Source organism: Gorilla gorilla, chromosome 3, assembly GCF_029281585.2.
Source record: "Gorilla gorilla gorilla isolate KB3781 chromosome 3, NHGRI_mGorGor1-v2.1_pri, whole genome shotgun sequence".
Classification (NCBI taxonomy): domain Eukaryota; kingdom Metazoa; phylum Chordata; class Mammalia; order Primates; family Hominidae; genus Gorilla; species Gorilla gorilla.
The window spans coordinates 30,473,638-30,761,995 of NC_073227.2; the positions used below are offsets into that span (position 1 = coordinate 30,473,638).

At 39.0% G+C, this 288,358-nt stretch overlaps 1 protein-coding gene, 1 long non-coding RNA gene and 1 other non-coding gene across 3 annotated transcripts; 1 reads left to right on the plus strand and 2 right to left on the minus strand.

The window, feature by feature from the left end:
• Nucleotides 1-63,054: 63,054 nt before the first annotated feature.
• On the minus strand, nucleotides 63,055-95,256 carry LOC129533132 (uncharacterized). The gene is made up of 4 exons (XR_008679172.2): nucleotides 94,903-95,256; nucleotides 69,027-69,142; nucleotides 66,302-66,392; nucleotides 63,055-64,915 (listed from the first exon to the last, which is right to left on the minus strand). It is a non-coding gene; the product is annotated as an uncharacterized lncRNA (long non-coding RNA).
• On the plus strand, nucleotides 69,039-69,143 carry LOC115934497 (small nucleolar RNA U13). Its single transcript, XR_004070288.1, has one exon. It is a non-coding gene; the product is annotated as a small nucleolar RNA U13 (small nucleolar RNA).
• Nucleotides 95,257-106,986: 11,730 nt separating the features above from the next.
• ADGRA3 (adhesion G protein-coupled receptor A3) lies at nucleotides 106,987-235,835 on the minus strand. The gene is made up of 19 exons (XM_019025843.4): nucleotides 235,303-235,835; nucleotides 193,869-193,940; nucleotides 181,781-181,852; nucleotides 175,017-175,088; nucleotides 167,577-167,648; nucleotides 165,116-165,276; nucleotides 162,801-163,014; nucleotides 158,406-158,570; nucleotides 156,581-156,782; nucleotides 155,454-155,609; nucleotides 144,385-144,546; nucleotides 141,085-141,288; nucleotides 133,788-134,001; nucleotides 133,369-133,577; nucleotides 122,881-123,005; nucleotides 121,634-121,757; nucleotides 112,757-112,902; nucleotides 108,697-108,792; nucleotides 106,987-108,556 (listed from the first exon to the last, which is right to left on the minus strand). The coding sequence occupies exons 1-19, from the start codon at nucleotides 235,557-235,559 to the stop codon at nucleotides 107,314-107,316; spliced, it is 3,966 nt and encodes a 1,321-aa protein (XP_018881388.3). The 5' UTR covers nucleotides 235,560-235,835; the 3' UTR covers nucleotides 106,987-107,313.
• Between the last annotated feature and the right edge of the window lie 52,523 nt (nucleotides 235,836-288,358).

A 288,358-nucleotide genomic window follows, 5' to 3' on the forward strand; every position in this document is an offset into this window, starting at 1 on the left:
GGAAGGGGTGCACATCACCTCCACCCAAAATCCATTGGCCAGAACTCAGTCATATGGTTCCACTAACACAACAGAGCCATCAATATGGTCTTCCAGTGTGATCAGCAGGAAAATGAAATGAGTTTAATAAATACCTAGCATTGCCACTGCAATAGCCCCTACTTCCTGTCACCAAATACACATTTCATTCTTTCTCCTATGTGTAGAGCATGCTGATGCCTTTCCCAAGGCAGCAACTGAGGGACCCAATCTGCACTGAAACCAGCTCAAAGCCTAGGATTTCAGGGTGACCTCTTCATTTACATCTGATGTGGCTCCTTATGGTGCAACACTCCGTGAACTAAAAAGAGAAGTTATCCTCCTCCACTCCCATATACCATGTGCAGTGGTGGGGCAGGGGCAGAATAACCATATATACACTTGCACTCAGAAGAGTGCTTAATTGAAAGATGCTTAGTAAGTAGTCCTTGGTCTGTAGCAATTCTGAAATGCCTCTGGGCCTATGCTGTAAAGTCCTCTACTATAGAAGGGAGAAAAGCCTTTTGAATAAACCCAAATTCTCCTCTCTGAAGGAGAAAATCACTTCTTTTTGTTCTTCATGATCTTAGGTTGCACTCCAAAACACTCTTTCTGCTTTATTATGCATCTTGGCCACCTCTACCGTGGGTGCTGGAGAGTGTGCCCTCCTTGAGAACTGCACAGCTCACATCCTGCATGAGAGTTGTTTTAAGACTCACTCAACAGTAATAGGCTTTTTTTATATAAGGCTCAAGAATTATTTGGCAGCAAACTCCCTGAAATAATTAGTAATCTTCTGATTTATTTACTTCTAGTTAGATCCATGTACTGTTAACTATATTCAACGTTCTTTTGTGAATTTAAAACACACATCTCTTTACTTTTATACTTCCTCATCCCCATGCCTGCCTCTCTCAATCTAATGGCAGCTACCTTGAGGCTACTAGGCATGAGTAGACTGGCTACTTCTCTGCCTCAAAGCTGGTATCTACCTCGAAGCTGAGTCACTCCATTCAATGAAGAAGTCTCACTGGGTCTTTGTATCTCAGAGCCTTTTAAAATCACATCTTTTTCTTGGGGTCTAAAAGTACTTGACTTTTTTTAACAGTTCGGGGTCCTGGCTTTTAGACCTTTTTCTTCTTTATTTTTGCTTGGAAACTGCCCAGCTTTTTCCTAAACTCATCTTTTTTTGTACCATATTTCACTGATTTTAAGATGCACATTCATTTCTCATTTTAACGTCTTCGAGATTGGGCTGCATTTCATAATTTTTGCAGGTGTAATGTCAAAGTTTAATTGACTTTTTCTGTCTTTGTTAGTGCAACATAAAATAGATGTATGTCATATCTGCAGCATATCATAGTCTATTAACTGTAGAAATACTTTGCAAAATGTAGTTTAAAAGTAACCTAAATTTGACATTGTTTTTCAATCTCTTCCTCTAGAAATGTAAGCTCTGCAGGCACGTAGCCTTCCAAGTGACCACAGGTGTCAGGTTTACCGAATTTTTGCCACCATATCTGATATGGTTTGGCTGTGCCCCACCGAAATATCATCTTGAATTGTAGTTCCTATAATCCCCACGTGTCAGGGGAGGGATCCAGTGGGAGGTAATTGAATCGTGGGAGTGGTTACCCTCATGCTGTTCTCATGGTAGTGAGTGAATTCTCACAAGATCTGATGATTTTATAAAGGGCTTTCCCCTTTGCTCAGCACTTCTCCTTGATGCCACCATGTGCAGAAGGACATGTTTGCTTCTCCTTCCACCATGATTGTAAGTTTCCTGAGGCCTGCCCAGCCATGATGAACTGTGAGTCAATTAAAACTGTTTCCTTTATAAATTACCCAGTTTCAGGTATGTCTTTATTAGCAGTATGAGAACTGACTAATACAGTAAATTGACACCGAGAACGGGGTGCTGCTGTCAAGGTACCCAAAAATGTGGAAGCAATTTTGGAACTGGGTAACAGGCAGAGGTTGTAACAGTTTGGAGGGCCTAGATGACAGAAAGATGTGGAAAGGTTTGGAACTTTCTTAGAGACTTGTTGAGTGGCTTTGACCAAAATGCTGATAGTGATAAGGACAATGAAGTCCAGGCTGAAGTGGTCTCTGATGGAGATGAAGAACATGTTGGGAACTGCAGTAAATGTCACTCTTGCTATGTAAAGGGACTGGAAGCATTTTTTTCCCTGCCCTAAACATCTGTGGATCTTTGAACTTCAGAGAGATGATTTAGGGTCCCTGGCAGAAGACATTTCTAAGCAGCGAAGCATTCAAGAGGAAGCAGAGCATAGAAGTTTGGAAAATTTGCTGCCTGATGATGCAATAGGAAAGAGAAACCCACTTTCTGGGGAGAAATTCAAGCCAGCTGCAGAAATTTGCAGAAGTTATCAGGAGCCAAATGTTAATCACCATGTCAATGGGGACAATGCCTCCAGGACATGTCAGAGAACTTCATAGTAGCCCCTTCCATCACAGGCCCGGAGGCCTAGGATGAAAAAATGGTTTCATGGGTTCCCCTGCTGTATTCAGCTTAGAGCCTTGGTGCTCTATGTCTCAGCCACTCCAGTCATAGCTAAAAGGGGCCAAGGTGCAGCTCATGCTATGGTTTCAGAGGTGCGAGCCCCAAGCCCTGGCAGCTTTCAAATGGTGTTGAGTCTGTGGGTACACAGAAGTCAAGAATTGAGGTTTGGGAACCTCTGCCTAGATTTCAGAGGATGTATGGAAATGCCTGAAAGCCCAGGCAGAAGATTACTACAGGTATGGAGCCCTCATGGAGACCCTCTGCTAGGGCAGTGCAGAAGGGAAATGTGTGTCAGAGCCCCCACAGAGTCCTCACTGGGGCACTGCCTAGTGGAGCTGTGAGAAAAGGGCCACCATACTCCAGGCCCCAGAATGGTAGATCCACCAACACCTTGCACCATGTGCCTGGAAAGCTTCAGACACTCAATATCAGCCTGTGAAAGCAGCCTGGAGGAGCTTTGCCCTGCAAAGCCACAGGGGCAGAGCTGCCCAAGGCCATGGGAGCCCACCTCTTGCATCAGTGTGACCTGAATGTGAGACATGGAGTCAAAGAAGATTATTTCAGAGCTTTAAGATTTAATTACTGCCTCAATGGATTTCGGATTTGCATGGGGCCTGTAGCCCCATTTTAAACAATTTCTCCCATTTGGAATGGGTATATTTACCCAATGTCTGTACCTCTATTGTATCTAAGAAGAAACTAACTTGCTTTTGATTTTACAGGCTCATGGGCCAAAGAGACTTGCCTTGTCTCAGATGAGACTTTGGATTTGGCTTTTTTAGTTAATGCTGTAATGAATTAAGACTTTGGAAGACTGTTGAAAGAGGATGATTGTGTTTTGAAATGTGAGGACATGAGATTTGGAAGGCACCAGGGGTAGAATATTATGGTTTGGCTGTGTCCTCACACAAATATCATCTTGAATTGTAGTTCCCATAATCCCCACATGTTGTGGAAGTGACCTGGTGAGAGATAATTGAATCATGGGGGTGCTGTTATTGTGGTAGTGAGTTTTTATGAGCTCTAATGGTTTAATAAGGGGCTTTTCCCTCTTTGCTCAGCACTTCTCCTTCCTGCTGCCATGTGAAGAAGGACGTGAAACATGTCACTGCCATGATTGTAAGTTTCCTGAGGCCTCCCCAGCCATGCTGAACTGTGAGTCAATTAAACCTCTTTCCTTTATAAATTACCCAGTCTCAGGTATGTCTTTATTAGCAGCATGAAAACAGACTAATACAGTAAATTCGTACCACAGACGGTGGACCTTAAACCATCTAGGTTTCTATCTATGTTCTCACCACTTGCCACCCAATTGCTAAGCAAATATCATGGTACCACATCTTAGTCTGGCACAGTGATTTCCTCTACCACCTCTAAGAAGAAGGTATACACATGCTTGTACAGTTTGGTTTAGCCTTTTGCTCCTTACCCCACCCCCATGAGAACAAATGTCTCAAGAAGAATTTTAACTTTCAAGGGCCCAAGATAAGACACAGGGAGCAGAGCTTAGCAGATGCGTAAGTTAAACACAGAAGATATAAGGCCTAGGTGGTTTTAGAGTTGATTTTTATGAACCATTTCAACAACAAATAATCTTTGTCTTATGCAAATTGCTTCACAGAATGTAAAATAAAGCTCCAAATTCATTCTACAAAACTAGAGTAACATTGATAACAAAACTAGAGAACAGTAGCACAAGAAAAATATATTTAAGCCAATCTCACATAAAAATACGGAATAAAATTTTAGACACATACTAATATAATAAATTTAGCAGTCTGTTTAAAATATACACCATAACTAAGGTGGGTTAATCCTAATAATGCAAAAATAATTCTACACTAGCAAATCTATTAGTCAGCAGACTAACATGTTTTTTAATATATAATTATTTCAACAAATGTAGAAAAATCATCTGGCAAAAATAATTTCATAATGAACATCTTTAAGCCAACTGAAAAAGAAAAAACATTGTTTTTCTTAATAAAAGTCATATATCAAAAAACCACACTAAATTTTTTTTAATGTGACCAAACTTTAGAATAATATCTTAGAATAAAAGGGTAAGAGAATTATACAACTAACATTGTTTACATTCAGCAATGTATAAGGCCATAGCCAAGAGAAACAAATAATATAAAAGAAAGGAAAAGTAATAGGAAAGTTTGCGTCAATTTGCAAACAATATAATTGTAGGAATTCCTAGATAATCTACCAACAAACTAATAGAGTAACTAAAATAATTTGGCAAGGTTTCTAGATGCTACATCAGGAAGAAAAATGAACAGCCTTTTTTCCACATGTAATAACAATTAGAAAATATAATACAAAATATTTCATTTATAATATCAAAGAAATTTGTGTGTAGGAATAACTCTAACAAAAGATTTTCAAGACATTGATGAAGAAAATTATAAACCATTACTAAAAAGGAAAAAAAATTTAGAGAAGAGGCTGCTCTAAATAAATAAATAAATAAACATACTATATTCATGAATAGGAAAAGTCAAAACCTTAAAATATAAATCTTTCCCCAAAATTATCTTTAAATTAAATGCAATGCAGCTTTAATCAAATGTTCACCACAGAACTTTGTTTTGTTGCTTTGTATCATTCTGTTTTTCTATAGACAGCATGGCAAGCCAAGTGTAAATTTCATGTGGAAGATAAGAGATTTTTGAAGAAAGTAAGATTATTGCCTCATCTGATATTATGAATTATTACTAAGTTAAAGTGATTGAGAAAGACCTGATGGGGAGGCCAGTGGAATAAAATAGAAAACACAGAAACAAACTTTTGCCTGTATGACAACAAAAGACAGTATATTAGTTTTCTATTGCTGCCATAACAAACCACCACAAATGTGATGGCTTAAATAGGACAAACTTATTTTTATTACATCTCTACAGGTTAGAAATCCAACACGGATTTCGTGGACTAAAATAAATGTATTGGCAGGATGGTGTTTGTTTCAGACATCTGTAAGGGTGAATCAGTTTCCTTGTGTGTTCCCACTTCTAGTAGCCTGCCACGTTGTTTGACTCATGGCCCTTTCCTCCATCTTCAAAGCCAGCAACATTGCTTCTCTCTGACCATTCTTCTTCCTCTGACTCTCTTCTTCTGCCTACCTCTTCCACCTTTAAGGATCTTTGTGATTTCACTGGGTTTTTCTGGATAATTTGGGCTAATCCCCATATCTTAATGTCAAGTGATTAGCATTCTTAATTCCATCTGCAATATTATCATTTGCCATGTAACCCAACATATTTACACATTCTGAGGATTGGAATGACTTTGGGAGACTGCTATTCTGCTTACCACAAAAAAAATTTTTTTTTTTAATCAATGAGCACCAGAAGCATTCAAGTTATGTGAAGCCCGAAGCGTATAAAATTTAGCGCAGGTGCTCTCGTTAAGAAAAAGAATACAAAAGTATTTTGCAAAAATTGACAGACATATATGACTCTGTGACCACATTGCTAAACTTATGACCACATTGCTAAATTTATTTTTCAGGGCCATGGAAGGAGTCTATTCAAGTGATGGTCCCTGAAGCTTATGTTTTTTTAACTTTCTAGCAATTCTACCACAAGTAAAAAACAGACTACTTCATACAGGTAAGCTGGAATCATTTGTTAGCTATATGGACTAAGACACAAATGAATTCCTTTGTCACTTCTACCAAAACAAAAAATCTCAGTGGATTAAAAACATACATAAAAAAACAAAGCTTCAAAACATTTAGATGAATAATGAAAAAATACTTTTTAACCTCATGGTAAAGTATTTCTTTGAAAAGTCCATATTCTAAAGAAAAAATCGGACCTTTTAATTATATTAACAGTCAATTTTTTCATTAAAATTTTAAACCCTGCTCTGTTCCTCTTAGACTCCACTCAACTGTTTCTGTATTCAGCCCAGCTCCTCCCCATCTGCAGTCTGACCTCTGTGGATGCAGCAAGAGTGAGAGGAGAATGTTATATTTTGTCCTCCTAGAAGTAATAACTTTAAGATTGGCTATAAGATAAAGACAGATGGTCTGTGTATAGGAGATGGACACTGAGCACTTCCCATACAACACTGTTCAGTATCCTTCTTGACGGAAGAAACTCAGTCTCACTTTGTAATCATTTTTTCCCCAAGACTGTTGGACAGTACCTGTTCCATGTAGCATATGACCCATATATGACCCATGAAAGAATGTCTTTGGCTGTCCTTGTATAATTTTTGTAACCACTAATTTTTTTATTTAAGAAGAAAAAGACTTGTATGAGTATTAGAAAGCATGGATATTTAGAATCAGAGGGAGAAATTAGTGTGGGAGAAAAGATGACCATTTTCACACATCTTTCCTACAAGGCTGCTATGACAGTTAATTGAGTTTTCAATAATCAGTTTATGTTCAAAGTTTATACTCCTGTATATAAACAGAAATGAACTTAAAACGTGGAAAATAGCATCCAAAGAGTCACATATTTAAAATCCTATAAGAATTTCTGGAGCCAGATTTGGATTTAGACTACAGCAGTGGAGGCTCCTGGGTGTTCGTACTTAACCAGGTTCCATTTCCTCATCTTTGGCTCTTCATTTGCTACAAGTAGGACAGCTTGACTAAAACAGTTGCAGGCACCTTTTTTTCTATGCCTGTGCTATTCTAAATTCTGAGATTGTGCAAAAGAAAAGCAATGAGGACTGGTCCTCAATGTTCCTTTGACTGCCATTGCTTCCAAGTGCCAGAGGGAGTCAGGGAGCTCACAGGCTGTCACAGATGCTCTCCTTAAAAGAAATAGCATGTCAGGTGCCTCCAGTATCTCCTACTTTCAGCCAATTCCTTTGGCAGCTTGCACAAGCACACTGTCACTTGAATTTCTCCAACAGAGACAAGGAAAGGGCCAACTAGGTTTTCCTGAATTGGTGTCCTTGCACAAACACTGTCACTTCTCCACGCTTCCTCCATTGGGTGTGAGAGCTGTTTAGGCTACAACAGCTAGCCCTCATTTTTTTTTTTCAGCTCAAGTTAGGATGTTTTTTTCATTCCTTCAATTATCACACATAAGGAGGAAATGGGAGGTTAAGAAGAAAAGGACATGCATCTAGCATATTCTATTACATTTTATTTTCTCTGAGACCCTCTTTATTCACTTCCTAGGTTCAGGAAACCAGTAGTAAAAGCAGTAGAAATGAGTCTGCATCCCTGCAGCGGCAGTGCCTGCCATTCTCTGTGTGTGTGTGTGTGTGTGTGTGTGTGTGTGTGTGTGTGTGTGTGTGTGTGTGTATGTATTCTTCCACTTTTATTTTAAGTTCAGGATGTACAGGTTTGTTACATAGGTAAATGTGTGCCATGGTGATTTGCTGCACAGATCATCCCATCACCTAGGTATTAAGCCCAGCAGCCATTAGATATTCTTCCTGATACTGTCCCTCCCCTCTGCCCGCTGCTGACAAGCCTCAGTGTGTGTTTCCCACCATGTATCCAGGTGTTCTCATCAATCAGCTCCCAGTTATAAGTGAGAACATGTGGTGTTTGGTTTTCTGTTCCTGAATTAGTTTGCTGAAGATAATGGCTTCCAGCTCCAACCATGTCCCTGCAAAGGACATGATCTAATTCCTTTATATGGCTGCATAGTATTCCATTGTGTATATCCACCACATTTTCTTTATCTAGTCTATCATTGATGGGCTTTTAAGTTGATTACATGACTTTGCTATTGTGAATAGTGCTGCAGTGAACATACGCATGCATGTATCTTTATAATAGAATGATTTATAATCCTTTGGGTTTATACCTGGTAATGGTATTGCTGGGTCAAATGGTATTTCTGCCTCTAGGTCTTTGAGGAATCACCACACTGTCTTCCACCATGGTTGAAATAATTTCACTCCCACTAACAGTGTAAAAGCATTTCTTTTTCTCCACAACCTCACCAGGACCTGTTGTTTTTTGACTTTTTAATAACAGCCATTCTGACGTGAGATAGTATCTCATTGTGGTTCTGATTTGCATTTCTCTAATGATTAGTGATGTTGAGCTTTTTGTTATATGTTTGTTGCCTGCATGAATGTCTTCATTTGAGAAGTGTCCATTCATGTTCTTTGCCTACTTTTTAATGGAGTTGCTTGCTTTTTTCTTGTAAAGTTGTTTAAGTTCCTTGTAGACTCTGGGTTTTAGACCTTTGTCAGATGAATAGATTGCAAAAATTTTCTCCCATTCTGTAGGTTGTCTGTTCACTCTGATGATAGTTTATTTTGCTGTGCAGAAACTCTTTGGTTTAATCAGATCCCATTTGCCAATTTTTGCTTCTGTTTCAATTGTTTTTGGCGTTTTTGTTACAAAACTTTTTCCTATGCCTATGTTCTAAATGGTATTGCCTAAATTTTCTTCTAGGGTTTTTATACTTATGGGTTTTACATGTACGTCTTTAATCAATCTTGAGTCAATTTTTGTATAACGTATAAGGAAGGGGTTCAGTTTCAATTTTCTGCATATGGCTAGCCAGAACTCCCAGCCTCATTTATTAAATAAACAAACATTTGCTTGTTTTTGTCATTTGTTGGAGATCAGATGATTGTAAATATGCAGTCTGATTTCTGAGTTCTCTATCCTGTTTGAATGGTCTATGTGTCTGTTCTTATATCAGTGCCCTTGTGTTTTGGTTACTGTAGCATTGTAGTATAGTTTGAAGTTGGGTAGCATGATGACTCCAGCTTTATTCTTTTTACTTAGAGTTGTCTTGGCTATTGGCTATTCAGTCTCTTTTTTGGTTCCATATGAAATTTAAAATAGCTGTTTTTTAATTTTGTAAAGAATGTCAATGGTAGTTTAATGGGAATACCATTGAATCTATGAATTGCTTTGGGCAGTATGGCCATTTTCATGATACTGGTTCTTCCTATCCATGACTGTGGGACAGTTTTCCATTTGTCTGTGTCCTCTCTGATTTCTTTGAGTGGTGGTTGGTAGTCCTCCTTGAAGAGGTCCTTCACTTCCCTTGTTAGCTGTATTCCTAGGTATTTTATTCTCTTTGTGGCATTTGTGAATTGGGGTTCATTCATAATTTGGCTCTCTGCTTGCCTGTTGTTGGTGAATAGGAATGCTAGCAACTTTTGCACATTGATTTTGTATCCTGAGATTTTCGTGAAGTTGCTTATCAGCTTTAGAAGATTTTGGGTTGAGACAGCAGGGTTTTCTAGAAGTAGGGTAATGTCATCTGCAAACGGAGATAATGTGACTTTCTCTGTTTTTATTTGAATACCCTTTATTTCTTTCTCTTGCCTGATTGTCCTGGCCAGAACTTCCAATACTATGTTAAATAGGAAGGGTGAGAGAGGGGATCCTTCTCTTGTGCCAGTTTTCAAAGAGAATGCTTCCAGCTTTTGCCCACTCAATATTATATTGGCTGTGGGTTTGTCATATATGGCTCTTATTACTTTGAGGTATTTTCCTTAAATACCTAGTTCACTGAGTTTTTAACATGAAGGGATGCTGAATTTTATCGAAGGTTTTTTCTGCATCTATTGAGAAAATCACATGGTTTTTACCTGCCAGTCTTATTTCATACCAATCACTCTGCTCTGAGAACCAGTCTCTCAATTTTTTCATGTTTCCTTCTATGTACTGTATAAATCCAAACTTACCACTTCATTCATCCAACAGATACACTTTCAGGAACTGCCAGGCCCTGCATTAGTGTCTAAAGATATAAAGGTGGATGGAATATGGTTTCTTGCCCAGTAGGAGCCTCAGATTTATGAGCAAAATAGTGTAGAACCAATAATAAGTTCAATGCTAGGTAGGCTGTGTGTCAGGGCACACAGCTGGAGCACCTAGCTCAGCCTGGAGAAATTAGAACAGGCTCCTAGAAGGAGTGACACCTCAGCTGGGTTTCCAATGGAAAGGAGAAATCCATCTGAGAGGGGAAAAGAGACAGATACAGTCCAGACAGAGGAAATAATATGTTCAAATGCAGAGTTTCTCAATCTCAGCACTCCTCACATTTTGGGCCAGATAATTCTTTGCTGGAGTGAGAGGGCATTACATTGTCTGATGTTTGGCAGCATGCTTGGCTTGATCCTTGTTCACTAGGTAAAAGTATCATTCCCTCCCTCAGTTGCAGCAATCATAAATGTCTCCAGACATCTTAAATTTTAATTCTGTGGGACAATATCACCCCAAGTTAAGAGACACTGAACTAAGCATGGGAGGAAGAAGTTGAAGCAGGTTGATAGAGCTACAGGAGGCAAAGAGTATACGGAAGAGAGTATGGGAGATGGAGGAGCAAATAAAAGCCAGATCTTTGAAGGACTTCCATGCCTTTCAGTTCATTTGAAAAGCAGAACTAGAAAAATAGTCCCAGAGGACTGTGTTGAGGGCGAAATCAGATTACATGTGTAAATAAATTTGCATAATGCTGCCACATGCAAAAAAAGATTTGTTCTCTCTCTTTCCTGCTTAGTTCCATTGTCCACAATGGAAGCTAGGGTGATCAAATGAAGGGCAGCTAGAGGCTGGAGTTAGGAGTGGGCAGGGCCTCTGAGGAAGGAACAATTAAGCCACAGGCAAAACTGACAACTGTCTAGCTGGATAAGCTCCCGCCTGGACAACGGAAGCTCTCTGTCCTCCATCCCCATGACTCTGCCCTTAACCACTTCGGAGCTTATCTTTCCAAAACACCTGGCTCACCTATGTTAGTCAGGCACACTTCTTTGTTTAATATTTATCTCAATCCAGCAAACAACTACAGTGTTTCTTAGATAGACATGTCAGGTCATGGGAAAGAGGGAATATACATGATAATAGACATAACTTCTAGGTTTCAGGATTTCCATGTAAAGGGTGGAGAAAATAGCACATGTTGCTCCTCCTCTCAGGAAAACCTTTCCCTTTCCAAGTCCACAAGTTCAGGTCCCAACTCAGGCATCATTTCCTCTCTGAAGTTGTCCTGGTGGCTCCCCGGTCCTGAAAAGAGCTTGAGCTCCCTTTTTCTCTGCAACTCACAGCATTCATGCACTCCCTCTACCATTGGCCTTAGTGTGTTGTATTGCAACTGATTTTTCCATTCATTTGTTGACTGGTCAAGGATTTTAAGTAACTTGAAGGCAAGCGTCCTATATTTCTCAAATATTTGTTGTATTAATGTGTGAAGACACAATGCTCCAATAAAGCATTCCAACTGCCTGTTGAATGTAAGCAAGCAGAGATTTCTTTTAAAGGGCACCTTTGCCCTCTCCACCTGCCAGTGCTTGTGTGTGACTGACGTTCTAGCTAGCACACAACTACTTTCAGTTCTTTGCTCAGACTTTTTAACCACCCTTGTTAGTTTCCTAGGAGTGCCATAACGTCGTAAAATTACCATAGACTTGGTGATGTAAATTTGTGTTGGAAATGTATTCACTTAGTTCTGGAGGACAAAAGTTTGAAATCAGTATCACAGGGCCAAAATCAAGGTGTTGGCAGAACTGTGATCTCTTCAGAGGCTCTAGGGGACATTCCTGTCTCGCCCAGGTTCTGGTGGCTGCTGGCATCTCTGAGCTTGTTGCTTGCAGGACTCTAATCTCTGCCTCTAGGATCACACCGCCTCCTACTCTTCTCTGTAAGTCTTCCTCTGTGTTTCTCTTGTAAGCATTATTGCCATTAGATTTAGGGCCCAGATAATTTAGGATGATCACTTCATCTCAACATCCTTAACTTGATTGTATTTGCAAAGACCCTTTTTCTAAATAACGGCACATTCACAGACTCTGGGGATTAAACGTGGTCATACCTTTTTGGAAGCCACAACTCAACCCACTCTACCACCCTTCACCCATGATGCACTGTTTAGAAATCAAACTAGCTGCAGCCATTTCCTGCATCCTTTTAACCTGTTGGAATCCAGCTTCCTAGAGTTAAAACTAATAGATAACGTGTATTCTTTTGAGCTTTGTATAGTTACATAACATGTGTTCTTTATAAGTGCTTTTCTTTCCTCAGCATATGTGACAGAAAGACCACTGTGCTAAGTTAAGCATGTGAAGATGGAGTCCTGGGTTTACACCTTGTTAAGAAATCAACTGCAGTTTCCTTGTATGGAAATCAAGGGCCTTGCATGAGGCCATGGTTTGCTTTTCACTTCGTCACCCACATCTCCTCTCATTTAGCCTTTATAAGAAACCTGCAAAGTGGGAGCTGTTTCAATACTGATTCATAGAAATCAGGAAACTGGCTTTCTATGATTAAGCAATTTGCCCATGATCACAAAGCAGATGTGAAAAAGATAAAGGTAATAAGTGGTCTATAAAGATAAGACGTGATGTGCACTTCCACCCAGTCTTTGCTAGTCTCCAAAGTCTCTCATTTGCACTAAACCATGCTAAGCATCTCTTCAACCATATCAGGGATAGAGAACTCTCCATTTTATCCAGAGTTAATCTAACATAAGATTTCATCAGAAATCCAAACTCAAAATACTACAAATGCACACACACACACACACACACACACACGCACACATCTATTCACCAAAGATTCTATGAATAAGTAAAAATCAGTCTTCATCTGCTTGACACTAAGTGTTGACAGGGCCCTGGACAGAGGCCTGTGTCAGCATTCTTCAGAGACTTCACAGCATTTGACAACTGCTTGTAGCTAAACAAACCCCCTGTCAAGAAGGCCAGTTTTGGTGTAAAAGTTTCTGCAAAGAAAAAAATCTCTTCTCCTAGATTGCTAACCCAGCCTCAATAAGACAGTGACCCGATTATGACTATCTTCTTGTCAATTGTTACTTTTATCCTGATTTCATGGTTCAGCTGTCAAACAGCCAATCCTAGTTGAAGGCCAAAGCTGCAGTGAGAGAAGAAAGAGAACAGTAATACAAATAGTAAACTAAAAAGGGAGCTGTCTTCATCTGGTGAACAGGTATTTCCTCCTCAGAACACATCTTTTGAAATATTTGGCCCTGTATATTGCATTTGCAAAGTAATAATTCATCTCATCATTTTTATTTATTGCAAACCCATGTGAATGTCAGAGATTCTGATTAGCAGAATGCATCAGTATTACCATTCTGACTTAATGTACTCATATCCAGAAAGCCCCAACTCTTAGCACAAAGGTCTAATACTGTCCCAGGACTTAACATCTCAGAGGATGAGAAAGTCAGACTATTAGCGGGTGAGAAGAGGTTGATGAGATAAAGAAGTGGTAGGGAAAGAAAACCTTGTACTCTTCCTAGAGGTTGGAGTGCTGACCCCCCGTACCAGGGCTCATAGATGGGGAACCCCCAAATTAGGCAATTGGGATGTCATTCTTGAGAAAGGCCCATACTGATGGCTCATGCTGACTGAAGGGTGTATGAGCTCTTTGGAAGAAGCTTGTGACCACCCTAAGGTAAAGCTAATCTGTTGCTAATAAATGTCAGATTATGTGTTTAATTTTCTCAAAAGTCTGACGAGGCCAAGGTTATAGGACCAATTTGCATGTAGAACTTTTAACTCCCTCTTTGCCCATGGCCACAGGTATACCCTTAGTCTCCCAGGTATCTAAGATCCCTCGGCTTCCTGGTCACGATGATCATTATTGCACCTAGACACCTACTTCAAGCCTTTGTTTGACTATCACCTTCTCAATGAAACTTGAGCTGGTCATGCTATTTTAAATGATCAACCTCCCACCAAGGCACACCTGACATTCCTTACTCTCCTTTTTATTCTATCTGTAGTTACAAACAGCTTCTGATAAGCCCTATGGTTTACTTATATGCTCTATTTTTTTTATTTCTTATATCCCCTGCTAGAATGTAAGATCCATGAGGCCAAGGATCTTTGTCAGTTTCATTCATCGTAGAATTCAACATCTCCAACATTATCTGGCACATTGTAAGCTCTCAATAAATACTTAATCAGTGAGTAAATGGAGACTTCCACACAAAATGCCAAATACAGAAGAAGCCAATTTAGGGAAGTGGTGACTTAAAAGTAGAATTGTACTCCAAAGATGATCTTTCTGTTGGCTTGTTTGTTTAGGGTAAAATCTTTTATTTATTTATTGTCACAGAAATCACTGTTGGAATTTCTAGAAAACCAGATTAGATTTAGGGGGCAGAAAAAATGTTCCCCAGCATGGCTACGTTATGCCCTACCTTTGGAGAGTTCTTATTTAGAGACTGTGCGCTGGAGTCAGCTTCCAAAGTTTCAAGTTCTAGGCAACCTACACAATAGGAGAACATTTTTGCAATCTATGCATCTGACAAAGGTTTAATATCCAGAATCTACAAAGAACTTAAACAAATTTACAAAGAAAAAAAACAAGCAACCCCATCAAAATGTGGACAAAGGATATGAACACTCACTCCTCAAAAGAAGACATTTATGCAGCCAACAAACATGAAAAAATGCTCATCATCACTGGCCATTAGAGAAATGCAAATCAAAACCACAATGAGATACCATTTCACGCCAGTTAGAATGGCGATCATTAAAAAGTCAGGAAACAACAGATGCTGGCAAGGCTGTGGAGAAATAGTGACATTTTTACACTGCTGGTGGGAGTGTAAATTAGTTCGACCATTGTGGAAGACAGTGTGAAAATTCCTCAAGGATCTTGAACCAGAAATACCATTTGATCCAGCAATCTCATTACTGGGTATATACCCAAAGGATTATAAATCATTTTACTATAAAAACATATGCACACATACATTTATTGCCGCACTATTCACAATAGCAAAGACTTGGAACCAACCCAAATGCCCATCAAAGACAGACTGGATAAAGAAAATACGGCACATGTACTCCATGGAATACTATGCAGCCATAAAAACGAATGAGTTCATGTCCTTTGCAGGGACATGGATGAAGCCGGAAACCATCATTCTCAGCAAACTAACACAGGAACAGAAAACCAAACACTGCATGTTCTCACTCATAAGTGGGAGTTGAACAATAAGAATACATGGACACAGGGAAGGAAACATCACACACTATGGCCTGTAGGGATGTGAGGGGCAGGGGAGGGAGAGCATTAAGACAAATACCTAATGCATGCGGGGCTTAAAACCTAGAGGACAGGTTGATAGGTGCAGCAAACCAACATGGCACGTGTATATAGCAAACCTACACATTCTACACATGTATCCCAGAGCTTAAAGTAAAATTTAAAAAAATTAAAAATAAAAATAAAAGTTTCAAGTTCTGACTCTACCACTTTCTTGACCTTGTACACATTATCAAAACTCTGTAGGCCTCAGCCCCCCATTTAAACAGAGGGTAATAATAATATTAGGTTTAAGTAAGATAATCCATGGAAAAGTTCAGCACTATGTCTGGCATATTATATCTCAAAACCAAATTCTATAATACTTTTAATCCATCTTGACCTGGTAGCTTTGAGTCAAAAGAACATACCCACATATATATCAACAAGTAAAGCCAGCCACAAATACCCATGTTCACAACAATCTTCCAGGAATTCCCTCAATTATAGCCAACCAGTTCCTGAATCTGTTCCACCGGGGTCCTAGTTTGTAAATCTAGTTTCCTATTGATATTCATGTTCTATTATGTTGGTATCTCTAGCTACTAATGCTGCCTCAAGAAATCTGACTCAAATCAACTTTCTTGGATCTCTTGACTTAAACCATGTGTAAGGAGAATATGCAGCCAAAATAGTACAAGATCTGAATCTCAACCTATTGAGCTTAACCTTGGCCTAACCAACTGGCTTGATTCTCCTTGGTTAGAAGGTCTTGAATTTTCTCAAGCATAAACCTTTGAAGTTTTTTGTTTGTTTGTTTGTTTGAGATAGAGTCTCGCTCTGTCATGCAGGCTGAAGTGCTGTGGCATGATCTCTGCTCACTTCAACCTACACCTACTGGGTTCAAGCGATTCTCCTGCCTCAGCCCCCCAAGTAGCTGGGACTACAGGCAAGTGCCACAAAGCCCAGCTAATTTTTTTGTATATTTTAGTAGAGACAGGGTTTCACCATGTTGGCCAGACTGGTCTCCAACTCCTAACCTCAAGTGATCCGCCCGCCTTGGCCTCCCAAGGTGCTAGGATTACAGGCGTGAGTCACAGCGCCCAGCCTCAAGCATAAACTTTTAATATTGAATCCATCACTTATTTTCTTTGATTTTATACAAAATATTTATTCATTTAATTCATTACTTCACTCAGTTTTTACTGAGCATTATTTTATGTATTTATTCACTGACATTAGTGCCAGGATAAAAAATTAATATACACAAAAAATACTGCTGTGTAAATTATCCCTATGACTTGCAATATATGCAATGACATGTAATACGTTTTCTAGCATACTCAACATAAACTGGGTGACTGTACATCTTGCTATCTTTGAATCACAGTAATAAACTATCAAAGCAAAAGACAGACATACTAATTCAGATCAATAGAGCTTAATGTCACTGCAAACTTATTAAATGCTGTGCCACCACTGCCTTTCTCATGAAGGAACAATTGCCAAAGAATATTAATAAATTTCCAAAATGAAAAATCTTATATAAGGCCATACCTAACTGAGACATATATCATTCCTTTTACAGTTCAGATTTTCAAATACATAAATAGAACAATAAATTTAGAGGGAAGCTATTCAACATTCAGTGCCTTCAGTTCTTGCTCCAGGCATTCTCTGTTAGCAACAGTATCATCAACGTGATTCCAAAGAATTGAGCTCTAGTTTCCTTTGATCTTTGGGAAAATCCAATTTTAGAACCACAAAAGTGAATTACTCTTTCCTTTTACCACTACCAAATATATATATATACCTTATATATATAAAGTCTTTGATTTGATATTATTAAATTATAATCCCTTGTTTTGTTATTGTTCTTGTTCCTTTCAAATTGGATTTTTCTAAAAATCTTGTTCTTTGTGAAATGCTAGCGGAGGTACACAGAGAGCTTTGTAAGTGTTCCTTTCAGCACTCTGGTGACATACGGTTGAACGGACAAGATTGTAGAAGCAGATGACAGAGTCTGCACGCTTGGAGGTAAAGGCATTTAATTATAGTTTTAGTTCAGAGTTTGAATTTCTTGGGGTGCATCCAAGGTTTCTACCTCAGTATCAGCATCTATAAATCTGGTAAAGCACAACTCTTTACCTCTCTTCTCACAAGAAAATTATTGCTCATATCAATTCCTATTCAGGAGCTCTGGCTCCAAGAAAGCCAGCTACCTGGGAATAATGATGTTTAAAATACAGTTTCATATCTGGAGGTGAAATTTGCCATATTAAACCATCATGATTATTAAATATAGAGCAAAGGCAATATGATAAGACAAGAGCAATATGGGAACCATTCACTGAGCACATTGCAAATGTAAAGCATTCTGCAGGTTGCTTTGCATACCTCATTGTGAATTCTCACCACCATCCTATAAAATAAGTATTCTTCTTCCCACCTTTTCTAACAAATAAGCTAAATGAGGTTTATAGAAGTCAAATAATTTGGATATGTTCCCACATATAACAAGTAGCAGAGCCTGAGACTAAATACAGCTTCACCTCAAGCTCTTATGAGCAAGCTACAGCTATGAAATTGCCATGAAGTTTAGAAGAATTTAGGGGGAAGGAGTAGGCATCCATACACATTACAGGTATCCCAACTTCTCAAGTGATCACAGGGTGACTGTGTGTGTGTGTGTGTGTGTGTGTGTGTGTGTGTGTGTGTGTGTGTGTGTCTGTAAAACATCAGCTCACTTGCTCCTTTTTTCTCCTGTGTTACTTTTTTCCTAAGTCACAGTAAATATTTAGCCATCTTTGGGCCCTTCCACAAAATATGGGGTTTAGTCCACTGGTCCTAGGTGTTGCTCCTAGTAATAGCTCTTGTTGGATATTAAACAGAGAGCATCACTACACTTCTGTGTAATACTTCCTGATGCTCTGATAGCCACAACCCTCTGAAAGCAATGAGACTAACCCTTTCTGAGGCCTTTGTGTCTGTGTTTGATTTTTTGTGTGCTACTAATACAAACTTAACATTGGAGAATAGTGATTCAGCAGCCAGAGCACTTGCCACTCCTCTCAACACACTGCAGTCTGGTCTAGCTCTTTGCCTCTGCCCATGCTCTTCCCTCTACTTGAAATGTCTTTTGCTCCTCTGTCTGGTGGAAATTGTATCACTTGCTTTTATTCTTTATGGCCAACATCAAATATCACAGCCTCTAGGAAGATTTACTTAAATTACCCAGATAGAAATAATCACTCTGTTTTCTGAGTTTCTATTAATATTTTATATTATATTTTAATATGAATATTTAGCATCTATTTAAACAGAATCATTTGTGTCCACCTTCTTTACCATACCTCATCACTGTATTCATGCATCTAGCAGAATTTGGCAAATAATAGCAATTCGGTAAGCATTTGTTGGATTGCATTGGCAAACAACTCCATATTTACAAATTTTCAGAGACTAGAACAATGATCATAAATGGAAAAGGATATCTTGGGAAGTAAATGCTGAATTAGATTTAAGTTTCAACTTCTATATAATGAGTTTTCTGGAAATATGTCTGAAGACATTGACGAAAAAGAGACAGAGACAACTTGGGTGTGGGGTCGGCAGAAGCAAAGGTAAATACTGTGGGGAAACAGATGGAAATGTCATGCCTGCAACTGAAGTTTTCCTTGGACCAATGTTCTTATCTGTAGCCCTTAACGATATTTAAAAAACACATTTGTAGAATGCTGGAAAGTAAACAAAATGTTTACTGAAGGAATCATCTGAGGCAAGGAGCATGATTTGTCTTTGAAAATAACTTGAGTCTCAGAAAACTGTTGGGAGATCACATCTGAAGGTCATGTAACAAGTTAGAGGCTGAGCCGAAACTGAAGAACCTGAGTGTTTTCTTTCACTCCATGTTCTTTGCCTTACTGCATACGCTCTTAAGTGTCAATCAACAACTTTCAATTGGCAGTTAGCTGCAGCTCACCCTTCTCCATCATTATCCCTTTCTATCCCTTTTTCCAGTTCCCTTCACTTTTCTCCCTGAAACCACAATGCAGACTCTTTTAGATTGTCACTTGGTGAAGAAAGAGCACTGTAAACAATGCCAGGTGCTCTGCCTTGCCTTAAATCATTAAACCCTGAGTCTATGGCAGAAAAGTGACTATTGGCAGCAAATTGGTCTTTTCAAATACACCTGTTCACACAGAAAACAGTCACTCCTGGGAGAATCATCCTAAAATATTGACTGTTCTACTTTTCAGTGTTCTCCAAGGTACTGCCATTTAATGCACTTGAATTTAAAAAAAAAAAAAAGACCAACAAAAAGTTCTGTTTTCTAACAGTATTTCATGTCTACTGCTCTATAGCTCCACAAATTTCAAGTCAATAAAAATATATTGAGCATCTAATATGAGTCATGCCCTGTTGTGAATACTGAAGATTCTCCAGCTTATATGAGATATGGTCCTTGCCATCACTGTGGTCTCAGGAATAGTTAGTTATAATACAGTGGAGGCTGAAGCTATGCATCAAAGAATGAGTAGAGTGGTGCCACAACAAGTTTATAGTTTCCTTCAGCTCATTCAAAGCTGCCAACCTGTCCAGCTACCCTTCTGCCTCTTCCTAAGCAATATCTCCTTGTATTGTTCAGAGTAGTTCAAACCTTCACCACAACCCTCAAGTCATTAACCCTAACACCTCAGCTTTCATAGTCAGCCAAAATCTTGTCTCTTACCTCTCAGAAAAGTTTAACAAGTCCCTCAACTTTGGTAATATTGCAGTCTCATCTACTGAGTCAGCACAGATTTATCTATACCTTCTTCCCTCTTTATTCTCCACTCTCCCAACTTGTAAAACATGATATTTCTCCTCCCATAGGCATCCCATGTCCTCTTGGGTCTCCAAGACCTCACATCATCAAACAGCTTCCGTCGGTCCCGTCTAGGCAATATTTTCTACCATCCCTGGTTCCTTGCTCTTAGCAGACAGATACGAGTCTCTCTCATTCTCCTGGTACCCAAGTCAGAAACCTAATAGTCATCCTTGCCTCTTCTCCACCTCCACAATCTGTCACCATACCAGAGAGTTAGACTCCTAAGGACATCTTACTCCTGCCCCCAGTCCCACTTCATAGCCCCTGCTTCAGTTTAAGCCCACATCTTTTCTTACAAGGGTCATTCCAACAGCCTCCTGACTAGTTCTCTCTGGCTCCATTCTTACTTCTCTCTAATTCAACAGTTACCATGCTTCCACAGAGAACTTTCTAAAATCTGAAACTAATCAAGCCATGACTCTGCTTAACATTTTTTTCACGGGTTCCTTGCCTATAGAACAAAATTAGACTCCTTTGCATAATGTACAAGATTTTTCCAGATCTGCCTCCCACCTATCTGGCTAGCCACTCTGCCTCTCCCACTTGGTCTTTCAGCCTTGTTAAACTTCTCTGTTTCCTCCCACATCCCTGTACTTTCGCTCATGTTCCCCCCTCTGCCTAAAACACATTGTCCCTCCCAAATGCTAGCCTTCACAAGTCTTCTTTCTTCAAGAACCTTCAGGAAAATGTTCATGACTTCCATAACGTCCCTCCCACATGCTCAAACACACTCTAACAGTGTGGTTAGTGATGTTAATTCTTCAGGGAAACCAGAAAGGGCAAGTAAATTTACCTTTCAACTTCCCTTTTTTTTTTTAAGAACTTGGTCTAAACAGATTTAATCCATGTGTTATTTGGGGCTCTGCTTCTTTGAATGTAGCTCTGAATTATGATAACCTCCACTCATTTTCCTATCTGAAATAAAACCGTGTTTGTAGGTAAGTGAATTCTCATGTCAGGAGGAGTTGGTTTGAAAATTCCAGTTGTAAAACACAGCAGATGAAGATAGCTCTGGGGAAAGAGCAGTCAAAGGCAGTCAATCATGAGACCCTGCTTTTCAGTAAGCAAAGCCAGATGCTACCGTTGTAGGTCAGCAACAGGCAAACTACAAATCAAGTAAATTATCACATAGGTCATGCCAAGTATTAAGACCTTGATGGAGGTCGAGGTTCCTCATTTCTTGGCAGAAAACATGCACTTGTTTTTCACCAGAAGTAAATAAAACAAAATAGCTCTTTGTTCGGATCATTTAAAAAAATAATCATATGTAAGCCAGCCACTGGTGGCCCCTAATCCAAGGACAGATTCCAATTGTTGTAGAGATGAGCTGACAATAGCACAACTGCATAGTGGTTAAGTGTATGGTCTTGGGAATTCATTTGCCTGGGTTTAAACCCTGGCTCGGCCGCTTCCTGGGTGTGTGGCATGAGGGTGATCATTGATCTCTCTGTGTCTCTGTCCGCTCATCTATAAAACAGGAATCACAAAAATAGTAGTAATATTTATCACACAAAGTTCCCGCTAAGATTAAGCAACATATGCAAAATTTCTGGCCCATGTGAAACGTCCAATATGTGGTATTAGTAGTTATCCCATCATTAAATGACAAAAAACTAACAGAAACTATTAAGAGGAATTTTTGCTTATGTTTCACCCATCTCCTAAATCTCACTTGTAACCATAGTTTGTTTGTTTGTTTGTTTGATAGTACAGTGGAGCTTCATTCAGGGCTTTGGTTGAGAAGGGGTTTTGACTGATGCAGTCAATTCTATAAACAAAATCATTTTTAATCTCAAATAATTTTTTAAGTAATTTTAATTTCAATGAGGAGATCTCAAATTCCTTCCTACATATTTCAGAAAAGATCCCAGCCCACAATTGTGTTAATTCCATCAGCTTTCCCACTGGAAGGTGGTTAGTTAAGAACCACACAAGTTTTAATGCCACTATTGATATGGTTTGGCTATGTCCCCAAACAAATTTCATCTTAAATTGTAACTCCCATAATTCCCGTGTTTCACAAGAGGAACCTGGTGAGAGGTGATTGAATTATGGGGGCGGGTCTTTCCTGCACTGTTCTCATGATAGTAAATGAGTCTCACAAGATCTGATGGCTTTAAAACTGGCAGTTTCCCTGCATAAGCTCTTTTTTTTTTTTTTTTTTTTTTTTTGCCTATTGCCATCCATGTAAGATGTGACTTGTTCCTTCTTGCCTTCCACTGTGATTGTGAGGCCTCTCCAGCCATGTGGAACTGTAAGTCCAATAAACCTTTCTTTTGTAAATTGCCCAGTCTTGGGTATGTCTTTATCAGCACTGTGAAAACAGACTAATACAGTAAATCAGTATCAGTAGAGTGGGGCACTGCTGAAAAGATACCTGAAAATGTGAAAGAGACTTTGGAACTGGGTAACAAGCAGAGGTTGGAACAGTTTGGAGGACTCAGAAGGAGACAAGAAAATGTGGGAAAGTTTGGAACTTCCTAGAGACTTGTTGAATGGCTTTGAATAAAATGCTAATAATGATTTGGACAATAAAGTCCAGGCTAAGGTGGTCTCAGATGGAGATGAGGAACTTGTTGGGAACTGTAGTAAAGGTGAGTCTTGTTGTGTTTTAGCAAAGAAACTGGCAGCATTTTGCCCCTGCCCTAGAGATTTGTGGAACTTTGAACTTGAGAGAGATGATTTAGGGTACCAGGCAGAAGAAATTTCTAAGCAGCAAACCATTCAAGAGGTGACTTGGGTGCTGTCAAAGGCATTCAGTTTTAAAAGGAAAATAAAGCATAAAAAAGTGGAAAATTTGCAACCTGACAATGCAACAGAAAAGAGATTCCATTTTCTGAGGAGAAATTCAAGCCAGCTACATAAATTTGCAGAAGTAACAAAGACTCAAATGTTAATCCTAAAGTCAATGGGGAAAATGTATCCATTGCATGTCAGAGGCCTTTGAGGCAGCCCCTCTCTTCACAGGCCTAAGAGGAAACAGTGGTTTTGGGGGCCAGGCCCGGGGCCGCCCTGCTGTGTGCAGCCTAGGGATTTGGTGTCCTGCATCCCACCTGCTCCAGCTGTGACTAAAAAGGGCCAAGGTACATCTTAGGCTGTTGCTTCAGAGGGTGGAAGCCACCAAACCTTTACAGCTTCCACATGGTGTTGAGCCTGCAGCTCCACAGAAATCAACTGAGGTTTGGGAACTTCCACCTAGATTTTAGAGGATATATGGAAATGCCTGGATGCCCAGGCAGAACTCTGCTGCAGGGGTGGGGCCCTCATGGAGAACATCTGCTAGGGCAGTGCAGAAGGGAAATGTGGGGTGGTAGCCCCCACACAGAATCCCTACTGAGGGAGCTGTGGGAAGAGGGCCACCATCCTCCAGACCCTAGAATGGTAGATCCACTGATAGCTTTCACCTTGTGACTAGAAAAGCCACAGACACTCAATGTCAGCCCATGAAAGCAGCCAGGAGAGGGGCTATACCCTGCAAAGCCACAGGGGTGGAGCTGCCCAAGGCCATTGGATCCCACCTCTAAAATCTATGTGACCTGGATATGAGACATGGAGTCAAAGGAGATCATTTTGGAGCTTTAAGATCTGACTGCCCCACCTCGGAGTTCAGACTTGCATGGAGTCTGTAGCTGTTTATTTTGGTCAATTTATCCCATTTGGAATGACTGTATTTACCTAATGCCTGTACCTGCATTGTATCTAGGAAGTAACTAACTTGCTTTTGATTGTACAGGCTTATAGGCAGAAAGGACTTGCCTTGTCTCAGGTGAGACATTGGACTGTGGACTTTTGGGTTAATACTGAAATGAGTTAAGATTTGGGGGTGCTGTTGGGAAGGCATGATTGGTTTTGAAATGTGAAGATATGAGATTTGGGATGGGCCAGAGCAGAATGATATGGTTTGGCTGTGTCCCCACCCAAATCTCATTTTGCCTACCACCATCCAAGTAAGATGTGACTTGCTCATTTTTTCTTCCACCATGATTGTGAGGCCTCCCCTGTCAGGTGGAACTGTAAGTCCAATAAACTTCTTTCTTTTATAAATTGCCCAGTCTCAGGTATGTCTTTATCAGCACCATGAAAACCCACTAATACAACCATACTGGGCACTTAAGTCATGGAGAAATTCCCTTAAAAAATTATTATTGCCCAGCCTATGAATAAAGAAAAACATCCTAACCTACCAGAGGTAAAAGTCAGCAGAACTTACCTTGGTGCTTACTTTAAAAACTTAATTGTTGCCGTTAGTACCTGAAGCAAAATTTTACATTTGTCAAAACTGCATAAGGTATTCAAAAGTAATGGGGAAAAAAGGATTTTGGTATTTATTTTGATCTAGTTACTTTAGTTGAAAAAGAAGAACAAGAAGGATGGTTTCAATCTTTTATTTGTTTTATAAAGTTGCATTTTTAACTCATTTACATACTGATACTAAGGAATCTATTATTAATTAAAATATATAGATGAATACTGTCTGGGTTTTAGGGATAAATAGAAGATAGATACACACACATACACACTCAAATACAGTGGTTAGGATGGGATGAAATCAGAGGAAACATTTTCTAGTTACTTTTTGCAAGGGATTAATGGTTTTGAACACACACAATCCATTCTGTTACCACTGTGTTTTGTATGTTTTGCTCTTTTTATCTTAAATTTGTTTCACTATATTCCCAAAAGAAATAACCTATGAGATCATGAATTAAAAGAAAATTGTCAAGAGGGTGAGCAATTATTCATGTAGGAACCAGGCATTGGGTTCAATGCTTCACATACACAACTCCAGTTAACCCTAATGTCAGGGGAAACTACTATTATCCCCATTTTGCAGATACAAATTAAATAAGACAGCTAGGAATAGGCACTTTTGGCTTCACGGAGCTGCCTCATTCTATAACATTGTTATTTTTAAATTTCGCATCAACTCTGACATTTTTTTCTCTTAGCACTTATTTTCTCTTTCCTTATGGGTTTGACTGCTTCTCTGAGACCTTCTCAGAGTCTTCAGGTCTACCCAGAACTTTCTCTCTTTCCCTCTCTCTCTCTGCTACACACACACTCACACACCCACACACACACACACATAGATATACATGCACACACTTCTTAAAGTATAGACCTAGAGGTCCTCTTTCATTCATTCAACCAATATGTATTGAGCACCTACTATTTTCCACACTCCATTCTAGGCATGGGAGATATAAAAAGCCTTCTTAGAGCTTCCACTTTGCAAGTGTAACAGATATAAGCAATACATCAAACAAAAAATCATGTCAATGCAGCCGTAGCTAATGTTCGTATAGAATACAGATTATGAAATAAGAGCATCTAGCATGCAGACCTAACCCTAAAACTGAGGAGAAGATAACTAAAATACCATGTTCTTTGAGAACATATGGCAGAGCAGTGAACATCCCTCTTTGGACAGCTCCACTTGCTTCCTGGAGTGTGACCTACTCCTCGCAGCCTTGACCTTGCTTTCCAACTGCCTGAAGCAACTATACATTCTTGCTCCCTGACACCCTGCCCTCCACCCCAGACCTGACCAAACGTTGTCAAAATATCAAAGCAACAGGGTTCAACAGGTGGATTCTCACCGTCATGATGTCTCTTCCTATGATAGTTTTTTCACCTATGTGTGCTATCACTCCTATTTTCAACCTATTTTTAGGTGGCATTGGATTTGGGATTCTATCTTAGGTACCTTTCTTTCTCTTGATTACCCTTGCTTTTAAATGTGCCCTATAAAAATAGACATGGGAGAGTTTCACTGTTACAAGTGATTCTCTTCGTTCTTGTTCATTAATTCTCTCAATCAAAAAATATATATATATATTTAAGACATCTACTAGGTGCCAGGCATTATGTTACTCACTGGATGTGAAGCTGGGAACAGAACAGGCATGAGTCCTTCCCTCATGAGCATATATATACTAGACAGATTCTTTGTTGATATATAAATACTGATTTCTCAATATTTATTAAGGTTTTTTAAAAAATGCTTGGCTGGGCATGGTGGCTTGTGCCTGTAATCCCAGCACTTTGGGAGGCCAAGATGGGTGGATCACTTGAGGTCAGGAGTTTGAGACTAGCCTGGCCAACATGGCAAAACCCTGTCTCTACTAAAAATACAAAAAATTTAGCTGGGTATGCTGGTGCCAGCCTGTAATCCCAGCTACTCGGGAGGCTGAGGCGGAAGAATCACTTGAGCCTGGGCGGCAGAGATTTCAGTGAGCCAAGATCACACCACTGCACTCCAGCCTGAGTGACAGAGTGAGATTCTGTCTCAATAAATACATAAAAATTAAAATTAAAAAAGTGTATATACATTTTTTTCAGCACCACACCACACCTATTCCAAAATTGACCACATATTTGGAAGTAAAGCTCTCCTCAGCAAATGTAAAAGAACAGAAATTATAACAAACTGTCTCTCAGACCACAGTACAATCAAACTAGAACTCAGGATTAAGAAACTCACTCAAAACCGCTCAACTACATGGAAACTGAACAACCTGCTCCTGAATGACTACTGGGTACATAACAAAATGAAGGCAGAAATAAAGATGTTCTTTGAAACCAATGAGAACAAAGACACAACATACCAGAATCTCTGGGACACATTCAAAGCAGTGTGTAGAGGGAAATTTATAGCACTAAATGCCCACAAGAGAAAGCAGGAAAAACCCAAAATTGACACCCTAACATCACAATTAAAAGAACTAGAAAAGCAAGAGCAAACACATTCAAAAGCTAGCAGAAGGCAAGAAATAACTAAGATCAGAGCAGAAATGAAGGAAACAGAGACACAAAAAACCCTTCAAAAAATTAATGAATCCAGGAGCTGGTTTTTTGAAAGGATCAACAAAATTGATAGACCGCTAGCAAGACTAATAAAGAAAAAAAGAGAGAAGAATCAAATAGACGCAATAAAAAATGATAAAGGGGATATCACCACCGATCCCACAGAAATACAAACTACCATCAGAGAATACTGCAAACACCCCTATGCAAATAAACTAGAAAATCTAGAAGAAATGGGTAAATTCCTCGACACATACACCCTCCCAAGACTAAACCAGGAAGAAGTTGAATCTCTGAATAGACCAATAACAGGCTCTGAAATTGTGGCAATAATCAATAGCTTACCAACCAAAAAGAGTCCAGGACCAGATGGATTCACAGCTGAATTCTACCAGAGGTACAAGGAGGAACTGGTACCATTCCTTCTGAAACTATTCCAATCAATAGAAAAAGAGGGAATCCTCCCTAACTCATTTTATGAGGCCAGCATCATCCTGATACCAAAGCCAGGCAGAGACACAACCAAAAAAGAGAATTTTAGACCAATATCTAAATGGTGATGATGAACATTGATGCAAAAATCCTCGATAAAATACTGGCAAACCGAATCCAGCAACACATCAAAAAGCTTATCCACCATGATCAAGTGGGCTTCATCCCTGGGATGCAAGGCTGGTTCAATATACGCAAATCAATAAAGGTAATCCAGCATATAAACAGAACCAAAGACAAAAACCACATGATTATCTCAATAGATGCAGAAAAGGCCTTTGACAAAGTTCAACAACCCTTCATGCTAAAAACTCTCAATAAATTAGGTATTGATGGGACGTATCTCAAAATAATAAGAGCTATCTATGACAAACCCACAGCCAGTATCATACTGAATGGGCAAAAACTGGAAGCATTCCCTTTGAAAACTGGCACAAGATAGGGATGCCCTCTCTCACCACTCCTGTTCAACATAGTGTTGGAAGTTCTGGCCAGGGCAATTAGGCAGGAGAAGGAAATAAAGGGTATTCAATTAGGAAAAGAGGAAGTCAAATTCACCCTGTTTGCAGATGACATGATTGTATATCTAGAAAACCCCATCATCTCAGCCCAAAATCTCCTTAAGCTGACAAGCAACTTCAGCAAAGTCTCAGGATACAAAATCAATGTGCAAAAATCACAAGCACTCTTATACACCAATAACAGACAAACAGAGAGCCAAATCATGAGTGAACTCCCATTCACAATTGCTTCAAAGAGAATAAAATACCTAGAAATCCAACTTACAAGGGATGTGAAAGACCTCTTCAAGGAGAACTACAAACCACTGCTCAATGAAATAAAAGAGGATACAAACAAATGGAAGAACATTCCATGCTCATGGGTAGGAAGAATCAATATTGTGAAAATGGCCATACTGCCCAAGGTAATTTATAGATTCTATGCCATCCCCATCAAGCTACCAATGACTTTCTTCACAGAATTGGAAAAAACTACTTTAAAGTTCATATGGAGCCAAAAAAGAGCCCACATCACCAAGTCAATCCTAAGCCAAAAGAACAAAGCTGGAGGCATCACACTACCTGACTTCAAACTATACTACAAGGCTACAGTGACCAAAACAGCATGGTACTGGTACCAAAACAGAGATATAGATCAATGGAACAGAACAGAGCCCTCAGAAATAACGCCACATGTCTACAACTATGTGATCTTTGACAAACCTGAGAAAAACAAGAAATGGGGAAGGGATCCCCTACTTAATAAATGGTGCTGGGAAAACTGGCTAGCCATATGTAGAAAGCTGAAACTGGATCCCTTCCTTACACCTTATATAAAAATTAATTCAAGATGGATTAAAGACTTAAACGTTAGACCTAAAACCATAAAAACCCTAGAAGAAAACCTAGGCATTACCATTCAGGACATAGGCATGGGCAAGGACTTCATGTCTAAAACACCAAAAGCAAGGGCAACGAAAGCCAAAATTGACAAACGGGATCTAATTAAACTAAAGAGCTTCTGCACAGCAAAAGAAACTACCATCAGAGTGAACAGGCAACCTACAAAATGGGAGAAAATTTTCACAACCTACTCCTCTGACAAAGGGCTAATATCCAGAATCTACAATGAACTCAAACAAATTTACAAGAAAAAAACAAACAACCCCATCAAAAAGTGGGCAAAGGACATGAACAGACACTTCTCAAAAGAAGACATTTATGCAGCCAAAAAACACATGAAAAAATGCTCACCATCACTGGCCATCAGAGAAATGCAAATCAAAACCACAATGAGATGCCATCTCACACCAGTTAGAATGGCAATCATTAAAAAGTCAGGAAACAACAGGTGCTGGAGAGGATGTGGAGAAAAGGAACACTTTGACACTGTTGGTGGGACTGTAAACTAGTTCAACCATTGTGGAAGACAGTGTGGCAATTCCTGAGGGATCTAGAACTAGAAATACCATTTGACTCAGCCATCCCATTACGGGGTATATACCCAAAGGACTATAAATCACGCTGCTATAAAGACACATGCACACATATGTTTATTGTGGCACTATTCACAATAGCAAAGACTTGAAACCAACCCAAATGTCCCACAATGATAGACTGGATTAAGAAAATGTGGCACATATACACCATGGAATGCTATGCAGCTATAAAAAATGATGAGTTCATGTCCTTTGTAGGGACATGGATGAAACTGGAAATCATCATTCTCAGTAAACTATCGCAAGGACAAAAAACCAAACACCGCATGTTCTCACTCATAGGTGGGAACTGAACAATGAGAACACACGGACACAGGAAGGGGAACATCACACTCTAGGGACTGTTGTGGGGTGGGGGGAGGGGGGAGGGATAGCATTAGGAGATATACCTAATGCTAAATGACGAGTTAATGTGTGCAGCACACCAGCATGGCACATGTATACATGTGCAGGTAACTAACCTGCACATTGTACACATGTACCCTAAAACTTAAAGTATAATAATAATAAAATAAAATTAAAAAAAAAGTGCTTAGCTCTGTGAAAGATGCAGCAGCAGCAGACACAAGCATCCCTGGCTTACAAAGCCATGTTCTTATGAGGGAGACAAGATCTAGGCACAGAGAGCAACGCATGAGACTATACTGCTGAAGACAAAAATGGATGTTGAGTGGCCAGAGAACATTTCTCTGAGTAGATGAGATTTGACAAGTGCTTTGAAGGAAAAATAACCTTGGGTAAGTGACTAAAAGAGAGGAAGCCATCCAGGGTGAAAATGACAGAGGGCCACCTGAAAAAATGAGAGAGGACAGCAACAAGACAGGATGACCTAGATGGCAGGCTTACCAGAAATAAAGGAGGTGGAGCCTTACACACTAAGATCAGCTATTGAGAATTATTTCAACAGATAACGTGAAGCTCCTCTTTTCATGGTAAATGAAGAGTTGTTCTTGTATCCCTTTCTAATCCTTCTTATGCTGGAAACACTATCTTTGAGAAATATATCTGGATTTGAAGGTCAAAGAAATAAGAAGCAGAGAGGCAGATAAGAGCATTATTGGCTTGGTTAAGGTGTGGTGATATCTGTACAAGTGTGTAACTAACAGGACTAGAAGAACAGATTAACCCAGGATATAATACTGCAGTCTGTGTTACCTAATAAATGGAAGAAATGAGGGCATGATGGGACGAAGTATGGGGGAGGGAATGAGGGAGATGAGGGAAAGAAGGATAGACATAAGTGGATATCAAAGGCAATCTCGATTAAGGTGAGGCTTACTGAACTTTATCGGGTAGTGCAGCTTCTGCATGGAAATGTCCTGTGGTCATTTAAAACCATGGGCATGGTGCTTAGGTAAGAAGGCTAGCCTGGCCATCGGGGTGTCTTTGAAACAGGTGATTATGCAAACTATGAAAACACATGAGCCTGGTGGATGGAAGGGATGACAGACAACCCCAAACTCCCAGAAGCCAAAAAAAGTTAGCAATAGCTACCTACTAAAAAGAGAAAAATAGAATAATTGGACTTCAAATGGATAAGATGGTCAATTATTACATTAGCTGTAAACTCTTACCTCTGATTAACTGGTCTACCTGTTCTCTTAACCCCTAGCTTTTGACGTGGCTACCACAAGGCCATGCGAAAAACTAGATTGGGTGAGAAGGTAGCATCCTAAATCTGATTTTTGCTACAGGGCTGTCTCATATTGCCTGCCAGAGATCACAGCAGGAGGTTTGGGGAAAAGGTTTGAGAACATAGTCTTGCTAAGTTGCCTCTTTGGAGCCACCTGTTAACTGATTCCATGTGGAGTGCAGAACTCTATCGTACCCCAAATGACTTAATTCTCTGTCATTTAACATTCCAGTCTGTGGAAAGAGAGCCTTGTGAGCAGAGTTATGTTCCCTTCCTTCTCTGATTGCAGATTGGCTAGCTCTGACCTCAGTTCATCTTTTATGTAGGACTTGGCTGAAAAAAGCAACAAGAAATTAAACATGTATATGCAATTATTATTTGTCAACTAAAAGTAAAAGAAAAAATGTAAATCGTCAGAGAACAACGATAGCAAAAAAGCAACGAGAACACATACCAACATTCTGAATATTTTCCTTTTCCCTAAAGCTAAAGGCTTAGTCAGCATGTGATCAGTTTTCAAAGGCATCACTAGTAAAAAAGTTACTGTTTTACCACAGCATACACACATAACAAGAGGCACCAGCTGTCCAACCTGCACATTTCAGTCCCTGCTGCTCATCACCAGTTGCTAAGCCAATACCACATTTTTAGGTTCTGTTAAATCCAGGACTCCGAAGTGTGGAATTCTGAATAAAGGGGGCCAGTAGTTTGGCTGTAGTCACAGAGATCTAAAATAACAATGGCCTAAACAAGATACCACTTTATTTTTGTCTCGCATATAAAATTCCTAACTGCTAAGCCAGCAGAGGCCAGAGCTCCTTTCTGCTTTTTTTTCCTCCAGCTCTAGAATATTGTCCGTTCCACACGGTCCAGAACAGTTCACTGTCACAGCCACACTCTTAACAACTGGAAGCTGCACCATCTTTCCTTCTTCTTTTAATAGACTCTATTTTTTAGAGCAGTTTTAGCTTTACAGAAAAAAATTGATGCAGAAAGTGCAGAGAGCTCTTTTATTCATGTCTTATTAGCCAGATCTTAGTAATTTGCTCCCACCTTGCTATAACAGAGACTGAGAAATATGGTTACTATTCTTGGGGGCTTTTTTCCCAGATTTTTTTTAAATCAAGGTTTTATTACAAAGGAGAGAAGAATGGACATTGGAAATAACTAACAGTCTATCACAATAACTGTCACAATTATAGTTATATACTAATGTGTGTGACTATGGTGCCATGTCTCTTTTCCACTGTATTTTAAACTTCATTAGAGCCAAGACTATATCTATTTTTGTTGACTGTGAAATTCCAGCACCAAGAACAGTGCCTGGCATTTAGTAGATATTTTTTAAAATATGTTTAGTAAATGAGTAAAAATTGCTTACCTTAGGAAAAAAATATTTGAAGGCAAAAGTAAGGCTGAATCTTGGAGAGCTCTCTCTAAATATCAGGCTTAGAAGCTTAGAATTTATTATTTTTATTCTTTATTCCTTATTTCAAAACTCTTCTGTAGAATGCTAATGACTTATGAGGTTTAAAAATATAAAAGAGTAAAAGTATTTCGTGGCCAAATAATGTAGAAAATACTGCATATTATAACTTTTTGTGACTTTTTAATGTTTATAATAATTTTAAAACACTGACAAATCCTGCAGTAATAAATCCATTTAATTTACCAGTTCTCAATACTATTGAATCACAATGCCCTTTTTGAAAGAAACATCTCTTAGCATCTTGTGGAATACTACTGTACCATAGAGTATACACTTTGGGAAATGTACATTAGATAAAACTATTGAATGTTTTAGAGCAGAGAGAGTTCACTGTCAACTGGTGTTTTTTGGAAGGATAATCTAGTGGCAGGGAAAGACTGGAGGGAAGATGATTTGGGTAAACAGTTCTAAAAAGGCTAATCAATAGTTTTCTAATGTTTATGCTTTTGAAAGATTGGCAGTAGCAACTTGGATTTCTCCATACCAGGATAACTAAAGCTACAGCAGAAAAAAAATTTTAATTACCTCATGTTTGTTGTTGTTCCAGTTAATTATATTTTGAGGTCAACTTGTTTCCTCCTTCAGGACTTTACCAAATAACATTTTAATTTCCCTCAAATCTTTAGGCAATCACTTTTTTAAACTGATAACTGATTTGCTGCAATATTCTATCACAGGAATAAATGAATAGCCAAAAATACACACCATATACTGAACCTTAACAAATTATAAAACTAATGTCAACTCCAAATGTATAATAAGATGCATTATAAAATATTTTTTCTCTTTGTATTTATTTTTAGGTCCCAATCTGCCACAGCTAAGAATATGCACTTTATTTTTGCTATATATCCATGTCTTTTTAATTTCACAATGTAAACTAAGCAACTTTTTCCTTTCTGTTTTCATTTTCTCAATTTTGCTGACTTTGCTTTAAAAAACTATTCTAATCCAAAATTTTTTTCTTTGCTTCATTCATTTACTACACAGAAATCTATTCAAAGACTTTACTGTGTGTAGACACACCTCTAAGTTCATCTACTTAAAAAATTCTATTAACCTCATAATATTATTTAACTGGTATATAAGAGGGAATTGAGGGGGGAGAAATATTATGGAAATCAATCAAACCAAATTTTGTATTGCAAATCTCTTATCCATTATTGTGAATAATCTAAATTTAAAGTGTTTATGCAAAATAGTCTTTAAGGACAATGCAAACTACTATTGAATGTTTTTCTATGATCTTACAAATTCTATCACATTATCAAAAATATCTCCAAACATTTCATATATTTTCCTCAAATTACCTTAGTTCATATGGGAAACCACAATATGTCACCCTAAAATATGCCTGTTTTGCATAGGATTGTTTTGAGTTGAAGGTAATTGAAAAGAGACAGATTCAGGAAAGCTCTCAGCCCTTCCTACTTGCCTAAAAGCAGGACATAAATTTACAAACACAAAAGGTATCCCACCCCACATGCCGATTCTACCAGAGAGAACAAAGTTTAACCACTGAAGACAACTTGAGACCCTTCCCAAGCTATGGATGGCACAGGGGAACCTACATTGACAGGCTCTCCTAACTGGCCTTTATCTGTCATTTATTTGCCTTTCCACAAATTGCCACCCCGAGAGACTCAAAGTCCTTTTCTTTTGCCGTGTCATTTCTCTAAAAATGTACTATTCAGTTTTTTTCCTGCTAACAATTCACAACAGTCGCTGGAAGATGAGGCCATGGGGTGTATTCATTCCTCAGTGCTGTCCCAGGCCCTGGTGTTCACTGTTTCAGTCTCGACTTTTTTGCACTGTCCTGGAAGTCCTGCAGCCAACCTGTACTGGAAACCTTGAGTTAAAAACCCAAATTAGTTAAAACTTTAAATTTTCACTTGGGTCTTGGGAGTGACTTTGGGGCTTTATGCATCTGTGGGTGTATATTCCTCTCATATTCCAATAAAAAGTGACAAGTATTCTCGCAGGGGTGTATGTGTGTGTGCATGTGCGAGTGTGTTTTATGACACAGAGCAGATAATAAATACCTTTTGAGAGAGTAAATGAATCTCTTAATTATCTCTTAATTACAGCCTGGATGCCAGAGGAAACATCTGCTCCTTCTAGACAATGTGGGTTGACTTTTCCTTTTGCGAGATAAATTGATAGATAGAAAGATGATAGATAGATAGATAGATAGATAGATAGATAGATAGATAGATAGATAGAAGACAGATAGATAGATAGATAGATAGATAGATAGATAGATAGATAGATAGATACAAACAATGTGTGCGTGACTGATCTTTCAGACTTTGGGTCATCCTGAATTAAAACCTATTTTGGTGCTGATGGAGCTCAGAGAATATTTATTCTCTTGCCTCTCACTCTCTTTGAGCCATTTGACTCTAGCCTGCTTGCTTTCTTTCACTTCAAAGCAGCATGCAGGAACAGCAGCTCCTCTGGAAGTCAGGGCCTGCTGTTTCATGGACTAATTTATCCTCTTCTGCTTTTCTCTCCAGCTGCTTCCTCCACCTCATGCTCCCTGAGTCACTTTGCCATAGCAGCAAAGGCTCAGGGCATTCTGTGACACTTTCTTCCAGAAGGCCATGCTAGGCTCATGAGTTCACTAAGGAGGTGTCTTTAGCTTAGCAAGTGATGCAGATAACAAACCACAAATGCCAACTCACAGAGGAGGTTTCTGTCCAAGGGCCAGTCATGTTTGGCCCTTCCCACTGAAGGACGTGAGCCATCATTTCCAAAGAACCAACAAGCAGAGGTCCTGACGCTTGAGACTGTGAGTTTCAGAGTAAGGAAGAAAAAATACTATGAAAAAAAACCACACAACCAAGACCCCTGACCTTAGAGCCAATTTCCAGGTGAAAGCAACAGTTCAGAAACTTTGTTCCTCCCAGGACTCGATGTTATTTCAGTTAGAGATTTCTTCTTACTGGCAAGCACCTTAGTGAGAACTAGATTAGATTGGTTTTTCCTAACACACTGCTACTTTCATCTTCATGGAATCATGGGATGTTGTTTAAGAGGGGAGAGAAGAAAACAACCAGGGAATATGAGCAATTTGAGGAAGGACGTTGGAGAAGTCATAGGCAAGACTACTATGTTACCTTATTAAGGGATGTGGGAAAATAAGAACCTAGACGATTTTAGTCTTGATGAGAAGCCTCTAAGACCCAACGAGGGTATTGAGAGAGGGAACATTGTATCCTTTCTTTGTCTCTAAAGGGTTTTTAATTTTTTATTTACATCAAACAAATCTTATTTCCCGTTTCTTGTTATTTCTATTCACAGTCTCCTTCCCTCACTCCACCCAGGCTATTTATCTCTACCATTTCTCCACTGCCCCAAACATGTCACCTGCTTCTCCAAATGGCACATACTCTCCTTTTCAAGTCTTTACTCAATCACCTTCTCATGAGGCCTTCCGACCCCACGCCCACCTCTGAAAATTCCCTAGGCCTCTTTTCTTTTCTTTTTTTTTTTTTTGAGACGGAGTCTTACTCTGTCGCCAGGCTGGAGTGCAGTGGCGTGATCTCGGCTCACTGCAACCTCCAACTCCCTGGTTCAAGAGATTCTCCTGCCTCAGCCTCCCAAGCAGCTGGGATTACAGGCACATGCCACCACGCCCAGCTAATTTTTGTATTTTTAGTAGAGACAGGGTTTCACCGTGTTGGCCAGGATGGTCTCGATCTTCTGACTTCGTGATCTGCCCGCCTTGGCCTCCCAAAGTGCTGGGATTACAGACGTGAGCCACCACACCCGCCTAGGCCTCTTTTCTAACTTACTTATTTCTTTATCACTTATTGTCATCTCACATACATTTTACACATTTTGCTTACTTCCTTTCTGTCCCCATCACTGAAGTGGGGACTTCTACCTGTTTTGTTTGCCTCTATAGCTCCAGAGCCTAGAGAAGTGCCTAGGTCAGAGCAGAGTCCCAGGAAGCATTTGTGGATGGAATGCAAGAACAAATGAACAAATGAATTGCAGCCTGGCTGCCGACGGAAACGCTTCGGGATTTGACCTGCTTCTTCCCCCTTCAGACAATGTGGTTTGACTTTTCTTTTATTATGTTTGTTGAAAGCAAAAGTAAAAATTCTATTCATCCATTATAAAAACAACAAGAGGTTTATTATTTCCATGAGAATCTCATAGTTATATAGATCCAGGTAAGGCTTCATCTAAGACAAGGAATTGTCGGCAGGGCGCGGTGGCTCACCCCTGTAATCCCAGCACTTTGGGAGGCCAAGGCGGGGGGATCACGAGGTCAGGGGATCGAGACCATCCTGGCTAACATGGTGAAACCCCATCTCTACTAAAAATACAAAAAATTAGCCGGGCACGGTGGCGGGCGCCTGTAGTCCCAGCTACTCGGGAGGCTGAGGCAGGAGAATGGTGTGAACCCGGGAGGTGGAGCTTGCAGTGAGCCGAGATCGCGCCACTGCAGTCCGGCGCCTGGGCAAAAGAGCGATACTCCGTCTCAAAAAAAAAAAAAAAAAAAAAAAGATAAGGGATTGTCCATCTGGGCATGAGATAAATTCCACCAACTAGCAAGGATCTTCAAGTCACCTGTAAGCACTAAGTCACCTTTCCACCTTAAATTCACTTTTTACAGCAAAGGATGCCTGGTGTTGCCTGCTGTTCCTGCAGCATTGGTTCACATCACAAGTGGGCTCAAGAAAGAATAGAAAATTTGAATCACCATGGTGCTGATATGCATTGCTGCTGTGCAGCACAATCACCTATATAACTTCTGCACCTGCACCCTACCTGTAGGGATTCTGATTTCCTCCACTGAAAAACATGTAGGGATGATTTTGACACCCACACAGGAGGGAGATCCACTAAGTTAGGGAAGCAATATATCACTATTCATTGCTTTGCCTGCAATTCCTCCCCATTATCTCTTTACTTTAAAAATCAGCATAATTTCCTTGTGTGCAGGTGTGTGCTTGTGTGTAGGAATGCCAGGCATATGAAGAACAACCTACAACTATTACAGGGAAACTGCCAAGAATAAATGTCAGACTTTTCAAAAATTTTGCTTAGGGTAGGCCCAGTGCCCAGGAAAGTCGGTTGGCCTGGAAAACTACAACCATTTATAATATTCTTTTTATGCGAAAAGACATTCTCCTTTCCAAACAATAAGGTCACAAAATAATTTTTTAAATAAAATTGGTTTATAATTGGAGAGCTGCCTATAAAACTGGAGATTTAAATTTTTAAACACAAGGTAAATCACAGATCAGACTGGCAAAGACATTTTCTGATGGGTATACCAAGCAATCTAGGAACAGATTACATTAGTTTGATTGAAATATGAACAGAAGATGTAGCTATCAGCTTATGTTTCACAGTTCATAGTAACAGCTCAAGCAATAGTAGCTATATTTTAAGAAAGACAAAGACTAAAGACTGTGGTTAATGTCTGACACAAAAAATGTAAGACATCATGGTGGCAGTTTTAGAAAGTGTACTTTATAAAGATTTGCAAATTGTTGCCCCTTTTTGCTACTTAGGCACTTCTCAAAAGAAGACATTTATGCGGCCAACAAACATATGAAAAAAAGCTCATCATCACTGGTCATTAGAGAAATGCAAATCAAAACCGCAGTGAGATACCATCTCACACCAGTTAGAATGGCGATCATTAAAAAGTCAAGAAACAACAGATGCTGACAAGGCTATGGAGAAAGCGACACTTTTACACTGATGGTGGGAGTGTAAATTAGTTCAACCATTGTGGAAGACAGTGTGGCGACTCCTCAAGGATCTAGAAACAGAAATATCATTTGACCCAGCAATCCTATTACTGGGTATATACCCAAAGGATTATAAATCATTCTACTATAAAAACACATGCACACGTATGTTTATTGCAGCGCTGTTCACAATAGCAAAGACTTGGAACCAACCCAAATGCCCATCAATGATAGACTGGATAAAGAAAATGTGGCACATATACACCATGGAACACTATGCAGCCATAAAAAAGGATGAGTTGATGTCCTTTGCAGGGACATGGATGAAGCCGGAAACCATCATTCTCAGCAAACTAACACAGGAACAGAAAACCACATGTTCTCACTCATAAGGGGGAGTTAAACAATGAGAAAACATGGACACAGGGAAGGGAACATCACACACTGGGGCCTGTCGGGGGGTGGAGGGCTAGGGGAGAGATAGCATTAGGAGAAATACCTAATGTACATGACCAGTTGATGGGTGCAGCAAACCACCATGTCACGTGTATACCTATGTAACAAACCTGCACGTTCTGCACATGTATCTCAGAACTTAAAGTATATATTAAAAAAGAGAAATATATTAAAACAAAGAATGACAACAAAATGGAATGGGAGCTGAAGGTAGATGTGTAATCAATAAAGGATTATTCTTAGGATGTGAGAATAATTATTCTTAAGATCTTTGAATGTTTGAGTGCTAATGGGAAATATTCAAGAATGAAGGGAGAATGGATGGTACACAAGAGGAAGTGGAGATTGCATTATGTTTTAACAAGTGAGAGGAGACAGAATCTGGTTCTGAAGTGGCAAGGAGCACATATATTTCACCCATAATAGGAGATGAGGCAATGGATAGGAACACTCTCCATGACATATCATATTTCTCTGTTTTGTAAAATGATCATGTATTCAGCAACATTGCTACAAGATCTTATCAGTATAATAATTTCCTATTTTTTGTAGTTCTTGTTAATTTATGTAGATACTCATGTGTCTGCAAAGAAGGACAGTTTTATATGTTGTCTACCTTTCCAATTGATAGCCCTCTGTCATAGCGATTAGTACTATCCATCGATATTTTCATATCTTCCCCCTTCTTGATCTGTATAAGGATTTTACTTTGTAGCTCCCCTGCTCCTCAGTGGGGCTACATGACTATTTCTGAACAATGAAGTTTTGAGCATTTAATTGTAGATGCTACATCTAGCTAAGCTGTCATTTCCCTTAGATACAATGACTGGCATGTTTAAGATTGTGGTTATGCCATCCTCACCTTAGTGATAATGAGCCCAGACCTTCTGCCAATCATGTAGATCATTTAGCATGAGCAAGACACAAATTCCTGTGATTCTTAAACAAGCATAATGCTTGAGTTTTATGAACTGCAACATAAGTGAGCCCATTCTTATTAATATGGTTCTTTTTTTTTTTTTAGCTGACTGCATTGTGTCAGGATCTCCAATACCAGGAGGTAGATAATACAAGGTGGGAGGAGAGACTCCTGTATTATTAAGTGGCATTAAGTATTGTTTGTCATAAGCCTTTTATTGATTAAGTAATTTTCAATTTATTTAGAGTCATCCAGAATTTTTATAATAAATGGAAATTGGATACCATCAAATGCATTTTCTGCACCTATTCAGTTAATGTGGTTTCTTTCCTTTAATCCATTAGTGAAATGAATTTCTGTTATTACACATATTTGAATTCCTCAGGTAAACCCTTGCTTAATCATGATTTAATGTTTATTTACAGCTCAGCACTTAAATTTGTAAGTAGGAAGGGCCTATCATTTTATTTATCATATTATTTTCATTAATATCAATGCCCTTAATTCCACCCTTCTTTTTTATTTGCCTCATCTTGTAACTTCAGCCCAAGTGCAAAGTATTAGGGATGATGTGGTGGAGTCAGTCATTAAAAAATAATAAAGTCCCAGAGTAAAGAAAAGGAAAGAAAAAGAGGTATGGAAAGACAGGAGCATATTTTTAGGCTGAAGAGATGAAGTGCACAGAGAGAATTAAGGTGCAATGGAAGAAAAACTATTAATGGAGCAAGGCTCCAGAGTAGAGAAATATGATGGTGTCTCAGTCAGTTTGAGCTGCTATTACAAATGACCATAGACTGGGTGGCTTACATATTTATTTCTCACAATTCTGGAAGTCTATCTTCTTCTCTTTCTCCAGCCACTGAACTTAGATTTTCTTTTGGAAAACTGCATCTCCTATGCTTTTACTTTGTATAATTTTAGAAGAGACACATTTCTGACGCATGGGATGCCTCAGTGACCCAGCCATGTAGCCCAGGCCAACATACAGTAGTTGGCTCCAAGGTAAACATGTCTTTATAGCTGTGGACATTATAATCAACAAGCATCAGTCCTGGAACTATTGCTGAAACATGGGGTAGGAGAAGCTCCTTACTGATGGTGACAAGCTGGCAGAATGTAATTCTGAAGCTGCTAGGAGGCCCAAATGAAGAAAACATGTATGACAAGCCAAAAGAAGAAAATTCAGGATAAAAAAAGGAGAAACATTCTTGATAATGTCATTTGAGTCCTGAGATACATCCATGCCAGAAGATGAACTCCTGAGTTTTCCGATACAACACCAATGAATACCTTTCTCTTTGGAAGTTTGAGTTTGATTTTTGAATCATTAAAGACTCATCATCTTTTTAAATAACCACCCACAACATTCTTCCCACCTACATGCCTCTGAGGCATCTACTGTGTATTGCACTAATTCAGTGTTTATGGCAAAGTGACTTATATGGTCGTTTCCATTGTGATATGATTTGGCTGTGTCCCCACCCAAAACACATCTTGAATTGTAGCTCCCATAATTCCCATGTGCATGAGAGGGACCCAGGGGGAGGCAACTGAATCATGGGGGCAGGTCTTTTCCATGCTGTTCTCGTGATAGTAAGTCTCACGAGATCTGATGGTTTTATAAAGGTGAATTCCCCTGCACATGCTCTCTTGCCTGCTGCCATGTAAGACATGACATTGCCCCTCATTCTCCTTCCATCATGATAGTGAGGCCTCCCCAGCCATGTGGAACTGTGAGCCCATTAAACCTCTTTCCTTTATAAATTACCCAGTCTCAGGTATGTCTTTATTAGCAGTGTGAGAACAGGCTAATACATATGGTTATGTACATTTCCTGCCTCTTCATCTAAATGTCAGTATTGGAAGGCAGTCTATTACAGACCTGCAGCCAGACTTCCTGAGGTTTGAATCCTGGCTTCACCACTTACCTACTAAGTGACCTTAAGCAAAGCACTTCACCTTTTTGTGCTTCTGATTCATTATCTATACAATGGGAATTATAATGGTAACACCTCCTAGGGTAATTGTAAGGAGTTAATATATATAAAGCCCTTGGAAAAATATCCAGTACATAATATACATCATACAAGTAAGCCCCATGTAAGTGTGAGCTATTTTTATTACTATAATTATCACAATGATGATTATGATCATTATTAGTTATAACCCCACTGCCTACTGCTGTGCCCCTCAATTATAGAATGAATCACTCTTAACTGTTACATAAGACGATTTTAATATGTTACTTGTTTTTCTGATCCTACAGTGTTAACAGGGACCAAACGACCAAAGCATAATGAGACAGCCTCTGTCAGCTCAGTTCACAATGCTATAAATGTCCCAAAACTTCCTGCCTCATTCCTGCTATTTCCTTCACCTTTCCATCCATTCCCAGCCTTAATCAATTCCTGCCCTTTTATATTCATCTCTCATGCCCAGCATCCAATGGGCTGTCAAACTTAATGGTAGAGTTTAATCTCAGCATTTCTCCTTGGTCATGGTTGGGTATTAATCTTCCATCTTTTATCTGCTTCTCTCATCTGCTTCTCTTATCTTACGCTACTTTCCCTGAATTACCACACCCTGCCCTCCCATGAGGGGATATCAACTAACCCCTTGTCAAAAGACAAAGTTACAATATATTTAGTTTCAGAACTAATTAACTTTATTTCTGATGCATGAATCACAGCACCCTCCATTCTACAAAACAGAATAAGGGATCCCACTGGGAAATGTCAGAACAGTGGGATTTATAAGGTGGGAACAAGAAAACAACAATAGAAAAAACTGATTGGTTAACATCAGGTTACTTCAAGTTCCTTTTTTTTATAAGGGTTAATGCAGAGGGGACTTCCTTGTTATGCTGGCTCAGCTAGACTGGAATCTGTTTTCAGGAAAAATCAAACAGTCTGTTTAGGAATCTATGTACTTCCTTAAAGTTTCAATTTGATAATGTGACATTTAGCATGAGTGACTCCAGTTTAGCTTGGTCTGGTCTATTGGGGCCTAGTGCAGAGGCTCAGTCCGAAACAATGGGTCATAATTTTGCATAACAACCTAAGAAAAGACCATCTACTCTACTGCAAAGCTTTAGGACATACCTTAATCAGGATTTTATATGTAGCTTCCAAGACACAGGAAGTAGCTAGTATTTTGTATTGGAAAAGGACTAAGAATGAACATATATCTTCTCTTAAACTAAAATCTCTCCTCATGTCTGTTTCTTCTATAAGTTTAAGGAGAATTTCTAGGTTTGGTAGCTCCATTCCATGTGAGTGGTACTCAGTCACATGAGTAGGATTAGGATGCTGATGGGGTCACATTAATTGCTTACAATCTAAGGAAAGTGGGTGGAAGCAAAGGGGGCCAACTAGTTTTCAAGACCTGAGGACCATTGATTTCTCTTTAAAGAATACAAGATGTATTTAATCAAGGCCTAGCCAGTTGTGAGAATTTCTCATCATCACCAGTCTCAATACAGAAATAACTGCCGTCATTCAGAATGTTATCTGAAACAAAGTGGAGGATGAAGTTGGCAAAAGGCTCAAAACCCATAAAAACACTTATGATTTAAACATGAGATGTTTCCCTGTGCTAAATTTGGAATGATTTGCTGGTCTACAGTCCTGTTGGAGGAAAGAAAATGCTCAGTTTGGGAAATAAAGGAAGAAAACATATCAATGTTTTGCCCATAATGTTGGGAGAAATAGAATTATCTGAACCATATGAATTCAGAAAGTACTCGCATGACAAAAACACAGTTACTATATTTAGCATACGAGTTAAGAACAGTATTTCAAACTCCCAGAAATTCGCTAGTGGAATTTTTAAAGCAATTTTTAGTTTGTACATAATAAATATATATGGTGTACTTTTATATATGAATACACCCAGAAAATTTTTCTGTATGGCTTGCTACAAAAAGTATTACAGGTTAAATAATAACTCATGAAAGCTTATATAATAACAGAGGGCATGTAATGTTGGTTGCTGATTTTTTTTTCACCCAAAACAAAGTAGGAAGGTGCACATGCCATGTTGAATATTGAAAAAAACTAATGTTTATTTAAGAGGAAATAATGAGCTCACCCATTAGGCCTTGGTGTATAATTTTTTTCTAGGTCAGTTTTCCCAGAAGCAGATCCTGAGATGAAGGTTCATAGGCAAGTGATTTATCAAGTAAATGCTTATTAGTGATCCTAATAAAAGGGTGAAGTAAGCAGGAAAGTGAAGGCGAGGAAGCCAGATAAGAGTGTGACCTCAAGCCTTTCCCACACAGGATAACCTCAGCCTAATCCCAGAGGGGAGCTCTGGAGAGTAAGTTACATCTCAGAGTTGTACTAATTTGTGTCAAGAGAGTTGGGCTTTCAAATTCCCACATAGTCATGGGCCAAGGGTCACACCAGGAGGATGGAAATTCCCATGTGTTCAGTCAAAGGCTTCAGTAGGCCGAAGAAAGTCCTCCAAAAAATTGCTATAGTTTATGAATGACGTCAACAAAAGAATGTTAAAGCCTGAGGACACACAGGATGTTCATTTATTTATCTAAATAATGCCCTATACCATTATTACCTTTCTTATCTTAAAAAAATAATGCCCTATACCATTATTATTACCTTTCTTATCTTAAAAGGTCTTATTACCTTTCTTATCTGGATAAACATATATGTACAATTCAAACACAGGGTATCATCCCAATATGAGTGGATAAGTTTCATTTGCCTATATGAGTCAACTCAAGTTGAAAAGGCTTTACTCTTTTATCCACTATTTTTTATTTATCCAACCATTCAAAAGTATTCATTGATTGACCACTATGGAGAGTCTATTTGACACTGTTGTCAATATCTTTGGCGTCACAAAAAAACTTGCTTTGAATCCTGGCTCCACTGCTTAACAACAATATGACTTAGAGAAAATGACTAAGTCCTCTAAGTCTCTGTTTATACAAGTGTAAAATGGGAACAATCATATTAAGGATTCAACCACATAATGTGTGTAACTGACTTTACACAGTGCCTGGCACATGGTAAGTTTTCCATACATGTTAGTTAATATAATAACAATAATGATAATGTTTGAGTCAGAGTGATAACTTCTGTGTATGAAATAGTATACTTGAAAGGAAAACAAGATTGCCCTGCCTTAGAGCTTAATATCTTAGAAGTTAACACCTAAGTAAATATTTAGCAATAGAAAAGATAAATAAGTAATACAACACAATAATGTATAATTGATGCTGAATGATATACATAAAAAAACAGATACCCCACCACTAAAATCTCCTCCTCATTAATATATTCTCCACAGTTACACCTGTGTTCTGTTTCTAAAATATAGCTTTAATAGTGAGACTCCTCTGCCCGTAAATTGTTGATGGCCCTTTCTCACCTACATAAAAATGTCCAGGCATCAAAGCATTCACCCATGATCTACATGCTCCCCAAATCTCACAATGTACTATAGTCACATCTTTTATTTCATCCCCCTTCATATTTTACCAGAACTATCCAGAATATGCAGTATTTTTTCTTACTTTAGTGTCACTGCTCAAGTAGTCACTTCAATGTGGAATATCTTTTCTCCAGTTCTTACTGTTGAAGTTTTCCATCCTTCGATGTCCATCCCAAGTACCACCTCTTGTACAAAACCTCCCTATCTCTTTCATTCAAATTACCTCTCCCCATCCATGTTCATATGGTACATTATGTGCTTTACACATAATCGGGTACAGCAAATGTTTAGAGGAAAAATCGCTTGGAAGAAGAGGTTTGTGCAGAGAGTGGCTGGCCCAAAATGCAAAATGTCAGTCTTTACATTAGACTGGAAGTTTCTTGAGGCCTGAGATGACCTCTAAGATATCAGAAAGAACTTATAAAGGAAGAAGAAACATTAGCATAATTATAATACTATAGAAACGAAAGGAGGATAATTTCAAGGAAATAGACAAGGGGATTTGTATTAGTCCATTTTCACACTGCTGTAAAGAAATTCCTAAGACTGGGTAATTTATCTAGGAAAGAGGTTTAACTGACTCACAGTTCCACATGGCTGGGGAGGCCTCAGGCAACCTACAATCATGGTGGAAGGGGAAGCAGACACTTCTTACATGGTGGCAGGCTAGAAACAGAGAGAGAGAGAGAGAGTGTGTGTGTGTAGGAGGAACTGTCAAACACTTTTAAACCCATCAGATATCATGAGAACTCATTCACTATCACAAAAACAGCACGAGGGGAAACTTCCCCCATGATCCAATCACCTCCCACCAGGTCCCTCCCTCAATACATGGAGAGTCTGAGGATTACAATTCAAAATGAGATTTGGGTAGAAGCACAGAGCCAAACCATATCAGAATTGATGTTACATACTTCAGACAAGTCAAAGAAAATAATGATTGAAAGAGACCTGTACAAGTAAGTTATTGGTTATTTTGGGAAATGCAATTTTCCAAATATACTATACTTATTTACTATACAAATATATTATGATAGAAAGATAGATGAGAGAATAGTGAAAATATAAAACTAGGAGTGGTATACTAGTTGCTCAGAGTACAAATAAGTTATGAGAGACATGGAAGCTGGTGTATGAGATTGAGGAGGTTTTGTCAAGAGGAAGTAATTTTCAAGATTTTTAAAAAGTTAATTTTTGTTAAGGGATAGAGGGAAATGATTCATTTAAGAGAGATATTTAGGTCAGGTGCAGTGGCTCACATTTGTAATCCTAGCAATTTGGAAGGGCTGAGGCAGGTGGATTGCCTGAGCTCAAGAGTTCAATACCAGCCTGGGAAACATGGTGAAATCCCATCTTCACAAAAAATACAAAAATTAGCCAAGCCCGGTAGCTTGCGCCTGTACTCTCAGCTACTTGGGAGGCTGAGGCATGAGGATCAGTTGAGTCCAGGAGGCAGAGGTTGCAGTAATCCAAGATCGTGCCACTGCACTCCAGCCTGGGTAACAAAGTGAGACCCTGTCTCAGAAAAAAAGAGAGAGAGAGAGAGATTTAAAATGCAGGAGGACAGAATTATTTGAGAAGGAATGGATTTTTTTTTTAGCTAGACTCAAAACTGATTACAGTTAATCAATGTAATTGTATAATTCCTGTAATTTTATAAAAGGAAATTAAAACCATTCAAACACCAACCTGACCTTTTTGTAAGTTAGCATTTCTCCATTATGTAGGTAGACTCATGTATTTGGATTACAACAACAATTGTTTGTCCACTGCTCCATTCTTAGGGAAATTCTCAACCGGTTTTATACAACCTTCTGGAAGGCTGAGGTTCTCCCTTTGAGCTCCCATCCCCATGCAAGATGACGAGATTCCCCACTCTCTGTTAAGGAAGTCTCTAGGTATTCAGGACTGCTAAAGTGCAGCTTGTCTGTCCGTGGAAGACACAGTGGCAGGTGTAACCCTGGAGGGTGTGTTTATCAGAGGTCATTTCCGAAAAAGGGCCTTTCCTTTTCCTCTCGCTTTGAGAATTCCTAGTGTCATCTTTCAGTTCTTTCCCCATAGAGTCACAGTCTGCTTTTTTCTTTTCCCTTTCTCCAGCTCCAAGCCCTCAATCTTGTGGTCTATGGGAAAAGAAACAAAACAAAACATGACCCAAAAATCTGTTTAGCATTTAAGTCAATAATTTCTTTGAATCTTTTTTTCAGCATTGGTGTGGCTGAAGTAGGCAAAAAACCTTCAAGATACTAGTGAGAGGAAAAAAAGGGTAGGAAAATACATAGAAAACAAACATTAATGGCCTGAGACATACCCTTGCCAGGTTATTAAACAGATTAATAATAATAAAATGGTTTCACTCTATTTAGTGCTTACTATGTGGCCTTTAAACACATAACTTTTGTTTTCAAACATGTAACTTATGTAATCATCACAACAGCCCAATGAGAAAGGTGCAATTATTTTTATCATTCTACAGATAAGAAAACCAAAGCGCAGAGAAGTTAAGTATTTTGGCCAAGGTGACACTGGCAAAACGAGAATTTTGAGTCTAAGCTGTCCAGTTCCAATTCTACACTCTTGATCACTACTCCACATTTTAAAGATATAATGTTCTTAGTTTTGCTGAATTACTATTTCTTCTAATTAAAAAAATAACAACAACACTTCTGGGTATTATTTCAAATATAAATATTATTTTGATAAGATTACCTTGTAGAGAAAGATTATTTCATGTAAGTCAGGGAATTAAAAATCAAGATTCCTTGGCTCCTGTACTGGCCCAGCTACCAAAGCAGAATTACCAATGTCTAGTGAGAATGAAATCACATTGAGAATATTTTCTGTTAGACTCTCAGCGGAGTGATGCTCAGTAACTAGTTAATTGCCCTGATTTATATTGATGATTTACAAAACTGCATATAACTTGCTATGAAAATATGTAGGTGGTCGTTAGATATCTGAAGAAATGTGGAATTGCCAAAATAGATTTGTCTCAGTTGTATGATTTCAATTAAGTTTTTAAATAAGTGCTTTATACATTGCTTGAGTAATCTGAAAATCATCTACAGATATACAGCATATTTATTTCATGTGAATTCTCAGGTACGTAATGATAGCTATCTCTGTAAACTTGCTATAAATATTCTGAACATCCAAATAAAATCTTCCAGAGAGAATCATCTATGGACACAAATAGAAATGTTACAGAGGAAAAATAACAAACTAGTAATTACCTTTGGTTTCCCATAGACTTTCTATACAGAATTAATTCCTCCCTTATCTCAGCAGTATCTAAAGCAATAGTTATCAATCTCTAGTTTGTTCATTCAAAGGAGCTAGTTACATCTTTAAAGTGTAGATTCTGAAACACCTCCAGGGCTTCTGATTCATTAGGTCTGGAAAGGACCCCAAAGTCTGAAATATATATATATGTGTGTATGTGTGTGTGTGTATATATGTGTGTGTGTGTGTGCATGTGTGTGTGTGTGTGTGTGATATTTTGGTATTTTATTGATAGGAATAACATTTTGATGACTTTTTCTTTTAAATTTTATTTTAGGTTCAGTGGATGCATGTGCAAGTTTGCTACCTGGGTAAACTACGTGATGCTAAGTTTGAGATATGAATGATCACGTCATTCAGATAGTGAGTATAGTACCCAATAGGTAGTTTTTCAATCCTTGCCCCACCCCAACACTCCCTTACCTAGTAGCCGCCAGTGTCTATTGTTCCCATCTTTATGTCCATGTGTACTCCAATGTTTAGTTCCCATTTATAAATGAGAACATGCATTATTTGGTTTTCTGTTCCTTCATTCATTTGCTTAGGATAATGTCCTCCAGCTGCATCCATGTTGCTGCAAAAGACGTGATTTCCTTCTTTTTCATGGCTGTGTAGTATTCCATGCTATATATGCACCACATTTTCTTTATCCAGTCCCAATCTGTATTTTAAATAATCCCTGTGGGAATTCTGATGCAGATGGTTAGCCCTCATACTTCAGAAAATACAGATCAGAGGCACATGAAGTCAGGGAAACGTGTGGCTGTTTTTGACATGCATGCTTTGCTCAGGTAGCGCTTGGACAGAAGGCCACTTACCTGGTTTTGTTCACTCTACGGGCCAACAATAGGCTGCATGGTCAACATGTGATTTAAAAATTAAGATACTTCCTTAAACCACTGCTGAAGGAGTCAGTGACGTGAGGTTTCAAAAAACAACACAAAAACTAGTTAAAAAGGACTCAACCTGGAATGTAGAATAAAATATTTATTATTTACTCAACAGTTAATGTAAACAAACATGTATACAGCAAACTTTTAGGAGCCGTTAATTTCTCATTCCTCTTCACAGAAGGACTAAAGAAGCTTTAGCGTAGATGAGGTGGGGGTAATGTTTTTGTCCTCTTATTGCACGACTCCTCATTTATTTGACTTGGCTTAATGGGATCTACTGATTCTTTTCTTGCCTCACAAAGGTGAATGTCAATTCTGGCATGTGGTACACTGTGCTAATTTTAATATTTTTAGACTATTTGTAATTGTTCATAAAGATCTTCATCAATTATACCTCTATATCTTTGGTTACTCATATTTTTATTAGGTACTATACATATCTGTGTGGAATTAAAAACTTGTTTTTCCTCCAACTTGGTGAATATGTTGACCATATCCAGCTGTGACAGATGGGGATGGATATCATCTTTGTTATGACCCAGTGAGGATGATAGAGGCAGCCTTCCCTTTTCACAGGAAGAGCAGGGCTGCCAAATGGAGTGATGTCTGAAACAGTTTCCAAAAATGGCAGGTTTGACAGTTTTTAGCATGTGTCACATAATCCAATGCCCACAAGGATGCTGCTATTTAAACATACGACTCCCCTTCATTCTCCCTTCTGCGTGGGTTGCACAAGCTTAGTTAATGTTACTCTGTTGGTTCTTTTGTGATACAGACAGAGTTTCATCAAAATCTACTTGTTGGGGTTGCAGTTTAAGGTGCAAAAGAAAGACATTTATAGTGTTCTTGGAAAGTTTGGAAATTCACAAATTAGATTTTTTTAGGTAGGAATAAACTGTCATAAAAAAATAAATTGTCAACACACCAAGACCTGTATAGAGACAACTGATTATTTTTTTTCCAATTACTTCTTTCAGGGATAATTTAATTTTCTAGGAAAAAGGGATAAATAGCATGATGATATATTTTTTCTTTACATCCTTCATTGCATGATTTTTAATCTGAAAAATTTTTAATTCATAAACAGTAATTGAAAGAGTTAGTTACTCTTATGCTTCTGCAGTAAGCACCTCTGATCTCTAAGGTACCTCGGGTAACCAGTGCACAGATACGAACTCTTAAGTAATCTGCAGCACTGGGAACTGGAGTCCACACAGGAAACCCAAAAGCATTCAGGGTCAAACATCTGCAACCCAAAAGTATGGTGTAGGAAGCTTCTGAAGTCAATCAGAAAGAATATCCATATTTCAGCTACATTAAAAAGTATGAGAGAAATCTGTTATCCTAAATGCAAAGAAAACAAAATAAAATCTTGTCTTTGCCTTTAAGACTATGTATTTTAACAACAACAAAAGAGTAGAACCACTCTCTACCTTCTGCTTTAACGTAAGTTCATTCTAGTTACATTCTTATAACAGAGCTCCAGAAGCAGCTGTATTTTACTTTTCTTTCTCAGACATATATCAGAATTCATATATCAGAGCCTACACAGTCTCCATTTAGAGATACCTAACACTTCTCAAGATTTTAAAGCTTTTGTTGCCTATACAGTCTCCATTTTGGAATATCTTACACTTCTCAAGATTTTAAAGCTTTTGTTTCACCCATTTGTGTGATATTTCAGGGGAGGGGGTAAGTTTTTGCTTTTTCCTTGCAACATTTTTACTCAAAGTCTCAACCAAATTTCTTGTTAAAAGAACCATCCAGCATTTGTATTTTTGATGATTACTTTCAAAGCAAGGAAATACATCAGTGTGATTAAACTGAAAACAAAATAAAGTTGCAGTTTCTTCTAAAATAAATAGGTCCCAAAGCTTAAGTGAATATTGGTTCATTAGTTGTGACAAATGTAAGATATTAATAAAAGGGAAAAGGGCCATGCATGGTGGCTCATGCCTGTAACCCCAGCACTCTAAGAAGCCAAAACATGAGGAATGACTTGAGGCCAGGAGTTTGAGACCAGTCTGGGCAATGCAGCAAGACCCAATCTTTATTTAAAAATGAAAAAAATGCTCAGGCATGGTGGTGCATGCCTGTAGTCCCAACTACTCAGGAGGCTAAGGCAGAAGGATTGCTTGATCCTGGGAGTTCAAGGGTAAAATTAGCTGAGATTATGGCACTGTACTCCAGCCTGGGTGACAGAGTGAGACCCTGTTTCTAGAATAAATACATAATTTTTTTAAAGACAAGGGAAATCTGGAGGTATGTATATAGGAACTCTCTATACTATCCTTGCAACTTCTTTGTAATTATAATAAAACTACAGTTATGACCTGCATAATGATGTTTCAGTCAACAGCAGACTGCAAATTATAGGGACAGGAGGCAGCCAAATACCTAGGCAGATTGGAGAGGGTCTCTGGTGAAATCCTACCTCCAAGCCAAAGACAGTTTAAAGCCTTGAAAAACAAGCTACAAGCTAAATCCTCAGACCGGACTGAAAACTTGTCTTCCTGTTTGGCATGCTTTCCTCTGATTGATCCCCTCCCTTCACCTATTGTACATATATCTACTCTTTCCTAATTGGTTTTCTATACTGTATGCCCACCTTGGAGTGGTGTCTTTGCTTTAACCTTTTTTACATATTCACAAACCAATCAGCAGGCACTCCCCATTCTGAATCCATTAAATGCCCCAGGCCCAGCCACACATGGCGGGCGGGGGGGGATTTCCCTGGCTTTGGATAGGGGAACCACCCTTCCCCAACTGTATCCCCTCTCCAATGAGAGTTTTCCTTTTGCTTAATAAACTCTTCTTCACTCACACTCCCGTGTCCATAAGCCTAATTCTTCCTGGTCATGAGACAAGAACTCAAACCTAGCTGAGCTAAGGAGCAGAAAGACTGTATCACATATATGAAGGTGGTCCTGTAAGATTATAATGGAGCTGAAAATTTCCTATTGCCTAGTGATGTCAGAGCCATGGTACTTGATATGGTCTGAATTTGTGTCCTCACCCAAATCTCATGTCAATTTGTAATACTCAATGTTGGAAAAGAGGCCTAGTAGGAGGTGACTGGATCATAGGGTGGATTTCCCCCTTGCTACTCTCAGGATGCTGAGTGAGTTCTCACGCGCTCTGGTTGTTTAAAAGTGTGCATTGCCTCACCCTTTGCTCTCTTCTTCCTCTGACCATGTTTCCAGCTCCTGCCTGCTTCTCCTTCACCTTCTGCCATGATTGTAAGTTTCCTGAGGCCTCTCTAGCCATGCTTCCTATACAGCCTGTGGAACTGTGAGCCAATGAAACCTTTTTTCTTTATAAATTACTCAGTCTCAGGTATTTCTTTATAACAGTGCAAGAATGAACTAATACAGTAGTGTTGTAGCATAATGCATTATTCCCATGTTTGTGGTGATGCTGGTGTAAACAAACCTACAGCTTATTATACGGCTGCTAGCCGTATAAAAGTATAGCACATACAATTACATACAGTACGTAATACTTGATAATTATAACAACTATGTTATTGGTTTATATATTTACCATTATTCAAATATAATGATTTGCCATTATTTTAGAGTGTACTCCTTCTGCTTAATTTCTTCAAGTTAACCAAAAAATAGCTTCAAGCAGGTATTTCAGGAGGTATTCCAGAAGAAGACATTGTTATCCTAGGAGGTGACAGCTCAGTGAGTGTTACTGCCCCCTGAAGACCTTCCAGTAGGACAAAATGTGGAGGTGAAAGACAGTGATATTGATGATCCTGACGTGGCCTAGGCTAATGCTGTGTTTGTCTAAGTTTTTAACAAAAATAGTTTGAAAGTTACAGAAAAACTTTAAAAGTTAGAAATAGAAAAAAGCTTCTAGAATGAGGGTATAAAGAGAAAATATTTTTGTATAGCTGTACAATGTGTTTGTGTTTTAAGTTGTATTATTATAAGTGTCAAAAAGCTTTGGAAAATTTAAAAATTCATAAAATAAAAATGTTACCATAAGCTAAGGTTACTTTATTGTTAAAGAAAACATGTTCAATTAAATTTAGTGTAGCCTAAGTCTATAGTGTTTATAACGTCTACAGTAGTATATGGTAATGTCCTAGGTGTTCACATTCATTCATCACCCACCACTCACTGACCCAGAGCAAGTCCAGTCCTGCAAGCTCCATTCATGGTAAGTACCCTATACAAGTACGCCATTTTTTATCTTATATACCATATTTTTACTGTACCTTTTCTATGTTTAGATCTGCTTAGATACACGCACACTTCCCATTGTGTTCCAATTGCTACAGTATTCGGTACAGCAATATGCTGTACAGATTTGTAGCTGAGGACAAACAGGCTATACCACAGCTTAGGTGTGTAGTATACTGGCTGTAACATCTAGGTTTGTGTGAGTAAACTCCGATGTTTGCACAATGACAAAATTGCCTCATGATGAGTTTCTCAGAACATATCCCTGTTATTAAGCAATGCATGATTGCATTTAAAAATATACATTTAAAGCTTAAGGTACAAAGAGCAGAGATAAATGGTGAAAATTACATGAACCTTTGAAGATTATCTAGTCAAAACAACTGCTGAGTGTCAGAATGTTTTCATCAACATCACCCATAAGGATTATCTAGTCTAGATACCCTTGAATTATATTTCATCAGAAAAATCTTTAAGCCAAGGAAACCCAATAAATATATTTTGGGGGCTCCTCTAAGAGAAAGTTACCCCCTTTTTTAAGTCCAAATCTCTCTCTCTCTGTGGATTCCATTTTAGAGACATTCTTGGGTTCCTAGTAAGCCTTTAGCTCCTCAAGGACTGGGACTCTTCAATCTTTGTACTCTCTACTCAATACATGCTCAACATGAAACAAATTGAATTTCTTGTAGTAGTTTGCTCAGGTTGCTGTTCTGTGTGGGAAATGCGTGAGGGGAGAAGAAAAGACACACCCACAATACCTTTAAGGGTAAACAAGCTTTGTCCCACATAAATGACAATGCAGATATAATAAGCAAATGATATAATAAACAAATTAATATAATAAGCCAATTGCAATGGGAAGGGAAGAAGGGAAAAGATATATATATATATATATATATATATATATATATATATATATATATAGTCATACTCACCAGACCATGGAGGATTCACCACCAGACTGGGAAGCAACAGCCTGGGCTCCAGAGTCAGCCACTCAAATGTGCACAGATCAGAAGAGGTCTCATGAAGCTTCGGTGCAGTCTGGGACTCTAGCTCTTTTTGTAATGAGTTGTTTGACATGAGGCCCAGTCACGAGGGCCCTTCACAAGGCTCAAGGAACACAAAAAGGTCAACTTGTTTTTACGATTGTCTATTGTTTTTCAATAACTAACATATAGGAATAGATTAAAATAGACATTTCTCCAAAACAGCACTGGATGAAGGCCTCAAGGAGCTCACACAGCCTGTTCCAGGACTTGGTGACCATTGTTTGTGGCCACATTCAATTGAGTACATATTTAATATTTAACTTTTCCTCCACATTTGGCCTCAAATTGATACTCAATTGTAGGAAAATACCCTTACAGATACATGGGAAAGGCACAGTTGATATAGATTACAGATACAGGAGAATTAAAAGCACAACTAATAAAAACCACACCCACCATGGCTTTGCAAGGAGAGTCATATTGTGAGAATTGTCATGGACATACACATAACATTCAATATGCAGTAAAGCCCAAACCCCTCATTGGGCATATCTAATGCCATTCCGTTTTTCTTTTTTTTCCAAGTAAATTTATTATTATTATTATACTTTAAATTCTAGGGTACATGTGCACAACATGCAGGTTTGTTAATGTGCCATGTTGGTGTGTTGCACCCATTAACTTGTCATTTACATTAGGTATATCTCCTAATGCTATCCCTCTCCCTTCCCCCCACCCCACAACAGGCCCTGGTGTATGATGTTCCCCTTCCTGTGTCCAAGTGTTCTCATTGTTCAATTCCCACCTATGAGTGAGAACTTGTGGTGTTTGGTTTTTTGTCCTTGCAACAGTTTGCTGAGAATGATGGTTTCCAGCTTCATCCACGTCCCTACAAGGGACATGAACTGATTCTTTTATATGGCTGCATAGTATTCCATGGTGTACATGTGCCACATTTTCTTAATCCAGTCTATCATTGATGGACATTTGGGTTGGTTCCAAGTCTGCTATTGTGAATAGCACTGCAATAAACATACGTGTGCATGTGTCTTTACAGCAGCATGATTTATAATCCTTTGGGTATATACCCAGTAATGGGATGGCTGGGTCAAATGGTATTTCTAGTTCTAGATCCCTGAGGAATTGCCACACTGTCTTCTACAATGGCTGAACTAGTTTACAGTCCCACCAACAGTGTAAAAGTGTTCCTATTTCTCCACATCCTCTCCAGCACCTGTTGTTTCCTGACTTTTTAATGACTGCCATTCTAACTGGTGTGAGATGGTATCTCATTGTGGTTTTGATTTGCATTTCTCTAATGGCCAGTGATGATGAGCATTTTTTCATATGTCTGTTGGCTGCATAAATGTCTTCTTTTGAGTAGTGTCTGTTCATATCCTTTGCCCACTTTTTGATGGGGTTTTTTTTTCTTGTAAATTTGTTTGAGTTCTTTGTACACTTTATACAAAAATTAATTCAAGATGGATTAAAGACTTAAATGTTAGACCTAAAATCATAAAAACCCTAGAAGAAAATCTAGGCAATACCATTCAGGACATAGGCATGGGCAAGGACTTCATGTCTAAAACACCAAAAGCAATGGCAACAAAAGCCAAAATTGACAAATGGGATCTAATTAAACTAAAGAGCTTCTGCGCAGCAAAAGAAACTACCATCAGAGTGAACAGGCAACCTACAGAATGGGAAAAAATTTTTGCAATCTACTCATCTGACAAAGGGCTAATGCCATTCCATTTTTCAATACAACAGTACGCAGCTGAGCAAATTTATCTGATAACAACATAAGTTCAGTGCCACTGTCATTAAGAGCTTTATTTTACATGTAAGCTTAATATTTTATTTCTGTAGCAGGATCGTACCAGCGGCAGGGGCAAACACTGTGATAGGGTACCACCACCAGAGGGCCCGGTGCATTTGTAACCAGTGATGTTTGTAAGCATTTAGATTACTGGGGAGGGGAAAATCATCCCGGATGGTGAATGAAATTAATGGCCACCCCCAAGTGCATCTCCCCCTCCAGTGTGGGGGCAGCTATTACCACCCATAGAATCCACATACCCAGAGGGCTCCCCAGAGAACAGGAAAAGTTCTCCTATAATTGTATTGCTGTAATGTGTAATTTAAGTAACAAAGGTGCTGTGTTTCATTTGGGCTTGGGCAAAAATAGACTGTTTGGTCTGGTTAAAAGAAGTCCAGGTTATTATCCCACCCCCACTGGTATTGGCATATCCATTTGGAAATGTTAGCAAGGACGATTCTCCAAGGTAGCCCATTTCTGGTGGCCTCTGGCAACTCGACACATAGCCAGCACTGACTGCAGTTGGCTTCTGTTGTCGCAGTGGCTACCCAAGTGATGAACTCATTCTCGGCCTCAGACATGATGACCCAAGTACTGATTACTAGCAGACAGGTTATTGTCTGTAATAATAAAAATAGAGGGGAACGTGATATTGTTTTTCATCTTTAGGAAATTGTGCTATGCCTTCATTTTCTGCTCCCATAGCTACAAGGTCACCAGCCTTAGGGGCAGAATCTGATGGACACTGTACCCATATTTTGGCTCCAGGATTATAAGTTGCCCTCTCTAGTGGACCTGAATTCTCCAGTTCTATATGTTGTTTCTATTGGGGCAGAAATTTCCTCAGTGGTTGACAAGGTACCACTAACAATTTAGCAACCCGCAGCTGCAGTTGTATAGCAAAAGAATCTGGAGTGGTATTGTATAAAATGACCTTTAACTCTCCCTGGTAATCACTATCAGTTATACCACCATAGATTATAATGCCTCTCATTGCAAGGCTTGAACATGTTGTAATCCATTTATCTGCATTCAAATTTGCAGTTACGGTGGAAATTTTGGCCTGTTGATCTGCTTGCTGATTAAATAGTCTGTTAAGAATAAGCAGAGACGCATGAGCATCAACATGGAAAACAGCGCTAATGGTAGTGTGTGCCAGGATTCAGATATCTCCCCAGAATTGTTTTCCCCAAACCTCTTCATTCCCAATTAACCATTTGTTTCATCCCAAGTAGTAAGACCATTTGCTACTGACCAAGAGTTGGTATACAGGTGACAAATCCCTCTGGCCTCCTCCTGAATAGCTTGGAGGATGGCTACCAATTCAGCCAGCTGGTTGCTCCCACCACTTCCTTCATCAGAACCAGTGAGTTTTGGGGGAACTCATGACCCAAATCATAATCATAAAGACATCATGGTTGAAGCAGAGGTGCTCCATTTCCAGTGAAGCCCAATAGCAAGCTAACAGTCGATTCTTGAAAGGGGTATAAGCTTTGCTGGTCTCTGGCAGTTTCCAGATCCAAACCACAAAGGTACCCTCTTCCCATCTTGTTTCTGCCTAAGGCTCCAATTAGCATGTTGTTGTAGTTCTACTGGCCCATCCCGTATGGGCCGTAGATTTCGGACCAGTTGCACTGCTTGTTTAGCTTGTTCAAAAGCCATGCTCTCTTTCTCTCCCCAGTGAAAGTCATAGCGTTTTCTAGTGACCGCATGCAGAGGTTCTAAAATGTTACCCAAGTGGGACTACGATGTCTCCAGAATCCAAACAAGGCAATACATTTCTGGGCCGCCTTCTTAGTGGTAGGGGTTGCAAATTCTAGTATTTTAGCCTTAGCCTTTGTTAAAATGGACTATTTCCTTTATTCCATAGGATGCCAAGGAATTTTACAGTTTGTGCAGGTCCTTGAATTTTACTAGGGTTAATTTCCTGGCCTTCAGATAGGAGATGGATTTTTACCTGCTCCAAACCCTGGCTGACTAGTACTTCAGTTTTACCCTAACCATGCCATTCAGATAGCTGCTTTTTTCAGCAATAAGCTGATAGCTTTGAGCCTAATCAGTCAAGACATAGGCCTGGCATTGGGCCAGGGCCAGTCTGGAAGTCAGATTAGCATTTTCCTTTTCCAGCTTACATTTCTCTTGAAGCAACCAATCCCTATCTTGACACATTAAATTATAAGCAGTAAGCAAGCACCATCTATGCCGGGAAATTCCCTCAGCATCCCCTTTACCAACTGGGATTCCCTGCAGCACTTCACGCACTCAAATGTTGAAATCGCACTAATTTAGATTCCCAATTATCACAAAAGCCAGTTCCCCTGGGCCATTCAATCACCAAGAAGGAAAACTGAGGGAGTTCCCATCCCAGGATGGGGGAAGACCCTGAGTTCCCAGCCCAGACCCTGCGGCTAAAAAATGGCATGCTTTTGCTATGAAATCCTGTTCGTGACGCCAAAAATGTTCTATGCGGGAAACGCATGAGGGGAGAAGAAAAGACACACACACGATACCTTTAAGGGTAAACAAGCTTTGTCCCAAGTAAATGGCAATGCAGATATAATAAGCAAATGATAGAATAAGCAAATTAATATAATAAGCAAATTGCAATGGGAAGGGGAGAAGGGAAATCAGATATATATATATATTTACACTCACCAGAATATGGAAGATTCACCACCAGACTGGGAAGCAACAGCCTGGGCTCCTGAGTTGGCCACTCATCCGTGCAGATGAGGAGAGGTCTCATGAAGCTTCGGCACAGTCTGGGACTCTAGCTCTTTTTGTAACGAGTTGTTTGGCATGAGGCCCAGTCATGAGGGCCCTTCATGACTGGGCTCAAGGAACACAAAAAGATCAACTTGTTTTTGCCAGTGTCTATTGTTTTTCAATAACTAAAGTATGAGAATAGATTGAAATAGAGATTTCTCCAAAACAGCACTGGATAAACGCCTCAAGAAGCTCACACAACCTGTTCCGGGACTTGGTGACCGTTGTTTGTGCCCACGTTCAATTGAGTTCAAATATAATATTTAACTCTTCCTCCACAGCTGCCATAATAAAATACCAAAGACTGTGTGGCTTAAACAACAAAAATACAGTTGACCCTTGAATAATTTGGTGGTTAGGGGCACCAAACCCCCGTGCAGTCAAAAATCTACATGTAACTTTTGGCCTTCCCAACACTTAACTACTAAAAGCCTACTGTTGACCAGAAGCATTACTGATAACATAAACAGTTGATTTACACATATTTTGTATGTTACATGTATTATATGCTATGTTCTTACAATAAAGTAAGCTAGAGAAAAGAAAGTGTTATTAAGAAAAATCATAAGGAAGATAAATATGTTTACTATTGATTAATTGGAAGATTGGAAGTGGATCATCCTAAAGGTCTTCATCCTCACTGCCTTCATGTTGAGGAGGCTGAGAAGGAGGAGAATGAGGAGGAGGAGGGAATAGTCTTGCTGTCTCAGGGATGGCAGAGGCAGAAGAAAATCCAGATAAAAATGGATCCACACTGTTCAAACCTGTATATATATATACACACACACACACACACACACACACACACACATAGAGGATCTGTATACATGATCCATCATGGATCATGTATATATATACACACACACCTTATTAGTCCTGTCCCTCTAGAGAACCCTGATTAATACAGATTTTGGTATCAGGAGTGGTTCTAGAGGAAAAAAATTTTAAGGATGAAGTTCTTTAGTTGGTCTGGGGGTTTCTGGAGTTGGTTGCTTAATATGACTAGACCCCAAAATGCTAAGGACTCTACTTCTGCTAGTATGGAGAACACGGACAGTCTTTGGCATGAATTGTTTAGACAGTTAAGCAAAATAAATGCATTTGATACTTCTGATTCACCACTCATGACAGGCAAGGAATTTAGTGATTCTATATATAATATCTTTGACCATATGTGGGAACCAAGGAATATAATGAAGTTGGTTGGTTGGTTGCTCCTAAGTTCACTAGACAAAGTGATGAAAGGAAACATTTAACTCAGAGATTCTGTCTCTCAGCTCCAGAAGCCCATACTGACCCTCAAATCTTTTAATATTGCCCTGAGTGAGAGTCTTATCTCCTGTAGGGAAAGAGCTGAAATTGTGGAAAATCAGAACAAGCTCTTATCCTGTGAATGGCTGACCTGCAATAAAAGATGCATGCACAGACTTGTCAGGTGTCTACTGTTAAGGTGAGGGCATTGATTGAAAAAGAATGGGACTCTGCAACTTGGAATGGGGACATGTGGGAGGACCCTGATGAGGCCAGAAGCACTCAGCTCCTAAATTCCGATGAGCCTTTTTTTGCCAGGGAAACAGCCTCCCACCCACACCACCTCCCCTCCCCTCCCCAACCCAGCCTTTCCACCTTTGTTTGAGATAAACCCTTCACTTCCTGACACAACAGTGATGGCCTCCCCTGAGGCAGTTGCCAGGCAAGACAATGTTGATTCTCCTCAAGACCCACCCCCAACACCCCTGTTTGCTTCTAGACCTGTAACTAAAGTCCTGACAGGCCCCTAAAGGTGAGGTTCAGAGTGTGACCCACGAGGCAGTGTGCTACATGCCGAAAGAACTGCTTGAGTTTTCTAATTTATATAAGCAGAAATCTGGAGAACAGGAATGGGAATGGTATTAAGGGTGTGGGATAATGGTGGAAAGACATAAAGTTAGATCAGGCTGAATTTATTGATATGGGCCTACTAATCAGGGATTCTGCATTTAATGTTGTAGCTCAGGGAGTTAAAAAAGGTTCCAATAGTTGATTTGCTTGATTAGCTGAAACATGGATCAAAAGATGGCCCACTGTGAGTGAGCTGGAAATGCCTGATCTCCCTCGGTTTAATGTAGAGGAAGGGATCCAAAGGCTTAGTGAGAGTGAAGTGCTGGAGTGGATTAGTCACTTTAGATCTACTCATCCCAACTGGGAGGGTCCAGAAGATATACCCTTCACCAGTACTTTGCAAAATAGATTTGTGAGGGAAGCACCTGCATCCTTGAAGAGCTCTGTGATTGCTCTTTTCTGTATGCCAGATCTTATAGTGGGAACTGCAGTCACTCAACTACAAAATTTAAATGCAATGGGAATAATTGGATCCTGGGGTGGCAGGGGCCAAGTGGCAGCACTCAACCATGAAAGGCAAGGTGGGCATAGCTACCGTAATGGACAGCAGAGGCAAAGCAGCAAACAGAATAGTCTGATATACATATATATATATACATCAGAGGGAGGGATAGCATTAGGAGAAATACCTAATGTAGATCACAGGTTGATAGGTGCAGCAAACCACCATGGCACGTGTATACCTATGTAACAAACCTGCACGTTCTGCACATGTAACCCAGAACCTAAAGTATAATAATAAAAAAAGCCCAAATCCAAATTCTAGTTAATCATTGGGCTTTGTCTCTGCCTTATCTTGTAAATGTGGGTGAGTCTGAAAGTTTGTGGAACTTTCCTTTAAAAAAAGTAATAAATTTACCTGACTCTGATTTTTCTTGAATTTTTCTACTTCTCAGAATTCCTCAAAGAATGTCCACAGCCATTTGACAGTTTCATTCACAATTTGTCTTAGCACCCTAGGTTGCAAGTCACAGCAGCCAAAAGGTTATAATTATAACAGTGAGTTGTTCCCAGCTGCTTTCTTGTAATCTTTTCACCCATCTGAACTTGTCACTCTTATCCAAGTTCATTCCATGTTAGAGCCTATGTTGTCTATGCAGACTTCACCTGCAATTAGTCCAATGCATGAAAGTTCTAACTCTAAAATTCCCAGCCTCTGACTGTTGGATAACTCTGTTTTACATCAAGGCATGCATTCATTAATTTATTTAGAGTCTTACCAAATACTGACTAACGAGGGACACTCAGACACTTACTAAAGGGTTAACACTTATCAAAGGTCTTAAATGTGTGTTCATTCTTTGTACATATGGAGCGTTTTGATCCTCACAACATCCTTATGAGGTATATTTCATTATTATTGTGTCCACTTTTAGATTATTAAAATGATACTCCAAAAGGTTAAATACTTTTAATTATCACAAGATGAACAAGGCATGATCCCAACACTCCAATTCACAATCCAATCATCTCTGAGCCTATGAAGTCTAAGTTATCAGTCCAAACAACCTTAACTGATACACTAATGAAGAGCTTCCTGAAATTGGGGTTAACCAAAAGCAGATCAGATGGTGCAAATTGTTAGGGAAATCAGGTAGCAAAGACAGAAGATAGAGGAAGGGAATGAGAAATGTATCCATGAACTAAGGGCGTTATCCTTTACAATATTAGAGCTTGAATTATGTCCTCCAAAAAAAACAAAATCTTAACCCCTGTTGCCTGAGGATAAGACCCTGTTTGGAAATGTAAAAGGGTCTTTGCAGATGTAATCCAGATAAGATGAGGTCATAACAGATTAGGGTGGTTCCCAATCTGATATGACTGGTGTCCTTATGAAAAGAGAAAGCAGAAACATAGGGAGGAGAATACTGTGTGAAGATGGAGACGCACAGCAGGAGGATAACCATGGGAAGATAGAGACGGAGACTGTGGTGATACTGTCACAGCCAAGGGATGCCTTGGGCAACCAGAAGTTGAAGGAGGCAAGGAAAGATCCTGTCCTCAAGACTTTAGAGGGAGTATGGCCTTGATGACACCTTGATTTCAGACACGTAGCTTCGGGAAAAATGAGAGAATAAATTTCTGTTGCTTTAAGCCATCAAGTTTGTGGTACTTTGTTATGTCAGCCGTATGAAACTAATACAGCATTCAAGGCCAATTTAAATGCCACATCCATGGTGAATATATTACTGGACACTTATCAACTTAGAATGAATCACTCTCTCTGTGGTGGACCCATAGGACTTGATTCAAACTTGATTTGACATGTCCATCATATAGTATGCACATTTATTCACTAGCTTGAAACTGCCTTTAACTCTTGGGCCTACATAGCACATTGCCTTATATATTAGCAGTAGCTCAATGAACATTTTTTGATTGGGATTATTGACCTGAATTATCTCAGACAAGAAAAGGAAGAATGTATAGACTAAACAGTTGTAGCCAAATTTTTTTTTAAATAGCATAAGTTTAGTGTTCAATAGCTCAGAACTTAAGTTGCTATTAATTTAAATTTCTCTTTATTATAAAATGTAATCACTTGAGTTTAGAGACGAAGCCAAAAATGAAAAATTTCCGTGCACCACCAACATGAAACTATAGTGGAAGTGGATTGGCATTAGCTTTTCTAGCACTGAAGAATTTTAGGAAATGTGAGGATTCCACCAATCCAGGCATCATTCTATTAAGAATCGTTTTTCTCTTCTTCATAAAATAGGAAAGAAAACATTGTTATTTTAAGCTAATTATTTTGTATATAATTTCAGGTTGATTAAGGCTTACCACTAGTACTAGAATAGCAAATCTTTGGTAAGGAAAGCTATAATTGAAACAAAAAAGTTAACTCGGTAAACTACAACAGTATCTAATAGCAACTTTTCACACCTCATAGAGCAGCCCTCTGCCTTCAAGGTAACGTTTCTATCCCTCTCCTTCTGCCACCTTAATGTGCCCCGCAGCGGGCAGGGAATAATTTCAATGTGATCCTGTGAAAGATAATTTGATGCATTCCAAAGCCATATAGAAGTAAACTTTGCATTATTTTTTATTTGCTTCATAAAGCATCCCACCTTTTCCTCTAAAATTGAATTCACCATTTATACTACTCTTATTGAAATTGCCATTTAGGGAAATTATAATTAAGAATCTCCTTTCTCCCTCATCAAAATGTTAACTCCCTAAGGATAAGAACCATATTTTATAACTCTGTATCCCATGTAGGATCATTTCTGGCACATTTTGAGTATTAATTGAGTACTTATTCCATTAATACTGGTTAAATTTAATTTAGGATACTTGTGTTATGGCCCTATTCCATTAACACATATAAACTAAACATTTACAAGCATAGTCCAATTAGAGAGAAATCCTGACTCAAAAATTATATACATTACAATCACAAACTGAGTTTACATATCACAGATTTCTTTACAAGTTTATAACCTCTCCAGATGGGTTATAGAATTGAGCAAAGAGACTCCACACACCTCTCTACTATAATTTCCCAGTTTATTTAGCCAAAAACACAAGAATAAAAGGAAGAAATGTTCTAACCTGAAGAATGACAAATTTACCCACATTGACTTTTACTTGTTGCTAATGTGGCACTGAGTTACAGCACAGGCTACATGGCTGAAAAAGAGAATGAAACCATGGCTCAAAGAAGACAGAAGTTCACAATTCTCTCATGTTACAGCCCAGAGTTGACAGGTGGTCCGCGGTAGGTAGGAAGCCATACTCCCCCAAAACCATACTGGAGAATGGACACTGGAAGACAATTAGAAATCTCTAATTAGCAATCACTAATCTGTAACTAATCACCAATTAGTTTCTTTCAGTGTTACTCTCTACCCAGGAAGGAAAGAGTTGAGAAAACAGGCAAATATTTGCTAACTTCCTAAGTCTTACTGTCAGAATATACACCACGATTCTTACAAAGCTTATGCTAACAATTTGTTATTCATTCGATTTAAGTAAGATTTACAAATATTGAGGCGTCTTGTTTCTTGAACCAAGTTTTCAACGAGCACAGTATCATGTTCCTCTAAGGAGAAAAAAGGCCCAAATGTCTCAGAGTAATACCTCTGCCCACCTCTTCATTGTTCAAGGAAGCCATATCCCCACATTCACTCTTCTTCACAGTTACTTGTATTAATTAATTTTGCTGCATAAAGAAAATCCCAAAACTTAATAGCTTATTATTTTTTATGGTTCTCTGAGTTTGCTGAGGACTTTCTCTGTTCTGAGCCAGCACTGCTGGGGCTAGGCGGTCTACAATGGACTCATTCATAGATCTCATGGTTGGCAGGCTAGTTAGTATGATAAGGACACCCACTGAGACAGCTGCCTCTGATCCACATGATCTCATATTTCATACGCTTCTCTCCATAGTGGTCCAGGGTTCCAAAGAGAAGCAAGAGAGAGTAAACTCCACGAACAAGTAACTTTCAAACCTCTGCTTGTATCAATTTTGCTAATGACCCATTGGCAAAAGAAAGTCACATGATTATTCTTAAATTCAAGAGGTAGAGAAGCAGACCCCAACTTTTGAGGGGAAGGGCTTAAAATATTATGACTATTTTGGCAAACAATGACTGTCCACCTCCTAGCCACAATCACTTCCAATAATCCCAAATGGAAAATATGCAGACCCACTTCCAGGGCCCAAGAAATCTTGTCCAATTATAATGTCAGGCTCAATGCCCATAATCTCATAATCTGTATCAAGCCCAGATGCAGATGGGGCTACTTAGCCACAGATCAACAAGAGCAGATCTTCTTGATCTGAAAAGATGAGTTATCTATCTCCCTTCAAAAAACATACACTGGTGAGACAAAAACAGGTTAACCACAATGGATACTCCCATTCAAAGAAAGGAAAGGCAGGAGGCAAATAGCAGTCATCAGCTGATATGGCTTGGATCTGTACCCCCACCAGACCTCATGTTAAATTGTAATCCCCATTGTTGGAGATGGGGCCTGGTGGAAGGTGATTGAATCACATGGGGCTAGTTTCTCATGAATGGTTTAACACCATCTCCTTCATGCCATTATCATGTTTGTGAATTAATTCTCACGAGATTTGGTTGGTTAATAGTGTGCGACACCTCCCCCATCCCCCTTTTTTGCGCCTGCTCTGGCCATGCAACATACCTGCTTCTCCTTCACCTTCTGCCATGATTGTAAGTTTCCCGAGGGCTCCCCAGAAGCCAAGCAGATGCCAGCGTCATGGCTGCTGTACAGCCTGCAGAACATGAGCCAATTAAAATGCTTTTCTTTATAAAATACATAGTCTCAGGTATTTCTTTACAGTAATGCAAGAATGGTCTAATATACCAGACTATATCAATCGTGAAATCCAGCCAAGTATATGTCATCAGGGAGCAGGAAATATTCCTTGATTGTGATGATCAGGACCCAGTTCCTCTCCCTGGGAATGGTTACCCTCTGCCCAACCCTCAGAGCTCGTCTGCTCCCTCTGCAGCATTCTTTCTTTTCAATAAAAAATGTCCCACATTCACAGCAGACTGCTCCTCAGCCTTCCTCCTGATCATAGAAAGTTGGGATCCCAAAGGTCTTTTTTCATTTCACTGTTTCTGTCCCTTTTGGTTCAAGCTGGCAGTGCTTGTATTGGCATGCTTCTCTCTAAAATTATATGAGTGTCTAAAATTATATAAGTGAAACTTATTTGGGCTCACTCTATACTCCAAAAGCCACATCTGCAATTATCTCAGACAGGCCTGTATATTGCACCACATATCAGGTAACTGAGCAATTGACCAGTGCTAAATCTGACTCTTTGTTTTGTTTCTGGTTCTGATTCTGATGGTTTCCGGTTGATTGCGCACATACCAGTGGCAGCAGCGTAAAAAGTGGGTTTTAATATGGTCATTTTATTAAGAAATTTCTGATGAGCTTGAGGTGTCAGGAATGGGCAGGATAGGAAATATAGAATCTGGCACACTTATTAGCCTTTTTGTTTTTGTGTTTATATGTTTTATTCGCATCTGTAGTAATATGGGACACTTCACCTCTAAAGATTCTTCTTTGTTTATCTGATAACTCTGACGTTTTAAGTATTTACTTATTAGGAACCTAATATTGTCAGAATCTGTGAAAATGGAATTTCCATAATGAAAGTGAAAAGAAACCAAATGCTTAGCTAGCTTTCTTTGATTTCTCTAAATGAATGAATAATTCCAAAGTAATGTCCCAAGACTCTTTAGGGCTAAAGAGAGGAGAGAGAAGAAATTTACATCATTTTGCACTGGGCAAATTGAATCAGAAAAAACGGTTTTCTAAGAGCCATGTAAGCCAAGAATTAATAGTTCCTCAAAATATAATCAGACTCAGTCTTTAGAAAATGATAAAAATCAATGACATTATTATAACACGTATGGACAATGAAAAAATGTTCTGCCAAATTCAGAAGAGAATAAGAAATTATACAGATCCTCAACAACGATGCTTGACTGATCAAATGATGCTTAATTACATGGTTTTATGTTGCTAATTGAGAAACATTCTTATTAGCTACTGAAGCCTCTGTTTCAACCATCAGTTCTCTAGATCTTTTGCAATCATTTCCTTTAATTTGTAAGAGTGATAAAATTTCTATCTTATTAATAGAAAATATATTTGAGCAAACAGTTTTATATGCCTTGGTTACCTCTGGGGGAATTAATAAACCATGTTATAAGTTATCTTAAAATCTAATGGAGTGGAGGACATTACTCCCAGTTGTGAGGGAGTAACTAAGATAGACTTGTCCACCCATCATAAAGAACTAGAAAAATGGACTACATATGTGAAACAACTATTTGTGCTAATTGGAGCACATATATCAAAGAACTATGATCCCTAAGATAAGATAAATAATCAAAATGGACAATACAATCACTCTGGCTTTCTTCCTGCTGGTACTTTACAATCCATGCTGGAAGAAAGAACCCGGGCAGAGCATGGGAGAGTCACTAAGTTTGTGAAGGGAAGATTGGAATTCAGGGACGCTCATGTGGTTGGAATTTGTAGGAAAGAACCAGAGATGAGGGGACTATGCAAGGAAAGAGCTCCAGGAATCTGATAGGGATCTGCTCCAAACTATAACTGAATGCTAAGCTGTGCTTGCATGGGGTAAAATTTCACAATGTCAGGAAAGGACAATTAGAAACTATAAATGGGACAATTCTCAGAGCTCACAAAGGAATGAGAGACTTCTGAGTTTTAACAAACTATTGTTGGAGAGGCTGCATTGCCCACCTGCGACATTCCCTACCAAGAGTAGAGACTTGAGCGGTATCATTTCTAAATGATAAACTAGCCTTGCAGTAAAGGCTACACTAGACATGCCATTTGAAACAGGCCTCTAAAATATCAAGCAAATCTGCAAGTAATTTAACTCCCTTCCAGAAAAAATGCCAGTGCTCCTTAAGAAAACTCAACAACATAAAAGTCAACACTCAATAACAAGAATCAAAACATGTGGTATTAAGTAAACTAATAATAATAATAATAGACTGAAAAGCTGGAAAATGGAACCCAGTATCCAGGAAAAAAAAAAGTCATTAAAAAATGTTTTTGGCTGGGTGCTGTGGCTCACACCAGTAATCCCAGCACTTTGGGAGGCTGAGGCAGGTGGATCATCTGAGGTCAGGAGTTTGAGACCAGCCTGACCAACATGGTGAAACCCTGTCTCTACCAAAATACAAAAATTAGCCAGATGTGGGGGTGTATGCCTGTAGTCCCAGCTACTTGGGAGGTCGAGGCACGAGAATCACTTGAACCCGGGAGGCAGACGTTGCAGTGTGAGCCATGATTGCACTACTACACTCCAGCCTGGGTGACAGAGTGAGGTTGTCTGAATAAAAAGTTTTAAAACCTAGAAATGATGATCCTCTGGTAGTTCATGAGCATGATGATTGGGTGTTTCACGCACATGTGTGAGATGTGCCGTACTTGAAACTTGTTACCATGTCTGCACAATGGGCATCTGACCTGAAAAAAAAAAAAACAACTAGAAATGAATTTTATGATGAAATTATCAAACAAGGATTTAAAAGAGCTATTGTTAATATGATGAATATTTAATTTTAAATAAAAACATACACGTAATACAAAATACAGATAAGAAAATCAAGTCTTAAAGATGAAAAATACAATACTTAAGATAAAAATTATTCTGGATTGACTTAGTATAAATCAGATACTGCAGAAGATCAGTAAACTTGAAGATAGAGTAATAGAAACTACACAAACTAAGGCACAGAAAGAAAAATAGATGAAAGAAAAATACACAGAGGCCAGGCATGACGGCTCTTGCCTATAATCCTAACACTTTGGGAGGCTGAGCCAGGCAGATTGCTTGAGCCCAGGAGTTTGAGACTAGCCTTAGCAACATGGTGAAACCCCATCTCTATTTTCCAGGTGAGGTGGCATGTGCCTATACTCAGCTACACAGGAGGCTGAGGTGGGAGGATCTCTTGAGCCCAGGTGGCAGAGGTTGCAGTGAACCAAGATGTCTCCACTGCACTCTAGCCTGGGTGACAAAGTGAGACTCTGTCTCAAAAAACAAAAGAAACAAACAGACAAAAAAAAATTCAGTCATTTTTGGACAACATTAGGCTTCACTTACATGAAAAAGAAAAATATTCAAAGGAATAAGTTTGTAAATTTTATAAATTTGATGAAAACAACATACAAATCCCCCCCCCAAAAAAAAAACCACGAAGAAAAACACACCAAACACATTATAATGAAATTACTGAAGACCAAGAACAAAAAGAAAATTTTTAAAGTAATCAGAGAGGAAAAAAGAGACATCATATATAGTAGAAAAATGTAGAGAATTATTAGTGTTCTCATCAGAAAAATGCAAGCCATAAGACAATGTAGCAAAAGTATTTAAGTCCTGGGAAAAAAGTTAACCCAGAAATTTGTATCAAATAAAAATGTCCTTCAAAACTAAAGACAAAATACTTTTCCAAAGAAATCAATAAAAGAATTAAATTCTAAGGGTTTTTGCTGGAACTATAAAAAATATTAAAAGGTTTTCAGGTTGGAGAAGAATACTAGATAGAAACCTGGATCTACATAAAGGAATACAAAATGGTGAAAATGGTTAATATACAGGTAAAATTTGAAACTTTTTCTTGTTTTTAAATTTGTTTAAAAGATATTTTGTTTTGTAAGGAAAAAATAACAGCAATGAACTGTGTGGTTTATAATATAGAGAGAAGTAAAGTATATCTAGAAATAGAACCAAATATAGAAGTGGGTAATGGAATAGAATATTGTTGCAAGGTTCCTCCATTGTCCATGAAGTAGTGTTATGTCATTAGAATGCCATAAGAAATTAGAGGGGGTAGCTGAGATGGCCAACTAAAAGCAGCTAGTGTGCACTGCTGTCATGGAGAGGAATGGAACCTCCTCAACACAGGGGAACCTCCCCAGTCCAGGGAAGCGGTGAGTAAATATGCAACCCCAGGAACCCATGCTTCTCCCACAGATCTTTGCAATCCTCAGGTGAGTAGATACCCTCATGAACCCATTCCACCAGGCCTTCAGTCTGACACACAGACCTACATGGAATCCCAGCAGATCATGGAATCTCTGCTCAGTCACACGCAGAGACCTGGGAGCCTTAGATACCTGGGCTTTCCGGGCTTCCTCGCAAAGGAGCTGAAACTCTGGCAAAGCAGGAGGTCAGGCCTCCATACACACCATTAGAAAAGGGGCAGAATCCAATGGGCTGAGAAGCAATAGTCTATGGGCCCTGCTTCCATGGCACCTCACAGGATAAGACCCACTGGCTTGGAACTCCATTCAGCCACTGGTAGCAGTGTTACACTTCCCTGAAAAAGAGCTCCCAGCAGCAAGGCCAGCCACTACCTTTGCTGTTTGGCTGACTTCACCGTTTTAGCCTTCAGGCTTTGGAGAGTCTGAGGTGACTGGGGCCTGAAGTGGGCCCCCAGCACAGCACAGTGGCTATATGAAAACGTGGCCAGACCGATTTTTTTTTAAGCAAGTCTCCAGCCCTGTTCCTCTTCACTGGGCAGGACCTTCCAACTGGGGTCTCCAGCTACCCTCATCAGTGTTCTCCAGCAGACAGAGTTTTGAAACCTCCCTGGGACAGAGCTCCCAGAGGGAGGGGCAGGACACCATCTTTGCTGTTTCATAGTCTTTACTGTTGATAACTCCAGGTACTGGAAAATCCAAGGTGACTAGAGACTGGAGTAGACCCCCAGCATACTACAGTAGCTCCTCGGAAAAGTGACCAGACTGTTACATAGGTGCTTGTCCCCATAGCTCCCCACCAGGCAGGTCCTCCAAGCCTGGGCCTCCGACCACCCTCTGCCAGGCTATTGAGCCAGTAGCAGCTATGCAACAACCTGGAGAGAGCTGCTGAGGGCAACTGAAAGCCTCTCTGCCCCCTGCAGTGGAACTGCATTTACTACCCTAGGACTCATTAAGACGCAAAGACCCTAAGTGACTTATCCATACCTTCAACAAGCTAAAGTTGACCCAAGGAGAGGAAACCAGTCCATCTCCCACAGGTTCTGCACACCTCCACCCCAGCTTGCTCATAACCAGACAATGAACCCTTGGCTTGTGCCCGCACACAGATCCTCCATCCTGGGATGATTGCACTGAGCAGTTGTTGACCTGCACCTTTCTGGGGTGGAGCCCTCAGGAGACAAGCAAAAGACCCTTGGCCACAAGGACTACTAAGGTCCCTTTCTCTGTTGCCTCCAAGTAGGGGGAGAAACATAAACCGTGAGATGGCCTTAGTGCTGCAGTGGGCAGTGCAGGAGTGACAAACTGCAATCTACAGCCAGCACTCAGTGGGAAGAGGAGCCCAGACTTTCAGAGCATTGAGAGGGAACCCAGTTGCAACTGTGAGAAAACACAGGGGAGCCACACAACCAAACAAGAATCTACCAAGTGACCAATAAGCCTAAGTACCATCTACTGGATCACACCCCAAAGCTTCAACACCAAAATACCTTGCTAACATACCCCCTTGTGAGACCAAAGACAAGAAGTCTGCTTCAAATAAAGACTCTGCACAAAGCACGGTACTGAGAAAACATCCAGTAAAGAAGTTCACTGACTGTACTCAACCAATGCAAGAACTCTGATAACTCAAATGGCCAGAGTGTCATATGTCCTCCAAACAACCTTACTGGTTCTCCAACAAGAGTTCTTGACCAGGCTTAGCTGGCTGCAATGACAGAAACAGAATTCGGAATATGAATAGAAACAAAGATCATTGAGGTTCATGAGTATGGCAAAACTGAAATCAAGAAAACTAAGAATCACAATAAACACTACCACAGCTGGAAGATGAAACAGCCAGTATGAAAAGGAACCTAATGAATCTGGCAAAGCTGAAAAACACAATACAAGAATTTCACAATGCAATCATAAGTACTAACAGTAGAAAAGACCAAGGTGAGGAAAAAAAACTCAGAACTTAAAGCCTGGCTCTCTGAAATAAGACAGTAAAACAAAAATAAATAAAAAATAATTGAGAGGATTGAATAAAACCTCCAAGAATTATGGGACTATGTAAAGAGGCCAAATCTATGAGTCATTGACATCCCTGGAAGGGATAGGAAAAAAGCAAAAAAGTTGAACAACATATTTCAATATATTGTCCATGAACATATTCCCGACTTTGTCAGAGAGGCCAATAATCAAATTAAGAAAATACAGAGAACTCCTGCAAGGTTCTACACAAGAAGATAATCTTGAAGACACATAATCATCAGATTTTCTAAGGCTGAAATGAAAGAAAAAGAGCAGGTCCCCTATAAAGTGAACCCCATCAGGCTAGCAGTGGACCTCTCAGCTGAAACTCTACAAGCCAGAGGAGATTGGATAACTACATTTCACATTCTTAAAGGAAAAAACTTCAACCAAGAATTTCATATCCAGCAAAACTAAGTTTCATAAGCAAAGGAGAAATAAGAACTGTTTCAGATAAGCAAATGTTGAGGGAGTTTATTACCATCAAATCTGCCTTACAAGAGATCTTGAAAGGAGGATTAAATATAGAAAGAAAAATCATGATCAGCTAATACATAATTACACTTAAATGCAAAGACCAGTGACACTGTAGAGCAACCACACAAACAAGCCAGCACAATAATTAGCTAACAAGACAATGACAGGATTAAATCCACACATATCAATACTAACTTTAAATGTAAGTGGGCTAAATACCCCATGAAAAAGGCACAGAGTGGCAGGTTGGAGTAAAAAAAAAAAAACATGCAAGACCCAATGTTATGCTGTCTTCAAGAAACTCATGACACAAATATGTTCAAAATAAAGGAATGGAGGAAAATCTAACAAGCAAATGAAAAACAGAAAAAAGCAGGGGTTATAATCCTAATTTCTAACAAAACAGACTTTAAACCAACAAATATCAAAAAAGACAAAGAAGGGCATTACATAATGATAAAGAGTTCAATTTGACAAGACATAACTATCTTAAATATATATGCATCTAACATGGAAGCACACAGATTCATAAAGCAAATTCTTAGAGTCTTGCAAAGAGACAGACTCCCACAAAATAATAATGGGACGCTTCAACCGCCACTGGCAGTATTAGACAGATCATCGAGGCATAAAATTAACAATACCAGTGTTCATTAGAGAAATGCAAATCAAAACCACAATGAGATACCATCTTACACCAATGAATAATAACAAATGCTGGGGAGGTTGTGGAGAAAAGGGAACACTTATACACTGTTGATGGGAGTATAAATCATTCAACCATTGCAGAAAGCAGTTTGGCAATTCCTCAAATTGCTAAAGGAGAACTACCATTTGACCAAGCAATCCCATCACTGGGTACATACCCAGAGGAATATAAATCATTCTACCATAAAAACACATGCACTCAAATGTTCATTGCAGCACTATTCACAATAGCAAAGACATGAAATCACCCTAAATGCCCAACAATGACAGATCAGATAAAGCAACTGTGGTGCATATACACCATGGAATACTATGCAGTCATAAAAAAAACAAGATCTTGTCTTTTGTGCAAACATGGATGGAGCTGGAGGCTATCATCTTTAGCAAGCTAACACAGGAACAGAAAACCATATACCACATGTTCTCACTTATAAGTGGGAGCTAAATGATGAGAACTTGTGAACACAAAGAAGAGAACAACAGACATTGGGGTTTACTTGAGAGTAGAGGGTGGTTGAAAGGAGAGAAGCAGAAAAAATAACTAATGGGTACTAGGCTTAATACCTGGGTGATGAAATAGTCTGTACGGCAAACCCCTGTGACATGAGTTTACCTACATAACAAATACTCTCAAACCTAAAATAAAAGTCAAAAAAAGAAAGAAATTAGATATGTATTTTGCAAACCCTGAGATATCCACCAGAAAAAAGAAAAAAGATCAAACAGGCCAATAGTGAAGATAAAAAGAAATATTAAAAATACCCTATCAAAAAAAGAACCAGGAATAATGGTAAGAAGGAACAAACTAGAAATGGGACAACAGAAAACAAACAGTGATATTTTAACCCAGCAATATTAATAATATTAAATTATAAACTACTCCAACAAAAGGCAGTGATTTTCAAACTGTATTTTTTATAAAGCAAGATTCAACTATATGTGATATATTTGAAGAATTCATTTTAAATACACAAAGATGGGTTAAAATAAAAAGATGGAAAAAGGGATGTATGAAAAATTTAATAATAAGAAAACTGGGGACAGGTGCAGTGGCTCACACCTGTAATCCCAGCTCTTTAGGAGGCCGAGGCAGGCAGATCACAAGGTCAGGAGATTGAGACCATCTGGCCAACAATGTGAAACCCCGTCTCTACTAAAAATATAAAAATTAGCCAGACATGGTGGCATGTGCCTATAGTCTCATTTACTTAGGAGGCTGAGGCAGAAGAATCGCTTGAATCCGGGAGGCAGACGCTGCAGTGAGCCGAGATCCTGCCACTGCACTCCAGCCTGGGTGACAGACAGAACTCTGTCAAAAAAAAAAAAAAGAAAAGAAAACTGGAAAGGCTATATTAATAGAGTCAAACAGACTGTGATACAAGAAATATTACCAATAATGAAGTCAAATATTTTTAAATAATAAAATTATTAATTCATAACAGACCCAACAGTCCTAAGTTTGCATGCATCTAGTTGCAAGATTTCAAATACATTAATAACGAAAACAACATAACAGAAAGGAGAAGTAGATAGAAAATTTTGATTAAAGCTTTCTCTTAGCAACTGAGAGAAAAAGTAGACAGAAACCAACAAGGATACAGACATCTTGAACAACACTGAAAATCTAACCCAATTTACCTTTATAGAACACCACATCCAGCAACAGTATAATGCGCATTCTCTACCATGCTTATAAAATATTCAAGGTAGATCACATGCTCAGCATAAAATAAGTTTCACATTTGACAGGATTAAGGGCATACAAAGTATGTTCTCTAATGCAAAAGAAACTAAATTAGAATTTAATAACAATAGTCATATCTAGAAAATCTCCTAAGACACTTCTAGGCAATGCAACGGTCAGACAAGAAATGACAAGGAAAATTAGGAAATATTTCAAAATGGCTGACAATTTTTTTTTTAAATTTTAGGGATGAAGCTAACACAGAACTTTGAAGACAATGTATAGCTCTAAATGCTTATCCTAGGTAAAAAGAAAGACCTAGTATCAATGAACAAAGTTTCCACCTTAAGAATAGAACGAGGAGGGGGACAAGATGGCTGACTGGATGCAGCCAAAAAGTTCTGCTCCCACCCAGAGGGATCAGATTATTAAGTAAACCACCATAATTTGGGCAGATCTTCAGAAAGAAAATGCCAAAAGTGGGTGGAGAGGCAAGACTAAAGCCAAGGCTGAAGAGGGAGGTCGCGGGGAACCCTGCACCGGATACCTTAACCCAGGGAATGGTTCCTAACTTTGTCGACTGGGAAAGGGGTGAGTGAGGGAATTGAGGAATGGCTCTCTCTCAGAATGGACCTCTGGGATCCTAGCTATAGGGGACCTCATGTCCCCATGGATGCATGAACTGGCAGGGGATGTCCTCGGGGAGCAAGCAAAGACAGCCAGGCCTTCAGATAGCACAAAGTATAGGAGCTTTTGTGTGCTGGGCAGTTCTAGGGAATGTGGCCATAGATACTCATCCCCCAGGGCTCCCCATACCCCTCCAGGAGGCACGGGCCCCAGCTGACCTTCCAGCCAGGAAAGAGTGGGCAGCTTCCCCATGGGACTGAAGTATGTCTGCTCTACAGGCCCTCCTGCTCACTGGCCCCTCCCAGGGTCCATACCAAGCTGTGCTGCATAAGCTGGTGCACAGTGCAGCCCCTGCAGCCCAGTATTGCTGCACCTGAGCACTTTCCTGGCAACCCAGGAATACATCAGATCCAGAATCCCAACCTGAGCTGCAGGACATCCCAGTGCCCCAGGGCTGCAACATGCAGCTCGGGAGTGTGGAGCTGAGATCTGTGGCCGGCCCTCAAGCAGAGAAGCAACCCCCACCATCAGAGCAGTGAGAGGGGTGAGAAGCATGTGTTCCTGGGCGGGGGCCATAGTGGTGCATGCCATCCTCTGCAGGGCCAGTCCAGAAAGATGTGGAATATATCCCTGCCAGCCTCTGCCTGAGGGGATACTGCAGCCTGGAACACCTAAGAAAAGAAATGCAGGCGCAGCACCATTGATCCGTGGGGACTTCCCCAAAGCCCAGAGAGGACCTGGTGAGGAGGCCATTTGTCTCCTCTGCCTACCACAGAGCAGGACTGAAAACAAGAGGAAGTACAAAAACGACATGGCTGGGTATTAACCTAGCTACTAGCCATTGCTCTTAAGCGCCATCTACTGGCTAACAGCCTAAACTATAATACCAAAAATTATGCCTATGAAACCAAGCTCACGAATTCACCCACCCAGGTGGCTGGCAAGATGGCTGAATAGAAACAGCTCCAATCTGCAGCTCCCAGCGAGATCAATGCAGAAGGTGGGAGATTTCTGCATTTCCAACTGAGGTACCGGGCTCATCTCATTGGGACTGGTTAGACAGTGGGTGCAGCCCACAGAGGGCAAGCCGAAGCAGGGTGAGGGCTTCCCTCACTCGGGAAGTGCAAGGGGTCAAGGAACTCCCTCCCCTAGCTGAGGGAAGCCGTGAAGGACTGTGCTAGGAGGAACAGTGCATTCCAGCCCAGATACTATGCTTTCATCATAGTCTTCGCAACCCACAGACCAGGAGATTCCCTCAGGTGCATATGCCACCAGGGCCCTGGGTTTCAAGCACAAAACTGGGAAGCCATTTGGGCAGACACTGAGCTAGCAGTTTTCCCCTAACAGTGCAAACAAAGCTGCCTGGAAGTTCGAACTGGGCAGAGCTCACCGCAGCTCGGCAAAGCCGCTTTAGCCAACTGCCTCTAGATTCCTCCTCTCTGGGCAGGGCATCTCTGAAAGAAAGGCATTAGCCCCAGTCAAGGGCTTATAGATAAAACTCCCATCTCCCTAGGACAGAGTACCTGCGGGAAGGGGCAGCTGTGGGCACACCTTCAGCTGACTTAAACGTTCCTGCCTGCTGACTCTGAATAGAGCAGCAGATCTCCCAACACAACGCTGGAGCTCTGCTAAGGGATAGACTGCCTCCTCAAGTGGGTCCCTGACCCCCATGCCTCCTGACTGGGAGACACTTCCCAGCAGGGGTCAGCAGACACCTCATATAGGAGAGCTCCGGCTGGCATCTGGCGGGTGCCCCTCTGGGAGGAAGCTTCCAGAGGAAGGAACAGGCAGCAATCCTTGCTGTTCTGCAGCCTCCACTGGTGATACCCAGGTGAAAAGGGGCTGGAGTGGATCTCCAGCAAACTCCAGCAGACCTGCAGAAGAGAGGTCTATTAGAAGGAAAATTAACAAACAGAAAGGAATAGCATCAACATCAACAAAAAGGACATCTGCACAAAAACCTCATCTGAAAGTCACCAACATCAAAGACCAAAGGTAGATAAATCTACGAAGATGAGGAAAAACCAGCGCAAAAAGGCTGAAAATTCCAAAAACCAGAATGCCTCTTCTCCTCCAAAGGATCACAACTCCTCGCCAGCAAGGAAACAAAACTGGATGGAGAATGAGTTTGACGAATTGACAAAAGTAGGCTTCAGAAGGTGGGCAATAACAAATTCCTCCAAGCTAAAGGAGCATGTTATAACCCAATGCAAGAAAACTAAGAACTTTGAAAAAATGTTAGAAGAATTGCTATCTAGAATAACCAGTTTAGAGAAGAACATAAATGACCTGATGGAACTGAAAAACACAGCACAAGAGCTTCGTGAAGCATACACAAAGTATCAATAGCTGAATCGAACAAGCAGAAAAAAACATATATATATCAGAGATTGAAGATCAACTTAATGAAATAAAGTGTGAAGAAAAGATTAGAGAAAAAAGAATGAAAAGGAATGAAGAAAGCATCCAAGAAATATGGGACTCTGTGAAAAGACCAAACCTGTGTTTGATTGGTATACCAGAAAGTGACAGGGAGAATGGAACCAAGTTGGAAAACACTCTTCAGGATATTATCCAGGAGAACTTCCCCAATCTAGCAAGACAGGCCAACATTCAAATTCAGAAAATACAGACAACACCACAAAGATACTCCTTGAGAAGAGCAAAAACTAAAGAGTTTCTACACAGTGAAAGAAACCACCTACGGAGGAAGTAGACAACCTACAAATTATGAGAAAACATTCACAAACTATGCGTCTGACAAAGCTCTATCCAGAATCTGTAAGGAACTTAAATCAACAAGCAAAACAAATAACCCCATTAAAAAATGGGCAAATAACATGAACAGACACTTCTCAAAAGAAGAGATATACAAGCAGCCAACAAACATATGAAAAATGCTCATCAACACTAATCAGAGAAATGCAAATCAAAACCACTATCAGATACCTTCTCATACCAGCCAGAATGGCTGTTATTAAAAAAAAAATCTCAAAAAATAACAGATGCTGAGGCTGATGAGAAAAGAGAATGCTTATACACTGTTGGTGAAAATGCAAATGAGTTCAGCCACTGTGGAAAGCAGTTTGGAGATTTCTCAAAGAATTTAAAACAGAGCTGCCATTTGACCTAGCAAACTCATTACTGGGAATATACCCAAAAGAATTTAGATCATTATACCAAAAAGACACATGCATTCATATGTTCATTGCCATGCTATTCACTATAGAATAAAACATGGAATAGACCCTAGGTGCCCATCAATGGTGGATTGTATTAAGAAAATGTGGAACATATACACCATGAAATACTACACAGCCATAAAAAAGAATGAAATCATGTCCATTGCAGCAACATGGATGGAGCTGGAGAGCATAATCCTAAAGGAATTAATGCAGGAACAGGAAACCAAATGAATATTCTCACTTATTGGGAGCTAAACATTGATTTTCCAAGGACATAACCATGAGAGCAATAGACACTATAGATTACTAGACTAGAGAGGGAGGGAGGATGGGTGTGAGTTGAAAAACTACCTATTTGGTATTATGTTCACTATCTGGGTGTAATATATGCATGTAACAATCCTTCACATGTACTTCCTGTATCAAAAATCAAGGCTGAAATTTTTTAAAAATCTATCGTACATATAAATACACACACACATTAAAAAAAGAATAGAATGAAATGGCTTCAACTTGATAAAGAGCATCTAAAAAGAACAATTTAAAACTGTCTTTATTTGTAGGCAACATGATCATGTACATAGAAAAGAATGTACAAGAAATTTATGATAATAGTTAAGTAAATTTGCAGGGCAATCAATATTTATGTAAATTTATTGTTTTCCTGTATTTTATCCTGTTGCTTTTCTTTTCTTGTTAATCCTGTTCTACTTTCTTCCACTTCCAGTTCCCAACTGTTAATTTGTTATCCAGTCTCCTCATGCACCATACTGAAAACAGAGCCTTCAGTTAATCATAACTCAGAAACCCATAGCAAATTGTAAAAATGGCCACATCATAAAGTCTTCTCATCCTGTATGCACACTCATTTATGACTTTACAGTTCTTCCCATCAAGAGATGAAGTCTATTCTTTACTCCTTGAATTTGGGCTTAGCTATGTGACTTACTTTAGTGGATGGGACATTAGCAATGTGTCAGGAGCAAATGCCTGAAAAGTGCTTGTGCATTGGAGTTTACTCTCTGGATGGTCTTTGGAAGCCTGGGACTACCATAGGAAAAAATTCAAAACCAGCCTGCTGATAAGAGAACACGTGGAGCAAAGATAGCATCTCAGCTGAAGCTCTCCTAGACCCTCCAGCCACAACCAAGAAATAAGCCAGCTAACCGTAGACATCAGCCACGCCATCTCAGACCAGAAGAAATGTCCACCTGATCAAGAGAACAGTGAGAAATTCTTATTTTAAGCCACTAAATCTTGGTAGGGGTTAGCACACAGTAATAGCTAACTGATACATGTTCCTTCTGCTTTCATTTCAGTACTGAGAGCAATTCACATGCACATAACTCACTTCAAAGTCCCATGGACCCAGCAGGTTTGGGAAGTTAGATGCTAATAAATGGTAATGATGTTTGTCCCAATAGTTAAGTTGTAAGTCATCTTTATTTTTCAAAGACATCGATGGATAAAATTAGAAGTGAAAATCACATTATGTCTACGTTTAATTTAAAATGAGCTTTACAAGAATAAAGGAAAGGAAGAAAGAAAGAAAAAGAGGAAGGGAGGGAGAAAATAGATAAAGTAGGACACAATGTTGATAATATAGAACATTAATAGATGGTGTATTTGTCTGTTCAGGCTGCCATAACAAAATACCATAGACTGGGTGGCTTAAGCAACAAAAATTTATTTTCTCACAGTTCTGGAGGCTGGAAGTATGAGATCAGGGTGCTAGAATGGGTAGGTCTGGTGAGGGCGCCTTGCAGGTAGGTGGCCAACTTCTGTGTGCTCAGAAGGCTTTTCTTCTTGTGTGCAAATTGGAGAGATAGAAATCTGTGTCTCTCTTTCTCTCTCTCTCCTTCTCTCTGTCTCTTGCTCTCTCTTTTTCTTATAAGGCCACAAATCCTATTGGATTAGGACCCTACCCTAATGAACCCATCATCTTTAATTACCTCCTAAAAGCCCTAACTCCAAAAACGTCACATAGTGGGTTATGACTTCAACATATGAGTCTGGGGGAGAAACAATTAAGTCCATAGTAGAAGAAAATTCATTGTCCTAGTCTAATTTTTTAGATATTTGAAAACATTCATAGAATTTAAAAGCATAACTATATTTTATCTTCTACTCTGTTTATGCAGTAAGAGACAAAAATTCTCCCTAGAAGAAAATTCTGGAAAGCTCCATGATCCCTTTATACCATTAAAAATTCTTGATTAAGTAATTAGAAAGTCCAGTTCAAGATAATAAAGTTGTAAGTTTGCTTTAATATCAAGTCTTCTCCTATCTTCCAGACTGCTGGAACTGCTATGATTCAAAGCCTTGGTGACAATCAGTTTCTCCATTTCTACACCTTATCTTCCATAACAATCTAAAGGTGGCTTTATCCTCTGTGAGGACTTACATGTTGGAAAAATGAGTGGCAGTATCATTAAGTTGCCCTTGAGCTTTCTGGGACCCACTCTGTTCCATTTCCCTGGACATAGACAAGGCCATTGTTGGCCTTCATCTCTGAGTTCTGCCAACAAAGCATCAGCCTATGTATTCTCTGTTACTTCAGTAACAAATTATCATATCACACGTTTGTTATTATAGTTCTGGAGGTCAGATACATGAAATCAGTTACCTACTTCAGAAGGCTCTGGTGAAACGGAGACAGCCTGTTTCCTACCTTTTCCAGCTTCTAGAGACTGTCTGCATTCCTTGGTTCCTGCCACGTCACTCTGACCACTGCTTCCATTGTCATATCTCCTTCTCTGACTCTGACCCTCCTCCCTCCCTTTCAAAAAGACCCTGGCAATTACGTTAGGCCCACCTGGATTATCCAGGATAGTCTCACCATATCAAGGTCCTTAACTGAATAACATTTGCAAAGTCTCATTTGCCACGTGAGGTAACATATTCACTGATTCTGTGGATTAAGACATAGGTATCTTTGGGGGACTGGCATTATGCCCACCACATCCTGTCTCTCTGTACATTTCTTGGGAGTAGGTAAGTTATTACTTATTAAGTTATATATTACTTATTATGTCTCAGTTTCAAAAAAAAAAAAAAAGAAAAACATAGCAGCCTTTCTAGGTCTCCTCATGGAAATCCCTCCCACTAGGTTGGAGGCACAGAAGGCAGCACACCCCTCTCCTTCTCCAAATATGGCAATAGCTTCCGCAAAGATCTGTCTTCCCCAGTCCCCTTCTCAAAAGTCTGTGTGACCTCTTCTTTTATCCTTAGCATGTCAGATGTATCTAGTATTTTGGAACAGTTCCCTTTACATTTTTTTCATAAAATTTGCATGTGATGCTTTCACACCATTTGGTGCCCTGATACTCATGGAATTGATACCTCAGTTGACACTGAAGCAGGGAGAGTTGCATTCCAACATTCTGCCCATAACTATTTCCCTAAAGTAGAAATATGAAATTATAAATGGTTCTTCATGAATTGCTAAATTCTTAAAGCATGTCTTTTATGTCATGACAGAATGTATCTGATGAGTCAAAAGGAATTTCAATATTCAAAGGTGACTATTAAATGAGTAACATTCTATAGAACGCAAAACTATTTTTAGAAGAATATTTTTGCTTCTGAATAGCTTTTCAGTCACAGTTACACTGCTCCTTCTTGAATTAAGAACTATCACTCAACCAATCTCCCGTTCATATGAAAGAGAATAATTTTAGCTGGAGAGCAAACCTCACCTGCAAAATGTTAAATGCAGATATGTGAGATTGGCATACTCTATTTTGCTGAAAGAAATATATTACTTCATTCTTAAATGTCTCTCTACTAGTATAATGGATGGTTAAAATAACTTTTAAAATCTATAAATTTATGATGAAATAAATTATATTCACATTTTTATTCCAATGGCAAGAATGAATTAGAGTGTTTATCTAAATTATAGAATTATGGCATTTCATGATCAGATCTGGAGTATTTCTTCCATCAAACATTGAAATTAAACATCTCTGAGAACATGCAAAAAATGAAATGGAGGCTCTCTTGGTGTATTAGTTTAAATTCTTTTTGGATGCAAGTAACAGAAATCAACTCTAGCTTCCACAACAAAACAAAAAAAGGTGGAGTGGGAGGAAGGGATTCAATGAGAGAATGTTAAACCTAAGCACTAAAAGACCTTGGGGCTTTTTTGTCTCTTTACCCTCTGTTTTTCTCTATCATCCTCTCTGGCTGCAGTGTTACGTAAGAGAATTTATCACTGCCAAACCTTTCCAAATCTCACATGCAATGACACACATAGGCTCAAAATAAGGGGAGGGAGAAAAATCTACGAAGCAAATGGAAAGCAGAAAAAAGCAGGAGTTCTATTTTAGTTTCTGACAAAACAGGCTTTAAACCAACAAAGATCAAAAAAGACTGTGATTACATACTGGTAAATGGTTTAATTCACCAAGAAGAGTTCCTAAATTACCAATTCAGCCAATAGAAAATAACAATTTTTTCTTAGTTCAAGTTCCCAGGGAAGAGACTACCTACCCTGGTTGGAGTCAGGTACCCATTCCTGGATAGCTGACCATGGCCACGTGATCATACTGCATGATGGTTACTCCTGCTGTATCCATGCTGTATCCTGCTGTAAGATGAAAGGGTACAAGAGAGACAACTATAGCAGCCCATTCCAAAAAAGTGTTTGGATAGACCAGTGCTGAATACCTAAGAGGCTGTTCACATCTGGGCACATAAATACCACAGAAGTCATTGAAAGTGTCTATTTTCACGGTTGTATTATGTTTGCTTCTTCTATGTCCAAAAGTGGCACCTAGGTCACTTTTTATATTATCATATCTGGTTGTAAAAACCAGAAAATGCAGGCAGTATGAGGTTAACCACCAAATCCAAGTGGTCGTAAACTTACAGAAGAGACAAATCAGAGCCCAAGTCATGACTTATAAACTACCCAGGGCTCTACCCCTAAACCTGGGTTAATTTTTTCCTGTGGATGTGGCTATTTGAGGGACTCAGCTTTATTTACTCATCTCAGCTGCAACTCTTTGCTTCTGTATGCATCCTTTGGCCTGTCCTGTATGGTCATTAAGAGACAAGGCCTTTAGTTCACAAAACCCTCCAGGTTACCATGGTGCCAACTTATCAGTTTAAACCTGAAGTCAATAAAGTGTATGGAAATCTCATATAAACACCACTTATTAAATACGGTTTGCATTTAATGTCAGGAACTTTAAATTGTAATAAAGTCTCAAATCATTTTACCCTTTTATCCTGTTTTTACTTGTTGGTTATAATCATTCTAAAGATACAGGGTTTTCTTTGGCTTTTCATGAAGCTAAACTATTTCAGGGATTGCTGTATGTGAGGAGATAATCTAAATCTCATGTCTTCAGGAACATGGCTAGGACTGCTCTACAGTAAGATATTCCCCTAGGATTTTTGCCTACACTGAGACAAATGTACATTATAATGTATACTCAAATGAGAGCACATTCAAGAATCTTCACCAAATGGTATTCACTTCCAAAATCACTAATGTCATGAAATAAGAAGAAAAAACTACCAGAATGAGGAGTTATAACATATAAGCAAAAGCCAGCACGGTGGCTCATGACTGTAATTCCAGAATTTTGGGAGTCCAAGGCAGGACGATTACTAGAGGCATGGAGTTCGAGACCAACCGAGGCAACATAGCAAGACCCTATCTCTACAAAAAAATTTAAAAATTACCCAGGGGCAGTAGCATATGCCTGTAGTCCCAACTACTCAGGAGGCTAAGGTGGGAGGATCACTTGAGCCCAGGATGTTGAGGCTGCAGTGAGTTGTGATCACACCACTGCACTCCAGCCTGGGTGACAGAGCAGGACCCTGTCTCAAAAAATAATATGTGCAAATATGTATGTATACACACACACACTATATATATATATATATTATATATAGATGGTAAGGGAATCTTTGGAAGATGAGTAAAAACAGAAATTATGAACAAATTTAAAAAATAGTTTCTCACTGAACTTTACGGTAAACAGAAGTAGTCTAAACAATGTTCAGAGGGCAACATATAGCTTTAGATATATATATTTGAAAAAGAAAATTATATATATATATTTACAAAGGAAAATAATTAAAAACCTACTTTAAAAAGTTAGAAAAAAAACAAAAATTTAAACTCTAAAAAATGGAAAGAAGGAAATAAGAGCAAAAGGCAGTAATGGTAGAAAGCAAGCATTCCATAAAGGCCATCAACAATGCCAGCATCGCTTTTCTAAAAAGGTTAATAAAAGTAACAATTCCTTAACAATATTGAATTTTTTAAATGAAGAACAGAACAAAACAGCATTATCAGGGATGAAAAAAGTGACACTGTCACACACTTTTAAAAGAAGAGAGAATATAATAAATAATTTTACAACAATAAATTAACTTGGATAAAACATATTTCTTAAGAAAATAATATAACTTTCCATGACTGAACAACAAAATATAGAAAATATTTAATAGCTCAGTATCTATGAGGAAATTGAGGCTTTAAGTGAAAAGTAGCCATGAAAGAAAACTTGAGGCCCAGATGACTTCACTTAAAACTTTTCCAAATACTTAAGGAATAAATAATACCAATCTTACAAACCTTTCTCCTGAGAATAGAGAATGACTAAAGCATCACAATTTATTTAATGGAGCCAGTATATTAATTTACCTAAAACCTAATAAGGAATTAAAAGAAAATTATAGACCAACTTCTTCCATAAATGTAAATAAAAAATTTTAAAAATACACAGGCAAATCAAATCCAGTGATACATAGGAAGGATAATATTTTATGATCAAACTGTTTATTCCAGGAATGCAAGGTTAAACATTCAACTTTCACTCAATGTGCTTGATAATAGTAACAGTAAAATAGGAAAAAAAAACATTTTAATAAATACAGAAAAGGCACTTAATAAAATCTAAATTCCATTCATAGTAAAAACTAAGCAAACTAAGGATAAGAAAATTTTCCTAATATCATAAAAGGTATCTATAAAACACCTAACTCTAATATATTAAAAGGAGAAATAAAGGATGACTATTGAGGCAAAAATCTTGATCAAAATACCAGTTAAAGCATATTGAACTGATTTGACACCAAAACAACTGAGATTTACTCCTGTAATACAAGGATAGTTCAACATATGCAAATTAATGTCATAGTAACAGAATGAAAGAAAATAATGTTGTCATCTCAATTGATACAAAAAAGTATTTAACAAAATTCAGCACTTTTTCATGATATATACTATCAACACACTAAGAACAGAAGGAAAGTATCTCAACATAATAAAGACCATATGTACAAAGCCCACAGCTAACATCATAGTGAATTGTAAAAAAATTAAAAACTTTTCCTCTAAGATCAGGAACAAGACAAAGATTCTAGCTTTCACCACTTCTATTCAACATAATACTGGCAGTCCTAGCCAGAGCAATTAGGCAAGAAATAAAAGGTATACAAATTGGAAAGGAAGTAAAATTACCTCTATTCAAAGATGACATGACTGTACATGGGGAAAACTCTAAATGAAATCAGCAAAGCTGCAAGGTACAAAATCAACATGCGAAAATCAGTTGCATTTCTATATGCTAACAATGAATAATCTGAAGAGAAAATTAAGAGAGCAATCCCATTTATACTAACATCAAAAACAATAAAATAATTAGAAATAAATTTAACCAAGGAAGTGAAAGATTTGTACACTGAAAACTATAACACATTGATGAAAGAAACTAAAGATGACACAGATAAACATGGAAAGACATCCCTGTTAATGGACTGAAAGACTTAACATTGTTAAGATGTCATCGTTACCCAAAGTGATCTGTAGACTGAATGTAATTCATATCAAAATCCCAGCAGCATTTTTTATAAAAAAGAGAAAACCCCTTCCTAAAATTCATATGGAATCTCAAGGGACTCCAAATAGCCAAAGCGATTGTTATTTGCTGAACTGTGACCACCCACAATTTGTATATTAAAGCCCTAAATCTCAGTACCTCAGAATATGACTGTATTTGGAGCTAGAAACTGTAAAAGTGTGATTAAGTTAAAATGATGCCTTTAGTGTGGGCTCTAATACAATCAGAATTGTGTCCTTATAAAAAGATAAAAATGTGATACATTGAAGGACACCAGAGATGTGAGTCTACAGAGGAAAGGCCATGTGAGAACAAAGCAAGAAGGTGGTCATTTGCAAGTAAAGACAGAGGCCTCTGCAGCCAACAAGCCTGCCCACCTTGAACTTAAACTTCTGGCCTGAGCTGAGAAAATAAATGTCTGTGGGTTAAGCCACTGAGTCTGTGATATTTTGTTATGGCAGCCTTAGCAAACTAATACAGCAATCTTGAAAAAGAAGAACAAAGTTGGAGGTCTCACACTTTCTTATTTCAAAACTTATTACAGTACTACAGTAATCAAAATAATGTGATACCGCCAGAAAGCCAGACATAGAACTCTCTTACCTCAGTCAAACTACAAAAAATAATTTAAGGCAGATTAAAGTTCTAAATGTGAGTGCTAAAACAATCAAGCTTCTAGAATGAAATATAGAGAATAACATCATAACCTTGTGGTAGACAATGATTTTTTAAACATAAGACATTAAATGCTAACCATAAGATAAAAGATTGATATGCTGAACTTCATTAAAATTAAGAACTTTTATTTAACAAAATACATTAAGAGATTTAAAAGGCAAGCCTGAGACTGGAATAAATATTTAAAACTGATATATCTGACAAAGGCCTTTTATAAGAAAAAAGACTGACAACTCAATTTTCTTAACAAGCCTTGAACAAGCACCGAACAAAATATCCAAATGACCAATGAGCATTTGAAAAGGTACACAACATCATTAACCATCAGGAAAATGCAAGTTACAACCAATGAAATATTATTCTGCCTCTACCAGATGGCTAATACTGGTGACGATGTGGAGTAGCTAGAATTCATACATTGCTGATGTGAGTGGTTTAACTATTTTAAATAAGTAGATGTTCTATGATCTCAGCATATATCCAAGAGAAATGAGTCCTTATGTCCACCAACAGACAAATGTAAGAATGTTCAATATACAAGAATGGACGTTTTGATAGTCAAATATTAGAATATCACAATAGAAAAAGAATGAATTCCTGCTAAACACAGTATGGATAAATATCATAGTGTCGAACAAAAGAAAACAAACACAAAAAAGATGTAAGATATACAGAGTACTATTCTACCTGTAAAGTGTGCAAACAAAAAGTAAGCTAATATATGGTGATGGAGGTTAGAATGGTGGTGACCTTTGGGGAACATATTGACTAGAGGGGGTCACAAGGGAGCTTGCCGGAGCACTGGTGATATTCTACACCTGATATAGGTGGTACTTAAATGATTGTTAACATATGTGACAGTTCAGCAAGCCATACACATAACATATGTGCATTTTACTGTATATTAAATAATACAACACAATTTTAAGAAACAGCTCCAAGGCCATTTATTTGCTACAAATTTAATAAATTGTAATTATAAGTTCAATGCTGCAACATTACTATGACCAAGTCAAACTTTCAGAAAATGAGCATGCCAATACAATCATTTCTAATATAAATATTATAGGCCATTATGATAGATACTAATTTTTTATTTACTTACTGAATTCTTTGCAAATATACATCAAAATGTTGACTGTGTTAGTGGCCACAAAAAATAAATACCTGGGAATAAATTTAACTAAGGAGGTAAAAGATCTCTACAAGAAAAACTATAAAATACTGATGAAAGAAACTGAAGAGGACACACCACACAAAAAAAAATTGGAAGGCATGCTATGTTCTTGGACTGAAAAAATTAGTTAATTAAAATGACCATACTGATAGGGACAGGAGGCAGGAAAATTCTGGGCAGAAGAGGGCAAGTCCCCAGTGAGGGCCCTAACCTCAAGCTGAAAAACCTGGAACCGCAGCCCAAAGTGAAAATGTACATCCCTGCTTTCCCGCTTGAATGTTAACTTTTCAAAAACCATCCACGGCCCACCCTGTCCACCATCCTGTGCCTACAAAATCCCCAGAACTCAGCCAGCAGTGAGGAGAAGCAGCAGAATGTCAGAGTCTATGGCAGGACGTCAGAGAGAAGCAGCTTGCCTTCAGGACAGCTTGATGGCGTAGCTTCAGAAAGGAGTCCAGCCAGGACCACCAGACTTCAGGGGAAGATTATCTTCCTGCTCCATCCCCTTTTTGGCTCCCCTTCCCGCTGAAAGAGCCACTTTCAACAGCAATAAAATCCCTCGCATTTACCATCTTCAATTTGTTCTTGCAACCTCCTTCCTCCTGGACGCCTGACAAAAACTCAGGTACCCTGAGTGCAGGTGCAAAAGGCTATCAGACTAATCCTCCACTGAGCTGTTAACACTTAAGCTGTCCACAGACGGCAGAACTAAAAGGGTACCCTAACACTTCCTCTGGGGTTTCAGTGGTCAAAAGCACTGCCCCCAGGCACTGCCGCAGGGCCAGTACAGGGTCTGCTCCTGCTGGCACCCAAAAGCCCTCACCCCAGCCCCTGCACTCACTCACCAGCACTCCCCCATAGCAAGGGGTGGAGCAGCCACTGAGTGGAGCTCACCCCTGCTGGTGCCAAAGTGGCCAGCTAGTTCCAGCACCTGTGCACTCCAGGTCCCACCTACGAGGGGGTCAGGGAAATATCCTGCTTCAATACTACCCAACGCGATCTACAGATTCAATCCAATCCCAATCAAAATACCAATAACACTCTTCACAGAAAATTTTTTTTAAATCCTAAAATTTGTACGGAACCAAAAAAGAGCCCAAATAACCAAAGCAATCCTGAGTAAACAGAACAAAGCTGGAGGTGTCACACTACCTGACCTCAAAATATATTACAAGACTATAGTAATCAAAACAACATAGTATTGGTATAAAATTAGACACATAGACCAATGAAACAGAATAGAGCTTCCAGAAATAAATTTATTTATTTACAGTCAACTGATATTTGACAAATGTGCCAACAACATTTATTGAGGAAAGGACAGTCTCCTCAATATGTGGTTCCGGTAAAACTGGTATACATATGCATAAGAATGAAACTAGGTCCCTATCTCTCCCATTAATACAAAAATCAACTCAAAATGGATTAAAGATTTAAATGTAAGACCCCAAACTATGAATCCATTATAAGAAAACTTAGAGGAAACACTTCAGGACATTGGTCTGAGATAAGACATTATAAATAAGACTTCAAAAGCACAGGCAAAAGAAGCAAAAATAGACAAATGGGATTAAATCAAACTGAAAGCTTTTGCACATCAAAGGAAACAACCAACAGAGTGAAAAGGCAAACTACAGAATGGAAGAAAATATTAGCAAACTACTCATCTGACAAGGAGTTAATATCTAGAATATCTAAGAATATATAAGAAACTCAAAAAAAATCTGATTCAAAAAACTGGACAAATGAACTGAATAGATATTTCTTAGAAGAAGATATAGAAACGACTAATAAGCATATAAAAAGTGCTCAACATCAACATCACTAATCAGGGCAATGAAAATCAAAACCACAATGAAGTATCATTTCACCTTAGTTAGAACGGTTATTATCAAAAAGACAAAACATAACAAATGCTGGCAAGGATGCCAAGAAAAGGGAACTCTTATACAATGTTGGTGGGAGTGTAAACTAGTACAGCTATTATGGAGAACAGTATAAAGATTCCTCAAAAAACTACAAATAGAAGTACCATATGAGCCAGCAATCCCACTACTGGGTATATCTCCTAATTTGGATTTGTGTCCCCTCCCAAATCTCACCTCAAATGGTAATCTCTAGTGTTGGAGGAGGGGCCTGTGTAGGAGGTGACTGGATCATGGGGGAGGATTTCCCCCTTGTTATTCTCATGATAGTGAGTTCTCATGAGATCTGTATTTCTCTGTTTAAAAAAGTTTGTAGCACCTCCCCCTTCTCTCTCTTCCTCCTGCTCTGGCCAGGTGAAGACGTTCCTCCTTCCTCTTACCTTTCCACCATGATTGTTAGTTTCCTGAGGTCTCCCCAGCAATGCTTTCTGTACAATCTTTGGAACTGTGAGTCAATTAAACCTCTTTTCTTTATAAACTACACAATCTCAAGACAGTTTTTTATAGCAATGTGAGAATGAACTCATGCATATCCAAAAGAAAGGAAATGAGTATATCGAAGAAATATCTGCAACCCCATGTTTATTGCAGCACTACTCACACAATAGCCAAAATATGAAATCAACCTAAGTGCTCATTAACATATAAATCAATAAAATATATATACATGGAACACTATTCAGCCATAAAAAAGAATGAAATCATGTCATTCACAGCAATATGGATGAGCCTGGAGGACATTATGTTGGGTAAAATAAGCCAGGAACAGAAAGATCAATATCTCATGTTGTCACTCATATGCCATAGCTAGGAAAGTTGATCTCAAAGAAGTAGAGTATAGAATAGTAATTACTAGAGGATGGGAAGGGTCGGGGTGGGGGAACAGGGAAATACTGGTTAAAAGATACAAAATTACAGCTACATAGAAGAAATAAGTTGTGCTGTTCTATACCACTGTAGGGTGACTATAGTTAACAATAATGTATTATATATTTTTCAAATAGCTAGAAAACAGGACTTTGAATGTTTCCCAAAATAAAGAAATGATAAATGTTTGAGGTGATGGATGTGCTAAATTACTTTCATTTGATAAATGTTTGAGGTGATGAATACTGTATGCATCAAAACATCATTATGCACCCCACAAATGTGTACAATTAGTACGTGTCAATTTTTTTAATGTTGACTGTGTTAGGGTTCTCTAGAGAAACAGAATAGTAGTTAGATACAGACACATCGATGGAGACATAGAAGAGATTATAAGAATGTAGCGCATATGACTATGAAGGCTGAGAAGTCCTACACTCTGCCCTCTGTAAGCTAGAAACCCAGAAAAGCTGGTGGTGTCATAATGAGTAGTAGTGATGAGTGTAATAAATGAGTCTATGTCACTTTTGTTATAGCCGCCCAGGGTGACTAAGACATTGACCATCATATAATTTTCAAACTGACTTGAAATCTAACATTTCTGGTTAGAACCAACAATCGATCTGTGCTTACAAGTACATTATTCATAGTGACAGACTAGATAGGAATAAAGCTCACTGTTGTACATACTGGGAATCTATCCTGTGGCAGTCTGTTTATTTATGGACTGAACTATCTCCCTTTCCTTCCTATACACATAGCTAGACTATATTTCCTAACTTCCTTTGCAATTAGGCGTGGCCACAACTGCATTCTGGGCAATGGACTGTGGATACAAATGACAAAAGCCATCTCCAGGCGTGACCCATAAAACCCTCCCATGTGCTAACCTCTATTGTCTGAGTAACGACCTAGAGGACAAAGCCACATAATGGCAGATGCCTGCGTGAGGAGAGCCCCTGAGGAGAGCTGCCAGCTTAGTAACATACATGCCAGATGATTATTCAGTGAGAAACTTTTGTGTTAAGCTTCAGAAATACTGCATTTTTTTTAAAAATAGTAGTTTACCCAGACTCAACATGAAAGTTTTTTCTATAGCAATAAAAATTGTCAATCATGGTTGACCACTAAATTAACATCTTTATTCAGTTGTATAAAGGAGTGGATGTTGGTAACAAAATATCCTATTTAGTAGTGAAGCTCACAGTTTTCCTGCTGAATCTGTTCCTCAACATAGTCTTCAACCTAACTTGGTACCATTGTCGGGGCGTATAAACCAGAGCAACTCCATCTTAAAAGAGGAGCTGGGTAAAATGAGGCTGAAACCTACTGGGCTGCATTCTCAGATGGTTAAGGCATTCTAAGTCACAGGATGAGACAGGAGGTCAGCACAAAATACAGGTCAAAAAGACCTTGCTGATAAAACAGTTTGCAGTAAAGGAGCCAGCCAAAATCCACCAAAACCAGAATGGTCACGAGAGTGATCTCTGGTTGTCCTCACTGCTACAATCCCACCAGAGCCCTGACAGTTTACAAATGCCATGGCAATGTCAGGAAGTTACCCTATATGGTCTAAAAAGGGGAGGCATGAATAATCCACCCTTTGTTCAGTTTATTATCAGAAAATAACCATAAAAACGGGCAACCAGCCCCCCTCAGGACTGCTCTGTCTATGGAGTAACATTCTTTTATTCCTTTACTTTCTTAATAAACTTGCCTTCACTTTGAACTGCAGACTTGCCCTGAATTCTTTCTTGTGTGAGATCCTAGAACCCTCTCTTGGGGTCTGGATCAGGACCCCTTTCTGGTAATGTATTTGTGGTAACCACAGAAGGGACTATAGTGCAGAAACCCGGACCCAACAGCTCCGTTTGGGTAAGTGTTGGGGTCCTGCAACATATTTCTGGTGAACCACAGAAGAGACGATATTGAGGAGACCCCTGACCCAAAGGAAGTAGACTGCAGCACTAATTGGACGACTTTGGGTAAGTGGTTGGGTACCCGGGTAAAGAATGGGATTGGGTTTGAGGCCCAACTTAGGGAAGTTAGAGACTCTCCTAAAACAGAGTGGGTTAAATGCTCCTCTCAATAAAAGGCAAGGACGCTGGACCAACCTTGGGTTAGCAGCACAACTTTGGAGGGTTAGAGTCTCTTCTAAGATTTAGGGGGTTAGAGGTCCCTCTCAGTAAAGTCCACCTTGGTTAACAACAGGTTTGGCACTACCAGATGTTAACTGCTATTCTCTTTGGATTAATCTGCCTTGTACTCTTTGCTAATGGCTGTGGGTGACAGGGTTAGGCATGTACAGGATCGTGGGACATGGGAAGCTTTTTCTTCCCTAAAAGGGGAAAGTTGAGAGCTAATAGGATTGCTGGAAAAGATCCCTTTGCTACCAAGAAGCAGCCACCTGAACTTTTCAGTGTCGCTGCAATGGGTGGGTCTTTCTCTGGCCTCCCTGAGCATTTCACCCGTCCCACCCTGCTAGAGGCAATGCTTTTCCTTCTCTCCTTTCCTGTCTTTTCTGTTACTCAGGGCAACCATCTTGCCTAGAGACCACGTGCTGAAACTCCAAGTCGGAGGTTGGATTAAAGATGAAGGGGCCCATGTGGGGCAAATGTAAGCCTTGCCAGTTTGATATTGGGTACTAAGCAGAGTGGCTAATGTCTATGTTTTATCACACGTATTTTGCTCTGGCCAGAACAAAAAAAAATAACGATTTTCCTTTACAATGTGGCTTGGCCCCCAAGGCGATGGTGCCGCAAGCCGGATCATTAGTGCTGGTCAGAGAAAGGGAACCCAGAAGCCTGGCATGCCGGCAGAAGGGTAAGAATTTCTTACCAGATTTCTGGCTTCTATCTCTCTATGCAAATGGTTGAACGAATAGAAAAAAAAAATTCAGAGTTTATCTCCTCTGAGAAGTTTGTAATTAGTGTGAAAAAGAATTCTAAGGCTAGTCTTAAGCTGGTGTATTTCATGCCATGAATTAATTTTTCTGTGTTGAGGGGTACTTCAGGATAAAACATGGGCTTAGAATACCTGTAAGCCTGCTTTTCAAGACGACCCAGCAAGCTCATCAGTAACAAACTTGGCTGCAGGTCCCTGAAACAAATAAAAAACTAAATGAGGGCGGACGCGGTGGTTCATGCCTGTAATCCCAGTGCTTTGGGAGGCCGAGATGGGCGGATCATGAGGTCAGGCGTTTGAGACCAGCCTGGCCAACATGGTGAAACCCCGTCTCTACTAAAAGTACAAAAATTAGCCGGGTGTGGTGGGTGGGTGCCTGTAATCCCAGCTACTTGGGAGGCTGAGGCAGGAGAATTGCTTGAACCTGGGACGCGGAGGTTGCAGTGAGCTGAGACCACGCCACTGCACTCCAGCTTGGACAACAGCTCAAGAGTCCGTCTCAAAAAAAAAAAAAAGAAAGAAAGAAAAAAAAAAAAGAACTGGATGAAGTCTCCACCTTCTTTTAAGTCCTTAGGAGCTTGACCTTTTAACCACGTGGAAGTACATTCTCTTGGTCTTCGCCTTCTAAGAAACAGAAATTTTAGGGTTTATGTCATAGTTAGCTCTAAAAATCATATTACATAGTTAAAAAGTCTTTGCAAGCTCAAAATTAACTACCCTAGACTTCTTCTGGGAAAGGGAATAGAGACTGCCCTGTCCTGTAATTCAGTAGATAGGGTTCTGCACTTTAACAGTGGCGGTCCGGGTTCAATTCCCCACCTAGAAAGTAAGTCATTTCTGGTTTAATATCTGTGTGACTTTGTCTATTCTCTTCTCCTCTGCAGACTGTCTTAAATTTTCCTTTCTCTAAGCACCTAGGAGGTTATCTTTGGTAAAGTTCAGAAGCTAGAAATATTGGCCACTTGGCAAGGCTAAAGTCGGGTAATAACAGATCTGAAACAATTTCTTTTTTTAAAGAGCACTATGGTTAAAAGTTAGCTTAATTAAAAGTGGATAAACTATAGATATATTTAAAAGGCCTTTATGTTTTCCTCTTCTTGGAACTTGTTTTCCTGGAAAAAGGTCTTTTTCTTCTCAGTCGACTGAATGGTTTTTCTCTTTTTTTGTTTGTTGGTTTTGTCTTGCCACTCAATGCATACATGAGGCTCTAAGGTAACTTCTGGTAGCCTGGGACTCCTTGGGAAAAACAGAGGAGGCACCACAGACCCCATTTTGAGAAAAAAAAAAAAAAAAAAAACTTGTTTTCCTCATGAAACCTGAGGAATTAAAAACAGATAGCTCCCTCTCAAAATCAAAGGCTGTGTTCTGTTTTGCATTGTGTTATCTGATGGTTTTGAGTTTTGGGGGTATCAAAAATTACTTTGCGTTATGAGAGAGCTTTGGTATGTAACAGCTAGGTAGGAAATATACTTTAAGGGATGACTAATAGTAGTTATGGAGGAATACTTAACTCTTTGCATGCTTGGATCAGACAAGCATGCTCTTGGCCACCTGGAAGATAAGGAAACATCCCCAACCCCTGCTGGGAGATGAGACTCCCATGAGGGATGGGCTGATTACAAAATGGGCTGATTAGCTTTGGGTTGCCTTGCAATGAAATGCAGGGTAGAAGCACTGCACTGTCTTCCCCCATAGAATTCTCTCCTTTTGGGGATCCAGGATCCAGTGTAAAATGGCACCCTTAATTTTAGGGAACTGTCTTTGCCTTCAGCTGTTTATTTGCTACTTATTTGGCCCTAGAAACACATGCTTTCCCGGCCCTGTTGCTCCAAGGGCTCCACCCTGAAGCCAGTAATACAATTAAGAAACTGGCAAATAAAGAATCTTACAAGTGGTAAATCTTCTGTCTATTTATGTGTTGTATGTTTATATGTAAAAGGACTCTAACTAATTGGCTTTAAAAATAAGCACTTAAATATTTTGTCAGAAAAATAGAAACTTTAATGCCTTTTTGTTCATATGACTTTAGTAATCTTTTGAAAAATAAAGACGGTTTTAAATCTTATTGGTAAAATGACTTGAAAATGTAGACATTTGGTCTAAATTAAGGTCAAATATCAGTTTTGTTAAATGCTTTAAGGTCAAACCAAGTTTGGCCATCTTGAGTTAATTTTTGTATAAGGTGTAAGGAAGGGGTCCAGTTTCAGTTTTCTGCATATGGCTAGCTAGTTTTCCCAACACCATTTATTAAATAGGGAATCCTTTCCTCATTGCTTGTTTTTATCAGGTTTGTCGAAGATCAGATGGTTGTAGATGTGTGGCATTATTTCTGAGGTAACTATTCTTTTCCATTGGTCTATGTATCTGTTTTGGTACCAGCACCATGCTATTTTGGTTACTGCAGCCTTGTAGTATAGTTTGTAGTCAGGTAGCGTGATGCCTCCAGCTTTGATCTTTTTGCTTAGGATTGTCTTGGCTATAGGGGCATTTTTTGGTTCCATATGAAGTTTAAAGTAGTTTTTCTAATTCTCTGAAGAAAGTCAATTGTAGCTTGATGGGAATAGCATTGAATTTATGAACTACTTTAGGCAGTATGGTTATTTTCATGATATTGATTCTTCCTATCCATGTTTTTTCCATTTGTTTGTGTCCTCTTATTTGCTTGAGCAGTGGTTTGTTGTTCTTCTTGAAGAGGTCCTTCACATCCCTTGTAAGTTGGATTCCTAGGTATTTTATTCACTTTGTAGCAATTGTGAATGGGAGTTCACTCATGATTTGGCTGTTTGTCTGTTATTGGTGTATAGGAATGCTTGTGATTTTTGCACACTGGTCTTGTATCCTGAGGCTTTGCTGAAGTTGCTTATTAGCTTAAGAAACAATGGGGTCTTCTAAATATACAATCATGTCATCTGCAAACAGAGAAAATTTGACTTCCTGTCTTCCTGTTTGAATACACTTTCTTTCTTTCTCTTGCCTGACTGTCCTGGCCAGAACTTCCAGCACTGTGTTGAATAGGAGTGGTGAGAGAGGGCATCCTTGCCTTGTGCCAGTTTTCCAAAGGAATGCTTCCAGTTTTTGCCCATTCAGTATGATATTGGCTGTGGGTTTGTCACAAACAGTTCTTATTTTGAGATACATTCCATCAACACCTAGTTTATTGAGAGTTTTTAGCATTAAGTGTTTAATTTTATCAAAGGCCTTTTCTGCATCTATTGAGATAATCATGTGGTTTTTGTCATTGGTTCTGTTTATGTGATGGATTACGTTGACTGATTTGAGTATGTTGAACAAGGCTTGCATCCCAGGGATAAAGCCGAGTTGATCGTGGTGGATAAGCTTTTTGATGTGCTGCTGCATTAGGTTTGCCAGTATTTTATTGAAGATTTTTGCATTGATGTTCATCAGGGATATTCGCCTAAATTTTCTTTTTTTGTTGTGTCTCTGCCAGGTTTTGGTGTCAGGAAGATGGTAGCCTCATAAAATACATTAGGGAGGAGTTCCTCTTTTTCTATTGTTTGGAATAGTTTCAGAAGGAATAGTACCAGCTCCTCTTTGTACCTCTGGTAGAATTTGGCTGTGAATCCCTCTGGTCCTGGGCTATTTTTGGTTGGTAGGCTATTAATTACTGCCTCAATTTTAGAACTTGTTATTGGTCTATTCAGGGATTCGACTTCTTCCTGGTTCAGTCTTGGGAGGGTTTGAATTTATTCATTTCTTCTAGATCTTCTAGTTTATTTGTGTAGAGGTGTTTATAGTATTCTCTGATTGTAGTTTGTATTTCAGTGGGATCAGTGGTGATCTCCCCTTCATCATGTTTTATTGTGTCTATTTGATTCTTCTCTCTTTTCTTCATTATTAGTCTGGCTATCAGTCTGTTTTGTTAATCTTTTCAAAAAACCAGCTCCTGGATTCCCTGATTTTTGAAGGGGTTTTCATGTTTCTATCTCTTTCAGTTCTGCTCTGATCTTAGTTATTTCTTGTCTTCTGCTTGCTTTTGAATTTGTTTGCTCTTCTTCTCTAGTTCTTTTAATCATGATGTTAGGGTGTCGATTTTAGATTTTTCCAGCTTTCTCCTGTGGGCATTTAGTGCTATAAATTTCCCTCTAAACACTGCTTTGGTTCTGTCCCAGAGATTCTGGTACATTGTGTCTTTGTTCTCATTGGTTTCAAAGAATTTATTTATTTCTGCCTTAATTTTGTTATTTACCCAGTAGTCATTCAGGAGCAGGTTGTTCAGTTTCCACACAGTTGTGCAGTTTTGAGTAAGTTTCTTAATCCTGAGTTCTAATTTGATTGCACTGTTCTTAGAGACCTACAAAGAGACTTAGACTCCCGCAAAATAATAGCGGGAGACTTTAACATCTCACCCTCAATATTAGGCAGATCAAAGAGACAGAAATTTGACAACGATATTCAGGACTTGAACTCAGCTCTGGACCAAGCAGACCTAATAGACATTTACAGAACTCTCCACCCCAAATAAACAGAATATACATTCTTCTCACCACCGCATCACACTTATTCTAAAATTGACCACATAATTGGAAGCAAAATACTCCTCAGCAAATGCGAAAGAATGGAAATCATAACAATTTACCTACTTTAAAGCCATGAGATTCCAGATAAGGCCTGGGGACATGTGGACTTAGCCACGTCCCCTAGCTATGCTGGAGCATCAGCTCTTATCTGCAGTTCTGCCTGGTGTGTCCTAGGCTAGACACCACACCTAGTACACAATTAAAATTTCTTACTAACCAGGGTTTTCACCAAAAGTAAAAGTTGCTAAAAGTTAACACTGTAACATGTAATTGAGACTATCGAAGAAACAGTTTTACATGCAAGGTGTGTAAGGAAAGTAAAAGGTACTTTTGGTAAATATTATAAGAAGGCATGAGAATGTGGATTTTTTGCCCAAAGGGTTAAAGAATTGTTTTAAGTTAGAATAAAGCTAAAGGTTTGAACAGTTGTGGAAGGTTTGAAAAAATTAATTGTGAGAGATTCTGTGTGCAAACATATTGGCTAAAGTTAAAGGGGTATTATTCATTTTTTCCAAAAATTAAACATTGGAATAAAAGCACCACAGGTTTTTCTTAGAGCACTAATCTGCTCTTTCACAAAAATAAGGGGTTATGAAAGTTTTATAAGAATCTTATCTTACAGTTAAACATTAAAATTGGGTAAATATGTCCATACAATTTTATTAAAACAGGTTTCAAATTAATAGTACATTAATGCAAAGGTAAAATTTGACTTATTTGGTATAAAAATCATACAGGAAGCATTATCAAATGTGAAATAGTGCTTTGCTTTCTTTGGACTATAGTTACATAAATGTGTTATTGGTATATGTTCCAAAGCTATGGGAAACTCCTATAATTCTAATATGGTTTAATGTGTTAATAATTGTTATGTAAAATTTTGTGTGCCACAGAAGTAACCAAATTTCCTTATCAATTGTGGCTTTAATAGTGGCTGTCCTAAAACTTCCAGAATCGTTCACAGACAATTGTTGTGTTTTAATCTCTTTAGAAGGTGGTTTATAATCAACTACAGAACTCTAGCAGGTGTTCTTAAATGCAGGTTTTCTGATAACTTTGTAGATTGTGACATCAGAATAAAGGAAAAAGCTTTCAGAACCCTCACAAGGAGCTGAAATGTTCATAACTATGAAATAGAAGTTAACTAACTACATGGACTAAACTGAAGAAGTGTAATCTTTTTAACTTTGCTTAAAATGCTGCTGATGCTTTGTTTTGCTTTTCAGAGTTAAGAATACTTTTCTTTTGAGTTATTTACAGCTTTCAGCAATTGAGTAAAATACCCTCCTGTGAACAAAATTTGGAGCACATTTGTTTCTCTCTATATGATTTCTCCAAAATTTGGAAACTGTGAGTATTCTTAATTTATGGCTATATAGTTATTTGCATAAGTGCAATAACAATCTGTTTTCTTTTGTAACCGGACACAATTGGAGAAATTGGTTTTTACCAAGGCTTCGACTGGAATGGTGTGTTTTCCTTTAAGGAACCAAACCTGACTTGTAGAGCCAATAAAAGCCCTCTGGGGAACTGGCCTCATACCTCGCCTATACAGTCCCTGTATAGGGTTTCTGAACTATGGTAAAGAATGTCACTTTCTCACAGGCCTAGGAGCCCAAAGTTATCTTGGGACCTCAAAAAGAAAGGAATTTACCCAACTTATAGGTATTTGAGGATACAAACTCATGGAGGGGCTCGGCTTTAAAAAAGTCTTATCTGAGATTCCTTATGAAACAGAGTTCCTTTAAAGCCAATTAAAAAGTCTATGTGAAAAATAATTATTCTTGCTGTACTTTATACAAATAATCAGGCCAATTATAATAAAGCAAATCAGTCTTAACATAATTTGTCTTTAGTAAAAATAGGAAACTGGAGAGAGAAATAGTATGTTTCAAGAACTATGGTAAACTTGTTATTAAATTCTAGTCTCATCTGTTGTTTTAAGTTTGTTTCTGCAATTTAGGCTAATCCTGCTTATTCCTGTGAACCAACCAGTGATCTCTGACTGCTGCTCAGAAGAAACAAGAAGGATGGGTAATACAAAAATCTGGATTAGCATTCTAATTCTGGACACATTACAATCAGCTAACAACCCCATACCAGCTTAGTTCCAACAGTGGCCCAGTTCATAAAAAGCCTTCTAATTTAGTTTACTTGGAATAACTTTATTTTGCTTTACTTTTATGGAATATATTGCTGTTCTACTCTTCGTGCAGGAATACAGGACAAGCTTACTGAATGTTTTAAATTGAACACTTATTAATCTTCCAGATAACACCTCTTGTCGAAACTCGAGTCATAAACGGCCCTCGCCATACTGATGCTTTCTGATTGAGCTGCTGTCTACCCTGAACGCAAGAGACCGTAATAGTTAGGCAGGAATATCATCATTCCTATTCAGCCTGGAGAAGTTACAGAAGATGAATCTTTGTCCCTCTGCAACCCTTAGGATTAAGGGTTCTGTTATAAAAGGGAGGGTGGAAATGTCAGAGGCATGTAAACCAGAGTAACTCCAACTTAAATAGGAGCTGGGTGAAATGAGGCTGAAACCTACTGGGCTGCATTCCCAGACGGTTAAGGTATTCTAAGTCACAGGATGAGATAGGAGTTCAGCACAAAATACAGGTCAAAAAGACCTTGCTGATAAACAGTTTGCAGTAAAGGAGCCAGCCAAAACCCACTAAAACCAAAATGGCCAAAAGAGTGACCTCTGGTTGTCCCCACTGCTACACTCCCACCAGCACCGTAACAAGTTTACAAATGCCATGGCAACGTCAGGAAGTTACCCTATATGGTCTAAAAAGGGGAAGCATGAATAATCCACCCCTTGTTTAGCATACCATCAAAAAATAACCATAAAAATGGGCACCAGCAGCCCTCAGGGCTGCTCTATGGAGTAGCCAATTCCTGTGTTTATTTTCTTAATAAAGTTGCTTTCACTTTGCACTGTGGACTTGCCCTGAATTCTTTCTTGCACGAGATCCAAGAACCCTCTCTTGGGGTCTGGATCAGTACCCCTTTCGGGTAACACTGTGAACTCAAAACATCTGAGACAAGTCTCAGTCAATTTAGAAAGTTTATTTTGCCAAGGTTAAGGACATGCCCATAACACAGCCTCAGGAGGTCCTGATGACATGTGCCCAAGGTGGTAGGGGTACAGCTTGGATTTTTACATTTTAGGGAGATATGAGACATCAATCAGTATGTGTAACATGTACACTAGTTTGGTCTGAAAAGGTGGTACAACTCGGTCTGGAAAGCCAGGAGGGGACATCCAGATCATAGGTAGATAAGAGACAAACTATTGCATTCTTTTGAATTTCTGATTAGCTTTTCATCGAATACACAATTTATAGTCACTTATGCCTCAGTCTGGCTTAGTGAAACAACAGGGCAAAGGAAGCAATCAGATATGCATTTGTCTCACATGAGCAGAGGGATGACTTTGAGTTCTGTCTGTCCTTTGTCCACAAGGAACTTCCTGGTGGGCACATTGTGAGGGAAGTATGTAGCTTTTTTTTTTTAATCTTCATAGCTATCTTATTTTAGGAATAGAATGGGAGTCAGGTTTGCCCAATGCAGTTCCCATTGGCTTGACCTTTTCCTTTGGCTTAGTGATTTGGGGGTCCTGAGATCAATTTCCATTCACAGTACTCATGACCAAATCCAGCTTTGCAAGCAACCATGTCTTGCAAATATAGGTCCTGATTAGAACATCAAAATTTATCCATAAAAGCAAACCTTCATTAGTATTCTATGCCAAAACAGGGTGAACACAATGATTACAAAATTGAAGATGTGATTAGCTGGATTCTTTGGAATGCATCTGAAGAGTCTTCTGAAAACATTTTGAACTTTTTGAAAATACCTGATAAAGGTCTTCATCAGTGTCTTCTTAAACCAGATGGCAGCAGTAACTAATGGATTAAATATACATACATACACACAGTCTCTTTTCTCCTACCATTTTGTAAATATGATGCAATTAGGTTAATATGTGTTTTAAGCAGCATGAAACAAGTTTGTTGAACAGAAGACTAGTGAGATTTGGGCCAGGAAGTAATTCTACGCATTGAACTTTATCAGAGAACGTAGTGGTCCACCTCCATCAATGACTCTATAAATGTAAGCTTCTTAATACTATGGTCCTGTAAATTCACATTCAGTATCTACTTCTAAGCCTCTGGCATCCCCAGTGAAAGGAGGCTGAAAAAAAAGCTTTATCCAAAGGCTGCCTGGGGCCTCACATAATACAAAGCTGGGTCGGGTCTACAAAAAAGGTGGAAAGACCACGTTTATCAGCCAACAACAACTAAGTTAACACACACTGTACATGTTCATCAATCAGTATCCCCCATAGCCCAGTTATGACCACTGCTTAGGAGCTTCTAATGGCCAATAAAAGACATGGCTGTGAAATGATCTGAGTAGGTCAGAAGGATTCAAGAGAGTTCATACCAAAACTAAACAAACAAACAAAAAGCAGAATTTTATTGGTTACAATCTCACCTTTGTCTAAGACCTAGCAACATGCAGTCACATTTTTAGCACTGGCAGATTACAAACAATGAAAAATTTCTCCTTCAGGAGTTTGCCTTGTTTATACAAATAAATCTATTGATTTTATTTTGAATTTATTATTGCTTATATTTCAATATAATATATTGAATAATATATTATATTATTCGATAATATATTATATATTCAATAATATATTATATATAATAAATATAATTTATTACTGCTTATATTTCAATATAAGCAATAATCCATGGACAGCATTAATACAAGTGTTAAGAAAAATATAACAAAATTAGCAAAAGTGACAGAATGACTCAAATTTGGAAAACATCATTAAGTGATTACGAACAATCAAATCACCTCTCAGATAAAAGCACTGGAGTCAATATTAAAATAACTAAATGATTACTGGAATCCAAAAAGAAAAACAGAATTAAGATTTGTTTTAAATTTTGGATTGCTGTTGTATGCCTCACTTACCTTGATGATTTAGTTTAATTCCTGCATCAGATGTTTTCAGTTAATGTTTTTACTTCCTAATTTTGTATGTTCTCAACCAACTTCAGTTTGGGCATTCTGAACTCAATACCTGAAACATGTAAGTCTGTTCTAACATTGTTGCTTCTCTATAATGAGACCTATGTATAGATTCCAATCAGCATCTAAACCTAATTTGCCATCTGTATATATTACTAATATAAATATATTGAACATACATATAGTCACGTTGTTACATTTATCCAAAATATCCTGAGATTTAAAAATCAGTTGCCACCTATTAATGACCTGAAATATTAATATACATTTACGTTAGTATATAAATCTAGTCACAAAAATAGTCATACACAAATCTAATTTCTAATTGTTACCTAAAAAGCAGGTTAGTATATAACATCATATATGTAATCTGTAGATATAATGTTTACATTAAGAAAACAACTTTTGGCTGGGCTCAGTGGCTCATATCTATAATCTCAACAGTCTGGGAAGCAAGGGTTGGAGGATCACTTGAGGCCAGGAGTTTGAGACCAGTCAGGGCAACACAGTGAGACCCATCTCTACAAAAAGAAAAAGAAAAACAGCCGGGCTACTGGCTTGCTCTTGTAGTTCCAGCTACTCAGGAGGCTGAGGTGGGAGGATGGCTTGACCCCAAGAGCTCGAGGTTACAGTGAACTATGATCCCCACTGCACTTCAGCCTGGGCAACAGAGTGAGACCTCAACTCTAAAAACAAAACTAAACTAAACTAAACTAAACAAAAAAACTGTCATGAAATAAAAGAATCATAGCTGTTTCCTTAAGCAGAATATAACCAACTATACCTTATTATGAAACTAAAACTCAAAACAACTAAGATAAGAATAAAGTCTGATACAATTTTATAGATAATAAACACTGTAAAAGCAATGAAATGTGTTGCCAAGCACGGTGGCCTCAGCATTGGCAAACATGGTTCTAGCCGTGGGCATGGTATAACCTGCCAGCATGTCCAGCAAGCCAGAAATTCTTTGGATCTTAGTTGTCAAATTTTTTAAATTAGGAAAATGATCATGCTGATCTCTAAGAAAACTGAAACATCTGTTAGCAGTTTACAATTCTATGAAAAATAGAGAATCTCAGCTATAAATCATAAATGACAAAGGTGGGAGGAATACAATATATTACTCACTTCCTATATACAAATATCAAAACTCTAATTGAAATACTAAGGATGAGTAAGTGATCGCTCATCACTCTCCACGCTATGAGTAACAAAATCCCCTTGAACATTTTTAGCAGAATCTCCATCTTCTTCCAAGTGTTTGGTTTCTTTTCCAGTCCTTCCCCACCGCCAGCACCTGTTCTGTTACCTAAAATAAGGCATGTTTAACTGAATAAATGCTTGCTGAATGGGCAACATCTTCCAGGAAGGAAAATTCCTCACTTCCTATGCAGAGGCAGGAAAAAGAAGAACAAGAAAGTTATCTCCCTAGGTACAGCAGAGCAGCAGGTCAAACAGGTTAAACACCGAGCAAACAAAAAAATAGTGATAAATAAGAATTATTCACTCCATTTCTTATTAGCTTATCTTCGTCATTTCCAAACACCATCTTGTACATAATATATCAATTTACCAGGAGACCATAAACCAGGAATTATATCCAAATCTATCCACTGGCTGCTTTATTTCCCCCACCATAAAATAATATCTCTAAAACTCAAACCTAAAAGGCTTAAGTAGAACTATCGGTTTTATTATTGTCAAGCAAAATAACATTTCTAATGCAGTAACCCAGTGAAAAGTGAACACTTACACTAGAATGGGTAAGCTCAGGATGGCTCAGAGAATTGTTCTCTGTACATAAGCAGTTAATCTCTCAGAATTTGAAGTTTATTAAGCTAAACGGCTTGATTCTTTTTAGCATTTCTCGAATATGTACTTTTGAATCCAATCTGATTCAAACCTTTAGACTTCCGCTGAAAAGAGATCAAAGTTGTGTCAATTTTGCAGACATTGTCTTGCATACGAGAGAACTGAGAACCACAGTGAGACTCAGGACAGGAGATGGGTTAGACTGCAGTGTAGCGAAGACCAGTGAACGAGAACTTTTGCAGTAGAGCTGTTTTTAGAATTCCGGAATGGGATTTAATCAGTACTTCAGCATGAATCTAAGGAACTTTATCTGTTTAAGTACAAAATAAAAGTCAATGTTAAGAGCCAATATTGAAGAATGTGAACCTTAAATGGTAGTTCTTCATTTGCATTCAAGAATAACTTTCGTGCAGCAATCACCCCTACCTGGCTGCACCAAAAAGAGTAAGAAACTTAAGACCGAATATAAAGCAACGAAAAGGCCATGACCACGTTGAAAATAGTATTAATAGGATCCAAGGAATAACACAAAAGTAAGGCAACGTAGGAAGTTTTTTAGGCATTTCCATTTTCAAAAAACATCCTGAGAGATCCTTTTAAAACCTGGTAGCATTTAAAACTAGACTTATAAAATACAGCAACCCAAAAATCACTTTGATTTATGTGCCAAAATCAATACACTTAACCATGCAATATATATATATAACTGACTTATGTGTAACTCTAATTAAAATACCCCAAACCGCTAATTTCATTAAAATAGAACTAAATGCTTATATTGTAAAATATAAAAATAACAGATCGACACAGTAACAAACACCTATTTATTATATTAAATACAAGCCTGAAATGTTAAGTACAAATTACAGATTCCAAGAAATTACATTTCACATCCCAAAATGTCCTGTTGGTGCTTTGACAACTAAAACAATGTTTTAGAAAGATTTTATTTCAGATCCTAAAAAATAGCAACAATTTGGGGATAAAAATAAGTAAAATCCAAAACTTCAAAGTTTATTCCAAATTCTTTTGAATCCCTATGGTGGCTGTAAACAGTTTTTAAATGTTCATAGCTTCAAGGAATGTGAGTATCACAGTTTATATGAATTTCTGCCTAGGAAGCCCAGCAATGTTACACAGTAGTTTCGTGTTTCCATAATCCAGTCCTAACATTGCCAGTGCTATCGGTACCGAGCAAGGGTCCCTCCTGTCCATTGCTTTTAATTGGTCCATTCTGAATGGCCAAGTTGAGGCCGTAAGATTTTTGCTGATTTTCAAGTTCAACCACAGCTGGCTTCCTTAATGCATCTTTTTTACTACTGGTTGAAACTGGCTTTTCAAAATTTCTGCTACTTTTGGGAAGTGTGCTACAAGCATCGCTGCTGTCTTGCTGGGGTGGGTTGTACTGTCTCTCTCTGTAGGCTAAATAAGCTCTTCGGCTCCTCGAGTGTCCTTCGTTATTGCCCAGCCGGCTTTTAGGTAAGCCGTTCTGCACGCTTCCTTCCACGCTCGTTGGGACATCGTAGGCATATTCTCTCAGGACTGTGAGTCGGCTTGCCCGGTGTCCTTTACTTCTGTTTTTATGGTGGCGGCTTGAGTGCACATTTGTTCGAAACTGAACTTCTAAAGGCGCCACGTGCATTTTAATATCATTGTCCATTGAATGTTCTGTCAGACTATTATCAAGCTGAGGGGTGGAGTTCAAAGGTAAAGAATTGGCATGGCACTGAGCTGCAGCCGCCTGCAAGTTTGTTAATTTGCAGCCCTGGGAGGAATTTTTGAAGCTTGAAGCACTTTTGTTTGTGCATGAAGACTCCGCACTGCTATTGGGGCACTTGGGTGCCTCTCCATTTGTCCCATTAGAGTTGGGGGGCTGGACGTTGACTTGCACTGAATACGAGCTCCGTCCTGGGCAGCAAGTCATGATCCACGCAAGTCTAACATCCTCCCTATTAACACAATGGTGGACCATGAAGAACGCACTGAAGCTTAAACATGTGGCTCCAAAAACGAAGCTAAAAACCAAGTCCAAAGGGTAATACAAAGAAACTGCCAAAGCCCCAAACATCCACAGTGCAACATATAAGAGCAAAGTAAGGCTGGCCCCCAAGAGCTGAGAATGAAAAGTGTGCTCGTTTTCCAAGGCTGATGTAGAAATCAGAGACAAAGACATTGAATCCTGATGATTTACTTCGCCATTTTCATTGGCTGCCAATCTCTGTTGCTCCTCCGTGGGCTCCTTAAGCTCATATTTGCGCTCAGGGTGTCTTTTCAACTGAATAAATATGCTCAGAAAGTACATGCAGTTTACAAAAGTGATGAAGCTGGCTGGCCCATAGAAGGCTCCCAAGGAGGGTTCCCATGCCATCCAGCAACTGGAAAAGAAAATGGTAAACCAGATCGATGCTACATGTTTCAACAAATTATCTAAGAAATTGAAATCACCTGTAATGCCTAGAAAATACTTAAAAGAGAAACAACTGGGTCAAGTACACAGAGAATATAAAATACTCACTAGGGTGCATTTGGCCGACTGCCGTAATTCTTAATGTTCGCTGCTGCAGTTATGCCGCAAACAATGATGGGGATACCACCACCAATCAGGTAAAATCTAGAAGGAAGAATCACAGGAAAAACCACTCATCATTCCATTTTTTAACATGTATCTTTCATAATGTCTCAAGTGCTTCAAAAGCCATTCCCTGAAGACTAATTATTATCTTTATTCCAATAATAAGCTGAGAGTTAAGTTCGGGAGGCTGATTTATTAGCAGTAATGTGTTTTTATTTTGTTTTTTAGATTTCTTGTTTTAAAGCACAAGGTCTAGTAAGTTTCTGAGTAGAGGAAAGCTGATCAGCTTCTGCCACCTTGTGGACAGGCAAAGTAACACTCTGAGCCTGCTGGTAGGATTTCAGCTTACTTACCCTTTTTTTTTTTTTTTGTAGCGGGAACTGGCTTCTTTTAGATTCAGCCGGTGAACTGAAAAGTGCCTTAGTTCACACAAAAAATGTAATGACATATTAATTACTGACTAATGTTCAGCTCAACCTGCATGTCCCAGGACTGCCCACTGCTGTGTATCTCATCGCCAGTCCACTGAGATTAAGGGAAGGAGGGTATCTGGATCCCAGCAGCTTCACAGAGTGCAGAGGCCCTACCTGACCCCTTTTCCAAAGAGAGGTGGGGACAGCAAGGGAAATGATGGTGCAATAAAAACTGACTGAAACAGAGCAGTGACTGGTCCTACAAAGAAAAACTCTGTGCTCATCTCTGAGCTCCTTGATCTCTCTGAAAAGAAATTTCCACTCTGGGTAAGTCAGAATCTTAATTTTGCGTTTGCTCCTTCTGAGACATGGCCCCAAATCTTGCCCTGGGTGGATAAAGGCAATATCTGTGATACATTTGTCCATATATTGTTTCTTCCTCGTACCTAGTTACTAAAATCCTTTAACATGATGTTAGTACTGCTGAAAACTAATTACCCTATAAAACTATAATTCTGCCTTCTATTCCACAGATTAGAGAGATGCCAATAATACGTGACCTTCCCCTTCTTCCTGCTATACTAATTCACATCTGCTTCTTACCCGAAAAGAAAGCATTATTTCCAAAATTAATCTTGGGTCCTATCACCCTCTCTGTCTTCCTTCAACGCCCCTTACCCCTGTTCTTGTTATCAAATAACCCTATTTTGCATCGTTAAAATCTTCTCTATTGCTTATTTCTAGCATGCTTCTCTACTGCTTATATATAATATATATTATATATTACATATGTTATATATAATATATGTTATATATATGTTATATATTATATATGTTATATATATGTTATATATTATATATGTTATATATATGTTATATATTATATATAACATATATAATATATGTTATATATTATATATTATATATATTATATATTATATATGTTATATATTATATATATTATATATTATATATGTTATATATTATATATTATATATTATATATATTATATATATTATATATTATATATTATATATTATATATATTATATATATTATATATTATATATTATATATATTATATATATTATAATTATATATATTATATATATTATATATATTATAATTATATATATTATATATATTATATATATTATAATTATATATATTATATATATTATATATATTATAATTATATATATTATATATATTATATATATTATAATTATATATATTATATATATTATAATTATATATATTATATATATTATATATATTATAATTATATATATTATATATATTATATATATTATATATTATATATATTATATATATTATATATATTATATATATATTATATATTATATATATTATATATATTATATATATATTATATATTATATATATTATATATATTATATATATATTATATATTATATATAATATATATATTATATATAATATATATATTATATATATTATATATATATTATATATATATTCAAGTTTCCCCATCTTCTAAAACTTTCCTTGAACTACCACTTCTTTTCTCTCTTCCTTCTGCAAAACGCTGGTACCACCACTTTCTTGCCTTTATCACCTTATTGTCAGCTGTACCCACTCACCACCATGATGCTAAAAATGTCCTCTCCGGGGTCAGAAGAGTCTCACGGGCAAATCTCGTGTCCCACCCTCCAGGCAGGCAGCAGTGTTGCTCAGGCTTCCTTAAGCTCAAGGATATGGGGGAAGCAGGGCTAGAGGGTGGAGCTTGAGCTGTCTAATGCAAAGAGGATACTTGTGTGTCATTTGGGGACTGCAGAGAGTTTGAAGCACCAGCTGCCTTTTCCTTAACTCTTTATCTTTCTTCTCAGAACCTTATAGGAATGAACAGCTGCTTAAGGTTAAGATTCCCAAGTTTCTGAGCCAAACACCATCATCTCTCATTTCTCTTAATAGAAGTGAGGGAGGTGTCAAATCTCATCCTACAACATAACTCTGGGGCCACGGAGCACCCCTGCTGCTCCTTGTCAAACACAGAACCACTCTCCCACAAATCTTCCATGTTCTCGGGTGTTCTCTTTCTGCAGCCAAAAATCCAGTGACTTTTTCCACGGCCCATCTATTAAACATTAATAAGGTCCAAGTATCATTCTTTTCTTAACTAACTTCTCCCTGGGAGATCCTATTCATTATCATGGCTTCAGTGACCACATAAGCAAATGTCTCCTGCTCCTCCTAGACAATCTCTAGCTTGTCCTCTCTGCTGAGCCCTGGACTTCTAAAAAATGTAAACATTCCACAAGAAAGTATTGATGAGCCTGCCACCCCGTTTCCCCTCTCCATGTCTCCCCCGCCCACCTGCCGTTTCTGCTTTTCCTATCTTATTTCTCAGTTGATGGAAACACCCTCCGTCAAGGCACGCTAGCTAGCTAGAATAGACAACTTGCAGTCATCTTCAAATTTCTCTCCCTCACACAACTCTCTTAAATCCAGCTGGACATCAATCCTAGAGAAACTGCCTCAAGCCTCTCAAACTTGTGTCCTCTTCTCTGTTCTCCCTGACACTGTTCTGGTCTTCATGGGGGCTGCCCTAATAACCTCAGCAGAATTCCTTATTCTTAGGAATTCTGATTTATACTCCATACTAGAGCCATAGATATCCTTCTAAAATGACACCATGTCAGGCCACTCCCTTAGTTAAAAATCTTCAGTGGTTGCCCACATTTTAAACAGGATCCACAAAGGCCTCAAAGCCAGCTTTCATCCTGAATTCCTGCTACTTGACACCAAACATCTGAGGCTCCAGCCAAACTGCATTCCTCAAGGTTTCCTCAGCTCACTCTTCACTTCTACACTTTGTCATGATCACAGTAAAGTTCACACCAGTGGTCCAGCACTTCCTAACAACCCCCCACCCCCAAAATTAATGGCTTCTTTCTCTACATTTTCAAAGAACCTATCTCCACTATGCTTCTCACACAGCGCAGTCAGTGCTCATGCCTTTCTCCTCCTGCAGACTATAAACTCCCAAAGGGCAAGGGGGTCTTCTGTAAATCCCTGGCCCAGGGCCAGTGACATATCAGGTGTTCAACAAGCTTGGTCATCACTGATAGATTTTATTCATCCAGCATGATAATCCATTTACCACTTTTCATATTATAATGGATAGGAAAAACATACAAGTCTTTTTGTCCTTTGCATAGAATAATTAAACTGATACATACTTGAGTATGACATAAGACCTCAAGGAAATAAAAACAGCTGACAGTTTCATAGAGCCGATTATATGGCCAATCCCCTCTTAAGTGCTTTGCCCATTTACTCATTTATTCCCTACAACTCGAGGATGGGAGAATCAGCCCCACTTTTGAGATGATCTTGGAAGGCTCAGAGAGGGTACAGAAGTTGTCTGAGGACTGGCAGCGGGAAGGATGCCTAAGCCATTTTCAAAACCAGGCAGTCCTGCATACAAGTCCGTTCTTTTACTTCCCGAAATTCACTCAGCAATTTTGTTATAATTTATGATTACGCTTCAATGAAAGCAAACATAACACTTAAACTTTAAGATAATACAACAAAGATATGAGATACCTGAGCATTGGTCTTGGTGGAGGTGGTGGTTCATCAGGATCCTGGCATCTTTTAGCTTTTTTAGTGACTTGTTTGTAGATATTTCGAGCTGTCACTCCTACCCATAGTACTGTGGCAAGGGTGGAATAGTGAAGAATTATCCCAACCTACAAGCAAGATCAAAGAATAAATAAAAGAAAAAAAATGTTCCTACTAAGGCTTACCTCAAAATTGGTTAAGTAACTCAGAAGTCTGATTTGAAAGCAGCAGGAAGGCCTATCCTAATAATCAACTCTGTTGCCTGCTAAGGCAACATTGCGTTCTAATAGACATGTGACAGGGAATCACGATCCTCAAATACACAAACCAACAATTGGCTCTAGGAAGCCCACAAACTACCATTTATACCAAAGACGACCCTTAATACAGGACAGAACTGGCTCCCGGACATTAAACCAAAAGTGTGTTTTTCATAGATGTGACATTATACATTAGAGTTCATTTTCATTTTTTTTTTTGGGGGGACAGAGCCTCGCTCTGTCACCCAGGCTAGAGTGCTGCAGTGTGATCTCGGCTCACTGCAACCTCTGCCTCCTGGGTTCAAGTGATTCTCCTGCCTCAGTCTCCCGTGTAGCTGGGACTACAGGTACGCACCACCATGCCTGGCTAATTTGTGTATTTTTAGTAGACAGAGGGTTTTGCCATGTTGGCCAGGCTGGTCTCCAACTCCTGACCTCAGGTGATCCATCCACCTCAGCCTCCAAAAGTGCTGGGATTACAGGCGTGAGCCACCACGTCCGGCCTAGAGTCCATTTTCTAACATTCTTCTTAAGGAGGAATATATAGAGGGCACAGGTTAACTACAGGGTGAAGGCCACAGCACACACAGAATAAGTTCCAGAGTAAGAGACCTGAGATATAATTCAGAGCTTTTATACACTGTAGCAGTCACAAAGCAATATAATAATATATTGATGGTTAAGAGAGTGAACTCAGAAATGAAATTTTCCTTGATTTTTAAACTGGTATTCACCTCTTACCTGCTGGGTGATCTGAGCAAAGTCACGTAAGACCTAAAGTGCTGGCTTCCTCACTTGGGAACCAAGAATAATGTAAAAGTACTGTGAGGTTAAGTAAGATGGTCCACATTAAGCATTTAGCAAATCGCCTAGTATGTGACAAGCAATTAGTAGAAATCACTATATTATTACTTATTAAGAATGTGATTTTGAGGAAATAATGCGACCTCTCTGAAATTAACTTTCCTCAATTTAATAGTAGAAAATTATCAATCGCCACTTCTAGGGGTTTCGTAGGAATTGAATGGACACAATACATGGGATATAATAGGTGCTCAGTAAGTATAGGATAACTGCAATATATGCAAATGATACACTTAAGTTTCTATTTATCACATGACCTGTACATGAAGCAACTCTAGTTGAGGATGAAATTCTAGATGAAGATGTGAGGAAATGAGAGAAGCTTAAATTTTAGTTTAAGAAAAGTAAATGTCATATGTCACTGGAGTATCAAGGACATAATCCAGCTTTCTTAACCAGTAACTTGCTTTTTTTTAATCACTGCTTTTTTATATAATTATGAAATTCCAAGAAAAAATTTGTCATTCTAAAGGGATGCCTCTCCAACCTCAAGAAAATCAAAGGTCGATAATAAAATTATGGACCACTGTCCACAGTTTATTTTAATGAGAACCAATCTGCAGCAAACACTTGATGACCTGAAAGCCCAAATCTTATTTTGCAGGAGAAAGCCAGGGTGGCCCCTCTCCAGATAAACCTTGCAATGGCTCTGAGGTGCTGGGAGGGGGGATCAAGTTTGGCCCAACTACAAATGTCAGAAATGATCGTCTTAAAGAGAAAAGTGGCTTCATGGTTCCCATTAGTTTGGCTGACTGCGCTGTGAAAGCAAAATTTATAGACAGAAGTGGAACAGAAAGCATAAAATAACCCTTTTGAGCTATCTAAAGTCACACCAAATACTGTAAGTAAAAATAGTATAAATGAATTTGATGCACAGAAACCAATAAATTCAAAACAAATCAGATGCTGACTCAAAATGGTCAACTCTACTATTGCTGGAGGTGTCTCTGACACAAAGGTCAAAAGAATGAGGTAAGGCTCTAAAATACAAAAGTAAAAATATAGGTTTAAGGTAACTCCCACATAGGAGGTGTCAAACAAAGAATTTTCTACAGGGAACAAAACACATCTTTAGGCACTGAAGTGTTTTCTATGGCATTTCTAAATTTCCAGAGGAGGTTTACTCTTAAAGATACTGAAGCCTGATTATTACCAATAGTGGAATTTTAGGGGTATGATGACATCTGCTAACACAGTCAGGAAAGCAAATCACTAAATATTCTACAAATTTCAGAAAAAATGAGTGATTAAAATCTAGTAGGAAAGATTTTTTAATCTTTTGGAATGTAGTACTTCCTATTGTATTCTCCATCTCACACTCTGTCTACATGAAATACAACCTTGCTATCACATTTTCTTCCAAATAAATCAGAGATGTACATGGCAATTCTGTAAATTATCTAGAAGTAATCTAATTCATAAGGCATGTAAATAATTACTATTATTAACTAATGTTAAATGCAGTAGATTATTACTCAAGAAAGCCACCTTACCTTGGGACACTAATTTCCAAAGTTGTAAAATGGGTATAAAATAATTATCCTAAAAAGTTCCACTCTATGTATTTGTTATCTAACTGTAAACTCTCACATACTAGAGTTCATTTAACAACCAATACGCCTACAGCAGTGCATCATGCATAACAATGGTGCCAAAAAATAAACTTTATGATGAATACAAGCATATAGATGAATATGTAAACAATTAAAATGTTAACAGCTTCCATTAATAAATGCCTGCTATGTATCCAAAAACGTATTCTTGCCTGTGATTTCACTTTATCCTTTTATCATCACCATTAGGTCAGTGTTAACCTTGAGATACGAAAACAGAGACTAAGACTGAGAGAAGTCACCCACTAGAGATTACACAGTCAATAGTACGGCTGTGATTCAAACTGAAGTTAGACGGTTCCAAAGCCCTTGCCCTTTCTTCTCTCCTACGGTGTCCACTACTAAGTACTAAAGCAGAGTGATGGGGGCTGAGAGGCACTCGGAATCAAACGGACTAGCATTTGAGTCATGCCTCTGCCACCTAATGGTCCTAGTGACTTAGGGAAGTTATTTCAGTTGTCTATGATTCAGTTTATATAGTTATAAAATACACAAAGAAAAACTACCTCCTAGGGTTAATATGAAGGTTAAGACATAAAACATGCACAGTAGTTGACAAGTAGAATGGTCTTAATATTCACTGATCAGATTTTTCCAAATACATCTCTTGTGCCATTGCAGCAATCCTCTAAATAACAGATCTCAAGGGCACCTAACATGGGCGGCTGGCACTACATTTAATAAATGCAATCATGGATTGGTGGAGCAACAAGGTATCTTAGATAAGATCCAGCTGAATCCTTTTATGGCATAGCTAAGAAAACCAAGGACCAAAAAATTAACGACCAATTATTTGGCAGTGTATCATGAACCAGAACACAGATCCCTTCCAGACTTGAGTCAACGGCCCTTGCACTTCATCACTCAACTTCTTAGTTCTCCTTCAGCACCTTTAGCAAAAGAGAGTTAAAGGCCGTAGAAAGCACCTAAGGTCCTACCTGAAATGAATTTAGAAACCAGAGTGAGAAGTACCTGGCTGGTAGCACCTTTAATAACTTCAAGCAATCACTGTGAGGGAAGAAACTACATTACAACCCATTTATACTGTTCATAAAATATGTAAGCTCGCAAAGGGAGATAATAAAGACAAACTGCACATAAAAACATGTACACATGAGGGCTCAGGTTTTCAGAGGGAAGAACCTTAACAATCATTTAACTTAACTAGCCTGACCCATTTTATAGAAGAAATGTTAAGCCCCTACTAGGTTAAGGGACTATTCACATAAGCTGTTCTGGCAGGACACAAAATTAGAACCCAGCTACTAGAATCTGGAATCCTAGACTAGTCCTTTTTGCATTCTACCACTCTGCTCTCGGCCGGTGATTACCTGAATTGAGTATTACAGTGACAAAGTGAAGCAAAGAATGTCTGAGTCAGAAATATAAGAATGATGCTATGTCTTTCATCAAAGGGAAATGCATTATAAACATAGACGAGAACGACAATGAAACGTCTAGACTTGCCTTTCCCTTTTCTTTTGTAAACCTTTAATGGCATTTGTTCTTGAAGCCCTAAAAACTCATTGCAATTCCTCTCTTTTTCCATTTAGAAATGGTAGAAAATTCCACTCAGGACAATGAAAGGCAGTCATCTTTACAACAGCGTCTTTCCATTCATTTCCTTAGTGAAATAAATTTATGTGTCTGCTTCAAGAAATCAATGAATACTTCTAGATACAATGAAGACCTTTATTGCCACTGTGTGCTGAGTACTCTCCTAATAGAGTCAAAATGGCTCCAGGTTTGAATGCCTTCTAATATGCAGACAGAGGCTTCTTTTTGTTCATTCACCCAGTAAAGATTTGCTCAGCATCTATTACGGGTCAGGCCTTGTACTGATCCCTGGATAAGCACCAGTGAATCAACTACTGTAATTCTTTTTTTTTTTTTTTGAGATGGAGTCTCGCTCTGTCATCAGGCAGGAGTGCAGTGATGCAATCTAGGCTCACTGCAACCTCTGCCTCCCAGGTTCAAACAATTCTCCTGCCTCAGCCTCCCAAGTACCTGGGACTACAGGCGAGCGCCACCATGCCCAGCTAATTTTTGTACTTTTAGCGGAGATGGGGTTTCACCGTGTTGGCCAGAATGGTCTCGATCTTTTGACCTCGTGATCCGCCTGCCTCAGCCTCCCAAAGTTCAACTACTATAATTCTTATGCTTGTAGAGCTTGGAGTCCAGGGAGAGCTTACAGTTCAGAGATAGTTAAACAGTAAATCATAAAGTTTCATAGGCAGCATGGAATTTTAGTAAGGACCTGATATGATTTAGTTGTGTCCCCACCCAAATCTTGAATTGCAGCTCCCATAATTCCTATCCGTTGTGGGAGGGACCCAGTGGGAGGTAACTGAATCATGAGGGTGGGTCTTTCCTGAGCTGTTCTTGCGAAAGTGAATAACTTTCACGAGATCTGACGGTTTTATAAAGGGGATTTCCCCTGCACATGCGCTCTCTTGCCTGCTGCCACGAAAGACATGACTTTGCTCTTCCTTTGCCTTCCACCATGATTGTGAGGTCTCCCCAGCCATGTGGAACTGTGGGTCAATTAAACCTCTTTCCTTTATAAATTACCCAGTCTCGGGTATGTCTTTATTAGCAGCATGAAAACAGAATAATACAGGTCCACAGAATAACACTGGGGGATACAGGAACAGAATCTCTGAAACAGTAACAATAAAGTGAGACCTGCAAGGTAAGTGGGAGTCAGCCACATGAAGAAGGGGAGAAAGACTGAGAACACAGAGGAGCTATCTTCTACACATGGATGTAGTTGATCTGAGACCCATCATCTGACTTCTTGTAGGCAGTTTGTTTACAGAGGTGTAGTAACAGCCTAAAACAAAAATATATCACACAGATGAGAGGTAATTTCATCAATAATACTAATATAATAGTGGTAACAGGTAACATTTATTGAACAGTTAGTATATGCCTGGTACTCTTGAGATGCTTGAGTCATTTAATCCTCTCAACAATTGTTACACACACACATTTTAAATTGGATCTCAGGTATACCATATTGGATTAATCATAAGCCACAGTATCATCTCACAGTCTAATGAGTGGGCCCAGCACAACCTGCCTTTATTTAGTTAGTTATTGTTAATAGTATGATAAGTACATAAGAATCTACCAGCAAGACACAAGGTAGGACCTTGTCAATAATCTGTTATCTAATCATATGACCCCCTCATCACAGGTAACTATCACCCTATTATATCCTCTGTATCATCACCCTACATCCTCTGTTCATCACTCCCTTGCTTTCTCTTTTATAGTTTTATCGCACCTATTTTTTGTTAAAGTGGGCTGTTTATTTTAGTGATTTTTACCTTTATTAAAAAAAAAATGGTGAACGTTAATTTATAGGACTTACTTTTCAACTTTTCACTTAAAACTAATTTGTGCTTTTCTGCATTGCTATAATTCATTGGTTCTGACTCTTGTATAATACCACAGGGTTTGTTAGTTCACTCTCTCTGTGCTGGGCATTTGGGTTGCTTCCAGGTTTTTGATATTGTGCATAGTGCTGCAATGAATATTCATATCCATGCTCATATTCACGTGCACACAGGCAAGGTTACTCTGAGTACAGGAGTGGGGCTGCTGGGTTCCAGGGTACGTGAACATGTAACTATAGAAGGCAATGCCTCCCAGGGGACATCCGCTTACATTCCCACCAACTATGTAAAAGGATCCTGTGGGTCCACATGTTCATCAAGACTTGGCATTGTCAGGCTTAACTTCTGCTGATGGAAAAGGCATAAAATGGTAACTAATTGTCTTCATTGGCATCTCCATGACCCCCATGCTGTTGAACATTTCTGCACACATGTGCTGAACCTCTGTGTTCGCTCTTCTACGACATGCTCATCCATTCTCCTGCTACTTTTTCTTCTGACTTGTTGTGATGTTCTCACTGATTATAGTTACTGATATATTTTTTACTCGAATGCTCTGTTAGTTGTATGGCTTGTAAACAGATTCCTCCAATTTGTAACTTACCTTTTCAGCTTCTTTAAGGGCTCTTGATAAATACAAGTTCTTATTTTTAGTCAAAATTATTTTTTTTCTAGTGGATGCCTTTCACTGTCTTATTGGCCTTCCTTATCTTAAGGTGTCCAACTTTTTTTTAAAGGGTTTTAAGATTTTGGTTTGGATATGTAAGTCTTTAAACCACCTAGAGTTGACTTTTTTTTTTTTTATGTGGCATGAGGTATAGACCCAGTTTAATCTTTTTCCAAATGGATTTTCTCCAGCTCCATTTACTGAATGGTGGTCTCTCTTCCCCAGCTGACAAGGCACATCATCCCCTCTGTTGTATGTCAAAGTTCCCGTGGGTCTGCCTCTGGACTCTCCATTCTATCCCATTGGCCAATTTATCTCTGTCTACTGCTAATACCACACTGGTTTCATTTCCATAGCCTCATAAACCCTGATGACTAGAAGACAGTCTTCTGGCTCTGCTCCTCTTTTTTATTAGTGTCTTGTCTTTCTTTGGTCATTTATTTTCACATAAATTTAAAAATCATCTTATTGAGTTTCATAAAAAATTCTACAGATTAATCTTAAAAGGAATGGCCATCTGGCTAATATTAAGTCTTCCTATCCTTTGACCTATTCTATCTTTCCATTTATTTAGGTCTTCTTTAATACATATTTTAATTTTACCTGTAAATCTTGAACATTTTTCATTATTTCTAGATACTTGATAGTCTTTGACACCATGTAAATGCTACCTTCTCATTATGTTTTCTCATAGTTGTATTTCTGCACACTAGCAGTTCGTCTCTGCTAAACGTTCCTATTAATTCTAATAATTTGTGTACACAATCATATCATCCAACAACTCGATTATCATTCCCAATTTATAGGTGAGAAAAGTGAGACACAGAAGGGTTAGACATTAAAATCAAAATCTCAAAGAGATACCTGCACTCTTGTGTTCCCTGAAGCATTAGTCACAGTAGCCAAGAGATAGAAACAACTTGTATGTCCATCAACAACAAATAGATAAAGAAAATGTGGTCTCTACATACAATGGAATATTATTCAGCCATAAAAAAGAGGAAAATCATATTCACCAACATAGATGAACATTGAAACATTATGCTAAATGAAATAAGTAAGTCAATGAAGGACAAATACTGCATGATTCCACTTATATGAGGTATCTGAAGTAGTCATAACGCATAGAAGCCAAGAAGAGAATGGTGACTGCCATAAGACTGGGGGAAAAGAAAAAAGGGGTCGTTGTTCAATGCATACCGAGTTTCAATTATACAAGATGAAAAGTTCTAGGTATCTGCTGTGCAATGTTGTGCTTACAGGTAACAATACTGTACTGTACAGTGAACAATTTGTTTACAGAGATCACGTTATATATTTTTTTAATTACAGTTTTAAAAGCAAACAAAAGAAAAAAAAAGGTTAAACAGATCGCCCATAGAAACACAGCCGATAAATGGTAAAGTGAAATCCAAATCCAGGCAGCCTGAACTTTCAATTACTACATTATACTTCTTGCTATCATGCATGTGAAAAAAATATACAAACAAAGAAATAAAATGTTACATATTTTCTATTCATAGATTGAAGAATTTCCATTTTTATATTTATGCTGCAAGAAAACTGTTCACTAAGGCTACATATGTAATAATTTATTGGAAACAAAGAGTAAGATATTTTTAAATTCTTCATATTTATCTAACCTAGTGTCATTTTTATATCTTTATGATTAACTCTTTTTCTAATTTTTGTTTTCATCAACACATAAAATAATTTTTAAAATTCTACTATCAGAAAATGTCACTTCTCTTTCAGCCAAAGTCAGAATTTCATACATTTTAAAAATAAGTAACAGGCATTATAATAATAGCCATAACGTGTAACACTAAATTCCCAATGATAAAGGGATGAGCTGTTTAAGTTATATATTCAGTTGCAAAATGGTAATTTAAAACAGGAAGTAAACTGGCAGATTGTTTAAGTGACAGACAATAAATTTAACTTTAATCAGTTAAAGAAAAGGTATTAAAGAATGATTTTTTCTTTTTATAGTTAATGAAATTATCTTCTAATACCAGTAATTTTTTCCATTTCGGTTTTTCACTCTGACTTACTGCTTGGCAGACGCTGGCATTCCTGGTCTGGGTTATTCCTCCCACAAAGACCACACAGGTTAGGAAAATATGAAAGCACAAGTTCACAAGCATGTGCCAGCTCTTGAGGCTGATTCTAATCAAACTGTTTAAAAAAGAGAGAAAATATTAATATTCAGGCTAGTACATAAGGAGAAAACTATGATGTTCATCTTAATTCCAACTTCATCAAAGGTAAAAGTTAAATATTTGATATTTAAACATTTAACAAACATATAGTACCAGACACACACACACATACACACACGCACAGATCTGAGACATCATTTAACTCGATCTCGTTTCTTAACATTTAACTTTATGCACTTAAAAACAAAAAGCCATTTATAGAACCACTGCACCCACTAAATGCTAAAGAAATTCTCCACAATAAGAAACGCATGGGCTTTTGTTACTACGATGTCTTAAGATGACTGGATTACCTGCTTGGCCACCTAGAGATTTCTGCAAGATGCCAATGGGTCCTTTTTTGACCCACTGGTGCAGGTCTAAACACTCGATGCATTTCTTCCTGGACTTTCATAATAAAATGTTGAAGTCTTTCTTTTTAGTAATATATATCAAAATCTCCTTTTGTTTCTTAACTAAATGTCAAGAAATGCCATATATGTCTAGCTTAAACAGGAAGATACATTCCAGCAAAACGTTTTGTAAAGCGAATTTCTGCTTAGCGTATCCTTTTAGTTCATTATTTCCCACCACAAAATAAAAGTTTCTATAGCTTTGCCTCCAATTAACAAACAACATATCCCACGCTTAAATGCCACAAATTTTCTTAAAAATGTCATCTATAAAATAAAGAATATCATAATAGGCAAAAAGTCATAAAATAAGAGTAATAATACAGTTTGATACCTAGAGACACCCCTTTAGGTACCTCTGCAGGTAAGAAACTTCTGCCTCACTTTACCTCCTATTGCGCCTGTGACCCGCCCCACAGTGTCCAATACGTATTGCCCATATTCTTTTCTAGATACAAACCCAGCAAACTGACTGGATGCTGTAAAAACAGAATTTATCATCTCAAATACTAATTATTTATGTTTCTAATGGCATGAAATGAAGAAGGCATGTATATATTCTAAAGTCATCATCCTTACTTTGGAAATACAGGATGATAACAAACTCAATTTTATCCTAATTAAATGTGAAATAAAGTCCTTCAAATCAAAGTCCGCAGATCTATTTTGTCGAGATGTATTTCTTACCTGTGATGGTATATGTAACTGACAATGACGGCTAAGAGACATAAGAGGAGAATGATAGCGGTAGTATAAACCACAGGATGCAGGAGGCTGGCCGCCTGGGTGTATAGTTCAGATCCCGTCAAATCCTGAGGGCAAAAAGAAAGATTCATTCTAGCAGCACTTCTCTCCACATTTAACTACTGAGATTTTTTTGAGTGACGAAAACACATCAATAAACAAAAACTCTGGCCCTTATGTCTCTTTATTTTATTCAGATTAATGTTTCATGCTATTTTCCTAACATGTTACTTTGCTTTCCTAACTTCTATGGTGTTAACTGCTTACGGCATACCCTCATTTTACACTGGACCATCTATTTTATAAATTGAAATACTGACTCTGCTATGAGGGTAAAAGAGAAATCAGCCCCCTACATTTAGGCAATTCAGAAAGCATAACCAGAATTCATCCTTTTCAATGCCCTTTAAGCCCAGCTATCACTCTGCATATTCACTAGCTGATCAGACACAATGAGAGCAGTATCTCTGAGGCTACAAAGCCCAAAGACACCTAACTATCCGTAGCCAAGTTCAACTTCAAGTTCCTCAAATACAAACGGACCAAACACTGCATAGGGCATTGGAGACATAACGGTAAGACATGGTTCCTGTCCCTGAAGAGGTGAAAATCACAGGGGAGACACATGTACAATCAGATCATAACAATGTTTGATGAAGATAAGTCAAGCACAATTAGGGCAGCAGAGAGGAAGAGCCCTGTAAGAGCTCAAAAATCAGTAAATGGCCGAGCACAGTGGCTCGCACCTGTAATCCCAGCACTTTAGGAGGCTGAAGTGGGCAGGCTTGAGCTCAGGAGTTCGAGACCACCCTGGGCAACACAGGGAGTTCGCATCTCTACGAAAGATATATTTTAAAAACTTAGCCAGGACTGGTGGTGTGCGCCTGTAGTTCCAGCTACTCGGTAGGCTGAGGTGGGAGGATCACTTCAGTCCAGGAGGTCAAGCCTGCAGTTAGCCAAGACAGCACCACTGCACTCCAGCCTGGGCCACATAGTGAGAACCTTTCTCAAAAGAAAAATAATTTAAAAAAATAAATAAGCAATAACAGCATGTCACTTATAGAACATTAGGCATTGACTGTGAACAATCTAGGCACTGACTGTGTCCAGCACCATAACTGTATGAGGTAAGTATGTTATTAGCCCCATTTTATATGTTAAAAAACTGAGGCACAGAAAAGTTATGTGCCTTAAGGATTAGATTCAAAGGAGCTTGGCTGCCAAGTCCTTGCTCCCAAAAACAATGCAGACACTGCCTCTCTGAAATGAAAACAATGGGCATCTTAATGCTACTCTCTTTATAAAAGACCAAAGCAAGTTGGAAAGACACCTCTACCCTGGCCACCATGCCAGATAACCTGGGTTGTAAGAACCAGATCCCTTCACTAAATTCTCTTTCTGCACTGACTCTTATAGCTAAAAAGTGACTACTGAATAAGCGAAGGAGCCCACAGTGGATATACCTCCAATTAGGAAGCTGTTATTAATAAAATATCTGAAACAAGAAAAGCTAGATTAAAAAAAAAAAAGGAAGAGAATAAGTGACAGCCAGACAAGGAAATGGAAGATGATCTCAATAGAGTAGGAAGGGAAGGGGCAAATTTTCCCAAGGTAGAATCATAAGTTCACAATCTACAATTACAGATCTAAAAAGATGGTATCAGGATGCCTAACAAACCCCTCACCTTATCAGATGCTGAACAGTTAATGACAAAAACCACAGTAAGTGGGAAGCAGAGATGAGAACACAGGAAACTGAATTCCAGCTAGACTACTCAACTATCCTATGATGAGCCTCTAACTTACAATTCACCCATTTACTTGACAAATATTGAGTGCCGGCCATGGCCAGGCACAGTACCAAGTAATGGATATACAGGGATAGACAGAACACAGTTCCAACCCTTGGAGGCCCTGCAGTCTGTAAATTAAGTACACAAAAGGGAAAAGACCAGAGAAAAGCGTGTCAGGACCAATTCTGAGCAATTTGCCTTTGTGAGATACCCATAACACTAGCCTGTAATACATGGCCTCAAAATAGTTGCACTCTGTTAAAAGTCCAGAATATTAATAGTGAAATTCAAAGAAATGTTGGGATAATGAAAACCAGTTAGATGCTAGTGAGAAAAGACATATTTTCCTCCAAATTCAATGAAAAGCTTCTATTCCAGTACAGAACTAATAACTGAGGATAAACTTTCAATATCTAGTTTAGCTTCTCAAGTCCTTTTGTAGCAGTGCCTGCTTTAGATTACTGCAGGAAATGTTCAATAACACGTTGCCACTTACCAGCTATAAGACTTGAGGCAGTTACCTCACTGTAAAATGGAGGCTCCTCTAATCATCTTGGGGGGTTTGGAGAAGGGGTAGAAGAAAGGTGGTAAAAGTGCATTCCATAGCCCTTGGCAGAAAGTAACAATATGAGGAGCTGGATACCATCGAATAAAACATTCGACTAAAAGCCAATTTAGTTCTCAAAATATACTCTATATGGCATTCAAGTTTAAAAGAAATCAGTTATTTTTGGCCAGGCACAGTGACTCATGCCTAGAATTTCAGAGTTTTGGGAGGCCCAAGGCAGGAGGATTGCTTGAGGCCAGGAGCTTGAAACCAGCCTGAGCAACATAGTGAGATCCCATTTCTGCAAAAAATTAAAATAAAAACATTAATGGGGCATGATGGCGCATGCCTGTAACCCCAGCTACTTGGGAGGCTGAAGTGGGAGGATCACTTGAGCCAGGGAGTTTGAGGCTGCAGTGAGCTGAGATTGCGCCACTGCACTCCAGCCTGGGCAACAGAGCAAACCCCTATTTCTAAAAAAAAAAAAAATTAAATTAAAATTAAAAGGAAACTGCTATTTTTCAAAAGTCAAACAAATGTGACACAGAATGAAAAAGAAACTAGATGTTGAAACAGAGGGCAACAATGACTGAACAAAGGCATGAGTACCTCTGTCACTGGTCACACAGGGCACTGCTTCCACAGGGGCATTTTGTTCTCAACATGTTTTTATTGACACATAATTGTATATATTTATGGCATACATGTAGTATTTTGATCCGTACATATAACGTGTAATGACCAAATCAAATTGGGAAATATGAAATATGCAATAAATATGCAATAGATTTTTGATAACTATAGTCACCCTGCCATGCTATCAAACACCAGAATTTATTCCTTCTATCTGTACTTGGTTGTACTCATTAACCAACCTTACTTCACCCCCTCTTCCTAGACCCTTCCCTTCCCAGCCTCTGGTATTTTCCATTCTCCTTTCTACCTCCATGAGATCAACTTTTTCAGCTCCCACATATGAGTGAAAACATGCACTATTTGTCATTCTGTACCTGGCTTATTCCACTTAACAAAATAACTTCCAGGCTCATCCATGTTGCTGCAAATGACAAGATTTCATTCTTTTTTTATGACTGAATAGTACTCCTTGGTGTATATATACCATATTTTCTTTACCCATTTGTCTGTTGATGGACTGATGGACACTTAACGTTGATTGTATATCTTGGCTATCGTGAATAGTGCTGCAGTAAATGTGAGCGCAGGTATCTCTTCAATATACTGATTTCCTTTCTTTTGAATATATACTCAGCAGTGAAATTGCTGGATCATACGGTAGCTCTATTTTTAGTTTTTCAAGAAACTTACAAACTACTTTCTATAATTATTGTACTAATTTACATTCCCACCAACAATGTATAAGAGTTCTCTTCTCCACATTCTGTTATTTTTTGTCTTTTTGATACAAACCACTTAACTGGAGTAAGGTATCTTATTGTGGTTTTGATTTGTATTTTCCTGATGACTAGTGATTGTGAGATTTTTTCATACACCTGTTGGTCATTTGTATGTCTTTTTTTCAGAATATCTAGTCCGATCGTTTGCCCATTTCTTAAATCAAAATTTTTTTATGTTGAGTTGTTTCAGTTCCTTATTATTCTGTTATTAATCCCACAAGAGCATTTTTGACCTGCCCACATGCAAAGAGGTCTCCTGCCAAAAAATGAACCTAGGGAAAAGCATAATATAAAGGGCCAGATAGTAAACATTGTAGACTTTGGGGGCCAAGAGGCAAATCAAAGCTGTTATGCAGGTAGTATTAACCATGTAAAACAGAACCACTAAAAAAATTAAAAGCCATTATTAGCTTTCCCACCTTAAAAAAAATAATTAAAAGCCATTATTAGCTTTCCCACCTTTACAAAAATCTGGCTAGATTGGGCAATACAAAAGAATATAAGGCTGGGCGCAGTGGCTAACGCCTGTAATCCCAGCACTTTGGGAGGCCGAGGCGGGTGGATCACAAGGTCAGGAGATCGAGACCATCCTAGCTAACACAGTGAAACCCCGTCTCTACTAAAAATACAAAAAATTAGCCAGGCGTGGTGGTGGGTGCCTGTAGTCCCAGCTACGCAGGAGGCTGAGGCAGAAGAATGGCGTGAACCTGGGAGGCGGAGCTTGCAGTGAGCCGAGATCAAGCCACTGCCCTCCAGCCTGGGCGACAGAGCAAGACTCCGCCTCAAAATGAAAAAGAATATAAAAATATTTACGGCAATTGAGAATTTTAGAATACCAGGATAATAAACAAGTTAAAGCTCTACAATGAGAGACAGAAAGCAGAAACCTGAATCAAATTATTTTCAATTATGGTAGTAAATATAGGCTTTATGATAACAAAAACATTACTAAACACACTATATAAAAATGGTAGTATGAGACACCTTTGAGTAGAAAAAGTAAAACTGTTGCTCACATTTGCAACACAGTAATAAATAAAACAGAAAATGACTCTGCCCTCCGGCAACCACATGACCACAGTCCATCACTAAATAGTAATCTTAGTTACTCTTCTACTCAGTACAAACTTTAATAACTAAGCCAAGAAATGAAAAATAAAGTTCTCCACAGAAGTTAGCTGAACTAATACAGAGAAATTAAACATCAAATGTGTGTTAAAAAATCACAAAGATGATCATCACTAAGGATTCAAATCAATGGAAAAAGTTTTTAGAACTGTTTACTTGTCAGAGATTCATATATTTACAAGTGTTACTTCAGGCCTCAGAATTACTGAATATAAAATCAGTGGACATTTTCCATAATTATCACTGTATCAATAAGAATAATTAAAATAAGCAATTGTCTAAGTACTAGGATCTGAACAATGGAAAGGAATCCAAAGAAAATATATCAGGGCATCCTGTGTGTCAGGGAATAAAGAATTATAATAAGAGTTTACCATTAAAATTTTAAAATAGATCTGAAATCAGAAATGTAAAAAAACAAAAATTTAAAAAGACGACTATGACTTACTTCTATGTTGCTTTTTCCCCACTAAAGAACAAAGAATACAAATTTAAAGATTTTATTCTCCCTACCTCACATCATCAACAAAAAATCAATTCCAGTCAAATTACAGAACTAAATATAAAAAGTAAAACATTAAAGCTTCTGAAGAGAACAAAAAAGATCTTCATAATCTTGGGGTAGAAAAATTTCTTAAACAGCATTAACTAAAACAACAACAACAACCAAGAAATTGTACCTCAGAAAATTTAAGAAACTCTCTTCATAAAAAGACAATATTGAGGAAAAAAAAGGCATGAACTGGGAGAAGATGTATGCAACACATAAATCCAACAGGGAGCTCATATTCAGTACCCATATTAAGAAGTCCTATAAATAATTAAGAAAATGAAAGACAATAAAATTAAAAATAGGCAAGACTTGAGCAGGAACGTCAGGAAAAGGGGATACCCAAACTGCCAATAAAAAGCTAAAGAAGTGCTCAACATCAATAGTCACCAGAGAAATGCAAATTAAAACTAGAATGATACATCACAATACTACCACCAGACGACTAAAACTGAAGATTGACAATTCCAAGCATGGTCAAAATGTAGAGCACCTGGAACTCTCATTACTGTTGAGACTGTAAACCAACATAACCACTTTGGTCAACTGCATGGCTTTAGCTACTTAAAGCTAAACACATGGAAAGCCTACAATCTACCAGTTTCACTCCTGAGTGTACAAGTCCATCATAAAACATATACATGAGTACTCACAGCAGCTTTTTCTTGACACCCAAAACCTAAAAACAGAAATGGCTATCAATGATAAAATGAACAAACGTTTGGCATATTGATACAATGGACTACTACACTGCAATGGAAAAGAATAAACTGCTGCTAAATGCAAAAACGAAGATAAATTCCAACCATGTAATGACAGGAAAGAAATCCGACACAAGTGTACATACTACACAACTAAAGTCTAAAAACAGGCCAAACTTATCTATAGTGAGAGACATCAAAAGGGTGGTTCCTGGAGATGGTGGCAGGAACTGACTAGAGAGAAACACAGGAGCACTGTCCAGCACTCTACTACAAATCTTGTTCTTATATATTCTTTTGTAAAAATATAACCAATATTTGTGCACTTTGCTCAATACCTCAATTTAAACCAGTTGGTCCCTTTGATTATGAATTCCACTTTGGAGAATTTGTCTCACAGATGCTCAATTAAATGTGCAAAATGACACTGTACAAACCACTAGAAACAAACACAATAGAGAAATATCTAAATAAATTATGGTAGAAACATAATATTCAGAGATAAGAAAGAATGAGGAAACTCGTATATTGAGAGGATTTCAGAAAGGAGACTTAGCAGAGGGATTATTAACACAGATCCCAAAATGAGACTGTGAATTCAAATCCCAATACCAGCACTAGCTTTGTGAGCATGGCATTTAACCTCCCTCTGCCTCAGTTTCCACATCTGTACAGTGGGGGTGATGACAGTACTATATCTCATGAGGCTGTTATAAGAGCTGAGTAACTGAATGTATATAAAGACATCAGAGGAGTGGCTGACACATAAGCGCTTAATAAAGATTGGCCACCACTACCACCATCACCATCCTCGTCTTTAAGATACATTATCACCATCATAGTTGATATGTTGCTCTACAGAAAAAAGCACGGTTTAGAACAGTGTGTGTAGTATGCAACCTTTGTACAAAAATGCAAAAAAATAGGAACATATACTCATTTTTGTTTCCATAAACACGAGGGTCTCCTCAACAATATGCGAGAAACAAACAGTAGTTACTTATCAGTGTGACACGAGAGATAGGTAGGACTTCCAGCTTTCACTGTATGTGAATGTGTAGAAATAAATAAAACATTACATCCATGTGAGTATAGTACTTATTTTAAAATTATTTAAACAAAAACATCACTAGCATTTATGTTCAATTATAGAGTAAATGATATCAAAGTTGCTTTGAATACCATTTTAATCTATAAAATGACATATTAAGATGGTATTCAGCATGTTTTATATAAACAAATGTAAAAGAATCACTAGAAAAAGAAAATTAATGAATGCTCTCCAGTTTCATATTTTTAGGTGAACACAACAAAAGAGGAATCAATGTATATAAATTAGCTTATCTTCACCACTAGTGATTAAAGTATTAAGCACTACATAGTTTGAACCTAATCATAACCCTACTTTCTATTCAGTTTTCTTTCTTTGTTTTTTCCTACAGACACCAGCTCCTGTGAATCTTCCTGCCCCACCTGGCTATTCCAGATCATATCATTCAAGCAAACCTAATTTCTGCTTAATTTTTTTTTTCTGGCTCCCAATGATACCTTAGTAAATAACTGGTATAGCAGGATCTATACTCAGATTTATGAACAAGTATATTCTTTATGTCGCATTTTTTAAAAATTCAAAACTCTTAAAATCAGATAAAGGAAAGTTTTATGGACTATATCCCAAGATAGGAATTTAGACTTACTATATAAAAGGATATATTAAGATGGTATTCAAGAGACATAGGATTTTATCGATTTTTAAAAGCTATAAGGAAAAAAGACACTGCTTTCTAATTTGCTTTCTAATTTTTTAAAAACAATTTCTTCAATCCTAAACATAACTTTACCTAAAAGTGGGTATAATTTCATTAACTTTTTCTTTATGTTTAATTAGCAACTAACTCCCATGCAGTAACTTTAATTTTGTCAACAATTTCAAATACATTTCTCTTTGCTGCCTCTAGATGGCACAATTACATTTAAGAAAAGGAAAAAGTCTTTGAAAATAAATAGAAAAAAAATCTTAGTACTACAGTATTTTAACTTTAAAGAATTGTGTATTACATTTTTTTAAGAGATTAAAAGTCTGAAAGATAAAAGAATAGCTTATTCCTTCCAGAAAAGGATTATACTAATTTAATAGTTTTGAAGAACAGCTAGGAAGTTCACAAATAGATGCTTTAAACTGGTATTAGATTGAATAAAAATAAAAGTTTCACATGGTGCAATATCACAGCGAAGACTTATAAAATGCATTTTTGTATATGTTTTGTGTTTCATTTATTTTGCTCAATTTTTTCTTAACATAAATTTCTGACAATGTTGAATATTATTTCTCATCAGTACATCACAGTTTATTTTATATTCAAAACTGAATGAGAAAACACTTTCAAAATGGAAGAGAAAACGCCACATACTTTAACGCTTCATGCTTTAATTTAAAAGGTGGCAGTGGCTCATGCCTATAATCCCAGCACTTTCCGAGCTTGAGGCAGGCGGATCACTTGAGTCCAGGAGATCAAGACCAGCCTGGGAAACGTGGCAAAACCCAGTCTCTACTAAAAATACAAAAATTAGCCGGGTTTGGTGGTGCCTGCCTGTAATCCCAGCTACTCAGGAGGATGAGGTAAGAGAATCACCTGAGCCTGGGAGGCAGAGGCTGCAGTGAGGCGAGATTGCACCACTGCACTCCAGCCTGGGCAACCTGAGTGAGACTCTGTCTCAAAAAAACAAAAAATAAATAAAAGTTGACTACACAATAATAAAATGTGAACTTATAGAAACCAGACTCATGCTTACAGAAATCCAGACATCTTCCATTTACAAAGAGAATCAGAATCATAAACTGTCAACACTAAAGTTAATCCCAATTGAATAAAGGTCCTTTATATATACAAATATACAAATATAGCCGAGTCTATAAACATACATGTTTAAATATGTTGCTTGCACTTGTATAAAATGCTCAATTATGTCAATGAAAAGATAATCCCTTTACTCTGATAAATAATCTATTCACCTTTCTGCTTGCTTGACCTGTGTACCAGGTAAGGTATAAGTTGAATTGAAAAAACAACAACAACAAAAAAAAAACACACAAGAGTCAAAGAAAATTATTTATAATTCAGGTTTACTTCAAGATCATTTCTAGTGCTAAATGCTATTTTTTTAAGAAAAGAAAAATTCATGAAATGTAAAATATATCATGTTTCAAGGTATTTAGCACTTTGATAAAACATTTTCTAGAAAACAGATTTACAGCTGGAATCAGAAATAACATAGAAGTTCCTCACACCCAGAGTAACCTCAAACCATTTCTGGGAAATGTCTTTCACACTCGTCAGTAATTCCTTCCACCGTACTCTAAATATACTCCTTGATGTCAGTATTTATAATTACAATATAAAATAAGAACTAGCATGGTTTATTTCATAATTATCTGCTCAGGCGTCAGATTCACTTAAAGACCTCATTAATAAAAACACTTGCTCCTGTACATTAATAACTGTTATTTTACCCCCAAAAAATTACAGGTTGAGTATCCCTAACCCAAGAATCCTAAATCCAAAATGCTCCAAAATCTAAAACTTTTCAAAGAAAACGCTCCTTGGAGGATTTCAGATTTTTGGATTAGGAATGATGAACTGGTAAGTGTAATGCAAATATTCCAAAATCTGAAAAAATCCAAAATCCAAAACATTTTTAGTCCCAAGCATTTCACATAAGAGATAAGACTCAACCTGTAATTAGTGTTAACAACGGCAAATAACAGAAAACAACACTAGACTGGCATTAAAACTGAAAAGACATTCTTTGTGTCAATACTGTCACTTGCAATGACAAAAATGAAATTATCATGATTAATTCTAAATTCAAATAGAGTCTAACAATTACGACATGTAGTGGGAAACAGCGCTAGATTGCAAAGTAGGAAAATGTTCTTTCACTACTCACTGTGTATCCTTCGGCAAATGAAATCACTCTTTCTGGGCAGAGGGAATCTGCATCAACAGTCTCTCCAAGTTTTAAGGTCAAAGACTAACTGAACTGATTGACTTATAAAGTTGATTTAAAATTCCTATATACCAAACTCAATCCCATACATTTCACTTGGTAGTAACTTAATTTCCCTTTAAAATCAAAATTAGAACACATATCATCTCATATAATCAAAGGGAGCAAATTATGTTAAAAGTAAAAAAAAACAAAACAAAACCAAACCAAAAAAAACTTCATTTGAGCTTAATTATGCATAGCAAAAATGTAGAATAGTGTTTATGCATAAAGTTAACAACTGCCATACCATTAAAACTGCATAGTTACTAAGGGAGTAGCACTGAATCGTAGTGATATTTTCATCTGAATAGAGTATATGGCACCCATCTGACTTCCAGCCTCCTTGTCCGTTCAGCAAATCGAAATCCCACCGGGCTGCAACAGCATCTGCTCCATGTGCAATTCGACGCAGTGTCACATTAACAGGGATGTGGTGGGTATCTACATTCACACCATCTGGAGAAAATGGGAAACAAAAATATTTCTGAAACAAACTTCATAACCAATTATAAATGTCAACTTCTACAGTAATGGGTACTCTGCAAGATCTTTCTTCACTAGTGACTCATTAAAACGAGAAAACACTAAAATAAGCATTTTTAGGAACAGTCAACTACAAGGCCTTATTGTCCACTGACTACAGGATAACATACGCCACATACAAACCTATTTTGGTGAGAATCACAGGGGTAACCACAGTACGTCGTTTTCCATCATCAGCCAAATTTGTTGAATTTCCAGTGGCTGGAAAAAGCTTTCCATTGCGGAATGCAATGAGTTGAAGCTTGTAAAGAGAGTCATCAGTTGGTCTGAGTTCTCTTTTTTGCTTTGGTGAGAAAAGGGAAGGAGGAAGCTGAATAGAAGCCTCCACAATAGTATTCTGAAAAAATATATATACATAAAAAAAAGCTCACTATATTAGTACATAGAAACCAGAAAAAAATATGTCAGATAGTTACAAAAGTGGTATAATTAGGTTGACTTCATTTTTTAAATTGTATATACAAAATTTAACAGTTAAAAAAATCATCAGTCAAGCGAAATGTCAACACCACATAACATAGATTAAAAGAAGCATAAAACAGAAATGCAAACTTTAAAGAGTTAAATAAGTAAACAAGAAAAGTGTTTCAAATTACAAAGTTAATTTTCCCATGATATTATATGTTGAAGTAGATAGCATTAAACAGATCAAGGATCTCAATGATCAGGCTGTATCAATTTTACAATGATAAAATATGATAAAGAAGCACAAATATAGCATATCATAAATATGAGTATAATTAATTTGGGCTTATGGAACTTTAAGGTGATTTATGATGAATTCAAACCGCCACACAACAAAAGAATGAAATTATACAAACATAATAGAGGTTTAGATTCAGTACACTTAGCAGAAATTTCCTTGAGACTAGGAAACACATTTAGAAAAAAAAAAATAATAACACATAGGAACAACTGAAAATGCTGACTGATCACTGAATTTTTTCAGATTTCTTTATTAAGGATTTTTAAATAATAAATTATTCAGCATTCAGTAAAAAATATATATATACCAAAGAAGTGAACAATTAACCTCTAAAAACATTCCATAGTTGAAGAATTTATTATACAATCTTTCTCTTGGCTTCTAACCTCTCTTCTTCTAATTCCATATTCACCATAATTTCCCCTTAAGAAACAAATCGAATCATATTATTCCAGTTTAAATAACACCTTGGTTCTGCAATGTTTAAATAATACTAAGCCCAAATCCTAAGTTCACCATATAATTTGATGAAAATCTATTGCTCAGATGTATCCCCTGAATGCTCCTATAGCACAACCTAAAACACAGCTACACTGAGCTCAATTTAAGTTCTCCTATATTCTTTTTATGCCACCATGCTCACTGCACAGACCAGCATCTCTACCTGAAATGCTCCACTATTCTTTTATCTCACAAACTTTTGAATTGGTGTAACGGAAAGTGGATTAGAATGAAAAACGTTGGCAGCCAGGGGAAGACTTTATACAGAGTCCTTGAAATAGGGCTTTTTTGGACAGTTAACTGCATCTCCTCAGTATATTGCATCTCCAGATTAGCTGCTTCCTCTTCTGGACTCACACAACACTCTGCACACATTAGTCATAATACACACTTGCAGTCCCCCATGGTGTAGCTCACTGTCTGCTCCTCAAACCAGAGTATGAGGATTTGGGGTGCAGTCAATCTCACTCACTTTTTGAAACCTCTATGTTAATAGTTCCTACCACTTGCATTTGATCAAAATAGCCCACTGTTTATGAAATGAACAATGTCTGTATGGCATGTTTATTTTAAAAACAATTCTACTTAAGCAAATGATTGACTTTAGAATTAACGATGTTAGATCACAGCAGATACCCATAAATATCTTTCCAATGTAAGTATTTTAGATGTTTGTATATTACTTTTAAATTGAAGATGTCAAGAAAATATTTAGTAGAAATATTTTGTTTGAGAAGACACATAAAAAGGTTCCTGCTATTCTCACTCACAAATATAATCTAATGTGAAAAATATTATAAATTTATTCACTAATCTAGATATCCATTAAGTACACAAATTTCTCCTAAGTACATAATGACACATGCAAAGAGAGAAAACAGATTAGTTAAAAGTTCAAAATCGTGATAAAGTATTACATAATGCACATTTATTAAAACTCAAGTACTATAAAATTCATAAAATAATATCGTTATACACACAAAATGACTTGAAAACAAAGCATGGCTCTTTGGGGAAGTATTAGTAATGATAAATCAAATTGATTGAAAACAAATCATTTAAATTTTTTAAAAGAAAGTTAAAATAGGGAATAACATCTATACTTTCTAGAAGTTAGAAAAGGTCTCCTACACAAGTTTAAATCTGTAGAACCAATTAAAAAAAAACAATGTACAAAAAACCAGGAGTATGGACATATTACTGGGTAACCAGAGCTATATACTCATGGCTGTTACATATTTAAGGCTTCTAAAATATCCTTCCAAGTCCAATACAAACATTACTAAATAATAACTGCAGGTTCCCTGAGATGTAGAGAGTGGCCTAGGGTGCCGATAAGGTAAACTTCAGCCGTATCAATAATGTTTAAACTTTTATAGTAACAATGGAATACTTGAGTATTTAATTTCTTTAAAAGAAATGTTGATCATTATTTACAGAAAGGTTGTAAATCTATTAGTCACCGCAAAACACTTACTTCATTTGGTGCATTTATCATGATTATACCTTCTTCCACCTGGCCCGAGGGTGGCAAGCACAAAGTTTGTAAGTTCATTTAACCATACATTTATCTTAAAATATATGGATTACATCAATGGAAACAGATAACAAACACACGAATGAGAGGTAATAAAGTAGAAAAATCCCTCTTAAGATCCTTTGGGAAAAACAAGTTTTCGGTTTCCAGTATTTACTATTGAAAAATCATATACCACTTAGAGAACATGAGATCTGAAATAAGAAAGGATTTGGGTTCCAGCCTCACCACTTAACAGCTGGTTAACACTGCACGACTTTGTTTAACCTCTCTGAGTCTCATCTGTCAAACACAGCTAATCATCTTTGTAACAAATGGTTGTGAAGACCAGATGGGATCAGGACCATGACAAGCACAAAAGTCTAGGGAACTGTCGGTGGTATTTTTTACTGTTGTTACTGCAGCACAGTGGAAGATGGTTATCTGGAGACTGGGGGAGAGGAAATGCCTTAACTAAATTGTCAAGAATAATCTAGAACATCATCATGTTTTGACTTCTACCATTCAGTTTCAGTGTTCATTTTAACACTAAAAATTGATGAAATATGAACACACAAGAAATGATTGTTACCACACAGCTGCTTTTTTTTTTTGCTAAATTCATCTATATTTCACTATTTACCATGACACTAAGCTAAAAGGAAAATGATAAGCATAATGGAGGTTAATTCCAATACTTTCACTACATCTTAACATCTTTCCTTATCAAAAAATCTGGACTTCCTCCACTATGTAGTTAATAAAATTTTCAGAAATCTTTATGGGTTAAAATCTACAGAATTCTAACATGAAAATCAGAATGAGCCAAAGAAACATCTGATTCAAAACAATAAAATACTAATTTATCTGTGTTTTCTTGACCACTTACTTGACTTTAAACAGACAGATGCTATAATATCTCCTAATTATTTTCTTGTGTATAATTATTAACTGCATACCACCTTTTGAGTTTCTCACTGAAGATTAACAGCAATTACATTTGACTTTAGAATTAATTTTTTAACTGACTTTGTTTGCTAATTAAGTTTGGCTGTTAATTTTATTCGACATTTATTGAATGTTTAGTTACTCTGGGCTTGGAACTATGCAGAGCCTGGAGACATATAATGCAATAAATAAGCTGTGGTCCCTGTCCCCCAAAATTCATAGTCTAACAAAGGAGAGATAACAACAGCAACAAAACAGTAAGAGCTAATACTTACTGAGTGCTTACTCTGTGCCAGGCACTGTGGTGAATGTCTACATATTTACCTCACTTAATCCTCTCAACAACCCTTCGAGTTAAGTACCATTTCATAATCTGCATAACAGCCGAGAAGCTGACATTCAGAAAGGTTAAGGTAGTTGCCCACATTTGCACAGCTGTTAAGTTGGGGAGAGAACCTGAACCCAGACTGTCTGGCTACAGAGAGACCACAGTCTTAGTCACTGTATCATATGGCCTCTCACTGCAGCTAGCTCCACCACTGTATCACCTTATAATTATTCTGAAGAATGAACAAAGCTCAACGGGATTAACAGGCAATGGTTAATTCTGTCTGAAGAAGAGAAGGAAGAATCCAAAGGCAGTTTTAAAGGGAGAGAAGCAGGAATTTCACCAAGCACGGATGGACTGGAAAAGTGCAAAAACGAAGGCAGGAAGCAAGAAGATGCATAATGACTAGCCTGAAAAATTCATGAGACTTCAGCCGGACTGAAGCTCTAGATGTCTGGGATGTGTAAAGAAAAACTGATTTCTAAATTCTAGTCAGGTGAAGTATAAAGAACTAATTATTTCTCCTTTTTGGCTACATTACAGCTGAACTCAAAACACCAGCTTATTTCCAAAGCCCTCAGTAAAAGTAAAGTAGTTTACTGAAAACAGATACTATTTTGTTATGCTAACATATCTGAGTTATGGTATCCACAGTGAAAGGAAACATTTCATTGAGAAAAAAATTGGAAGAGATTTGATAGATGCTGTCAGTAAGAGGCAAGTATCAGGCAACTCTGTCACCAACTGGTGACCAACTGAAGCCAGGTATGAAGTCACTGATGATTCCAGCACTAGGCCTGCCCTCAGGCAACCAAGAAACCCATCTTGGTTCTCAGGCTCCCACGTGTGACAGGCAATGAGAGAGAGATGAATAAGGCATTATGGGAAAAACGAGGAAGAAAAATAAAGGAGACAAGGGTGGGAGTGGAGAACTGGATGAGATTAGGCAAAATTTCTTGGAGTGACATTTCTGCTGGGTGTTATCACCAAGGAGCTGGGAAGGGAGGGGAGGAGTAGGGATTCGAGTAGGAGAATTAGCACCAGCCTGCTTGAGAATGACCAGGTAGTAGGGAGAGGAACCAAGGAAAGTTTGCTGTTGCTGGATAAAAGGGAGAGGTGAGAAGTACCGTGGGGAGACAGGGAAGATGTCAAATGATAAAGCTACTGAACAGTCTCCGGAGAGACATGAGACATTTATGAAGGGGTGCACAAGGTCAATTTCCATTTGGGGAGGATCCAGGTAGAATGCTCACAACATTAACAACCTGAAATGGCACAGGCATTGACAATCAGAACAGCCTGCACAGAAGGGAAGGCTCCCAGAGGCCTCCTGTTCTGCAGGCGCCAGGCCTTCAGGTGTGAAATGGTGGAAAGAGAGGTCTGGGTGGTGGTCCCAACAGAAGAAGCAGGAGGGCTGAGGAAGCACTCAGAGAACTGGGGCAGCAGCTATTTGCTAAATAGTAAGAAACTATTTCAATATTTTACTAAGTGGCATCGTTGTACTGATACATGTTAGCTGAAGAGCCAGCCTAGAGACACAGAGACTAACTAGAAAGTTACCGTGGTTTGTGCAATACAGGATGGGAGTCCGAAGCAGGCTGAGGAGGGAGTATAGAGGGAAGGACAGAGATTCTGAAATATGCAGGAAGCATATCAAGGAGGCACCTACTGCTAAATAATGACTGCCTCTTTATGGGTTTAACTTCACATACCAGCATACGCTCCCATTTAAAGGTAGTGCAATCAGTTTCTGGATGTTCAGGTTTTCTAGTTAGTATATTCAAGGGATTAAAAAAAAAAAGGATGCAAAGAAAGAGCAAAAACTGCCCTAGTATAAAATGTAAAATGTAAAGTTAGTTTTCTGTTCAAGTGCTAAAGCTTAACCACATTTTATGCCATTAACATTAGAATTTTTAACTAATTTTCTGTCACGAGGGATATGTTCCTTTTTCATTCAGTTTAATCGTGTCCACCTATGAAGCATGAATAATAGTGTAATGTGTCCTTGCTCTCTGGCCACAGGATGATCTTCAAAGGATAGAATAGCATGAAATTGACAAATCTGAGTGTCCATCTAAAGCCTTCTACTTTAGCAAATAGAAACTCTCCTTACCCAGAGGGGTAGGTTGTGAAATTGATGAAATGTAGGGTTTCATCATTTTTAATCCCTTTCTACCAACTGTGATCATCTAAGACAGAAGTGTTCATCAATTTTAAGTATTCCTCAAAAAACACACCTTTCTCTCATGGGTTTCTCTGTTGCTGTTTCTAGTCTTTTATAGTATGTTTGTGGTTTTTTTGTTTTGTTTTGTTTTTCCCAATATAAGACACAATAAGGAAAGTTGAGCAGGTCCAAGGGAGTGTGGCACAGTGCATCAAATACTCTCTTAGTGCCAATACTAACAGGCAAATCTTGCCAATTTTCCTCTGAGTATAGGGTATCAAGTAAATATATTATTATCAGACATTTTGACCTAGTTGAGATTTTCTTGGGCAGTTGGGGTTTTCTAAATTTAGCAAATTGGCTCTCTTTAATGATGGTCACCAAGAAAAAGTATACAAAAATACACTAATTCGTTCATTCATTCAATATTTATTGAGTGCTCACACTAAACCAGAACACCTAACACCTGTTGGATCAGTTATTATGCAGCCATTAAAATGACTGGAATATTGTTTGTGATATTATTGAGGGACAAGACAGAAATAAAGTACTGTGAGATTAAAAACCACAGAGAATACAATTACACATGCCCACAGAAAGCTAAGTGAAAAAAATGTGGTTCCATTAGGGTGCTGGAGTTGTGCCTCCTCTATTTGCTTCAATAGAGTGTAGTCAAATATATCTAAACCACCAATTTTAAAAATCAGTAAAAATGCTTTCATTTTGCTTGCTTCAATGAAACACTTTTTTAAAAAAAAGATATATGATATATTTGTGTTTTCTGCCAAAAATTTTGATATACAGCTTGCTTGATTAAACACCTGGTCTCAGGGTTGACTTCTCCACTAGGCTTGGCAGGCACAGTGCCAAAGGCTCATGATACTTTTAGGGGCCCATGAAAACATCTTATTGTCTTAAAATCAGGAGCAAAAAAATAAATAAATAAACTTTTAAGTCAAATAAAATTTTTTCACATGTAACATTAGTATATTTGCATTTATACCACTGCAGTTATAAAATGTAATTTCTGATATTTTTATGTGGAGAAAGGGAATCAAAGGCAAAAATGCCTAGGGCCCTTGAAAGTCGTAATGCAGTTCTTCCTGGTTAGTTTTCTTTAAAACAGTAGCAAAAGCAATAATACCTATCTTCCTGCAAAAAAAAAATCTTTTAATAAGGTTATTTTGCGAAGCAGAACATTTGGAGCATTCTAATTTAACTGTAAATAGTCTTAAATGATTGCAGAATGTAACATACCTTTAGTGCCAGACTCGAAAATGTATTTGAAACATTGCACTTAAAGCTCAGCTGCTTATCCAGGTTTCCCTCTGGATCCCGCCTCCCATAATCCGAAAGTCCTGTACGATCAGAGGCTGCCACTTTCTGGAACACGGTACAGGTCATCCCCGTGAAGCCAGTAGACTTGATGACATAAGCTTCCAGAGCAATATTGGGTGAATACTTGAAAAGTCAATCAAACAGGAGTTACGAACGATTTATAGCACAAAGGAAAAGCACTTTCAAAGACTTTTCAAACACAAAACACTATGCATTAGCCAAACCAGAAAGCCCAGGTTCTTCCTAAACAAAATCACTGTGTAGATAACTGGCAGAATAAAAAAAAAGAAAAAGAAAGAAAGAAAGACCCTGGAATGAAAAGGATGTCCTAAAATGGAAGGGAGACCAAAAAAAAGGAAAAGAAGAAGTCATGAAGTACAGAAGATCAGGTCTAAGAAGTCAATTAAAAATAATTTAAGGAGCACTTCGAAGGAAACAACAAGCTAAAAATGGAAGCATCCTGAAAAAAAATTCAGCTAGAGAAATCAGTGGACCCTCTAAATGCTCATCTTACAGGACGAATGAGAGCTAAATATTAGTTTGGGAAATGCACTCGACACATCTGGCCATATTTACCTATTTCTTTCACAGGAAGATCATTAACTCTTTGCATTAAGTTTCACCAATAAAAGCTTTACACACTCTCCAAAGCTGTTTCTTCAGAAAAGGAAGAGAGATGTTAATTTAAATAGTAGGAAATGGACAGATTTAAAAATCAAATTAGCCTGGTCAACATGGTGAAGCTCCATCTCTACTAAAAATACAAAAAATTAGCCAGGCGTGGTGGCACACACCTGTAGTCCTAGCTACTCAGGAGGCTGTGGGAAGAGAATTGCTTGAACTTAGGGAGGCAGAGGTTGCAGTGAGCCAAGATTGTGCCACAGCACTCCAGCCTGGACAACAGAGCAAGACTCAGTCTCCAAAAAAAAAAGCAAATTAGGTCAGAAAAATCATCTGAAAAGCAAATTAGGTCAGAAAAATCATCTGAAAAATATGGCACCTGCCCTAGAGTTTTAAAGGAATTCAGCAACAAGAGTGAACCAAGGGGAACCACCAAAACATATAACCTGTCAATACAGACAGCCACCAGGCCCACTCGCTGGAGGACAGAATGGGCGTGAGAAGTGACAAGGAGCCACACCTTCACATCCAGCAGAGTGACAGGATTTACCGTAAATTCTAGGGATAACATGGCATCTCCCTCCTTTAAGGATGATTAAGTATATGCCTATCCCACAGGCAAGGCACCATTCTAAGTATCACATATGGATGTCTTTTTCTTTAAAGCATGAAATTTTGATGCACGATGCTTACAATCTATTAGGAAATAAGATACAAATTTAAAAATACAAAAAGTAAAGTAAAATTTGGCAAGTCTTATGCACGTGATAGAAAATAATTAGTGGTTCCCAAACTTTTCAAGCATAAAGAATCTTTGTATTAGTTTTTGCCTCACAATGTAAACATAGTGAAAAGTCTTTTTAATTCAACTTATTTGTTAATAATGTGTATTCTAATTTTTTGCCAGTCAAAGACACATGTAAACAACCACCAGATCTTCTGACAAGCAGCAGTCATTAGGCCCAACACATGAAACCTTGGTTGAAAGAAAGAAATCTGTCATTTTGAGGCACCTGTGAAGCCATATCATTTTACTTATTATACATAGATGTATCATCTCCTGGAACTTTGTTTACACATAGAGATGGTATGCAAATTCCTACTATGACCTTTATTGTACCCTTGGGTTGTCAGAAAAACTAATGCAGTTCAGAGAAAGGGGGGAAGTTCTTTCAGCTGATTAATAAGCATGGCTAAAGGATGAGATTTAAAATGGATCTAAATGGCCGAGGTGGACATAAATATGACAAGCTAGTCTCAACTGAGGTCATGAATCTGAGAGGGAAACTCCACTGACTTACATTACAAACACAGTGACCTAGCCAGGTGCAGTGGCTCACGCCTGTAATCCCAGCACTTTTGGGAGGCTCAGGCGGGTGGAGAGCTTCAGATCAGGAGTTCGAGATAAGCCTGGCCAATGTACTGTAACCCCGTCTCTACTAAAAATACAAAATTAGCCACACATAGTGGTGCTTGCCTATAATCCCAGCTACTTAGGAGGCTGAGGCATGATACTGCTTCAACACGGGTGGCGGAGGCTGCAGTGAGCCAAGATAACACCACTGCACTCCAGCCCGGGTGACAGAGCAAGACTCCATCCCCCAAAAAATAAATAAATAAATATTGAAAAAAAAAAAAACCACAGCAGCAAAAAACAAAGACAGTAGCCATACTGAGACTCCATTTATTATTCCAAAAAGAAAACACTAAACTTAATTGAGCAAACGGAGCAATAACACATGGTAACATCAAAAAAAGGTCTCAGAGATCAACAGGAAAATAGCAATCTTAAATTGTGTAAAATCACAGGAGGAAGTGTATAATATTCTACACTATGTCAGCCCAGTAAAATAATTAGGAAATGAAAATCATGGACCAGATCAAACTATGATTGCTAAGGAAATATCACATTATTTACTGTATTCACCACCTTTTTAGGACAAAAAAGTAAGCAGTACATCAAGAAATTTACAACTGTTCAATTTAGCATAAATAAAATTTAATACTATGTAATTGAGTGATCATTATTTATTAATAAGTCATTATCCCAAGAGTGGGATTGACTGAAAATGCCAATAGCTTCACAAGTGTTGGAAGGCATCCCAGTTCTCTTCTGAGATTGAAACCTGGGCAAACAATCAGATATTCTCTCAAAATATCCTTCAGGGCCCAAAACAGAGTATTAGGCTCAGATGGACTATGGGTATGTGCCAGTGGGGCAATACAATAGTGTTCTTATTTTCCATTGCAGAAACACTTTCAGTGGATTACATGGTGATAAACTTTCAAATTACAGATTAAGAAAGTATTTTCCAGTTCCCAAGAAAACACTACTCAAAAGCAAAATTAACTTATAAAATGTTAAGAAGAAATTCTGTAATAACTTATAAAATGTTATAACTTATAAAATGTTAAGAAGAAATTCTGTAATAACTTATAAAATGTTATAACTTATAAAATGTTAAGAAGAAATTCTGTAATAATCAGCAGTAAGAGAAGATATCCACCCCATAACGGAGAAGACACCTATCTCTTTCGGGTGAGAGCTGTGTGAAATGCACTTTTTTTCTCAGGAGTCTATAATAATGTTACACTTACTGTTGAATAAACGTGAGCTCCACCGGCTAGCCGGTAGGTAGCAATGCGCTGAAGACACTGCACAATCCTACTGCAGGCTTTAGCTTCCCTCTGCGCCAGCCACAGGACACGTTCATCAGCCAACATGATGTTACTTGCAATGTCAACCATCACGTCACCTAGCTAGCAGGGGTTCAGGAGAAAAAAGAAAGATCTTTAAAACCACCATAAACTATTTTGTAGAATCAAAATCCTAATGGACAGTGAGATTGGCCTTCAGTCTCAAATTCCACATGAGAACCCAACAGGCATTGTACTTGTTTCTCATGAAAACATCTTCAGATATGAACAGTTCATTCAAGTATAGCCATTTGGTAGTATTTAGCTCAAAAGAGCATTATGTAAGTGGCCACCACATCACTGGTGAAAAGACTGCCAGGTGTTATCTCAAATGGAGGAAAAGAAAAGCAATTAGATTAATTAAAGAGAAGGAAAGGATGTCACACAATACCAGAATAAAAAGATCTTGACTGTTCATCTAGAAAACCATTTATAAACACTTCCTTTTTGTGCATGCATTAGCTTAAATCAAACTATTATTATTAAGAAATACACACCGCCAGCAGGGCGTGGTGGCTCACGCCTGTAATCCCAGCACTTTGGGAGGCCGAGGTGGGTGGATCATTTGAGGTCAAGAGTTCGAGACCATCCTAACCAACATGGTGAAACCCCATATCTACTAAAAATACAAAACAAATTAGCTGGGCGTGGTGGCCCATGCCTGTAGTCCCAGCTACTCGGGAGGCTGAGGCAGGAGAATCACTTGAAGCTGGGAGGCAGACACTGCAGTGAGCTGAGATCATGCCACTGCACTCTAGCCTGGACAACAGAGTGAGACACTCTTAAAAAAAAAAAAAAAAAAAATGCAGGCAGGCAGGCATACTACCCACCTCTTTAGTCTCTGCTTGTATTCAACACTGTAGGGATGCCTAGCTACTGCTAGGTCCTTGTATGTGTTGTATGCTCTCACCCCCATCCCCCTGCACACGTGGTTTCCTATACCTTGAATGAACTGCATCTTCCCTTCCTCCCAACTCAATGAATGCTTTTAAGATCTAATACAATAAAATAAATGCACTCTTCCACTGTTTGTTTTACTTGTTTCATTTACTGGATTCTTTTTATTCGCTCACTTCGTAACTTACAGATGTAAACATCTGTTAGGAAATGCCACTGAAAAGTCAACCGACTATTGTTTACTATAACTTGTACGTCTCACCTGAGAGAAATAAACTGAACCGTCTAGGGCTAATGAGACGTACTGGTGTCAAGAGGATTTTGTATTGAGCAAAACGTTCATGAGAGGGAGACATGCAGCAGAAAGAGCAACAAAAACATTCCAGAGGTAGGATCAGACAATTTGCAAGCTGGCTGGACCTCTAATCAAGTAGTAAGCATTAAAAGGCGTTAAGCCCCAGTGCAAAGCCAGAAAGCCAGGTCTGTCTTAACAGATGTCTTTTGATCATCCCAGAAGATCTCCGCTGAGATTTCAATCCCGTTTTGTATCCAATACACTTCACACAACGTATAATTATGGGGGCTGAAGAGGGTTTGGAAGAAGTTCAGTCCATCCCACCCTGGTTCACTTTACAAAAAAGTCAGGCCTTTGGAAATCCACCAGATCCCAACCCTGGAACCATGGGGTGAAGCAATCACAGTAAATACATAGATGAGAACACGACTTCAAATGCTGACTGTGAGTACCTAGCCTGAACACTTCACCTCTTGGTATCTCCACTTCCTTTCTTCGTAACTACAGATAATAATAGTCCTATCTTTCTGAATGTTGTGGAGATTAAGTTCCAATAATAAATACAAGGTTCCTAAAACTGTGCCTGGCACATGGCAAGCACTCAAAAAATGTTGGCGCTTTTACTATTTTAATCCCGAAATTGGCCTCTCTTTTAAGATGATAGACTCTAGAAGTAGTAGGACGGTTATATTTGTATGTCTGTGTTCACATAAAAATAGGACCAATGCATCCAACTAAACTGCCACTTGACCCTCTGTAAAGTCCCACTCTCCCCAGCTTGATCCTATTAAAATAAGTTTTCTGACTTTTTACTGCCCTTACCATAATGTATCACAACTTTTTCCTTATTTTACCTCCAATGTAAACATCTTGAGGGTAGAGACAACAAAATGTCTTACGTTTATATCCTTATTCACTAGTACAAAAGCTGATGTAGAAGCCAACAGTTATCAATGTCCATGTATCCGATATGTATCAATATTCATTTTAAATGTTCATAATTACTGTTCACTACTTATTGAGGGCCAATGTGAGCCAGACACTGGTGCAACAGCAGCAAAAGAAAGAAACAAGCTCTATCTTCAACCTTATAGTCTGGTGAAGAAAATGCAAAACAAGCATATAAATTCATTTTTAAAAAGTGATTTAGATTGTGATAACTGCTACGAGGGAAATATGCAGAGAAATATAGGATATAGAGTAATGAAATTTAATCCAAACACCCTATTTTAATGAACTAACACATTCTCAAGGGGTACTTCCCCCCAAACCGAAGATATTAACAAGATCAAATAACAAATAATTAAGAAGAGCCTGTAATCAAGCTCTGCAGAATCCTCAGTTGGTTCATTTTTTTATGATTCATTGGAACATTAGCATCCTAGTTCATGTTCCCACTAACAAACAGGTATGGGGGTGAATGTCATTCTACTAGAAGCCCTTACTTCTGGAGTTATAAAGAAGGGTATTGACTCTTGCTATGTCAGTTACTGAATCTGTCAATCAGCCGTTTATACAGATGTTAAACTAGTAAGTCCAAAGTCTTAATGGGAATTCACAGTAGGTGGAATAACTTAGTTAAGATTTTGTCTATTATTCTGACTTACTGTTATTTGAAGATTTTACACAAAAATAAAAGAGGTAAAAGAGATAACATGGTGAAGTATGCTTTATGGCTAACAAAAATATTAATGGAATTCCCACTGGATGCAAAACTTTAAAATACACAAAAATATTGATTTTATTGTAAGGCACCACTGAAATATAGGCAGTGTTTACAGATTAGCAAAGTTACAACTAAACTTATTGTTTAATACTTCTTTGAACTTTTAAATGTAGGAATTTTATAGGGACCTGAAGAGATCTGATGGGCACGTCATCTTTCTTGAAAAATTCATCATTATTACATGATCAAAGAACTACTGCTATGCCCTGCTAGATAATGCCAGTAAAGAAATTAACTTGTGTTAATAATTATAAAAAAAAACAACAAATATCTCTAAGAAGGTACAGGACTAACAACAGTAATTGCTTTAGTTGAGAACAAGCTATTTTTCTCATTATTTCACTCCAAATGGCTAAGAATGGAGGAAAGGGATTTGTTGCCAAAATATTCCCTAGAGCAGATAATCAGAAAATGTTATATGCTTCTGTAGCTTGGTTACAGAAGTAGCTCTGAATATGTCACAGTGGCAAAAAGTGACACAAAAGGGGTAACAATGCATGAAAAATTACACTGGATTAAAAAAAGTATTCCTGAAATTTGACACACAAAGCTCATTTAAAAACTGCAACCAGTGTAAGGAGAACGCATCAGATTTCTCCTTGGCCTCATTCCCTGAACGCCACTCCAGCCACAAAAGGGTCAGAAGGACTCCTCCACCTGCTCTTGCACCTGTCACACTAAAGTGGGAGGACCAACCGAAAGCATGAGCGAATGGACTTTATCGAAGATAAAATAGGGAAGAAACAAATGGACCACATTAATGGCAATGAAAGTGCTCAATGTCAAATGTTGTAAGAGACAGGATATTTCAAGTTCTTAATATACAAATGGCTTGGAAGTTTTATCAAAATTAGGTCAAAAATATCTGCTAATTTAATAAATTTCTAATGTTATATTAATATACAAGATAATACATAAACTAAACTTGATATTTAATGTATAGTCTTTAACACTGAAGACATAATATCTATGTGCCTTGGAGTTAAATACTCCTAGGTTGAGATCTCAAGTCTGTCACAAGTTTAGATGTCCCTGAGCAAATCAGCCTCTGTGAGACTCAGTTTACTCATTTGTAAAATGGGACCAAAAACTCTACAAGTGCTCAGAACATCTCATTCCATGGTAAAATAAGAAAAAAAAAAAAAGCAGAAGACAAATATCTTCACATACCCAGTAAAAATATAAATTAAGCAATTCATGGAGTTTTTGAGAAAGGCCAAGTGATCTAGGCCGTTCCATATTTACATTTTCAATCATCGAGTAGCAAAAGAATACTTTTGTTCATTCTAACAACCAGAAAAGCAAGAATTAACAGACACATGCATAGGTGGAGCAATGGTTTTGGAGATGACAAATAGAGGAACCTACATCATCATCATTGCAGCAGCTGATCCTATTAAGCTCAAGTAGTCTTCACGATGTTCTCCTGGTTCCAAATTTAGTACACTATTGAGATCATACCTATTTCAAGGTATGTTATTACACTGATTAATGATGGAACTGTTGCATTCTGAAAGTCAAGTTTTAAAAGTGTATTTGTCACTCTTAACTCACATCTGGCCTTACGTGCCACAGGATACCTCTGCAGACTTCTCAGCAGGTTGCTTAGGTAAGCATTTGCTATTCAACAAGGGTCTGACTGCAATCATCATCAGGGTTATGGCAAAGGTTAAAGCTCTGATTTTACTGAGGTATAGGAGTAAAGAGAATGATGAGGATGAGGGTAACAGTGGAGGAACTGAAGAAATAGGTGGAAGGGGAAAAGAGGTCAAGAAGATTATTGCACATAAGGCATGGCAGGAGTTCTCAGATCATGTAATAATCATAATTCTTCAGGAGAGATGATGTGTCTACCATCAGGTCTCATGCTTGATCCTCATAAAGTCCACACATTCAAAACTTTAAAAAAAACTGAACAATAAATTTAGTTGTAATTGTGCTAATCTGTAAATATCTCATATATTAAAAGATAAAACATGCCGAAATACTGATTCTACCCTAAGGTGTTACTGAAATAAATGAGATTACAAACACGTATGTGCATTTCCTTTTCTAGAAGTACAGAGGACTGAGTACTCTGGAGAACTCTCCAGCAGAAAGTGAAAAAATGCTGAAAGGAAAACAGTTATCTTTGTTAATGCATCACTGAGAAGTAGGAAAATAGAGCCTCCTCCAAAACCCAGTCACCAAAGAACAGCAGAAATCCAAAGAGCTCTGAGGTTGAACTCTGATGACCACGAGGTATGTTTTGACTTCCACACAGGGCCTAGGCCATGCCAACACAGGGTACCAGGAAAAGACCCCCTGTTACAAAGCTAGAAACTCAAAGGACACCACCTCCAGCATCAGGCCTAGCCAGCAATCACTCAGATTCATGGAAGGAGAGCCAGGAAACGTGCCTGTTTTGACCTGGGCAAGAGGTAGAAGGAGGTTAAAAAAAAAAAAAATTATTCTCTGACAATTTGGAAACACAAGTTGACCTTCAAACAGGTCCTTTAAACTACTTTCGTGTTCTTAAAAACCTCAAGCTAAAAATTAATTTTAAAATGAATCCCCCTACACTGGCACTCGGCAAAAGCAAGCAAATATCACAGTTAAGGATACATTAGACCTTTCTCATTAATGCTCCCAACCAACCAACACTTATTGATATGGTTTGGCTGTGTCCCCACCAAAATCTCATCTTGAATTGTAACTCCCACAATTCCCACGTGTTGTGAGAGGGACCCAGTGGGAGATAATTGAATCATCGGGGCAGGTCTTTGTCATGCTGTTTTTGTGATAGTAAGTCTCACGATATCTGATGGTATTATAAAGAGAAGCTTCCCTGCACAAGTGCTCTCTCTTTGCCTGCCACCATCCACGTAAGGCATGACTTGCTCCTCCATGACCTCTGCCATGATTGTGAGGCCTCTCCAGCCATGTGGAACTGTAAGTCCATTAAACCACTTTTTCTTCCCAGTCTCAGGTATGTCTTTATTAGTAGCATGAAAATGGACTAATACAGTAAATTGGTACCAATAGAGTGAGACGATGCCGAAAAGATACCCAAAAATGTGGAAGCAACTTTGGAACTGGGTAACAAGTAGGGGTTGCAACAGTCTGAGGGCTCAGAAGAAGACAGGAAAATGTGGGAAACTTTGGAACTTCCTAGAGGCTTGTAGGTCCAGGCTGAGGTGGTCTGGGATGGAGATGAGGAACTTGTTGGGAACTAGAGCAAAGGTGACTCTTGTTTCATCTCAGCAAAGAGACTGGCAGCATTCTGCCCCTGCTCTAGAGATCTGTGGAACTTTGAACTTGAGAGAGATGATTTAGGGTATCTGACAGAAGAAATTTCTAAGCAGCAAAGCATTCAAGAGGTGACTTGAGTGCCGTAAAAGGCATTCCATTTTATAAGAAAAGCAGAGCATAGAAGTTTGGAAAATTTGCACCTTGACAATGTGATAGAAAAAAAAAATCCCATTTTCTGTGGAGAAATTCCAGCGGGCTGCAGAAATTTGCATAAGTAACAAGGAGCTGAATGTTAATCCCAAAGACAATGGTGAAATGTCTCCAGGGCATGTCAGAGGTCTTCACCGCAGCCCCTCCCATCACAGGCCTGGAGGCATCGGAGGAAAACATGGTTTCATAGGCTGGGCCCAGGGTCCATGTGCTGTGTGCAGTCTAGGGACTTGGTGTCTAGCAGCTGTATCCCAGCTGCTCCAGCCATGACTAAAAGGAGCCAAGGTACAGCTTGGGCTGCTGCTTCACAGGGGGCAAGCCCCAAGCCTTGGCAGCTTCCACGTGGTGTTGAGATTGTGGGTGCACAGAAGTCAAGAACTGAGGTTTGGAAACCTCTGCCTAGATTTCAGAGGATGTATGGAAATTCCTGAATTGTCAGGCAGAAGTTTGCTGCAGGGGTAGGGCTCTCATGGAGAACCTCTGCTAGGGGAGTGCAGAAGGGAAATGTGGGGTCAGAGCGCCCACACAGAGTCCCTACTGGGGCACCAACTAGTGGAGCTGTGAGAAAAAGGCCACCGTCCTCCAGACCCCAGAATGACAGATCCACCAACAGCTTGCACTGTGTGCCTGGAAAAGCCACAGACACTCAATGCCAGCCTGTGAAAGCACCCAGGAGGGAGCTGTACCCTGCAAAGCCACAAGGGCAGAGCTGCCCAAGACCATGGGAACCCACCTCTTGCATCAGTGTGACCTGGATGTGAGACATGGAGTCAAAGGAGATCATTTTGGAGCTTTAAGATTTGACTGCTCCGCTGTTGTGTGAATAAGTCTCACAAGATCTGATGGTTTTATAAGGGGTTTTATAAGGGGTTTCCCTTTTCACTTGGCTCTCATTCTCTCTTTGCCTGCTGCCATGTAAGACATGACTTTCCTCCTCCTTTGCCTTCTGCCATGATTGTGAGGCCTCCCCAGATGTGCTGAACTGTGAGTCAATTAAACCTCTTTCCTTTATAAATTACCCACTCTCAGGTATGTCATTTTTAGCAGAGTGAAAACTAACACAATGGGTAAATAATTGTCTTGTTTTTATTAATCTTTCTTAAATATGTGTATGGCTCATACTTATTTCAATGTTTAATATTAGAAATGTTTGGGGTCTTTATTTGGAAGTTTGGTGACATTTTTGTGACCAGAAATGATCTCTAGGGATTTTATAAGTCTTACTTACATCAATTAGCATATGGTCAATTTGGTTTCATTATGTATCATTTCAGTTAAAGTTGCAGTTTCCAAGAACCTATAGATGACCTTAAGTGAGGGCTTGCTGTATTGAAAACTGTTGAAGCCAAGAAGAGGTACAGCATAGATATTAATAATATTCTCCTATCCTTTTGAATTTTCCAAGAAAAAGTTCTTAAAAAGTTAAAACCCCCCACCTAAAAAAAAATTAAAGCAACAATAGAAAATGGAGCTGTTACAGGGGTTCTCAAAGCCAGTGTCAAAGTCATGCTGCCTGAAACATCACCTGAAACTGACTAGAAATTCAAATTCTCTGAACCCATTTCAGACCTGCTGAAATGGCAACTGGGAATGGCAGGGAGGGGGAACTCAGGCAGCAATCACTGCGTATAACAAATCCACAGGTGATTCTGATGTGTGGTGAAGTTCTAGGAACAAAGTCCTAGAAAAGCTTAATAATTCAGAAAAGTCTGGCAAGTAAGATCAAGAAAAAAAAAATACAAAATAATCATAATTGTCAATACAGAAGCGATGACACTTTAAAATCAATGAAAAAGCCATATATTTGTAAAAATCTATATATAAACTAGTGTAAGGCGCATATTGCACTCACATATTTTAAAATAAGAGACAATAAGGGTGCCAGAAAGCATCATCAGATCTAATCTTTATATTTAACTTTCCCATCTTATAAAATACGCATATTGTTTTCATAAGAAAAATCACTTTAGTAAATACATAACAGACACTTCCGCTGCCTGACAAGACAACTTTTAACTGTTTTTAAAAGGATCCACTAAATATATCACTTAGATCTGGCAGTTTGAGAGCTTTCAATGCCTATCCTGAGACAACAAAGTGCCAGCTTGTGTTGGCCAGGCTCAATCACAGATTAAAAAGCAATTCCCCCACAATACTTTTGTTATGAAATCACTCATAAAAGAATAACTTTCAGACATAATACAAAAATCAATTTAATTAATTATTTCTCTATCTAAGCTAGGTGCATTTTAGGATAACTTGGCATAATTTTATGCTGTGGTAATTAACTTAAAATGAAGCCCTTAAGCCTCCTAGTTTTTTTTCACTACACTAATAAATGGTGAAAGCTATGGCCTGTGGTTCAAATTGCCAAAGAACTGTATGTCAGTCACTGCATCACACGCAATATTATCACATTTATATCTCAATTATTCAATCCTGAATATTTTCCTGTTTCTCGTGCTGACAGTTAATAAGTTGCCATCACTTGCTTCCGAAGATAACATAACTTTTCCATCCTATGTTAACCAGTAAAAGTGACAGCAATCTTCTTCACACTAAATTTTTACAGAACTAACTGACGCACTCGTGATTATTTAAAAGGACTTCCTTCTTAGCTTCTGAGGTCATAAAAATGTTATATTTCATAACCTAATAAAATGATATCCAAGCTTTGCAACTATTTTGCAAAACTATTCGCCTGTATTTGTGCACATACACTTTTCAAATTATACAGAGAAAATAGCATCCCCATTTGAAAAATGAAGAATAAGCCCATGGTTAATTAATAACTAATGAAACCATGTCTACTTCCAGTTCAGTACAATGCTTCCACCTAAGAACCCGTCAACGCAGCCAACCATTCTTCCACAGGCTGGCAAACAGTTCAACATACACCTCTGGACACCACGTTGCTCAAGTTGGGAGGTGAGCAAAACAGGTTCTTATCATAAACATGTATTCTTCGATGGAGAATGTTCTTCCATGTCCACATTCCAAATGTCATTACAATTATTCTAGTAACTAGAAACATCCCACTCCCGGAAATGACTGCTAATCCTGTGGGCAGCTAACCTGTCATCTTAAGCAACAATGGAGCACAATAAAATCACAGAGCCAGAACCCAAACGGCCTCTCCCAGTGCAAGGAAAATTCACTGCAGGAAAGTGGGCTGTGCCCTGGAGACACAATCAAGTATCAGGAGCAGTTATTAGAAAAAATAATGGCCCCTGAAGTTCAGAAAACAAATGAAATGTTATCCCGCTGACAAGTGAGGTGGCTTATTTGCCTAAGTCCCGTTTATATACATGTATCTATTTTCCTTCCATTAATAACTACATCCTATCAAGTAAAGTGCCTAATGCACTAGGGCCACAGTTTCAAAAACTTATTATCACACTGCAAGTACTAATTCTTATATATATATATTATATATAACATTATATCTATATTAGATATATAAATATGTAATATACATAAGATATATCTAAATATATATTATATAATATATTAGAATATATATGTGATATATAAGTGTGTGTATATATAATTGATATATAAAAATATATTAGAATGATTCAGGAAAATAAGGCTTATTATTTACATTTTAGCAATTATTAATGGATCTGAGAAGTTCTACATAAAGAAATATGCAGGTTTTGTTTAGCCCAGTGTTTTCCTCACAGTTGTGTACAGAGCACTTTTAGAGTTCCAAGTCAGGGCCACATTGTAAGGGAAGGTGAATGTGATGCTACAGAAAACTCTTACGGATGAGTCAGGGATCTTGGGTTCTCTTTCCAGGCGTGCCCTAACCTAAGCGTGGGCTTCAGTTTACAACTTGCTTGAGGTTCCCTCTACCTCTATAATTAATTTCTTTATAAGTGATTATATCACAAAAGAAATTGTACATACAAAGTTCTCATGAAGCTTTAAACGTAAAGTTTAAGAACACAATAATTCTGCCCCTTGAAAATTATTCAAAACATTAATTTGCTGCTCATTCATTCTGTAAACTGTGCTTGTCAATTTTTTTCCCCTAAAAGATATCATGTGGACAAGCATATCATGGTTTCAATGTGGTCCCGTTAAGTTAAAATACGCCACTTTTAGAATTCACTGCATTTTTAAAACTTGTATGGTCCAATCATTTTGAATTTCAAAAAAGTGCCTAAACAGCCTCTCATTTCTCTAGGACATTACAAGGACAATTAAAAGGAATTTACTACAAGACCTGGGTGACTAAAACTCCCGTTACAAAAGATGAGCACAAGGGTATGTGGAGAAGAGAAATCCAGCAGGCTGAGCTAAGCAGCTCTGCCTAAGCCACAACGTGGAGGCAGAACACTGCTTTTACTGCTTTCTCACCAGCGACCTCTGCTATATCTCTCGACCTTAACGTCCAAGAACTGAGAGTTCACCTCTCCCGGTCCCAGTAGCAAACAGGTCATAAGAGAAGAGGCAGAAGTATCTCAATAAAATTCTGGAAGTTTAAAAGCATGCTTTTAGCTCAAATATGATAAACATAAACAGGCCTTAAAATACATAGATTGAACTCTGTCACACTACCATTTGTTGACACTGTATGCTACAAATCTGAATTTAGAGAAGTACCTCTTTTGATTTTTCCTCCTTGGTAAATCTTCCAAATTTTTCAATCATTTCTGCCACAAATATAACATCCATTTTGTCAGAAAAGTTGGCTGCTTCCACAGTGTAAGCCAGTAACTGTCGAGCTGTTGCCACGGCATTGGTAAGATTGAGGGGCATCTACATTTCAAAGGCAAAAATGATCAACCAAATAGTCATTAGCAAAATGATCAACACAATCCTGACATTTTAACTTTGCGTTTCAAAACAGCAATGAATTAAAAACTTTATTATTTACTCATCATGGCCTTCTTAAAATGCTTTACAAACCCAAGAAAACTGGAATTTTAATGGAAACTCACTGGAGGGAAATTTTTTCAAGCTTGGAGTGAAATACAATAATACATAAAAATACATGAGGTTAACATGTTGCACCATCTATCTCTTCTCTGCCTATCCAAATTCTACACATACCTCAACTCCAATTGCTTAATAAAGCCTTTCCTGAGTATTCCTGCTGGGAATGATCAATACCTCCCTTGGAGCTCCTACTGCACAAGAGTACGAACTACTTATTTGGCACTTATCTTTATTGCCATGCACTGCCAGTAATGTTTTACATTTGTTTATCTACTGACTCTAACACGGACTTAGCACCTAACATTGCAAAAGGATTTTTACCAGGTGCTAAGGGGCAAAAGAAAATACATCACACAAAAGCCATCTTCCACTTGCTTATAGTCTGGTAAGTTTTAAAAAGATGCATAGAAGCAAAGATAACAAAAAGCACATGAGTAGTTCAAGTATTCTAAGCAATCGCTTTCAACAAAGTGATTATAAAAGGAATCCAAGAGGTGGCTTTCAATGTGAACTCGAAGGATGGTTAGGATTCTGTCTGGTGGATACAAACTAAAAAAAAGATATTCAAACAAAGGCACAAAGGGAGACGGTGACTGGAAAGGAAGGATTCTATAGAGGGCCTTGACTAGTGATTAAGATGGACCTGATCCTGAAGACAGTTAAGTCAACTAAAGTAAAAACACCAAATCCTTATGTTTTGCCTAGTATTAAAAAAAAAAAAACCTTATGTATTTGGTTTGAATACCCTGTTTTCTCCACAACCCAAGTAAACATGAAGACTTTCTAGTTACCTGATTAAACATATAAAGAACTCTAGTGACATCATTTGCATACTGACAGCGAGAATAATCATCATCTGCCCAAAAGCCGCCTCTATCACATCTGCGCCAAGCTTTTCTCTCATCCTGTGGGTTTCCGGGATATATCCCACTGCCATGGGTGTTCCGCGTACACTGCAGATATGCAGTAATGCCTGCCAATGTTCTGGGCCATCTAGAGATGAAGACAAAATAGTACAAGAAAATCTAAACGACACAGGTACATCAAGAATAATAACAGCAGAGAAAAAAATCAAAGATGAAGACGTGTCATGTCAATACAACCCTGACACGGGTCATCAAAACTGGGCTGGGAGAAACCTTTGTTATTTGAACTCTATGTCTCCAAAACTGAGAATGAAATTCAACATGTTTAATACAGGTTACCATGGATGCTCATCACAGGAACCACTAAATGACAGTATCAGTCACACCAAAATAGAATTCATTACAAAAACCACATAAATAGATCAAGCAACACTAAACTAAATCTTATTAATGCAGTGGGAATTTAATTGCATAATATCTTAAGGAGTGTCAAAGACAAATAATTCATTGATCTATAAACATTTAATTGCTCTATTTTTAAAAATGTAAAGCACTCAAAACTATGATAATATAGAAAATCTACCATAAATAGTAAATATCATATTAGGATTATTTGATAAAAGATGTTGAATATAACAAAATTACCAAATATCATATATTTCACTTAAAAGCATGTACTATAAATATTATAGATCAATACTTAATCTACATAAAAGACTTACCCACTGGCAATAATAAATGATGATTTCCATATATTGATGTAAAGAATAACTTTTTTAAAAAGAGCAATGGCAAACTAGCTGAGATAAAGATGTTATTATTGCTTCTTTACTTTGGATTTAAAAGATTAACACCAAAGGGTTTTCCCACCCTTGAAACACTGAGGTTAGAGACAGGAGGTAACAACTGAACCCATTAGAGACAATGCAAACTGGGTAATAAGCGATCTTTATGCCGCTTCAAAGAATAACATATTTCCCTTTGTTCACATCAACTATAAACTCATTTTTTAAATCCCTGAACATAAATAAGATCAAGTAAATAAGATATTTAAAGATGTCTTAAAGCACCTTTGAAAGTAAAGAGAGTTTAAGGTAAAAGCTGTCATCTCTTGCAAATCCTAAACTTTCTACTAAAATAAAAAAATAAATAAATAACTCCCTTTGCTTAGATTAACAGAGCTCAACAAACCCCACCTGGGATTCCATGGCTCCCCAAGTTTCAGGCTACCCAACAGCTTTCATTTCCCAAAGTCCTTTTTGCTTGATTTCCAGAAGAACTGAACAAGGGGAGAAAATTAGATAGGTGTTTCTTCTAATTCTGATGCCTACTGAACTGCCAGTAGTGAAAAGTACCTTAGCAATATAAAACCTTCCAAGGTTCATCTATAAAAGAGCCACTGGGGGGAAAAAAAACAGAAAATACCTTACTTAACCTGTTTGAATTTTGTACTCTTTTACTAGAATATCTCAAATGTTTCCCTAAGGCAATGGCTCTTACACAACAAAACCATTTGTTAAAAATGACTCTACTTTCAGAGATTCTTCAATCAACAGGTCTGAGATAAAGCTCAAGCACCCCTTTTGTTCATCTCCATAAGTGATTCTGAAATCATTATTCTAAAGGGTATCCTCAGACATGCGCAGTTCTCAAATTTTGTTACTCAGGACAGGAAACCAATAATGTGTCTTAGACAACAGAAGGATGTGGGACAAATTAAACTTTTCCCCGTATTTTCCACGACACTGACCTGAAGTCACCTTTGTTGTTTACCACCCTCTCTGGAGGACAGTACTGTGCAGAACTCTCTAATACCACAATATCCACAGTCCTCGTATTATTCCCACGTTTGGTCTGGACATGACAGCCCCAATTTCCAGTAGATCCAGCCTGAATATTAGAAATGGTTAGGGCACTGCATAAAGGAAGATTTTAAAAAGAGAGAAAATATAATTAGGCAAAAAAGGAGACAATAATGGGTCTCAATCATTCATTTAGCAAATATTTTTGAATGCATATTGTGGGGTAAGCACTTGCTATATAAAAACGAATTTAAAAAATGACTCCTTCCTTTAAATCCTTCAATCTCAAGGCAAAAAAGGAAAGAGATCGTTAAAATACACAATCAGGGCAATAAGAGACATATGAATCAAATGCAATGCTATATGACACATGAGAATTCTCCTTGCAGAAATAGGAGAGCAGAACACTTTACAGAACAGGAATGGCAAGTAATCCCAGCACTCTGGGAGACAGAGGCGGGTGGCAGGAGTTTAAGACCAGCCTGGCCTTCAAGATCCGCCTGGCGAAACCCTGTCTACACTAAAAATATTTTAAAAAGTTAGCCGGGTGTTGTGGCACACACTTGTAATCCCAGCTGCTTGGGAGGCTGAGTGAGGCTGGAGGATGGCTTGAACCCAGGAGGCGGAGGTTGCAGTGAGCCAAGAGAGCACCACTGCACTCCAGCCTGGGTGACAGAGCAAGTCTCTGTTTCATACACACAAAAAAAGAACAGGAATGGCAAGCCCAAAGGCAGAAACATCGTCGTACATTCTTTAGCAGAACTTGGAGAAGTTTCCAAGTCACATCTCCCTTCTCACAGATTCTGAAGAAAATATTCAAACATGAAAAAGGAAGATTATTATGAATTTACATAATTAAGAAAATGTTTAAGGTAAAATATAAAGGGTTACACTAGAAACAAACCAGTTACCTCCCTAAAAAGATTTAGTAAATTACCAATTAATACTTTCACAAAAGGTTTCCGTGTTAAGGTATATTTCAATTCATAAAACAGCTGTGTTTCTAAATGGCTGTCAGTAAATCCAATTTCCAAGATGAAATCATAATTCTCTAATATAAAACCTATTAATTAAGAAGCAAATGTCAGAGCCTTCAATTAACCTTTATTTCCCCCACAGGACCCAGTATGCGTTGCTGTTATGTAGACACAAATGATAAGAAATAATTAGACAGAAAGTATGTATCATTTTAATTAACTTACAAAATTATGTCTTAAAGTAAATACACATTTGTCCGATCTCCTAAATCACTGACGGCTACAGCAAATGTTCTAATAAAGGCTCAAGACACTTTTATATTATGAATCATCAAAGAAAATGTTGTCTTTACTAAGTTAGAAAAATAAACATACTGTAATTAATATTTTTAAAATAGAGTGACACAAAAAAGAGTTTGACATTAAATTTAACTTTGTCCAACATTCTACTTTATAAGGCTTTACTGAACTAGGAAGAAGTATATTTCGTCAATGAAAATCATTCCTTAATCCAGAAGTTCCCAAACACTGTCTTACTTCACTGACATAGTAACTTTTTCATGGCGCCCCACCCCAGCTCAAAAAAATACCTATGGTGGTTTCTATTACTAAATTAAATCCCCAAAATGTCTATCTATATTCAAGTACTTTAGTAGTCATTTGAAAAAAGTAACAGACATAAATTTGAAATAAAATTTTTATTGTATTCTTAAATAACAACTACTTCTTAATGAGATATGTGTGCCTGCTAGACACTCTAAAATTAATCTAAGCTCAGATTCGGATCAGTCAATGATGCTCATTTCTTGTTCTACAATGACTTTTACACGTAGCATTTGCTTTGTACCACAGTAACTGTCCAAAGTCCAGCATCCCAAACACTATAATGGAGTGTTTCTAGTTTTCTTACTACTTTTTTCCCCTTCAATCTCCAAATCTGCAAATGTTTCCTGGATAACTTTTAGCAATACTTTTAATATCTAAAACCAATCACTGGAATAACATTTCCAGGAATCCTCAAGGCAGCAGATTTGGAGATTTAAAAAGAAAGAAGTAGCTTCAATTTCAACTCCTAAGAAAAATGCTGTTTCTTACTGATGAAGAATCAAAGACATGGGGAGATCAATGAAAAATCAATAAGAATCTCAGATTAACCAATGCAATAACCACATATTTCTTTCTTCTATTATTCTGGGGCAAAATCTAGGTAAAGAACTGTCTCAGGCTTCACATGAAGATTTTCACGTTAGTCACATGTCCCTACCAAAAAAAATGTTAGGCAAACTTGCTATCCTTAGAATTAACTTTTTTTGCATTGCTAAACATAATTTAAATTTAAGCATGACCTGCAGAAATAGACTTATACAGTAAATCTACTTATTTTATAGTCAAATAATTTAGAGTTCTAAATTAATCAAAGCTCTTTTACATAGAAAATGGTTCTACTTTTAAAACATTACTATTGAATTATACATCAATTATTGTCTGTTTATACAATAAACTGCTTAGTGTACAATGTGATGAATTCTGACATATGTATAGGCATGTGAAATTATCGCTACAGTAAAACTAGTGTAACAATGAATATATCATTTCCAACGATTAATCTTATCTCCTAATAAGGAAATTCTGCTTCTAGCAATCACTGAGTAGCTCATATTAAATCACCCTTCCCACAGCTAACAATTATATGCCCCTGACAAATTATAAAATGACAATCATTTGAACACATGAAGATTGATCAAAAGCAGGCAATAACTGAACAGGAGTTGATATGAGAAACAAGGGTTTTTGGCACTGGGAAGTAACTAGATTTTTTTTTTAATGGCTTTTGCCCAAGGGTAGGCCTCACTCAAATAGAAACTCACAATCTTATTGGCTTAAAAAATCAGAAGATAGAGGTAGAAAGAAGTCAGGCTGGAAGCCCAAACTTCTATCTATAAAATGCACCAAGATCCCTTACTGATCCTGAACTACACTTGCAGGTAGAGCAGAAACCAAGACTTTAGCTTCTGCCTACCAGAGGAGACAGAGCTAGGAGTTAGTTCAGCTAAGCTAATTGCCTGACCAAACAAAAGTTAGCTCACTTTAGGGGAATATAGCAGAATCCAGAGTCAGAGGTCGGCAGACTTTTTCTTCAATGGCCAGACAGTACATATTTTAGGCTTTGCTGGCTACGAAGCAATATTAAGAATATTATGTAGGGAATTATGTAACCATCTGAAATGTAACCATTTAAAAATATAAATAACATTCTTAGTTTATGGGCTCAGTGGGCCAGATTTGGTTCATAGACTGTACTTAGCCAGCTTCTCCTCCACAGCAAATCATTCATAATGTCCAGTCTATAACCCAAAACTGTCAGACATATAAACAATATTTTTTTAAAAAGAAGAAAATATGAACCATATTTAAAACAAAAGCAGCCAGTAGCAATAACCACAAGATTGCCCACATGTTGGAATTAGCAGGAAAGGATTTAAAAGCATCTACTCTAAATGTTGGAAGATATAAATGAAAATATGCTTCTAGTAGACATGAAATCTCAAGAAAAATTATAAAATAGCCAACTGCATAAGTCTTGAATCTCAACTCAGAGAACCCCTGAGATTTGAATTGCAACTCAGAACCTTTAGTTTTTCAGTAATCTTTCATAGCACCCCTGTGAGTTTGCTGTGATGTTACCCTAGGAGGCCCTGGCAGAGAGTCTGAAAACTGCAGCTCTACTGAAATAAAAATATAAGCCAAGTTCTAGGTAGGTGGAAAGAAAGAAGAAAGGGAGTGGAAAACTCAATGTCTAGAGGTAAAAATTTTACCAAAGTAAAATATCTGGTAAGTGATAATATCATATATATTCTTAGTCCATTATACTTTATAAAGTATTTTTACTTTTAATTATTTTGGTATTAAATAATAGTCGATAGTAGAGGTTGATAGTTCAGATGTTATATTCTTTTATACTAGTAGGTGGAGAAGATAAGTACCTTAAAATATTGTATCAGTCAATATTTCGACTAGAGTCAATATCAGGTGATTACTAAAAGAGAAAATGTAAGCTTAGCAGCAGGAAATAGTTGCAAATTAGGTTTAGCACTAAAAGTTTACATTTTTCCTCCAAAAACTTTAAAAAAGTCTCCAATTTCTAAAGTTTCTTTGAAATTAAGTCTTTTCTTTAAAAACTGGATGAAAAGATGGCTATTTAATTTTAGAAGATGAATAAGAACCAGGAAAAGGAAATGCCAGATGTTTGCATTTTTAAATACAAGATGATGAAATATTAATTCAAATTCCACTAAACATTACACCTCCAAAAGGATAAATAAAATATACAGGCACAATTCTTCATTCAAAAAAAAAAAAGTTTACCTTGCAATCAAGGAGCAGTTGTGAATCATGTTCTTTTCAACAAAAATACCTTGCGATTCATCGGTTTCAACTATTCTCCCATCCTGATACCACAACACTTGCATGTCCTGATCAATATATGAAGCCATGCACTGGAAAGGAAGGCTGTCTCCTTCAAACACAACTTGGCGATGAGATGGAGTCATGTAGAAAGACGGCAATTCAAGCGGAGGGTCTAGACACAATCAAACAAAGATTCAGTAAACAAATATAATCTCCAAACACCATAATTAAAAGTCACAGAAATTCTAGGTAAAATAATAAAAACAGAACAACAAATATTCCTCAATAACTAGCATGCTACTGCTAGTATCAACCAGGCTGCTACTGAGTTTAGTGATAACAGATTAAAACAAAATTAAAAAGAAACAATTTCATAATCAGTTCTGACATTTAGTTATTCCTCTTCAGTGGCATCATAAGAGTATCAGATGATTACAGAAATGAACTAAAAGAACAAGCTGTGCTCTAGAAAATGGCATCAGTGATAAGTAAATGCTGATATTTACAACTTTAAAATACACTTTGGAGACTGCAATACCTTTGATTACAACACGAGTTTTTGGCTGTAAAACTAATGCATGTTCACTCCAGAAAAATCAGAACATTTAAAGAAAACAGAAAAAAACAGTATTTTAAGATCCCATATACCGTAAACAGTTTTTAATCAGTTTTTTCCTTTGTCAGAAAAATAAAAGATTTTAAATATATGTACAAAAATGTACACAAATGACACTAGTTCATTAAAAGACTTCTAAATATGTAGTCCATTTTTCTAACATGACAATTCTACTTTTAGTAGTACTGTATCCTAAAGAATAGAAAATATGCAAAAACGCATACAAAGAAATTAGTCCTTCCATTATTTATGAAGCAAGAAATTATTAATGAGCTAAATATGCTGTAATAGAGAAGTTGTTAAACTATGGCTTCATCTATACAATGGGTTGATATGCATCTATTTTAAATGAGAAAATACATTTACATTAATTCAACTTTAAAAAGCTTATAAAATATCATTAGAGTGTAACGATATTTTGGTTAAAAAATAGAAAAAAGTCGTAGAAGATGATACAAAAAGGTCTTAACACTAGCTATTTTCAGTCATGAACATAAACATGGTCTTTGTTTCTCTGCTTCTTTTATTTCTTTGCACAAATCTTAATTTTCATTCAGTGAGCATATTTTACTTGTGATACAACAATAATAATAAAGAGAAAAGGAAAAAAATATGATCGATTATTTCCAAACAAAGACTAAACTGGGACCTCCCCCCATCACTTTAGGACTGTTTTTGTTTTATGGGGTTGTGTGTGTAGGTGTGCTTTTGTTTTTGTTTTGTTTTTGTTTCTTTTTCATTTAACACGTGGCAAATATGTTATTTCCCTCGTTTCCCCAGATATTCTTCAAAATCATGATTTTCAGTAGCTGCATTCACTGAATGGATATGTCACAAGTAATTAAACCAATCCCCTATTTTTGAGAATTTAGGATATGCTTATACACAGAGTCTGAAGATTTACATACAAAGCTGATCATTCCCTAAGAATTAACTATAAGATACAGAATTACTAGATCTAACTGTATCAGTTATTTTTTTTTTGAGATGGGAGTTTCACTTTTGTCACCCAGGCTGTAGTGCAATGGCACGATCTCGGCTCACTGAAACCTCCACCTCCTGGGTTTAAGCAATTCTCCTGCCTCAGCCTCTCGAGTAGCTGAGATTACAGTCACCTGACACCATGCTCAGCTAATTTTTGTATTTTTAGTAGAGACAGGGTTTCACCATGTTGGCCAGGCTAGTCTCAAACTCCTGACCTCAAGTGATCCACTCGGATTACAGGTGTGAGCCACCGCGCCCTGCCTGTATCAGTCTTTTAAGAACACTGAAACATGTTGCTTCAAAAAGGCTGTATCATTCACATTCCCACCCACACACAGGATGTGGGCATCCTGAGATTGTGTTACTACAGACAAATTCATGAGTTGCCAACTGATGGAAAATCTGAAAATCTATTCTTTGAAACTGGTTTGCATAAAGAAAGCTGATGTGAACCTAAAAAAAGCTACCTTAACGACAACTGAAAAAAAAAAAAGGTCATTTAATCTAGCTGGCTTAATTGTTGGCATAAACTAAATATTATCAAATCCATAATGATTACTGGCTGCATACTAGTTCTGTCCAAGTATAAAGAGAATCTTACAATTTGTCAAGAAAAACATGGTAGCAAGTCAAAATATGGTAAATGCTTACTCAGTTTGGATTTCTCCCTTACCGCATGTCAACAGCTCCTGCTTCACGCCTGTGACTGGTTGGGCCTGCAGTGACTTAGGATAAACACACCTGGTATCCCGTACCGTGATGTTCTTCTCCTTTACCCAGCGATGCATCCACAGTATGTTACAGTCACACAAAAGATACTCAGTCTGGAATTCCCTGTGACATGCAAATACAACTTAGAGATTATAGTGAATAAAATTAAATAGCACTTTTGTTTTATATTGGCTTACATTTCTGGTGGCAAGCACAATACTGTTCACCCATACCATGCCTAAAGTACATTTCATCAACTAGCTACAGTTTCTCTCCAAGGAGCTGAATTGCAGAGTGTTGGACCCCAACACTGTTCTTGCTGATCCCGGGTTTCTGCTTTGGATGAAATTTTGTAGGCTAACAAAGACTCTTTGGCAGATATCCCTCTTCTATGCAACAAGCCACTGAACACCAGAGTTCTGGAATACCAAATCCCATTCCTTTTTGTCTATCAAGCTTCTACCCACTTATCATGCAGTGTGTGGCATTAATATTGAATCTTGAAGCCATCCCCAATTTTCCACCATCATTGCCACATTCTTGGCCTAAATGCCTACCAACTCTGCTGATTCTGGCAATCAAACAGCAACCTAAAACAATACAGATTGTTTTCCATGGCTATATTCTGTGCGTCTAACTAGACTGTGAACTTCCCTAGGGTAGGGACTGTTTCTGACCCCTTCCTGCTATGCGCCAAGTGACACTATAGATATTTACAAATGTAAGAGATAAAGACCCAACAAATCAAAAGCATACAAATAAGAATACTTCAGCTTTGATATAAAAGATAGTAAAGAAATGTCTTTATATGAGGCAAAAAGCTTTATAATTTGGCACTTGGGTGCAAGAAGAAGAAAGGATAAACAAAGCTGAGATATAAGCACAAAATCTCTTAAATACTATAATTACTAAGCGCTGACTATTCATGTGCCACACATTTGCTAAGTCCAGCTAATAACAATGAATGCAGGACCCTGTTCATGCCAACATGGAGGGCATCATATAATAGAAGAATCAAAATGTAAACATAACTAAAATAGAATGCAACATGTTCTATAAAAATAAATCAACAAAGTGCAATAATGTTTAAGTGTGTGTGCTTCTAACACAGCCAGAGTGTTGGCTCAGGGTTCACCTCAGTAGTTTTGGCAAAAAAGAATAAGGAAAAAAGAAAAGGGATCTGATGTAATACAGCATAGAAAATAAATTTAAATAATACCAGAAGGAGGACGTGACAGACTCCTAATTCCTAAGCACCACTTTATGGTCAGTTCCTAACACTACCAGGTAAAAACACTGGCAATTTCCCCCATTTGGGGGATGAAAATACTTCCCACGTTCCTGCTACCCAGGGTCTCAAAAGCCAGACTAGCTTTTGTCTTATTTCCTAATCTTTGCAGAAATGGCTGACCTGAGCCCACTAAATATGCCAAAATGAGATGTTTCTGCTCAAAGGTAGTCTTCTGGATAAGAATGGTAAGGGTGCCAAAAAGAGAAACAAGATGGGGTATGGAGTATGAGCCAAAGTGACTCCAGAAGTACATACACATGCCTGCTATGATGGTGAGGAGCTGGTTGGGGCTCCTAATAGCTATTAGCTACATCCCAAGGAAGACTCCTAAATGAGATTTAAATGACAGGTGCAGGAAAGGAACAGAGATGAGAGGAGAAGTCAGAGTACAGGGAAGAGAGGAATCAGGAGACAAAAACTCTTTCCCTGGAAGAAAGACACTCAATCCCATAAATTACTCACAATGAAAACCTGAAAGACATTGTATGTAACTGTAATTCCAATAAGCTTAGGATAATTTATAGTCTGAGATATGTTAAGGTTTATCTGAAAATAGTTACTTTCAAAATAACTTCTATGCAGTCTCTCAGTTAACAAAACTGGGGGAAAAAAATCAACCAATTCTAAAGCTACAAGAAACTGTACATCAGAACTTAAACTGATTTCATAAAGTAGGCATTCTAAATAAATATCCCTAGAAACATCAGTAATAAGCTGTAAATTTGATTTTAAGTGCGGGGTGGGTTTACAGGATAAAATTAAATTCCTAAAGTATAAAATATTCTTACAAATTCTTCATAGGAAGGGTTATTTCATACTTTGGAAATTTAATTAGTCAAACAAGGCAACATTTTATGATTCGAAAAAAAAGTCAAAAAGAAACAATTACCAGTTTACTTACTCTAAATATAGATTAGAGTAATATGGTATCCTAAGGAGAAAACAGTTGTCCTAGTCTAAACCACATTATTCAGGGTTACTGTATGTTTTTCAATGTGAATGCAAGCTCTCAAGTGAGACTCTACCTTGACAAGATTGTCCTCACAAAGTCTCTGAAACCACATAATAAATGTTTTTAATTTTCAAAAAGACATGAAAATCAAAAAAAAAAGAGAAAAAAATTCTTACTTACAAAGACCGTAATGAGGCAAGATAATCAAAAGTTCCTTGAGATAATGAAGAAAACAAATTCCCCGAAAGGTTTCTGAAAGACAGAAAACAATTCCACTTTTAAAAATACAATTATCTATCATTTTATCCTATTTCATATTTTCTAAAGCATCCTACAGTCATTAAATAATGTTGTAAAGAAGTCATGAAAGTTTCAATGCTTATAAAGAGGCAGCAATTAGAAAACACTTCCTCCAAGGGTGAAGAAGAAAATTATGCTTCACCTTACACAAAGCGGTAAATACAATTATTAAAAGCATATTAAAGCTAGATAAGAATTTTTCTGTCAAATATCAGGTGAACCTAAAAGGTACCCTAACTGAATTCCCACTAGAATTACTCTAAGGGTTCACTCACATCTAATTTAAGAAAGCAGCAAATAAAAATGTAAAAACAAATAGAAAATAAATAATCAAAACTTTAAAAAATAACAAAAGGAAAAGGATGGCCTCAATGATCAGCAGCAGTAGCATACTAAACATGACTGAAAATATGAGGAGAGCGGGATGAGTTCAGGGCTTAAAATGAGAGACTGGGGATATAATTCCACGTTGCTCTTGGGCACATCAGTTCTCTAGTCTATCCTGTGTTAGCAGGCTTCAATACATAACCTGAGTCTTGCAGCATTTTGAATGAATGGAACTCAGAAACCCCTATTCTACAATGTGAGTGGTTTGTTACACCCAAAACGATTTGACCGAAGTATTTCTTTCATACCGGACGATGAGCTCTAGAGCTGGGGGGAGGACGGCCTGTGTGTGTATGCACTTTGTGTACAGCCAGTAACATGCTGGAATATAAATGGTGCTCAATAATTGCCCATTGCTCAGGATGTACACCTCAACTTCAGGAGACTTCTAATGCTAAAATGAGACTGAGCGCTCTGGAAAAATCGCATATGCTCAACCTCCACAAGATCTGTTCTATGCCTATTATGGTATCAAGAACAGGCAGAATTTAAACCTAAAGTTCTAGAAATGAGGTGGGGGTGGAACACAGCAGAGGATGGGATAGAAATCCGGAGTCCTGCAACTTAGTCCTGCAACTTCTCCTCTGGAATCTGGGCTGAATTCTTCACATGTGAGAGAGAGTGACCATCGGGCAGATGGATTTCCAAGTGGAGTTGGAGAAGAGAACTGATCAGGAAGAGGTCAGCTGTTCCTGGGACACCTGTAGCAACATATTCCTGGATGGGAAGACCTGATATCACACAATGGCCAACACTTTACAAATTAACCTCCAATGACCTTCAGCAAGAACAACACTGGATTGGCTTTTATATTTTATAATTTTTTTTGTAAGAAAAAGGCTGGATTCAGTGATTCTCACAGAATAAGTACCTAGGAACTTAAACAGAAAAGAGTATTTGCAAATTGAAAGGAGGAAAGGGATGTCCTTCTTTTTTTTTTTTTTTTTTTTTTTTGGCCTATCAGAGCAGATACCAAATGTGAATTATGAGAAAGGTGTGCCCATGGCAGTATACATCACAATAACATTTTAAGAAAACAAAAAAGATAAAAATCATTTTGGCCAGGTGCAGTGGCTCACGCCTATAATCTCAGCAATTTGGGAGGGCTGAGGTGGGTGGATCACCTGAGGTCGGGAGTTTGAGACCAGCCTGGCCAAAATGGTGAAACTCCGTCTCTACTAAAACTACAAAATTAGCTGGGTGTGGTGGTGTGTGCTTGTCATCCCAGCTACTCAGGAAGCTGAGACACGAGAATGACTCGAACCCGGAAGCAGAGGCTGCAGTGAGCCGGGATTGCAGCACTGCACTCCAACCTGAGCAACAGAGTGAGACCCCGTCTCAAAAAAAAAAAAGAATTTTTTTTAAGAAAGTAACTTAGATGCAATTACAATCAACAACTGTGTATGTTATGAAGCTATTCCATTTTAATTATATGATTACTGAAATACGTTTAAAATAATGAATGCTACAAGACATGGTAGGTAAAACTGAAGTGCTAAGACAGGGCAATGGGTACACACACATTCCTTATATGTACAATTGTCTCCGATTTTCTTTAAATGTTTGCAAGATTCCATAACAGTAAGTTAGAAATAAATATCTATCCTACAAATGTAGGACTTAAGTATAAAGAAAAGAATTGGGCCAGGTGCAGTGGCCCACACTTGTAATCCAGCATTTTGGGAGGCCAAGACGGGCAGATTGCCTGAGGTCAGAAGTTTGAGACCAGCCTGGCCAACATGGTGAAACCCCGTCTCTACTAAAAATACAAAAATTAGCCAGGTGTGATGGTGTGTGCCTATAGTCCCTGCTACTTGGGAAGCTAAGGTGGTGACACCTTAAGCCTAAGGCTAAGCGGAGGTGACAGTGAACCAAGATGGTACCACTGCACTCCAGCCTGGGTAACAGAGTGAAACTCTGTCTCAAAAAAAAAAAAAGAATTGCATCTTACAGCAACCACTAGGTTCTAATATGCATATTATTAGATATTTCCCTTGGAAATCGCAAATGAAGGGATCACATTAGAGAAGGACATGCCATCTTCTCAGTAAATCCCAATGCAAACCAATTTTTCCTTGAGTGTTGGAACAGATTGCCATTTGTATGGCTGAACACAAGTGAAGTAATTAGCTTGGATTTAGGGGGCCATAAGCAATGACACATATTTTACAACATTACAATCGCAGTCTAGCTCTGAGATGCTCACTAAATAAATACATAAATAAATAAAACTAAGAGGGAGTTGAGAATGACAAGAACAAAGTCACTGCTCCTGTATCACAATAAGCTCATAGAATGGAGCAGCAGGTAAGTTACCCGCCCACCCCCACCCTTTATGCTTCTTTTTTTTTTTTTTTGAGACAAGTCTCACTCTGTTGCCCAGGCTGGAGAGCAGTGGATGGAGTGCAGTGGCTCACTGCAACCTCTGCCTCCCAGGTTCAAGTGATTCTCATGCCTCAGCCTCCGGAGTAGCTAGGATTACAGGTACATGCCACCAGGCCTGGCTAATTTTTGTATTTTTAGTAGGGAAGAGGTTTCATCATGTTGGCCAGGCTGGTCTCGAACTCCTGACCTCAAGTGATCCGCTCGCCTCGGCCTCCAAAGTGCTGGGATTACAGGCGTGAGCCACTGTGCCCAGCCATTGTTGTTTCTTACTCTCACTTAATTTGACTTTATTTACTTATTTTATGCTAAATAGATACATTTGAATTCCTAAGAGTTGCATGTGTATATGATACATCATCTGTTATACAGAAGCCTTTATCAGGGCAGATTTGGTAAAGGAAGGGGAAATGCAATTAAATGCAATCTCCATCTACAGAGGAATGACTAAGTTACAATCTGTTCTATAACTAGAATATTCTGTAGCCACTGACAAGCATGAACTAAATCAACATGTACTCTATTAAAAACATGTTAATATGTTGGTAAATTATTTTTAAACTGAGTTGCCAGGTACAGAGCATTTTTAAAGCTCTGTATGTGTGTCTATGCATTTCTGGATATAACAGGAAAAAAAAAATATATATATATATATATATACACCAGATCATTAATACAAGTTATCTCAGGATGATGTGACTGAAATGATGAAAGGAAATCTAGTTTTTCCTTCATATGATTTTATTACTCAGTAACAACCACCTTTTTTGTATAAAGGAAGTTCTTTACACAAACATATATATATAAGTTGTATGTATGTATTTATATACAAATACATACACATGTTTTCATATAAAGGAAATTGTAAAGGGAAGTTCTTATAAATACATATATTTCTGATAGGGAAATACTAAAGGTATAACTCTTGAGGAAAAAATACAGGTATTAGATTGATCATAAAGAACAATTTGAAAAAATTTTGATCTGTAGATCTCCTGACAGAGATTTTGGTCTGCAGATCTCCTGACATTTCTCTGCAAATTAACTTCCTAAGTGAAGGACACAGGCTTCAAAGAAGTCCATTATTGGCTCCCCATTTGGTCTGCCAGTTATGTCCACTATTACAGCGGGACAGAGTGAGAACCTTTGCAAGTAGGACTATACTTCTCTGAGACAGTTCAAGAGAACTTCTCCATCAGCAAAGGCAGAGATCAATATATAGAATTAATCAACTTTACACCCCCACTCCACCCATGTCTACTAAGGCCTCTGACACACTTAAAGAAAGGGTTGTTTTTTAAAAAAAAAAAATTATTAAATTTCCAAAGCCAAGACTTGATCAAAAATGATGAGAAATCTGGCTGAGAATGCCTAGGCTGTCCGCCAAGGTCTCATCATCCCTTAGCCAAGGAAGTTTGAGGTCCCCATTTGAAGAGTTACCAGAGGAAACGGCTAGAACAGTGATCCACTCTAGAATTCCTTCTTTTTGTATACCTTCTCTTTCAGGTGGGAAACAGTAAGAGGAAGATCTCTGATTCCTAATCTAAGAAATGTATTACATGCTCCATTCCTAATCATATTCTCTTCTCTACTCACTGGACTGAGAAAATGCTATTCTCTACATCTGAAATATGAGCTGTTATCATCCTTCACAACTGGCATACGGCCTGGCTCAAGAGCTCAAAAATCTGGGGATAGTAGCAGCCCATGCAAAACATTTAAAGTTTCCTGATCCACAGCTCTAGACCTGTGCCAACCCAAATTACGATAAGCAGTGTCACTGCAACACAATGTTGAATGGTAAGAAGTTTCCTTAATTGCCATGTTGTCTTTAAAAAGTATTTAAAAGATTTAGGCCAGGTATACTGCTATATATGCCACAGACTGTTCCATTTAGAAAATCCACAATAGGAATGATAGACAGCGGAAAATCACATGCATGAGGGGGTAGGAGGAGGGTGGATGATGAGATTAATGGGTATAATGTACATGATTCAGGTGATGGATACCTAAAAGCCCTGACTTGACCACCATGCAATCTATGCCTGTAACAAAACTGCACCTGTACCCCAGAAATCTATATACAAATACAAATAAATCAAATTTAAAGGCCACTATAATCTATTATTACATGAACTATAAGATCATCTCAATCAAATCTCAAAGTGGGAAGCTTGGCAATATTATTTTTATGTTTTCATGTTTTACTTGGATGATGTTCATTGTGTTCCATGATGTATAAATTCTCACAACAGGTATAAGATAACTGGTAAAAATGTAAGAGACAACCCAAGTTCTAAACCTACCAAACATTTTAGTTCTTGACGAAGAAGGCAAAGGAAATACTAAGAAAATAGCAACCTGCCCTAACAGAAGCTCTGTCTCCCCCAGCTCTTTTGCCTAAAGAACATTTGCTGATGTGTCAAATCCCTAGGCCAAAGCTAGAAATCAATCTAAAACTAAAATCAACAAAATAGTAGGCTCCAGTTTACTATTTTGTTTTTCATTACTTCAGTCATAGCTGTCCAAAAACATAACAAAAGCCTACTTCACAGATGTATGGTTTTGTCAATTCTAACGCAGTCCTCAAAAGTAAAAATACAGCCAGGCGTGGTGGCTCACGCCTGTAATCCCAGCACTTTGGGAGTCTGGGGTGAGTGGATCACGAGGTCAGGAGTCTAAGACCAGCCTGGCCAAGATGGCAAAACCCCATCTCTACTAAAATTACAAAAAAAAAATTAGCCGGGCGTGGTGGCGGGCGCCTGTAATCCCAGCTACTCGCAAGGCTGAGGCAGAGAATGGCGTGAACCCGGGAGGTGGAGGTTGCAGTGAGCCGAGATTGTGCCACTGCACTCCAGCCTGGGCGAAAGAGCGAGACTCCATCTCAAAAAAAAAAAAAAAAAGTAAAAATACAAAAAGCTCAAGAAGAGATTTTTAAAAGCACTGAGATAGAAATGTTTGCAGGGCAGTTACAAAGGAGTTAAGAAGCAGTTAATTTAACTAACTTAAGTCATGAGTAAAGCTGCACACCAAATCAGTCTTTTATTTAAAAACAAAAATCAGGCCATATACCTTTCCCTGAAAACAAAAGGACACACTGAAAACAGCTACAAATTTCCTATGCAGCACGAACATTCTGTTCTACTCTAATAATTGATTTGAAATCTCTTCCCTTACTGTATAGATGAAAGAATCTCTTCATTTAAGCCCCTAATTGGTTTTTCAAAGGGAACTTGAATTACAAGAAACATTCTAAAAAGCTACAGGGAGAAAGAACCACAAGTAGACAACCCTTAACACTGACCTTCCACTCCACATCTAGCATTTCACGTGGAACCCTATTCCCAGACTGCTTGTCTCTAAAACATGATTTCATGCCATTTTCCAACATAAATGTCTTTCAGTGGCTTCCTATTGTTTAGTCAGTTCTAAGCCCCTATCTGCTTTTCATACATTTCAAAATAAAGCTGTATTATAAATAATCAGCCTTATGTCTAATTACTCCCAAACAAAACTTCTTTATTACTTTTTTTTTTATTTTTTTGAGACAGAGTCTTGCTCTGTCACCCACAGCTGGAGTGCAGTGGCGCAATCTTGGCTCACTGCAACCTCTGCAACCTCTGCCTCCTGGGTTCAAGCAATTCTCGTGTCTCAGCCTCCCAAGTAGCTGGGACTACAGGCATGTGCCACCACACCCAGCTAATTTTTGTATTTTTAGTAGAGATGGGGTTTTACCATGTTGGCCAGGCTGGTCTCAAACTCGTGACCTCAACTGATCTGTCTGCCTCGGCCTCGCAAAGTGCTGGGATTACAGGCGTGAGCCACTGTTCCTAGCTTAAAACTTCTTTATTTTTTTAAAAAAAATATAAACATACTTGATGGCTTATACAAAGTTCTTCTACATTTATATTCTATATAAATTATAATAAACAGATATAGATAACTTAAATTTTAAATAATCATTATAACTGAGCTACTATTAATCCTACTTTGTAGACGAAAAACAGAAAAGTTCAGAAAAGTCAAACAATTCACCCCAGATCACATGGTCAGAGGCACAATTCAAATGTTTATTTTCCTCCAAGGCCACCAGCCTTCCCCTTGACAAACGGCCTTGTTCTCATTCCCACCTTCATGTATCATTAGTTTGGCTTCTTTTCCTTTCTCACTATCCAGATCTCTGCAAATCTTCTGGGCCATCAGCTCACATTTTACTATTTCCTAGAAATTTTCCCAGACTAGCAAAGCTTTTGATCATACCGCTCAGCATGAACGTGCTCTGTTGCATGTACTACACTGTGTTATGTGGTGTGTGTGTGTGTGTGTGTGTGTGTCGTGTACATGCACATGTGTCCGTGTGTGGTGTGGTAAGGTAGCATTATATTCTGAGATTACATCCCCATGATTAAATTGTGAGCTCCTTGTCCCCTATGGCTTCTAAAACCCCTACAGTTGCTACTTATAATTAAATACATCATAAGTTTCATACATATTTAGGTACTGGCTCAAATGCTTCCTTATCTTTTAATGGGAAAGAAAAGATATACTTACAGCCGAACCAGATTGGTGAGTCCTCGAAATACGTCTGCATTCAGACATCCTATTCGATTGTTTGTCAGATCCCTAAGGAGAAGGGTGGAAAAGTGTCTTCAATTAGTTCTCTTGGTTAAGGAAGGTCTCATGCGTTCAGTATTCAAGAACAGCACCCAGGTATTGCACAAGACCTTTATTCTAGCAACTTTGAGATATTTACTCTACTCAAATGAGATAAGGATAGCAGTGAGACTGAAAATGATCCTTGCTTTCACTTACTGCTGGCACGCACAGACTCAATGCTGCTCAATTATAGTGCCCTCTATATTTCAAGCACTTACTCTTGCAAAATTACTCAAGATAAAACTGGAGTAGTAAAAATGAGACTCAAACTATCTTGCTGCCTGCAATACAATTCCTTAGATGACCTACACAGTTAATTATGCTGGGGCAGTTGGAGAACTGAGCCCAAACTCAGCCAGTAAATGACAGATAACGGATAAAAGGGCAAAATATTACAATGATGGAACTTTCATTTCCTCGGGAATATCTGAAAATACCACTTTCTGACTTCATTCCTTAAATACTCAGAAGTTTCAACTATAATGAAAAAAAAACTGTTAGCTTTTAGTTTACAGATCTATCATTCAGACTCCTAGCCAAATTACTTTAACAATATCTATGATATGGCCCAATTATTTTTGCAATCACTCCTCATTTCTATTTCCTATTAAATGCTTCCTTCTAAATATTTTTTACTTCTCCTCAATGAAACCTTTTTCTTTTTACCTATGTAAAAGTTTTAGTTAATATTTTGTTCTATCCCTCTTTATTTACTTTGCTTGACATCAAGGACAATGAACACAATTTTATTTTTACATTTAATCAGAGACCTGCACTGGTTTAAAAGTAAAAACTTTATGTTGGGAGATAACCACTGACATATCTGTAACTTACACCTGGGATGGCATGACTCGCATCATTGTTTTCAGTGGACTTAGCCCTATGCAAGAAAACCCTAAAACAATGAATCTTAAGTTTTATTAGTTGCTAGACTTGGAATAATTCATCACACTTTGAATTCTGACAGAATAATTAGAATAAGCTCCCTAAGTCAAACTTTCAAAAATATTTTCATCATATTGCCTCCAATGTCCCTATTATTCTCTGTCATAGAGAGGTACGCATTCTTCGAGTTACTCTTCAGTAAGGCGATCTGCACCATCCATTTCAAACTAAAAGTATTGGATTCCAAACTGTGTACTTGGTCATGTAGTAGTCTCACCAGAAATTCTAAGAACATAATATTTGAATCAGGTACCTAACTCGTTTGTTTTTTTTCCTTGACTATTTCAAAAGTTAAAATGAGATGGTTTAATTTTAGGTGTCAACTTGGCTGGATTGAGAGGCCTCAATGGCTGGTGAAGCATTGGTTTGGGTGTGTCTGTGAGGGCGTTTCCAGGGGAGATTGGTGCAGGAGTCAGTGGACAGAGACAGGAAGGACCTGCCCTCAATATGGGTGGGCACCATCCAGTCAGCTGGGGCCCCACTGGGACAAACAGGCAAAAGAGAGGGCTTGTCTCTCTCTGCTCTCTCTCTCCCCTTCCACAGCAGGATGTCTTCTCCTCCTGTTGTTGGACATCAGGCTACAGGTTGTCTTTTGGACTCTGGAACTTGCATCAGTGGGCTTCCTGGGGCTTTCAGGCCTTCGGCCTTGGACTGGGGACTGCAAGGTCAGCTTCTCCAGTTCTAAGGCTTCCAGACTTTGATTAAGCTATGCTACAGGATTCATAGGCCCTCCAGCTTACAGAAAGCCTATTGTGGGACCTCTCTCCCTCTGTGATCATGTAAGCCAATTCCCCCTAATAAATCCCCTCTCATACATCCTACTGGTCCTCTCTCTCTGTGGAGAGGCCTAATACAGCACCTTAGGTAATCCTAATTTCAATAATTTCATAGTTCTGCCTTCCCTCTCTTACGGCAACATTTGATAAAAGAATCTTAAGCAATACAAGTCTTTATCTGTCCTCGTTTTTCTGTAGCTCCTAAGTATTTAATCACGTGGGACTTTTTCTTTTATATCCCAGTTGATTTTCCTTTTAATTCTGGGTTTCACTGTTAACAAAAATTAGGCATCTTCTTGTAAACTGTTGCGTAAACAAGCATATCTAGGCTCTATTTATAATCTTGTCTCAATTCTGAGCTTTAAGTGGTGCAATTACCATTGATTCTCTGGGAAACAATTTCATTACAGCTATACCTACTTAAAATGGTATTTAGATATTGATAATGGGTTTTTATTTGGATTGAGAATCAACTTAAATTCGTTGATAAAACAAGAGAAACTGATGGATCTAGGGTTCACCTACTTCTGATAGTATATTCTTCAGAAAGCCACTTCAACTTCCGAATCAAATTATTTATAAACTAAAGGCAAAGGCATGGTTTAATAACAAAAATACTTTATGTATTCTTGTTAAGGGAGATGCACAATTGAAATTAATGACTTAAGAACCCATAAGAAAAACCATCTGTATCTATGAGCAACTAGCAAACATCACTACTGTCAAACATCTTTATATCCCGTTGAGTTTACATACAGGACTTCTTCAGCTTTCAAGCTGTGTACCCTAAGTTAATTATAAGTCATCTGTTTGGAATTAAGAATGTATCTTCTAGTGGGAAGAATATTATAAATGGCAATTACCTTCCTAAGCAAGAACACAAGAGACTACTTAACGTGTAACCCAGTGAAAGACTACTAAGGCAATGCCTGGTACAATATCAGTAATTATATTAAATACTCCTGAATGAGAATTTTTAAAATTCATTTTGGATGGCAGTGCTTGAGAGATTATTTACTGAAAGATAAATAACTAGATGGAGAATCTAAGATAGTCTGCAGTATCTAAAACATACTGAAGAAACTGCTTTTCATTAACAATAGGTTTTCTTCAACCTATATCTCAGCATAGAGATACAATCAGCATTAATATTTTTATTACCTAAAAGCTGTGACTACAACAGTGTGGAACACAGAGGGAGGGGATAAGAAAAGGACCTGACAGTATTATTTCACATTCCTCCCATTGAGGGAAAAAAATAGATTGGAGGGAAAAATATTCTAAAAGTTCTCATACTTTCACATCAGCATCACTGGGAGGGATGGTTGAAATAAAAATCATTCAGCATCAGCCCGAGTTTCTGATAGGGTAGATCTTAGCCCCTACACTTTTGCTTTCTACTTGAGGACTCATGTTCCTAGGCATGGGTGCAAAACTGACTCCAGCACAGACAGAAGCACAAAGAAAGTGATTCACTGCTATAAATCACGCTCACCTGCTGCTGCCCCTCAACTCCCTAATGACCTGTGTCTGGAGGTGCAGCCTGTTTACGGTCATGCTCCATATCCCCTGCCTGTGTCTGGATAGCTGAGTCCTAACAACTTCCAAGACTCTTAGCAGCTAAACTCTAGCTACTGCTTCATCTCTTTGTAAATGTATTTCAATTCCATATCCAGACTCTTGGTCGGTGTTCGTAATTCCATTAGACTGCAAACTCCTCGAGAGCTTCCTGATTTACCTGTGTGTCTCCAGACCCTTGCTCACAGTTGGGCTCACAGGATGAACTTCATGAATTTTTGTTGAACTGAACTGACGCCGATCACCACCTTATCACTTTGATTACGCTGCTACACCTGGTTGATAGTCCTTTTACTGAACTCTAAACCTGGCTTGGTCCCATGCAATCTGATGCCTAATGTCTACCCTCCTATAATGCTTACCTTCCTTACCTAGAACTCCAATCTCCACTACCACCTACCCCAGGCCAGCCAGTTTTTCTAACTTGTTCCATTAAAAGCCTTCACTAGAAAATAACAAAGTGCAGAATGGGCAGAAGAGAAGAAAACTGATTAGTAACAAGATCTCCTCCAGATGGCCCTGAGTTTCTAATGAGCGCAGACAGACTGATAAACACAGGAGACCACCACTCACCCCCAGCAAAAACTATGGTATGAAATTCCCTACTGATTCAAATTGTAACTGATTTTAAAAGACAAAGAGAAAATCCTTTAACTCCTACCTTTCTTAATCTTACAGAATTCTGACCCTTAAGACTGCCTAAGAGAGAAAAATAGGAGGAAAGCTACAGACGATAGGTTTTTAGATGAAAGATATTTTACTTGCAAAAGCAATTTAAAAAAAATCTTTTGCAAAAAAGAGCATGACCAATTTTTACAATTGGATTTTACAATAAAAAGGAACAGGTTTTGCAAATACTGCACGTTCTCACTTATAAGCGGGAGGTAAATGATGAGAACACATGGATACATAGAGGGAAAAACACACACTGGGGCCTTTTGGAGGGAGGAGGGTGGAAGGAGGGAGAGGATCAAGAAAAACAACTAATGAGTACTAGGCTTAATACCTGGCTGATGAAATAATCTGTATAACAAACCCCCACGGCACAAGTTTACCTGCACAACAAACCTGCACTGGTACCCCTGAACTAAAAAGTTTAAAAAAAAAAATAAAGAAATAGGTTTTAAACGACTAAATAAGACAGACAATGTCAGAAGTATTAGGATGGAAAGTCAATGTCAACATTTAAGTCATGGCATAATTAAACTAAAAGCAGCCATACCCAGTGTTATTATGCAAATACTACAGAAAACCAGTAAGACATAAAAAAATACCCACACCATTGGAGGGGGGGAAAAAAAAGAAAACTTAAAGAAGTATATAAGAACCCCAAAAAACAAGACACAGAGCCCACCAAAAGGATGACTATAAGGAAAATAAAACCATGGATCTGGTCTCTCTCTCTGATCTTTTGTCCCTGGTCTCCCTACATTTATGTGGTTTCTCCTTATTGCTATCAGAAATATTCTGAAATACAAATCTGATCACGTCAATTCCATAATCAAAAAGTTCTGGTAGCTGCCCACTGTCAAAAGAACAGATTAAACATTTTTAATATAGCAGGTCTTCAAAATCCCAGTCCCTGACCAGCCTGATCTCCCAATATTCTTTTCCCTCTTTCTACTTTCTGCTCTGATCAAAAAACTAAACTATTGTCCCAAAAGATACATTCTTGCACACCTGCGCCCACCCTGTTTGGAAGGCCTTTTTAATACATATTCATTCCTTGGGAGAAAGTTCAAATCTAAACAAGTCGGTGGCTCTCATGGCAGGCTGTTCCCATTGCAGGTGCTCTCTCCTTTCCCTAGCAGGTTCTGTTTATGATTTTACCTGTTACAGCGCCTGTGTGTGTGTTCAGACGTATTTTCACTAACGACTGAAGGGTAGCAAAACATGCCACCCAAAACATGTCATGTTGGCATAAGGATTATTTCCAGCTACAGGCAATTGAAAAGCAGATAGATACAAGAAAAGCTCTCTGCTCTACCCTATCTGACTAAAAGCAGGACATAAATTTACAAAGGTGTCCCTCCTCCCCTCTCCACCAGAAAGGACAAAAGTTCCTCCCAGGAGAGGGCTTTGGACCCTTATCAGCCTAGACAAGGCACCAAAGGAATCTACATAACAAACATTACTAACTGGACTTATCTACCATTAGTCTCCAATATATTTGCCTTCCCACAATTTGCTTTCCCTTAAGAGACTCAAGGTCCTTTTCCTTTGTCTTGTCACTTCTCTAAAAATGTATTGCTCCTTGTTGAAATGCTACATAAGCCAGAGTTCTAAGCCACCTCTTTTAAGAATTACTCTTTTCCTGAGTTTTCTCAATAAACTTGTTTTTCTCTTGTTAATCTGTCTTTTGTTAGAGGTCCAAGCTGAGAAATTAGAAGGGTAGAAGGAAAATTATTTTTCTTCCCCTACATTATCTATCCTCCCCACCCCAAGGGTCTGCAAGATCTTCCGAAGAAGTCAGGGCACGGTAAGTGGCAAGTGCTCAGTAAACACTTTCAGAAAGAATAAAGGACGGAGAGACAGTCCTCACGGCTTTTGTGTAGAGCCGCTTCTCAAATGTGGGCCTGCTCAGACAGCAACTGTGAAAGGAGCTTTGTATAGGAGATAGGGGAGTTGTTTAGCTTCAGAGGCAATAAAAACTGGTCCTTAGGTTTTAAAATTGTAATATATAGATACACATGAAAATGGCAAGACTTTAAATCATTACTTAAAAGGTACCTCTGTTTATATGGCATTTACAACAGACACAGTGTGAATGGATTCATAATTTGAAAATCGTCTACAGATTATGTCCGCTGGCAAAGCCGACATGGTAATGATTTTAGTAGTGTAAGAGTAACACAGCCATCCACCACCAAACAAATCAAACCACTGTGCAAATCAACCACCTTCTCAGCTACTTATATAAAATACTCTTTGTTTTTCTTTCTTTTTGTTTTATTGAGACAGAGTCTCGCTCTGTCGTGCAGTGGCACAATCTCAGCTCATTGTAGTCTCCCACTCCCAGGTTCCAGTGATTCTCCTGCCTCAGCCTCCCAGGTAGCTGGGACTACAGGCACACACCACCATGCCAGCTCATTTTCGTATTTTTAGTAGAGACGGGGTTTCACCATCTTGGCCAGGCTGGTCTTGAATTCCTGACCTCAGGTGATGCACCCACCTCAGCCTCCCAAAGTGCTGGGAATACAGGCGTGAGCCACTGCGCCCAGCCTCTTTCTGTATCAGGGACCTGGCCGGGTAAAGCTCAAAAAATTATTAAATGTCCATTTTTCATCATGTTAAAGTAAGTTGACAGCTATTTATATAAGCAACAATTCAAACTCATAAGCAAGCAATTCAAACACTTACAGTCTTCTTAGAGATGACAGTCCCCAGAAGGCACCTGGATCTATACTACTAATAAGATTGTTTCGGAGGTCCCTGTTAAAAATAAAATAAAAGTTATTCACATATCAACACTGCAACAAGTATTCAGGCACAATACACTTACCTGCTATACAAAAAAAACAAAAGTATAATAATAAGAGGAGGAAACTGAAGCCAAAAGGGTTAAGCCAAGATCAACCCAGTAGTAAAAGGGAGAGTCAGAATGCAAATTTGACAAATCTGGCTCCAAAGCCTTTTGGTTTGGTCAATAAAATAATAAAAATATACGTCATAAAAGAAATATGTGACCTAATATTATTCAACTTCACAATTATCACTGAACTACAATCATACACATTATTTCTATAATTTCTTCCTTAGTATGCCATACTTTGAATATCAAAGTAAATCTAATTACAATTGTGACAAACATCATTCAGTTGAATTTTAAAAAACCATCTTCAAAAATATACACTCTAAAATTCATGTCTTTTGGTTGTTCATATATTTTCCCTTCCCTGGCCTTCTATATTTAGGTTTTTGGGGTTTTTTGTTGTTGTTGTTGTTTTTGGGGTTTTTTTTTGTTGTTGTTGTTGTTGTTGTCATTTGAGACGGAGTCTTGCTCTGTCACCCAGGCTGGAGTGCAGTGGCGTGATCCTGACTCACTGCAACCTCCACCTCCCAGGCTCAAGTAATTCTCGTGCCTCAGCCTCCTGAGTAGAGAGGGTTACAGGCGCCTGTCACCATACCTGGCTAATTTTTTGTATTTTTAGTAGAGACAGGGTTTTGCCATGTTGGCCAGGCTGATCTCAAACTCCTGACCTCAAGCAATCTGCCTGCCTCAGTCTTTCAAAGTGTTGCGATTACAGGCGTGAGCCACTGCACTCGGCCTATGGTTAGGTTTTCTATGAGGTGAGGATATAAAATAAATGTGCGATAAAACACAATATATAGCTCAAAGCAAAGATGCACAAGCTTCCTACCATGTGGTATTTGATAGCAATCACCATTTATCCTATTCTTCTCAAGTATGCTGGCACGTCCATGCAAGAGCACTACCACTTGGGGGTGGGAGGCAGCAGTGAATGTCTCAGCCACATCCCTCTACTCGTGTGGTTTTACAGACACACTATGGCTACAGCTCCCCTCCTGGTCGCTGGGCTCAGCTGGGGACTCGCCAGTTGCCTATACAAGTGTTTGGCTAGACCTCTGTGGAGAGCTGACAGTCTAAATACAGTCCCCCTCCCTAGACCACACTCTTGCCAGTGGCTGGCCCACACTTCCGCTTTACGGGACACCCTCAGCTGGGTCTGTTTGTCAAGACTCACCTACAACCTTGTCTACTGAAGCCAGAGTGGCCTCTGCTCATCTCCCAGGGAAGCTGAAGCCATATGGAGAACTGAAACTCTTTTCAGTTTTTCTTCTGACATCCTTACATAACAGTGGCAACCTTGCCCATTCTTTATACAGCCACGTGTAAGCTTCCAACACTATTCCTCATTTAAGGATGCACATGCCATTTGTGAAACAAAACAGACATGTAGAGAAATGCTCAGTACAAGCCAAAGTAACCAGTACCTCCAGGGTTCCTTAGTCCCTCACTTACTTGAAATGTACAAGACCTTCCTGGAAGTAGACCCTGGACCACTGGCGCCACCTGTCAGCACAACACTGTGCTAGGCTCTTTAATAACAATTGCTCCGTCATGGCCATGCTCACCCGTGCCCAGGCAGTCTAAATTATTTAGAGGAAAATCCTCAGTTTGCCTTCTCCATCCTCTCCAAATCAGAAAGCAGCAGGCATCCCTTCTCTACCTATGCGCCAAGGAAGTCTGGCTGCAATGAGCACAGATTCACGTGTTTTCTTCCATCCAATCACAGGCACATTCACCGTTACTGTCCCACCAGCTAATGAAAGTGAACTGCTATACGTGGCATGCCTCATAACATGTGAGTTTTCTCTCAGGCTCATTCTAGCAATATAGCAAAAGTTACAACATCATAGTTGGTTACTAGTTGGATTCCCCAGAAATTTCACAAAAGCATCCTGAGGAGGTTGGCCCTTTGCTCAGCAGCAGTGGTTGTCATTCATTTACCGTAAGCCCAGCATTTTTGATGTGTCAGTGGCACTGTGGCTTCCAAGCTATGTGTGCTGCTTAACACCTGGTGATAGAGACTGGACTAGAAATTCTCAAGAACGTTGCTCTGGAAATGCAACCTGTGAATCCTGGGATCACTGTGACCTCCAGCAAATTCTATGGTCTTTCTTGCATCTCATCCTCATTTTAACACACAGGCACTCCTCAGTAGCTAAGGTTGGGGCTGCAATTCTACCACCTCCCCACAATCAGAGCCAGGTTTTTCTAAATAAAACCAAACTCCCCGCAACCACCACCCCCAATACTTCACAATATTTTAAAAAACAAAATGATTATTAAACACCAGTATAAAATCTATGCTCTGATTACCATCACTGGATAGGTATTTCATTAATCAGAATTCTGAAAACTTCATATTCCACAAGAAGAAAACAGCTTTGTCAATGCTGGTAACTACCCTAACTTTTTGGGGTTTTGCACCCTGGCCTCTAAGACATTTTCTAAATAAAGTATCTGAAAAGATCTGAAAAAGTCAGGAAGCTTCACGAAATACATTTAAAATGGTCAGAAAAGGTCTTAGTAGTCAGGTAAACTCACAAATCCCATCCTTCTCTCTTCCAACCAGTTTTTAAGTTCTCCTCTTAACTTGGAGTAAAAAGACGGTCCCTGGTGTAGCAATTTCAACAGAAAGAGGAATATTATGCAGAGGATAAGTTCCCTGCTGTGAATGCCATGGCCCCAGCATCCCTTATCTCCAGGCACCTGCTGCAGTAGACACTGACAGCATGGCAGCGCTCACACCTGCAGTCCCTCTACCTGCAACTCTTCCCCATGCAGCTTTCTCTTGGGCACCTCCTGAGAGTCAACCCATGAAGGTCAGCGGTAAAGGGCATGAATGGCCATAGGAAGAGTCCTCACCTGGAAGGAAAACAGGATATCCCAGGGGGCTGGGGGGTCTGAGTGTGCTCCTTGCTGGCTCCCAGCAGTCCCCAGTATCAGCTGCCTGCCGCAGGAGCTGCCTGGGAAGACACTGCCCTAACGGCTGCCCTTGCTTCTCATGGTCCAGTACCAAATATGAGGGCTGTTGGGCAAACCTCCCAACCAAATCACTACACTGAAAGCTCACCTGGGGACCTGCTTCTGGGGAAATCAGCCTGGTAATGTGAACCAGCCGGTACCCAGGCCAAGCAGAGACCTAAGGAAACTCTGCCCACTCCATTCTGAGGACAAATAGCGAAAGGTGTAGACCAGAAGCCATTCAAAAATTCCAAACTTCTACAATGAGTGAAGGAGGGAAAGGTTTGCAACTATCAAGGATTCCAAAATTTAATAACACTATAATTATTGCTCTCAATTATTTAATGTTTAATTTTTTTTTTTGGTTGGGGGAGCAGCCTTCTCCATTGCTTTAAGGTGGAAACACCTCTACTTCTCCATATGGTACAGGTAATACCCCCAAATTTTCAACACCATCCCTTCAGGCATGACACCTGATCAACCTTGTGCAGATTTTTCAAATACTCTGGTCTTAGCAATTATACGACTTTGGTCTAACTAAACCTAGGACTTGTGGGAGAGGGAGGGATGAGCATAGACATTCCCACTGGTTTGATAAGAGGTCAAGATCTGAGTCTGGAGCTGCTAACGGCCCTGTTGCTACAATCTGAAGAAGCCAACAGATGGGAAACGAGAAAAATGGTGAGCCCCTGGATCCAGCCAAGCCTGAAATCCACCTCTAACTCTGGGCTGTTGGGATGCACAAACCAGTAAATATAGTGAGTTGGTGTCTATCACTTATCAGACCATTAAGACCTTATAATCACCCTAGGAGGCAGTGTCATTGTTTCAGATGAGGAAACTCATGCACAGAAAGATTAAGAAATTTGGCCAAGTTGTTGATTTTAATAAGTGGCCAGGATTTAAGTGTATCTTTCTGACTGACACAGTGGAGATTTACTAAAGGAACCAAGTAAATTTATAGCTAAAATAATAGGAAAACAGGTAAACCAAACACACTGAAAAGTTGGCCATGATCAAGTTGAGTTGCTGGAGATAACTTTCTTTCAACTTCTCCATATGTTTGAAAAACTAAGTTATTTTATGTGGTAACCCCCACCCTTCCAATTAGGCCTCAAAGTCACTGCCTCTCTGTCCTGGTCATCATCATCACCCTAGCCCAAGTTGTAAACCACACAAGTTCTCACCTGTGTCCGATTCTCCATTTGAAGTGATCTTTTTAAACACAGACCTGATCAAGTCTTTGCTCTGATTTAAACCTCAAAAAGATCCACAGTCCCTCAGAAGGAAGTTCAGGTGCGTTAAGGTAACTTCCAAGGATACCCGTGGTCCCAGCCTTGCCCACCTTTCCTTCATCAACTCTCACTTCCCATCTGCTCAACACCTTCCCTTAACACTCACCCTGTCTCTCTTCATTTATACCAGTCATACTGCAAGATGTTTCTAGAAAGGGTATTTCCTCTCACCTCTAGACCTCTGCACTTGGGATTCCCTGTCCTGAACGCATCTCAATCTCCAACTCACAACTTCACCTCCATCCCTCTTCACCCACGTATCCTTGAGGCCTTGGGTGAAACTCCATTCCTTCCTCCAGAAAAATACCTGTGAATGCTGGGCGCATTGGCTCACGCCTATAATCCCAGCACTTTGGGAGGCCGAGGCAGGTGGATCACCTGAGATCAGGAGTTCGAGACCAGCCTGGCCAACACGGTGAAACCCCGTCTCTACTAAAAATACAAAAATTAGCCAGGCGTGATGGCACACGCCTGTAGTCCCAGCTACTCAGGAGGCTGAGGCTTGAACCCAGGAGGCAGAGGCTGCAGTGCCGAGATCACACCACTGCACTCCAGCTTGGCGACAGATCAAGACTCCGTCTCAAAAAAAAAACACCTGTGAACAACAGCACTCTGCACCCTGTCCTGTGGCATCTCTTATCACACTGTACCAAGTGCACCTCAGTTACTTCAACTGTCCTCACTGAGAGACCACAGGTTCCACAAGAGCAGGCTCTGCTCCACTCAGCGAGGGGGAGACACGCAATATAGTGTGTGTGGATGGATATGTTCATGGACGAAAGAACACACCAAGGCTAGGAGACAGAATTATATTAACCTTTCTATAAAAATATTTTTAGTAAGTTATGGCTGGCCACAAAATTACAAGGCTGCTCATAAAGGCAGATAACGTGGAGAATGCGGTATCTCACTACTAATCATTTCCATTTCTCCATAAAAGTAGACAGTCATGACGTCTGTAGTTGACCTTCGAATAATTCACCAAACATATGTAAGCATATTCCAATACAGAAGAAAAAATGATGGCATATTGTTAATAATTACTGAATTGTTGAACTGGGTAAGTAAATTGGTAATATGAAAGATTATGGCATTGCCCTTTCAATTCTTCCGTATGTTTAAAATTTTTCATAATCAAATGTTTGATCCCCAGCATTTTAAGTCCCAGGAGGTACAGTTAATCATCAGGACTGACTTATTAGTTCCTATCTCCCTCCCTGCAACTCCCCAACTGACCCTCATTTCAACAAGATAAGATTATTTTATGAAAAAATTCAACCTGTATGTTTTTGACTTGTTTTGCATAAGCTAAAAAGCTCCGTAAATAGAAATATATAATGTCAGTTCCATTTTTTTAAAACACACGTTTCCCTTTTCAGATTTTAAACAGCATCTACAACAGGAACCGAGTTAGTTAGCTAAAGCAGTACATCAATTTGGAGTCGATGAACTGCATATGTTTCTACAAAATACCTCTCATGAATAACTGAGCACTGTAATATGATTTAAAGATGTACTTTTCCTTTAATAAAAAATTCTTGACATATTATATAACATTTAATAATAGCCATATTAATCAAGCATTGCCAAAAGATATTTATAGTCAGATTCTCTCATTTAACATCCCCTTTTGCCCCCACCAACCCACAGCTTCCCTAGTAAACAGGAGTCTGACTTCAGGATGTATGGCTAAATCTGAATACATTGGATCATTAAAGCATACATGAAAAAAGCACAAGAATTACTTAAATAGAACTAAAGGAATATTTTAAGTTCTTGGTAAAAGAACTACCTCCTATAGGAAAGAACATGACGTATACCAGGTAAGATGCCTTTAACTACAAGTATCAGAACCCTCAACTCAAAATGGCTTGAACAATCACAAAAGTAATTATCTGGCATTACAGGAAATCAAGAAGTCAGGCCTCTGTGGTTGGTTCCATGCATCTCTCAGATCCACCATCCTCAGAATGTAACTGTGCCTTCAGGCTGAGCCTATGGTATCCCAGGTTCAGAAATCACCTCCAACCACAAAGTCATAAAAAGGAACAGACTTTCTTCTCGTACCTCTCCTTAAAAGCTAGGAAATCTTTCTCCAAACCCCACAGCACGCTGCTCTGCTCCTCATCTCTTATTGACTAGGACAGATTCTGTCAATAGCTGGAAGAGATGCTGAATTACCTTAGCGGCCTAGGGGTAGGATTAACATTGGAAAGTCAAACACACTGACCAGTAGGCAACTGTAGCAGTGAAGAGAATATGGGGGAGGTATGTCACTAAATACTGGTAACAAAATATATAGCACAATACAAGAATGTCAGTTCCATAAAACGAAGACAGAGATGGGACTCGGTGCGGTGGTTCACATCTGTAATCCCAGCACTTTGGGAGGCTGAAGCGGACTGATCACTTGAGGTCAGGAGTTTGAGACCAGCCTGGCCAACGTGGTGAAACCCCATCTCTACCCAAAATGCAAAAATTAGCTGGGTGTGGTGGCACACACCTGTAATCCCAGCTGCTTGGGTGGCTGAGACAGGAGAATCGCTTGAACTTGGGAGGTGGAAGTTGCAGGAAGCCAAGATCATGCCACCACACTCCAGCTTGGGCAACAGAGTAAGACTCTGTCTCAAAAAAAAAAAAAAAAAAGATAGAGATGGAAGGAAGGAAGGAAGGAAGGAAGGAAGGAAGGCTATAGACTAGTGAACACATGGATGATGGATATAAAAGTCTCAGTGCTAAAAACAATCTAAAAAAAGGTATCTATCCAAAAACCAAGAGGAAAATTTATAGGAAGTATAAATTTTAGATAATTCCATCTTCTAATAATAATGTTTTTTAGCAAGTAGGCCAACAGGGACTATTATTATGCAAGTTTAGCAGCCTAACAGCATGAGACCTATAAGATCAAGGATCCAAAACATCAATTACCTGGGGAAAAAAAAAGACCCCTTGGTTGATGTGACAGAAGGGCCTATGTACTCTTCCTGCAGATGTCTGCTCACTTCCCTCCCTCACCTCCCTCTGTTCTGTGCTTTCCTCCTGGAGGAGGTGTCCCTGCACACTCTACTGAAAACCGAGGACACCCTCAACCCACAGAGAGCCCCCTCCTAATTGGTTTTGCTCCATGGCACTTACCACAATCTATCATCTTCTTTACTTGTCTGAATCGTTTCATTTATTGTCTATTTTCTCAATCACTAGACTGTTAACTTACATGAGGCAGAGAGTGTACACTACTTGTCTTCTTCACTTGAAAAACGTCCAACACACAGTAACTCTCAATCACTTCGTTGAATGAATGAATCCTCACTGTATTTATCGGACCAACTGGTGCTTGACCCACACCCACTTCTTCCCACACTATGCTTTCTCCTAGACAATCTCATCACCACCCACAGCTTTAAGTCCCTAGACTCAAATCTGTAACTCTAGCCCAAACATACCACTTCTTTGAGTTCTCAATGTCTCCATGTGGAAGCCTAACAGCCATCTCAAAAGTCAACCTATCCCACATTCAGTGTGGTACAGGATACCATAATCTCTACCTTCACAAAACCCCAGGGGATTCTGATGCACATGAAGTTTGATAACCATGGTCTAGTCTAGGGCACTGGTCTCTAAACAGAGTATAAGCTTTAAATTACCTGAGACCTGACACGGCTCCCTACTTCCACCCCATCCCAAACCATCTCATCCAGCATGAGCAAGGTTCTGTCTTCAAAGTCTTTCTAAATTTCATCCCATTCCACCACAAACTCGCAGACATTCACAGTGCTGGCACTCCCAAACTTGGTATCCTCTTACACATTTTCTTCATCCACAGTACTTGAGATTTGCTTACTATGTATATCCTATGTTTCTCCCCATTACTGCGTATGTTCCATAAACCCCAAGCCTAGCACAGTGTGCGCACCTTAAATGTTTGTGGAATAAATTTAAATCAGCTACATGGAAAAGACTCATTACCTGTTGAGGCAATACTTGCACCAAACCTTCATATTAAGCTAACTATCTTTTTATGATTTTAATTAATATGATACAATACATATGCATCAGTTATCTACTGCATAGACTTCTAAAATAAAGCAAACTACGTTCAAAAAGGTGAACCCAAACTAGAAAACTAGCTTCCAAGACACCATCAGGATTTAGTTACTTTGTCATAAAAAATAAAACTCCAAATCCAAGCTCCTAAATTAAAAAAATAAAAAACTCAACCTCAATATTCCTATGAAAATAAAGCGCACACACACACTGCTATCTTCCTACATGGGGCAAGATCCGAAACAAACGATGGGTCATGTTCATTAGTTCAACGGAGCCAGCTCTTACTGTCTCAGCCCACTCTCCCCACCTTACCCTACAAAATCCTAACCTTTATTCTGTATGACTTGGCTCCTGTAATTTCAAGGCCACAGCTTTGAAGTTCTGACCTTGGTGTGAGTAATTCCTTGTTCTGCCAACCATCTTTTACACCATACCCTATCTGCTGTATTTTCAAGTCGTCCGGTTATTCTGTTCTCATCTTCAGGGCTCTCTAACTAGGCAAATCTGAATGGCAAACATGTTATTTGGCCAGTTGTGTCTCTTAGGTGGAATTCTCCCAGACAAGGGTGAAAATAATGGCTTTACTCAGGGGGTGACCCCAGAATGCACCAGCAGAAAAGTGGGAAGTGAGACAAGAGAATGATGTCCAACAAGGTGAGCTGCTGAAGACGTTACCACTGAGGTACCTGAGATTCAGTCCCCTGGGGACTCTGAGGCCAGTGGAGAAGGCACCTCAGGGCGGCCCCACCTGACAGGTGAGGACGGCAGGGTAGTTATCTACCATCTGCTATCAGTCGCTGGTTGAGGGTTGCTGAAAGCAGGAGTGGGTGGATGGGGTGGCTTCCACCCCAGTACCGGAGCCAAGAATGTTCTCAGGCTTTCATTTGGAAGACATAGGAGAGACGCACAGGAACAGTCAGTGCTGAAGGAATAAAGTCTGCTCCTCTGGAGGAGCAGGGAGCACCGAGTGTCTCCCTCCCAGGGCCAGAGCAGAGCAGCTAAGAGCCCAGCCTTTATTATCCTTAGCAAACTAACACAGGAACAGAAAACCAAATACCTTATGTTCCCACTTATAATGGGGAGCTAAATGATAAGAACTTACGAACACAAAGAAGGAAACAACAGATGCTGGGGCCTACTTGAGCGGGGAGGATGGGAGGAGGGAGAGAAGCAGAACAGATAACTTTTGGGTACTGGGCTTAATACCTGAGTGATGAAGTGATAGGTACAACAAACCCTCATGACATGTAACAGACCTCTTTAAAATAAAATAAAATAAGTATAAATGGGTAAAAAAGAGCCCAGCCCTTTCATCACTTTTTCTTTCTTTCTAAAGTGGGCTGCTCTCCCACAAAAACAGCATGGGAGGCAGGTCCCAACTGGGCATGCACGCCCCCGCCACACACTGTCAGACTGAGGCCAGGACTCCGGTCTGGACCTTGATGTGTGTGTACTTTGGATATGCTGAGCTTAGGGGCAGTGTAGATAAAGATGTTCTCTAACACAAGAGGCCCAGGTCCCAGGGTCAACACTCGGTTTTCACACTGGAGTCCCCACTAATAAAATGGTCTTTCAAAGTTCCTTATCTGTATATTTATCTCTGTGGTCCCAACAAAGGAGTGAGGAAGTATTTTGGGATTCGTGAATAAACATACCCCTGGCTGAAAACAATCACAGCACCTTGGTATCACCCAAAACGGCTAATTAATTTGTTTCTAACATGTACAGAGATTTGTTAGCTTTAAATGGCTGAAAATAAGGTCAAAGACAAGGGAAATTAAGAAATAGATGCAAAAAGGGTAGTAATTCACAGCACAGCACAGAACATTAGCTATGCTGTCTATACTTTTTATGGTGTGCATGAACAGCCACATCAATCTTAGGTGCCAAAAATAAAATGTGTTTCTAAACACAACAGATACTATTTATAAGCTACGAGTGCCTGCCATCCTTCCTTTTGGAAAGGGAAGACCACACTAATGCCTTTCATTATCAACTAAGCACATACTAAATGCCTGACACTGTGTTATATGCAAATGGTATCTGTCAACCCAGTAACTTTTCTTTGCAGGGAACAGAAAACATAATAGGAATGTACTGTCTCACACAATGATTCAAGGCAGTCTTGCTTCGACAGGTCCTCCCAGGCTTCCTGTCTGCTTTCCTGATAGTCCCAAATGTCCATTCCTGAACCAGCAGTGACCATGGAATGTGTATGAAGGACCGCCCTTAGCTTAGGCAGGCCTAGAGCCAAGGGTGTGATCAGCATACACTAAAGCACATGGACGACACGGAACATGATAGGAATATTGAAATAAAGTGCTACTACTGTGCCAAGAACATTTAAAAATATTCCTGTGTGTTTCTGTATACACACACACACACACACACACACACACACACACACACACACGTATATAACCTAACTTAAAGACATCTGATCTAAATGAAAAGAACAGAGACACGCATAAAGAAATGAAGAACACTAGATCATATATATTTACATACACATCAGGAACCTAAGTAATGAAGTCCTGCGCGAGTTCAATCACAGGAGAAGCCTCTAAGGTGAAAGAGTCAAGAAAAGGCCACACAGAGAAGTGGAGAAAGTGAAGCTGAGCAAAGAGAATTGAGAAAAATGAGGACAGTGTGTTATTCCACAGAAACGGAGACATCTTACAGTGTAGCTCCCTTATGTATTGTGAAATTTTAACCTAAATGCATGAGTTAACAGGGGAATTTGAAATGTGATCCCAGTATAGCATTCAGAATACAAGTAAATTAAATGTCCATTATCTGAAACTCACCAAAGCAAAAATGAATGCTACCTGTAACACATCATAAGCAAAACTAGACCTAATCGCAAAGAAAAATATATATTTACAAATATATCACATTCAAAGACATCTGAATAAAATATCAAAGTTTATACTAGTGTTTTTCCCCTTGACATCACATCCTCGCTTCTGTTTTCGCCATGTGACATGCAAGCTTGGCCTTCCACCATGATTGTAAGCTTCCTGAGGCCTCCTTAGAAGCCGAGCAGATGCCAGCTCCATGCTTCCTGTACAGCCTGCGGATTCGTAAACCAATTAAACTTCTTTTCTTTATAAATTACCCCAGTATCAGGTATTTCTCTATAGCAATGCAAGAATGGCCTAACATGGCATACATATTTCAGGATATAGAATTTCAACACAGCATCAATGCTTTAAACTAGCATACTTAAAGTCAACAAAGTATGGTCCATGACCTCTGGTATAAGTAAAGATTTACTGGAAGACATCCAAATCGATTCATTTATCATTCCTAAGTATTGTCTTATGCAATACTCATTGGCTTATTATCTAAGGCTGCATTCACACTTCAACGGCAGAGGTGAGTCACTTGTGGCCAGCTGTGAAAACCCAATTTACTTACTATCTGGCCCTTTACAGAATTTAGTTACTTGTTTTTTAAAATAAAGTTCTTAAAATTTTTCATTAAAAAATGTTAGAAAAACTCAATTTTTATTTTGAATAGCTGGGAGTTTAGTCACAGATTTACAATGAAGATTTACAATGAAAATGCATTAAACAAAATAATAATGAGATGATAATTAAAGAATACTCACAATCTTTCAAGGAGACTTAACCCAGAAAATGAGCCATTCTTCAGCTCGGATATCTTATTGTTACTCAGAATCCTAAAAAATACCAAAAAAATAATAAGTTGCCTAATATACACTACCAATATCAAAGTAATTTAGCTTATTATGTTTAAACCTATGAGGAATTCTAAGACATCATTTATTAGCCAGAATGTTTGAGATGGCTGAAAAAAAGTGAGTGTCTTCCCCTTTCTCTGAGAAACCAACTATTTAAAGTAGTTTACTCATGCATCTTGTCACATCTAAATTATTTCTATCACACATAATCAAAACTTTAAGAGAGAAAAGTCAGTATGTAATAGCTCAACATAAGCATAAACAATACCATAGCATGTACATTTACATAATTAACCAAATTATGCAAGTTGAATACACATTTTTAAACTGGAAACTTAGCAGAAAAATACATAACCTATGATCTTGTAAAATACTGACTTTATAAAGAAATAAGGTATCTTCTAGATATCATTTCAATAAGGCTGAATATTATTTGTAATTTAACAATATACAAATCTACTGTCCATTTGTGTAAAAATATGCTTTTCACATGCACTCACAGACAAACACAGGCAGCTGAATCATAATATATCTCATGCTTTAGGACAATGTTTATCAAAATTAAATTGAAAACAAAAACTGACTCAAAGAAGTCATAGTTGCGCCTATCCCAAAGGTCGGACTTGCCTGAGAAGAGACTTCATATTATCTGGCACTCTTTCCAGGCTTTGTAACTTTATGTAGCTTTTGGAGCCTGAATATCAATAATGAGCATCCATGAATGAGGTGAAAATGCTAGTTATCTGAATTGGGGAGTGGGAATATCAAGGTAAGGAAAATGAGAAAACCAAGGCACAAAAGAGTTAAGTAAAGGGCCCAAGATTACACTAGCCAATGGCAGACCCAGGTTTTGTACCCAGGAGTTCCTACTCCAAACGCCAAGTTCTTCAACATACACTAATGTTGGTCACGAGGTACACTACAGGCATCTGGGGCAGAAAATTCTCCATCACACACAGCATTGCATAACTTTCAGGGGCACCCTTCACAATCGGTACAGTGCGAGCTAGTGTTTTTTGAGACAATGCAACACAGCACTTCTTTGTACATACAAATGTAAATGGAGCATACCTCTGGGTCAGAAGATTTTAGGTATTATTATTTTGTCTAAAAACAACTTGGATTCCTGGTATTAATACAAAATAGCCATTTGGCATCTGATTTTCTTTTATCTAAGTGAAATTTTAAAATCCCTGCAGATTAACATATCAGAGCCTTTTCTTTTAGGAATTCCTAAAGTGAAGCATAACTGGGTTTCGACTTCAGCTCTATCCCTTTCAAGTTATGTTGATTTTAGGCGAGTCACACCTCCTCTCAGTAACAGGGTTCCATTATTGATAAAATGGGAAGAATAAAATCTACCTCACGAACAGTAGAAGGAATTAGAAAAACCATGACATACTCAATGAGTATCCATTAAGTTTCAAATTCTGTTTCCTTGGTTCTAAGACACAGATCCTCCCACATTTCAATGTTTTCTGACGTGTCAACTCAAGAATGGAAAACCAAACACGGTATATTATCACTCCCAAGTGGGAGTTAAGCTACGAGAATGCAAAGGCATAAGAATGACACAATAAGGCCGGGTGCGGTGGCTCACGGCTGTAATCCCAGCACTCTGGGAGGCTGAGGCGGGTGGATTATGAGGTCAGGAGATTGAGACCATCCTGGCTAACACGGTGAAACCCTGTCTCTACTAAATATACAAACAATTAGCCGGGCGTAGTGGTGGGCGCCTATATTCCCAGCTACTCGGGAGGCTGAGGCAGGAGAATGGCGTGAACCCAGGGGGTGGAGCTTGCAGTGAGCCGAGTGAGCCACTGCACTGCACTCCAGCCTGGGCAACAGAGCAAGACTCCAAAAAAAAAAAAAAAAAAAAAAAAGAATGACACAATGGACTTCGAGGAAAGGGTGGGATATGCGGATGAGGGACAAGACTACACACTGGGTGCAGTGTATACTGCTCGGGTGATGGGTGCGCCAAAATCTCAGAAATCACCACTGAAGACCTTATTCATGTAACCAAACACCACCTGTTCCCCCAAAATCTACTGAAATAAACAAATTTTTTAAAAAATGTTTTCTGAAGTCCGGATGTATCTTACAATCCAAGTATATTACTGGATTGTATTCTGTCCCTCCACCACCCGACAAAGCTATTTGTTAGTTACTAAAGCAAGGATAAGTCTTCAATCATTGGAATCAAGAAAACATGGTGACCAAAAACATTCCAATTAAAATACAATTTCCTCTCATCAAAACCACAAAGGATTTGTTGTTGTTGTTTTTAAAAAGCAGTTAGCACAGGCAAAACAGAATTGAGACTCACATACGGACTCAAAACTCACTTCCGGAACAAGATTTCCCAAGCAGCCCGGCAGAGCATACCAAGAGCCTATGACCCTAGCTATCCCAAACAGTATCCATCCTGAGCCGGCACTCACCAAACTGACAAAAGGTATTACCAGCGACTTTATGTTATCATGATGTAAAACAGACAAAAATCAGAAACTCCCGAAGAGGTCAGTTATAAGAAGAGTTAAACAAATTATAATACATCCAAACAACAAAATTGTATGCCTCCAATAAAAATGATTCTTTCAAAGGAAACCTGATGAAGAGAAAAATGCTTACAAGCTTTTAAAAAGCAAACATCAAAACCGATATCCTTGATTGACAAGATATTTCTGACTCTGTATAGTCAAAAATAATAATAATTGGGAAGAAAACATCAAAATGATCGCTATTTTAGTGATGAGGTTTCTATTAATTTATTCTTTTTGGGTTTTTTTTTTTTTAGACGTAGTCTTGCTCTTGCTCCCCAGGTTGGAATACAGTGGCACGATCTCAATTCACTACAACCTACGCCTCCAGGGTTCAAGCGATTCTTGTGCCTCAGCCTCCCAAGTAGCTGGGAGTATAAGTGCCCACCACCATACCCAGCTAATTTTTGTATTTTTAGTAGAGACAGGGTTTCACCATGATGGCCAGGCTGGTTTCGAACTCCTGACCTCAGATGATCCGCCCACCTCAGCCTCCCAAAGTGCTGGGTTTACAGGTGTGAGCCACCACACCTGGCCAATTTATCTTTTATTCTTTATAATCCTGCAATATCTTTTGAAATCTCTAAAATAAGACTTTTTTTTTTAAGTATTTTTCCTCCTGGTAATAAATATAAGAATCTTAATTGCTAAGTACAGCTTGAGGTTGAGTTTATTTTGAGTATATCTTAGAAATAAAAACAAGTAAATAATTTATGCTTTGAGATTAAAGAGCCACATTTATTTATTTATATTCAATAAATGTTTATATAGTGACTGACGTTAGAAACTTCACAGGCACTAAAAGTAGTGCAAATAACAATGGTGCTGTATTCAGAGTCTAGGGTTTTAACTGCAACCCCACAAGGAATAAATGATTCTGTTTGTGTGACAGTCACTTCACTTTTCTAGGTAGACTTCAACTTCATTTTTAAGACAAAAAAAAAATTAGAGTGATTATCGAGATCCTTTCCAGCTAGTTTTAATTTTCTATATTTAATTACTATGTTTTAATGAGCAAAGCTGTCAAACTTTGCAGTCACTAAGAATTTAAAATAAACCAAAGAACAGGGAAATGAAAACTACACAACGACCAAGCTCAGTGACATTAGTGTTCTGTTTCTCAGTAAAGAATGAAACCCAAACATGAGCAGCTTATAAAACACGGCCAGGGTAGTAGCTGAATTACACTCACTGCAATTCCAGAATGATTCGGCCAAAGGACTGTCATTTCCTCAGTCATAAAAGCTTTAGTACGAGAAATGATAGATTTTATTGAGGAAAGTAAAAAGGAAGACATTTCATCACACTTAAAAAGTTATAACTGTAACCTTAAAAATACAGTTTACAACCTCAAGTTAATGTATTCAGTCTACACATTATTTGATGTGTTTAAGGATTTTGTGCAAGAAAACAGAATCAGTATGAATAAATCTACTCTGCAGACAGCTTTTATACTCAATTTTGAAATAGGGGACTGTGGAACTAGCAAATGCATAATATCATGTATTATTATAAACCTGAAACCCATTCATAATCAATATTTTTGCTGACATCTTTGAAATTTCAAACTTTCTAGGAAGTAAGTAAATGAAAAATATAAAACTTGACCGAAGTCATAAAGCTTATATACACCCATTTCTGTTCTATACTAATGATGTTACCGCCACATGATCTATAGACAATGCTTAGGAACGCTACTTGGAGCTCTCGCCTCTTGAATTTCAACACCATTAAGGAAGTCCTTGATGTCCATTGCTACCATTTAACACAGTACCAAGTTTTAGTTTGGTACATCGCTTATGCTGGAATACAAAAACAGGAGTGAGACTTACTATACATATTTTTTTAAAAAATCAAAAAGTTTATGGAGCAGAAGAAATAAAAATTAAGTAGTTTTAGAAGTTCTCAGTTGCTTGCTATTGCAAGTCCCAGAATGGAGTGAATCATGGAAAACTGTTGACAACACTCATACCTTGTATATCAGAAGGCACAAAATGATTATCCTTTTGAGAGAAATTTAAAAATATATTTCAAGAGTACTAAATATTCAGATCAAATGTGTTGGAGCTATAATTTGGGGCATCAACCGTTGTAGGGAAAAATCAGATAAACGATCAAATAGGGTTATTGTAGCAGGTTGAATGGCTGAAGTGGGTTGAAAGGCATCTCCCGGAACCTGTGAATGTGAAACTGTGAATGTGACCTTGTTTAGAAAAAAAGTGTTTGTGGTTGTAATTAAGTTAAGGTTCTAGAGAGGAGAGCATCCTGAGTTAGGGTAGGCCCTAAATCCAATGCAAGTGTCCTTAAAAGGAAAGAAGAGAAGACAGAGTTCAAGGCTCTATGAAGATGAAGGCAGAGATGAGCCTCAGAAAGAGACGGAAGTTTAAGAAAAGCAGATTTACAAGCCATAATAACTAAGGATTTCCCAGAACTAAGGAAAAGAGCAAATAGGAAATTTGAAAATGTAGCACATTTAAAAATTTCTTTTTGACTGTTTTTAAATCCATAAGCAATGTTAAAAGATAAACAATAAATATTTATAATTCCTATTAAAGGCAAAGGAGTAATTTTCCAAACATACAAAGAATTCTCTAAAAAAAAACTAAGAAACAAAAAACCTCCCCAATAGATGCGGCCCACAAACACATGAAAAAAAGCTCATCATCAATGGTCATTAGAGAAATGCAAATCAAAACCACAATGAGACACCATCTCACACCAGTTAGAATGGTGATCATTAAAAAGTCAGGGGCCCGGCGCGGTGGCTCACGCCTGTAATCCCAGCACTTTGGGTGGCCGAGGCAGGTGGATCATGAGGTCAGGAGATGAAGACCATCCTGGCTAACACAGTGAAACACCATCTCTACTAAAAATATAAAAAATTAGCTGGGCGTGGCGGAGGGCACCTGTAGTCCCAGCTATGTGGGAGGTTGAGGCAGGGGAATGGCGTGAACCCGGGAGGCGGAGCTTGCAGTGAGCCGAGATCACGCCACTGCACTCCAGCCTGGGCGACAGAGCGAGACTCCGTCTCAAATAAAAAAAAAAAAAAAAAAAAAAAAAAAAGTCAGGAAACAACAGATGCTGGAGAGGATGTGGAGAAATAGGAATGCCTTTACACCGTTGAAGGGAGTGTAAATTACTTCAACCATTGTAGAAGACAGCATGGCGATTCCTCAAGGACCTAGAACCAGAAATATCATTTGACCCAGCAATCCCATTACTGGGTATATACCCAAAGAATTATAAATCATTCTACTATAAAGACACATGCACACGTATGTTTACTGCAGCACTATTCACAACAGCAAAGACTTGGAACCAACCCAAATGCCCATCAATGATAGACTGGATAAGAAAATGTGGCACATGTACACCATGGAATACTATGCAGCCATAAAAAAGGATGAGGTCATGTCCTTTGCAGGGACATGGATGAAGCTGGAAACCATCATTCCCAACAAACTAACACAGGAACAGAAAACCAAATACCTCACGTTCTCACTTATAAGTGGGAGCTGAACAATGAAAACACATGGACACAGGGAGGGGAACATAACACACAGGGGCCTGTCGGGAGGTGAAGGGCTAGGGGAGGGAGAGCATTAGGAGAAATACCTAATGTAGATGACGGGTTGATGGGTGCAGCAAACCACCACGGCACATGTACACCTATGTAACAAAACTGCACGTCCTGCACATGTATCTCAGAACTTAAAGTATTTAAAAATCTTTTGCCAAACAAAGAAAAAAGAAAAATCGGCAAAAGCCTTGAACAGATAGTTCAGGAAAAATAAACACCAATGGATCACAATCAAATAAAGGGATGTACGACAACCTTAGTCATGAGGGAAATACAAATTAAAACGAGATGTCACAGATAACTTTTCACAGTGGGGGAAAAATGTGATCACACATTTTATATTCTGAGTGACACAGCCACTCAATATTTTGCTATAAATCAGTACAATCAACTGGGCATGGTAGCTTAACTCCCGTAGTCCCAGCTACTCAGGAGGTGAAGGTGGGAGGATTGCTTGAGCCCAGAAGTTCAATATCAGCGTGGGTGATATACATAGCAAGACCTGGTCACTTAAAAACAAACAAAACAAAAAAAAAAATCAAAACAAAACTATGGAGGGTAAAAGTATAAACATATATACACTATTTCATCCATTTATTCCTCTTCTGAAAATTTACCCTAAAGACATACTTGCACTTGTACAAAATATATTACATATTACATCTTATATAATTATATACTTATACAACAAAATTATTCATTGCACTACTGTCTGTAAAAGCTAATTGCTGTATACTTACGTTGGTTCCAATAATAGGGGACTTTATGGAATTCTTTTGTCTATCTACGAAATGAAATACCAGAAAGATGCAGTGTTGTAGGACTCAGGGAGAGGAAGCACTTTAGGTATTCACACAGAAAGATCAAGGCATATATTTACATATTTAAAATTTCCACTCTTTGAGGCCCTAGTACGCCTGTAATCCCAGTGCTTTGGAAGGCCAAGGAGGAGGATCGCTTGAGCCCAGGAGTTTGAGTTTATAGTGAGCTATGATCTGGCTACTGCACTCCAGCCTGGGTGACAGAGAAAGACCCAGTCTCAAAACAATAAAAATTTCCACACCTTGACATTTCTGATTTGCCATTTTACAAATTGTACTAATGTAAATTGACACTGTGTTAGATTTAGCCTGTATAATAATATGTGTTATTGCTACAGCGTTGTTTATCAAGTACAAGAAAAAGAGATAAGAAAGGAAGGTTGGCTAGATTTTGGGCCAGGTGAGTCACTAACTTCAATTGGTACACATCCTAAAGTTTTAGAGCCACCTGTGATAAGCAAAAATCAGGAATGTTAACTCCTCAAAAATAAATTTTCAGTGCTTTCCTTCATTTACCCCAGTCATGAAAACTGGTGACTCCCAACATTCTTCAAAGTTCTAGTTCAAAAGCAAAAAAACCCAGCCAGCCACTGGTTTTCTTTAAAGCCTAAGACCTCTAAGAACAGTGTTTAAATTTTTAAATGCATGAAAAACAATCAGAACAATACCTCATGACACATGAAACTTGTATGAAATTCAAATTTCAATGCCCTTAAAGGTTTGTTGAAAACAACCATGCCCATTTGTTTACGTATTGTTGATGGCTGCTTTTTATTTTTATTTGTATGTGTCTGTGAAAGTTTTACAGAGTAAAACAGACTTGTACAAAGGATTTCCTCTTTCAGAAGATACCTCCTACAATAATTTTAATAGGACCAAGAGTTACCAAATATTGAGGATGTGCTAGGACAGCAGAGTTGAGTAGTAGCAACAGACATTCTGGTCTGTAAAACCTAAAATATTTACTAGTTGATCTTTTACAGAGAAAGTTTGCCAACTCCTGTTTTACTCTGTCTCAGCTTATTCTGTTTTCAGATAAATGCAAATCAAATGCCATTTTCTAAAATAATTCTTCCTAGCAAAAATGAGAGTATCTACTGAATCTCAAAATTCTCCATCCATTTGATAATTCTTCATATTAAAATTACATTTAATCCCACATGGCATCAGCAATTAAATCAATTTTGTCATAAGCATGGTTAGTTACTTGGTTCATCAATGTCTCTTCCTTTGATTGGATGCATTGACTCATTCATTCATTTTTGCAGAAAATAATTCTGGGTGGTATGCTTTAGCTCTTGTGTGTCAAGAAATGTTTTGCCTTCACTCTATTCACCTTGTTGTAACACTTCTCATTATTTGAAATCACTCTGTTCAGGCATTTGTGTATCTACCACTTCTCTCATAACAAAGTAAAATACATAAAGTATAAAAATCTTTTCCAATTTGACCATAATTGCATCCTCACAAAAAAAGAACATAATGGTGAATATCTGAGTGATCATATTGTGCAGTGAATATACTCAATCATTCTTCACCAGAACCCTGTGATACAGCTGGGTTCAGTGGCTTACACCTATAATCCCAGCAATTTGGGAGGCTGAGGCAGGAGGACTGCTTGAGCCCAGGAGTTAGAGACCAGCCTGGGCAACACAGTGAGACCCCAACTCTTAAAAAAAAAAAAAAGTAAAGACAACAGCCAGGCATGGTGGTGTGAGCATGTAGTCCTGGCGCCTTGGAGGACTGGGTGGAGAGGATTGCTCAAGCCCAGGGGGTTGAGGCTGCAGTGAGCTATGATAGTTCCACTGCACTCCAGCCTGGGCCACAGAGGAAGACCCTGTCTCAAACAAAACAAAACAAAACCCATGATATAGATATTATTATTTTCTTCAAAACAATTACCAAAAATTTGCAAGGCAAAAGAAATTAGCTAACTTGCTCAGGTTCACACACAGACTAAATGGCAGAGTTAACATTCCAGCAATGTCAAGTATGAGTGACTGTTGCAGCCACATGCTCCTACTCAGCTGTCTTTCTAAAAGAGGGCCTTGGGGCAGGAGAGCAGTTAGCTGAGGGCCCCCAGCCACAGATGTCTAGAGGATCTGCCTCCGTCAATTTTCAAGCAGAGTCATGCACTTTGCAGGCAGTCCCCAGCCAATGACTGAGCACAGCAGTGGTAGCAGGGCTCTGCATTTCTACCCAGCAGACTTCTGGTGGGCAATCTCTACCAGAGCTTTGCAAAGGGCTGGCCAAGCCTTCCTCATAGCTGTGACACAGTCTCAGAGCTTTCCTTCCCCTCTCCTTTCACAGGTGCTAGACCTGCAATTCCCATCTGAAGACTTCTTATGCCTGCTTCTGTTTTCTCTCTCTGTATTTTTCATAGTAATTCCCCCTAGTAAACATCTTTAACTCCTAGCTCCACTCTGGCATGTGCTTCCCTCTGGCATGTGCTTCCCAGGAGACCCAACAGAAAAGGTCCCACAACATCTGTGCAATGAATTAATGAAGTAAAAAATAAAACTGAGTTTAAGTTTCTATGTTCAAAGGTCCTTCCCTGAGGACATAATGACATAGCACCTATAATTAATGGCATGCAGTGGTACAGATCAGAAATATAAATCTCAGTCCCAGCCTTATTCCTTCTTAAGTCTTATGGGATTCTTTTTGGAAATCAAAAATTCTACCAGAGTATGTCTAGTATTCTTCCTTCTCTTCATACTGCAATAAAAGTGTCCTAAGATACTTTTTCTACATGTTAGACCTTCTAAACTTAAAACCATCTTAAAACCGATAGCAAAAGAATCTTCCAGCTGTTAGAAAAAGGAGGAAGTTAAGCATTTATCAGTGGTTGTCATTGTTGGCACACACACAAACTGTGGTTGAATTTTAAGTCTGGATCCTTAATTATGGCTTAATGTTTATACATTAAGGTTTCACTATGATGCAGCACTGAAATAAACAGTTGTGTAATAGAAGATTGCATATGCTACGACAGTCAGCATAATTAAAGGCAGAGAAATATCATATCTCTCAGAATTTGAAGTTGAGGAGAGGCTGGAGGGATTCATTCGTGTGTCATAGACAACTATCATTCAAGCAGGTCACAACTGGTAAGCTGCCAGCTAACTTATAAGAAAAACAGTTAAACTTCCAATGATGCATGAATACATTTTTTTTAAAGCTTGTTAAATGAACCCCAAGTAAAAAAATGCAAAACCTAACACAGGCATCCAAATTATATTATCACAACCTAAAGATGCTAAAGAAAAAGTCAAGATTACTTTTATGAAACACTGTGCAATTACAATGCAGGCAATAAATATACCCTAAAATGATTTTAAATATATTTTCCATGCATATATAAAAAGAAAAAATAAAGGGGTAAAATGCTAGTAATACAGGAAAATCAGGTAAATCTGGGTAAAAAATATACAGAGGTTCTACCCATTATTCTTATTCTTTTAATAGTCATATAAGTTTGAAATTATTTTCAAATAAAAAGTGTAAGCAGGCCAGGCGCAGTGGCTCATGCCTATAATCCCAGCAGTTTGGGAGGCCAAGGCGGGTGGATCACTTGAGGTCAGGAGTTTGAGACCAGCCTGACCAACATGGTGAAACCCCGTCTCTACTAAGAATACAAAAATTATCCGGGCGTGTTGGTGCATGCCTGTAATCCCAGCTACTAGGAAGGCTGAAGCAAGAGAATTGCTTGAGCCCTGAGGGTGGAGGTTGCCGTGAGCTGAGATCACGCCACTGCACTCTAGCCTAGGCGATACAGTGAGACCCTGTTTCCAAAAAAAAAAAAAAAAAAAAGTGTAAGCAGCTTTGTATTACAATGATACCATGCAGAACACAAATGGTTAAGTGATTCAGCATGAGAAGGCTGGGGGTGACAGAGGTGCTAAGAAGTGGCATTTCATTGGGTGGGAAAAAAATATGTACACGTTTAGAGAAACCAGCTCTTAAGAATAATTAGATCTCTGGCTCCCTCGCTGAAAAGTTGTTTGGAAATAAGTATCTGACTGTTGATGGCATCCTTGAATCAAAGAATTGTTTAGGCTGCCTTTTTTTTTTTCTCCATCTGCTCCTTAGCTGGATATTCCATCTCTTAGTTCCAACCTTCACATTTCTTAATTCTGCTTCAAAATTCTCATCTTAATAACGTTCTGCTTTGCATTGTGGAATAAATCCTCTGCTTAATTTTCCAGAAGACTAATTTTCTTAAGTCCTTGGTTGTTTCCATTTCTCCCTTCAGCCCACCTACTGACCCCACACCAGCACTTTTTTTTTTTGAGACAGGGTCTCGCTCTGTCACCCACGCTGGAGTGAAGTGGTGCCATCTCGGCTCACCGAAACCTCTACCTCCTGGGTTCAAGCAATTCTCCTGCCTCAGCCTCCTGAATAGCTAGGATCACAGGCATGGGCCACCATACCTGACAGTTTTGTTATGTTGGCCAGGCTGGTCTCAAACTCCTGGCCTCAAGTGATCCACCCGCCTTGGCCTCCCAAAGTGCTAGGATTACAGGTGTTAGCCACCATACCCGGCCCACACCAGAGCTTTTTAACATTATAATCCCACACTTAACTTGTAAGAACTCCTCCTTTGCTCAACCTTTCCCATTAGATGCTTTTTTTTTTTTTCTTTAATCAGTTGCTCTGCTCTTGGATCTGAGACCATGAATTAGAATTTTCCTGTGTTAACTTTTCCCCAGTGGTTCCATGGGACTGGTTTGGTGGCCTCTCATTCTGTTGATTTCTTCTCAAATGTCTGATGATCCTTCTTGGTTGCTGGCTCATATTTACAAATGTGGGGCTAGAATGCTCACTATTAGTTGCTGCAGAGGGTTTCTTTAGCACACATGAAAATAATGGGGAATGAACTGCCTTTACTTTTAGGTTCAGAAACCTCATATCTGTGGAGATGGAGACACAAAAGATACCTGGCACCTGCTACAACTTCTCCCTCCTGCTATGCAGTCGCCCACTATATTCTGCCTTGGCAAATCTCCCAGATTATTTAAAACTAAGCTAAATGGCCTTGTTGCAGAAGCAAACTGGACCACTATCCCCTCAGAGCCAGACTGAGAGCAGAACTGGAGCAGCTGTTTCAGGTTATTAATTCCTGGCCAGGCGCTCTCATTAGTCACTTTTGTTGCCACCCCCTATGGTTTTAGTTCTTGGGAATCATCCAGGATGCTGTTAAGAAAATCCGTTTTTCTAGTTATTCCCACTTCTGTCTCTATTGGGTTGTAAGTTCCTACTTCCTTTGCTGTGGAGTTTCGCCATCAATCTGATCCCATCTGCTTTATTTATTCCACAACGTCCTCAATGCTTCCGGGGTCTCTGGAGCAACTTTCTCATTTTGCAGCCCTGTTATGAATCTTTTCATATTTTTATGCTTCTTCTATTGTTTTCAACAGAATTTTGGAAGGAAAGGAGAAAAAATAAACAGACGCAGCTCACTGTATATCCACTTAGGGGGCCATAAAGGGGTCATTTCCTAAATGTAGAGCCTCCATCCTCTTTTATATGTCCTCTCTGGATGCTAAGTGATTCATGGACGGCTTGGTTTCTAGCCCATCTTTTCCCCGTCGTGCAGGGAAAGCTACAACTCATAGAAAAAGCTTGACCATTATTACTTTTAATCACAAGGGTATCTGCGTAAAACGAGAAAACCTCATACATCAAAATCTAAAGTCCCAAGTCCTCTGTAAAACAGTCAGATGTCCCTGACCACAACCCTTCTTAAAGTGCCATATTCACCCTGCTCCAACAACTCAAAGAAAGGGAGGCAGATGCAGGGGAACCTCCAAGGGGTGAGGATGTGGTTCAGTGCCCTGGCTGGCAACTCTAACCTATTTTGTATTTAGGGTCATTTTTCCAGTCTCTGCCCTCCCTCAATAATTACTGAGCATTTAATAGTAATCACAGAAGGCAAACTCCGGAATACAAAATACTAGAATTTGAATCTTAACACCAGGATTTGGCTTCATGACTTTGGACAAGTTCTTAACCTCTTAGTTACTTAATGCCTCATCTGTATATCATCCCAGGCCTTTCTAAGTGACAATACAAGGCTTGTGTAAATATATATGAGAATGTGTGGTGAAGCACTTAAAGCAGGCCCTATGACTGCTTTCTAAGATCCATGCAACTGGACATCACAGCTAGAGAATGATAAAGCTGATAGTGGACGTTTTCATTATCAGCATCTTCTGGTTGAATACCAACCAGGCTGGGCTATTGTGCTCTCTCCTGAAAAGGTCAACAGCATCTGCTCCACCACACCAGTCTCCCCCAACTGTTAACGCCTCTGGGGTTCATGAACGTGCCTCTAACATGTTTTCACTAACATGGTAAAATAAACTAACTCAAACCTACAACTTCACAGATATTGTTTAGATAAGTATTTTTAAATGAGCAAAATTTAAATTGAGACAATATATTCTAAATCAGAGGTCCTCAACCTTTTTAGCTCCAGGAATTGGTTTCACAGAAGACAATTTTTCCATGGATGGGGGAAACAGGGATGATTTCAAAGGCATTAGATTCTCACAAAGAGCATGCAACCTAGCTCCTTCGCATGTGCAATTCACAATAGGGTTCATACTCCTATGAGAATTCTTAACGCTCAGCTGATCTGACAGGAGGTGGAGCTCAGGCAGTAATGCTTGCTCACCTGCCACTCACCTCCTGCTGTACAGCCCCCATTCCTAACAGGCCATGGACTAGTACCGGTCCAAGGTCTGGGGGTTGGTGACCCTTGGTCTAAATAACAGTATAAGTGGTATCTAATGACAAAGCAGGATGACGGCACACTGTACTCATCTAAAGTTGGAAACACTATACTATTTTCACTAACAAGAGAGCCACAGAGTAGGACAAGAGTTTGAATACACAGCCTCTCCAAAAAGCTCTTTGGCCAAATGCATTCGGCAAGCACTACCTGCCAAATAAAACCATTCTAAATTGAAGATGCTTACTCAAATTTGTGTTGTTAAATATTTCTCCAATTTATCTAACCAAGAAACTCTCTGAAGTGATAACACTACAATGGCCCGCCAAACCCACTTTACAGAATGTTGAACTACAGCTGCCAGGCGCCTGGAAAGCAAAAGGCAAAAGTGTGGCGGGTGAAACCAGAGCTTGGGGTGCCGGATGTTGGGGTGCCGGATGTCAGGGTGCCCAGATCTGAATCCGTGCTGCCACCTGACACTAGTATAAACTTAAGTGACAAGTGATCCCTGCTCTGACCTTCAGTGCCGGAATCCATAGACAGGGATAATGGTGCTGATTTGTTTAGAGCAGGGGTCAGCAAACGGTAGCCTGTAAACTGCTTTTATAAACAAGGTTTTATTGGAACCCAGCCACATTCACTCATCTGTGAATTGTTTCATGGCTGCTTTCACATGTATAGGGTTGTGTAGTTGCAACGGAAACTGTACACCTAAAATACTTACTAGCCAGGCCTAGACAGCAGGAGTTTGCCTACCCTTGGTGCAGAACATTGGTTCTCAACTCTGACTGCACATCAAAATAATTTATGAAGCTTTAAAAAAAAAAAAAAGTCAAAGCCTTGGCACCCCCTGAAGCAACAGACAAAATCTTACGCTGTGGAGATCTGACATCATTTAACTCCCCAGATGAGTTTGGTTGGTGCCTACAGCACCAGGCTTCAGGGGGCTGGGACCACCCCTGAGACTCGTACAATTCACAGGCTAACAAGAGCTGTAAGGGGTTAACCCAATGCAAGTGTGAAGAGGGCCATGGGAGGCAGAGAAAAGCATGGCTACTTCGGGGATCTAGAGGCCAGAGAAAACGTGGGAACAATCCAGAAGTCTGCTTTTAAGGACATGGGGCTATCAGAGGGGACAGAAAGTAACAGTACAGAAATATAAAAGCAGACAGACCTGAGTCAACCTAAGAAGATTCAATAACAGCACAGAAAACTTAAAATTTGGGGAAAACATAATTTTACTTTAATTCAGTAAACAAAAGCCACTACTGGGAAGCAAATCATGAAGACCCCTACAGTATATGCAAGTAATAGAAGTCCCCTTGGAGAAAAAAAGGAGAAGAGTGGCAATAACTAAAGAAATAAAAGGAAATGCCTCCATAGAAAGTAGAATAGAGGTTACAGGGGCTGAGGGAGGGAGAAATTGGGGAGATATTATTTAACAGGCACAGAGTTTATGTTGGGAATTGTGTTAGTCCATTTTCATGCTGCTGATAAAGACATATTTGAGACTGGGTAATTTATAAAAGAAAAGAGATTTAATGGACTCACAGTTCCACATGGCTGGGGAGGTCTCATAATCATGGTGGAAGGTGAAAGGCACATCCTACATGGCAGCAGGCAAGAGAGAATGAGAGCCAAGCAACAGGGGAAGCCCCTCATAAAACCATCAGCTCTCAAGAGACTTATTCACTACCATGAGAACAGTATGGAGGAAACAGCTGATGATTTAATTATCTCCCACCAGGTCCCTCCCATAACACGTGAAAATTATGGGAGCTATACTTAAAGATGAGATTTGGGTGGGAATATAGCCAAACCATATCAGGAATGATGAAAATATTCTGGGTATAGATCATGATGGTTACACCACAGGCAACTGTCTTTAATGGCACTCAATTGTACACTAATAGTTAAAATGATAAACATGTATGTTTCCCCACAACAAAAACATAATGTATAAATATAAATATGTACATGAGCAAAAAAAATAATGAAAAGGAAATATCTTTCATTTGAAGAGAGACTTGTAAGACTAACTACGAGCCAGGGAAACTGATGAAAAAGATGCATAGCTGGACACATTCTACTAAAATTTCCAAATTCCATAATAGAGAAATGATCCTTCAAGTTTCCAAACAGACATGAAAACTTGTGGGTATTTCCATCACTCGGTTTCAATATCTTTCCTACAGATTTGGTGAATGGGGGAGAGTTCAGTATATTCTGCCTTCCCAAACCATCTACAATAGTACTTCTAACTTCAATCTCTGCAAGGTTAACAATTATTCAAAATGAGACAGCAAGTCAAACATATCAACAGGTAGCATATACTATAAGGTCACAATACAATTTATCATCAAACACACTGGAGGATAAAAAGAGTTGCCATTAATAATTACACTGAGACAACAGATTCCAACCTGGGCTCGTGGTTACCCTTAACTCCTGAAACGGTTCAATAAATAACCATTCAAGTTTCCAGGCATTCTTATCAAAGATCTGACATTTTAAAAAATAAAGGAGGCCTGACTTTTTCTCTATTTTCAATTCTTTATTTAGCAGTGTCATAAATAAAAAGGAAATAACCTATTTATCTGCCTTAGCATTAAACTGTAAGTTTACATGAAATTAAATAGCATTTCGTTAAGAAAAACTGAAGCGTTTTTAATGCCATAGTAGATATCTTTCAAAAATGCCTAAAAATGAAAAACTGTTTACTAAATAACACTTCACCTTATCTTATGAACACATTAGCTTCAAGAGAAAAGACAACCCGTTTTTTAAGGTGTCTGTATATCAATAAAGAACACTGGACACTTAATATTTATGAATATAATAAAAGCCATTTTATTTGGCATTTTAATCTAATTGAAAGCTTTCTACTGGGACCATCCTGAGATTCTTATAGGAGTCTGAGTCTCTGATTTTTTTTCAGCCAAAATTCTTGATGTCGGACCTATTACTCATTATTTCAGAACACATTTGAGCAACTATTGTGTCCTGGGAGTGAGAGCAGAAATACAAAAACAGACCTCAAAGACTAATATTACACAAGTGTACACTAAGTGTTAAGTGCTACAAGAGGGATATGTAACTGAATCCTAGGGAATACAGAATTTCAATGTTGCTGAAAAGTAAGATGATTAGGGGAAACATTTCTGAACTTTGCTGTAAAAAGAAAAACAAACAATACTAGTGGAAATTTAAAGGGCAGACAAAGAAGGGGAAAATCATTTAAAGTGAGATAACCTTGCAAAGATCTGTATTTGTTTTCTATTGCTGTGTAACAAGTTACCACTAACTGAGCTGCATAAATCCACACCTGTTTATTAGCTCACAGCTCTGTAGGTCGGAAGTCCAGGCACAGGGAGTGAGCAGATCCTCTAGTCAGGCGTAAATGGCCCCAGAGAACTGAGATACCAATAGTGAGGGTGTTCCTGAGTTCATGAATGGATCAAGGGAGGGAGGGAGAAGGCAAACAAGTGGTCAGAAAAAGACAGGCAGGCAGACGTTCTGGGTGTCCAGCTGAAAACATCCAGGAAAAAAACTGGAAAACAATGTGTGCTAAATTAAATAAGCTCTTTCTGCCTGCAGCCAGCCCTCTGACAGCAATGAGCACAAGGTCCTCCTATCAATGGTAAACTTTGTTTAAATGTAAGGCTGTTAAAATTCACGAGAAGAGTAATAAAACTCCAGGGCAGAAGTCAAGAAACTTGCCAGGTGCCAGACGGCAAATACTTTGGGCTTTGCAGGCCAAGAGGCAAGATCCATAATATGATGTAGGTACTTATATAATGAGAGGATACAAATAATCACACAAGTTTTTATTGACAAAAATCAAAATATAACAATTGGGTATAATTTTTTCTAATACTTGGCAAAGATACTCTCGACCAAACCTTTAGTCAGGTTCCCTTGAGCCCTCTTCTCAAGGGGGCCTCTACTTTAGCCTTCAGTGCCTGTCCCTTCAGAGTTGTAGCAAGAATCCTCCAAAGTCAGTTTAGAGAGAATGCTCCCATCCATGATATCTGGTCAAACCCCTCTCTTCCAACATCCGCCAAGTGATATCTGATCATCCCATACTGCCTTCAACAAGAATCCTCAGGGTCCTTTAAGCGAGAATCTCGCTACCCTTGATGTCTTCCTCTTAGTAATTTCCCATCCACTGACTCTCCAACCTCTTCAGCTATAAACCTCCACTTGTTCTTGTTGTATCTGGAGTTGAGCCCAATCTTTCTCCCATACTGTGACGGTCTTGAAACCCATCACAACAGTCTTAAACAAAGTCTTCCTTACCATTTTAACAAGTATGGGAATAATTTTTTCTTTAACACACTGGTCAGCTATGAGAAGAATGGATTTCTTTCTGTTGGGGGAATAACATTTGACTTAATCAGAGTTCCCAATCGTCAGATCAATTGCAAATGCATAAAGCTACTCTTAGCTACATAAAAGCAGGCAGGGTTGGGATTTTTGGTCCTTGCTCTTTAGAATGCACAAGGGAGAGAAAACAATATTGCTAAGAAATCCTAATACACGTATTCCTTCCAATACACTGCCCATGTTACAGCACCACAGTAGCACTGGAAAAATTGCATTTGGTGTCTCAGGAGGGAATGCAGGAATGTGGAGGCGAAAAAGCATATCAATGGAGAAAGTCCATCCCAACCAGCGCTTCGTCTCCTCCTATTTCCTTAGGACTAGTTCCATTAAAAAAAGAGAATACTGGAAATAGACAGATCTTACACAACAGAAACCTACGGCCTAGATAAATCCAGGCCTGGTTGGAACTTTTAATAGTTTGCACAATGGTTTTTAAACTTGACTGCAACTCACCGTTTTCCTTCAATAACCCAATATACATAGACATTGGATATTTTTCATTCATGTATTTAATTACAAAGATTTACTGAGTGCCTACTATGTGCTTGATAGCATTCAGGGTGCTGGGGAAAACAGAACAAAATAAAGAGTCCTGCCCTTATGGAGTTTATGTACTAGTGGGTGGAAGAAAAAATAAATAAGCAAAACACAGAATATGTTAGCTGTTGAAAATTTCTATGGAGAAAAATAACATAAGAAACAGTGACATAACATAAGAAACAGTGGAGGTGTAGCTGGGTGGATTTCTCTTTTAAAGAGTGTGGTAAATGACATTCTCACTGAAAAGATGGCTTTTTTCTAAATGATTTTTATTTTACAGTAACAGTAGGCGTACAATGTAATGAATTAGAAAACAAAGACTAGCCAAACCAAGAAAATAAAAGCATATCCCCATCATCTAGAGATGACCATTTTAACACCTTAATAAAGCTCATTTCCAACATTGTCACCCACATATATTTACAAGTGTGCATTTTGCACACACAAGATGAGATTACACTGTAGATACTACTGTTACCAGCTTTTTAAGCTGTTGATCTCCACCTTTCTTTTTTTAAGAGACAGGGTTTCACTCTGTCACCCAGGGTGGAGTGCAGAGGCACAATCATAGCTCACTGCAGCCTCCAATCCCTGTGCTCAAGAAATCCTCCCATCCCTGTCTCTCAAATAGCTGGGACCACAAGTGCTCACCACCACACACAGCTAGTTTTTGTATTTCTTCGTAGAGATGGGGTCTTGCTATGTTGCCCAGGCTGGTCCCAAACTCCTGGCCTCATGAGATCCTTCTGATTCAGCTTCCCAAAGCACTGGGATTACAGGCATGAGCCACTGTGCCCAGCCTCCACCTTTCCATTTCGGTATCTTTTTAATCTTATCTAACACTCAGGCAATAATCAAGTTTCTAAAAGAAGACCTCCAAAGATCTTTCAAAAAGATCCTTCAAAAAGATCCTTCATAGATGGTTTATCCAAACCAGTATCTAAGACTACAAGTGTATCTTGAGTGTGTCCCTTGCAACATAACAGTACCATCCAACCTCTCTTTTTTTGTTAGACAAAAAATAATAATAATAATGACTGGTGTGGGTGGGTCTTTGTGGTGCTGTTTTGATAGTTTCTCTGCTCTCCTGGCAATACCTGTAGACTGGCATTAGATCCAAAGCAGAGACTCCCAACCTTTTTATGCATTGGACTATGTTACCAGTCTGGTAAAGCACTAGGACTTTTACCGAAGGTGGGGCCTAGCAATCTGTTTTAACAAGCCCTCCCGGAGGATTCAATGTGTACTCATTTTGTCAGAGGCACGTGAACCAGAGCAAGTCCATCTTGAATAGGAGCTACGCAAAATGAGGCTAAGACCTATTGGGCTGCATTCCCAAACAGTTAGGCATTCTAAGTCATAGGATAAAAAAGGTCGGCATAAGATACAGGTCATAAAAAACCTCGCTAATAAAACAGGTTGCAGTAAAAAAGCCAGCCAAAATCCATCAAAACCAAGGTGGCCACAAGAGTAACCTCTGGTGGGCCAGGCGCAGTGGTTCACACCTACAATCCCAGCACTTTGGGAGTGCTGGTGGATCACAAGGTCAGGGGTTCGAGACCACCCTGACCAACATGGTGAAACCCCGTCTCTACTAAAAATACAAAAAAATTAGCTGGGTGTGGAGGCGGGTGCCTGTAATCCCAGCTACTCAGGAGGCTGAGGCAGGAGAATTGCTTAAACCTGGGAGGCGGAGGTTGCAGTGAGCCGAGATCGCGCCACTGCACTCCAGCCTGGGCGACAGAGCAAGACTCTGTCTAAAAAAAAAAAAAAAATAAGAGTAACCTCTGGTAGTCCTCAATGCTACACTCCCACCAGCGCCATGACAGTTTACAGATGCCATGGCAACATCAGGAAGTTACCCTATATGGTCTAAAAAGGGGAGGCATGAATAATCCATCCCTTGTTTAGCATATCATCAAGAAATAACCATAAAAATGGGCAACCAGCAGCCCTTGGGGCTGCTCTGTCTATGGAGTAGCCATTCTTTTATTTCTTAACTTTCTTAATAAACTTGCTTTCACTTTACTCCATGGACTCATCCTAAATTTTTTCTTGCACGAGCTCTATGAACCCTCTCTTGGGGTCTGGATTGGGACCTCTTTCCTGTAACAATGTGAGAACCTCCTGAGTAACATATGCTATATCCTACAATCAAGAAAACTACTACACATATTATCCTAAATAAAACTACTACAAATTACTATAAACTGAGTGGAGTTTTACATTTTTTTAGTTCTTTTTGTTAAAACACTAAAGTTATACAGTCAAAATCTTCAATTATAATTAAATCTTCTGTGTGTTTCATTTTCAACTTAAAAGATTATTTTTAACTAAATAATACATTTACAGAAGTCAAAGGTGAAAACTATATACAAAGAGAACCAACTTATTTCAGCAGACCCCCTTATATGTGGGGCATACTTCCGAGACCCCTAGTGGATACTTAAAACCGTGGATAGTAGCAAACTCTACATACACTCTGCTTTTTCCTGTACGTGCATACCTATAATAAAGTTTAACGTATAAATCAGGTACAGTAGGAGATTAAAAACAATAAATAACAAAATAGAACAATTATAACAATGTACTGTAATAAAAATTATGTGAATGTGGTTTCTCTCTCTCTCAAAATATCCTGTTGTACTCTCTTCACCCTTCTTATGATCCATCCATCTAATAACCAAGCCAGCTACTAACTGACTAACAGGCAGGTAGTATAGACAGCACGGATACCTTGGACAAAGGTCTGATTCAAGTTCCAGGCAGGATGGAGCAGGACAGCACAAGACTTCTTCCCGCTACTCAGAATGGTACACAATCTAAAACTTATGGCTGCGCACAGTGGCACACACCTATAATCCCAGCACATTGAGAGGCGGATCGCAGAGCCCAGGAGCCTGGGATAAGCCTGGGCAATCTGGTGAAACCCCATCTCTAGAAAAAATAAATAAGTAAAACTTATGAACTATTTATTTCTGGAATTTTCCATTTAACTGAAACCACAGAAAGCAAAACCATGAATAAGGTGGGGGACTACTATTTTGGAAATAGATAAAAAAGGAAAACAAACAAGGACTTATCTTGGCCTTCCTGGATAAAGTGACTTCCAGAAAGCAAAGTAATTGATCAGGAGTAAATTTCTTTTATAGAAGTATCAGAGTTATAGGCCAGGCGTGGTGGCTCACACCTGTAATCCCAGCACTTTGGGAGGCCAAGGCGGACGGATGACGAGGTCAGGAGATCGAGATCATCCTGGCTAACACGGTGAAACCCCGTCGCTACTAAAAATACAAAAAAATTAGCCGGGCGTGGTGGCCGGCGCCTGTAGTCCCAGCTACTCAGGAGGCTGAGGCAGGAGAATGGCGTGAACCCGGGAGGCAGAGCTTGCAGTGAACAGAGATCACGCCACTACACTGCAGCCTGGGGGACAGAGCCAGACTCCGCCTCAAAAAAAAAAAAAAGGTATCAGAGTTAATACATGAAAAAATAATGATACAATTAGAGTATCATCATTCTGCAACACTAATAATATAATTGATTTAGGCAATGATACCAACAGCTGTTAAACATCACTTTTTTTAAAAAAGATATTATATATTCCATTAATGTAAGTATATACATCACCTTCTTGCCAGAGTCACACTTGAATCTCAGAAGTGAAAAGTGGTACCTCAAAATAATTTATATCTGTCAATGTGAATTTGTGTTCCCTTTCTGTGAAGATCTGGAAATCTCCTTTGACCTTTACAACACATTGGTTATGAGGACAGGCTCTGGAGTTGAGCTGACTCGGCTCAAGTCCTGGTTCCATCACTTACGTCTGGGTGACCTCAGGGTACTTAATGAGCTTCTGTGTCTCACTTCCTCAAGCACAAATTAGGGATAATCATAATGATCTCATTAGGGAACTATGAAAAGCAATAAACACAGCATTTAAAACACTTACCACAGGATCTGGCACACTCGGCAAACATTACCTATTATTATTTTACCACATTTTCAATGGATCATCTGTCTTTTCTTACTAATTTACATCAGTTCTTAATACCTAGCAACCAGCATTTTTCCTCAATACAGTCCGTGGTCCAAATCCTGGGAACCTCTATTAGAATATACTGGGAGAGCACACTTTGGAAATTATGACTCAAGGGTGAAATCGCTTAATATTAAGTATAGAATCTAAATCATTCTACCAGTAAGAAATCTTGAGACCTTTTGTAAATATAAGTGGCTGAGCCAATGTTAAAGTAGGTATTGAAACTCTACTTCAAACGGTGAGGAACCCTGATATATACAAAAGGCCATTATGAGTCCAATGCTGGACAACCAAAGAAACAATTAATACACATATATAAACAGAGTGTTGGGCTTCCAGGGCCACTGGCAAATGATGGCACATGTGCCACCACCCCCCATACCAGGCCCATGACAGATCATTATTCAGTCCTGTCATTTCCCTGATAAGCTCACAAAGCACTTCCAATAGCTACTCCCAATTTATGGGGGCAGCCATTCAAGAAATCAACTGGCACCACTGGTTCTACCGCAGAAACCATCAAAGGCAACTATGATCCAAATGTACTTTTATAACTTTTGGGGCGAATCATAACCAAAAACAAGCCTGCCCACTTAGAGAGAGTTAGGTGGGGAACAGAGGGAGACAACAGAGGGTCGACGGGGAATCAGCCAGAACACTGGTGTCAAAGGATTCTGTAATAAATACGTGGTAATACAGGCAAAGCCATAGAAGGTGGGGGGAAATGCAGGCAAGAAAAATAACACTGTGATGTGATAAAGAATCTGCACACTGTCCATAAAGTCTGGAAATTAACTTTTTTTAAAAAAAAGTGCATGTATGTGTTTGTATTTGTATACACAGTCATCAAGGACATCTTCACTATAAAAAAAAAGTCTCTGTTTCTGACATGACACCCTGCAGGTTCACCTGGTACTCAGAAATTCAGAGAAGCAGGCTGGTCTACTCATGGAGTTGGGGTTTAAAAGCCTATATTCCTATAGCAGAGGAAGGAATAAGAGACATGCAAAGGGGCAACCAGAGTTCACCTATTAAAAGAGCTCCAGTGAGGCCGGGCATGGTGGCTCACGCCAGTAATCCCAGCATTTTCGGAAGCCAAGGAGGGAAGATCACCTGAGGTCAGGAGTTCCAGACCAGCCCGGCCAACATGGTGAAACCCTGTCTCTACTAAAATCCAAAAAAATTGGCCAGACATGGTGGCGGGCGCCTATAATCCCAGCTACTTGAGGCGTACATTGCAGTGAGCCAAGATCGCATCATTACTGTCTCAAAAAAAAAGGGATCAAGTGTTCAGGCCGGGTGTGGTAGCTCATGCCTATAATCCCAGCGCTTTGGGAGGCTGAGGTGGGGGATTGTTTGAGCCCAGGAGTTCAAGGCTACAGTGAGCTATGATCAAACCACTGCACTCTAGCCTGGGCAATAGAACAAGACCCCGTCTGAAAAAAAAAAAAAAAAAAAAAAAAAAAAGGCCGGGGACAGTGGCTCACAGCTGTAATCCCAACACTTTGGCAGGCCGAGGCAAGCGGATCATCTGGGGTCGGGAGTTCAAGACCAGCCAGGCCAAAGTGGTGAACCCCGTCTCTACTAAAAAGTACAAAAATTAGCCGGGCGTGCTGGCAGGAGCCTGTAATCCCAGATACTCAGGAGACTGGGTGGGGCAGGAGAATTGCTTGAACCCAGAAGGCAGAGGTTGCACAGTGAGCCGAGATCGTGCCATTGCACTCCAGCCTGGGCAACAAAAGCGAAACGAGTTTCACAAACAAAAAAAAAAACAAAAATAAATAAAAATCAAGTGTTCAGATCCTAAAGACAGGAACTCAGGGACAAAAAAAGAAAACCAGTTAACAAGGCCGGGTGCAGTGGCTCACACCTGTAATCCCAGCACTTTGGGAGGCCAAGTTGGGTGGATCACCTGAGGTCAGGAGTTCAAGACCAGCCAGACCAACTTGGTGAAACCTCGCCTCTACTAAAAATACAAAATTAGCAGGGCATGGTGGCGGGCGCCTGTAATCCTAGCTACTCGGGAAGCTGAGGGAGAAGAATCACTTGAACCAGGAAGGCGGAGGTTGTAGTAAGCTGAGATTGTGCCACTGCAATCCAGCCTAAGCAATGAGCCACACACCGTCCCAAAAAAGAAAAAAGGAGGGCCAGGCGCGGTGGCTCACGCCTGTAATGCCAGCACTTTGGGAGGCCAAGGTGGGCGGATCACAAGGTCAGGAGTTTGAGACCAGTCTGAACAACATGGTGAAACCCTGTCTCTACTAAAAATACAAAAATTAGCCAGGCTTGGTGGTGCATGCCTGTAATCCCAGCTACTCAGGAGGCTGAGGCAGGAGAATTGCTTGAACCCGGCAGGCAGAGGTTTCAGTGAGCAGAGATCACACCACTGCGCTCCAGCTTGAGTGACACAGCGAGACTCATCTCAAAAAAAAACAAAAAACAAAAAAACACAGAAAACCAGTTAACAAAAAGAGAGCTCAAGATCCCAACACAGGCATTAGCCCTAGGGGGAAGAGGGCAGGTCTCAGCTTGTAAGTGAGGGGCACTTAGTAGTGAGAAAAGGCAAGCAAAGATCAGGAAGCAGGCAGGCCTGAGGCTTAAGTACAAGTAGACCCAATGCCCCCCTTCCCCAAACAAGTAAACAACCCTCACCCTTACTATTATAATGCAATATAATGGTACAATCAGCCAATTCTAATAGTCACTGGAACTTCATTAAATGTGCATGTAACTTCTGTGGCTTTGAAAAATACATGTTAGCAATGTTGTTAGGTTTGGTTTCATATGTAAAATCATAGAACTTTAGCAGTTAAAGAATCAGTAAAGACAGCCTAGTTCAAAAACCTCGTTTTATTAGTCAGGAAAGTGAAGGCCAGAAATGTTGTGATTTGCTAGGTGACACAATTCTACTTGGTAGCAAAACCAATGCGAATCCCCACATCCATTCACAGTCTCATGCTATTTCCCTTTATCCTCCATTCTGATCACCTTTATTAAATAAGGTGTAGGAATGACAGTTCCCTGCTCACCCAGTAACAGCATGACATGTAGACAGAACTAGAGTGTTATGAATTCATGTCACTTCAGATGGAGGCCTCCCAAAAATGCATCTACTCCCCCTATGATGTTCTTATTCATCTTAACATGGCAGCTGTTTGAGATAGGGTCATTTATTATTCCAGGATAAAATTTTCAATCTCAAGAATGCAGCAGATAAGCGAAGAAAGACTGATTGTATAATAAATGGATGATGTTACAAACCTAAGTATAAATGCCATTGGTCATTTCCACAACCACTTAATGAGAGTAAAATGGGATGTTAAAATTCTTTCCTTCAACAGTTGTTACTTACTTGGACATAATATGCACTAGGTAAAAATTCTCAGTTACAGGTTGCATAGCCCTCATTCTAAATGTCTGGGACCAAGAGTGTTTCTGATTTCGCCTTTTTTCAGAATTTGGAATATTTGCATTATACTTACAGGTTTAGCATCCCGAACCCAAAAATCTAAAATCCAAAATGCTCCAAAGAGCATTTCCTATGAGCATCATGTCAATCCCAAGAAGTTTTGGATTTTGGAGCATTTTGGATTTCACATTTTCATATTTGAGATGGTCAACCTGCACTTTGCTTTTCCCGTCTGTCAGTCATCGCTGAAGGAATGCTTCCATGTAAACAAGTTTTCTGTAACAACTGTTCTACAAAGGCTTACCCCAACACCACTACCAAAGAAAGCACTTAAGGTGTCACTTTCACGAAAATAACAATAGTTAGAATTGAAGGCCAGAAGCCAGGCCCAGCAGCCTATGTGTAACCTGAGAAGATAATTTACTTGTCCAGGCTTCAGTTGGCACTCCTGTAAAATGCAGACAATACGGAGCTCATAAAGCTGTTTTAGCGATCAAGTGAGAGGTTGTGCGGGGAGCATTTGGCACAGCACCTAGAACACGATAAACATTCCAACGTTGGTTGTTATTAGAACTTTCAAATCAGTTAAGGACACTTACAACAAAGTTCTGAAAGTCAAAGAGCTCTACAGACACCTGAAGTTTCTCTAGTCATGGGAGTTCACGAATATTACCAAACCAGTTTTAGGAGGAAGTTAAACTAGCAGTAGAAATAAATCTCTCCTTTAAAAAAGCAAGACAATAACAACAACAACAACAGGTTTTTTTACTCTGTTGTGATGGTTAATATTACTTGTGAATGTAAAGTAAGAAGTGCCCAGATAGCTGGTAAACCATTATTTCAGGGTGTGTCTATGAGGGCATTTCCAGAAGAGATTAGCACTTAAATTGATAACTGAGTAAAGCAGATGATCCTCCCTAATCCACTTTGGGGAAGACCAAAGTAGACTGGTCCTCTTTAAGTAGACTGCCTACTTTAAGTGGGCATCTTCCAATACACTGAGGGCCTGAATAAACAAAGAGGCAGCAGGGCAAATTCGTTCTGTGCTAGAGCTGAGACAATCGTCTCCTGCCCCCAGACATCCGGCCTTAAGTTCTTAAGCTTTCAGACCCAGCCCAGGACTAACAACCTCCCGTCCACCTGATTCTCAGACTCTCAGACCTTTGAACCTGGACTGAAACACATCACCAGCTGTCCTGGTTCTCCAGGCTACAGATCATGGGACTTCCTTATAACCATGTAAGCCAACACCTGCAAGAACTCTCCTCTTAAATCTATCTCTTCATCTAGCCTATGGGTTCTGTTTCTCTAGAAAATCTTAATATACCTTTATATTAGGTAACTCTACAGGGGTTCCATCAAAACAAGAAACAGGTCTATGAAATTAATTTCATGAGAAGGCTAAAGAGAAGTGTTTTCTGAAATCCCATTTTCTTGAAGGAGAACAATGAGAAAGGCCAGGATCTTCAGTTTTACTTTACTATCCAGCAACATCCCAACAAAAAAATAAAGGCATCACTAGAAAATAAACTCTGGGTCAGAATAAACTGCAACCATTAAGGCTTATCAGTTTCATAGACCAGCAAAATATCACAGAAATTAAAGAGCAAGAAAGAACCTGAATGAGTCATGTTATACTCACCTCCCAAAACTCTCTTACCAGTCACGGAGGGAGCCTGTTATTCATTGACTGCAGGTCCTGGGGACACCCCAGGTTTCCTTTCCATTGTAAAGCTGCCACCACCTACACTCCCCTCTGGATATACTAAGACTTAGTATAAAAGGTCGAAACAATTTCCCCTCTCATTTTTTGCTCCACACAGTAACAGAACAATTCCAATGTAAAAAGTTTTATAATCACAAAAAAAGGGAAAAGATGAAAAAAAAACTAATATGAGAACTAAGAATATTATTAAACTTTAAAAAAAAAAAGCATTACAAAGTTTCTGTCTGTGGTTGCTAACTTCTAGCTAAGCTGATGGACAAGTTTTTCAACTTTATCCCTGAGGGAAGAACTCGAATGTGTAATTTTTTTTTTTTTCCCCCATCAAGGAGCTCTGAAAAGTAAATCCTAGTAGAACAGTTCACTAAGGTTCTTTAAGTAGGCAATAATCTCAAGCAATCTCCATTTCTCATAGGTTCAGACTGGATGACACCTATTCCCAGGAGCCTTATCTCAAAAAGCACAGCATCCCCTAGGAGGTACTACCCTTCCTGTATCTATTTTGGCAGGGAAACCATGCAGCCAAGCTAGCCAGGTCCTCCTGAGAGCGACAACCAACCCAAACCACATGAGGGTGAAAGAATGGTTTAAGTAGTAAATACAGTTGCCAAATGCAATAATTAGTAAGTATGAAACCAGGTGTGTCCATCAAGCTAAAGGACCAGAAGAGGAAGAAGTACGTAGTGATGGACTTTAAAATGGTCTAATCTAAGCAGACTTCAGTAAGAGCGTGGGACAGAAGATGGCGGTATATAGGCCACATATAGGGTGGAATGCTGCAAATGAGGACAGGCATTGAGATATATCACATGCAGAATGGCAGATATATGCTAGACAGCAATAGGCTGAAACTGAAATAAGAGGTAAGGAAATGAAGAGGATGGATTCAAGCTAGTTTTCAAGAAGTTCACTTAAGAAAGAGTGGTCATTCAATCATGGTGCTACAAGGGAGTATTCTGGAGAGAGGAGCTTTTTTAACAGAGGAAGAAAGGAAGTGGCTGTGTGCAACAAGGAGAAACATCACAAACTGGGAGAGAACTTCAAAACAGAAAAAAGAAAAGCAATGGCTCCTCAAGAGGTAGGTGGGAACTGGATCAAGAAATGAAAAAAAAAATCTGGGTGAAAGACAGTTTTTACTATCAGATGAAGAGTGGGAGTTTAAGCCTTGACCTTGTATGTTGGTTATGTTGCTTTGAAGAGTCTCAAGTTTATCCATGACAGATTCATCCTGCATAAGACTAATGTAAGATTCTGACCAGTCCTACTTAAGGGAAAAAAAAAAAACCAGTAAGAAAAATGAGACCTCTTTGTATAAAGATTTACTGAGTGCTTACATGCTAGACTCTAGGGATGCAGAGATAAATATGGCCATCAAGAGTCTACAATCTAGTAGGAGAACTAGGGTTGTAAATAAATAATTCCAAAACAGTATGACAGCCGTCACAATGCAAGCAAACAGGAGGTAAGAGGTGGTCCCAAGGAATGAAGAGCCAGCCTAACACTGTCCACTGGGATAGACTGCACTTCCAGGTTACTGGAAAGACTTTAGAATTCTAACTGCATCTTAGGCACAAAGGATGTTTACATTTGGTCTCATTGAAAACAAATAAACAAACAGCAGGTTAAAAATAATAATAAATCTAATAGAAAGTTTATCCATCTTAAACACTGCCCTGGAGATGAATACACCAGTAGTCAATCTCTCTTTGCCTTTCTCATAAGAAAAGAATCAGGAAGAATTGCACAATAAAACAAAGAATACTTTTAAGTCTTATCTTGATGGGAAACGTATTAATTACTCAGATCCAAGCAGGCTTAAAGAAAGAACATTTCAACAACTATGTTAAAGAACCTGCATTACAGTTATATCTCCATAGTTGCTCTAACTTTCTTTCAATTAACTAGAAGGAGGCACAACCTGCTTTCTACTATTCCACCCACAATACAAGGCCATGGCAGCACTGGCTGTTAAATGCCTGTCACTATACTAGGTGCTATGGATACATGAGGAAACGAAGTCTCTGACACCTCAATAGAACTGACATTCTAGATAGGACCAGGTCACATACTTGGAACCATGTATTCTAACTGAGAAATGTCCTCATATTGGGAGTGAATTTAATTCACGAACATTTACCGATCGCATTTACTAATCACATACTGTGTATGATGTGTACAGTACCTGGGGAGAGGGTAGAGAATGGTACTGAGACTGGGGAGCTTAGACAACTTAAGGGAACCTCTATGTCCCCCTAGTCTTGGTAGGGGCACATTTATTCTACATCTTAGCCCTCAAGAACAATTCTTGAATATGAGGGGCGCAGCACTTTAACATACAGAGTTAGCAATTTTGACAAAAGATTTTCTCATGCTTATCACAGCCCTGTCTTCAGACAGAATCATAAAAAGAGCTTAATAAAAATTCTAAATAGAATGAAGCCTAAATTGTCCATGGTGAGGGTGATGGATAATTTAGCCTTCTGTGTGTGTGATACCCAATTCTACACACCTGCCCCCAACCATGGTGAGTACTCAAGAACAAAAGATTGCAAATATGCACAATTCAAACATTATGCAATTTAAACTTCAGAAGGCAAAATAGAGGAAAGAAAAAAAAAGACAAAAAATGTAAGTTTTAAAAACTTTATTTAAATTAAGAACCAAGAATGTCAGTCATCTGAAATGATGAGGCGCTAAAAGAAACTACCAAATGCCTGATACCCAAGTTGGTTCAGTTTCACAGCCTGACAACAAAGCTATGTGTCCTGACAAAGAAAATCTCGCGTCTCTCCAAGGTGCCTGTCAATAGCAGGCCCTCAAATACTGTTGGACAGATGCTTGCTGCTGTTAGCCCTCTCATTTTATTCATTTAACTCCACAGTACATCTCTAAAACCTTATTGTCCTTACCCTTGGCTTCAGCACGCCACTCTCTGCTTTACCAGTAGTCATTTTTCCTGGATTCTATGAATAAGGCCCTGCCCTGAAGCTCTCAGCTCTCTGTCCTAGAAATGCCTCTTGATTTCATCGTCTTTCCTCTGCTTGTACCAGCCCCTCCCTCTCACATGAGGTAGCTGCCCTCAACTGGCTCCTGTGCTCTTTCTTCTACCTTCTTTTTTTGTGGCAGATGACAGATGGTGACTAGGATTAACCCTTCAGGTCGCTGGGCTACTAAGCAGCAGGTTCTCAACCCAGGTGTTACCAGAACCACCCCACGAGGCTCCGAAAAATATCAACGTCCAGGCCCCATCCCTGAACAATACATCAGAACATGAAGTCTGTGGCCCAAGCATCTGAACTTTTAATGCTTTCTGTTGATTCAAATGCAAGGTTGAAAACTTCAACCGCAAACTGACCAACCAGGTTACAGGAAGGTAGGGATAACTACTCCTCTGATGCTGGGACTTGGATGGATGCAAGCCTAGTGCAAAGCGCTCTGGCCAGGAGCATCCTTCACCATTTCACTCCAGTGCACACATCATCATTGTCTATCTGTGTCATGGCATGAAAAATCTTGGCTAGAACTGCCATAAATAATGCAGATGACTGTGTGAGTCACTTAGCAAGTCTAAGACATTCTAGGTGGAAAAAAGGTTTTGTGCCCAGCAGTGGGACATGGGAAAAAAATCAATGATGGTCACAGAGCAAAAAGATCCATCAGTCCCTTTGGCAAGGTTGTTCTTAAAACCGTCTTGCAAATTCTCCTTTAGAAACTCCCGTTGCCCATTTAGAATTTCTGAAATTCTGGCCAGGCACTGTGGCTCATGCCTGTAATCCCAGTGCTTTGGGCGGCTGAGGTGGGCGGATCATTTGAGGGAAACCAACCTGGCCAAGATGATGAAACCACATCTCTACTAAAAATACAAAAATTAGCTAGGCATGGTGGTGGGCACCTGTAATCCCAGCTACTCGAGAGGCTAAGGCAGGAGAACGGTTTGAGTCCGGGAGACGGAGGTAGCAGTGAGCAGACATCGCACCACTGCACTCCAAGCTGGGCGACAGAGCGAGACTCTGTCTCAAAAAAAAAAAAAAAAAGAATTTCTAAAATTCCACCGTTATCCCCCTGCTGTTTTAGCAGAGTATAACAACAGAGGAAGATGCAGATTAAATCACATCAAAAAGAGCTACAGGGTCACATATAACCGAGGGGAGGTATGACAGATATTGAATAGCTAGAAGGCAAGAGGTGAAGATCTAGGAAGAGGTACAAGACTAAGATAAAACTGGTCTAGTAGACCAAAACAAAAGTCAAGCCCAGAGATAAGAATTCACATACATCCACAACCAGGGGTGGCACTGAATATTTGCTAAATGAATGCAAAAGCAAGTTTAGGATACAAATTTAGGAAACTAGGGTACAAATTATCAAGAATGCAACTGGAGAAGAGTAAATACCAAAAGTGAAAGTTTTGGTCTTTGGCCAGCCCACCCTGTATGCAGGAAGGCACAGATTTACCCTGGGACTCACCACCTGCAGACAAAAAAGAACAAAAAAACCAGGGGTGTTGAAGATGGGGGGAGAAGTAGGAATGTGCTGGAGTATTTTTCTATCAACCTCTTAAACCTTCCATTTTTACCCTTCAGGCCCTGAACAGGAAAGATCTGAGGACAAGAAATGCTTTGCTGGATGAAAAGCAAAATAAGGCCGGGCACAGTGGCTCATGCTTGTAATCCCAGCACTTTGGGAGGCCAAGGTGCACCAATCACTTGAAGTCAGGAGTTCAAGACCAACCTGGCCAATGTGGAGAAACCCCATCTCTAGCAAAAATACAAAACTTAGCCGGGCATGGTGGTGCGTGTCTGTGGTCCCAGCTACTCGGGAAGCTGAGGCACAAGAATCACTTGAGACGGGGAGGCAGAGGTTACACTGAGCCAAGATCGCACCACTGCACTCCAGCCTGGGTGACAGAGTGAGACCCTATCTCAAAAACAAACAAACAAACAAACCAAGGCAAAAGCAAAACTTAGTATCTGCAATGTGCTCAGTGTGGTACTAAAAGTGGCCAATACAGACATGTGCCTTCTGGGAGGCACCTAACTCATCTCTGTCCCACTCTACCCGCTACACATAGGTAATTCCCTTACCAGACATGCCACATTTCTGAAACTTTAGTCAAGACGGAAAAAAAAAATCCTTGGAATAGTGTACTTTTGTAAAGCTCCCTCTTCAGACTAAAATTGTGTGTATTTGAACATAAATGTAAGCTAAACTGTACATCAAGCATTAAAATTATATTGTTTTACATTAAAAACTTATTGAGCAAGTTTGCATTTATAGCTTCCTAATCTTTGCAAAAACTGAGTTAATAAGCTACTAATACTCAGCCAGGTGCAGTGGCTCACAGTTGTAATCCCAGCACTTTGGGAGGCCAAGGCGGGCGGATCACGAGGTCAGGAGCTCGAGAGTATCCTTGCTAACACGATGAAACCCCATCTCTACTAAAAATTAAAAAAAAAATTAGCCGGGCATGGTGGCGGGTGCCTGTAGTCCCAGCTACTCAGGAGGCTGAAGCAGGGGAATGGCGTGAACCCAGGAGGTGGAGCTTGCAGTGAGCCGAGATCGCGCCACTGCACTCCAGCCTGGGCAACAGAGCAAGACTCCATCTCAAAAAAAAATAAAATAAATAAAATAGGCTACTAATACTCAAAGAACTCTGTATTCTAATCTTTGTTTATAAGAAAAACATTGACACAATAAATTAGCTCTGTTCTCTAGAGTTAAGATTCCTCCATAGCATCAAGCCAGTAAACTACTGCTTCCTGAGAAGCAGCTGAATGGAAAAATAAGTCACTGAATAGTCTTATAAGAAACTACATCCCGTGTCATTTTCTGAGTTACTTTCAGGAGTTTTTACTTCTGTCTTTGTCTGTTTTTTAAACCATCTTTATAGGCTCCTGGGAACAGAAGCTGGAGCTGCACTGGGAGCAACCTCACCAAACATTACCATATTCGTTTGTTTTGGGACTTGCTATCTTGCCAAACCCACCAACTTCTCCTGGTGCTGGAGGACTCCAAGCAGGCAAGAAACAACAGGATTTTGAGGCTGGGTGATAAGCAACCCTGTCATCATATCAGAAAAGCTTACAACTTGCATTCATGGATCAAATGCCAAACTGTGCCCCCAATCCTGCAAGATTTCTGAGCAATATTCCCGGTAGGAATTCAAGCCACTTCCCAACACAGTCTATATGTGTGTGTTTGCCACACACATAAGATCAAGGAGATCACATGTGACTGCAGATAGATTGAATATACCCATCCTTGAATCAGAGATCCCACAGCTATGAACCTAATAAACTAAATAAAGACATGTTCTCATTTGCTATAATAAGGTAAACATATGAATCTGCATCCGTCTTCTATCCCCAACTTTTCCTGCTTTTCCACCACGTAGTCGTATCTCTCTTAGCATAACTCTTGCCCATAAAGAACAATTACGTACCCACCCATACTCGAGGCGCTGTGCGAAGACAAGTCAGAGTCCTTGCTTTGAAGGGTATATGCATTCTGAGAGAAGCACCAGTATCATAGAAAGCGACACAAGAGCACAAACACTAATAGCTACCTGGGTTCAGGGATGGAAGGATCAAAATGCCAGAACAGTGAAGAGTTCGTAGCAGCTGAGTTGGGTATTAAAGAATATCCCAGAATTTCCCAGACTGGGGTTCCAAGGCAAGGGTGTCAGCAAAGGCACACAGGAAGCAAAATATAAACTGCTCAGGGGACACTGACAGGTAGACTTTGGTGAAGCAAATAATTTGTATAAAAGACTGACCCCTGGATGAAAGCATCACGTCTTATTTTAACCCTGAACCACTGGCCACTGTGTTTACAACGTAACACTGCCTCAACCGATGTCCATGGAAAAAGTAATCTGTGCTGGGTATTGAGAAATCAGGCTGCAGATGTATGTAACATTTTGCATTCAAAGATAACAATCTTACTCTTGATCCAGTGGCTCTGCTGGTGAGAATTCAGGCTGTGGCGTCTTGCTGGCCTACAGATTATAATCACTTTGCTCCTCTCTCCCTTGGCTGCACTCATCTGGCAAAGAAGCAACCTGGCCACACCCAAGGATTCCCATCACTAGGCTGAATCCAGGTGAAGAAAAACAACTGCACTGACCATCTCCCTTTGAATCTGATCAGAAGGCAAAACTGCAAAAAGATCCTCCCTGCTGACTTTTCTGCAATCCCCAGTAGGTTCACATTCCAAAAGAACATTTCTCTTCTCTTTCCCCTTCCTCTTGGCCCATTTTCCCCTCGCCCTGCCTAGATGTCTTTGAGAAAATAGAAGCAACGGGCCAGAATTCCCTCTTCGTCCCACCTGCGCCCCACTGCCCTCACGCCTGCCTTGACACCCATGTTCCACCCTTTCTCCCAAGACAAGGTATTGTGCTGAACCCCTACCCACTCCAGATGGGATTGCACCAGGTTCAAGAAGAAGAAACCCAGAGCTAGTGAACAGAACATGGAGTTTCACTGAGGGCTTACATGCAGGGGAGAGAGTTCAGTGCTGGCGGGCTGGACAGGAGAACTGCATGCCCCAGCAGACAAACTCACAACTTGCAAAAAGCATGCAGTTCACAGCCGGGAGTGGTGGCTCATGCCTGTAGTCCCAGCACTTTGGGAGGCCGAGGCGGGCAGATCACAAGGTCAGCAGTTCAAGACCAGCCTAGCCAACATGGTGAAACCCCATCTCTACTAAAGATTCAAAAAAATTAGCTGGGCGTGGTGGCGTGCACCTGTAATCCCAGCTACTCGGGGGGCTGAGGCAGGAGAATCGCTTGAACCTGGGAGGCGGAGGCTGCAGTGAGCCAAGATCGCCCCACTGCACTCCAGCCTGGGAAACAAGGCGAGACTCCATCTCAAAAAAAAAAAAAAAAAAAAGAAAAGAAAAAAAAAAGCATGCAGTTCACTCAGCATCTTCACTTAGCACCTTCCCCCGTAGGTAGGGATAACTACTCCTCTGATGCTAGGACTGTTTCGTCTCCACCTGGCAACCTTCAATTAACCCTAAAGGACCTTGATCCCCAATATGGCCCATGCTCCATGGGACAAGATGGAGACTAAGGTGTTCCTCATAGATAAGAAATGACTTTCTGGGTGGGCCACTCCCAGGGTCCCAAGCTTGGAACTCCAAACCACATTCAGATACGTCTGCCATACAGTCATTCTCAGACTACACTTAAGTTATTGCTATCTGGTGCACTGACCACACATGTAGAGAATGAACTTCCCTGCTGCCATCAAAAGCCAAACCCCTCATCTGTGCTCCCATTCCACTTCTCTTTTCAGGCCACCCAAATTGGCTTATTCACCTGTGATGCATGGACACTGCTCACGGAGGGCACCAGACTCCAGGCCATCAAATCCAGTGCTGTTTATTCCTTGGTCTTTCTGGCTTAATCTCTCAACACCTCAACTGGGAAGGCCATTCCAGCCTTGACACATAAACTTCTCTTAGCTTTCAGGATGAGATTCTCCCCTGGTGCTCCCCACAGCCTCTGCAGAGGCTCCTTCTCAGCCTCCTGTTCATGTTCCTCCATGTTCTAGTGTGGTTCTGCCTGGGTCACCTCCTCTCTCCTCTGTGCACTCAATCCTTACTGACCCCAACCAGGCCTGTGTTTGAAATACCACATACGGGCCGGGCCGATGGTTCCAAAAGCTCTCTCCACTATTCGTCTGATACCGTCTCTCCACTTCAAGTGGGCCAGCCACCACCTGCCACCCTTCCTCCAGAATGCCTTCTCCCCACTCAATCCAATCCTTCCCTTCCTTTAGGCCATGCTCAAGTCCTAACTTCTCCAGGAAAATAAAATACCTTCCAAGGACTCCCCAGCCACAGTGATCTCTCCCCTGTTTGGGCTTCCTGAAGCACTGAAACAGTCTCCAGCACAGGATTTATTACTTAATGAGGGATAGTCTTTTAATTGTTCCCTAAATGTCTGCTTCCTATTGTGCAAATCCTTCCTCCTAACTAGATTTAAGTCTCTGAACAATACGAGCATTTCTTTTCTTGTACTTTGTACTGAGCCACATTGGTGATGTCCAAAATAATTATTAGTTCTTTGATAACAAACATGAAGAACCAAAACTCTACACACTATTTTAGTGTGTTAGTCTAAGAAAAACCTGGAGGTTATCTGACAAATTACAAGTAATTTTTGTTTTATATTTTTATTTGTCTAGAGACACCATGTAGCATCACGAGGAACCCGCATTTAGAAAGGCAGTGATAAATTTGTAAAACTTTCCATCAATGAAATCCTCAGAACTTTCAAAACTTACATTATTGAGCAAGATTTAATATAAATCACAGAAATATAGTAAACAAGTATATTTTCAACAAAAACACTAAATGTAGGTAAATTTTTGTTCAATTTCTGTGTTATAATAATAGAAGCGGTTTAATCCCTCAATACAAAAGTCTACCTGAGACACGGGGAACACACAGTTAAGCCTAGGATTTCTGCCAGACCTTTCTTTAAGCACAGCTACAGAAACAAGTGGTGTTCATCAATACTGTTGAAGGATCTGACTTTTAGGCTATGATGAAGACCAGTTCATCCACTAAATAGAAATGGCTTTATTTTTCATGATTTAAAAAAAAATTATATCCCATCTTTACCATTCTCCCAGTTCCCATCAGTTAATTTTTCTCTCTGTGGCCACATCACGACTCAGCTGAAAACACCCGGCCACACCTAAGTGATAAAGGCTCAAACCAGGGAGCCTGGCCGTCCTCGACTCGGCCCCTACAGACTCCTCTCTGACCACCCTGGGCACTAGACACTTACCTTTGACATTCCAGTAACACCAGCTGCACAGCAGCATAACCAGATACTGTCCTCTCCAAACCCGTGGGCACCTGGGGTCCCCCACTTCCAACCTATCATTTCCTCCCCTTGTTCCCTCACCGTTTTCTTCACAGTTACATTTTTCTTTCTTTCTTTTTTTTTTTTTTTTTTTTGAGACAGAGTCTCACTCTGTCACCCAGGCTGAAGTGCAGTGGCACGATCTTCACTCACTGCAACCTCCGCCTCCCGGGTTCAAGCGATTCTCCTGCCTGCCTCAGTCTCCCTAGTAGCTGGGATTACAGGTGCAAGCCACCACGTCCAGCTAATATCTGTATTTTTAGTAGAGATGGGGTTTCATCATGTTGGTCAGGCTGGTCTCGAACTCCCGGTCTCAAGTGATCTGCCCATCTCAACCTCCCAAAGTACTGCGATTACAGGTGTGAGCCACTGCGCCCGCCCCACAGTGATCTTTTTCCTCTTTCCAGAATTGGCTCAGGATCCTTAATCCCACTAGGATTGAGGGAGAAGGAGGCCCTGGTTGCCCTCCTCTGGGTTTCTTTTGCTACATGTGCACCCTGGTAATAGAGCATTGACCATACTGTTCTGAGACTTAGTCATGAATTTTTCTCCCCAAATATCTGTAATTTCCTGGAGAAGAAAGACCATGTTATTATTTGTATTCTGTCGGGAGCTGGACAGTGTTTCATAGAAAGAAATGTCCAAGTCCTGACCTTTTAACGTGATCTTACTTGTAAACAGGGTCTTTGCAGATGTATTTAATTAAAGGATCTTGGGATGAGATCATCCTGGACCTAGGGTGGACCCTAAATTCAGAAACTGGTATCCTTAAAAGAGAAAGGAGAGGACTTGAGACACACAGACACACAGGGAGAAGGCCAATGGAAGACAGATGCGGAGACTTAAGTGATGCTGCCCCAAGCCAAGGAAAACCAGAAGATGAGAGACGCAAGCATGAATTCTTCCTAAAGTCCTCAGAGCATGGCCCTGCTAATAGATTGATTTGGGTTTGTGGCCTCCAGAACTATGAGCGAATAAATTTGTTGTTTCAAACCACCAAGCCTGTAGTAATCTGCAGCAGCCCTAGGCACTAACACACAGTCCAAACTTTAACACGCTACGTACTACCTAGAGGCCACTCAACAAAAACTGTGCTCAACTAAGATGAAGGCAAGGTGAGGAATGAGAAAGCATCTGAACTGCAGGACGGGAATCTGGGACGTGGACTCAGATGCTACTATGAGAATTCTGGTGAGCAAGTCCCTTATCTACGGTAAGTCTCTCTCCCCAGTAAAATGAGGAAACTGGCCCATAAGACCCCTCTATGGGGGACCTCATATACCCTGAACCCTCTTCAGCCAGAACAACTTTCCTCTTTTTTTTTTTTTTTTTTTGAGATGGAGTTTCATTCTTGTTACCCAGGCTGGAGCACAATGGTGCCTTCTTGTCTCACTGCAAACTCCTTCTCCTTGGGTTCAAGCAATTCTCCTGCCTCCGCCTCCCAAGTAGCAAGTAGCTGGGATTACAGGTGCACGCCACCACGCCCAGCTAATTTTTCGTATTTTTAGTAGAGATGGGGCTTTAAGCATGTTGGCCAGGCTGGTCTCGAACTCCTGACCTCAGGTGATCCACCCACTTCCACCTCTCAAAGTACTAGGATTACAGGCATGAGCCACCACAACCGGCAGAACAGCTTTAATTGATCCTTAATTGTATCTTCTTCCCATTCACTAAACAAATTTTTTTTTCTTTTTTTTTTTTGAATCGGAGTCTCACTCTGTTACATAGGCTGGAGTGCAGTGGTGCGATCTCGGCTCACTGCAATCTCCACCTCTCGGGTTCAAGTGATTCTCCTGCCTCAGCCTTCCAAGTAGCTGGAATGACAGGCATACGCCACTACGCCTGGCTAATTTTTGTATTTTTAGTAGAGACAGGGTTTCGTCATGTTGGCCAGGCTGGTCTTGAACTCCTGACCTCAGGGGATCCACCCGCTTTGGCCTCACAAAGCCCTGAGATTACAGGTGTGAGCCCACCATGCCCAACGGTAACTTTATTTTCATCTAAAAAGCTTTCAGGCAAAAAAAAAAAAAAAAAAACTGTATTGAAATGACATTGCATAGTTACTTATATTTTAACCAGTTTCAAAAAAATGTAGTAAAATAGTTTAATTGATAATATGCTGAAAATCAATTTACCACCATATCCCCTATTTTTTTCTGCAACGCGAAATCAATTTACTAGTAGTTGACCTAATCCAGCTGAAATTGTGGACACTTTTAGGTCAGAAAAACTGGACCTAAACATGAGTCAACGTAAATGCCACTCATTGACGCAAAACCTAAATGTTTATAACATAACTGCATGATGACTAATTTTTGCAGAGTAACAAAGAAAATCTCCTCCAACATTGGGATTTTCTCCACTTGGACTGTAATTAAAGTCCCATACCGAAAATTTCCACTTCAAAGAATCTGGCTAAGAAATAAATAAATATAACTGCTGCCACCACCAAATGGTAACGTGTTAGTAACGGAGTCAAATAAAACAAAAACTCTTTCACCCATCTTCATGCCTCCATAAATAGACACATAGACACAGTTTTCATGGTTAAATGTTTCCTAATTCAAAAAATGGAAATGAAGGGTAAACAAAAGTGTTAGTAATGAAATGTATACCTGGCCTACCTGTGTATACTCCTGCTGAATTTGGGTTACATTTAAAACCATACTTTAAGTGTTTTCATAGATCATGCTGCGGCCCTTGCAATCATGTTTGTATAGTGGCTGCCTTGATTCTTTTTTTAGGAAACCAACCAAAACAACATAGAGGAACCCCGAGCCAAGGGACTCACATTTCAGTTGAACAAAATACCCATGAGAAACACTTAGACTCAAAACTTTCCAAACCAATTCATCCTTCTGAAAACAAACTCGACAGTCACTGGGGCCAACTGTTCAGCTAGAATTGGCAAAACTACGTTTGCAAAACTGAACCGTGAATCCCAGCACAAGTGTGTTACCAAAATTTTTCCTTCCAGGTGGAAACTCAATCCGAAAATCAAAAATCCCTCGAGTTCGAAGGCTCAATAAACCCACAGTTTTCAGTTCCAATGTTCCTGGCTTTTAAATATGAGCCCTCACAGACACGAAAACGGGACTGCAAGGTACATAAACAGATTGATCTGAAATGTTTCCAGCCCTTAATAACAACTCTATCTTAAAAGGTACTCTTTAACAGTAATAAAATTAAGATAGCAAAAGGCAAAGGAAGCGTCTTGGGGTTTGGGCTCGCACACAGTCCTTGTGTTTTGCAAACTCTACCACGTAAGTGTGACTTAATTTGCAAAGAAGCAGAAGGACTGGCGCTTGTAATCAAGCATTGTGTTTTCTGGACACCCAAGCCCAGGATGAATGAGCTTTAACTCTGTCGACTGCGTGTTTACTTGCATCCTCACGTGGCACCGCGCAGCCCAAAAGCGCTGCGCCGGGGACAGCGCGGGGAGCGCCCGAGAACCCGAAAACTTTACTTTGCAAACTAGTGGAGCTGGGAGGCAGCTCGGACGCAGATTCCCTTGCCTTTCCCTGAACTGCACCCCTGCCAAGCACACGAGGTCTTTCCTAGCACCACCCCCTGCCTACAGCTCCACACAAAAGCGCGTGGGCGCCGGCTGAACCCCGCTCCAAAGTTGAGCGGAGAGATAAGAAAGAGCCGAGCGGGAGAGGACCGGGCGTCGCGGGAGATACTCACAGGGTGACCGTGCGGTTGGGCAGAGTATCTGGGGGCAGGACCTGCGCGAGTTCCAGGCTGCTGCACACCACCTTGCCCTCGGCGGCGCCCGCCGCCCTGCCAGCCCCTCGGGGCCGCCCATCGTGCTTGCAGCCGGCGGGCAGCGCCGCGGCGCCGCCGCCGCCGCCGCCTCCCAGCAGCGCGAGCAGCGCTAACAGCGAGAGCTGCAGCAACAGCGGTGGCTGCGCGCGGCCCCGCCGGCGTCCGGGTGGCTCCATGCTGCGGGCCGGGGCCTGCGGGGCGAGCGGCGGCGCACTGGCCTAGCGGGCCGCCCCGGAGCCCGGGCGGGCAGGAGCGCGGCGCGGGCCCAGCGGCGACCGGAGCCTTATGGCGGCCGGAGGACGGGCCTTCCCCGGCGCGGACATGCTCCTTTGTCCGCTGCGGCTGCGCTGGGCCTCTAGGGAGCCGGGGGTCACGGCCGCATGGGTCCCAGCGCCGCTCTACCGCCCGGCGCGAGCACCGCCTCCTCCTCCTCCTCTGCCGCCGCCGCCGCCACTGCCTCCTCCCCTGGCCAGGACCCGCGGCGGCTCCTCCCCGCCCGCCGCCGCCGGCCGCCCCCGCCCCTTCCCCTCCTCTTTCCCGGCTCTCCTGCTCTCCCCGTGTCTGCAGCTGCCCGGGACCTCGGGGAGGAGGCGCGCGCGCCCGGGACCTGCCGAGCCCGACTCCGACCCGGTGCGCGCCCGGGCCTCGGCCTCCGGGCAGGAGTTGTGGGGAGCCCGCGGGAAGGCAGTAACTCGTAGAGAGAACGGAGGAAAGTTCGAGTCCGAACGGAGGAAAGTTCGAGTCCAAACTCCACCCGCGGTGGCCACTCTCCTGCTCGTTTCCCTTCGCCGCCACCGCGCTCGCACCGCGGGCACAGGACAAAGCAGTCTTGTGCGCTCCTGGAGACTGCCCATGTGGCCCAGGGAGCGTGGCCCGGAGGATGGAGTAGGGACGAGAGTAGGGAATTTCCCTGACCAACCCTATGGGAAAAGTACCCAAAACCAAGTGTTTCGGAAGGAATCGCCTTCTCACCTCATTATGGTAGTCTTATTTGTCCCAAATACACTGGAGCCAGTAAACAGGTTCCTCTTCAATACAGTGAACAATCTGAAGCTGTTTCTGGCCTTCAGCAACAACAGCGATGGTCTCTAAAGGATGCATCTGGACCTCACGAGAAAGGCAGCCTTTTGAAAGAAATTCGACAGGCAAAGATACTTGAGATGTTCACCAGTTCGAGCAATAATGAGCAAACCCTCCAAGAAACCCCAACAGAATTGATTACTCTGACTTCCAGCCTCGCCCTAATATTTGCAAGCCCAGGGCTTACCTACCCTATGTTTAAAATTTTACAAGGACTGTATCATGCTAATAAAATATATTCTGTGCTCCTGCCTTGAGAAATTACCTTCATAACAACCTGGAAGGTTTGTAAGCAGGATTCTCAGACACCTTGGAGTTTCTCCCTGAAACATGGCAGGTGGGAAAGAGTCAGATCCAAATCTTCGGCCTGTACACCTTCACCGCCTTTGCTTCCTGTGCCCAGCTATGTTCAAGGACAAGAGGGGATTTTTTGTACCTGTGTGTGAACACCGCAGCCCACAAAACCAAGTTCTGTTCACACTTTCTAACAGCCACCCTCTGTCTGCGTCTCGATCTCAGGTGTGCCTATACCAGTTGTTGGGTCCTTCATTGGGAGGACAGTTCTCAGAAGAAGCTAGCTCAGGGCCAAGAAGTGGCTTTGGTAATACCAGTCAGGGAATTCCAGGGTCCTGGGTCTTGGGGACATAGTGGGTACCCAGGCTTTGGGTGCTGGCCTGGAGATTTTTCACCCCATAAGAAGAGTCAGGTTGGTGTCCTCTAAAATGGAGGGCCTAGAACACGGTTTTTCTTGCTTGGGTCTAAGGACACTACTGCCTCTGGCCCCTACAAAATTTATCTTAGGGACCAATTTGCAGGAATCTATTTATCTGGCTAGAGCTTTCTCAATGGGAAGTAAATAAATGGTCTCCATTTATCATACAGTGTTGTATTAAATTTGAATAGCAGTTCATTTGACCAACCCAACCATGTCCAGTGCTGTCTAATAATACATTCTGTGATTGTATAGCTGTTCTAGTTCTTTGCTGTCTAATATGGTGGCCAACTGTGGCTACATAGTGTGTGGAATGTAGATAGTGTGCAATAAGAATTAAATTTTTCATTTCATTTTAATTAATTTACATTTGAATTTAAATGCCCAGTGGCTACCCTGTTGGTGTTGAACAACATAAGCCCAGACACTATGATGGGAAGAAAAAGTGGGAGATTATCTGCACCATTTAGTGACTTCGGATCTATAAATAACCTTAGCAGGCACACTGGTGCCTCTGTGTTAAGGTGGGTGAAATGGATCACATTTCTCTTGAATTTATCTGAAGAATTATTATTCCCTAACAAAATCATGATCTGTTTTTTGATTAAGATAAAACCTTACTACAGATTGAGCATTGAGCATCCCTAATCCAAAAATCCAAAACCTGAAATGCTCCAAAATCCAAAACTTTTTGAGTTCCGACAAGTAATACCTCAAGTGCAAAATTCCACACCTGGCCACATGTGATGGGTCACCATCAAAATGCAGACACACTATGCAGTTTACTAGCATCCCCAAGGGAAAAAAGCCCCTCCCAGCCCTTTTCTGCTGCTATATATCTTTTCAGGGCATGCCCAAATTATGCAAGCGTGCCCCCCAAAGGTAATCAAATGGCATGTGTGCAGGCTGGATTCGCCAACGACAAGTTCCCCACAGTGCCCACACTGGGCCTTCATCTACGTGCATTACTCACTGTGGGTTTGCTTTTTTGTTGTTTTTTGGTTTTTGTTTTTCTTTTCTTTGCTCTGTGGTGTAAAGCTATTGTTAGTATAAAGAAATATCAGGCCGGGCGCAGTGGCTCACACCTGTACTTCCAGCACTTTGGGAGGCCAAGGCGGGCAGATCACGAGGTCAGGAGTTTGAGACCAGCTTGGCCAACATAGTGAAACCCCGTCTCTACTAAAAATACAAAAAAATTAGCCAGGTGTGGTGGCGGGCACCTGTAATCCCAGCTACTTGGGAGGCTGAGGCAGGAAAATCACTTGAACCTGGGAGGTGGAGGTTGCAGTGAGCCGAGATCGTGCCACTGCACTCCAGCCTGTGTGACGGCGCAAGACTCCATCTCCAAAAAAAAAAAAAAAAAAAAAGAAATATCAAAGAAGACTGAAGTTAATCTGTGGTTATCAGTGATAAGAAAAAGAGGAAGCATTTATTATGTTTATGCAACAGAGAGTCCAGCTGTTAGAGAAACTGGACAGTGGTATAGGTATGAAATTTGTTACAGAAAAGTATGGTGACAGAGTGACCGCCATGTATAATCTGAAGAAACAGAAGGATAAATTGTTGAAGATCTATGCTAAAAGCAATAAACACAAGTAAATTAAAAATCGAAAAACACTGTATGATGCAAAATATGAAGATCTCAATTGTGCACTGAAAAAGTGGATCCATCAGCATCACAGTGACCACATGCCACTTAATGGTATGCTGATCATGAAACAAGCAAAGATCTATCACAATGAATTTGAAATTGAAAGGAACTGTGACTATTCAACAGGCTGGTTGCAGATATTTAAGCAAAGACACAGCACTAAATGTTTAAGGATTTGTGGTGATAAAGCATCTGCAGATCAGAAAGCTGCGGAAAAAGTCATTAATGAGTTTGCCCATATCATCAGTGATGAAAACTGGATACCAGAGCACGTCTATAATGCTAACAAAACATCACTATTTTGGCATCATTGCCCCAGAAAGACAATGACGGTGGCAGATGAGACAGCCTCTATAGGAATTAAAAATGCCAAGGACAGAATAGCTGTGCTGGGATGTGCTAATGTTGCAGGCATGCATAAGTGTAAACTTGCTGTGATAGGCAAAGGTTTGTCCTCTCTTCTTTTCAAGGAGTGAATTTCTTATCAGTCCATTATTCTGCTAACAAAAAGGCATGGATGACCAAGGACATCTTTTCTGATTGATTTCAAAAACATTTTGTACCAGAGGCATACAGTCACTGCAGGAAAGCTGAACTGGATGACGACTACAAGATTTTATATTCCTTGACAACTGTTCTGCTTATTCTCCAGCTGAAATTCTTATCAAAAATCATGTTTATGCCATGTACTTCCCCACAAATGTGACTTTATTGATTCAGCTATGTGACCAGGATATCCTTAAAGCATTAAAGGATAAATATAAAAATACTTTCTTGAACAGCATGCTAGCAGCAATAAACAGAAGAATGGGCATGGAGGTTTTCAAAAAAAGTTTAGTATGAGGCCGGATGCAGTGGCTCATGCCTGTAATCCCAGCACTTTGGGAGGCCGAGGCAGGTGTATCACCTGAGGTCAGGAGTTCAGGACCAGCCTGGCTAACATGGTGAAATCCTGTCTGTACTAAAAAATACAAAAATTAGCCAGGCATGGTGGCGGGCACCTGTAATCCCAGCTACTCCGGAAGCTGAGACAGAATTGCTTGAACCTGGAAGGCGGAGGTTGCAGTGAGCTGAGATCACGCCATTGCACTCTGGCCTGGGTGACAAGAGCGAAACTCCATCTCAAAAAAAAAAAAAAAATTTAGTCTGCAGGATGCCATATATACTGTTGCCTATGCTTGGAACATAGTGACTACAGACAAAGTTGCGCATGCCTGGCACAATCTCTGGCCTGCAACTATGTTCAGTGATGATAAACGAGGTAGTGACTTTGAAGGCTTGTGTATGTCAAGTGAGAAAAAAAATAACGGCTCATCTACTCACACATGCAAAAAATATACCCCCAATGTCTGTCTGTCTGTAAGCTGGAAGAAGTGAATATTAAACAATGTCTATCATGGATAATGAGGCTCCAGTTGTTCATTCGCTGACCAATGATGAAGTAGCTGAAATGGTTTTGAATCAAGTTGATCGTGATAATCAGTGACAATGAAGATGATGTTAACGCTACAGAGAAAGTGCCTATAAATGACATGGTGAAAATTTGTGATGGGCTTACTGAAGGACTAAAGCAATGTTCATTCATAACAGAACAAGAAATCATGTTGGTTTATATAACCAAAGAGGGACTTCTAAGACAAAAACAGTTGGTAATGGGGCAGATGACCGGAGAAAACATTTTAAAAAGGCATCCAGCTGAATGCCTCAGAGGACCCACTTTCTAGTCCTTCAACTATTTCTAAGATTTCTTCTTATCTAAAAAAATAAAATACAGTGTACAGTAACTATATAATTAAAACACAGCATCATAGGTGGAGACTGAACACTGCTATTGCTTGTTGTTGTTATTGTTTAACAGCTGATGGAGGTATTCTGGGGGTGCTACTCTGCTGCTTAGTTACCCTGAACACTTTATTTTTTCACTGCATTAATGGTATGTCATGTTTTCTACTGTTAAGTACTTATGTGTGAATAAATGTAAGAAAATGATTATTTATCAGTAGCGTATACATTCAGAGTCGGGAATGATGGTGATGCCAAACGACCACAGATTATCCACGTGGGTGGCTGAGCCAGGGACACCTTTGCTGTTTGATGGTTTAATAGACACAAACTTTGTTTCCTGCATAAAATTATTTAAAATATTGTATAAAATTACCCTCAGGCTATGTGAATAAGGTATACATGAAACATAAATAAATTTTGTTTTTAGACCTGGGTCCCATCCCCAGAATATCTCATTATATATATGCAAATATTCCAAAATCCAACATAAAAACACTTCTGGCCAGCTATGGTGGCTCATTTCTGTAATCCCAGCACTTTGGGAGGTCAAGGTAGGAGGAGCTCTTGAGGCCAGGAGTTCAAGGCTGCAGTGAGCTATGACATCACCACTGTACTCCAGCCTGGTGAAAAAGCAAGACCATGTCTCAAAAACAAAACAAAACAAAACTTTTGATCCCAAGCATTTGAGATAAGGTGTGCAACCTATATAGCAATATGATAGTTTTTAATAACCATAAAAACCATTTATATTGATGTAGCCAGAAATAGTCATGTGAAGTTAAAGTATGGGAATATTTTGAAGTCTATAGTTGAAGTAAGTAAATGTGTCTATTTTGAAATGTTTACCACTAATACCAATTTGGTATATATCCTCTTTTTACTTCATTGTAATTGAAAAAGTTATTAAAAAGTACAGAATTTTCAGGAAAAAAGAGATATCCAAGTGGTACCATGAATCCAGGGATTAATATGGAGAAAATGTTTTTATTATAGGGATAATTTCAGCCACTGTTGCACAGAAATCACTCATACTATCTTTGAAAAAAGCAAAAGGTCTTTATAGATCATATACACTAGTATATTAAAGCTGGAACTAACTTGAGAAAGTATATTTTTCAGCACCATAGTCATTCAAATGCCCAGAACCCTGAGTTATTATTATATCCCAGCGTGGGTTTATGAGGACATGACAAATAATCCTTTCTACACTTACAAAGGTCTCAGAGGATGACACTTTCTGAAACTGTCTCTTACCCCTCAGTCACACCAACATCTAAGCTTGAATTAAGCTACCCCAGCCCAGACAGCCTCTTGCCAAACAGGTCTATCTACTGGTTATCCTCCCTCAGGCCTCAAGAGCATCACACCATTTGCAGCTGAAGAAATTAATAGGTCCTTTGAAAGTTCTCACTGTGTTTGTAATTGTTCTACTTTAGAATGTGCTATAGAAATCACTTAACCATACTCAGGCATATATTGTCCAGCAGAACTGTATTGCATCAACTGTTGCTTTAAGGATGGTGGATGGACCACATTCCAACGATTCTGTGCGGCGAATCCTGTCTTGCTGTGTTATGTAAGGCTCATAGGAGAGTCAAGAGAAATACACAAATATGCTTTGTTTTTCTTCTTAATAGAGAAACTGTATTAACTCTGTGTAGGTATGTGTGTAAATATATATATTTAAATGTGTAAACAATGAGTATGTATATATGTAAGTATACATGTTTATATAAAATGTGTGTATCCATATGTATCATTAACGATTTTTTTCACGTCTGTCTTTCTTCTCCACCAGACTATGAGCTTCTGAGAGCTTTTCTTTACCTGCTTCTTAAATCACTCCGTCCCACCTTCCATTATTCCCTATTACATTACTCTAGAATCTAGACTTATTATCTAGATGGAATCTTGATCATCTTCACAGCTTGTCCAAACCTGCACATAGCTTATTTTCTAATTTGTTTACATTTTTATGTTGTTAGCCTCCCCCACTACTATCAGCTCTATGATGCTCTTATTTACTTTTTATGACACACACTGTTGGTAGCTGCCACAGAGTCATTCTCAAACTTTTTCTCCCTTAGAGCTGGGTAATCACTTTCCCACCTTCTGTTAGTGGTCATATGGCCCAGCTGTAGCCAAGAAGAATTAAAGGCTATGCTGTTCAATATGGCAGATGTGAACCCGGAATATCTGAGACAGGTCTCAGTTAATTTAGAAAGTTTATTTTGCCAAGGTTGAGGACATATGCCTGTGACACAGCCTCAGGAGGTCCTGACAACATGTGCCCAAGGTGGTCGGGGCAAAGCTTGGTTTTACACATTTTAAACAGGGAGGGGGTTTCCAGGTCACAGGTAGGTGAGAAACAAATGGTTGCATTCTTTTGAGTTTCTGATTAGCCTCTCCAAAGAAGGCAATCAGATATGCATTTATCTTGGTGAGCAGAGTGATGACTTTGAATAGACTGGAAGGCAGGTTTGCCCTAAGCGGTTCCCAGCTTGACTTTTCCCTTTAGCTTAGTGATTCTGGGGTCCCAAGATTTATTTTCCTTTCACATAGCCTCTAGACACATGTAGGTAACTAAATTTATTTATGTATTTATTTTTTGAGACAGGATCTCGATCTGTCACCCTGGCCAGAGTGAAGTGGTGGGATCATAACTCACTGTGGTCTCGAACTCCTGGGCTCAAGCAATCCTCTCGCCTCAACCTGCTGAGTAGCTAGGAAAATGGGCATATGCCACCATGACCAGCTAACTTTCTTTTTTTTAAGGGATGGGGGTCTTACGTTGCCCAGGATGGTCTCAAACTCCTGAACTCAAGCAATCCTCCTGCATTGGCCTTCCAAAGTGCTGGGATTACAGGCTTAAGCCACTCTGCCTAGGTATAAATTTTAATTTTAATTAATTAAAATGAAATAAAACTAAACATTCAGTTCTTTTTTTTTTTTTTTTTTTAGACGGAGTCTTGCTCTTTCGCCCAGGCCGGAGTGCAGTGGTGCGATCTCGTCTCACTGCAAGCTCCTCCTCCCAGGTTCACGCCATTCTCCTGTCTCAGCCTCCCGAGTAGCTGGGACTACAGGTGCCTGCCACCATGCCCGGCTAATTTTTTGTATTTTTAGTAGAGACGAGGTTTCACCGTGTTAACCAGGATGGTCTCAATCTCCTGACCTCGTGATCTGCCCACCTCAGCCTCCCAAAGTGCTGGGATTACAGGCGTGAGCCACTGAGCCCGACCACATTCAGTTCTTTAGGCAGTCTAGCCATACTCAAGTGCTCACAAGCTACATGCCACTGGTGGATACCATTTTTGACAACACAGACTATAGCATAGTTCCAACATCTTAGAAAGTTATTCTGGTTGACACCAATGTGAGGGGAAGTTGACTGAGAAGCTGCAGGATGGAGTGGTGTGTGTTTGTGTGTGTGTGTGTGATGAAAAGAGGCTTCCATGAGAAGACCTCTCTCTCACCACACCCATTCCTCAAGCTTTGACATGGTCTTGTGAGAACATTGTCCTGTGAGGCCTGGAGCTGAAGCAGGTATTTTGTGACCACCAGACAAACAGCGTAAAGGAAAATTCCAACATAATAAAAGGGAACGGAAGGACAGAAACCATCTAGGTCCCTGAGGTCATAGTTGAACTGCCAGTCAACTCTCTGGATTTACTGATCAATAGCGAGTATTCCCAGGTTTAAGCCACTCCTATTATGGTTTTCTAGGGCCAAGAACAGTGCCTGACACATAGAGAGAACTCAAAAACACTTGATTCATGTAGTTAAATTTTATTCATTTTTATGTTCTAAACATCACAGTTCCTTGTGTATATTGGCTAAGGACTAAAAGTTTTGTTAGAAATAAATATTTTGAATAACTAGGCATAGACTCCCAGCTAAAGTCAAATAACTTGAGATGATTGACTAAAGTTCAGTCTTCTGTAGTCAAATGGAAATCTGTAATGTTATGATGAAATTAACAGCAGAACAGCAATTTTTAGCACTTGAAAAGTCTCAATGACACCTCTATAAGCCCTGTTAATAACAGACATTCTCTGTTTATTTTTGCATCATTTAATGTTAACTTGTTAATTTTGACAGCTGTAGTTTATATTTTTGGGCATTACATAGCATGTGCTATCATATGAGCTTGGTCATTATTCAGGATCCGGATAGGAACAGCAGTAGTATCTCAAATAACCTCTAGCTTCTTTAGACAGCATTGGCTCCTGTTCTGTCTTACTAGTTACTAGAAATAGTGACGTTTGGCAAGTCGCTATATCTCATCTTTCAAAATGAAAGCTTGAACTGGAATCAGTTTTAAAGTGCGATGATTTTTATCCTGCTGAACCATGAATTCTTCTTTTGCTTGTCTGCTGCAGCCAGACTATTATTGGAATGTATTCCAATAATAGCGACAGTTAAATGCTCTCTTTAGATGATCAAATACCTTTCTGAAATGGTATATTCTTTACCCACTCCAGTGTAATTACCATCAATTGTAAATATAAGGAAGAAATATGAGGCAAAAATTGACCAGCACTGCCATGTGGGGAATTACTTTCATGCAATGGTAGTTTCCAAGTATACAACCAGGCATGTGAGCACAGATGTCATCGAATAGGAAGGTTCACAGTTCAAATTAAGATGTTCAAATCACACAGTTTATTACATCAATCTAAAACATACAGTGAGAAGCAAAGGAAAGAGGGTAGATTAATCCATGAAGGATAGGGTCCAAACAGATGAAAGGTCACGTCACCTGAATATCACACAATGCTCACATGAACTGCCTGGATTAATTCACCTTTTTGTCTTTCTCTTGCCAAACTCAGCCACACCAGCTTTACCCACTGACGGTGTGACTGCAAAAACCAGGGTGGAGGTCTAAGAACAAAGTGGCCCAACAGATGTAAAATACATGGGGCCAGTTGCTTTATTAGAGAGATGCAAGGGCAATGATGCCGGGCCACAATTATAACTTGCCAAATAGCCCAGTAAGCATTTAAGTACTTTACTATTCCTCTTGGACAGAGGATATATGGGGCCAGACTGTATGTCACCAATGGGTGGCTTATTTTCAGTGCAATAAATATTGAGTGCCTCATATGCCTCATATGCATATTTCATGAATCAATGAATATTTGGTGCATACTCAGTCCTTCTATTCTTTACTATGTTTAAGTGATTTTCTTATTTGTTCCATTGTTTTTGCCAGTTTACCACATAAGTACTCAACTTACTTTTTCTATGTGTCATAAGCTATTGGCTTCTATACTTAGTATTATATATTCTCCTTCCTTTCGCCTCTTATTTTCCATAGCAGAATTAAATATTCCTAAATAATACTGATAACATATTACATGAAAAAAGAAAGAACAGAGTTAGGGAGAAATTTAAAAATATAGCCCACACTAGAAATATAGCTAGTTTCCCCCCAAAGCATTATTTTCTGAGTATCTATTGTCCAAAGATAATTACAATCTGCCTTTTCATTTTGGCTATGTTATTATCAGATTTTGTCCTGATAATACCAACTATAATGAAGATCATCTGTCAGCCAACTATTAACTATTAATGATAGGCTCAGTAGCAGATTTGCCAATCATGAAATTTCATCAAAATCTTTTTTCTTAAGCAAGGGAAAAAAATTCTACTTCCTTTGTGTCAGTTAACATACCAATATCCATTTGTTGAGCCGAGCAGAATGAGAAGGGATATTTGAAATTATGTCTTTCTTAACAAACTAATTACAGTGGTAGTCTTGAATCTACCTCTGAACCAGTATGTTGATAACACAAATAACTTCCTGTTATTTGGACTTCTACATTTATTTTTTAATACTTTGTTATATCACTTAGAGGCCTCAAACATTATTACATTATAAATAATTTGGTTGTATAAATTAGTGAAATATAAAAAATTTTAATTTAAGGCTGGGCGCGGTGGCTCATGCCTGTAATCCCAACACTGGGAGGCCAAGGCAGGTGGATCACCTGATGTCAGGAGTTCAAAACCAGCCTGACCAAGATGGTGAAACTTCGTCTCTACTAAAAATACAAAAAATTAGCCGGGCGTGGTGGTGGGTGCCTGTAATCCCAGCTACTCAGGAGGCTGAGGCGGAGAATTGCTTGAACCCATGAGGCGGCAGTTGCAGTGAGCCGAGATCACGCCACTGCACTCTAGCCCGGGTGACAGAGCGAGACTCCATCTAAAAAAAAAAAAATTAACGTAAATACATTATTTTACTCATTACACGAACATTTTTAGTACTTTGGTAATATGATTATTTTAGTTGACATGTCAATAAATCAAAACACATTATATTTTTGTATAACTCCAAGAATGCTAAATTTAAACGAAAGTACTCAATAAGCATTGAGTGCCTCATATATATTTAGTGAATCAGAAATATTTCGTATACATTCAGTCCTCCTATTCTTTACTACATATAAGTAATTTTCTCGTTTGTTCCACCATTTTCATCTGTTCACTACATAGACAGGAAAAACAATTGATTTTGAAGTCAGGAAATCTGGATTAACATATTGACTCCAGCTTTAGCTGGCTTACCTTGGGCAAATTACTTAACTTCTTGATACCTAGTTTTCTTCATTTTCTGTAAGGGTTCAATTAAATTAAATTAAAAACAATTTTTAAGAGATAGGTCTCACTCTGTCACCCAGGCTGGGGTGCAGTGGCATGATCATAGCTCATTACAGCCTGTACTTCCTAGGTTCAAGTGATCCTCCCACCTCAGCTTCCTGAGTAGCTAGGACTACAGGTGTGCGCCGCCATGTCTAATTTCTTATTTTTTGTAGAGATGGGGTCTTGCTCTGTTGCCCAGGCTGGTCTCAAACGCCTGGTCTCATGTGATCCTCCTGCCTCAGCCTCCCAAAGTGCTGGGATTACATGCCACTGTGAGCCACTGTACCTGATCTAATTGAATGTAACTTTGAAAACATGACTTTCACATAACAGATGCCTAATAAAGATCGGATGAATATGAATCTAGCCCATTGCCTCATATTCCAGATGAAGAAACTGAAACCAAGAGAGGTAAAATGAATGTGTCTAAGGTTATATCCTTGGTTCATGTAAAAGTTTGAACCACAACTCTGGGTTGTGGTGTAATTCCATTCCCTTATTAACCTGTAATCAGATTTTCTTATAAGTCTAGTAAAACATTATGATTTAGATAAGTCACTCACTTAATTTGTTTCCCTACCTGCAAAATTGAAGGGTAATAATTGTCCCCCTACATTCCAGCAATATTAGAAAGGTGAAGAGATAACGCATGGGAGAAACCACAGGGAAAAACATTCTATGTAGCCATATCATTATAAACATAAATTTGAAAAGCATTTAATCTTTAGTAACACTACATTGCAATTACATATATCAGTTTTTTCATCTCTAGATCTCTAAATCCCAACAATGTGAGTGCTGTGAACATTCTTAGACAACAATTCCACCAGCAAGGCAAAGTGGAGAATTGAGTCAATCATACAGAAAAGTCAAGAGAAGGCAAGCCCATATTCTTCACATTTTCTGAGTTTTACAGTACTACTTGTCCAATGAAGTACCTCGATTATCCTCATCCCTTTGTAAGTGAATATCCATCCTTCTGCAGATTAATATACATATATTCTAAGTTCAGCTCAATAAAAGCTTCAGAATGTATGTTGCATGAGAGAGGAAAGCTTTTGTCTTGTTTATTACTGTATTTTCAGGCACTTTCAGTGCCTGGCATGCAATAGACACTCCATAAATATTTACTGAAAGAGTGAATAAGCAAAAGAATGGATAGTATTTCTCCATTCATCAATTTGAAGGAAACCTCTTAATTATGTAAGCATAAAAAATATAAAGCAAAAAGGTACCCATTGCCTTGAGGGGGTCTTTTTTTTTTTTTTTTTAATAGGTTGACTAAAACTGTTCTTTTTTTTTTTTGAGACGGTGTCTTGCTCTGTCACCCAGGCTGGAGTGCAGTGGCATGATCTCGGCTCACTGCAACCTCCGTCTCCCAGGTTCAAGCAATTCTCCTGCCTCAGCCTCCCAAGTAGCTGGGATTACAGGAATGCGCCACCACGCCCAGCTAATTTTTGTATTTTTAGTAAAAACGGGGTTTTGCCATGTTGGTCAGGCTGACCTCGAACTCCTGACCTCAGGTGATCCACCCACCTTAGCCTCCCAAAGTGCTGGGATTACAGGTATGAGTCACCCCGCCTGGCCTAAAACTGTTCTTTTAAACATCTTTTTAACTTTAGCACAGTCATATGCTCTAACTAAAAAATAATAATAATCTCATACCCTTGCTGAAAATTCCAGACTATTTATAATACTGCCTATTCGACATTGCCTCTTGAATGTTTAAAATGGTCCTCAGACTCAATGTCTCCCAACAGCATCACGATCCTCCCCTGTAAAGCAGTCTTCCTCCAGGATTTCCTATCGTGGTGAAAGGCGTAGGGGAAGTGTCATGTGAGTAAACTTACAGGGGCAAAGGAGATTCTTGGTAGAAGGGATGGAGACTGAAGACCAAGACCCTTCTGACATACAAGAGCATTATGTTTCCCTTAAGTAGTCTTGAGGTAGTTCTATTGTGAGTAAATAACGTTTTAGCTGCACTCTGGGAGAGGGAACAGCTTGTGGAAGGATCTTGTAGCTAGAAAGAAAATGGAACATTTGGGAAAATGAGAAAAGACCAGGGCAGTGAAGCACAGGGAAAGAGTGCTATCCAGTAAGACTGGTGATATAGAAAAAACTAAGATCCAGGGAGGCTTGTGGCTTTGTTTATTAAGAATGATGTTTTTGGCCAGGCATGGTGACTTATGCCTGTAATCCCAGCACTTTGAGAGGCTGAGGCTGGTGGATCACCTGAGGTCAGGGGGTTGAGACCAGCCTGGCTAACATGGTGAAACCCCGTCTCTACTAAAAATACAAAAAATAGCCAGGCATGATGGCATGCGCCTGTAATTCCCAGCTACTTGGGAGGCTGAGGCAGGAGAATGGCTTGAACCCGGGAGGTGGAGGTTGCAGTGAGCCGAGATCATGCCATTGCACTCCAGCCTGGGCAACAGAGCAAGACTACATCTCAAAAAAAAAAAAAAAAAGAATATTTTTCACTTTAGTAAAGGTTGGAAGCCATTGAAGGATTTAAAGCAAAGGAAAGACAATAAAAGTTGCATTTTTATATGCCTCTTTCAACTCCTGTGTTGAGATTGGAAGGTGATGAGAGACTGCACAATAATATATTCTGGGAAACCATCAGGAGTCTGTAGCCGTAGATCAGAGATTCAAGCAGCTTCAACTAGAAAGATGGGAATGGACATGAAAAGAAGTGAAAGTGATGACACAGTATTTAAGAAACAAGACTCATTTTCTTGATCGTTTGGATAGAAGACGTAAGGGAGGGAAAATGTGAAAAATTACTCCGTTTTTTTCCCTGAGTGGATGTGGATGCCATTCATTCACCACAGCATGATGCTGTTGGGAGATGTTGAGTCTGCGGTCCATTTTAAACATTCAAGAGGCAATGTTGAATAGGTAGTGTTATAAATAGTCTGGAGTTTTCAGCAAGGGTGAGAGATTACTATTATTTTTAGTTAGAGCACATAAACTTTATTTGAAACCATATGTGTGGATGGGATTCCCTAGGTAGAAAAATTAGAGGAGAAAGGAAAAAGGATAAGGTAGCACTTATTGTAAAGAAAGTCCACTTTTTTATTTTTATTATTTTTTTGAGATGGAATCTCACTCTGTTACCCAGGCTGGAGTGCAATGGTGTGATCTGAGCTCACTGCAACCTCCGCCTTCCCAGTTCAAGCAATTCTCCTGTCTCAGCCCCCCGAGTAACTGGGATTACAGGCGCCCGCCACCACGCCCAGCTAATTTTTATATTTTTAGGTTTCGCCATATTACCCAGGCTGGTCTCGAACTCCTGGCCTCAAGTGATCCTCCTGCCTTGGCCTCCCAAAATGCTGGGATTACAGGCATGATCCACTGCACCCTGCCAAGAAAGCCCACTTTTAAATGCTGGGAGAGGAGAAGGAAATGCAGAGATGGAATAAGAGAAGGTGTTGACAGCAGATAAAGAATGACAAGAGAACACAGAATGAAACCTAAGTGTGGCATTTCCTTACGAATAACATAGTCAGAAACTAGTGATAAATCCCTGTGATCATTTGATGTTTTCTTCCCTTGCCAAGTTAATGAGAGCACTTACTGTCAAGCAAGATTTCAAAAAACCTTTGTTTATCAAGAACACTAAGTATTTTAAATTAACCCCGCTTAAATTGCCTTCAGAAACACCAAAGGAGTTAAGCACCAATTTAAACACAAAAGGGGAAGAAAAGGCCAACACGAAAAGCACAAAATCCCCTGTCCTCCATGCCATGCCCAGCTACACTCTGTCCTCCCCACCTCCATCCCCATCTCTGAGCAAATATATCCTTTTACCATTGGTGGTGCAGCTTTTTGTGCAACTGCCTCTGAGTTTTACTAGTAAGTATCGGAATTCCAGCTGACTCCTCTTCAGCTGTTGCAGGAGTCAAAAGAGAATAATTATTTTCTTTGTGTCTCTGCTCAGTTCTCAGGAGACAGAACTAAAAATTTCTTGCCAGATGGCAACTGAGGATGCACTTCTGAGGATTTTACTGTCATCAAGTTATAATGGCGGGATGCCTGAGAAGTCAATCACTGAATCAGGGCCAACTTTTGCCAATTTGTGGCCCTTAAAGATAAATATTTAGTCTAATTTTTACAAGGTCTCTAGCAAAAGCTTCCTCTTTGGGCAAAAATAGATAAAAGTATTAGGGCAGACTTTTAGAGAGAATTTTTATTTGTCTCCAGAACATTAGAGTAGAGGTTGGTAATCTTTTTCTGTAAAGGACCAGATGGTAAATACATTAGCTTTTGCTGGCTAACACAACAGTCTCAGTTGCAACTACTACGGTGAAAGCAGCAATAGACAATACATGAATGAATGCAACTGTGTTTCAATTAAACCTTATTTATAGCCATGGAAATTGGAGCTTCATATAATTTTCATGTGAAATTATAATTTTCTATGATTTTCATGTTGTTATTCTTTTGATTTACTCCCTATGCACTTAAAAAAATGCATAAACCATTGGAACTTGTGGACTCCATAAAAACAGATGGTGGATTGACCCCTGCCCTACAGGAAGACCATCATGGCAGCTTTTCTCCTGAGTTGTCACCACCTGCTTCGCTCCCCTAATAAGTAATTCAGAAAATTCAATTCCAGTTGTTGAAAATGAAAATGTTAAACCTTAGGGATAAAAAAATCCCTAGCAATATTAGAGTTCAGTTTCTCCAGCATTCTTATTTAAGGCAATCTTAGTAGTCTGCACCATCCGAGGACAGCCATTTGCTTGTGGTTGATAAGACATAATGGTGACAGCTCAGATAAGGCTCCCAACTACAAATTCTCACAACTCAAGCTGAGGTTGAATCAGAACTGTTGTCAGTAAAGATGGTGTCTGTCAATCTTTGGGCTGCAAAAACTAGGACAGAGCTGTGATTGTTGCTGCAGATGTTTGAAATGTAATTAAAAGCACTTAGAGCCATTTTGAGAGGGAATCTAACCCAAGAAGTTCTTTTGGTATCAGCCTGTAAAGTCAGTATGAATTCTTGAAATTCATTTTGAATGCTCAGGAGCCCTTAGCCTGAAATGACCTTGGGCCAATAATGTCTAGTAGGATAGAATGTGATACAACTTTTTTACAGTTATTTCACTCTCTGTATTTGTTCCTGGCTGACCGTCATAAATTTAAATATTGGTGGGAATGCCTCAAGCCCTCATATTGAATAGGTAACCTCAACTTGCACCATCTACAAGAAACACAATTCTGGTAAAAATGTAAAGATAAGGATGAGAACCAACTCCCTTGGGAGTCTTTCTCCATTGGCAAATGGATTTAATTCACATCTTAAAGTTTCATAACAGGAATATATTCCAACAAGAGTCTGCAGGTTTTCAGAATTTTTAGAAGTTTTTCCTTGCAAACAGGCTGCCACAACCATTGTTGCTAAGAGATAGCACTAGGGCAATGATTTGTTCCTCTCTAGTAATAGGGACACCCATTTTACCAGTAAAGTTATCCAACACATTCAACAAGTGCATTTAGTCACAAAAATTGCATCATCTGTACCCTCTTTAATCCTCTGGAAAAACAGAGTGAGCCAACCAGCCAAACCACTTAGATTCACCTAGGAACGTTAACTGCCTACTCAGAGTCTTGACTTGAGCCCTGATGATCCCTCATTCCTGCCTCTACAGTCAACATTGATTATTCTCTTATGAAATAATTACTGGCAAGCCAGGGGGGATCTATACTCTTTTTGATTTTATGAGACTCTTATTTGATTCCATCCAATATACGTAAGTATTGCCAGGTTTTATTAAATCCACTTTTGTTTATCACCAGCAGGTCAATTGTGTCTTTCCCCTAGACACCCCACCACAGCCCTTACATGAATTTTAGGTTAGAGACCTAGTCTTCTGAAAAAAAAAAATCTTGAATCCAGGTTGAAAAGACCTAACTCTGCCCTCCTAACCACCAACACTGCTGCAAAGCTATAAAGAATACAATCTTGGATAGATTTAAACACCAAAACTGAAACTGATTTGACAATGGTATAAATTTGGACATTCCTCATTGCCCTGTGTAGTTATTTAAGAATAAGCTTATGGTTGTCTTTTTTTTTCTTTCTTTTTTTTTGGAGATGAAGTCTCTCTGTGTTGCCCAGGCTGGAGTGCAGTGCCACCATCTTGGCTCACTGCAACCTCTGCCTCCCAGGTTCAAGCGATCCTCCTGCCTCAGCCCTCCTAGTAGCTGGGATTACAAGCAGGCACCACCATGCCCAGCTAATTTTTTTGTATTTTTAGGAGAGATGGGGTTTTGCCATGTTGGCCAGGCTGATCTCAAACTCCTGACCTCAAGTGATCTGCCTGCCTCATCCTCCCAAAGGGATTACAAGCTGGGATTACAAGTGTGAGCCACTGTGCCCAGCTTTATGGTTGTCTTAAACAAGAGGGAGGGAGGTGTGATAAGATGTGATAGTTAATTTTATGTGTCATTGTAACTGGGTTACGAATGCCCGGATTGCTGGTAAAACATTATTTCTCAGGATGTCTGTGAGGGTGTTTCCAGAAGAGGCTAGCATTTGAACTGATAGATTAAGTAAAGAAGATCACCCCCACCCATGTTGGTGAATATCATCCAATCTGTTGCGGGCCCAAAGAGAACAAAAAAAGACAGAAGAAGGACAAATTTTCTCTCCCAACTTGAGCTGGGCCATCCATCTTCTCCTGCCCTCAGATACCTGGTTCTCACCTCTTCAGGCTTGGATTGGAACTATAACACCAGCTTTCCTGGGTAATGTCACAGAAGGAGAACAGATCTGGCTTGCAGAAAACAGATCATGGGACTTCTCAGCTTTCATAATCACATGAGACAAGCCCAGTAAATATCTCATTTTGTCTCTCTCTCTCTTCTGTTCTATTCTATTGGTTCTGTGTCTTTGGAGAACCCTGACTAATACACAAGGCCAAATGTGAGGCCAAACATATAACTTTCTCCCATTTTCTCAACCTGCTGACAAGGCCAGACATGTACCCTTCACCTTTTCCCCTTAGCCAGCTTCTCATTCTTTGTCTCATGAGTGATTAGCTAAGATTAAAATTGTATCTGTCCTGAAATTAACCACAGAAAGAAAAGTGTCCTCTTTAGCTAGTTAACTAAGCCTCTCCTGACTGCAAAACAATTTCAACTGTAGGTTACTTGTACCTTGTCTAAGACCCCCATAAAAGCCTAAGGGAAAACCACCCTGCTGAGAAACTCTGATTCTTGAGATCTAGGGTGTACTCCCTATTGCAACAGTAAGAATAAGATCAATCTCCTTACTTGATCAGCTTGTGTCTTTGACAGATCTAAGGCAGGTGAAAGGGACATTTCCGTCTTCCTTTTGGAATTACTTTACTGGGTTTGGTCTCCAACAACTCCAGTCATGTGTAAAAGTATATTTCTAGGTAGTGAGAAGAATTACCTTAGCTTGATTGAGGCAGATCTGGAACTAGGTATGGAACTAGTAAGAAAGAAGTTCTACAAGGACCTCCCAGTGGAAGATAAATAAATTACATAATTGCTATGGTTTGAATGTGTCCACTCCAAAATTCATGTTGAAACTTAATCCTCTTTGTGGTAGTATTAACAGGTGGACCCTTAGGGAAGTGATTATGTCACAAGAGCTCTACTCTCATGAATATATTAGTGCCTTATAAAAGTGCTGGAGGGCTCTCCCTCTCCCTCTCCCTCTCCCTCGTCTCCCCACAGTCTCCCTCTCCCTCTCTCCCTCGTCTCCCCACAGTCTCCCTCTCCCTCTCTCTCCACGGTCTCCCTCTGATACCGAGCGGAAGCTGGACTGTACTGCCGCCATCTCGGCTCACTGCAACCTCCCTGCCTGATTCTCCTGCCTCAGCCTGCCGAGTGCCTGGGATTGCAGGCACACGCCTCAAGGCCTGACTGGTTTTCGTATTTTTTTGGTGGAGACGGGGTTTCGCTGTGTTGGCGGGGCTGGTCTCCAGCTCCTAACCGCGAGTGATCTGCCAGCCTCGGCCTCCCGAGGTGCTGGGATTGCAGACGGAGTCTCCTTCACTCAGTGCTCAATGTTGCCCAGGCTGGAGTGCAGTGGCGTGATCTCCGCTCGCTACAACCTCCACCTCCCAGCCGCCTGCCTTGGCCTCCCAAAGTGTCAAGATTGCAGCCTCTGCCCGGCCGCCACCCCGTCTGGGAAGTGAGGAGCGTCTCTGCCTGGCCGCCCATCGTCTGGGATGTGAGGAGCCCCTCTGCCCAGCTGCCCAGTCTGGGAAGTGAGGAGCGCCTCTTCCCGGCCGCCATCCCGTCCAGGAAGTGAGGAGCCTCTCTGCCCGGCCGCCCATCATCTGAGATGTGGGGAGCGCCTCTGCCCCGCCGCCCCAGTCTGGGATGTGAGGAGCACCTCTGCCCGGCTGCCCCGTCTGAGAAGTGAGGAACCCCTCTGCCCGGCAGCCGCCCCGTCTGAGAAGTGAGGAGCCCCTCCGCCTGGCAGCCACCCGTCTGGGAAGTGAGGAGTGTCTCCGCCCGGCAGCCACCCCGTCTGGGAGGTGGGGGACAGCCTCCGCCCGGCCGCCGCCCCATCCGGGAGGTGGGGGGCGCCTCTGCCCGGCCGCCCCTTCTGGGAAGTGAGGAGCCCCTCTGCCCGGCCACCACCCTGTCTGGGAGGTGTACCCAACAGCTCATTGAGAATGGGCCATGATGATGATGGCGGTTTTGTCAAATAGAAAAGGGGGAAATGTGGGGAAAAGATAGAGAAATCAGATTGTTGCTGTGTCTGTGTAGAAGGAAATAGACATAGGAGACTCCATTTTGTTCTGTACTAAGAAAAATTCTTCTGCCTTGGGATGCTGTTAATCTATAACCTTACCCCCAACCCTGTGCTCTCTGAAACATGTGCTGTGTCCACTCAGGGTTAAATGGATTAAGGGTGGTGCAAGATGTGCTTTGTTAAACAGATGCTTGAAGGCAGCATGCTCGTTAAGAGTCATCACCACTCCCTAATCTCAAGTACCCAGGGACACAAACACCGCGGAAGGCCGCAGTGTCCTCTGCCTAGGAAAACCAGAGACCCTTGTTCACTTGTTTATCTGCTGACCTTCCCTCCACTATTGTCCTATGACACTGCCAAATCCCCCTCTGCGAGAAACACCAAAGAATGATCAATAAATACTAAAAAAAAAAAAAAAAAAAAAAAAAGTGCTGGAGGAAACTAGCTCAGGACCCCTTTGCCTTCTGCCAAGTGAGGACAAAACATTCAGTGCATCATCCTGGAAGCAAAGACTGGATCCTCACTAGATACCAAACCATGATCTTGGACTTTCCAACCTCAATCACAGTGAACAATGAATTTATGTTCTTTATAAATTACTCAGTTTCAGATATTTTGAGCATAAATGGACTAAGAAAATAGCATAAAGTTGATCATTTTGTAGCAAGTTACTTTTGGTATTTCTTTCTCTTTTTGTACCTTTTAGCCTTCAGTACTCAGTAAATTACTTTCAGTCTTTCAGTCTGGTTCCAGCTGCACCATGAAGAATTAAGAGGAGAGTCCTGTGTTCCTTCCCAGAAGAAAACGTCAAGGAGGGAGCCACACCTTCTCTAGGTAGCAGAGAAAATTAATGAAAAATCTCTTAAGACCAAGGTCTTTGAGGTCTGACTATCTCTTTCACCAGATATTCTTCCTGAATTGACAATTTCTAAGCTGAAACACTAACAACTTTAAGAAAGCATAACATTTTCTCTCACTTCACAGGCAGGTAGAACATGTATTTTGTGAGCCTTCTTTTGAGTAGGGGTGAACACTAGCCATGTAATGACATAAGATATAATGAAATAAGTAATATTGGAAATTTAACTCTTTGGTTTTTCACCTCACTTATATAACTAGTATATTACAATGATTTAGGACCTCCCAAATGTCTCTGTAATTCATCTTCTGCCAATAACATAAATACAGTGTAGACATATGGACTTAAAGCTAAGAAGCAGGCCAGGCGTGGTGGCTCACACCTGTAATCCCAGCACTTTGGGAGGCCAAGGTAGGAGGATCACAAAGTCAGGAGTTCCAGGCCAGCTTGGCCAACATGGTGAAACCCTGTCTCTACTAAAAATACAAAAATTAGCCAGGTGTGGTGGTGCATGCCTGTAATCCCAGCTACTTAGGAGGCTGAGGCAGGAGAATCACTTTAACCCAGGAGAGAGAGTTTGCAGTGAGCTGAGATCATACCACTGCACTCCAGCCTGGGCAACATAGTGAGACTCTGTCCCAAAAATAAATAAATAAATAAAATAAATAAAATTAAGAAGCAGAAGCATTAAACTCTAAGCCTTCTAAACTCTTGCTCTCAGGGAGGATGTTTAATAGTGTTAATATCCACAACACATTTTAGAATTACCACAAAATACAGAGAAAGAAAAGAAATTCCTGAGTTCTAAGTAACTAGGAGTATGCATTATGTGGAAAGAATAGATGAAAGACCTTCCATTTTTACTGGAGATGATGATGTGTCTGCATCAATAATGTAAACTTTGAACAATTAGAGATGCAGAGACTGGAAATAATTCTCTACAAGACTGAACGTTCTCTGAAGCTGGTAATAAGCCTCTGATTAATGATGAGAGAATGAAGTAGGGCCACACCTCAGAAGATACAAGAAAGAAGATTGGCAGAACTCATAAATGAAGAAGAGAAAAGATATCCAATGGATCATTTTTAGAGATGCTTTTTTTTTTTTGTTTCGAGATAGGGTCTGGCTCTGTCCCCCAGGTTGGAGTGCAGTGGTGCAATCACGGTTCACTGCAGCCTCGAATTCCTGGGCTCAAGTGATCCCCTCACATCAGCCTCTGGAGTAGCTGGTACTATAGGCTCGGGCCATCACACCTGGCTAATTTTTTTTTTTCTCTTTTGAAGAGATAGTATCTCACTGTGTTGCTCAGATTGGTCTTGTACTCCTGGATTCAAGTGATCCTCCCACCTCAGCCTCCTGAAGTGCCGGTATTACAGCATGAGCCCCTATGTCCAGCTCAGAGATGCTTTACTAGCATCTTAATCACAAACCTGTTGGATCATCTAAACACTGTCTATGCTACATCATTTTAAAAATAAATGTATAGAGAGATTATCTATAAACATATGTATATATCTTGTCTATGTTATATAATTTATCTACCTATCTGCAGATTATTCAATGACAACCATTCTGATTTGAATACGAAGGTCAAAAACTGAACCCACCAGCCCTCCCTCACAGCTTGGACACTGAGGAGCAGAAATGCCTGCTCCTCTCACTCCCCCCATAGTTAACTGTTTCTCTTAACATGACTTTATTTTCCCATTGTCTTCATTGGTATGTCTTCATTCCCCAATTACCCCTCAATTCTTCACTGAAAATCATCAACAGATGGTTTGCACTCTATGATTATTCGAATGTCTCACCTTGCTGTTTTCAGCAATCCTGGGCTTTTGTATCTTAATCTTTACACAATTCTAACCAAGCTTCCTTGCACTGAAAGACCTACCTTGAACTAAACTGATTCTCAATAAATTCTGACTTTGCTTCCCTACTGAGACATTACCAAAGCTATGCAGAATGGTATTCTCCCTTAATATAGTGAACAATGTACTTAGCTTCATCTTATCAAAAGGTTATGCAATATTTGAATAGCTGGCTTTCTACAAGATCTTTTTTAGTTGTTTTTCATAGAGCAAAATTACACATCTAGATTTCAAGAACATTTATAAATGGCCAATTTGTGCTGTCCTCTTTAAAAGATAAATTGTAACTTTATTTAGAAGACAGCTTTCAACAGCAATTGCTTTATTATCATGGTAATCTTGAGAAGTATATAATGGTCTTAGTAACTTTGTTATAAAATCTTGCAAGGAGATATGGCAGGTGGGATATTTATTATTTTTGTTGGCACATCATGACTGAGGTTTCTTCTTCTTGCCCTCATATCATTTATTATGCGGACTCTGTCTTATTCCTGGCCCTCTGGGGATTTGCTGCTGGGTGAAGAATGGAGATCACCTGATACCACAAGACATGCACTGCTATGACAGTGCCTGAACTCCTTTCCTAATGGCTTTTGAACAGCATATTCTCTTAAAGTAATCCTTCCTTTGACAGAAAATGTATTATACAATGTCATTCCTACAAGTAGAGAATTAGTATAAATATATGAGTTTGAGCCCAATTACAGGTTTGCCAGTACTAAAGAGTATGCAGCTTCTATGTACTCATAGTATATAGGAGCTCATATCCTATTGGTTTATGTGCCCTAACTCTGTGCTAAAAGCACCTGTAATATTTAGAACTGAAATCATATATTGTCTGCAATTTATTTCAAACAGTCTGTTGGGAGTTAGGGGAAGAAGATTTATAGATGAAACAAGATTAGCCTTGAGGTAGATAATTTTGAAGCCAGGTGATGGATGGATAGGGTTTTAGTACATTGTTTACTCTACTTTTGCATATGTTTGAAATTTTTCATAATATAAAGTGGAAAAAACTCCACATATTCAGTTTGGAAGTTGGTTCTAACAGTTGTATTTGTTAGCAATTGTTTTGGTTCTTTCAAAGGGTCAAATCTGTTATAGTCAAGAGATATAGGCCCAGCGTGATGGCTCATGCCTGTAATCCCAGCACTTTGGGAGGCGGAGGCGGGGTGGATCTCTTGAGTCCAGGCGTTTGAGACCAGCCTGGGCAACATGGTAAAAACCCATTTCTACAAAAAAGTTCCTAAAAAATCATCCAGGGATGGTAGTGCATGCCTGTATTCCCAGCTAATAGGGAGGCTGGGGTGGGAGGATCGTTTGAGCTCAGGAGGCGGAGGTTGCAGTGAGCCAAGATCACACCACTCCATTCTAGCCTGGTGACAAAGTGAGACCTTAAAACAAAAACGAAACAAAAGAAAACGAAACACCATTAGGGAGCTTGGAATGATTTGAAATCAGTGCTGAAGCTCTAGGAAGAAAAGTAAGTAACAAAAGAGAACATTATGGGGCTATCAAAGTATTTTGCTAAATTTCAATTTATGAAAAAGGAATGAGTATACCTCAAAGATTTCAAAATTTTATCTAGTCTCCCAGTGTTAGGCGAAGAACTAGTTTTGATTCATTTTTATAGCAGGAGATAGAATCCCTCAAGATGTTCAACTGAAAGAACATTACATAATAGTTTATAGTAAGGCAGAGGTATGCAATTTTTTTCTGAAAAGGCCCATATATTCAATACTTTCAGCTTTGCAAACCATATGGTTTCTGTTGCAACTGCTCAATTCTTCCATTATAGCACAAAAGTAGCAATAGACAATAAGTAAGTAAATGAGCCTGGCTGTGTTCCGATGAAACTGTATTCATAAAAATGGGCAACAAGCCACATGAAGTTTTTCGGTTCTTTTATCAGAGTATGGACTGTGGAATCAGACAGAACTGTGTTTGTATCCTGACTTTCCTATTTGTTAGCTGTGTGACCTTGGGCAAGTCACTTGATCACTTTGAACTCTAGTTTTTTCACTTATAAAGTGGGGAATTATAATATCTACCTCATATGGCTGTTGAGAAGAATATGTAAGATGGTGCATGTGAAGCACTTAGCTAAGTGGCTGGTGACAAGAATTATTAACTATTATTAGTCAATGCTTTTTTGGGTACTATGTAATTTATTACTTATATAGTTACATGCATTTTACCATTTTCTTAGCAGACAGCACTAAGAGATTTTGACATTTAAGAAACTGAGATTCAAGTGTAGAATATATATGCAGAATTATCCCAATACACTGGTTTTATCACCATCACCATTGTCATTGTCACCTTGCTGAGGTTCTAGTTGATCTACCTGATAATACTTTTTCTCTACTTCTGTCTCCAAAATTGACCCCTAATAAAGACACAGGAGTCAGGCTTAGATGGAAATTAGGGTATCAGCTTTACTCCTGATAAAACAGAACTGAGGAATGTGGTTTAATCCATGGCCACCAGGGTTTTCAGATATCCTCCTCCATTAGATGATTTTACCTACTCAGTCATAGGCAGTGTTGGACAACCATGTTCCGCCCTTTTGCATGAATCAAATCTGACACAATAAGCTTTGTGCTTGGCAAAAAAAAGGTGACATGAATGCATGTGTCCTTCCTGTAAGCTGGCTCCAAAAGGAAAGAGAAAAGAGTCTGAGCTGGACAGACCCAACTTTCTTCTCCCATGTTTACAAATAAGATAAATAAGAGGAGTAGGAAGAGAATTCATGTGTGTTACTATAGCTAAAGTCACTCTCCAAGAGAATACAGAGAGAGAGAGAAATGGAGGATTTCCACCGGTCTCTAATACTAAGTCAACCATGTGCTGGGAATGGTGCAAGGAGCTTTATTTTGATTAGCCTGTGGGATCTTTACAACAGCCCTTTGAGGCAGACTTATGAATAAACAGCCTTAGAGAGGGAGTGATGTATCTTCTCCAAGGTTGTTGCCCAGGAAGAAAGTATTAGAGCCAGGATTCAAATCCATGTTCAGTTCCTTGACTCCAAAGCTCAGGGAGCTCTTGCTGCCAAACCTGTGCCTTCTGAAAATAAAACAAACAACAAACCAAATGCAAACCAACAGGAAAGGCAATGAGTTCAATTTAGACCTTGTGTTTGTGAGCCCACATTGATGCAGAACTATCAGTACTTTATTTTCCAGATGTTTACAATGTATTTGCTTAATAGATCCTCTCTTGGATTTTGTCTGAGATCCATGGCTGTTGCTTTAAAAAAAAATCTATACTTTATTTTTTAAAAAACAGAGCAACATAGAGCTACCTTTAATTTTCTGACTTCTACATTATTCTTCATACCAAATAGCAGTGCTGAGATTCCATCTACAAATTCCTTCAGCTTCTGAGGATGTAATTTGCTTGGTCTTAGAGACTTAAATTCAGAGTGGCTAAGTTCCCTTTTTACTATCTTTGCAGCTTTCTTGGGCTAGGATTCCTTTTTTTTTTTTTTTTTCTCTCCTTAAATTGGACCTTTCTAACTTGAAGGAGACCAAATAGAAATATTTTAGTATTCTCTCACCTGTTAACTTTTTTTTTTTTTTTTTTGAGATGGAGTCTCGCTCTGTCGCCCAGGCTGGAGTGCAATGGCGTGACCTCAGCTCACTGCAACCTCTGCCTCCTGGGTTCAAGTGATTCTCCTGCCTCTGCCTCCTGAGTAGCTGGGATTACAGGCATCTGCCACCACACCCGGCTAATTTTTGTATTTTTATTAGAGACGAGGTTTCACCATGTTGGCCAGGCTGGTGTCGAGCTCCGACCTCAGGTGATCTGCCTGCCTCGCCCTCCCAAAGTGCTGGGATTACAGGCGTGAGCCACCATGCTGGGTCCATTGTTATCCTTGAAAAGTAGGCCTATTCCATGATTTATTTTCTTGCTCCAAACAGTTGAAAAATCCTTATCATCTTTAATGTCTTTAGATACCTAATTCACTTAGCTTTTTGCCTTTCTGGGTATTGTTAGAGGTTCCTATTACTCTCTTATATTTGGCTTCCAGTGTTAAGACATTACATCATAGGATGGATGCAACAGTAATCCCCTATAGGGCCATATAGCATACCTTTCAATCTGTTCTCAATAAATAGTATGGGTATTGAAAGGCAATTTGAATCAAATTGTTAGGTTCCATTTAAAAAATGTGTGATATTCCCCTTCCTGTGTTCATGTGATCTCATTGTTCAATTCCCACCTATGAGTGAGAATATGCGGTGTTTGGTTTTTTGTTCTTGCGATAGTTTACTGAGAATGATGATTTCCAATTTCATCTATGTCCCTACAAAGGACATGAACTCATCATTTTTTATGGCTGCATAGTATTCCATGGTGTATATGTGCCACATTTTCTTAATCCATTCTTTGTTGGACATTTGGGTTGGTTCCAAGTCTTTGCTATTGTGAATAATGCCACAATAAACATACGTGTGCATGTGTCTTCATAGCAGCATGATTTATAGTCATTTAGGTATATACCCAGTAACGGGATGGCTGGATCAAATGGTATTTCTCGTTCTAGATCCCTGAGGAATCGCCACACTGACTTCCACAATGGTTGAACTAGTTTACAGTCCCACCAACAGTGTAAAAGTGTTCCTATTTTTCCACATCCTCTCCAGCACCTGTGGTGGGGTGGGGGGAGGGGGGAGGGATAGCATTGGGAGATATACCTAATGCTAGATGACGAGTTAGTGGGTGCAGCGCACCAGCATGGCACATGTATACATATGTAACTAACCTGCACAATGTGCACATGTACCCTAAAACTTAAAGTATAATTAAAAAAAAATGTGTAAGATATTCTGATATTTCGATAAAATTATGTCTTTTTCGATAGCCATACATTTAGAAGTCCTATTAAAACAACCAACAAGATTACCTTACAAGGTTTTTTTTATATGTACTTTTAATTCTCTTGCTTTCCCAATTGCTACAAATTTTTTTAAAATGTGGAATCTGTTGTATTGCTAGACAATGCTAGTTTTAGCAAAAACTAGTTATAAAAAATTTGGTGTGTTTTAGGGAATTTGGTTTGGATTGCCCTTCAAATACAAAACTGAAGCTACTGACCCGCCATTAGTAGGATACAAAATTTGAGTTATTTCCCCTGTGTTGGTGATGGATTGTGCTGCCTGAGCCACTGGCACTCCCTTTCACATTAGCCATTGTGACTAATCGCAGGCATTTGCAAGATGATTAGCCAAGATTAGGGGTACAGTCTGTGATTATGAAACAGATTTTTTTCTTTATGTGAAAAATTACTAGTTTATAATACCATTAAATTATAATTTTGCTCCGTATTCTAGCCAATGATGGGTTGTTAATAGCAATTTATATTCTTATGACTATTTATGTGCTGTTTGCTAAGACAGCTCCTGAGTAGAACCCTGTCCCATCCTCATTTTTCTCTCCTTAAATGTTTACAACTGTCAAATGCACCAATTTCACTGCTAAAGAAACAGTAGTTCATTTATTTATTCAACAAATGTTTATTGAACATTTACACTTTAAGCTCTGTTCCAGCACTGGGGATACAGCAGTAAACACATCAGTCTTTTCCTTCCTTGAGCTTTTATTTTGTTAGGGGGAAAATAATACACATAATTACTTATATAGGTATATAGGTAAAGGCATAAGTAGATATAATGAATAGAGAGAAGAATATATTAGGGAAGGTAAAAGGGCCAGGGAGGAAAATTGTTTATACTTTATAAGGTGATTAGGGAAGGTCTTACTGATAAGGAGACATTTGAGCAGAGATCAAAGAGTGAAGGAACAAACCATGTGGATATAAAGAGAAAAGTTTTCAAGCAGATGAAAAAGCAAGTACAAAGACTCTAAATAAGGGAGCATGCTTACAGGTTCAAGAACATCCAAAAGGTCCACGTGAAACAAAAACACAAGAGTGAGAATCACAGGAGATCAAGTCAGAGAACTAATGGCGGCCTGATCAAATATGACCTCAATGCCTAGCACAGGATTTTGGCTTTTGCCCCAAGTGAGATTGAAAGCTATTGCTTGATTTTAGGTAGAGGAGCAGCTTGATCTGACTTTTACAGTCCTTTTGGCTGCATTTAACGTTAGACTTTAGCAAGATACATTAGTTAACTACTACTATGTAACAAATTGCATCAGTATTCAGCAACTTAACACAACATCCATTTTTGTGGGTCAGAAATTGAGCATGGCTTTGCTGGGTCATCTGCTTAAGGGTCTTCACAAATTTGTAATCAAGGTGTTGACTGGGGCCTCAGAAATGCCAAGGTTCAACTGGGGCAGAATTTGCCACCAACCTCATTCAGTAGTCAGCAGGGTTCAGTTCTTCAAGGGTTGTTGGGCTGAGGTCCTTAGCTCCTTGTTGGCTAATGGCCAGAGGCCACTCTCAATTCTTACCCAGTAGTCCTCTTCATCAGGACAAGCAAGTATGAAGAGCCAGAGAGGAAATCTCAGTAAGATAAAAGTCAGTGTCTTTTGTAACCTAATCATAGAAGTAATATTCTGTCACTTCTACTGTGTTTGTTTCATTAAAAACCAATCATGGAAACAAGTGAATTGTCCATTGATGGATGAATGAATAAAGAGGCTGTGTTATACATATACAATGGAATATTATCAGTCTTTAAAAAGAAGGAGTAGGCTGAGGCAGGAGAATCGCTTGAACCTGGGAGGCGGAGGTTGCGGTGAGCCAAGATCATGCCGTTGCACTCAAGCCTGGGCAACAAGAATGAAACTCCATCTCAAAAAAATAAAAATAAAAAAACAAAAAAGAAGGAGTAAAAACGAATGATATCATAGCTTTTGCAGCAATATAAATGGAACTGGAGGCCATTATTTTAAGTGAAACAACTCAGAAACATAAAGTCAAATATCACATTTTCTCCCTTGTATGTGGGAGCCAAATAACGTGTATAATTGGACATACAGTGGAATAATAGGCATTGCAGACTCTGAAGGATAGGAGGGTGAGGGGGTGGTGATGGATGAGAAATTAATTAATAGGTGCAAGGTACAGTATTCTGGTGATGGTTACATTAAAAGCCCAGACTACATTACTACACAACATATCCACATAACAAAACTGCATTTGTCTCCTTACATTGATACAAATAAAATTTTTAAAAAAGAGAGAAAAAAGAACAAGATTCTTCCATTTGCCACAACATGGATGGAACTGGAGGATATTATACTAGGTGAATTAAGCCAGACACAGAAAGAAAAATACTGCATTATCTCACTTATACACAGAATCTTAAAAAAAAAAAATGGTCAAAACCACAGAGATAGAGTGTTTGCTATGGGTGGTGGGAGTGGAGAGGAAATGGGGAGATATAGGTAAAAGGATAGAATGTTGTAAATATATAGGATAAGCAAATATAGAGATCTAATGTACAACATGGGGACTATAGTTAATGTTGTATTTGGGATATTTGCTGTGTGGATTTTAGGTGCTTATGACACACACAAAGGAAATTTAACTATGTGAGATGAGAGATAGGTTGATTTGCTTGACTATAGCAATCATTTTGCTATGTGTATGTATGTATATATCAAAACATCATGTTGCCCATCTTAAATATATGCTTTTTTTAAAAAAGTAAGTCGTTATGTCCAGCCTACATTCAAGGGGAGGAGATTATATAAAGGCATGGGTACCAGGAGGCAGAATTATTGGGATCCATGTCAGAAGCAAGGAGGCAAGGAAAGACACAAGGAAACAATTTAGAGTGTTACTAATATATTGTTAGAGCTATTGATGTTTCCTTGGCTTTGTATATGTGGAATGCTAGTGGCTAAACTGTTCCTAAAGCTCTGCTTCCTGTGCAGATTCTGGATGTATTTTGAAGTTCAAACTAATAATATTTAGTGAGGTATTGGATATAGATGTGAGAAGAAGAATAGACGCAAGAGTAACTGTGGCATTTGGTATAAGCCACTGGAAGAATGAAATTGCTGTTTTCTGAAATGGCAAAAACTTGCAGGAAAATATTTTGTCAAGGATAGGAAGGAATCAAGTCTTAGGTTTTAACATGTTGACTTTGAGATGCATTTTTGATGCCCAAGTAGAGGAGATGACTTGGTGCTTGGATATATAAGCCTAAGTCTAAGGTAAAAGGTTTGGCTATAAATAAAAATTTGAGAATCATTATTATTTATATTGCATTTAATGCCATTATGCTAGATTGAATCACAGTGTATGCCAGAACTTCTAGAGACTGTGGTAAAATGAAAAAGAATATTTTTGTCAGAGATTCATGGATGAAGACCAGTTAACCCTGTATGGTTTAATTATTTATGTCCCCTCCTGTATTAGTACATTTTCATCCTGCTATAAAGACATACCTCAGACTGGGTAATTTATAAAGAAAAGAGGTTTAATTGACTCACAGTTCTGCATGGCTGGGGAGGCCTCAAGAAACTTATAATCATGGTGGAAGGGGAAGAGGCACATCTTACATGGTGGCATGTGAGAGAGAATGCAAAAAAGCAGGGAAACCTGCCTTATAAAACTCTCAGATCTTGTGAGAACTCACTCACTATCACTAGAACAGCATGGGGAACCACTCTCATGATCCAATCACTGCCCATTTGGTCCCTCCCTTGACATGTGGGGATGATGGGGATTTCAATTCTAGATGAGATTTAGGTGGGGACACAGAGACAAACCATATTATTCCACTCCTCATTTCTCCAAAATTTCACATCCTCACATTTCAAAACACAATCATGTCTTCTCAACTGTCCTCCAAAGTCTTCACTCATTTCAGCATTAACTCAAAAGTCCACAGTCCAAAGTCTCATCTGAGAGAAAGCAAGTCCTTTCTGCCTAGGAGCCTGTAAAATCAGAAGCAAGTTAGTTAATTCCAAGATACAGTGGGGGTAGAGGCATTGGATAAATGCTCCCATTCCAAATGAGAGGAATAGTCTAAAACAAAGGGGCTACAAGCCCCATGCAAGTCCAAAATACAGTGGCACAGTCATTAAATCTTAGAGCTCCTAAATAATCTCCTTTGAGTCCATGCCTCACATCCAGGTCACGTTGATGCAGGAAGTGGGTTCCCACAGTCTTGGGCAGCTCCATCCCTGTGGCTTTGCAGGGTACAGCCCTCTCCTGGCTGGCATTGAGTGTCTCCAATTTTTCCATGTGCATTCTGGGGTCTGGAGGACAGTGGCCCTCTTCTGACAGCTCCACTAGAAAGTGCCCCAGTTGGGGCACTGTGTGGGGGCTCCAACCCCACATTTCCCTTCCACACTGCCCTAGCAGGGGTTCTCTATGAGTGCTCCACCCTTGCAGCAAACTTCTGCCTGGACATCCAGGCATTTCCATACATCCTCTGAAATCTAGGTGGAGGTTTCCAAACCTCAATTCTGACTTCTATGCACTGGCAGGCCTAACACTACATGGAAGCCATCAAGACTTGGGACTTTCACCCTCTAAAACAATGGCCTGAGTGGTACTTTGACCTCTTTTAGCCATGGCTGTTATGCAGGGTGCCAAGTCCCAAGGCTGCACAGAGCAGCAATGGGGCCCTGGGTCTGGGCCCATGAAACCATTTTTCCCTCCTAGCCCTTCAGGTCTGTGATGGGAGGGTGTGCTGTGAAGGTCTCTGACATGCCCTCGAGACATTTTCCCCGTTGTCTTGGTGATTAACATTCTGCTCCTCGTAACTTATGCAAATTTCTACAGCTGGCCTGAATTCCTCCTAGAAAATGTGTTTCTCTTTTCTATGACCTCATCAGGCTGCAAATATTTCAAACTTTTATCCTCCTCTTCCCTTTTAAACTTAAGTTTAAATTTCAGATCATCTCAAGTTGCAAGTTGAAAGTTCCACAGATTTCTAGGATGGGGCAAAATGCTGCCAATCTCTTTGCTAAAGATAGCAAGAGTGACCTTTGCTCCGGTTCCCAACAAGTTCTTCATCATGATCTGAGACCATCTCAATCTTGACTTCACTGTCTATATCACCATGAGCATTTTGGTCAAAACCATTCAACAACTCTCTAGGAAGTTCCAAATTGTCCCACATCTTCCTCTCTTTTTCTGAGCCCTCCAAACTGTTCCAACCTCTGCCTGTTACTCAGTTCCAATGTCACGTCCACATTTTCATGTATCTTTATAGCAGTACCCCATTCTTGGTACCAATGTATTGTATTAGTTCATTTTCACACTGCTACAAAGACATACCCAAGACTGGGTAATTTATAAAGAAAATAGGCTTAATTGACACACAGTCCTGCATGGCTGATGAGGCTTCAAGAAACTTACAATCATGGTGGAAGGAGAAGAAGCATGTCTTACGCGGTGGCAGGCAAGAGAGGGCAAGCAACCACAGGGAAAACTGCCTTATAAAGCCATCAGATTTCATGAGAACTCACTCACTATCACTAGAACAGCAAAGAGAAAACCACCCCCATGATCTAACAACCTCCCATCTTGTCCCTCCCTCCACACGTGGGGATTGTGGGGATTATTATACAATTCAGGATGATATTTGGGTGGGGACACAGAGCCAAACCATTTTATTGCCAAAATTCAAATTCCAAATCCCAAGGTGATGATCTTGAAATGTGGGGCCTTTAGAAGGAGTTTACATAATGAGAGTGGAGCCCTAATGAGTGGGATTAGTGTTCTTATAAAAGAGACCTGAGGGAGCTTGTTTGCCCCTTCCACCATGTGAAGAGACAGCAAAAAGACACCATCTATGAGAAAGTGATCCTCACCAGATACCTAATCTATTGGCACCTTGGTTTTTGATTTGCTAAGCCTCCAAAATTGTTATACATATATTTCTGCTATTTATAAGCTACCTAGTTTATGCTATTTTATTGTAGCACATAGAATAGATTAAGAGAGCAGCCACCTTTTTGTCTCTAACAAGAACAACTTTTTGCATTATGCAAATCAGTTAAGTTTCTTATAGTCCTGACCTTCCAGAACAAAATTCTGGCTCCATCTACAGGAGGACAAATCTTCAAATAATCTTGGCCAACTCCACTCTTTCCCCTCTTGCTTGCAATCTTGTGCAGAATATACAGAGAATGCAACATCCTGAGATAAGAAAAAAATGTCTAGAACAATCTGGGCTGTGTTCTGATTCTTTCCAGAATGGAATGTTCTGCAGTTCTTGTGCTCCATCATCCCCGTGCTGCCCAGGGTGTAAAACCCAGAGCAGAGTGCTTGAGGGGATCCTTAGCTATAAGTCATGCGCAGACAAGACTCCATCCAACCCTATGCAACTTTCTGGAGCCTTGGGGAATGGGCTTGCCATAGATCCTAGCCTTCTGTTGATTCTTGTTGCCTATTTGTGAGTAACACATTTGCTTTTCCTGACATGTGTAAGTATTCTATCTCACTGGATACATACCTTGGGAACTGGGTTTATGCAAAACCTCTTGCCAGACTTAGGAATCTTTGTACTGCCTTTCCATTTTTTTTCTAGTCAATATTTATCCAAACCAAGAATTTGGATTGCTCAAAGGCAAAAGCAAGCCTATGTTAATACAAAGTGAAACTTTTGCAATTACAGGTCTTTCTTAAAAGAACTTCACAGATAAATCTTTTTTTTTTTTTGAGACAGAGTTTCACTCTTGTTGCCCAGGCTGGAGTGCAATGGCATGATCTTGGCTCACAGCAACCTCCACTTCCCAGGTTCAAGCGATTCTCTTGCCTCAGCCTCCTGAGTAGCTGAGATTACAGGCATGCACCACCACGCCCGGCTAATTTTGTATTTTTAGTAGAGATGGGGTTTCTCCATGTTTGTCAGGCTGGTCTCAAGCTCCCAACCTCAGGTGATCCAACTGCCTCAGCCTCTCAAAGTGCAGGGATTACAGGCGCGAGCCTCCACACCCAGCAGATAATTCGTTTTTTAAAGGCAAGGTTTAGTTCGTGGAATACATTTTTCTAGCTCTTTCTTCACTCGTTGATGAATCTCATTTGTTATTTTTACCTCAAAAGTCATTTATATACTGTCAAGCTCCAAAATCTATATTTTAAACCTCAAACTTCTTTCCACAAGTTTCTGTTCCTTAATTTTAACTGTCCTCTGGCCATCTTGACCTAGAGTCCTAGAGAGATTGGAAGTGAATTAATGCTGATTTCCAAGAACCTATTCTGTCCCTTTAAGTTTATGGCCTCATGATCTATGTAGCTTCCTAAGTCAAAAATTTAGGGGGCATCCCAAGATTTCCTTCTCTCTCATGCTCTGAATATTAATGATAATAAAATTAATGACATAAAGGAGATTTATAAATATTATATCTAATTGTCACAATAACCTCATTGTATAGCTATGATTATATATTATTAATAAGAAGGGGGAAATAATTTGTCCCAGATCAAAAAGCAAATTAATGACAAAACCTAGAGTTGAGCTAACTCTTCCAGGCTGCAAATTCAGCACTCTTTCTACTTTTCAATGTTGAGTCTTCAATCGTTCATTAATCTTGTCAGTTCTATATTCAGAAGCATCTCTGCATTTCAATCTCTCCTTTTCTAAGGTGTTGTCAAGAACTTAATCCAGAACTTGATTATTTCTCACCTGGACTATTAAAACCTTGTCCTATCTGGTCTCCATTCTTATTGCAGTTTGTAGTTAAAGGGTCATATCAGAGTCATCCTACCAAAAAACAAAAACGATTATACCATTCCATTTCTTTTATTGTTTTGTTTTGTTTTTTGAGATGGATTTCACTCTTGCTGCCCAGGCTGGAGTGCAATGGTGTGATCTCGGCTCACTGCAACCTCCACCTCCTGGGTTCAAGCGATTCTCCTGCCTCAGACTCCCGAGTAGCTGGGTTTACAGGCATGTACCACCAGGCCCAGCTAATTTTGTATTTTTAAGAGAGATGGGGTTTCTCCTTGTTGGTCAGGCTGGTCTCGAACTCCTGACCTCAAGTGATCTGCCTGCCTCGGCCTCCTAAAGTTCTGGGATTACAGGCGTGAGCCACTGAGCACAGCCCATTCCATTTCTTATATAGCTTTTTTTTTTTTTTTTTTTTTTTTTACTTTCACTGCATGCAAAATCAGGTGCAAGACTTAATTTAATATTTTATTTTCACATTTAAGATCCTTTTCAAATTCTACCCAAATCCAAGTTCAAAAGCCACCATGCACCCTTTGTTCCAGAAATTCCAAACTTTTTTTTTCATTGCCTGACTGATCGTTTTTCTAAAATGTTCTGCCCTCTCCTCTAACTATAAAAGCCTTTCTCAGGCTTTAAGGTCTAATTTATTTTTAATTTAATTTAATTTAATTTTATTTTATCTTTTGAGATGGACTATCGCCCTGTCGCCCAGTTTGGAGTGCAGTGGCATGATCTTGGCTCACTGCAACCTCCACCTCCCGGGTTTAAGCGATTCTCCTGCCTCAGCCTCCTCAGTAGCTGGGATTACAGGCACATGCCACCACACCTGGCTAATTTCATATTTTTAGTAGAGATGGGGTTTCACCATTTTGGCCAGGCTGGTCTCGAACTCCTGACCTCAGGTGATCCACCTGCCTTGGTCTCCCAAAGTGCTGGGATTAAACGCATGCGCCACTATGTTCGACCTAAGATCTAATTCAAATGGTTCTTCCTCTGTATGGCTTATATATATTTAGCAAAAGCTAATTTCTCTTTTTCCTGGGCCCTCAGAACTAATTTCTGTTTACATCTCTCCTCACAGTAGGGATTTTTTTAAATAATTTTTTTTACGTTTCAAAATGTAATTTTAAAAGTTGGGAAATTCATCAGTTCTATAGTGGTAAGTACAGTTATTACAAAATGTGATGCTGTGTATTGGGACACTGTATATTTGAGTCCATGAAATACTTGAAAATTTTGTCCTAAAATTAATTCTTTATGTAGAATATTTTGGGCAGCACCCAAATAATCTGGAAAAATGAATACTGTATAGAGATGTATCCTCTTGACCTTTCTTGGTTTGGTATATTAGTTTGTTGACGCTGCCATAACAAAATGCCACAAACTGGGTAGCTTAGATAACAGAAATTAATTTTCTCACTGTTCTGGAGGCTGGAAGTCCAAGATCAAAGACTTAGCAGGTTTGGCTTCTTCTGAGGCCTCTCTTCTTAGCTTGCAGACAGCCGCCTTGTCTCTATTCCTCACATGGCCTTTCCTCTGTGCACGTGCATCTCTAGTTTCTCTTTTTTTATGTCCAGATTTGCTCTTCAGACAAGGACATCGGTCAGATAGTATTAGGGTCCACCCTCATGACCTCATTTAACCTTCAATATCTCTTTAAAGCTGTATCTCCAAATACAGTCACATTCTGAGGTACTGGGAGTTCATGCTTCAACATGCGAATTTTGGGGAAGGAGTGGGGCAAAATGGTGCACGTAACGGGATTGTATGAAAGTATAATATCTCACATAATATTCAGTTTTCAAAAATTTAATTGTACAGTAAATCACTTAAAGTCATCAATGGGTTCTTGGGAACAGTGAGTTTAAGCAAAATGACGTATCACAAAGCCAGCTTTGCTATAGGCCAGGTGATTAAGCTTTTATGGCATATTTCTGGTCACAAAAACATCACCAAAGTTCTAAATAAAGACCAAAAGACTTCTAATAGTAAACATTAAAATAAATATGTGCTATATACATACTTAAGAAAGACTAATAAAAACAAGTATGATTATTATTTACCCAATTTTTATTTCAGATTAGGGCTGCTGGTGCCTGGAGCCTGTCTAGGCAGCTCAGAGTACAAGGCAAGAACCAGCCCTGGACAGGACACCAACCCATCACAGGGCACACTCACACACACCCATATCTACCCTCACTCAGACTGGAACCATTTAGACATGCCAAGTTACCCAATGTTCACAGCTTTGAGATGTGGGAGGAAACCAGAGTGAATGGAGAAAACCCACAAACGTAGGGAGAATGTGCAAACTACATGTAGACAGTGGTCATGGCCAGGAAGAGATTTTTTTTAATCTGTGTTAAAATGAAATGTTGTTGAATGAAACAATGATATCTGAGGGGTTGTGTTTTGTTCTGATATAGTGTGGTTAATATTATCTAACATTATAACATTATTTTAGTGGCAAATATGAATTTGTATGACATAAAAATAATAAATATTTGTATATATTCAGTGGCTTCTTAATTCTATATTTGATTTATTTATAATTAAAATAAGGATACTGATTATATAAATTAAGTCTTATATTTGATTCTGAGTCAAACAATATTTCGGGCAAAGTCTTAACAGCTCACATTTATTTACGTGAATTGTTTCCTGTTAATCATATGCAATTATAAGATGCAAGGTACATCACTGATTTCCCCTCAGAAAATTTTGAAGATTTTAATTGGTTTTATTACTTATGATTGCGTAACAAATTACTCCAGATGTTAGGCCTAAAGATAACAAACATTTGTTATCTCACACAGTTTCTGAGAGTCAGAAATCTGGGATCAGCTTAGGCGGGTGGTTTTGGCTCAGAGTTACTCATTTCACTGCTAAGATATCAGACCTAGGGTCATCTGTAGGTTTGACAGAGGCTGGAAGATCCACTTCCAAACAGCTCACTCAAGAAGCTGTTGGTTGGATGCCTTGTTCTTCAGAGCTGATGGCAGGAGGTCTCAGGGCCATAAGAACCTCTCCACAGAGTTGCTTGAGTATCAGCTCAACATGTCAGTTAACATCCTTCAGAGCATGTGATCCAAGACAGCGCAGGCAGAAAGCCAGAATGCCTTGGAAGTGTAGTCTAGCCTTGGAAGTCACGCAGCATCATTCCACAGTATTCTACTTGCTAGAAGTTAGTCACTAAGGTCAGGCTTGCACAAGTAGAAGGGAATTAAACTCCAACTTTCAAAGAAAGAAGAATTGAAGCCTTTGTAGAAATATTTAAATCTAGCACACTGTTCTTGAGCAAGATAATACTAATTAAGAGGATATCTTAGTCTGTTTGGACTGCTGTAACAAAATACCGTAAGCCGAGTGGCTTATAAACAACCAAATTTTATTTCTTACAGTTCTGGAGTCTGGGAAGTCCAAGATCAAGGTACTGTCAGATCAAGTTACTGTCAACCCTCTGGTGAGGGTTGACTTCCTGGCTCATAGACAGCACCTTCTCACAGTGACCTCACTTGAGTGAGGTCCCCTTGTGGTAATGAGTGAATTCCAGCTCTGTTAGTTCCTCAAAATCTCTCTGGGAAATCTTTTGTAAGGATGCTAACCTGATCATGAGGTCTCTTCTGCCACGACCTAACCACCTCCCAAAGGCCCTACTTTCAAATGTAGGATTTCAACATACGAGTTTTGGTGAAGGGGTACGCAAACATTTGGACCACAGCAGAGGATCACTTAAATTTATATACCGAAAATCTTGGTATAAGAATCCAGAGCATGAGCTATTAACATGGGAAGAAAATGTTATATATTATAAATTTAAGAGGAATTTGTAGCCCCCCAAAAGAGCACTGTAAAATAAAGATAATCAATTCTTGTGATTTGAAGCCACTGTCCTTGCTAATTTGTTACAGTAACCTTAGGAAAGTCCCACAGTACCTTTGCAAGAAAACAGACTATAAGAGGACTGAGGCACTTTCAATTAACATAGTGAACATGGGAACTGTAATTCACAGAACTATGGGGCTTAGAACATATGGAATTATTACTAGATGGGCCATGAAGGTTGCAGTTGCTATTTCCACTGTTTCTCTCCAACACCTGGCAGACAGGTTGTTGTCACTGTCAAAGACGCAGTGCCAATCCAAGTTCATTTTCATCATGGGTGTGGGCAGCCAATAAGACTTTATATCAATATATATCTGCAGCCAGAGTCTATGTAAAGGAATTCCAATGAAATACCTCTCTTGCACCCAGCTGGCTCAACCTATGAACCTCCATAGCTGTATGGTACAACAGCCCATGATCTTAGGTAAACACAGCTCATTCAATGTCTGCTCTGCATAATGAGCCAGAGACTCATGGTCAATGAGTCCAATCACGTTACAATCACCACCAAAACAAGATACAAATCAAATATGACCTTCCAGTTGTCCAAACTAGAAGGAAATAGGCTTACCCCTAACATTTGTGGGCTCTGGAGAACAGTGCAAATGGAGTTCTATTTACCATAGGCCTAAATATCTGAAGGTTATAAATACAAATTAACACACTGTTATATAAAAGATATACTAATTGCCTGCTTTGAAAAATACACCTTCACAATAGAAAACATGAACATATGTGTAAAACCATGGTTTTTATATGATTGGCAGCAAAATAATGAAGATGACTCAATTTAATTATTAATTGCATATGCCTCAGTGTCTTCTTGATAAAATAACGATGTTTGGATGAGTGATAAAATATAAATTTGTAAATTTTTATGTATATGTTCCTAAATTTTTTTTTTCTCCATTTCAGGAGTATCAACAATTATATGACAATGAATATTTTCCCATTTTATACTCCATTGATAGCAATTATCTAAAAGGTAAAAATTTCTATTTTATTCTAAATAAATGCATTTCAATATGTTTTCATTAAAATACAAATTAAATGTAAGATATCAAAAAGTCAAAATTATTTTCAAAAACTTATTTCTATCTTAGGTTACTTAAAATATAAATATGAATAACAGACATAAAAAGTTTAATTCAAAATTACTCATTAAACCTGAAATTCATTTATTTTTAAATACATTTACAAAAATGAAACTATTCACATTCCTTGTATTCCTCATCCATTAAATTGCTAATGTAAAGGTTGTCATTAAGCTTCACACGTTATGTCTAAGATAACATAACACAAATTTGAGATAATATTAATAACTATTACAAAATATCCACCAACTGCCATGTGCAATATTGTAAATATCATGCTAATGAATTCCTGAATACCTCCTGAACCACATCTTGACATACTGACAGTAAAAGATACTTAAGCCTGAGTCTGTGGCATTTATGTTACCTGAGAGAAAGGATCTGGTAGATTAATTTGTTGATGCTCATAAAGCATTTCCACCGTTCAAATCCTTCCCGCACTCTGAAACATTATCAGTGCTTTCAATGCCTCCAAAGAAAACCCTTATGCAATAACAATCACTCCCCATTCCCCTGCTCCAATTCACCCCAGCCCTAAAAACATAGTTCATTTTCTGTCCTTACAGATTTATCTATTCTGGACATTTCACATGACTAGAATTAGACAATACACGACCTTTTGTGTCTGGTTTCTTTCACTTACCATGTTTACAAGATTCCTCTATGTTGTAGCATGTACAAATCCATTTCCATTTATTGTTGAATAATATTCTATTGTATGGATACATTTATACATTCATCAATTGATGTAAATTTTATTGTTTTCTTTACATTTATACATTCAGCAGTTGATGTAAATTTTATTGTTTTCATTTCTGGCTATTATGAGTAACACTGCTATGAACACTTGTGTACAAATTTTTGTATGAATGTATAAAGGAGTAGAACTCTAGGTCATGTGGTAACTCTATGTTGAAAATTTTGAAGAGTACCAAACTGTTTTCTACAGGAATGGCACTGTTAGGCATTCTCAACAGCAATGTGTGAGGGTTACAATATCTTCACATCTCTAACACTTGTTATTGTCTTTTGTTTTTATTATAGCCATCTTTGTGTGTATGAGACGATTTTGATTAGCATTTTCCTAATGGTTAATGATGTTGGTATGGTTTGAATATTTTCGCCAAACTCATGTGGAAATTTAATTGCCATTATGAAGGTATTAAGAGGTGGAACTCTTAAGAGATTATTAGACTTTGAGAGCTCTGAATGGATTAATGTTAACATTGAGGGAGTGGGTTTGTTATTATGAGAGTGGGTTGTTATAAAAGCAGGTTCAGCTCTCTCTTGCTCTTGCACACTCTTTTGCCTTTCAAACTTCTGCCATGGATGATGCAGCAAGAAGGCTCTCACCACATGCTGGCACCTGGATATTGGACTTAGTTCTTCCAGAATTGTCGAAAGTAATTTTAAAAAAGTAAATTACCCAACCTGTAGTATTCTGTTATAGGAATACAAAATGGACAGAGACAGAAAATTGGTACCAAAGGGTGGGCGTTGCTATAACAAATACCCCAAAATGTAGAAAGGGCTTTGGAACTGGGTAACAGGTAGAGGCGGAAAGAATTTGAAGGAGCAGACTGGAAAAAGCATAGATTGCTATGAATGGAGCATTAAGAGCAATTCTGGTGAGGGCTTGGAGGAAAAGAAAGGCTTAGGAAACATTTGAAACTTTTTAAAGATCAGTTAAGTGGTCATGATGAGAATATTGGCAAAAATATGGACAGTAAAGGCCAGTCTGATGAGGTCTCAGGGAGAAATGAGGAATTGAAAACTGAATAAGGCTATCTTTATTATAAAGTCTCATAGGACTTGGTTGAATTGTTCCATGCTTGAGGGCTTTATGGTAGATAGAATTAAGAAGTGATAAACTGGGATATCTGGCAGAAGAAATATTTAAGCAAAATATTGAAGGAGCTGCACGCATTTTGACTGCATATAGTAAGATGCAAGCAGAGAAAAATTATTTAAAGATGGAATTTATAATTAAAAGAGAAGCAGAAGAGAAAGATTTGGAAAATTCACAGCCTAGCCATGTAAAGAGTAAAAAGGTGTGTTTATGGCAGGAAACCAAAGCTGTGGCGAAGCGACTGTTTGCTGAAGAGATTAGCAAGGTTAGAAGAGAGCCAAGTACTACTCATAAAATAACAGAAAAATGACTCTGAAGGCATTTTAGAGATCTTGGATGCAGGTTAGAACCTCAAGGGCAAGGTTTCTAGGGAGGTCAGGTTGGACTTCAGCATTTGCTGCCCAGGGCTGGTTTGGAGATGGCTCAACCATGCCCAGGTATGCTCATGCCGCAGCTCCAAAGGCTTCAGGCTATAAACCTTGGCAGTGTCCATATGGTGCTGGCTCTAAAGACACAGAGTTCATGAGCTGTGGCACCATGACAGCCTCCACCTAGATTTCAGAGAATATTAAGAACAGCTTGGGGGCCCAGGCAGAGACTTGCCACAAAGATAGAGCCACTGCAGAAAGCCCACACTAGGACAATGCCCTGGAGCAGTGCCAGGGCAGCCCCCAAGACCACAGAACTGTAGCGCTATCGCCATGCAACACTTGCCTAGGAGAGCTGCATACAGAGACTCCAACCTGTGGAAGCTGCTGGGTGCACTGTGCACAAAACCATAGGGATACGGTTGCTTGAGGCCACAGGGGCCCAACTTTCAACTTAATGAGCCCAGAAGGCAGGACACAGAGTCCAAGAAAAGTCATTCTGGAGTTCTGAAGTTTAATGCCGTTTTCCTTATTGGGATTTGGAACTCATTTGGGGCCTGTTATTCTTTTTTTTTTTTTTTTTGAGACAGAGTCTCGCTCTGTTGCCCAGGCTGGAGTGCAGTGGCGCAATCGCGGCTCACTGCAACCTCCGCCTCCCCAGTTCAAGCAATTCCTGTGCCTCAGCCTCCTGGTTACTCCTTAAATTGCCTATATCTTCCTTTTTCAATTGGAATGTCTGTCCTATGCCTGTCCCACCACTGTATTTACGAAAAATGTAATATGCCAATTTCACAGGCTCACAGCTGAAGAGAAATCTGCCTCAGAATGAATTGTCTTGAGTTTCATCCATATCTGATTTAGATGAGACTCTAGACTTTGAACTTTTAAGCTGATGTTTGAACAAGGTGAGACTTTTAGGGTTATTGGGATGCGATGAATGTATTTTTTTATGTGAAAGACATGAGTTTTAGAAGTCTAGGGGCAGAATGATATGACTTGAATGTCCCCTTCAAAACTCATGTTGGAATTTAATTGCATTTGTCATAGTAGTACGTGGTGGGACCATTAGCTTCCCATTAGTCCAGGAGAGCTCTGCCCTTATCATGGAGTGAGTTTCTTATTTTGAGAGTAGGTTTTTACAAAAGTGTGTTTGGCTCCCTCTTGCTTGCTTGCTTTCTTGCTGTCTTGCTCTTCCACCTTCTGCCACGGAATGATGCAGCACAAAGGCCCTCACCAGATGCTGGTGCCATGCTCTTGGACTTCTCAGCCTCTGGAACTATTAGACAAATACATTTCTCTTCCTTTTAAATTAGCTAATCTGTGGCATTTTATTATAGAAACATAAAATAAGCTAAGATGATGATCTTTTTTTTCATATGCTTATTGGCCACTTGCATATCTTCCTTGGGAAAAAGCCTATTCAGATCTTTTTCTCATTTTTAAATTGGGTTATTTATCTTTTTATTATTGAGTTCTAAGAGTTCTTTACTGGATATGAGTTCTTTCTCAGGTATATGATTTGGATATATTTTCTCCCATTTTGTGGGTTGTCTTTCACTTTCCTGATTATAATGTTTCTGGTACAACAGTTTTTAATTTTGTTAAAGTTTATATGGTGGTTAATTTTATATGTCAATTTTACTGGGTTACAGGGTGCCATTATTTGGTCAAACATTATTCTGGGTGTATCTGTGAGAATGTTTTTGGATGAGATTTATATTTGAATTTATAGACCGGGTAAAACAGATTGCCCTCCCTAATGTGGGGGGACCCTCGCTCAATCAGCTGAAGGCCAAACTAAAACAAACTGGCTGATTCTAAGAGGGGACCCACCTCTCCTCCCTGGCTGATTGAGCAATGATGTTGGTCTTTTCCTGCCTTTGCACTTGAACTGGAACATCAGCTTTCTTGAGACTCAAGCTTGCTGATTTTCAGACTGGTATTTTTACCAATGACTCTCCTGGGTTTTCAGCTTGGGAATTGCAGATCTTGAAACTTCTCAGCTTCCATAATCATGTCGGCCAATTCACTATAATTAATCTCTTTCTATATGCATCCTGTTGGTTCTGGTTCTTTGGATAACCCTGACTTATACAATATAACTTATTTTTTCTTTTGTTATTTATAATTTTGGTGTCATATCTAACAGGCTTTGCATAACCCACAGTCATGAAGATTTATGCCTATATGTTCTTCTAAGTGTTTTATAATTTTAGCTCTTATATTAGGATTATGGTCCTTTTTGGACTAATTTTTGTGTGTACTGTGAGAAATGATTCCAACTTTATTCTTTATATGTAGATATCTAGTTTTACCAGCATCATTGATTCATAACACTTCTTACTGCCCATTGAATTGTCTTGGCACCCTTGTCAAAAATCAATTGACCATAAATATGGGTATTTATTTCTGGACTCTCTATTCTATTCCAAAAACTTATGTGTCTACTGTTATATTACCACACCGTCTTGATGACTATAGCTTTGTAGTAAGTTTGAATTTGGGAAGTGCGAGTGTTAGCATTCAATCCTCCAACAGTAAGTATGATGGTAGCTGTGTTTTTTTGTAGATGCCCTTTAAGTTGAGAAGGTTTTTCTCTATTCCTAGTTTTTGGATACTCTTTATCAAAATGTTGTTGGTTTTGTCAATGCTTTTCCTACATCTGTGGAGATAATCTTGTCCTTTATTGTATTCATGTGGATGGTGTAGTACGTTAATTAACTTTTGGATGTTTTGTTAACTTTGCATTCTGAGGCAAATCTTGTTTTAAAATTCTGAGTCAGTGCTCTTTTGACACATAATGCTGAAATATATTAATAATGCCATATAGCTTGTTATAACGTTGTGGAACCAATTCTATGATGCTTGGATTTTTGAGGTTTTTCAATCTGAAGACTGGATATACCTTAATATTCCAACTGTGAATTGAGATTTACTTTCCTACTTGTGTTCCCAGTTTCATTTTCTTTTACTCATGTAGCAGTGAAATTTTCAACTCATATGAAAACATGATGAGAATTATAAGCCCCAAAGTTAAAAATAGAAATCACACAAAAGTTGGCCTACTGCATTAGTTTGCTAAGGCTGCTGTAGCAAAGTACCACAAACTGAGTGGCTTAAACAAAAGAAATGTATTGTCTCACATTTCTGGAGGTCAAAAGTCTGAGATCAAGATGTTAACAGGGTAGGTTCCTTCTCAGGGTTGTGAGAAAGAATCTGTTTCATGCCTCTTCCTTATCTGCTGGTGGTTTGCAGGCTATCTTTGGTATTCTTCAGCTTACAGAAGCTTCACTCCATATTTGTCTCCAGCTTCCCATGGTGTTTTCTGTGCCCAAATTCTCCTTTTTATGAGAACGCCAGAGGATGTTGGATTAGAGCTCACTTTAATGACTTCATTTTAACTTGACTGTCTCCATAAAGACTCTGTCTTCAAATAAGGCCACTTTCTGAGTTCCTCAAGGTTAGGACTTCAACATATGAATTCAACCCAAACAGGTACCCTTTGAGAAGTGAATCAAATTATTTTCTGTAGCTTCCAGGTAAACCCTTGAAAGAAGCTTTAAAATAACAAACTTGAAAATGATATTTCCATATTTACAGTATTTAATTCTTATTCATGAAATAAGGTAAAATACTAATTTTTGCATATTGGAAATTTTTTGTTTGATGCTAGAAACAGTCTGGATAAGAACTAACTGTCATATATTCTAACACCCATTATTCTTTATTATGGTTAGGACAGATAATTCTATGAAGAAAACGCTTAAAATAATGGAATTCTAGGGGATGTCAGGTGTATTCTCTGTGGTTTGAGTAAGTAAACTTTTGTTGTATTGGGAGAGAAAGAAAGAAAAAGGAAAGGAAAGTGAAAAAGTGGGAGAGACAGAATGAACAAGAGCAGTAGACAAAGTAGAGAAAGAAGAGAAAGAGACAGCAACTCTGATAGATTAATTCTTCACTGGTGATATGACTGTCAGAGACAAATGGTTTAGAATTACCATAGATTTTAAAGTCAGATTCAAACAAAATTCTAATAAGTCTCTGTTCTGCATGGATAATGCTTTTAAGATGATACGATTTTTTTTTCCATTTTACGTTTTAGGGTGCTGTCAGAAGGATTCAAATGTTTTGCATCTATTTCCACAATTTACATATTCAACTATACTGACATTTACCTAAATGTTTTATCTTCTTCCTCCCATTAAACAAATCATGTTTGAGCTTTGCAAGTAGAAATCCAAGTTTTGCAATGCAAACATAAGCTGAGTAAATACCAAAATAATTATTAGACAACTTGTTTGGAAATTTAAAAAACTAGGGCAGTAACTTAATACTCCAATTATGAACAACTACATAACTGAGAGCTTTTTATTGTTCTAATAATGTGTATGTACACTAATTATATGAGCTAATCTTCTAAATAAGATTAATTGTGATTTATGGAACATTAATTTAAATGGTTGTCCAAAGCCTGATATTCTCGAGTCCATTTTTTAAAATATAACTCTTTTAAGAAATGAAAATATGTTAGACTATGTAAATTTACTTAATTTAAAAATTGTAGTTAGTAGCTTCTTGAAATGACTTTGAAATAATGTATTCCCAAGCTTTGCTTTTAATAGATACATTAAAAGTTGTTTTTATCTTGTCACTCTTAAGCAACGGCATTACCTGGTCATAACAGAAATTATACATTTATTTATAAGAAAATCTCCATTGAAAATGACATTTTCAGAGGTTCACAAAGATCAGAGAGCTAATATCAGTCTTCAGGGCTTGCACATATTAGGAATGCATAAATGGATAATTTGCAAAACAATGAGTAAATCTAGGATATATACAACATATACATTAAAAATTATAAACAAATTAAGGTTGTTTTTGAAAATATTCCTCATTCCTCACAGATTTTTAAATAGTAAAATTTGAGGCTTCAGGGCAATAACTCAGGGTAATAATAGGTTTATGAATCTTATTATATCTTTTAAGCTTACAATTTGACTTAAATTTTTAGTGCCATAAATCTTGTAGACCGTGAAATTAATTTTTCTTTCTTTTCTTTTTTTTCTTCTTGTATGCACAGCAGAGTGTCTAGTTAGAAATCAGTGCTTCTTGCTGGAGAATGAAAGATGAAGGAAGACATACGATATTCAATATGTATTAGCTGATTATTTTTCATCTGCATAAGAACACAATGTTGTAAATAGAGCAAGGATGCTTTTCATATATTCTGATGGACCCCAAACATTAAGTTTTAGTGCATATTTATTGTATGCTTATAATATTTTCTTTTATATAACAAGAATTAGCTACTCTAGCATTGACATCTGAATAAGGGATTTTTGGGGGGCTATTTTTTCCACGAGTTTGGAAATTTGTTTTGCTCTGGCATCATAAACCCAGCTTTCTGAGCTTAGATTTCCATCTCTATATGTTAAAGTCCTGAAGTCCAGTGGAACTGTATTTGGAGTTACAGCCTTTAGAGTGATAATTAAAGTTCAATAATGTCCGAAGTCTGGGGCCCTAATGCAATATTACTGATGGCCTTAAAAAGGTCCTAGACATGTGAATACACAGAAAAAAAGCCATGTGAGGACACAGTCAGAAGGTGGTTATCTGCAAGCCAGGGAGAGAGGCCTTAAGAGAAACCAAACCTGCTAAGAGGTTTTTGTTTGTTTGTTTGTTTGTTTTTGAGATGGAGTCTTGCTCTGTTGTCCAGGCTGGAGTGCAGTGGCATGATCTCCTCTCCACCTCCTGGGTTCAAGGAGATTACAGGCACCTGCCACCATGCCTGGCTAATTTTTATATTTTTAGTAGAGATGCGGTTTTACCATGTTGGTCAGGCTGGACTTGAATTCCTGACCTCAAGTGCTCCACCCACCTTAGCCTCCCAAAGTGCTGGGATTACAGGTGTGAGCCATCATGCTCAGCTGAAACCTGCTAACATCTTGATCTTGAATTTCTAGCCTCTAGAACTGTGAGAAAATAAATGTCTGTTGTTTAAGCTATCCAGCCTATGGTATTTTATTATGGCAGCCTTAGGAAACTAATACAGGGACACTTTATATATATATATATATATATATATATAGTGTCAACTGGTCTAACCTTTATTACTTGGAATCTTGGAGGAGGTGACAGAAAACATATTTAAAGAAATAATGGCTGAAATAGTCTAAATATGATGAATAGTATAACCACACAGCTACAAAAGACTCAATGACCCCCAAGAAGCATAAAAACACTCCATCAACTCCCTTATACCAAGGCACATCATATTTAAATTGCTGAAAACTAGTGGTAAAGGGAAAATCCTAAAAGCAGTACAAGCATAAAAGACACAGTCTATTCAATAGAGCAAAAATAAGAGTTATTAAAGTTTTATCATCAGCAACTATGCAAGGTAGAAGAAAATAAATTGGCATCTTTAAAGCATTGACAGAAAATTTCAAACTAGAAGTCTATATTTAATGAAAATATCCTTCAAAAGTGAAGGCAAATAAAATTATTTTTGAATAAGCAAAGCTGAAAGAGTTCATTACAGACAAATCTGCACTAAAAGAAATATTAAATTACCCATTTTTTAGGTGAAAGAAAAAAATGGTATCTGATAGAAATTAGGATCTAAACAGAGAAATAAACAGCACTGAAAGAGATAAATATGCAAGTAAACAAATACTTTTTCTAATTTTAAAATTTCTGTAAAATATAATCAACTATTTAAAGGGTAACAACATATTATGGGGTATAGAATGTATGTAGAATTATTATTTTTCTGTACATAGCACAACATTCAAAAATGTATATAGATTTTAATACATGACTAAGGTATGACAACAATAGCACAAAATGTAGAACTGGGGGAAATAGAAATATATCATTTTAAGAGTCTTTAACTATATGTGAGAGTAATATAGTATTATTTGAAGTTGAGTTGCAATAAACATGCTCATTTAAAACCCTATAGCAACCATTAAAAAATAAAACGAGATAGTTATTAATTAAAAAGCCTACAGTGGAGATAAAATGGAATATGAAAACATGGGAGAAAATTTTTACAATCTACCCATCTGACAAAGGTCTAATATCCAGGACTTACATGAAACTTACACATATTTAAGAGAAAAAACCCCATCAAAAAGTGGGCAAAGTATATGAACAGACACTTCTCAAAAGATGATAGTTATACAGCCAACAAACATACAAAAAAACCTCAACATCACTGATTATCAGAGAAATGCAAATCAAAACCACAATGAGATACCATCTCACACCAGTTAGAATGGCAATTATTAAAAAGTGAGGAAACAATAGATGCCGGCAAGGCTGTGGAGAAATAGGAATACTTTTACACTTTTGGTGGGAATGTAAATTAGTTCAACCATTGTGGGAGACAGTATGGTGATTCCTCAAAGATCTAGAGCCAGAAATACCATTTGACCCAGCAATCCCATTACTAGGTACATACACAAAGGATTACAAATTATTCTACTATAAAGACACATGCACATGTATGTTTATTGCCGCACTATTTACAATAGCAAAGATGTGGAACCAATCCAAAAGCCCATCATTGATAGACTGGATAAAGAAAATGTGGTCCATATAGACCACGGAATACTATGCAGCCATAAAAAGGAAAGAGATCATGTCCTTTGCAGGGACATAGATGAAGCTGTAAGCCATCATCCTCAGAAAACTAACACAGGAACAGAAAACCAAACATCACATGTTCTCACTCATAAGTGGGAGTTGAACATTAAGAACACATGGACACAGAGAGGGGAACAGAATATACCAGGGCCTGTTGAGGGGGTGGAGGGTGAGGGGAGGGAATTTAGAGGACAAGTCAATAGGTACAGCAAACCATTACGGCGCACATATACCTATGTAACAAGCCTGCACACTCTGCACATGTATCCTGTTTTTTTTTTTTTAGAAGAAATAAAGAAAAAAAAATATGTACATAGTAAAAAAAGAAAATATACAAAATATCAAATGAAGTTAGGGAAAAAGGATAAAATGAGTAAAAAAACAGATGAATAAAGGGAAACACAAATAAAAAAGTAGTAAATATAAACCAAACCTTATGAATACTTACATTATACGTAAATCTTCAATACACTCCAACTGTAAGATATCAATTATCAGACTAGATGAAGAAAACAAGACCTGATTATATGGTGTCTATGAGAAACTCAGTTTCCATATAAAGACATATATAAATTTAAAGGAAACAGATGAACAAAAGATATGCCACGCAAACACTAAGATTAGAAAACAGAAGCATGTATGTGAATATCACGTAAAATAGATTTCAGAACAAGGAATACTACCAGGCATGAAGAGTGACAGTTTATAATGATAATACATGGATTAACCCATCAAAAAGACAAAAAAATCCTCAATGAATATATATCAATAAGGGAGCTTTAAATTTCATACGGTAATAACTATCAGAAGTGAAAAGAGAAATAGAGAAATCCACAATTATAACTGGAGGTTCCAAGGATCTACTTCTACTAGTTGATGGAGCAAGCAGGCAGAAAATCAAGAAGGATAGAGAAGACTTCAATTGTTAACTACTGTTGACCAAATTAAACTAGTGGATATCTGTGGAAGACTTCATTCAACAAAATCAAAACACAAATGTTTTTTGAATACACACAAAACAGTCACTAAAATGCGTCATAAGCTGGTTCATAAAGCAGGTGTGAATACATCTTAAAGAACTGAAATTATACATTGTAACGTAATGGAAAATAAATATTTAGTCATTGTCCTCAGTTCCTGGCACACAGCTCCTAAAATTCTTGGAATCTTTAGAATGATAAGAGTGTCTTTAGTATGTGAATGAGATGATTGGTGGTTGGGAACATCTAGATAGCTCCAGGATGGTGGCGGGTCACCAGAAAGACCAAAGCATGATTAGAGATTTGGAACTTTCAGCTCCACACCCTGACATCAGGGAAGGGAGATGGCTTGGAGGTTGAGTTAATCATCAATGTTCAATTATTTAACCAATCATGCCTACGTAATGAAACCTCCACAAAACCCCTAAGTGATGTGGTTTTGAGAGCATCCAGGTTGGTGAACTTATCCAGGTGCCAGGATGGTGGCATGCCCAGAGAGGGCATGGAAGCTCTGGGCCACACCCCACACCCCCTATACATTGTCCTATGCATGTCTTCCATTTTGCCCTTTCTGAGTTACATTCTTTACAATAAACTGGTAATACTAAGTGAAGGGTTTTCTTGAAGTCTGTGAGCTGTTCAAATAAATCATAAAATCCAAAGAGGGGTTCATAGGACCCCCTGATTTGTAGCTGGCTGCTCAAAAGTATAGGAGGATCAGGATTTCAACTGGTGTCTGTAGTGGGGGCAGTCTTGTGGGGTCTGCCTCAACTCTGGGTGTATAAAGTCAGAATTGAATTAAATTGTAGGATACCTAGTTGGTGCCTAGAGGGTTGGAGAATTGGTTGGTGTGGGGCAGATATTCAGTGTCAGAAGTATTGTGAGTAAAAGAGTTCATACATGTTATCTTCCCTGACCACATAAAATTAAATTAGAAGCCAGTAACAGAAGACATCCGGAAAATCCCCAAATATGGAAATTCAGCCCATGGGTTAAATAATAAATCACAAGAAAAATTAGAAAATTTTTTAGTGAAATGAAAAAAATGTATTAAAAATTGTGACTGGCATGGTGATTCATGCCTATAATCCCAGCACTTTGGGAGACGCAGGCAGGAGGATTACTTGAGCTCAGGAGTTCAAGACCAGCCTGCACAACATGACAAAAACCCATCTCTACAAAAACATCCA

Excerpts from the sequence above, each read along its gene's own strand:
- ADGRA3 (XM_019025843.4), bottom strand. The coding sequence starts at position 235,559 with ATGGAGCCACCCGGACGCCGGCGGGGCCGCGCGCAGCCACCGCTGTTG. Across the intron at positions 175,089-181,780 it reads CTGTCATCTCTAAGAAGACT|GGATCTGACAAACAATCGAA; the intron begins GTAAGTGTTTGA and ends CCTTCTCCTTAG. Across the intron at positions 121,758-122,880 it reads AGTTACATATACCATCACAG|TTTGATTAGAATCAGCCTCA; the intron begins GTAAGAAATACA and ends TTTTTTAAACAG.